Genomic DNA, 288,358 nt, shown 5'->3' with positions numbered 1-288,358 from the left:
CATAAAGATCAAAGTTATTATTGGTGGTAAGGTGTTAAGCTTTCATCTGTAATAATCTACATTTTATCCTTTACACCTGGAGAGAGAATTCCAGGCGATAGTGTACACTATGAGTAACTTTAACTCCTAGAGAAATGGATTTGTAGTAAGTTTCTCCTGACTGCAGTACACAAAGCATAGCCTGTGAGAGTTGCACTGAGCTTAATCATAGAATCACAGGCTTACTTGGGTTGGAAGAGACCTCAGGAAATCACCTAGTGCAACCTCCTGCTCAGATCAGCCAACACTGAGTTGGAACCAGTTTGCTTAGGGCTTTGCGCAGTCAGGTCTTGAATAGCCTCCAAGGCTGAAGATTCTACAGCCTCTCAGAATAATCTCTTCAAGTGCTTAATTATCCTCATAGTGAGTTTTTCATTCTTTATATTTAGACAGAACCTCCTCTTGTTTTAGTTTATAATCACTGTGTCTCACAGTGCACCACTGTAACGAGGCTGGGTCCACTATCTCTGTAATCACCTCATAGGTACTGGAAAGCTACTAAGTCCTGCAAAACCTTCTCTTCTTTAGACTGAACAAACCTAATTTCCTCAGGATGTATGTCCCCATCCCAGCCATCTTAGTGGGAGCTCTCCACTGAACCTGTTCAAGTTTATCAATGTTTGTCTTGTACTGGGACAGCCAAAGCTGAACAAACTGGAGGAGGTGGCAGAACATGCCCTCCAGCTGTTGTGCAACAAGTGCCAAGTCAAAGGGACTGATCCCCTCTCTCAAACCACTGGTTGTTCCTACAGCCCAGTGTGTGCTGGCAGTCACTGCTGCCAAGCCACGCTGCTGATTCATGTTTGGCCTACAGTTAACCAGGTTATACAAAGCAGACCTGTAACCCAGTATGAACCAGTGCAGGGGTTTAGTCCATCCATGCAAAGGACTTTGCATTTGTCCTTGTTGAATTTTTTGAGGTTCTTATTGGCCCATACCTAAAACCTACGTAGGTCCCTCTGGATGGCAGCCCTACCTTTCAGTGTATCGTGTCCCCTCCACTGTCCATGCTCCACCTTCTACTCCTCCCAGTTTGGTGTCATCCACAAACTCCATAAGGGTACTACTGTTTCCTCGTCCAGACCATTGATAAGGTACTGAAATGAAAAGGTCCTGGAACAGACACCTTAGGAATTTGTAAAAAGCTTTTGGGTAGAGTGAACCATTAACTGCTTCCATTTCAGCCTGATGATCTGGCCAGTTTTCATCTATCTGGTAGCCCACTCATCTGAATTGTTATGCAACCAGATACAAGGATGTTAAAAAATCTTGCTGAATTCAAGGTTGCAAACATCCACTGATCTCCCCTCTTTCACAGGTCTAGTCATTTCATCACAGAAGAAAATGAAAGATAGTATTTTCATTATGGAATAGAGTAGAAGATTTTTGGTATGTCTCATAATGCAGATTACTGTACACTTTGGTTGTATTGGTCTGGAATGATGCTGTTCTGAGTGGAAACTGCATCGGGCCTACTTTAACCTATAGGAACTACTGCAATAAACCTAGCTATGCTTGGCAATCTGTAAATGTGCAATAAAACTCTCTATCCCAGAGGGTTCACAATCTAAACAGACTGGAGATAGCGACAAAAGTGAGATTCTTCTGCTGTTGGAGATATAGATATATAAATGTAGTTACTGGCATTGGGAAGAATTCAAATTTCAGTTCATGAAAAGGATGTCTGTTCATACATGTCTTTTCAGCTACACGGAACTAGAACAGTCTGAGATACTGCAGTAGGGCTGTAAAATTGTGAATCTGTTACACCTGGCCCCAGCCTTCATTAGTAGGAAGATGCATTTAAAACTCATTTGAAAGGCATGAAGTCTTTCTTCATGCAATTAGGAAGAGCACAGACATGTATTTCCTTTGTGTAATTCTGATTTTTACACATGAAACATTGCTCTGATCTGTACTAACAGTACTATACAGTGATTTATCGAAATAATACAAGACCATACAATGCTAAATCATTTGTAAGCTCCTAACTTGACAGAAAACGTGGCATGCATATGCCCTTTTTGTTGAGTAAGTGTCTAGAGCTTCACCGTTTAGTTGTATAGATGCTTATCAGAAGGGTTGAATTCAGAAATGAAATGTTCATCACATCAATAAGGGTACATAATTTTCTAATATGTATTGATGCATCTCAGATTTGACTTAAAAACAAGTTACAAAAAGGTGTAGCACCTAACTTGATGTGTAGGAATCGTTAAAGTAAGCAAAGCATTGAAAAAAACAGATTTCAATGAATGGAGAGAAGTGATACGATATAGTTAAACTGCAGCCAAATACAACATAGAGCATGCCTATCTTGGAATGATGACTGGTGCTGGAAAAATATTGCTAAAAATAAAATTAAATATTCAATCAAATTTATGCTAATAAACTGTACTAAGCTGATTTGTTGGTTTTTTGAAGTATGTTATACTAATCTAAATTTCTGCCTTCTACTAGTTGTTGTACATTTGATAGGTGAGATCTAGCCCTTGCATAAAGCAAGGTAATAGTTTTGGTTTTATACCAGTAATGCTAAGTGGTTGCTCATAGAATGCATGTTAGGTTTATTGTTGTTGTAACAGTTTAGCTTTGTTATGAGCAAAATAATTGTGTTGAGAGAAAATGCTATTCAGCTGATTAAATGGTCAAACGCATTCTTGCTGGTTGCAAAGCATCACTTACCATCTCCGGTTAAATGTGGTTGGTAAATTAACTAGACCAAGTGTGTAGCTCTTATCTCTGATATGAGAAATTATTCTAGAAGATATAAAAAAAAAAGTGCTTTTCCTTTTTTCCTGTAAATTGTACTAAGTACTTCTACATCAATCCCTGTGAGAGTTTCTTTATGAAAAATGTAGTGAAGTCAGACGTGTGAGCTCTTTTCCATTTCTCTTAGCTGTGTAATGGGCTTCTGATGCTTTTCTTAAAACATTTTACCACTGAGGCGGCTTCAGCCATTGATGAAATAGCAGGAATTTTCTTTTTTAAAGCATAAGCATGTTCTCTTCTGCCTTTGTAGAAATGTTAGTAGTAAGTAGTACAGTGAGAATGGATAAAACCATACTACATACACTTTGGTAGCTGTTTGGTTTTCCTGTGGGAAAGAATCTTTTTTTTTTTTTTGAAAAAACCCCAAAAAACCCCAACAAAACCAAAAAAAAAAAACCAACCACCAAACATTGTAGAAGTTTCCTATTCAGAGTTTTTCTATGATGGTGTGCTTCTTTTTAAACTGTCAAAGTAAGCATGAGAAACTGATTTGTATCAAAACGTAAATATTTTCTTCTGATGTAGATGGCATTCAAATTGTGGTTTTCAGAAAATGTCAAGCTCAGTCTTTAAAATCCTGACTGCTTAGTGTACTCTTGCTCATGAAGTGGAGCGTTGTAGAAAAGCCACAGAGCTCCTGTGCACGCCTGTGAGCGGCTGCTGACCAGGCTTCTCCCAGAGGGCAGGTCCTGCTCCCTCCTTACCTGCCTGCTTGGAGGTGCGTGTCACAGAGCTGACGTGCATCCACGTTAGCACAATTGGGAAACGCTACTTTCTTGTCCCAGCATAAGGATTACTAGCCTGTCCCATAGCTTGGGTAATCCTTGCTTTAGAAGATTTGCTGTTCAATGAATGCTGGAAACTTCTACAAGAAATAACCTCCACGTACCCTCTATCAGTTTCCTGAAAGAAGGGAGATGAACTTTCAGCACAGAATCGTTTTAATCTGCTTCCTGGCACTTGATACTGCCCTGACCACACTTGATAAAGGCTTGCCTGTCAAAAGGAGGAGGTAAACTTCAAGCAGGTCCCCCCTCAGTTCTCTGGTCCTGCTTGTATTCAGCAGTATCAGCACGGCTCCCGTGCCATCTAGCGGGCCAGGTTTAAAAAGCACTCGGTAAGCTAGAGTGCCGAAATCTGAAAGAATGACAAGAAAAATCATACCACAGAGGGAGCAAAGAGCAGAGGACAACTGGAATGCAGTTCAGGGTAAGGTTTTATCCTGTATTTGTTGGTTTTGCAAAGGAGCGCCACTTTCTGCAGCTCTTGGAAACTCCTGGAGGTGACTACGGCTCTCGGAACTGTGGTCTTCGTGGGGCTGTGCCCCAGGTCCCGCCGCCCCCCCAGGGAGTCAGGGGCGCTTGGGGAGTTTCTGCCTACATCCAGTGTCCGTATATATCCTGCCACTCACCACAGATCTGGAAGAATCAATACACCTTTATTCCAAGTGGGAAACTTTAAGCAAGTCAAAAACTATTCTACATGAGCATGTGAATGATCCCGTAATCCGGGGTCCCTCAGAGGGCTGTCTGCCGAGGGTCCTTCCCCTTGCTTCGTGACAGTCTGCACTTCTCCACAAAGGATCTCCCTTGCTCTGGGCTCCCTGTTCTGTGCAGAGATGTGATCCTGAAACTGGCTGGTGCATTTGTTCTATCCACATTGGTCATTGCTGTGTCTGAATCACGAACATGAAAACAAAAGCCTAATGTCCAGTTGTACTCTCCCTTTTTCTGAGCTTTTAGTTATGGTGAGCCCATTCAGCTCACACTCCCCTCTTGTCACTATTTTACTGTTTCAAAGATTCTGAATGTAACAGAGGAAATTCATTAAAAACAATTTACAATTAAGAGTTACTCAGCAATACAGACTCTGCAGTGGCATACAGTAGAAATGATAACAGGTTAGGTTTGTTGCTCTCGCAAAAAATAAATGTGATACTGTACTATTTTTTCATATCTCTTGGTTTCTTTATTTTTTTTCTCTCATGGTGTGGTGCTTAATTAAATTTAAAGATACATGTAGGCTGATGTTTGAAATTATTTGGATACGAAGATATCATAAACTTGTCTATCTGATAATAAACTTCTAATTGGAATTTAATATTACCAGGGGTTTTTTGGCAGTGTTTGAGTTAGTAAATCTGAGGAGACTGAAAGACTTTTCTTTTCACCCACTGACAGGTAGAATTAAACATTAAGTCTGTAGTACAGTATTTAATTAATGATGCATGAGTCAGAAAAGAGTTTCATTTGATATCTGGTGTTAAGTTTACATTTCCAAAACTGGTAAATAGAAATCTAAGCCAAATCCAACAGTAAATCTATTCCTGAAATTAAAATTTTAATCTTTTATCTGTAAATGTTTTTCGCTTAAGTGTGAGAGAGACTCTGGCAAAAATGTTATCTTGAAACATTACCCTTGGCCTCTTTGTTCTGGAAGATAGTTGATCAAGTTGTTTTTGCATAGGTTCAAAACCAATGAAAATAGGGGACCCTGGGAGGAACGAGAGATAAGTGGGGCAAAATTTGTTTGAGATTCAGCAGATGAATAAAATCCTAAATTAATGGCACTTCTTGACAGATACCTCTGTGCTCCAGGAAGGAGCATATATAATCTTTAAAATCCTGACAGCTTTATGACAAATAAGTAAAATGAAATGAAGCTCTAGTAGCATTCCAAAAACTTTAAAAATTACTAGGTGAATTATACCTTTTTTCCCTACCCCCGACCACTGAACCTGTATTTTGTCAGATTAAAAGCATATAATCCAAAATCCAAACGGGTAAAAATGTGTCAGAATACCTAGGCATTTTGCCTTGCAGTTTGATAAACTCCTACAATTAGAAAAAGAGAGCGCTCTGTCTTTTTAAAGCAACAAGGTAGGTATCCCACCTTGTGCCGGCCTGAACACAGCACCTTCACCCAAGCTTGCTACAAAAACAGGAGGAAATCAGGGCCCATTGGACCCCAGAGACAGTTACACATTTCAGAATGCCTTACATATCCTTCATTTCCCTCAACAGAGAACCGCTGAGTTTGAGAGAGAGGGAAGGGGCTCTAAATGCTGCTTTTTCTTGCTAGAGAGGGCAAAATTTGATGTAGCTCTTCCATTCCTGGCATGTCACAAGCCTCAAGCCAAGTACAAAATGTTTTAGTAGGAAACAGCTGCTTTCCAAATCTCTGCAGAGTCATCTGTCGTGTAAGCACTGCGCAGCCAGAGACAGTACATCTGCTGACAAATCAGTCTTTCTCTGCAAACCAAAGACATATCTCGAGGGAGAGTGTTGGGGTGGTGGTGGTTGTTGTTTTTAGCTGGATAAAATGGACCTATGCCAAAAGTCCCTTCAGCTGCTTCAGCAGGCATCTCTGAAACGAAGGGGTTTTTTTACTAACATCTGATAGATGCATATAGCTTTCTTCTTCAGAAAGGTTAGCAGCATCGATTGGAGATCATTCTTAAAATGAGGCAAAGACTGTGTAGCAAGTTCTGTCTCCTTTGATATAACAGATAAAGTTGGACCTTCCCCTGTTTACGGATCTCAGGTATTCCACAGGAATTCCTGTTTGCCAGCAATATTTTGAGAATTCACTAAACCGTATACCGAAGTCAGACCTTGACACAATTTTACGTTGAAATATCAACGAGAAAGTGTTATGTGACTGGTCTTTGGACAACATGGAGACTGATGCTGAAATTCAGTGATTTTTAGCCAAGAGAAACAATGAAATGAGAGAAATTCCATGCATCCAATAAGCAAATGTACTGCAGGAAGCAATGCAACTGAATGAAAATGTGAAAAAGCCAGTGGTGCAGGAATTTCCTTCTTGAGGAAAATGACACCATCTGATCACCAAGTATGGCTGTGACAGTCATCGTGATGGGAACACGAGCAGCTGTTCATTACAGTAAGCAAACCCAAAACTTCAATAGTTTCAAATCTCCAATTCTGTGCTTTACTACAACACATATTGGCCCAACTAAATTGAAAACTCTGCTCTTCCAGGAGAGATGTTGAAACAGGTTGGAATACAAATCTTTCCCCGTGTATTGCATGCAAGGTCTGCAGTCCTGCTGGGAGCCCGCAGTGATTAGTGGGTTCTAAGGATGCAGCAAACTCTGCTGTTCCTCTGGGTCAGGGTGCAGTCCTCTTGTTTACACCTGAGGCTTAGCTGTGCGTATGCTGAGGGTGGAGAAGACAATACTTCTACTGAAAAATGAAATGGCAAAATCAAGTAAAAGCAGGTTAGCTAATAGATATATACTGAATAAAGATTTATTTTCTCAAGTTCCTAGACTTACAAGAAACAAATTCATTTGTACATCTTATAACTGTGAAGATTGATTTCAAAGAGAATTGAGGAAGGGTTTCTCATACCACAATAATATCACAAAACAATAATCTACAATTCCAACCTGTAGAAGTAGAGTGATAGTTAAATCCACATTCTCTTCTTTTTTCTCATCACTTCTCCCCATCATCAAAATACAGAAAGTAATAATTATATTTACATTCTGTTTGCTCTCATCACTTTTTCCCTAAATCATGGACCTTGCTGTGGAAGTAGTCATGATGATGTTTTGAATTTTTATGGAATTTCTTAAGAATACTTCAACCAGACTTCTTTTGGAGTTCTGCACTCTGAATATCCTGCATACTTTTCAATATGGAGCTGCATCTGATTATATTGCTACACATTTTGCTGGAATCAGCCCCCATACCAATTGACTAGCCTATGTAATTCTAGTTTACTATTCTATCATGTATGTATTTAATGAAAATTATTTACTATCTAATAAAGGATGAAAATAATAAAACATGGTCAGGTTTTGTACTAATCGTAGTGAATACCTGTTTGATTTCAGTGATGGTTCACTACTACCTGCTTTTGAAATTAAGTTGGTTTTAATCTTTTAAAATATCCTGCAGGAATATTGTATAAGCATACAAGTTTTGATCAAAATCTCATTTGATAATAAATTGAATGCTATTAAAAAGTCCTCTTAAGTATTATTTCTGTATAGGAGCTTTTGTTGCCCAAGTTTGTAGTGTTTTCAAAGCAAGAAATTGCGTTTTCTTTAGTGGGACTTTATTCCATTGTTGTTGACTGAAAATCATCTTATTTTCACACTTGAAGATTTTCTTGATTGACGCATCTTTTCCAGTCTTTTTTTCCAGGACTGATGTTCAGCTAGCTGCCCTGTAATTGAATGCTTTTGAATAGTGATACAATAATTAGACTTCCAGATTTATAAGGCACTTGCGTATTTCAAGCTTTGTTAAAGATCAGTAAGCTGTATTTACTCTGCATTCAACATTGCTGTGTGTCTTTTTAGAACACACAGAAATGTCAAATGTGTAAGTTCAACTTTATTAAAAAATAACCTTTTTTGCCTGTGTGTAGTCTTTTTGCTAATAAGATCTGAGCATTTAATAGGTAATTTTTTTACACAAGATAATTACCATTCGCATTTCACAATCAGGAAATGTGGGTTGCAGAAAGATTGTTTTGAGCGATGTAGCCTAAGAAATCTGTGACAAATCTAAATACTGAACTGGAGAGTCTTAGTGCAGAACCTTCACTGAAAGTTCATTTTAATTCCATTTGTTTTCCAGATCTTTGGAAAACTTTCAAATTCGATGAAAACACACGTATTAAAATGGTTAGCCCATCTTAGTACTTTTAGTTCTAAGATCATTTTGACAGCAGGCTTTATTGGTGAAAGAAATCTGTTATTCTGCAAGCAGCGGGGGGCAACTGTCACTTTCTTAAATGGCCTTTTTAATAGGGTAGCCCTCAGAACATAGCTTCCCAAAAGTATTTTTACTTGGCATTTCTTTTCAGTGTAGAACATTACTAACCTTTCTGCTTCAGATGTAAAATCTAAATATTTCTTAGTTATCCTGCAGTGCTGCCTAGATATGTCTGTCAAAATTAAGTCCCAGATGTTCTAGAAACTAAACATTTCTTTAACAAGAGGTCATTCCTGCTCTTAACAGCTTCCCCCCTAAACAAACCAGACGGATGGGAAAGGAAGCACAGAAAAAAATAGGTGGATTTGTTCAGGATGGCACTGTCAAAACCCAGTGTTGAAACCAGAGCCCTTAGATGCGTCTGTCTGTTGTCTCGTCTGCTGCAGTGTGATGCCTCCTGGTGTTACGCTTTTGCATAGAAAATTATTGCTTGTAACTCTTAGAATTGTAATAAGATAATATGGATATTCCACAATAACGTATTTGTATGTTGTGCCTTTTTGTAGATTCAGGAGAATGAATAATAATTTCTTCTTTTTGTATTTTGACAAAGTATGATCTGAAAGTTCCCAACTGTAGGTAGGCTTCCAAGCTGGTGTCAAAATACCTGCTGTTTCCCAGAGAAAGCCATCTCCCCAACCGACCTGTGACAAAAGGGGAAACTGGTCATACTGGATTTGAAATTGCTTTCATTTCATTTCTGATGACTATTTTGTGCATATGCGTGGGTGCCTATCTACACCATTCATATATATATATACATAAAAACACACAGGCGCATATATATATATATGAATGATGTCTATAATTTGTGTGATAAATAATATTTCATATAGAACATTTACTTGGCAACACGTTTTAGATTTTGCTTTCCATTAGCAATCAACACCAGTATAAGTGGTATATTAAGCCATTTTTTTGCTGAAGACTTCCAGGAGGAATCTTTTATGTACGCATTTTTAAAAAGAAATAAAGGAAGTATTTTAATATAAATATGTCTTCATTACAGACTGAACTAGTTTTCTGCCCTTTAGCAGTGAAATTGTTCTTTAATGTTATGTGTTTGATATGCTTGCGATATTTCAGAGACACAACTGACTGTTGATTGAGTCCTTATATAACATCTACCCTAACAGTAATGCAAATTGGTGTGCTTAATGATTTCTTCCCAAAATTGTTTGCTGTAAAGAAGAGAAAATGGTTGATTTCAAAGGTATTGAGCTGTGTAATACAGAAGTATATAGTAACATTGTGTTGAAGATATAATGCTATTCTGTACGTTCAAAACATAACATGGGAAAATGCATCATTCCATTGTGTTCAGTAGTTCATATACTAAGTCAAAGCAATGTATTCATATTTTTTTTCCAGAGAGTTTTCAACTTATTTTTCCCTGATCAAATTATAATTAATACTCTATGTTTTACTCTCCCTTCCTTATCCCTTTTTCTTTTACTTAGTTGATTTCTGAATGTTTCCCTTTATTCCTGTGATCTTTTCTTCATAGCGGCACTGTCTTGGTGAAGCTTTGCATAAATCTATCAGCAATGTAAGTGATTTGCACTTACAGCTTGTAAACAGGGCATGTTTGCGCTAATTAATTGGCATATCCTGTAGTACTGCTTCAGAGCTTTAGCCGATGAAATGGAATACATGGTAACATCTGAGAGGAAAACGTTCGCTGCTACTTATCAAAAGCTTGTGTACTGCATCCATTCATCTGTGTAAATGTACATACGTCATTGGACATCAAACACTACGTACACGGTCATAGTACAAGCAGCATTTTTATGTCGTTAAAGCAAGCAAGCTTCTGGGCAGTGCAAGTGTGTATTGCAGAGCTTTCTACGAAGCATGAGATTGATGCTGTATTATAATTTGCAGTTTTGCAGTGCAAGTCATAGTTGTAGCCAAAATATTCTTCCTTTCTATTTTTTTTTTTAATTTTAAAATTCTTACCTATGTTTTTAATGCTGAAAACCTTGGGTGAACATATTGAAAGTTCAGAGAATACTGTTTAGAGGTGTTTTCTTTTGAATCCTCAGTACAAGGAGTATATAGAAGTGATGCTCCAAAGACATGCAAAGGGAGGCACTAATGTTTTAAAAAATTTGCTTTTAAGGATATCAGTATAGGTACCGAATAATCAAAATAACGTTTAAACTTATGCACTCTTCTAAAAAGAACTGTTAGATTTTTAGTATTTGATGTACTTTCATTAAAAAAATCTTAATATTAGAAGGGTAGGCTAATCTAATTTGCTTGTTTAGAATCGTTTAATCCTCATTGTCCTTTATTTTCTGTATAGTCTATTGATGCAAATAGGCATCTCCATCCATCACATCCACCATCCGGTGGAATTGTGAACTGCTCATGAGAAGGGTATTCCTGATCTCTTCTGAGATGGTTTTCCAGCCAGGTGTCAGAATTCTCTTGACCATCTCAGTTAAAATGCTTTCTCCATTTCCAAGAAAGAAATTAAATTTGTTTTGCCCTTGGCCCGTACTAAAAATATTTATAAATTATATACTGAGAATTATCAGAATTTGGAGCAGGAACTGAAGTGAGAGACAGATTGAACTGCAAGCCAAAACCACAATTTTTCATGTCATCTTAATAAAAAATAGGCTATCAGTGGAGTTACACTGATGTTCAACATATTTTCTTTTGCAGGTTGTGAATAAGTAAGGTGGGAAAGTTTGCAGCTTATAAAAAGTTATTCTGGGTGGGAGGGACAAAGATTGAAGAATTATAGAATAGCTATAAAAAGCCAACGGACCTGGCAGTGAAATGGCAGATGAAATTCAGTGTAGATAAATGCAAAGTGATACACGAGGAAAGAACGCATTCTAATGTCTTGTGTAAAATGACGAACCTTACCTTGACCTGTTACAACCAGAGAGTAGGTTTGGGGACTGATATATAATTCCATGAAAACATCACCTTAGCGCTCAGTAGAAGTTACAAAAGCAAATAAAACATTAGGAATATAGGAGACAGATGGAGAACATAGCATGTAAAACCATATAAATCACTATATAAAACCAGAGTTTACTCTCCTTTTAAATACCTTCTCCTGTTTTGGTGTCCTAGTCTTAAAAAGATGTAGTAGAAAAGGGGCAAAAGAGGAGAAATGTGATGAAAGATAGGAAATAGCTTTCACACAAGGAGTGACTCACTGAGCCAAAACAGTTCAGTATGGTAAAGAGTGCAAGGAGGGAAATGACGGAGAGCGACAGAAACACGAGTAGAACAGAGTATGTGAAAAAGGAACTTCTTTTGACTCCTTTCCATTACAAGTATTAGAAGTCATCACATCAAATACGGAACTTGCCATGGGACATTGTGGATACCAAAAGCTTTTGTTGATTCAGATAGCGGTTGTATTTATTTAATATTTTTTCCATTAATTTCCCCCAAAGTACCTCTTCTGGTTTTAAGAAAGATTTCTGGATGCTGGTAGACTTTGGAGTTCGGATCCCTACATTTATGCCTCGGCCTCGTTTTCCCTGGGTGACCCAGGCTGGCCATTTCTGGAGGCAGAACCAGATTAGACAAACCTTTGGTCTGACACTCTATAATTTGTATGTGATACTTATATTTAATGTACTTAGTAAAAGGCATGACATGTATAGTTCAGATTACAGGGTGTAGTATAGGCCTTCACGGTACTTGTTCCATCGTGGCTAATATGTTTCAAAGGTATCCGAAGTAAAAGTCTGTTGATACAGTATATGTAGAAGGTGTATATGCCCAGATGCAAAGACCTGGTGAATTTGAAATGCAACGAGCCATGCTTATTTCATTCAAATTAATTTGCTTGTTTTGTTCTAGTGCTAATTTTCCTTTAAGCGTAGCTTTTTTCTTTCAAATCTGCTTGAGCTTGCCATTCTGAAAAAAATCCAAACTACGTTTGACAATAATGTTCATGCTGCAAGCTGTCCTTGGTATGCTGCTGTTAAAATTTTGTTAAGTGGTGGGGTTTAATGTTCTGTAAATCAATAAATTGATGTGCAATGTCATTATTATCATAATTAATTTTAAGATACGCTGAATCAAATGACACTATCAGACTTTCACTTATAATTCAATTTTATGTAATGCTCTGAGGCTCAGAAGTATCCTTGCTGATTCAAATTCTGTGTCACATGGATATTATATTTTTCCTTTCTTTGCGTAGCACGTAAATGGCAAAATTGTCTTTTGGTTAAATCTTGTTTCCAGAATTGGAGGGTCTCTCATGTTTGGCTCTAAAGGGAATATAAGTTTAGTATTTTTAGTCTGAAAGGATGCTCTCTGATGTGAAGAGCAAAGTATAACGTTATTATAAAAAGAAAATGGATTTTTTTCAAGGAGTACACCATACTCTAATGTTTTAAAATGCTTGTTGGGTGAAGAGCATCATTTATAAAATCAAATTTTTTTTATCAAAAGATGAGTATTTCTGACTCATTGCGTAGATCTTAGATCTTGTAAACTAGCAGAAAAATCACCCTCATAGTACTACTGAGCTAACAAAAAAAAAAGTGTGCATGGGGAATCCATCAAGTGTAACATTTTATTTCTGATATAGAGTGATATGCTACCATTATTTTGTAACTGAGAAAACTACTGGTGAGATAGGATAATATCATATCGAAAGATACAAAAATCCATCAATCTGGATGTCACGGGCTGTCCTCCCCTGTCGACTGCAGGTTTTTCCTTACAGAATTAACATGACGTTCCCCTGAATAAGAGTTTATTTAACAATCAAGTGTTTGATTTCAGACCTTGATAGTGTCATTTTCATTGATCTTTATACAAAACCTAGAAATACATTTTGATTATTTGGCCATTAAATATTGTGTTACAGGTAGTGCTGTAGTGTGAACTGTCAGATGTGATAACCATGATACAACTATTAAAATGTTATTATTATATCTCTGAGATATAATATTAACAGCAAATTCAGCAGATGGATGACATTGCTTGTCTGTCTTTTAGTCGATGTTCTGGCTTTAAAATTTCAAGTGTTTTCTTCATTTGAATGTTTTTTTTCAGAGCTCATGTTATTATTAATGACTAATGGATATTTGCTCTTCTGTTGTGGGTTAGATCTCTTTACTGAAGCAGAATCTGGAGATGCAGCTTTCCCAGTCACAGAGCTCTTTGCAACAGCTACAAGCCCAGTTCAGTCAGGAGCGTCAGAGGCTGACTCAGGAGATCCAGGAATTAGAAGAGGAGCATCAGCAAAGGCATAAGTCACTTCAGGAAGCCCATATCCTTGCCTTTCAAAACATGGAAGAAACAAAAGAGCAAGAACAAAAGGCATGTTCATATTGAATAGAATATTCATGTTGTTATTCCAAAATATTTAGAGAAAGTTGCCATTTTTAGCCAGTTGGAATCAGTAAAAAAACAGTATCTGCATAACTACTAAATTTCCTTTCTAGCTGGTGGCTTACAGTAACATTTTTATCCAGTTAAATCTGATCAAGACACATTGGAAATAATCTCCAATACTGGTGTTGTTTCATGTCTTGCTTTATACTCTACCAGTATATGCCTACATATAGGTGTACATTTATGTAAAATTATCAACACGTGTGTTTCCTTACAGTAGTTTGACATTGTTATCCATAACATTATGGATAGTTTTGATTTGGAATAAGTTTCTCTGTATTTCCCATTATAGTTAACCTAATTTTGCATGTGTTTTCTGATATTTCCTGTCAATGGACTCCTTTTGTAAAGTATTTTATATTTTTATTGTGTTAAAAGTTTTATAAACTATGTTCTGTAACTTGCAAGATAATTTTCATGTCCAGAGCAATGTGACACTCGATATTTTTTTAAAAACCTTGACTAAACCAGCTCTAAAATTGAAATTTTTGAAGTGCATGGTAGTTAATAGAGTGTGTGTCTTAATTTTTTTTTGAAGTTCAGACCTAGAGTGTACCTTTGCAATCAATTTTCCCTTTGTCCCCACTTAATGTACTTTGGTTCACATCATAGACTGGTCTTGGAGCGCACAAGGTGGATTCCTTTTCTTCAAAATTAAACTAAATGTGCAACAGGAACTTTATGCTTCATACACCTCAATAGGGAATAAACATGAGTGTCAATGGGGAGCAAAAAATCCCAAATGTGTATTGTGTGCATGCTAGACCCATCTATGGATCTACACCTTATTACATTGCTTGCTATGGTAAATACATCCATAGATGTTTGGGTTTTTTTAACTTTTCAAACTGTGAGCAGAACAGGGTTTTTGTGTACAGGTAATCTTGATAGCCATCAGCCACTGAAAAGAAAAAATATAGCAGTAGGATAACACCATGGGGAAAAAAAAAAGCGCAATATTAGTGCATTGTTAATGATCTCTAGAGTATGCCAATGCCTGCTTTTTGTTGCCAGGTTTTTATTATTTAACATTTTATAAATTCCCTGCTGTGATGTAGAATAAATTTTGACAATTTTGATTTCATAGGAATTAGAAGAACGTTTACAACAGAAGCACTCTGAAGAACTTCAGGCGCTGAAAGAAACACATAAACAAGCCATGGAAGGTTTCAAATTGGAGATGGAACAGGAACTTCAGACTCTGCGATTCGAGCTGGAGGATGAAGGAAAAGCTATGTTAGGTATGCTATTTTCAAATTTGCAAGTGGGTCCAAAAACATTATTTCTATTTCTACTAATATACATGCATATAGATGCATGTACATGTGTCTGTGCATTAAAACAGTGTAGTGTATCTCAGCGTCACAGAGTTGACCTAATTGTTCCTCTTAAAAGCTGTATAAATGTTAACAGGTAAGCCCAAACTCTTCACTTTTGAAAAATCTTACTCTTCAGGTTTTTTTGGAAGTAGTAAGCAACTAATGTTCATGATGGAGAATGATTTAGAAAGTAACAGGAACAGAATGACAGGACAGTTGCTTAGCTGATGTAAATAGTGTGTGTTGGGTCAGCAGCAATACCTGACAGGAACTGGACTGTTACCATTAATTAATGTGAACATTTGCAAAATTAACTTTTCTTTTTGTTCATGGTAACTAGCTTCCTTGCGCTCGGAGTTAAATCATCAACATGCAGCAGCAATTGACCAGCTAAGGCACAACCATCAACAAGAACTGGTAGCTGCCAAAATGGAGCTTGAAAGAAGCATAGAAGTCGGCAGGCGACAGGTAGGAGGCATTGTTGGCAACTGACGGTAAAATTGCATAATTAGTATTCATTTTCTCTTAGTTGGGGGCAAGAACTGTTGGGCACAAACATGTAATCCTCCAGAGTCAGCCAGCACTAGCAGACAGTGCATCCCTACCAGTTTACCTAGACTTCCTTGTTCAGCTTTTTCTTCTGTCAATAAACTCGGTTTGCAGCCTAGTAAAGTCTCCCGTATCAAGGCAGTTTCTGCTCAGAATTGTGTAGCTATCTGGGAGCACGCTGGCTTGCCATGGCAGGAAAGTGCCAGTTCTCTCAAAATTCTACTGGTCCTCAGCTGCCAGCAGGACTTAACAAGGAAAAAGCTGTTTCTGGCTGAAGCCTAAGTCATATGGCTAAGACATGGCTGCTTAAAACCAAATGATTGCTTCAAACTTGAGAGGTAGCTTCATATCTTTTTATTCCAGGAGCCAAATAAGAAAAAATAAATTAGCATCTAAAGAAATCAAAGAAGATGACATAACAGCTTGCAACCATTTCTTAAAAATTGCACCCAAACAAAACAAAACAAAAAAAAAAAACCAAAACAAACAAACAAACAAACCCAACCAAAACCAATATAAACAATCCCCCCAAATCCCAAGGCCAGTATGGACTACCTTTGCTTTCAGCAGCAAACTGATTCGTTCACTTTTAGCTTTCATTTTTCACTTTATACCAAATCAGTTTTTTTCAGTAGTAATGAAAAATTCAAAGCTTAATCTCTACTGAAGGGAAGCCAGATTCCTGGAAATAAGATGACCAGACAATTGCTTCCTTATTCACCTATACAGTAGGCTTTTCAGGATTGATATACCGATAGTCCAGCACCAAGGATATGGGGTGGTTTTAGAAATGTATCAACAGAGGAAAAAGGTTTAGTTGCATATAGCCTTTACACAAAAACAGAGAAAGTCAAAGATGAGCCCTTATTTTTCTGTTCCTTGCTGGTTTAAAAGTCTGAGCACTAGAGGCAAGAATGTGGTGCTGTCAGCAGTGAATGAAAGCAGGATTTAGGAGGATATCGTTTCAGTCCTGTGTTAAGCCTAGAGTGAGACACCTAAAGATGTCAGAAAAAAACCCTTTAAATTACAAGAGCAAGTGTTTGATCCACCCAAATGCCATGTACTTTTGGCCCCAGTGTAATGATCGATCTAAGCACAAACCTTAATTGCACTGAAGGCAAAGCAATTAATTGTGTTTCCCTGTGTGATGAGAATGCTCATCAGTTCAAAGGATTAGGGCTGAAACTAGATGCAGAGAGTTCTGAGCAGGATGATTATATTTGTTACTTTTTGAAATACTTAAATATCTGGGTCTAAATTTTCCACTACTTTTTCTTGCAACTTTGATATAGTCTTTCTATAGAGAGGCAGATAATAATTTTTAAAAGTATTCTTAAAGGTGCCCTATAAAATTTTGCATACAGGATATATTTGTATTTTCTGGATGCATGAAGAAACAAAACACAATTATACATAAAACTACTTAGAAATATCTGCTGATTTTCTAGCTGTGCAAACTGTAGGCTCATTAATTATTGTTAAACTGTAAGAAGTGGAATAGATAGAAATGGAAAACTCTGAAAAAGGTTGATTTTATTACAGACATCTTCTAAACTGAGGAGAATCATTATCAAAACCATTGGGATGGGTTCCAGATGAGTTTCCCAGATGTTAATTTCATTGGAATTTCTTACGTAAAAAGGATGACTTCTACTGATTTACTGGACACAATATAAATATTATATAAACTATTTAGCATGTGTTCTGCTGTGAGATATTTACGACCCTTCTATAAATGTAAGGTAGAAAGACTTCTGAATCACGGTGTTCATTGGTGCAGGGCATACAACTTGAGCAATTTTTTCCAATTGTGTGGGGTTATAAAGGGGAAAATGTTTCTCTATATCATATGTTAAAGAGGTAGAAAGTGCTAAATACCCAGCTCCTGGTTCTTAGCAGTGTCTGGGTTGTTGTTGTATGTGTGGGCAAAAGGAAAATATGATGAGCTACACAAACTTTAAGTTTTCTTTTTTTTTTAATTTTTTCTCACAAATGGAAATTGTTTGTTATATAGTTTTGATTTCTTCTTTACTTGTATACAGCAAAAAACCCCTTCTTTACTTGTATACAGCAAAAACCCCTCAGTTTTAATTATAATTTTTCAGTATCAAAACCTGAAAATATTATCTATTGAATGGAAAAATCTGCTTAGCTGTTATCTTTCAAAAGCAAGTATTGTGCTTCTGAGATACAAGTCTGTTTTAAATATTTTTTGGTGTTGCTACTTATATTATAGGAGAAAGAATTTTTATGCCGAATATCAGATCTGCAAGATGAACTGAGACACCGAGACCATCATATAGCTGAACTGGACAAAGAGATTCTGCATCTTCATGAAAATATAAGTGCATTGACCAAGGAATTAGAGTTTAAAGGGAAAGAAGTTCTTAGGATACGCAGTGAATCCAACCAACAGATCAGGTATGAATTTTTCCACTCTAAGCTCAAATGTGGATTGTTTCACTTATTGGTTTACATAAGAAATTTTACCATTTGCAGCTTTTAATTTATCCTCTTAATCAAGTGATGTTATATATCATGTAGTCATCTTTAGAAAAAGCTATGACCGTTACTAGTAAAGTTAGTGAATATTACCATATAGTTAAGCTGCATTTCAGAAATACATTTTGGCATATTTTAGTAACAGTCCACTCAAGTGTTGGTTTTTGTTTGTTGGGTTTTTTTAATTCATTATGTGTTTTTTTTATTTTACAAAGCATTAAAGGAGATCGATTTTCCCTGAAATAAGCTAGAAGATTGGAGGACAGTGGGTTTTGATGAATTAGTAATTCCTTCTGTGTTGTCTGATGTTGTGTAAAAGCCTATAGAAGCATGGCAGAAAATCATGACGAACAAATGAGTCTGATTTTAGAATAACTCTTTTTTTTAACAAAAAATAAATTAAACAGGATGCATGAGCAAGATTTAAGCAAGAAACATGAAAAAGAGCTGGATGTCTTGACAGCAGATCACATCAGAGAGAAACAAAGCATGCTGGCAGATTTTAATAAGACCCAAGAGCTGCTCAAGGAAATTAATTCAGCTTTACAAATTTCGTAAGTTTTTGTTGCATTAAAAAAAATTGTATGTAGCTGCGTTTGAGTGAATAGTTTATTCTGGTGTCCATAAGTTTCTGCAGATATTGCAGACATGCAGATGTACAGAAACCTCTATCACGTATGGGGCCTAATCTTGCATTCTTTAGGCAACACAGTTCTGTAAGCTTTAGGGAAATATAGTGAAATAAATTGTTAGGGATTTGAGATGGAAAAATTTCAATTAGGAAAGATTAAATCTGTGCAGTTCTTAGAAAATTAGAGAAAATTATTTCCAATGGTTTTTTTCAAAGTTTAATACATCTTTCCTGAGAACACAACAGGTTCTTCAACAAGTTTATAAATGGTACAATATTTGCTGTTAAGAAGTCCGATTATAGCACATGAGCAACACAAACAATTTCACGTTTGCTAACATAAGGAAGATTAGTGTCTGAAATGGGTTATATGAGCATTATGATAACAGAATACTTAGAGTCTCTCTGAGTCAAAATGCCACCTGGGGTTAGACCACCCCTGGGCAGAAGTGGTGTAGCAGTGTCATCTATCTAGCCAGTGTTTTCCCATCTTCCACATCATTCTCTATCTCTGTGTGTGATGTAACCCATTTGGTCAGGGTTTCTGGCTGAGATTTCATAGCACATTGAGGACTTCCTGACACAAAGTTGCCCCTGAGGGATTTGGTTTTGCAGCACAGAAAATAATTGGTTCTATCTATATGATAGAAAACTTTTTAAAGCAAATATCAATTAAAAATGGATGATAAAGCCCAAATGCATCTAATTCTTCCTTGATAATAAGCACTCAGAAATTGTCTTCAGGTAAGATGGGTATAAAATTCTAATTCTCACTCCCTTGTAATTGTCTACATGCACACTCTTGGCCATTCATTAAATCAGGTGTAAACTACCTCCTCTGTACTGCATTTATCTTGTACGAGAAACATGCCTATGAGCAGCCACCAGAAATAGGTTTTGAACCTGTCTACCCAAACTTTTTCTCCCATGCAGTTGTTTGTTTTTCAGTGTCCTGAATTTTTCTGAATTTAGTTGGTTCTCTGCTCCTGGTTCTTGTTCAACTTAGAGCTGTGAGGAAGCAGCCACTGGCCTAAAGAGAGCACGCATTGCCCAGGGTGCCCCGACCTGGCTTTCCATGCGTTACCCATCTCTGCTTACACAGAAGCAAGGAGCTGTCAAAAGAGGGAACTATGTAAAAAAATAATAATAATGAAACAAACCAAAGAGGTTTATGCAGCTATTTCTTAAGTAGCTGTTTTCAGGTTCAGCCTCACCTAAAGCATGGCCTTGTGAACATTTATGAAATGGAGAATCTATCTTACAGTAATTGAGAGTGGATATCATTAATTAGGCTCTACAACTAGAGTCTTTAAATTATATATTATCTCTTTGAAATAGAAAAAAAAACAGTTCTCTGAAATATCTGAAAATAAAATGACAGCTGTGCGTAATTATGTACTGTACTCTGGGGATCTGTATACAATAGCTTAACCCAGCATAAAATGTATACACAAAAATTAAGCCATCTGAGCATATTTCTGTTCTGCTGAGTCAAAGGCCTTTTCTGCAAATAAAAACAGTCATGTTGTTCATGTTCATGTTTTATGTAAATACATTATATAATCTCAGATCAGGCACAGGTTATTTGAAGGTTATAAATATAATTTAATATGAACTGTTTTTTCAGATGCAACTCAAAGTAAAAATCCCATAGCTGCTTCTCAAGGAAAAATAGTTACCTAAAGTGAGAACTTTTGTCTACTTCCAGGTGTCTTGTGGAATTAAGTTTGAGCTGACTTAGACACCTTAAATCCATAGATTTTTCTCAGGGTTCATTTGGGTTTGGTTTTTTTTTTTCATTTCTTTTTTTCATTACATTTATTAAATTTCCTGAATCTGTTCTGAAACTCCATTCACGAACCTACACGAGGGCTAAATATGTGAGACAAGTAGTAGTAGTAGTTTCCTTTGGAACAACATTTAATATCGTGAGCATTATATTTATGTTGCAAAGAGACAGTTATTTGAAAGAGCTCTGTCTTCAAAACTTGTTATTTAAGAAGAAACAAGGCTATTTATGCAGTTCCTTGTATAATTCTTGCCTCAGTTGGCTTATTTCACTTCTCTCCTTTAATGCTTTCCCACCAGGCATTTCAAATTTCCTCCTATTTTTTTTCAAAGTTTATTAATTGTTACATTTCTCTTAATCAGATAACCTAATATCCAAGTGTTATTGCTCTTCTTTTGCAGCTCATTCCTTTATTTCACCTCTAATGGTACTAAGTTGCTTTTGTGGAGAGGAATTAGTTACCTATTAGTCTTCAATGTTTTGGATATCTTTGTTCCAGTATGTTCCACCTGAACTGAGGAAGATGGTGCCAGCCTTGTCTGTCTATCCAGTTTCTCCAGTATCACAAGCATGCATCTTTATTCAGAGTAGTCATCTATAAAAAGAAAAATCATACTGTTTTGCTCATCAAGAAAGTGAACGGCCAACTTTTAAAATTTAACATTGATAGTAAATATAATGCAATGTAGTCCCTATATTTTGTGTAAGAATCAATCTTAGCTGTCTTCTGTAATTCTCCTTGTCCATGCTATGGTTTTGAATGCCTTATTTTCAGTCTGACTTCCAAGAGGCCTTTTTTCAAACACCTAGTACTGCATGCACAGGAAGGATGTCAAGTTTTTAGAATTTTGCCCAGATTATTACTTACTGGAGCAAAGGTTATGGTTGTTGTTGAATTTTTTTTAACTGGCTAAAGCTGAATAATAACATAGAAATAATTCACTTCAAGGTGATAAGAAAGTAATCTTCTATTTTTACTCCCTGAGCTCTCTTTTGTGTTAATCAAATATGTGACTATTCAGTCATCACTTAATACTGGATCAGGCTAAAGGGGATATTCTTCTTTCCTATAAAGTTTAGAAGAAATGGAAGAAAAATATAAAAACAGAGAATCAAGACCAGAAGACTTGCAACTTATTTCAGAACTGAAAGACCTAATTGCAGAGCGGGACCAACTCATAAAGAAACTGATTGTAAGACTTTTATGCTCTTTTGGTTTAATATCTTGACAGATACAAAAGTTAATCTAATTCAAAGTGTTTGAAGTGTATGTAAAGAACCAGTCCTGCTAGCATGTTATTCATATTCTTTAACACATTATTCCTGTGGTTCCAATGATTCCTAATAGTAAAACTAATTAGATACAGAGAGTTTTGTACAATCAAGCATAATGCATTATTACAAAAAATATTTTATGATGACCTTGATCAAATGTCTCCTTTCTCCAGCCCTGGAATAAGCCAGCTGTGTAAGGCACAATATCTTCTATAAGGTTTCTAAGACCAATTTCCTGATCCACTGAGCTTCCCAAATTCAGAGCACAATACTCTGACTCAGATTAGTCTTGATTAGATCCTGATTCAGAAGCAAGAAGGAATGAGGAAATTCAAATTAATCAGAGATCAGAGGTTAACCATACTGAGTCTTTCCCAGTGCATAATCCATTAGGGCTACGCTCACTCTCAGAAGCATAAAACTGCAATAAAACTGCATAAATAGAAATGATTTAACGTATTATATATAATAATATATACAACATTAAATATTAAATGCAACTTTAAGAATTTACCAGTTTCTTTTAAAACTTAAATATAAATTTATTTGACATCATTTTATAGGCAGATTTGGCCACTAACTGATTGAAAATGCATAAAAAGAGGTTTCTATTTGTTCTTCTTTTTAGGAGGACAAAAAGTTCTATCAGCTGGAGCTAGTTAACAGGGAGACTAACTACAACAAAATGTTTAATGCAAGCCCTAATGTTGGTGTTATTAATCCATTGGTGAAGGTATGTTCCATGGACTTCATTGCTAAAGTGAAGGAAATCTAAACTTAGGATATAGTAAAAAGAAGAAATGTGTGTGTGTGTGCGTCTCTATGTACACATATATCACTCTAAAAAGACACATTTGAAACAAGAAACATATTTTTCCATTTGTCCCTGCTTATTTTTGTGTACATTTGTTTCCTTTGTGTTGTTGAGAGATCCACCGTATGATACTGTTGCTGTAGTTTGCTAGACATGTATGACATAAAACACAGTTCCTTCCCACAGAGGGCAGGACTGTAGCACATGATAGGGAACAGTGACACCTGTAACCAGTTTTAGTTTCATAATTTTTCTTGGTTATTTTGGAAAGTGCAAAGGTAATTTCGTTTTTCAGGTGGTGCCCAGGATGGAAGAGCATTAGAAAGATAGAGGAAGAGGGGACACTCAAGGAAGGGAATAAGGGTAAAAAGGGGAAGAGGAGGAGTATGAGAAAGGTATGGAATGAGTCTGAATGGAGGCAGACAGTAATACTGGAGAAGTGGAGTGACAAACCAGGTACAGACTGGGGGAGCAGGAGGCAGAAGTCAGTCTCTGGCCTTCTAAGTCATTGTCACCACCTATACGAGTGAAAATACTTCAGCAGCAGCCTTTTCCAGATCTCTCCATCTGGCTGAATAGCAGCCAGTGTACAGCAGCTACTGTACAAGCAGGCGTAGTAGCCTCCCTGTCACTTCATAAGGAAGCAGCATTCTTTACGAGGAACATGAGTAGACTGCAGTAGGGTACCTTAATTCCATTTCTTTTCACCACTTCAGGTGCAAGACTGAGTCCTCTGGCATTTGCTTCCTCCTTGTGATAAGCCATAGGTTATTTCATCTGCATGGAAAGGGAAGAGATTTGTCCCAGCTGTAGAGGCAGAACTCAGGAAGGTTCTGAAGCAAAGGGTAACCCAAGGGGCACAACCTGAGCAGCTCAGATGCCCGAGAGCTTCAGTGATCAAGGTTCAGGCTCCGTTGTTTACGAGGAGGTCTGGCTCCATTATTTGAGATCAGGCTGTGTTTTTAGCTAAACCTTACTGTAGTTCCACATCAGATTAGCATATTTCCCACTTCTGCACAAACTCTGCTACAAATTGTCAACATTCTGCTGTTTTTCAGGAGCCCAGGCAGCTCTCACAAGCTTATCATATAAAAGATGCCTAAATGTTATGCATAACTGCATAAAAGAACTTAGTTCAGGCCCAGTAGAGACAATACTGGGACTACCAGACACAATTTGAATGCTTGGGTTTTATGTGACAAAAGTTGTTTGAAAATTTTGGAAGCTTGTCTGAACAACTTGTTTATAAAGATGTGAAATGTAACCATCGAGTGTATATAGCTTGTGTTTCGTGTGAAATCTGAAATGTTTGGGAAAAGTCCTTCAACATCAGATTTCCATAGTGATAATTCATATATTTTTATAATATGCATCTATCACTTAAAACTGTTTAGACTTTTTAAATTGTCTTGTATGCCAGAACATTTTGGTCTCTCATGTCATGAGTTGTGGGCTATGTTACTTTATTTTGTCAAAGCACGTACAGTGTTATTGGAGAATGAATTGTAAAGAAACTGAAAATCTCATTCTCCTTTTTTTTTTTTTTTTTTGTAATAAAAAGACAGAATTTATGAGTTACTAGAGGCTTTGCATATTAATGCAAAATTACAGCCATTGCAGTATGTATTACAGCTTCTCGTAATTTATGCAATGGATCTGTTTAGTATTACATTGTTACATCTGAAGTTTCTTAATACTTTGCATGAATTTCATGGAAACGATACACAAAATTTTGTCTCTCCAGATTTGACTGCTTCAGAAGTATAGATTGTTTTATAGACAAGAAGATATAAATTGTAGTATTCTTCTAAGCACTTATGTGGATAATATACATTTTCCAGAAATGAGCCACCTATGAAACTATGATTTAACTACAGGGTGTTTAACACACCATTTTAATTACAGTGTTTATTACCTTGCAGTGGTATTTTACATACAGCTGATTACTTTGACCAAACTATTTTTCCTACCCTAATGTTATTTCTTACTTCTTCAGCTACTACAGAAGTAGTAAAGTGTATGGGGCAACCTTAGTTTAATCCTTTGCTAATGATCTTTCATTGTGATGCTTAAAAGATACTTTTTCCTATTATAGTTTTCTGTTAAATTTTTGAGGGGTTTTGATTGTATTTTGACAAACACATCCACCAGTGGGGCTACAACTAGTAGCATTTGCATCGCCCAACCCTAGAGAGGTCAGGCACTGGAATCAAAGCTAGCAGGGAGCTAAACAGAAGAGTCCAAATAAACAACAGGACTCTTGTCTGTCTCGGTTTTAACTCATGCCCACCCTTGAATAGAGCAGCTCTTGTGTTTCAAGTGGAATTCTGTGGGAAAATATATAGAAACAACATGAGAATCCACTTGTCTTTCACCTTATTTAGTTCAAATTTGTGTAGTTCCCAAGACCTTAAAGGGTTTTTCTCCTAGCTGCTTTGTTAGGGTTGCATGTGTGTAATTGAATCAAAGTATTTATTATATATTCAAATAATACATAATTCACGGGAATAAATTAATCCAGAAATTTTAAAATCCTGTTTTTTGAAATAAGGCTTTTAAGATATTAATGTTTTATTTTGAACATGGAATATTTGATAGAAATCAGAAAATACACATTGGCATCCTGGCTCACAACTACTTTTTAAAAGCTGTAAAATTATTTGAAGCATCCTTCTACATTAAAGTATCTAGGAAAGCAGAGAGAATAAGTACAGATTTCTTTGTGTTATGTGTTATGGAGAGCATAATACTGATATAAAAATAAAATTATTCAGTACTTTTGAGTGCCTTGAAATACTATCAGTAGGAGTATAGAGATTATCTAAGAAAAATGTTCCGTTGTGCCCTCTGGTGTCTAGAAACAGTAGCTGTATTAGCATTAAAAGCTTGGCCTTTCCTTATGAAAGAAGCTGAACTCCTACACAATAATCTTTTCATCCTTAGCAGTACTGCTATAATGCTTACTAACTATGAGGCTGTAATTGCTTTAAAAGAAATGTAGCTGCTTTTCTGGGTTGCATGTTCCAGTTACCAAAATGTGCCTCGGTGAGGGGGTGAAACCTATTGGAGAGATACTTTTTCATCATTGAAATTTGCTGTAATTACATTTGACATTCAGTGATATCAAAAAAAGATTTAAGCAAACATGAAAGGTTTAACAGTCTAAATGACAGTTTTGTGGAAAATTTCCTACCTCCAATGTCTTAAACAGAGCAAAATGCTGTATTGGAAGTTCTCATAATATACTCATTGATTATTGAACTAAGTCTTATTAACATAATCATCTTGATCAGAAATTTGATTTTTCTGTGAAAATTTGTGGTGTTCAGGTCTGGTCAAAGCAAATAATAAAACTACAATAGTAAAAAATGTCCCAGTTGCTCTCCTTCAAAAAAACCCACCCAAACCAGCCATCAATAAAACTTTTAAATTTGCAAATGTCCTCATCTGTCCTGGTGCAAGAAGCCTTCCTTACATTTGTTATTTTTAATGCAGCAAAAGAAGAAGAACGATAAATCCACAAACAGGTTTGTGAGTGTCCCCAATCTAAGTGCTCTGGAATCTAGCGGAGTGGTGGGCAATGGACATCCCAACCGCCTGGACCCCATTCCTAACTCACCCATCCACGATATTGAGTTCAACAGCAGCAAACCACTACCACAGCCAGTGCCACCCAAAGAGCCCAAGACGTTTTTGAGGTGAGCACTGCCTCACCAATCTTTTTTTTTTTTTTTTTTTTCTCTTAACTCAGGAAAATTTTGCATTCCTACTGAGCTGAATCCCACTTGCTTTATGAACCTTTCACAGGTACAAGTACTCTTGTGCCATTCTTAATTTTTACATTATATTTGTAACCTCTTTATAGTATTCCTTTTTATTGTAGACCTTGTTGAAATGTGAAGTATTCTCTCACTTCTTCGTGTCTTGAACTTTCAAAACCTCTTTAGATACTTTAACAGAATTCATGTGCTTCCAATTGTTTACATATATGAACAATTGTTTAAAATGTTTGTGTTATTTACTGATTGTCATTTAGGAATTGATACTAGCACAGAATTTCTTTTATTCAGTATTATGTGATAATGGTTTTTATGTAAGAAAACTATTCTCTGTGCTACGTGAACGTTTTGTGTTTCCCCTTTCCTCACGTGTATCAGATCGTTTCATAGGGGTAACCTTACTACAGCAACAGGAAATGTGCATGCTTGGATCCTTAATGCTGAGCTTCCAGTAATCAAAACCAGCACTGAAGTCTCAAGTACTTCACAAAATAATATAGTGAATTGAATAACTTCAATGCCATTGCATTTTAGAAGCAGGATTTTAATCTTTTGCTTTCTACACCTACGTATTAAATGCACTGAAGTGCTGCTGTACTCTGTATTTAGTAGGTGTTGATCTCTTACTTCTAAGTTGGCAACTTAAAGCAATGTATAATTACCAGTTCCACAGTTGGTTGTTTACGTTCTTTCAGCTTAATGCAAAAGACCGTGTATCTAGCAACTACTAATTATAAAAGGAAACAAATAACAGAATCTAAAATAGATAAGGGAAAACAATCTATTTCAAGAAAATAATCTTTTTTAAAAAAAGTAATCTTGCTTTTTTTTTTCCTGTGCATGTGATGTGCATGAGTGTGCTCAGATACCTATAACACGCATGTGCATGAACTCATGAACTGTGATGCTGGAGTTTCCATTCCAAATTGTTTTGTGCTCTGTATTATGCGGTAATACAGTAGGGATTATTTTATTACTGAATTTAATTGATAAAGGGACTTCATTGTGTAAATAAGTTTAAATTATTCTCTCTTGCTCATTTTGTGAGAATGTTATGTGTTCAAGGGGGAACCAAATCTTATTTGCAGTGCAGCAGTTTCTTTATTTCTAGTATATTAGCATATTTTAAATGTGTGCATGAACAACAATGCAAGTGATATTTGTGATCGGTGTCATTAAAATAGTGTGTATTTTTGTTCAGTTGCCAACCAGTCTTTGTGAGCACATGTCTACAAATATGATGCTGGCATCATATTTTTGAAAATTAACTTTACCACAGGAAAAGGATGCTAAAAGAGGACCTTCTACAGTCACGCTTTTCCAAGAAAACTTTTTATTCTTCCTGAAAACCTACAGCTGTTTATGAAATTTTATAGTAACTTTTCCAAAATATTATTTGCCCACCCTGTAATGTGGCTTCTGAACTGACTTGTCCATGCTGCTGATGCTCTCCAATGGAGTGGATGATCACAGATTCTATAGGGAGACATTAAATCATGTCCTGAGTTACACTAATAATTGGTCCATAGAAAACAGTGTGTTCTTTACTGAATATTCCCTGCAATTTTTTTCCTCCTCACATTCTTGTGTAGTTGTGGGATAATTGTGTTGTGTTTTTTTTCTTTCTGTGAATTTAGCCCTCCTCAGACTGATGCTTCACCAGTGGCTTCACCAGATCCACAACGCCAGGAATGGTTTGCCCGATACTTCACGTTCTGAGAGATGATTTGTCTTTGTGGCACAGCGTGATGTGGACTGTTTATAGGAGCATGACCTTAAGTAAACCCTCATGTGAACAAGCTTTCCTGTAATTTGTCAAACACTGTGAATGAGAAAGTATTTGTCTCTCTGATTTGAAACTGCACTGTATTTCATGTTATATTTGTTGGAATCACTTGACATGGTACTAATATAATGTGTGTAATTATAATTATTATTTTTATTTAAAATGGAAGAATCTTTAAACTTTGTAATTACTACATAATAAATTTTGGTAGAACAAACATAATGCTTTCCCCCTTTTTCCTATAAATGTGTTTTCTTTGATTTCAGATAAGGCTTCTCCTCCAAAAATAACGTAATTGCATGGTTACTATAAATAAAATTTAAACTGTAGAAAGAAAAAGTATATATATTTCACTTTCTCTCCAATTTGGCCAGGATATGTTTAATGCATCCCAGTTCTATTTATGTTACTTTGTAGTTTAAAAACTTTTCTTTCTAACAATTAAAAGGAAGAAGGTGAAGTCAATCAAAACCGGTGTAGCTGCCAGCCTTCAGAGCAGAGTGATTTTTGACAAGAGGATGAAAAAAGCCACAAATGAGGAGCTGTTCACTGGGGAGGGGGGTTGACTCCTTACTTGTTCCTCATGAGACTTTGCCATCTAGTTATAATCAAATATTTTATCAAGGGATTTAAGCAGAAACTGTTCCCACAAGTTATGTATTTCTTTTATGAATATTAACAAAAACAAATGTTCAAAACATTTAGAACACTATACCAAGTACCTCTACATAAATCAATAATCTACATTTTGAGCATATAGTCCTGCTTTGGATAAAATTCATGTCTGAAATGAAAAAAACCACCATCAACCACCCAACTTTTTCCCATTTATACATACTACAGATACAGATCATTCATTAAAACTTAATTACCTTCCCTTGTCTACATTAACATTTTTTTCTTCTTCTGAAAGCGATACCTGAGAATGTTTTTTCAGCCAGTGAGCATAATTCTCCATCTACACCTTTTCTGATGCCAGTGTTGCTCGAGAAGTTTGCTGCAGCATATAGAAAACTAAAGCTTGTTGTCCTTTTTATATTTTTTCATTCAAAGATTACCACAAAGTAACTCACACTGGTAGTCTCAGGGAGAAAATTGTCTCTTTGTTTTATGAATGTATTTTTAAGCTGAATCTCTTATCTTTTAAAAGCAGGAAAAAAATGTTAAAAGAGTTATTTGAATAAGGTTTTAGTTAGCATATACAAAGGTCCTGAACTTTAATATTTCATCCGAAGCCCTAACTACATCCTTTTTTCGCTATATGCACAAAGGTAAATACCCAGATGAATATACTTGCTAATTACAAGTTTTATATGTAGCATATGTATAAATGAAAAATTTGTATGTTTTCATATAAACAATACAAAATCTTCTAAATGAACATTTTAAAACTTCTATCTTATAATTCAGCTTGAAAACTCCACTGAAAGCTGTATTCTTGTGATGCTGCCATGGATTAAAGATGTACACAGCAGATTTTCTGTAGCTGGTGGACTCAACTGTAGGTATATGCAACTTTTTAATTTTAGAAGAAAGCCATATTGGGCAAAATGTCAGATTTCTTGGCTGTTACCCAAAATAAAATACACTAGCTCATTTTGTTATCATGTTCTAAAGTGAGTGTTGCGTATTTTTTCTTGCATGCTTTGCAAGGGCTCAGCCTTTTTCTCCCATCCTCTGCTTCCGTTGTACATTTTTACATATGGAATAACTAAACAGTAATCCAAAGAGCATAATATCTGCATTTACTTTGCCTTTTCAGTAAAAGGTGTGTCCATTGGTTTTTTGCTAGTAGACATTTGTCTTTTAGAAGGGAGAAGGAAGTTAAGAAGCACTCGGTTACCAGGTCTGCCACAGTGAACAGCTGTTCCACTACTAAATCAGTCTCTTAAAAACAAAAAACAGCCATACAAAAAAAAGCCCAAAACCAACCAGAACAAACTAGGAAAAAAACTATTTCCTACCAAATGGCACTGAGTACTCTGTAAGACATATTCCTTAAAAAAGTTAGTATCTGGCATTTGGGATTAATAGACAAACTAGCATTATCACAATGCCATTGTGTTCCTGATCTTTGCAGTATCTGCTATTCTGGAAAAAGCTAGAGTCCAGTTGTGCAAAGAGTTCTGCAACGTCTCTGCTCACACATGTGCAGTCTTTCCTAGCTCAACAGACAACTCTGAGTGAGAAGGTACAGAATTAGCATGAAGTTGCATAGTATTATTTACAAATTTACAACTACAAAAATCTTACGGCTCTCTGCACTCTTGACACATTAGATCTCATTATCAGCACTTAGTGTAACTAATTCCCCCAACCCTTTAGTTTTATTCAGAAAAAACAATAAAAGGTCAAAGAACAAACAATAAAGAATGTAATGTTTCAATCCTTACTATGTTTTCCTATGGAAGGAGGAGGTAACAGGCTATACTGGATAACAGGGACAAAATGCAGAAGAATCCTGCATCTCATCAGTATGTCATCATAATAACCAGTCTTAAGGCCAGATTCGGCCCTTCAGTCTAGATTGCTCCATTTACTTCTGTGAGAAGAGTTCGAATGCCAGTGAATTTTCCAGGTGAGCAGAAACATGCTCTAGCTGACCCATCTGATACCATCTCACAGCACAAGGAACAACTGCGTCCCCAGAACTGCATGGCGCTTTCTCCGCAGTAGGAGTTGTACCCAGCAGGTATACTTCGGGGGGAAACCACCCCCAAATGTGTAAAAACCAAGCTGCAATCGGTGCCAATGTAGAAAAAGCTTTATCAGATTGACATCTCTCATCTGCATTTTTATTTAGTTACTTCAGCATCTGTGTACTCTATTTACCTGAGACTCCAAGGAAAATATTCGTCCTATGAGATGTACTGACAATAAATTATACGGGTCAATATTATAGAATTTTTAACATACTAATTTAGTCTAAATAAATTTTCAATTCTGTTTTTCCAATGATCTGTTATTTTTGAAGAAAAAAACTTTATTTTCTAACTGGTTTGAGTAGTTCTCCCTTTAACATGTACACATTTGAATTAAATGTCTTAGATTTGTAATCTTTGATCACTTTAAAGACGAAGAATATGTATGCTAAAACTGAAGAATGTAGAATATTTTGGGTGTGGGTTTTTGTTGGTTTTAGGCTATACTATCATCTTTTCTTCCTAAATGTTTTATGTATTGCTGCAAGAATCTTTGCTTTCATTCTTAAAGCAGAATATAATTTTTTCACTCTTGATGTAGGTAGTCTCTGGACCTAAACTTTCTTGACATTAGAAAACTCTCCACAAACGACCTCCTTTGATGAGCTGCATTCCAAAACTGAAAGCAGCAGTCTCTTGGGGAGTTGGAAATGCTTCCATTCCTGTAACTGAACTTGGAGGGATTCTGAGCAACAGCTGATGTTGCAGTACTTGCCTTTCTGGTGTGGCAGCTGGAAAAAACTGGGGTCCTTTCTTTTCTGTAAATTGTTAACACATACACTATTCCAGTAGTCATAGCTAGAAAATCCCAATATTACCTTTTGACTAATGGCCATTCACTTTTTTTCCAGTTTTAGTCTTACTCTGGAACTCTATTTAAAAACTATAGGACATAAGGAATTGGTAATGAGTATCAGGAAACTTCACTCATAATATTAGAAGTCAGACCTGACCATGATGCCAGAGAAATCCCTTGCTTGTTTAAGGTTTATTTTAAGCTATATGTGAATTTTGTTACATGGTCCCAGTGCTATCCACAGGTAAATTTCACTAATTCTGAATTGACAAAATTAAACCCCTAGTTTTCCTCCTTTGCTGTTATTTACGTCCCTTAGAAGGGAAATGAGTCACATCACTTAAGAAAAGAGCGATCTTCAACCTCCCCTTCAAGGGTGAAGCAGCCCACTTCTCTCTCGATTGCATGAAAACTGTAGAGCAACAGCAAGTTTAAGTGCCTCAGATGCCTAAATTTGTGTGTGAGGAACCCTAGCTTGACTTGGATTTATTTTTTGTTACAGCAATGTTTGCAAAAAATGTATCAGCTTTGAAAGATACAACTTCCTTTCCTTACAGGTGCTGTGGTGCTTTTTTCCTGGCATGTTCAATGCAGTCCAATACAGTACCGTTACTGTTCGTCATAGGCAAATACTAAACCTTCTTCTACTGTAATGAAGGCGAATCCCTAATTTGTCATATTGTTGTTTAGCTACTTTTGCATGTTGGGCATCGTATCAGTTTTACTTATGTATACATTCCCTGGCAAAATCTTTCAATGGAAATATGACTCATTTCCATGTGCAATGAATTACAGAAATCAGCTTGCAGTTATAAAGCTAACTTACTTCGCAGAGTATTTTGGTCACATAAATAAGCATCCATTTCTTTAGATACGCTACAGTAATTGGAAGTACCTGTGGATAGTACTGGGATCATGTAACAAAACCAGGCAGTCAAGCTGAATGAGAACTTTTCCTCTTTGTCATGCCTGACCACTGAACTCAAGTTCATAATAGAACTTGTTATTGGACTTAACGATGGGCTCTTTTACTGCAGAACTGCATTAATATTTATCATTCTGAAGCACATACACAATTAGATGACTCAAGCTTTGTTGACCGTACAAATTGCACTGCAAGTTCCTAGGTGGTGGGACAGACCTCGTTCACCTCGTAGGTGAACTACTGATCCACTCTGGAGTCCTGCATAGCCCTAAGGATGAGTTTATAAAATTGCCTGTTACTGAGGCAACTCAGTTATTTTCAGTTAAGCATGGTATAGAGGCCTGTTCACAATAAACAGCTGGCTGAACACAACAAAGAAGCTGCTGCCAGCAGCACTGATAGCAGTGTTGCTAGGGAACAGGAAGAGCCAAGCTTGAGATAATAAAAGCGTAATTCAATAATGACTACCAAAATCTGGCTTCATTATGACAGTGAGTACTCTTGGAAGTTAACAGGTCTTCCATGTTTAACCTGACAGATTGATAGAAGAGTTTCGAGAGCAGCTGAGTCTTTACCTGGAACTATAGCTGTTTAACTTCAGTTACAGACCATCAGCGTGATGGCTGGGCACAAAGGAGAGCCAGCACACCTCAGGCTGTAAACACCACAGGCAGCCCAGGTGATGGATGGCAACTGACATGCCTTAGGGTAGAGACTGAAGCCCAAGTTTTAGGGTCAGGTGAACACCCAACCATATTCACACCACTTGGCCTACACCTTTACCTAACCTGTGGGATACACGAGCCCTTCTCAGCACGTGCACAGCCTTGCCAGCAGCGTCCCAGCTGCACGCTGAGCGGGATGTTACCAGCCACCCGGACCACAGCAATGGCGAGCAGAGCTTACACTTCCCTGGGACATTCCCTGACTGAGGGCACATGCAATGCTCTGTAAAATTGAAAAACAGAGGAGTTATTAGCCTTCATCTTTTTCTTCACAACCACACAACACTATCAGAAGTGACCTGAAATCAGAGTAATATCAGCTTATGTAAGAGAGCCCAGTCAAAGTGGAAAGCAGAGAAAACCAGGAAAGCATTGAGCCCAGGACAAGAGAGCTTTTCAGGCCGGTAACTGCCAACACTGTGCCCATCCACTTGTTCCAGACGATTACGTTTTCTTGTCCTGCTTTGCCCAACAATTTCAAAAGGGGCCACCTCATTTATTTTCAAATGGGCATAATATTTTTGATGACTTCTTTTTGAGCAAACATTTCTTTACTACTCAGCTATGCACATAAGTGTTACTAGTTATTATTAGATAATAATAAAATGATACATTAGTTTTACTCTTGTAGGAACCACTACCTTAATTCCATCCTTTACGCACCAATATCAGTTACTTGCTCTGTAGTTGTAATTAGCTGCTCCAGTTGCAGGCTACTGCATTCTTTTTCATCCTGTTGCTCTAGTTTAGGCTACAAAATGCACAGTCTGAGGAAGCACAGAGACATCTCCAGGAAATCAAAGATTACAGCTCTGCCATACTAGAAGCCAAGTTACTGTGCTGATCTAACAAATGTGTAGAAATAGCTGTCTCGTTGTTAGAAAAAAGCAGGCGGGTTTTGTACCTTGCAAGACAGCACCATAAACTGACTGAAGCTGACACTGAAAGCATATCACAGAGACAGGGCTGGCCCGACCCTCCACCCAGGATAACCTTTACCAGGAACAGTTTTGAATTTTCACCTTCATATATTAGGTGCAGATCTCAGCAGTGCTTTTACAGCCACATGCATTCAATTTGCTAGAATAAGACCACTTTATAAAGCAAAATGGTTTTTGCTTCTAGAAACATAAAGGGGTTATAAAGAGGAAATTTTTTAACTGCCTGAAGCAGTCTTAGACTATTGAAAACACTGTTTCCTTCAGGTGATAATTTAAGCAACATCTACAAATACTACAAAAAGCTTGTATTTGCAAACAATGCAGGACAGAGAACTGAAGTTCTACCCACTGATTTACCAGACAAGAGTCATATGCTGGAATCCTCTTCTAATAGCTTGTGGAGTAGCAATTCAGAGAAATGTGATTTGCGATTTAAAGCACCAGCAGTTCCATTCCACCCAAGATTTTTGCCCAAACAGTTCAAGACTCTTCCCTTCTCTGCTGGCCGAACGTTCCTGCGATCAACTCATGGATGAAAAGAGAGTTAATATAGTGAACTGCTGTGAAGTAACTGCTGTAGCTTTCTTATTCATTAAGATCACATATTTAAAAATTATTGGGAAAAATACATTAGGCATTCAAGTTTAATTAACTTAGTTTAATTAAGACAGGTAAGGCAGTTTCTTTACATACTGAAACCATACATCATAAACTTGAAAATAAGGGATCTAAAGGATATTTTTCTGCATTGATTTTCCCCTCCAACAACTCCAAAATTTTGTACATTTCTTCCGATATCTTTGTATAATACAACTATTGGCACAGTTCTGATACCTTGGTGATAGTATGGTATACTTTTTGGTTAAGATCTTACATAGGCAGTGATTTTTTTATCTGATTGCATATCAATAATTCATCATTAATACAAGCCAGCAGTGGGGGGTCCTCAGAACGACAAGCTCAGTAGATAAGTCTTAAGATCCTTCAACACTTAAGTGGACATGAAGTTATTCTCTGGGATATCACAGGACTTGAAGAGATAGATGAAAAAGATATTAAAATACATTATCAGTGATACTGAGAAAATAGATGTAGTAATTTAGAAGACAGTCTGCTTACACTGAACTCAATGGGGCAGAATTCCACACACAGGCACAGCGCTTGTTGGAAGAGCACAAACACACTGTAAAGAGGAAAGACACAGGTGTACTGCTGGAGAAACTGGGATCTAGTTTCACTCCTTATGCTGGAAATCAATTTTGAAACAGAATTAACTGTTTAAACGAGAAAATATTTCAAATAGTTAAAGCATGTCACTGGGCTGCAATACACGCTCAGAGAAAAGAACTACAGAAACAAAACTATTCAACACACTATAAATCTGGGGAAAAGTGAAAGCTTTAGGTTGGGGTCCTCAAGCTTTTTAACCAGGGGGCCGGCGCGCGGATGCAGTGGCAGGCAGCCATCTGCGGCTGCTTGGTTTCCCCCCCAACCCCGGGGGGGGGGGGGGGGGGGGGGGCGGGGGGGTCTGTAAATACCGGGGGCCGGATTGAGGACCCTGGGGGGCCGTATCCAGCCCGCGGGCCGTAGTTTGAGGAGCCCTGCTTTAGAGCCTCCAGCAAGCCCTATTTTCTGGCTGTATGAAAACCCCCGCCCTCCACTTGCAATCCTCCCGTGTTGTACACGGGGACACAGTAACATTTAGGCAAACAGCGTGCAGCACCCTTGAACCAAGAACTCGTCGGTGTATCTTCTGTTCCCGAGGCAGCGCAGCCGGGCACCCAGGGCGCGCCCCCCTCTCCCCGCAGGGAGCCGGGCCCGCCGCCCCCAGCTGCGCCTGGGAGGAGCGGCCCTCCGGCAGCCGCGGCGGCCCTGCGGCCCCACACCGCCGCTGAGGCGCCCGACGGCAGCGCCACCCTCAACCCCCGCCCGGGCCCGAGCCCGCGGGCTGACGGCTCCGCGGCCGCTCCCCGCCCCGCTCGGGAGCCGCCGGGCCCGGGGCGGCGCGGAGGGGGCGGGGACGGGATGGCTTCTCCTGCCGGGTGAGGGAGCTGCGGCGGCGGCCCGGCTGCAGGTACCGAGGGAGAGCGAGGCGACCGCGGAACGCTGCCCGGCTCCGCCCGGCGGGTACGGGGGTGGCCCCGCACACACGCTCCGGCGGGGCCTGCGGAGCGGGCGCTGGAAGCGCACCCGCAGCCCCAGCTGCCCGGAAGCGAAGCGGTACAGGACTCGCCTGAGGCAGCTCCCCGCTGGCTGGCGGCCGAGGCACCGCGTTGCCGGCCCGGGCCACCCCCGTCTCGCCGCGCAGCGCCGCGCCCGCCCGCGTTCAAAACTTGCCGTGCCAGCGGCGGCGGGAGGCCCGTCTCCGCGCTGCGGAGAGCTCCGCGCTTGCCGCCGCCGCCGCCGCCGCCTAGGGTGGCGTGAGGCGGGACCAACTGCTGCTGCCTCCCCTCATCCCCCGCCAAAACTTCCACTTTCTGGCCTTTACGGAGGATGGAGAGGAGCCCCGCCCGCTCCCTGCCACCCTGCCTGCCCGGGCGGCGTGAGCAGCGCGGCACCGCGACACGGCTCAGTGACTGAGTGACTGATGGGAGGCGGGGCGGGGCTGATTGGCTGGCGGGAGGCGGGGCGGGGCTGATTGGCTGGCGGGAGGCGGGGCGGGGCTGGCTGACTGGCTGGCGGGAGGCGAGGCGGGGTGGGGCGGGGCTGGCTGACTGGCTGACGGGAGACGGGGCGGGGCTGATTGGCTGGCGGGAGGCGGGGCGGGACTGGCTGACTGGCTGACAGGAGGCGGGGCGGGGCTGATTGGCTGGCGGGGCCGGGCGGTTGGTTGGCGGGAGACGTCCGCGACAGGCGGCGGGAGCGCGGGGCCGCCATCCCGCCGGGCGGCCGGCAGGCCGGGGCGTCTTGTAACCTGGTGCCGTGGCCCAAGTCCATTTGCCGCGCCCTCGCCAGCCCCGCCCTACGCGTTGCCTGGCTCTGCCATGGGCTTTCCTGAGTGAAAAATAAGTTTTCTGACAGGCGTGTGCAGTACCGGAAAACCTCATGCTGTAACCAACCCCTTTACCTCACCTGCCTGCACATAGACACAACATGGTGCTGAGCACGGATCAGGTGAACCTCATCGGACAGGTGTTTGAGTCCTACGTGCTGGAGCACCACACGGATGACATCCTGGGCATCCTGAGGGAGGCCGACAGCGAGGCACACTATGCCGTTGTCGTCGACGCCTTGACACTCTTTGAGACCAACATGGAGATCGGGGAGTATTTCAATGCCTTCCCCAGTGAGGTCCTCCCCATTTTCGACAGCGCACTGCGCCGGGCTGCCCTGGCAGCGCTGCAGGCTGCCACGGCCCTCCCGCAGCTCAGCATGAAACAGAACCTCCACGCCAGGGTCTCAGGTGAGTGGCGGGGTGGGGGTGGCAGCCAGGCGCCCTGCAGACATCTCCCAGTCAGCACTGCCGCATTTCTTCCCCCTGCAACAAACTACTGGGGCATCATGGGAAGGAGCAGGTTCAATTCTTGCATTTTTAGTGTTTGAACTGGTAGCAGATGGCTAGTGTTTATTAAACAGAACAGAAAACGGAATTGTGTAGACCAACCTGGAAAAAAAAGCTGTGGCCATCCCTGACAGTGATTGTGCAATAGTTGGCATTAGTTGCTGGATCAGGACTTACACCCAAGCAAAAAGACTCCTCAAATCAGAAGCAGCTCTCGTGTTATTTCTCTTCTAGCCAGAGGGTCTAAAGAAAAAAAAAAAGTTTTAGAGTAAGATACATAGTTTCTAGATTTCCTTGCAGGTTGACTTTCTTCTTGCTGTGTCAGTTGACTCATGGTCTTGTTCCAGCCATGTCCTAGAAGAGGCAAAATCTAAATTTTATCTTGTAACAACTTCATCTGAAATTGTCAAATGTTATGCTTAACTAATTTTTATAAAAGTATTTTTTTAAAAAATGGAATGAACTGTTGGAAGGCATGATAGTTAATAGAGAGGTTTGTCCTTTTTTCACTGCAAGTTGTTAGGCCATTGTTCCTTATTATTAGGAAGTTTTTAGTAGCTTGGAGGTGTGGTAGGTGTGGAGTGCAAGTTTAGGGGTTAAAAAGCCTGTTTTGCCTGTTGTAGGGAACTGGATCAGTGGTGACACGGTCCCTTCTGATCATTTCTGATTGTAACTATTTGGAGCAATAGTCTGCAAATCCAGGAACTGGTGACCTCTGTTTTTCTCCCCTGCCCCATGCTGGAGTGCTATATGATCATTCAGGCTTTTGGCAGCTTGAACTTGGAAGAATCATAGTTCTTGAATAGGCCTGTGTTTTGTCCCAGTAAGTAAGTTTCATTAAGAATATTGTCATTAAAAGACGTACCTCAGAAATATAATTAGCCTGTGGCTCTCATAATGCTATTCTCTCAAGGTTTGTAGGGAAAAAAAAAAAAAAAAAAGAAAAAGGCTTGCTGTCTATTCAGGTGTTAAGGAGCTTGTACACAACTGCTGAGTATGTGATGTAAAAGGATGGCCTCAGTATGGCCTCAGTGCTGTAATAAAATTTGAAATGTTGAGCATTTCCCTGTACCTATAAAAGAAGGAGTGATTTTAAACTTTCCCCCTAGTGTTCTAGGATGCATTTGCATCATTCAGGCCTTCAGTATGAAAACAGAGTTATTTTTTCTCCAAGTATGATTATTTCATAAGCTACAGGGAAGTATTTGGAGTACAGCAAGGGGCAGATGGTCGCTGCATGAATGGTGGTGTCTTTAAGACATTCCTGCTCCTATTATCAGCCTGTTGCTGGAGCTGACCATTCCTCTCACAGTGATGTTTTGTCTGAATATTCTTTCATCAACTTCAGGCAAAATTAGCCATGTTTGATCACATAGTTTTAATAACTGATAAAAGCAAGTCTGACTGATCATTGATGGAAGTAGGCAGCAGACTCACAAATCAGTCCATCATTGAACTGGAGGGAAACTGATGAAGAACAAGGGGTGGTTATCCTGGCGTGGTCCAGCTGGATCAAAAGAACATCTGCCCATGTAGTTTGGTTTATGTCCTGTACAACCAAAAGGCTGGCTGCTGAAGGAAAAAAGCAATGAGCTAAATGATCTGTAGGCTTTTTTCCACCCAAATTTTCCAATGATAATGTTACCTTTTAAGTGGATGCGGGGTTCTGATTACCTTCAGGATTCTCACCTCGGAGTGTCACTTCCCATTCTCACATCAAATGGGAATGCAGAGAAGGTGGTGCACTTTTCTTGGTGGGAGCGGCAGGTGACTACCTGGCACGGGGCCAAGGGGATCTGCATGTCAGACTTGGACTGAAGTGAGGAACAAGAGTTTTTGCCTATGATAGGTATAAGAATGCAATCTTAGCACACTCATACCCATACAGACAGGGCATCTAGGAGTTCAAAGGATTCAGGAATTGAGAACGTGCAGTGTTTAATAATGGATGATTACCCTGGGTTCACTGAGGAAAGTAAAAGATTAAGTACTTTATCTGAATTTTAGCATTGTAGGAATTTGATTGTATAACTTATCCTTTTGCAACAAATTCATTAAAACATTTTTCCTTCCTTACCATTTATCCTGAGCACCACTGTGTCTGTTTCTGATGGCTGAGCTGCTTCTAATAGTAGTTTTACACACTGTTACTAATAGAGTGAAGCTGATTCAAAGAGGCAGATAGTTAGTTTGTCAAGCGGTCTAATATAATCAGAATGAAGGTGCTTTTTCCTCCATCCAGACTCTTGTCTCTTCAGTATTCACAGAGATGATCATATCATACATCCTGACAACAGTGCTGCAGCTCTCTCTAGTGTAAGATGTATTTTGCAAAGGTTGTTGAGTTGCACCGATACTGAGCTGGGAAAAAAAGATGCCAGAACAGTTGGAAAAGTAATGGATTTTATCTCTTTTTTTTGGCCGGAGCTGAATAGAAATGCAAACCTGTGGGAGAAAAAGAATTTTCAACAGGTTTGGTAGAATATGTAAACAGTTTCGTTACAGCCAATCAGAAAAAATTGTTTGTAGTTCTGCATAACAATTTATTACTTTTCCAGATTATTTGATTCCTTTCTACTTTACTTTTTTCTTTCAGCTTTTAAAATTAGCTTAACATTTAAAATTACTTTCTTTAAGCAAAAGATCAAACCCTTTGCTTAAAAGGGTCAAAATAGAATGTTTCAGTATGTCTGAAATGAAGCATTTGATTTGAAGACACTGAAATAAATATATGATGTCTTTTTTTTTTTTAGCAGCCAAAGCTACTAAGAAGATTTGACCTAAATGCACAGTCAGTTTTGGTCCCCTTAGAAACATCATTTTCCAGCAGATTTATTATTTTACATATCTGTTTTCTAGCTCTATTTTGGAAGTAAAGCTAAGAAATTATTTTGAAAGCAGGTAATTTCTTTTAAATTGATAATTATTAGTATCTTGTAGTTCATACGCTAACTACTGAAGAGGCAATATTTTGGTGCTGTCCTCAGGTGTGCATTTCAGAGACCATTTATTTTTATAAAGACTTTGTAGGCTGTTAAGGTAGATTAGCCTTCCTGAGGATTTCAGCTGCTGTGGTGCTAAATGATGGCTACGTGGGTGAACAGCGGAGCAGGATCAGTACACCTCAGAACTGGCCATTGAGGTGAAATTCAAGAAGAGAAAGTGGAAAGTGTGCTTTCATTATTCACTTGAATGTGCAAGTGAATTTGCTGTGGTTGTGTTCATAACCCCTTTATATTCTTTTTATACCATCTTCCTTGTGCTTGAGGTTTACTGGCGTGCCATGTGGATTTAAGGTCAAATGCTCACAGGCTATGAATTTTAAATTTGCTTAGACTTGAGAATTGACACAAGATTAGGAGTTACGTTTGTTTAACTGTGGGAATAACATTGAACCACAATTAAGTAGCATAAGTAAAATATTGTAATCCAGAAAAATCAGTTGTAGAATAAATGGCATTAGCGAAAAAAGAATTTAAATTAATAACTAGATCTGAGAACTTTGGGATCTGTTTCCACAAATGGAAACTGTTCATGACTATTCAGCCCTTGACAGGAGTAGGAAAGTAAAATGGCAACGTTTTCTGTTAGTGCTCAGCATCTGATGATTTTCACTATCTGAGGCCAGTGAATGAGATTTATGGCACAACAGATGGATTGTTGAATCACATTTATGAAACAGTAATAACAATGGCTACTGTTAATACGCCTGGTATTTTTTCTAGTCTTTCTGTTTAACTACATTGTATGTCCATGTTTTATACACATAGCCTTATGCTGCACATATTTTTGTTTAACAGGTTTGCCTGTTTGCCCAGAGCTGACTCGAGAGCACATTCCTAAAACCAGGGATGTGGGTCACTTTTTGTCTGTTACTGGGACTGTCATACGTACCAGTTTGGTGAAAGTTTTGGAGTTTGAACGGAGTTATATCTGCAATAAGTGCAAGCACGTGTTTGTCGTCCAGGCTGACTTTGAACAGTACTACTCATTCTGTCGTCCATCAGCCTGTCTTAACGAAGAGGGCTGCAACTCAACCAAGTTCACATGTCTCTCTGGAACTAGCTCTTCTCCTACCTGCTGCAGAGACTATCAAGAAATCAAAATTCAGGAACAGGTAAAAACAAAAAAAAAGATGGAGAAAATGGGGAAGGTATTAAGGTATAGATGTCTCAGCTTAATTTCTTGCTGAAATAAGGTAACTGCTAATTTTAGTGAGACTGTTCACGCTTATATCACAGTTAAGTTTATCCCATTTGTATTGGTAAGTTTTACAAGCTAAGTTGAAAAGTTTTACAGATTCTACTGTTGTTTAAAACAAATACCTGAGAAGACTAAAAGAAGCCATACAGCATTTTCGTCAGAGATCTCCGGTCAAAGAGTTAAAAATTCAGGCATATGTTGACTAGACTTCTATTATTAGGTAACTCCATTCAATATCGTACAGAACACTCTGGCTCAGTGCATAGATGAAATCTCCGTGTTGAAGCCTTACAACAGCAGGTGTGCCTTGTTTTGCTAAGTGCCTACTGTATGTGATGCTGATACTCAACACTGCTTTTGAGGATTAAAGCTAGCCCAGTGGTGGCCAAGGCCAGCTGTAGCGGTGCAGTATGGTCAATACATGGTGTCTGCAGTTGTCTGTTCCGTTCAGCCAATATTGAATTTGACAGTTACTGAATATGTGTTCCTTATTTTTCTGAAGGTGGCCCTTGGTGGAAGTACAGCTAAGCTAGAGGACTAAGAAACAATTGGGCATCTTTTTGCAGTAGCACATAACTGAGACAAAACTGACACAGGAAAATCTACATTGTACGAAAATTGAGAATAAGTAGGGTATATTGCAGGCAATACTTCTGTGCTTATATATATATGTTCACCGTCTTTTTCATAAATATTTTCTAAGACATCTTCAGTTGTTTCAGGGTTTTGATTTTATAAATTAAGAGGATAGTGGTGCCAATCTACAGGCAAGATGTGTGAAAACAGAAATTAAGCTCTTAAAAGTTCAGAACAGCAAAAAAGTAAGGGAATAAAACTGTTTCTAGGAAATAAGCCCCATGTTTCACATTATATCATGATAGTTTCTGACATGGTTTCTGTAACATTTTTTTGTTCTGTTGTGTGACACGCAGATCTCTATGATAGGAAGGATTTTCAGCAGCATGGGCTTATTAAGCACGGTAAAGTTAAACCTGGAATGAATTTCACTTATGTTTCATACTGAGCTCTGCAAGTAACTATGTATGTGCCACCAGTACTGACAATGATGTGAACTGCATGTGGCCATTTAGATAATACACAAGGGTGAATTGACCTTCCAAGGCATTAGATCGTGAATAAATCTAGAATTCTAGCATGTATGACCTGTGCTGCAGAATGAAAAGGTACTTCTGATTGTTATTCTTGTGCAGTGAATATTCTAAAAATTACTGCAAGCTTTAAGTGTAAATGGAAAGGTTGCTGGTTGGAAATAGACTGACAAGATTGCATAGACTTTGCCCCAGAGAAAATAAAAAGAATTACAGGAGTTACTGGCATATTTGTCAATATACATTTCTCTGTTTGTGTGGGATTTATTTTTTCCTGTTGTTGATTTAATCCTTGACACCTAGGCGTAAACTTATATCTCAACCTGTCAAATTATGGTTAAATACCAGAAAAATATAGAGAATAATCTTTCAGTGTATACTTCACTGAAGGGCTATCTAACCCACGGGCATGCTTCAGTACCCAAAGTAAACTTTGCTTATTGAAGAAGTATCAAAAAATATCTCAAATTATTAAAAAAAAACCCAAACAGACAGCTCTTTCAAGTGACCCCTTTCAGTGAGCTTTCTTCAGCAAGATGTTGAAATCACTCAGCACCTCCTAGGATTGAGCACCTTCAGCTAATTTAATACCCAGTCCTATTTCCATTAATATGATCATTAAACTTCCATTATTAAATTCATGGCAGCAGTGGCATGCTTACTGTGTAAGTTTTGTGAGAAAAAGCAAGGACTGACCTCAGTTCCAGGAAAAGAATATAGGTCCTTAAGCCAGAGCAGCTATAAAATGGTATTTGAAAGGTGCTTCTGTTCTTAAGAAGTGTTTTTCCTTCCTGTCTCCTAGGTTCAAAGACTGTCTGTTGGAAGCATCCCTCGTTGCATGGTGGTTGTTCTGGAAGATGATTTAGTTGACAGTTGCAAGTCTGGTGAGGATACAGCATGTATCACATACGTTTGTACCAGAAGTATTTTTATTTTTCCATTTGAGATGAACCTTTGCCAAGTAGGCTGTCAGTGCTGAGGGCTTGTTGAATGGGATATGTTTATCTGTCATGTTGTTGTTTCGGCTTGGACATTAGAATGGCAGTCGAAGACTATTCTGGAAAGTGTCATACATCCCAATGTTACATCTTGACTGTTTGACAGATCAGTTTCAATAATTAATATGTTGTGACATACAGAAAGTATCTTAAATCTAGTTAGTGTGGGAACATCAAATCTCTTGAGAAAATTGGTCCACGCTATCGTGTGGTGCACCTTTGTAGGTTTGGAGAGCTAGGTAACCTGACGTCCTGTCTAAGGAGTGCTGCAGGAAAAGGCTACTTGGCATTCAAAAATGAAGCGAACTGGCAGGAATATGTATAAAGAATGGACTAAAAATTCCCACATAGGCACATCCCCACAGGAAATTAATTTCTGGTTCATAGTTTCTCAGAAAAACACTATGGCCAGAATGTTAATGAGTGATTCTGGAATCCATATCAAAAGTTACCAGAAGTCAAATAAGTTTTGACTAAATTTTTTATATAATAAGTTGTCATGGTTTAACCCCAGCTGGCAACTAAGTCCCACACAGCCACTCGCTCATTCTTGCCTGATGGGATGGAGGAGAGAACTGGAAGAGTTAAAATGAGAAAACTCATGGGTTGAGATAAAGGTAAAGCAAAAGCCATGCAACCAAGCAAAGCAAAACAAGAAATTCATTCACTGCTTCCCACCAGCAAGCAGGTGTTCAGCCATCTCCAGGAAAGCAGGGCTTTGTCATGTGTAATGGTTACTTGGGAAGACAAATGCCATCACTCTGAATGTGCCCCCTTGCCTTCTTCCCCCAGCTTTATATGCAAGTTGGTCAGTTGGGGTCAGCTGTCCGAGCTCTTTCCCCTCCCAACTACTTGTGCACCCCCAGCCTCCTCGCTGGTGGGGTGGGGTGAGAAGCAAAAGAGGCCTTGGCTCAGTGCAAGCACCGCTCAGCAACAGCTAAAACATCCCTGTGTTATCAGCACTGTTTTCATCACAAATCCAAAACACAGCCTCATACTAGATACTATGAAGAAAATTAACTCTACCTCAGCCAAAACCAGTACATAAATCTAATTGAAAGAAGAGCTTCTACAGTTTACCATTAACTCCTCATGTCTAAAAGAGGAAAGAAGCAGAGGTATACCTTTGAAGAATTCACCTACCTTAAAGCAGAAGTAGAAAGACATAGCAACTACCTGCCATAGATATAAGCAATCTATCCAATGTTTGTTTTAGACTTCCAGTAACTGCAGGAGATTTGCTTTTTGTTGTTGGAGTTTTTAACCTTATTAACTGTAACACAGGCTCTCAATTGCATTATTATGCATTACAGCTGACTGACATGTCTGCTACCTCAAGTCAGATGTTATTTTACTAATTTTTGTTATTAACTCTAGGAGATGACATCACAGTGTATGGAGTTGTAATGCAGAGGTGGAAGCCTTTCCACGAGGGTGCACGCTGTGACTTGGAGCTTGTTTTGAAAGCCAACTATGTTAGAGTAAACAATGAGCAGCTATCAGGAGTTGTAATTGATGAAGAAGTCCGCAAGGAATTTGAAGACTTCTGGGAAAGACATAGGAATGATCCCTTAGCAGGTTAGTAGTTGAAAGTTTTTAAGTAGGACACATGATCGGATAAAAACAAAATGAGGACTGAACGCATTTTTCCCCCATTACCCTATCCCACCATCCATTCATCCATTTTTTTTACAGTACAGGAATATGGAATTTTTACTTCACTATTTACTTCACTGGGAAAAAAAGTACCAAATGTACTGCATTGATCTTCCTTCTTTTGAGCTTTCTAGTCAAGTGTTTTGTGGAACATTTATTAACAAGAAATGAGAAATAATGTGAGTATCATGGGGAAAAAGAAAAGTGTTTTATAATCAAGAAAGAAGAAGCATACCTCTTAGAAGAAATAGTGTGCAAAAGATTGCTTTTAGTCTACATAGCTGTTGACTCTGGGGCGAGAGATCTAACTCACTATCTCTGCATGCCAAATTAAGCTGTGAATCTCTACCACAGAGCTTAGCGCATCTCATCTTTAACCTGACTCTTGGATGCCTACACCCTTGACTTAGGTGCTGTGGAGCCTCCTATCAATTATGGAGAGAATCTCCCAATTCACAGTGGCTTCCAGAAGAGCCAGAGTGTTTAGTCCGTTGGCTCTTAAACTTGCCATGGTCTGCAGTCAACCACCTAGGAATTAGCAGGAGTTGTGTCTGGAACTGTGTCCCTCTACATAATGAGTGCCTTCTCCAGAACCGCGTGGAAGCTCAATGGACTCTTTAGGATCTCTGTCACTGAGCTGTCTCAGGCTTTTAGAACCCCGAAAAGGGCTTGGTCTTTCTTTTTGAAAGACAAGCAGGTGGGAGTGTTCCCCATGTCAGCTTAAAAATTAGTGCACTCATATAAGAAATTGCAGATATTGTCAATGACAAAGATTCTTCAGAACTGCATTTCCTGGGAAGCAATTTAACGGCTAGCCTCCTGCTGTTTGGATTGAGAAAATTTCTTACCACCCTGGTTAGAACTGTTCAGAAAGTAATTCAGAAACCTCTTTGAAGGTCCCATTTAATCTTTCATTCTCAGAACAATTTTTGTAAGCCTGCAGAAAACGATGTGGTTTTATGCATTATTACCCATTGAGAATAAATAAATTAATAGGAAGTGGCTACAAGAAAATTGAGGTGGGAATTAGAAGCAGCACTGTGACTGCCCAAGATGACTGTTTCAGGCTGTTCATCTGAATTTGAGTTGAAATTGAGGGCAGAGATCAAATTTGGCTAAGGGGTCTAAGGTATAGGCCATTTCACAACAGGATGTGTATACATTTAGTCTTTTTCAATAGATAATGATAGTTACTACTGCATTTTAAGTCAGTCAATTCCTTATGCTGGGTATTTGGTGTCCTGAGAAATTCTGCCATGGTAGGCCTCTGAGAGAACTTACAGGTGACTTTATTTGTTCTGGATACTATCTAGGAAGAAGCAGAACTGCTGAGCTGCTCAACACTGACAAGTCAAATGAATCTGAAGTCAGACAGAGGCAACTGTGGAGTTAAATCTTGCATTAAGCTATGGCTGACCAAAGTTTTTAAAATTTCAGTTTTGGACAAAGACGTGTTAATTCCTTCAGAAGACCTCCACAAGAGACATATATGCCTCAAGTCATCTGTTAGGTGCCTACATATTTTTCCAGTACCATGAACTTGCATCTAAATTTAAAACATGACATTAAGAACTCAAAATTAGTCACTCTGTTTTATTCTCTAGCAATGGGAGTAATGTATGAATTAAACCTATGTGCTATTAGTGTCAGTATCTCAAATAACAGAATTAATTATGTTACACATCTTCCAAGATGACAGCATTATCATAGCAGATTGAAATACTGTTGCTGAAAAGAGACTATGGTAGGCAGGAGGCGAAGAACCTTTGACACAGAAGGGTCAAAGGCAAAGGAGATTCATGATAGTGATGAGAAAATAAGCTGTGCTCTGGGTACACACACAGATTTAGGGCAAAATACGTAGTGTTAGAATTTTTCTTAGTTTTCTTAAATGTACAATACACCAGTTTTTAAGAGGGTATTTTGAAGTCTGGAAACTTTTAAGTTTTATTCTTCATAGCCTTTACACCTGTATTTGTGAAACGAAAGAGTTTGTGTGATGGCATTTTGTTAGTGCCTTTTTTTGTCATATCCAGACCATACATTCCTTAAATTGCAACAGGATTGGCTTTGTTGCCTGTGACCATGGAAGACTTAACTTCTTTATAATGAAGGAAGTTTGGATCAAACAACTATTTTGGGTCTCATTTAAAAAATAAAATAATTAAATAAAAAAAAAAATCCTCCCTGACTTGGTCCTGTCGTTCAGGAAGCAGACCCAAATTATTTGTGAGTGTACATAGGACTGTGAACATAGGACAATTGTTTGTCAGTGTACATAGGAGTCCAGGGGAAATGAAGTTTTACTCTTAGGGCAGTGCTGAGTGCCATTTTTTGCTCCTGTTCTAGGGAGGAATGAAATTTTGTCTAGCTTATGTCCTCAAGTTTTTGGATTGTACCTGGTGAAGTTGGCTGTAGCCATGGTGCTTGCTGGTGGTGTGCAGAGGACTGATGCTTCTGGAACTCGAATCAGAGGTTAGTATTGTTTCTAATAGTATCACATTCTTTCTAACAGTTGTTACCATTCCTGTCTTCACCTACATCCCTTCCCCCTCCAAAATCAAACCAGTAAAGTTTTGGCAACTTAATCATCCCATTTTCTTGAAAAAGAGCAATTTTTTATTAATGCTAAGTATTCTTCTAGAATCTCAGACAAATAAAATGGGTGTCTAGACTTCCTTTTTTTGTTTTAATTTTTCCCAAATAAAACCCAGTAAAAGCAGGCATTCAGGATTCCATTAGGTAGAATATTAAAGGCAGTTGTTTTAGATAAAACATAAATTCCCTTTTTATTATATAAGTGGTGTTTTGAAGTGATTTCTAGTAGAATATTCCCAGCAGTATTTGGCATCAAAGGATAGAATATTAATGTTTCCTTCATGTGGATCACTATAGTACATTGAAAGGAAAAATTAAAGGATTCATTTTACTTCCTTATGCCAGACTTTTCCATCTGTGATTGTCAGCACATCTCACTTAGTTCTGTTACTGTAAGTTATCTGCCTGCTGATTCTCCTTCTGTTGTTATTAGATGGCAAATATGCCATGTGCCAGGTGGTACGCAGGTCATAATCTATGTAGGTCATAATAATTTTAAAATAGTATGTCTCTATATACAAATACAGGATTTTCTTCATGCTCCAGCAGCTAAATAAAGTTGCAGACTCTATAGTTGAAGTTGCATTAATATTTTGTAGAAAACAATGAAATAATTGTAGAGCACTTCACTGAGATTGTACTAGACAAATTATTTACTTAGGTAATTTCATTGTTTAGAAATTACTAAATTGTGTAACTGTTAACAATGTAACAGAATTAGTTAAGAAAAAGAAGTTGCTGATTTCATTAGTCTTTTTTGCGTAATTTAACTGACTGAAGAGTGGTATGATAACTAAAACCTGGTATGCTTTTGTTTCGTGTTCAACAGTGAGTTGAGTCTGAAAAATGAGTAAAACGTAAGAACTCATGTTACAGGAAGTATGTTGAATATCTGCAAATACTTTTAAAATATTTCATTGTAAATATTTGGTTTGGGTGCAGCAATATGACTAGATGCTTTTATTAAACAATGTATTTATCACAATAAATACTGCAGTCTTAAACAGAATTATATATTGTAATATATATGTAGTGCTAAATGTTAGGTGAATAATAAGTATTTAATTCTGAGCATTTTGTGTATATCTTTCTCTGTATATGAACCGTCTACTCCTACATCAACATTCTGCCTCAAGGTGAATCACATCTTTTGTTGGTTGGAGACCCAGGTACGGGGAAATCTCAGTTTCTCAAGTATGCAGTAAAGATTATGCCACGCTCTGTGCTTACTGCAGGAATTGGATCTACAAGTGCAGGTATGTGCTGCTTCAGCTGGAGCACTTTACTTTTTTCATTCAAGTATGTTTATATAGAGGCTGTCTACATTTATGAACATATGTGCTCAGGCTGTATGAGCACAGTGCAAGCAAAGAACTGCTGTGGTGGCCTGTAAGGCCTGACATGATTCTCTGCAGAAGGGCGGTCCTGCCCCTTCTTCTGCATCGGTGGAGCAGTGTGATGAGCTCTTAATAGGGAACCTTACAAGCCTCATCCAGAGGCACTTCTCACTGCTTTGCTAGCAGAGGAAAGTCTGGACTTGTATTTTTAGTGTTCTTCCCAGCTATGACAAATCTGACATCTTTCCAGAGCTCACACTGTGATGGGCTAACATCATTTGGTTTCTTCTGAACAGATACTCTCTTCTGTTCTTTTAGATGTTTTGGCTGGGTGCCAGTTTGATTTCTGCTTACTTTCTGGAAGTTCACCCTTGTGCTGAGGAATTATTTCTGACTCATAAAGATGGTTTCAAGATGGTTTCAGAGAGCAAGCTTTTTCTTTTTTTTTTTCTTTTTTTTTTTGTTGTTGTTAAATTTAAGTATGTCCCAGACAGTTCTGAATGCCAGGTATCTTTACAAACTCTTCTGGGGACAATGTGCAGGGTCAGATTACCTCTGCAAATGACTTTATTTGAGCAAGTGACTATATTACTAGTACATTCAAAATCACAAAATAATTAGGGACAAACACCACTGTCTCAGCTAGCTTGAGTAACTTAACGTTTCTCATATAGTGCTGCTTTTCATTTTATGTCTGGGAAACAGCATTATTTATACATGGGAAAATCAGAGAATAAATCCTTCCTAGTTCCATAGCTGTGTGTACATGTGTATACTGGGTCTTCCATAGCTGTGGAAGTGGAATGTGATGTTGAACATGTATTTGTGTGCAGGGAGCTTGTTATAAAACACATATGCTTCTGGTTTCCATTCAAACTGTTGACAAATAGGTCTGGAGAGAAGCCAGAGAACATTTTGGCTCAGCACAACCTTTTATCTGCCTTTTGTTCTGTGTTAAGAACTGAGAAGAGGCTGGATAATTTAAGTTTTGCTAGGGGACTGACAGTGACCTGGAGGGAAATTTTGCCATGCATTTCAATGTGACTTCGCCCATTTTTGTCAGTAGTAATCTCCCTGTGTCAGCTGCTCTTAGCTTCTGATGTTGCTGTTGCCTTCTCCACCATGTCTCTGTCCCGTGCTTCATTTTCCATACCAGCTCAGCCATGATAGCTAGGTTCAGAGACATTTCCCTGAAAACCAGTATTACAGTTTACAAGCTTACTGTGGTATGTGCGCCATACAATCAGCTGTAATGATGTGTGGAGGTGGAGTTTCATTTTGTGAAAGGATTGTCTTGGGTCTTTATATCATCTACATTTCACTTAAATATTCCTTATATTTTTAAAAAACCCTCCCTCTCCCAGCACCTGCCTCCCTCCCCAAATCTGACAGCAGGTGCACCAAATTTCCACCTTGAAATTCTTTAGGACCCTTATCACAAGTGAAACTTGAGTTCTTAGCAAGGTATCTTACTACCCCTAGTTTAATCTCAGGGAGCCTTTCCATGGCTACAACTGCTGGGCTAAAGCATTCATTTCTAGCCCAGGGGTCTGGATGTAGGGGTTTTTTTCTTTGCCTTCCCTGTGTAAGGAGTGTCTTATTTATGTTTATGTTTGTAACTGTACCTAACATTGATGTGGTCAACTTGTTCTTTCTGCAGAAGCTCCAGATGATGAGTTTAGAGAACTATTTAATTGTTTTACTTCCCTTGTCATAACTGCACACTTCAAATTACCAGTTTCTGCTTTCTCATTAGAGGAGAGTCCTCATGCACATTTTTCCCTCCAGTGTACAGCGACTAAATCCATAAGTTCCACTTTCAGCTAGTTCTTTCCTTTATATAAAAATTAGTCTGGATTGCAGTTTAATTGCTGGCTCTGGGATTACAGTCCACACAGGCCAAGAGATGCACCTGAGATTTGGTAAACCCTGGAGAAGTGCTAAAAGCTGACTTACATATGGATTCCTTTTTTAGAGAAAACTGCCGATACATAACCGACCTTTCATAAGATTTTGTGCATTAACTTGTCCTGCACCCTTACCCATCCGGTATTGTTTTAGGACACAAGCTATTTATCAACTGCAGAATTAGAATTCAGCTTCCAAAATTGTCTATCATACCAGTTTTCCCTGGTTTTCTGTACAAGCATTTATTTGTACCAGGACAGCATATTAGATCATTATTTGACTGCTATAGGACTTTCTGATTTGTAAATAAAAGATGGGGAACCATCTGTCCCACTGTCTGGTTCCGTCTACAGTATTTAGGTTTTTTTTAAAGGCCTGGTTCATTCTCCCCAGCTAGCCTCTCATCTGAGAATCACAGGGACTCATTCAGGTACCTTTAGTTTTTAGAAATCGATACATAATTTTCCAGAAAGGTAGGGACTTACTGAGGTTTAAACAAAATCTTTCTGTGGGTTCCCACCTTACTCTGAGTTTAACCAACTGTTTTGCAGTCCCCAGAGCCATAGTGCTGCTTGTGCATATTTGGATGAGATAATCACTAGCAAGAAAATATTTATCCTTGAAGCTTGAGGTCTGCAGCAATCAATGGAGTGGTATGTTCAACTCCATAGGAACATGCCTGCTGCTGGCAGGTCTGGAGCTCGTGGGCATCTGGGCCACAGTCATTCTGCTGCTTCCTGGTGCATATATGGCTGTTCACATTTCTGCAAAGTTTTGTTTGGTGTTGTGTCCCTCCACAGATGGACTGCTTACAAGAATTCTGTGAACTGTGTTTAGAACAGCTTGTCTAAAAATCTGGGAGACTATCAGCTGTTTCTCCAGCTTTCCAGTTCTGTACAATATGCCTTCCTGAGCTGTATGAAATGCAGCATTCTGGCCTCTCCTCTTACAGCCTTTACAGAGCCTTGAGAGTACTGCCTTTTTGCTGACATTTTGTGATATCTAACATTGTCTGTATCATGCCAACAGCAGTTTGCTACTATATTTTTTTTTCTTTTCATTGAAGGCAAGTAATTCAAGGGGAAACCAGCATTTTTCTTTTTCATAGTAAGCCTTTCCCTGCTAGGCAGGCTTCAGGTGCTAACAGTTGTCCCTCTTCTGATCCATTAGAAACCAATTCAACGTGGCTGACATGAGCCATCCAGCTATGGTTATGAATAGAGTACACGGTTTCAGATGTCAGTATCCTTAGGTATCGAGGACACTGAAGCTAGAGACATTTTTCCCTGTCTGCAGATCCCCAAACTGTCCCTGGGCATTCCCTAGTTGATACAGGCCAAGGCAGTGCCAGGGAATGCTTTTCCACCGTGGATCCGTACCCCAGCCCTGATAGTTATTAGTAGAGATGCAGCCTTTAGGCCACTCTTCCTGGATCTTCACTTTTAGCACTGGATTCTTTATTGTTTTCCTGAATGGTCATAATTGTACATGAAGTATTTTCTATCAGCATGTACCTTGAAAATACTTTGCAGAGTATTTCAAGGAACATTGGCTGTTCCTTAAACAGCCAGGCCTCAAGTCTGCTAGACTTCTTGTAGGAATGAATTTTGAAGCTGTGATCAAATGTTGTCAGAGATATGCCACATCTGTAACAATGTCTCCTCTCTTGCAGATCCTTAGATTCCCTGAATTTCCTCTCAATAATGCTGCTCCAAGATGGCATTGTCCTAAGATAGAGCTTACCTTGCCTACTTGCATGCAAAAGACGATGTAGCCAAGTAGATTATCTGTACTCAGAAATTCTGGTCTGTTCGTACATCTGTATCTGAAGACTCGTAGTTAGGATGGGCAGGAAGTACTGCAGGAGCAACATCTTTGTCATGTTGGCTGGAGGTTTCTGGGATAATATATCCAGGCAGGCCTTTGTCATGCTTTTCAACCTGCTGTTGAAATGACAGGCATTTCAAGCAGTTGATTTTTGGACAGATATCATAAGTCTTCAGGATTCCCTTTACCATACCATAAAGCCCCTGCTTCTTCCCAGTTTGTGTCAGTGTCTGCCACACCTTTCTAGTGAGACAGGACAAACTGGCAGACCTCCTTATGTTGAAAAGTAGGCCTCAGGATCTCATGGTCCAGGGGTGTTTTGGAGGGAGACGCAAGAACTCCTTAAAAGTTCCTGACACTTCACCCAGTTCTTAACACTGCTGTTAACATGTAGCTGTTCTCTTACATCTGGTGTAGCCTTTCTGCAGCACACACACCACCTTCCTCCGATTTCCTCTGTCTGCAGGACGGCCAGTCACATCCCTCATGCCATGGACAATGAGTACCCAGCCACGCCTCCAAACCAGCATTACCAAAAGCTGGAGATGTTGAAATGTATCCGCTCTCCATCCTCTCCTGAAAGGGCCTTTGCTTTCCAAGTTCCAGATAGAAACCTGGGGTTTGTCTTTAGCAAAGCCTCCATAGTGACTGCAGCTGGCTCTTCTTCCTTAGACATTCTTCTTTGCCTAGACCAAAAATCAAGCAAAAATCCCTCCACCTCCTTTCTGCGTCCCAGCTTTCATATCACACACTGTAAGACCACCTCTTAAGAAGCAGAACTTCAACTGGAAACATAAACACAAATGGGAAGGCCTAGCATGAATAGTCCCCCACGCACTGTCAGGCCTTACGTCACTTTTTTTGCATCTTCCCTGTTGGTACTGAGCTGGGCTCCAGCTAGCAACAGTAACAACCCCATCATCTCTGGACCAAACTTAGGTGGCTCTGGGGGAAAAAAAAAAAAAAAAAAAGAAAATCTGCAAGATTGCAGACCACTGTGCTATGGTTAAGAGGTAGGGTAGTTAAGCAAGTTTGTGTATGGAGGATCTCCTGCCACATCCCAGGCAGAAGCCACAAGGTTTAGTTAACTTTGCCCATTTTCTGTCTCTGGTAAATGAGGATTTACCAGGAGTGTACGAGCATAAGGTGTTTTGGGGTTTTTTCCCCATTTTTTTCCTTACCACCATTTTCAGATGGCAGTGGACAATATTTGTCCAGCTGCAAGTAGCTAGCCTCTAGTCTGAGCTGACTTCCAGAAAATTAGCAGTTGAAGCACTACAAAGAAAACAATGGACTGTCAGATCATCAGATTTGTTTTTGTGACTTTGTCACTCACATTTTGAGAATACAGATTGTCTGGTGAGCTACAAACCAAGTTACTGTGATTATTGTAGCAGTTTTGAGTTGCTGCCATCCTGAAGATTGGTACTAGGGGTTGGCTTTTTCAATGGAGCTTTGTAGAGCCATTGGAAAGGTTAAATTTCACCAGCTTCTATTATGATGGAGCTAGAGCCTTTTTGCCCCCTTCAAACTTAAAGAGTGTGATAGCAATTCAGACTGAAGGTGATGCATGAATAAATCACAATGACTGTAAGATGACAGGACAAGTTTTTTTCAAGCTGGATATAAAAAAAATCCCACCCCTGTTTTTCATCCATTACCTGCTGTGGTCCATTTACTACTTTGTACATGAATAGCCTCCGATAAGCATTATGATAACCTTCTAATGGGATTGAGTTGATCTGAGGTAAAAATACGGTGAGATGCATCACCAGTGCTGTCAACAGACTCTGTAGAATTCCCTTGCATCTGGTGGTCTCTGTAAGTGGAGGTTTGTGGGAATGTGAACTCATCTTCAACCTTGAAACTGTAATGCTGTGCTGTCTGCACTAGCTGTCTGTATGTCATGTGTACAGCCCTGCTGTTTCAAAACTTTCAAAGATGAGGGACAGGTCGTTACAGAGATGCCTTACGTGCTCTGTACCTTACAATACCACTAAGTTTGTGCTGTGATGTTGCCTGAATCCTGAAGTCTCTGGAGTACTGGAATTTGATTTCTCAAATTCCGTTTCTCTAGAATGTGTCAGGAAATGGGATATTCAGAAGATAGTGTGTATGGACTGCTAAGATCTGGACAAAGCTGTAGACCTGAGAGGCATCCAGTCTCTCAAAAAGCACAGGAAGACCATTTCTCTTGCAAAGATCATGAGACACTCTCATAAGGTATGGTTGTTCTTCTCCAGTTTTCACCAAGCACAGTAGGGTTATTCTTTTTTCCATCATTGATGGGTCAGCTACATCTAGGATGCGCTGGGTGTATCAGGCAAGGCAGTGCCAAATTCTACTGCAGCATCATGCCATCTGGTCTAGCCTGAAGTTTACTGCACCCGAGTTTACTTCCACAGTTGACTTTTTTCCTCCTAAACAGATCAATAGATCATCACTTTCTGATTTCTCTACATTAATTGGTTTGCTGGGTCATCTGGTTTTGCCAACTGCATTTTGTAGTTAATTCTGCAATAGCAGTAACACAGTTTGCTTCCATCACTGTGGTATATGCTTCTAAGAAGCCTTCATGCTGCTGATGGATGGATTCTGGTTACAGTTTGTACTTGACCACGTTTTCATTTGAATCTTCAAAAGGTGCAAGGCTTTGAAAACATACAATGGTAGCCTTAGCTCAAGACAGACTTCATTAGCCTGCCAATCTTTCAGCAGATGACCAAGTTATTACATGCTTACATTTAAGAGGTATCTTAAATAGATTTATAAATAGAACAATAAAGTGCATGAAAAATCTCAAAATGTCACTTAGACCTTAAAGTTGCAATATAATTGAAAATCAAAAGATCTTTCTTAAGTTCACATAATTTCAGCCCTCAAGTGAAGCTGGTTTGGGGGACCAGCTCTTTGTGTTAAGTCATACTGATATTAGAGTGTTAATATTTTTAAATTGCTAATCATAGTTTTAAACAATTACAGAGCTTTTTAAAAGCACATATTAAAATTAGGGTTCCAAATATTAATGAATTTCATCAATTCATTCAGCTACCATACGTACTGCTGAGTTTCCATACAAGAAAGAGAAGTGCAGATGTACATTCAGATAAAGCCATTCCTTTCCTATTTAAAAAATATACGTTAGAAATGAAGACAATTTTACTAATGATGTGGGAAGACAGAAGTGCTAACTGCCTGGGATATCTTAACCCCTGTTAGGGAAGTCAAAAAAAGAAGAGAAAGCATTCTATTTTTATTCAGAGCTATACTGTCAGTCATGAAATCTACCTTTTTCTAAGGGCCTGGAACCTACAAAGGTTCACAGTTTGGGCAGTTACTAGTAACTAGCGGAACTATATTCCTTAATCTGACATGACAGATTTACACATACAGTCACAGTAAATGTTTAAGGTTAATGAGGACTGCAAGAAATAACTGAACTGTTAGTGTCATAATAATGTCTTAAGTCTTTACAATTTACTACTTAGTTCTTTTTATCTTCAAGGGTGCCCCAGGTAACAAGGATGTCTCAGTGCAAGAGCTTCAGGGCAGGCAGTATATTCTTGAGTATGTCATGCCTGCCACAACAGAGTTTAAATCTTGATTTATACCAATGCATATGATTGCTTTAAAGGGTAGAGAGAAAACAGAAGTTTTACGTTCCAGGTGTTTCAAAAATCTGAAAGACAGCATGTAAACTCATTACTAGTTAATAAGACTAGAAGAATAAAGCTGACCTGAAAATAGATGGACCAACCAGCAGTTACATCTAATAAGCTTGCAGAAGAGCATCTTTTTGGGTACTCATGCTATTCCTTTTGATGCTTACACTTTCTAGTAATTACTTGAATCTTTCAAACCAATTGTGTGTGCTGTCAGGGTGGCTGAACAACAGTTCTTTTCTGAGGTACCCGCCCAAATCCACCTGAACCACTGTCCTTAACAAACCACAGTGTGACTAAACAGCAGCAGGAGGTTTAAAAAAAAAAAAAAAAAAAAAAAAGGCCTAAAATCCAACATAGCAGATGGTAAATCTCAAATTGCATGCTTTAAGTAACAAGTATGTGCCTTGAAAGGAAAAGAAGCTTGCACCTAAAATTATACTGTGCTGTCTGCTTTCACAGCAAGAAGGAATTTTTCAACATTTTTTTTTTTTTAGAGATACTTTTTTCTTTGCACTTCATCTAATGACAGTTTTGTTCTTAAGCTGCTATTAAAGGGCACTTTATATTTGGCAATCTGGATATCAAAGATGAAGACATGGCACTATTCCTTCATTTTGCCTGAATGTTTAACTTTCAGTTTTTTAGCTTTTAATAGTGCTTACAAAGTAAAGGGGGAGGGGAGAGAATATGTAACTTTAATCAGGTTTGGTTTAGACCACATAGAATAACACATTAGAGAAAAAAGGCAATTACTTAAAAATAGTTGTATTTATATTCCACAATTTGCTCAAATACTGTTTGTTGTTGGGTTTTTTTGTTTTGTTTTCTTTTTTTATAAACTTTCTACAGGATGTTTTAAAACAAGTTCTTCACATTGCTTGTCAACTATGTACTTATGGAATTTGAGGGAAATAGTTCTGTTTGTTTTTACAGTTTAACACATGTACAGTACCAAAACGATGGTGGTCAGTCACATGCAGTCCATGTGAGATTCTAACATAACATTTAATGAATTTTCTGATGTTGACCACCCCTTTGATGCTGAAGGTAATGCATCTGTAGAAAGCAGTGACTGTAGATTTGGGTTACTGCTCTCTGCATCTTCCAGTTTTTCAGTGTTGTCCTCCCAATTAATGTGGAATCTTGTAACTCTGGGATTAGATGCCAAAATATTCCTTTGAAGCTAGGAGAGAAGAAAATATATGGATCATGTAGTGTGTACATCACAAGCCGGAGTTTGTGTGCATCTATTTTTTTTTCCTTTTATTCCCCATAGCCTAGTATGTGTATAACAATTCATTTTAAAAAGTAATTCATACAAACATGAATCTATAGGTACTATCTATGAACCAGAAACAAGCTTACAGAAACACACCGTTCATTCATTCACTCTAATATCCTACTCAGCAAAGTAACTGCTTTGAGATATTTTTAACTGTTCTGTGAGTTCAAGGCTGTAAGAGAACTCTGCAAGTAAAGTGCAAGTGATTAATGTTTTAGCCAGCTTTTAGTAAAACAAATGACTAGCCCCACTAAGATCTTGCTAAAAGAAAAAACCACCTTCATTAAATTTTGCATCAACTTTACAATGTTTGCCATAATTGATAAATTCCATCAACCGTCTGTCCTCATTTAAGAGTACAACCTATCCTTAATTTAAGTTACCATGCTTTAGACTGAGTTTTAATTTGCCTACTAAGGATTTAAAGTAAAAATATTACGTAGAGTCGGAAGATTATTAATATTGTGGCAGCGGACATGCCTAGACATTAGTCATAGGTTTTATTCACGTGGCTGGCCTTCATTTTCCATTGAAAACATGTTGTATTTGTTTATGTATGCAGCAAAAAAAGAACATTCTCACTTTATCTTTCACTACTTTCAAGATAATATATTGTTAACTGGAGGATGGTAACATCACCATTGGCCACTCATGAAAGTTAAGACTAATCACAGGAAAAGTTTGCTTTGCTAGTAATGCTGATTTTATTCTCCAAGGAAGTGCACTCTCACCAAGTATTTCCCATACCCTTATGCAAACTAACAAGACCATTTCTTTTTTTGAACATAGTAGGGTCTATTACCTGTCAATTAATCAATTTAATAACCTTCTACTTGTACATCTAAATTCTATCCCAAAGTCACTCAAGGACTTTTTTTACAAGTACATGATAGTTTTTGCTGTTCTTTTTCACAGAAGCAAAGCTAGCTTTTTATATAAGCTGAGAATTAACACAAGTAGTTCTAGGCATTTCTAAATCCAAGTGCTTAAAGGAAGTCAACATTCCGGCATTCACACCCAAAATAACAAATAAGTATATAATTTAAACGAAAGGGGAAAAAGAAACAGATTATAAATTTAAGAATCCTCCAAATTAACCATAATTTTAAATTTTGAGAACATATTGAGCATCTGATCCCTGGAAATAAAGTTACACATAGAAAAACATCAGCAACCTTATAAACACAATTTATATACCAACTCAGTTTAGTTACATTTGAATATCAGTTTCAGGGATTATGGGGATTCTCGCCGTACTAGTCATTACAGTACATGCATTATCTCATTTGTATCTTCATCTATTCAGTCATATAATTCATGCAAACCTGAGAAGTAACAAAACTCTTACCATCACACAACTTAAGAATGTGTGTACACATGTACTTAAGCTTTCATAACGAGAAAAACCAACCCCACAAAATCTTACATGAAAACAAACTTGGATGCTGTATAGAATCTTGTTGGTTTGTAGAGAGTCTGCCTGGTTAAAAGTATTTCACAGGGCTTTGACTAGTTTTTGATGTTAAATTGATCCTTCTCCTCAAGGTATTAGGTTTCAAATAATTCTATTTCACATCATCTTTCAATTCTAGTCCTGGGTTATTTTTTTTTACCATGAAGGATTTTTTTTTAAAATATGTATACTTCCTTGGTCAAGTTGTCCATTGATCTGATAATCATCCAACCTGCTTTTACCAAGTTACCCATCTTCTCTCATTTTATATGTAACCTGTTCTTCAGTTTGTTACTGTTTTGCAGAAACAGCAGCTCTAACACTAGAACAGCTGAACAACAACTGTGTTAAATTAATACTTAAAACTTAGTTCCAGGTTGACTGTCCTAGAAAAACCATTCTGTTTTTCTGAAGAACAGAGCCTCTTTATCAACAGTGGTACAAACAGTTTATTTCACACATTGGTGTAAAATAATAATGAAGTCCAGCCAAGGCTTCAAGCTGGTAGAAACTTGTAGGTTTCTCAGTGTTCTCCAGATTTAGAGCAACTACACAGCGCTTGTACTTTGTGTCATGTCATGGTCGCTGCCCCCTCCCACCCTCCCCCACCAAGTCTTTTCCATTATTTGATACCTCGTTCCATGTATTTTATGGAGTCACTTGGGGTTTGTTTCTTAAAAACCTCTTTCTATAAGCACACCTTTGATATATGGCTAGAACAAAACATGCCTTACCTTAGAAAAATCTGGCTTTACTGGTGGATTCTCTCTCAGTTCTGTTTCAGTATATTCATTGTTTACATAGTAGCCGACTCTAATAAATTCTTGACCTCGATAGGTGCATGTAATTAGCACAACTGTTACACCTACTGCATCTGCATCTGGAATAAGCCCTGGGTTAGGTGCATCAGCCTAAATGTGACAGGGAAAGATGGATTAAAACAAAATTGATACCACATGCCTATCTAGCAGGGGAATCTTAGGTAGCATGTCTTAGCAGCTGCATAATGACTGTATTTAAAATTGTTCAAGTTCACTAGAAAATATACCTGCTTTCACAAAAACATCAACCTTGAATTTAGGGCACTATCCTTTACAGACAGAATTACTTAAACTATAGTAATATTGTGTACTGACATTTCTCATGGACGATTAGACAGCACTGATCCAAAACTGCTTTTAAATGTATGATCAACTGAACTGTTGTTCAAGCAAGTGTACTAGCATCCCTCCAATTCTCGGTAATTTAGTAGTGTGAGATATTTTTTTTGTACCTCTGAGGCTGAATTGGTCTGTATGTGTGTTTTTAACATGACTAAACCCTTAAAAATACAGACTGCAATTTATACTTCAGCAAGAAGAGCAGGGACAGGCTACAGTAAGGTTTGAGCTGTCCTACAGATTTCTAAGAAAGGAATAAACTACTCTCTCTCTTCCTTCCTTCCACACGTCTACATTTGTTAAAAACATATGCAGCTAAATGCATCATCACTTCAAGGCATCTGACATATTTTCAGCCAAGATGAAATCCTAATTAATAGGCAACTGTCACAGTCTTCCTCAGCATCCTTACTTACCATGGCTCTGCAGTTAATAATCAATAAAATCTGCCTCATAAAATATGGCTCACGTCAGTTCCTTAAAATGCTTCCTAACTACACATTTCTTGACCAAATGTGAGGTCTCATTCTGCTGTAGGATTTAAAGTAACAGCAATCTAAGCATAAATGAAACTGCTTCAGTTACAATTTTACATGAAGACTTGAAGCCAGCAATGAACACCTGTGTTACAAGTACAAGTTGGTATTAACAATGTTAGAATGGTTTGGGTATAATGAGTCTTGCCTAAGGACACAGGATGAATGGGATTAATTTCCTGCTGTCCCTCTCAACCCTACTTTTTCTGTAGTATTTATATGCTCCAGCGCTGTGAAATTTGGGAGCTAGTGGTCATGTAGCATTGACTTCTGCTCTTTGCTACTTCAATTCTAAGCCTTCAAACCAGTCTAGCTTTTTATAAGAAGCTGTAGGCACTTTGCAGAAGAATTAGATGAGTCAGACCTCTTAGGAGCAAATAACACCATGGGGAGAAGTAGGAACCAGGGAATTGGATAGAACAACTTCCTCCAGCCTTAAAGGGAACAGAAAATGACCAAATGGTTTTACAACATGCATAGGGAAATGGAAAAGATGGCCAAGGAACAGGACAAGTGTACAAGCCTGAAGAAATTATAAGAACTGCCAATACAGATTAAATCACTACTTTAATTCATTGGAAAAGACCTTTGAGATCATCAAGTCCAACTGTCAAACCAAGACTGCCAAGTCATCACTAAACCATGTCCCTAAGCACCACATCTACACCTCTTTTAAATACCTCCAGGGATGGTGACTTCACCACTTCCCTGGGCAGCCTGTTCCAGTGCTTGAAAGCCCTTTTGGTGAAGAATTTTTTTCTAGTATCCAATCTAAACCTCCCCTGGTGCAACCTGAGGCCATCTCCTCCTGTCCTATCACTTGTTACTTGGGAGAAGAGACTGACACCCACCTTGCTACAATCTGCTTTCAGGTAGTTGTAGAGAGCAACAAGGTCTCCCCAGAGTCTCCTCTTCTCCAGTTCCTTATAAACAACCCCAGTTTCTTCAGCCAATCCTCAGAAGACTCGTTCTCCAGACCCTTCATCAACTTAATTGCCCTTCTCTGGACTCACACCAGCACCTCAATGCCTTTCTTGCAGTGTAAGGACCAAAACCCAACACAGTATTCAAGGTGCAGCCTCACCAGTGCCAAGTACAGGGGGACAATCACTTCCCTAGTCCTGCTGGCCACACTGTTTCAGATACAAACCAGGATACTCTTGACCTTCTTGGCCACCTCAGCACACTGCTGGCTCGCGTTCAGCCAGCTGTTGACCAACAGCCCTTTTCTTCTGGGCAGCTTTCCAGCCACTCTGCCCCAAGCCTGTAGTGTTACATGGGGTTGTTGTGACCCAGGTGCAGGGCCCAGCACTCAGCCCTGTTGAACCTCATACAACTGGCCTTGGCCCATGGGTCCAGCCTGTCCAGATCCCTCTGCAGAGCCTTCCTGCCCTCCAGCAGATCAACAGTGCTGCCCAGCTTGGTGTCATCTGCAAACTTACTGAGGGTGCACCCAATCCCCTCGTCCAGATCATCGATAAAGATAGAACTGGCTCCAATACTGAGCCCTGGGGAACACCACTTGTGACCAGTCATCAGCTGGATGTGACTCCATTTATTACCACTCTTTGGGCTTGGCCAGCCAGCCAGATTTTAACCCAGCATAGAGTGCACTGACCCAAGCCATGAGCAGCCAGTTTCTCTGGGAGAATGCTGTGGGAGACTGTGTCAAAGGCTTTTACTATGGTCCAGGTAGACAATATGCACAGACTTTCCCACTTCCACTAGGTGGATCATCTTCTTGTAGAAGATCAGGTTCACCAAATAGGACCTGCCTTTCATAACCCCATGCTGTCTGGGCCTGATCCCCCAGTTGTCCTGCATGTGCCATGTGACAGCACTCAGGATGACCTGCTCCATTACCTTCTCCAACACCGAGGTCAGGCTGACAGGCCTGTAGTTCCCCAGATCCTCCTTCCTAAACTGTCTTGTTCTAACAGTGACCAGGACCATCTGATTACTTCAAATCCCCCAGTGGACAGTTACAGACCAATATACTGCAAAAGGACACTGTTCCATTTAACCCCCATGAAACTCAGCTTGCACCCTAATGTGGGATTTTAGTTCTTCCATGCTCCCATTGTCATTTTGTGTCCTTTAATATCCTATGATACAGTTATGAATCCAAGGAAATAGTCTTGTTTAATCCTACTTAATTCTCAAGCATTATTTTGCTGAGTGGAAAAGACACTGAACACTGTTTAATTGCCGGGGAAACAAATGATCATACACAAGTGGAAGAAAAAAGAAGAGCTTAGTATGATCGAGTGGTAAGTTAGCAGTTGCAAACAGGTATTTTGGTAGGCAAAAAGAAGCAGTAGATTCACTTTTGCATAAAAATCACTGTCTTAATATGCCATTCTTATGCTAGAATTTACTTAAGAATTTTATGAAATCATTCAATGTGTATGTTGTCTTGAATTATCGAGTTTTTCTACAATACATTTATTCACATAGCTATTACTGCTGAGTACGTAGCTAAGGTCATATCTCCACTTAAAAACAGTACATTATTATGTGCTTATATTCTCAAAAAGAAGTTTCTCTGAATTAATTACAAATTCCCAAGAGCATAGAGAGAAGGAATCAGGTTTCACTACTTATATCTTGGTATTTAGAACCAAACAGGCCAAGCTGTGGGTCTTTAATACTGAAACCTTTCTAAATGTTTAAAAAAAAACAAACCAAAAGGATGGGGACAAAAAAGCTTATTGTGTAAGTCTGAAAAAAGCACAATAGTTTTCCATCTTTCTGTACATAAGGTTGACTTCTCAACCTGATACACAGCTTTTCAAAAGTAGTTTTATCATCCTTGGTATTTCATCTGTGTGGTACTCCATTTTACTTGCTGTTTCAGCCGTTTTCCTAGTCAGAAAAACCTACAGCATATTACTAGCTGAAAATGTTACATCCGCAAAGATCCTTTACTTATGCTGTCCCTAATGATCACAGTCTCTTTTCTTTATATTACATGCCTCTTGCAGTTCTCTACTTTGCGCCATTCTGGCCTTCCCTTGCTAGCTCTTTCCATCTCCAGGATGCTTCAGTCTGGTGAATAAAACAGTCTCAGTCATCAGCAAAGGCTTATTGCAGCACTTTGGGTTTTGGTAGTCTCCTGTGTACACACTAGCCACATTCTACCCTCACCTGAAAACCAATATACTTACACTAAGTCTAATATACTTAGACCAACAGTGCTTTGGCAAGAAATAAAAGGGATACTTTAATATAACACAGGAGTACTGACTCTCTTACAGGATCTATTCCAATCTAAGCAAAATGTCTACATATTTACTCCTAATTTAGCTGTAGTTTCATTTATAATCAGGATAAAATGAGTCTGTCCTACAGAAACTGCAGGACCAATAAATTCAATTTTCAAGGCCTTCCTAACCATGCAACCAAAACAGGCCTTTTTAGGCACCTGCCTCCTGCTCCCTGCCATCAGCATCAACAATTAATCTTCCTAACTTTAGAACAGTGTACCTTTTAAATTAGAAATGTAAATGCCAGCTGACTCTCTGGATATAGTGCTACAAGGTAGCTCCATTGAGGCAACAGAGGACCACCTATTTCTGAGCAATTAATGCTATAAGCTATAACAGCTTGATAATGGAAGAACTGTTAATAAATGATGCGTTTGTTTCACACCTATTGTACTTTTAGCGTGGAAAAATTAAGACCAGCTCCAAAACCAAACAAATGTATCAGGACTGATCTGCACGTATATGGTTGATAGATGTAAGCTCCAGCCTAATCCTATTTCTTTAACCTGTGCCATAAGAAAAGTTTCCTGGAACTTACATAATTAATCAAGAAGCCTCACAACACCTAGAACTTACATAATTAATCAAGATGCCTCACAACAATTTTAGAAGAGTTACAGTAATATGAGAAATAAGAAAGCGTATTTATTAGCACTTTTTTTTTTTATGCTCATATTCCAGCATGCATTTGCCATTAAATAGTTAAGTGAATTTATAGTATTTGGGAAAGTAGCACAGTTCTTATACCATACACCATACCCAATTTCAATCTGATATTTCTGCTGATGGATTTTGCTCTCGGTTTACAAGACAAATACTAGTATTTGATAAATAAAGTGAGCTAAATCATAGCTCTAATTTAAAAAAAGCCCAAACCAAATAAACTTCCTTAAGAATGTAGGCAAGTCTGCTTTAGTTGTTTTTTTTTCCCCCCTCGTGCTGACTTAAAATGGAAAATGGAATAGGCTAGTAAGTCATCTTGGCACTGCTCTTTCCCAGTTTTCCTTCCCTTCATCATTCCTTCTTAGTAACTATTGGTTTTAACAGCAGTATTTTATAGGATTGTCGCATGCTGCAGTTTGTTGGATAGTCTTGGTCTACACACTTGTGTCTCAAATGCCTACTATCTACCATTGGAATTATGTCTTACTGCACAAATTGCTATATTTTGTTGTGATTTAGCATGCTTAGCCAAACATCATGGTTGAACATTTATTCTGCCAAATAGAAATGAACTCTTGAATGTTCTGGCTCAGTTTTACAATGAATTTGTTGGCCTCATCTTCTGAAGATGTTGGCTACATTAATCTAGTGCTCCCGGTTGTCTGGAACTGCCACCCACTGCAGCAGAGTTAAACCTGACGATGCTAGTGTAAACCAGGTAACTGGCACTCTTGATTACTAAGTAATCTAAACTATATTTATGAACCTGACTGGTCAAAATTATCAGTAGCTACAGAAACAATGCTTATATTGCTATCTCTAATTGTTGATACCACAAGTGAAAATACTACCATGGAAATATCAGAGGCAGGAAATACCAGCTCAAGAACAGACTTTAAAGGAAGGTGTATCGTACCTGAAGAGCTGACTGAAACGCTTTTCTGTCTTACTATTATTTTTCAAGTGCCTCTTAGTCTGATACAATCATCTTTAAACAAATTAACACAACCCTTTTAGGAACAGTAAAGTCAAACTTACCTGAAATACAAACATGTGTCTGCCCGCAGGAACAGGTCCTACTAAAACAGAGTCTAACACCTGATCATACTCTTCACTTTCAGCTGAACCCACATAAATTATCTTCCATTCCAAATCTACAGTAAAATGAAAATAATAATAAAAAAAAAAGAAACCCAAACATTATTTATCATTATAGTTAAAGGTCTTCCACTCTTGCCTATCTACAGTTTTGCGTTGCCTAAAACTGCTTCTTTGGCAACAGGCCTAAGATATAACAAGGACCTGTCTTCACTGGGGAAAAGCACTCATGCCTGCCCTGGTCCTCATGAACCAGACCATTGCACCATCTCTCTCTAGTCAGTAAGTACCACAGGAATCCCTCTATTTTCACAGTTAGACTAGTTTTCACATTTTATCCAGAGGACAGGGTCCATTTACTTGTTGAGAACTGTGTTCAGCATTTTCTTAAAGCCCATCAGAATGGCTGCAGCACAGGGATGATGCCTGGATACCCATAATGCATGGCATGCTGCGAATACTGACCCATCTCCCAAAAAGAAATCCCCACCTTCTGCATATACATCAAACAGCTTAAATTATACAGACCATGGAAGGTAGTTAATCAAATAAGAAAACCCATTGTGTAAGCACCAGGCACACTCACTGTATGCCTGCATTCCTTCACATGTAACTTGTGTAACCTGAGAAGTACGTAAAATTGTGAGAGCATGATTAAATCATATTCTCAAAGACACTGGTGCTTGGATTTTATCCACATCCTGAAATGAAACTCAAGGAAAAAAAAAATGTAAACAAAGCAAACATTTCTTACAATTCAGTTTTTTCTAACTCACCCTCTCTGTCAGGTGTTCAAAAGTTGAAACTGCAAATTAGCATACACTAGCTCTTCCTGAACCAGCTTTCCCCTCTTTGATTCAAAAACACATGCATAAATCCACACATGGAACTAATCTTAAAAGACAGGTTTTTTTAAACAAGAGATAAAAAAGATCACAGTTGGAAAAAACTATGACTAACATTTTCCTTTTTTTAATGAAACTGTTGCTTCAAAACAGTACCTTAAAAACGTCCATGTATTTCATTTTTTTCCTTATGAACAATGCTCTGATTGTCCATGCAGAAGCACAGACCTGTACCCTATTACATTTACTTTATCACTTATGCTCTGTAGAATCCAAAGGTCTACATTATCATTTCTTAATGCAGAAACAGAACTCAATCATAGAAAAAACTTAGCACTTTTAACAGAACTTGACTGCTTTAGGATTTTAACGCCCCTCCTTCATTAATGAGTGCTTCTTGCTTGTCATGTTTATCATCAGTGCAGGGTTTTTTTCGGGGGGGGGGGTGCGGGGTGGTAAGTAACATAGTTAACAAGACTTGGGAAAGAATTTTACTACTCTGTACAGCACAGCACAATTGGCCAGGTACTGTATGAGCAGTTTGATTTACCTTTGAAGCATGTAGTACTAGCTATTGCTAGTACTGCACACTACTCATCCAGGACAATTAAGGACCTCTTTTGTCAGCACCTGAGTGTAAGTTACTACTTACAAAGAGTGAGAACTTTTAGGCTAAACTGCTTAAGATTATCACACCATCCTGTATCATTACCCTAGGAGAACAGTACAAAGTTCATTCTAAACCAGTAGTATTTAGTACTAAAAAACAGACTTCTTAAAAATAATTTTTAAATTACACATTTAATAGGTTGATCCAAATGCTGTTTAGTTATCTGTTGTGGTTTAACCCCAGCCAGCAACTAAATACCATGTAGCTGCTTGCTCGCTCCCCACCCCTCACAGCGGGATGGGGAGGAGAATCAGGAAAAGGTAAAATTTGTGTGTTGAGGTAAAAACAATAATTGAAAATAAATATAATAATAATAATAATAAAAAATGAGAGAGAGGGAGAGAGGAATAAAATCCAAAAGGAAAAAAAAGCAAGTGATGCACAGTACAATTGCTTACGACCCACTGATGCATACCCAGCCAGCCCCTGAGCCAACACCCCCGGTTTATATACAGAGTATGACATTCTGTGGTATGGAGTATCCCTTTGGCCAGTTTGGGTCAGCTGTCCTGGCTGTGTCCCCTCCCAATTTCTTGTGCCCCTTCAGCCTTCTTGCTGGCAGGGCCTGAGAAACTAAAGAGTCCTTGACTTATTATAAATACTACTTAGCAACAACTAAAAACCATCAGCATTATCAACATTTTTCTCATACTAAATCCAGAACACAGCATTGTACCAGCTACTGAAAAGAAAATTAACTCTATTGCAACCGAAATCAGGACAGTACCTTGACAGGGAATAACAACTTTTTTTTTTTTTTCTTTTTTTTTTTTTTTTTTAGAAAAAGGGCTGGTATTAATGAATTTAAATTTAAGGTCAGCGGTGCACAGGACTGGCTGAAGGGAAAACAACACAGTAAACGGGCATATCAGCACATGAAAGCTAAGGCAGTGACAACAATTTTTTTGTCAAGCATACAAAGGCTAGATTTAATCTTGGTTTTAAATGTGAAAGACAGCAGTGCTCACCCTGACTTTATTTTATCCTATAGTCTAACTTGCATTTAGGTGGGGGAAGGGAACTGAGACTTTTGTATTAGACCATCTATAATTCTTCTCATGCCGACTGTCTGAGATTAACTCTAATGTAAAGCCATAGAGTAAGAGCACATCATGTGCAGCTGTGCACAACTGGAAGGAAGGGTGTAAGGTCGCGCCGAGCCCCTGTGACGGGCACTGCTGCCTGCGATGGCAGTTGCCATCGAGGGGTCTGATGCTGGATCTCAGATGAGGCCAGGCTGACTGGAGAGACCCAGTCAGCAACCTGGAGATGGGGACCAAGCACACCCTGCTAGTGGCAGCCCCAGCTTACGCGCCGGTCAGTTGCAGAAGGGCAGGAGGCAGTGGCAGAAGGGCAGGAGGCAGTGGCAGAAGGGCAGGAGGCAGTGGCAGAAGGGCAGGAGGCAGTGGCAGAAGGGCAGGAGGCAGTGGCAGAAGGGCAGGAGGCAGTGGCAGAAGGGCAGGGGAACCCTCCCGGCTCGGGCGAGACTTCCTCTCCGTTCCCGCCAGGCGCCCGTCCCTCCCCGGGGCGGCGAGGCAGAGCAAGCCAAGCCCTGCGCCGAGCGCGCTGCCACCAGGCCGCCGCACGCACACGCAAACTGCTACCGAGGCAGGAAGGGTGAGGCAAGTTTAACCGCAACGACCGGCAACTGCCAGGCGTTATCACCCGCCAGCTCCGGTTTTCCTTTTGCCTTCCCTGGCCCCTCGGGCCGCTGGGGCTACCTGGCGAGCAGGCGGCGCCGGCCTCCGCCGGGGCCGGGCTGCTGTCCTCCCGCTCACGGGCAGCCCCCGCCGAGCGGCCTCCTCCTCCTCCTCCTCCCCGCCCTCACTCGCGCCGCCCGCGCAGCCGACGGGCAGGAGCGCCCCGCGTCCTTCCCGGCCCGCCGCCGCCTTCCTCGCCCTGAGCCGCGGCGTTCGAAACTCCCGCCCGAGGGGCGACGCGCAGCCTCTCGGGGCGACTCCCGCAGAGAGCGGCGCGCGGCCTGCCGGCGGGCGGCGCTGCGGAGCGCCACCGAGACGAAGGCGGTTCGCGGCCCGCCCGGCTGAGGGGAAGGCGGGAGCCCGCTGGCGGCGCGGCGCGCCCCTCGGCGGGGAGCATGGCCGGCGCCCCAAACTCAGGAAGGGGGTCCCCGCGGCGCGGCTGCAAGAAGGCGCCGCCGGGGCCACCCCCCCCGCTCTGGCGGCTGCCAGTAACTTTCGAGTGACTTCCAAAAATAGTGGCTGGCGGCCGGCCCCCTCCCCCACCGGCAGGGCTCCCGTAGCCCGTGTACCGAGCCGTGCCGCTGGCCCCGCGCACCCACCGCGCCGCGGCAGCCGACTACCGGCCCCCGGGGGCGAGCCCACCCGGCCCTGCCTCCCACGGCGATTTTTGTAAAAAAAAAAAAAAAAAAAAATCTTAAGTATTAAAATTGAGCTCGAAGCAAACGAAACGCTCTCTGCGGAGCGTTTTCCGCGCCGCGAGTACCGCCTGGGCGCAGGGACGCCGGCCGCGCAACAGCCCCTCTGGCCGCGGGCGCGGGGATGCGCGGCAGCCGAGCCCGGTTAACCCTCTCCCTCTCGCGCTCCCCCCCACGCACACACAAAGCTGGCAACATGGCTACCACCACTCAAACAAGTTCCTCGCAACTTGAAGCTCGCCTCGCCGATGGCGCGGCGCGGAGAGGCGGCCCCGGCTCCGCGGCCAGGGCAGGCGAACGCCGCCAACTTTCCCCGCCGCGCTCGGCGAGAGCGGCTTTCCGCCGCGGCTCGGGCGCCGGCGAGCACGTCCCTTCGCCTCGGCACGGCGATGCGGTGAAGGAGAAACTGTTAAATTGTAAGAGCAGGCCTGTGCAAAGTTTAAGCCTTAAAACCCCTGAAACTAAGAGCCCGGGGTTACAAAATCCGTATCGGGAAAAATTCTACTCACCTTCAGACAGGTCCTCTATGCACTCAAATGTGATTTCGAATTGGAAAGGATTGTAGAAAGGAGAAGGATTATCCAACACCACTACATTGTTCACCTGAACCTTTGCCATATTTTGAAAAAACCACAAACAATAGGAAGAGCGTGTTAACGCAGCACAATAAAGTCCAGTGTGTTGGTTTTTTGCAAAGCACAAACCCCCGTGCCAGTGTCTGAGCGAGGCTGCAGAGCTGCGACTTGCAGAAACTTTTTTTTTCCCCTTTTATTTACACCAGGAACACTCCACACTGTTTGCAGCTTTCCTATTTCACTAAACTACAGCCCATTCTGCCCTGCTCGCCGTCAGCGCCCGCCCGGATTGGCCGCACGCCGGGTTAGGGCCCTCCTCCCCGAGCGCGGCCGCCGAGCGGCAGCAAGATGGGCTCCGCCGCTCCCGCTCGGCCCGCGCGCCTCGCTGCGGCGCCCCCGCGCGGCGGAAACGGGCACCCAACGGCTGCGCCGAGCTGGGGGGGCGGGGCCGAGCCCCGCGGGCGGAGCCGGGGCGGGCGGGAGCGCAACCGAGGCCGCGGCTCGCCTCAGCCCTCCGAGCCCCTGGGGCTCTGCCATGTGACGTAGGGCTGTGGGTGCTTCGGCTTTTTTTTTTTTAGGCTTTTTCTTTTTTTCACTTTTTTTCTGTGCCCAGAGGTGGCAGGTGCGATGCGTTGCACAGATTTTGCTGGGGCTGGGTGGCGATGGGGTCTTGCTGAAGCCTGGGTCAGGCCTGGGGTGTAGATGGGGGTTTCTGTTTTCTCTTTGCACAGAACAGAAGGGGTTTGGGTCCCTTTAATTTTTTTTTGGAAGCATTTAAAAAAAAGATCTGGGTTTTCAGGGCCACGCCGGCTTGGGGCTGTGGGGCTGCATGGGGGTGTTCAACTCCCAAGAGCGTGACCCCCGAGGGGAGAGCTGCACTGTCGGGTCAGCACTGTGGCACTGGCCTCGTGGCCGAAGGCGGCATGCCAGGAGGCGGTATAAGGGCACTTCGCTGGCTGGGGTGCTCCCGGAATAGCGGGCGGTTTGCTGGGGGGGTGCTGGGCACCCCGGGTGCAGACGGGCTGTCTGCACAGGCCTGAGTTCTGCTATGAATCCGCCTCACTGCCGCGGGGCAGGGCGCTCGCAGGAGGGCTGTGTAGTGAGCGGAGCATGTCCTCCACACAGCCATCCTGTGGAGAAGTGATCCCGTTCCTGTGTTTGTAAAGATGGGCTTAGGTAACAGAATAATAGGTGAAACAGCATGTATCCCTGTGCAGCAGGAAGCACCGTGAGAAGACCATCGTGTGCTGGCAACAAGAGGCCCATGGAGGAAGCCATCTTGTGCGGCAGCAGGAGGCCGTAGGGGAGGCCATCTTGTGGCTGCGACATGCAAGGGATAGGGAGGAGTGACATCGCGCTGCAGCACTGTCACATACCTCACGCTTCTGGGGGTTGAAAGGGGGAGATGAGAAAGTGCTCGGGGCTCAGGGAGTGAGAGTTGTGTACCCTCAGCACGAAGGAAGATTCTGTGTGGAAATAAATACATAGCCAGGCTCTAGTACTCTCTGCAGGGAGCCCTTGACTGCAGTGGAGTATGTGCAGCAGGAGGGCGTGTAGGAGCCATCTTTCCACCTGCATGGGAAGGCTGAGCCCTGCTGGCAGGAGCAGAGTGCTGCCAGGTCTGCAGCAAGCCAGAGCACAGCCCTGAGGCACAGAGGCCTCAGCCTTCAGTAAAATTCCAGGGCCATGCAAGATTGGGAAAAATGATGCTTAGTTTGTATTTACAAAGAAGTGTCATCATCTGATACTTGCCTGATCTGTTGCTTTTTTAATAACATTCTCCACATCTGACAGAAGGCTAGAGGTTATTTTGCATTTTTATAATTCTGCGATATGATTGACTGCTCAAGTTGTTCAGTGTGGAGTCCAGGAAACCAAGCAACATTGGACATAGTGGAGGAGGTTCTTCACAACAGGCTAAAGTACACGTTATATTATCAGTAAACATACATTTCTGATAAGTTTATGCTGGCCGTTTGCAAACAAATGGCTGCTGTGGTGAGCTGCACAGCGATGAGAGGGCCTTTGCAGCCTCTCCTCCCTGAACCAAGGGAAGTTAGGCAGGAGGTAGGATTCTTGGGCAGGTTTTGCCATAGCACTCCAGGAGATTTTACACTGGTTGCAGCTTGTCAACCACTAGGATATTTTGAGCTGAACACTGGAGTGAAAAAGGATAACTAAAGATAGAGTAGAATCTGGGGAATGGGGAATAGGGAATAGGGAATAGAAGGTTTGAAAGGAGCTGCATATACCTGATAATGAGTGACCATTTTCACAGTTGTGCAGTTTTTGACCTGCCATGTTCCTGGTGTTGTATCATGTGTAGATTTACTGGGAGGTTTCCCACCCCCCCCCACCCCCCCCATCCCCCATTTTGTCCTTGGGCATCTTTTGATTTCAATTTTTACTTAATGCTTAGAGCGACTCAAAATCTTATAAAGAAATTTGATTGCCTTAGTTTAAGGCGAGAATTTGTCTCCACATCCTGGGGCCAGGAATTAAAAGACATTTGAAATAATATTTTTTTTCCAAACTGCTTTCCATCTCCAAAATTCTTGTCTGTTTTAGTACTTTATGGGGAGAAGGAGCTGTATGGGTCCATTCCATAATTTTGTGACCTTTGCATTTGCCCTAATCTTCAATTTGATCTGGTGGGTTTAGTCTTCCTACCCTAATCTCTTTCGTTAAGTTAATGAAGTCCTAAAACAAGTCACTATCAAACATGGGAAGCTTAACAGAATCTGCCTCACAGATCTAGGCTAACCTGCTGAACACTAGTGGGACTTCTTAGCAGTTGGTGTAAAGTGAGTTACATGGTAGAGGTACGTGGTGGAGCTAACCTGCTGGTTTGCCTTCTGTCCATGGCACAAGCCAGTGCACTGGGTCCCTTTCTTTCGCTCAAGTGCACTCGGGCATTTTAAGGAAAAGACTGACTGAAGTAATTGATTCTTCAGGTCTGACAGTGACTGCTGTGAAGGACTTGGGGGAGTGGAACTTGGAAGCTGGAGCACTGGTGCTTGCAGATGGAGGCCTTTGTTGCATTGACGAGTTCAATAGTATCAAAGAACATGACAGAACCAGTATCCATGAAGCGATGGAGCAACAAACTATTAGTGTTGCAAAGGCAGGGTAAGTAGCATGTTAACATATGTGATAAAAATATTTAAGCTGTTTCCCTTGTACTTAGAAGTTGGAAGGTTTGTCGTGCTGATTAAATATATCTGTTTTCTTGGATGTACTTAATAGTTTTTTTCTCAGATGTATTCTTAAACTAGATGAGTCAACATTTCAAAGGGCAGTGCACTGGACCAGAGGTTGCAAAGCGATGAGAATAAATACATACCTTTTTCACTGTTGGATTTTCAGTCTAACACTGTACCAGGGCACTTTCCTACAAAACCTTGGTGTTCTTTTTCATGTCCTTTGCGGTGAGTGGTCATAATAATCATACGTGAAATAGGGAATTTTGTGAATTTTTTATTGGAACTCAGAAAGCAGGACTTCCTTTTCTAAAATCCAGTAATACTGCATAGTAACAAAATACCAAGAGATTTCCAGGCTGCTGAATTTTATATGTTGGGCATGGCTAAATATAACTCCTGCTTACTTTAAGCTCCTTGCTTTCTTTTTCAAAGTAGAGTGTGTTCAGATCTGCTATTTCCACCCCCTACCACTTTGATCTTTGAGCTCATATCTCGTTCTGTCACTCATATGCAGCTCTTGTCCAGGCCTAAATAATTTCTTGACTGGTATTGCTGAAATCTCAAAAAGCATCTCCCTTTCCATATTCCTTCTTGTTGCAGACAACTCAGTTCCTGCTCCAATCACATCTTGGCTCCTCTTGACTGATCATGTCCGTTCTTTTGTTCTTTATTGTGAGCATCTCCACTGAAGCTCTCTGCCCTTCTTGGCAGACAGTGGACAGGTAGTGTCGCCCTCGCCTGGATGATCACTAGCCTTTGCCAGTAATGCAGCTGGGGACAAATATTTGGAATCAACATGGTCCTGTCTAGGTAGTAAGATAGCAGTGTATTTTAGCTGGGTTCCTTGTTGCAGTTGGTTGGATTTTGTAGACCCCAAAACACAGTTTGCTAACTTGCACATACAGCCTCAGTTGGTCACTTTAAAGGACTACATACAGTAAGGATTTTTTAAGTAGTAACTTAGCACAGATAAGTTAAGCACTTTATTAATTTAAGATCTTATTTTGGTGCAAGGGAGGTAGGTTGTTTTTTTTTCCCATTGGGTATAAGCTAATAGAAAATCTGTGGGCCTTCCTCGCAGTTACAGAACTTTGGACACGAGGCAGCAGTTACTCAGGAGCTGACTAGAAATAGCTCAGTGACAAACCAAAGTTAGAATACTTGTTCTGCTGCCTTAACTAAAAAGATTACATTTGGACTACTAGAATAAAAATAATCTCTCCCCACATCTACAAACACATGCCAGGATAGCATGGTTAAGAGAGGAAAATGGCTATTTCCCTGGAGAAACAGTTGATATGGCTGCTGTCATTGGTTGGTTGGGTTCATATTAATAACATGTTTACTTACAGGAATAAACCATAGGTTTGTATTACATTTTATTTTGCTTTCTTAAAATGTGAATTAAGCTAAAATATTACTTCCAGCATAAAAAAAGTGTTTCTATACTGTATACATCAGAAAAATAATATTTGTTTCTGAAAAATTATGTTGGTGTTCGCCACTTAAGGACCTAGCTGTAACATCAAGGTCACTCATAGCAATATTGCTTAGTTACTTCTGGTATGCTGATCACTGTCTTTCTGTGTATTTGCTGTTCTCTGACTGAGAAATGCTGTATATATAATCGATACTAATATAATAATTGTGCATATGTTATTTAGCTCTTATGATCTTTCAAGGTAAGATGTGCTCTTTATAACATAAAGATGTCATAATTTTTAACACTTTGGAATGATTTCCCCCACCCAGTTTAATTCAACCATAACGTTCACCATACTTTTCTCTAGTTTGGTGTGCAAGCTTAATACAAGGACAACTATCCTGGCAGCAACAAACCCAAAAGGCCATTATGACCCAAAGGAGTCTGTTTCTGTCAACATAGCTCTTGGCAGTCCCCTATTGAGCAGATTTGACATGGTCTTAGTATTGTTAGATACAAAGAATGAGGAATGGGACCGCATCATTTCATCCTTCATCTTGCAGAATAAAGGTAAGAGTAGTCTTTTTGTATTATGAGGTGTTTTGTTTGTTTGCTAGGGTTTAATTTCCTCACCTTTCAGTTTAGTTTGAGTCTTGAGTCGCTCATATTAATTAGTGTTGACATTTTTGCTATGGTAGTTTCCTGCGGTATGGTTATTTTTCAAGCAGGAGTAAGATAGAGGATGCTAATTAATTAACAGGGGTGAGCTGAGAACACTGTACTTTTATTCTATGATCATTTACAAGAGATTTTGGCCCAGACCACTCAGTAAATGGATAGTTTCTATATTGCACCTTTGCATTGCTTGATATGCAGTTCCTACACACCATGCAGCTGTACATGCTGTTAACGGGAAACTTAATTCAGTCAGACCAAACCTGAGCTGCATGTGCTGCAGGGCTCAAAGAATTGACGGTAGTGTTCCCTATGTGGAGCTATGCTCTGGAATTAGGGAAGGCAGTGTGATTTGATTTTAGCCAGCCCCTTCTCCATCCACTTCAGGAACATGACTTTGATCCTCATTAGGGAAGAAGTGGTTAGAGGAAGCTTCTTCAGCAAGCTTCCTTCCCTTCCCAAAATGTTTCCCTGCAAAGGATGTTCAGAATATGGCAGGTAGCTTTTGGCTCCTACAAAGTAGGTAAACTGCCAGAGAGAGTACCTATATTCAAGTAGCATTTTACATTTTAATGAATACTAGAGCACATAGCACTGACTGTACCATCTGGTGGGCAGTGAGTCTGACAGCAGTTCTGTTCCAATTACTGGAGGCTTTACTGTGGATTTTGATAGGGGAGGCACTGGATGATGTGTAAAATTCCACACTGAAATTTGACCAAGTCCTTGAGGACTAGTATACAGACAACCCAGTATGCCGCAAAAATAAAGTAGTGTGTCTTTTATAGTCTATTTAAGAGGAATCCTTAAGAAAAACTTGATGTCTGTTGTTATAGAATTACTGACTAGACAGTTGTAACACAGGTTGCCCAAGCAAATCAGAAAAGCTGTGGAGCATGGAAAAGATGAAAACCTACTTCTGCCTTATAAAAAGCATACAGCCAAAATTGTCTGATGAGAGCAACCTGATCCTTGTACGCTACTATCAAATGCAGCGTCAGAGTGACTGCAGAAACGCTGCCCGAACTACCATTCGCTTATTAGAGAGTTTGATACGCCTTGCAGAAGGTAAGGCTGTGGCAATTTTATTTTTAGTCTAACAATTAACCTTTATAAAATGAATAGATCAGGAGTATAATTATAGCCAGTAAGCAGAGTAGCAGCTTCTCCATAGAGGTAGGGATAGGTGATTCTTGTATTGTTTCATCTTTTTAATCTAAGAGACTTGGGGTTCGAGATTTTGAATGTGGGAAAGGATCTTACACTTAGAGTATCAAAATCAGTTTTAATTTTGCCATTCTCACACCCATAATAAAAAAAAAAACACTGGAAGAAGTCACACTTGAGAGAGAAATCTCAGAAGTTATGTATCTTCATGAAAAGCAGTCTCAGGATTCACTTTACTTCATTTGGGTCAAGTATTTGCTTCTATCCTAAAATTAATATAACATCAAAAACATCTTTTTTTCCTTCAGTATCAATAATCAAGTCTGTATTTTGCAATATGACTTCAGCATTTCCAACTCTTGAGTGCATTCATTCTTCATTTGTTCTTCATTTATAAGAACAAAAACAGATAAAGCAATAGGTTTCTGTCTTAACAGGATTTTGTTTTATAAAATATATCAAATATTTTCAGGATTAATTTAGAAGAATGGACTGTATTTTTGTATAACAATCGTAAATGGTCTATATGCTTTTATATGCCAGTCAGCAATGTAGTGCTTCCTGCATGAGATGTTTATATTTTGTTCTCCATTTTGGGGGGAAAATTATTTAAGTGAAAGACGTTCCTAACTTTCAGGGATTCACATGTTATTTTCACATTCAGAGTTTCTTCCATTCTTATGTGTTCACATGACTGGGGCTTTTAGTAGGATTTGGTTCTTTCTAAGTACTGTATAGATTATATTAATTAACCTGCCTTTCTCTGGCTGAATAAGAACTGTGGGTGTTTCCATGGCCAGTTAGGAGGAGAGCTTCATGTAGTAAATTATTTGTATTATATCCATTTCCAAAATTAGTTTTGTTTTGCTGTCTTAAAAAAGAGAAGAAGAAAAAATAAAGCTATTGTAGAGAAAAGCGTTCTAAATAATACTGAATTTGTGACACAGACCAATTAGAGGAAATCAAATCTCTTCTGACCTATGATGAAAGTTAGGCTTAATTTTTTACTTTATGGTCATGACATGTACCTATATAGATAGGGATGTGTCTTATCACACTCTTTGTTGTGATATCCAGCACTTTACAATTTTTAGCTTGAGCATTTTGCTCATTGGAACTGTCACTGTAACTATAATCTGAAAGTCATATTACATTCTTTACTAGTAAAACCAAGTCTTCCAATTCCTGTTGAAATTGACACTAAAATCAAAAGGATTATATTCATTTTTAAGTTAGGCCCATACATGACTGTTTGAAGAACTGAAGAAATTTGAAGAAATGTCCTGTCCCTTCTAGTACAAAAAGGTGCTTTTTGACTTTGGTAATGCTTGCTTTCAATACTCATTTATTTTTGATAGCTCATGCCCGGCTGATGTTTAGGGATACTGTGACTTTGGAAGATGCTGTAACTGTGGTATCAGTGATGGAATCTTCTATGCAGGTAAGGTTTCTTGCAGACATTGCCATTGCTGCAATACCCAATTTAAGGGATTCAGTTTATCATGTAGATACACGTCAGCTCCTTTCATCTCTTTGGAGAAGGTTTCATGGACTCATGGAAAGTAGGTCATCAGAGACCTTGATAAATCATTTTTTGTCCTTCTTGATTTATTAAAATCCTTAAACAGAGATTATGTTGGAAGAAGGGTTTGCCAGAGTCAAGAAGACGCTCAATATGAGTTATGCATCTTGCTCAACTTCATTAGTTTCTAACACTACTGATATAGAACCAATACACATGCATATTCGTAAAGCAGAAATATAATTGGTTAGTAGTCTCTAAACACACGCGGTTCTCACACCCCTAATTATCATGACTAAAATAAGCATTCTATCCATGTAGCTAATTGTGTTGCTGTGCTTCAGCCTTGTAGTTTGTTACTCCCTACTTTCCCATACCGGTCCCTATCTTTCTTGGCCCTGCACCTGCTTTCCCAGCAGCTGTATCTTGTTACAGCCACGGCCTGTTGGCACAACAGAATTACTTGGTCTCAGGATTCAAGAATAGCTCAAGGCTACCTTTCTTGTTAACTTCAGCACAGCAACTTCAGTACAATTCTGATTACAGGCCTATTCTAATACCAGGCCTGGATTGTGCAGATCTTCAGAGATTCTAAGGCCATGGTTCTGCAGCCATTCTTCTACAAGATTATACTGAAAAGTCAGGATCAGTGGTAAGGCCTGGTACTGGTTTTTTATAGACATTGCAGTCTAAGTGAAGTTTTGGCATACTGTTGACTTTTGGTAGTCTACATTTTAAAGACCTCCTGAGGCAGATACTGTCTCCATATTGCTGTGTTTAGTAGTCTCTGATGGGTGTTTCTTCCATGATACTACTTGTCACTCATTAACTAGGCATGAAAGAACCAAAGCATTTTTTTGAAGCAGGTTTCAAACAGTTGCCAAGACCTACACTTTTATTTTGCCATTAGATCTGTTTAAAATACGTTGGTGGTGATACTAAAACTCAGAGCTTTTAGAAGACTTAATTTTACTTTGATAAACCTTAACATTCCAAAGCTTTGGCTGCACTGAAAATTGTGTATTCACATTATCACACGTATTTGTGTAATGTTTCTATATAAAAAGGCGTTGAAAAATGTGGAAGGCTAGATTTTGGGTTAACATTATTAGGGTGTTGAATGTAAAGAACAAACAACACATTTAGAATTAATAAAAGGAATGTGAATCTGATAGAAGCTTTTTTTAAATGGAAATGTGGAAAATAATATGGATGCTATTACATCAGACAGAACACTTTGAAGGGAAATAAATCTTCATGCTTTGGAGTATAGCAAAAATTATCATAAGCAGATTATATGAAGTTTTATGCACCGGGGGTTTTAGCACATCTGAACTATTTGGTTTTGACTCAGTCAGAGATGGTGTACTGTACTGCACAGATGACTGGTCTTAGCCAAAATGGCATTTCCTATGTTTCTGTATAGGCTGATGTGACTTTATTCAATTTAAAACAATTTTATGTAGTACCTGATAGCTCAGTGGACCTGAAAGACCTTTGCAGGAGTAGATATGGTCCTTTTTCAGAGATATAGCTCTTCCATATAGATGCACAAAGTTACATATGGCAGGTGGGAACTTGCGATGTCCCTTGTTCTTTCAGTGAGGGTTGATAGACTAATTGCAGTTTATGCCATGGATAATCTACTGCAGAGTCTTGCAAATGGAATTTGTCTCAAAAATACTACAGGGCCTGACCTTATTAAGTAGCAAAAGATTATGTCGCTGTCTGCTGCAATTCATCTTGCACTGTTTTGAAAAGCTCAGCTTTTCAATGACAGTGCTGCACCTAAGTTAAATTAAGAAACTGTACTAATATATCCAGTTGAAACAGCAGAATATATCACAGAAATGTTCATTAACTGTAATTAAACCTGTAATTAACTATATGGGAACTTGATGGGACAGTGATTTCAAAGCAGTATGGTTTTGGATATAAGAGATCTGAAATTGTCAGCTTTTTTCCATAATGACAAGAAGTGGAATATATGTATATAATAGTAATGAAAGTGTATTATCATCTGTATATCTCTCTACTTCATCGTCAGCATGAATAAATGTAAAAGAATTGTTTTAACTATGGTCACTTTTTCATATATAAACAGACCTGCCTTCAAGGGCAGCAGTTTGCATAATGAGTATCTATTTAATAAGTCAGTGAGAAATTTGCCTGAATTTTGACTGCAGAAGACTTACCTGGGAGTAGTTGGTATGCTCATCATATTTGCTCCACTCTTCACTTACAAGCAAGTAGGCAAATGTGTTCATTTTTGCTAGGGATCTGCTATTTAAGGCCAAATTTTACTTTCCTCCTGGAAAGTATAAATTAATCACTGGAACAGTTTCTTTTTGAAGCAAGTGATTTATTTGTTTTATTAAAAAAAACTCAGAAGTTACATGCAAAAGTTTATTTTCAGAAAATGATCCCTTCTAAAAAAAAAATAAATATATATATATATATAATGTTTTTCCTGCCTGTCAGTCTTTAGAATGAGGCTGTAAATGGGGAAGTACCAGTGCCATTCTTGAAGGACTAGCTGCCACCTTTCAGCTCAGCAAACACTGTCTTCGACACTGTCTTTGAAGTCTTTGCAGCTTGTACAAAAAGTCATATTCTTGCCAGTATATGATCAAACTTCACAGTTCTGAGGTCAGTGTTCAAATATTTTTTTTGAGCCCTCTCCTCATTGTGTGAAGGAGTACTATCCTATTTTCATCACCAGCCTAGGTTGTTGAGATTCTTAGTTTGTCCTCTAACTCACCATTATTTTTCTCTTTCCTACTTTGTCTTTGTGATCATATTCTAACCCCCCCAACCCGCCCTTGATCTTTTCTTTGCCTCATTTCCTCTTTGTTAGCATTGTCTCCCTCCTTCTCTTGGTCACGTTTCCAGCCTTGTTTTGTTTCCTTTCCAATCTCTGTCCTTTTACTCCCTTTTCACATTTTGTCTTCCCATCCTTAGGCACTTTTACACCCTTCCTTTGCACTAACTTTCCCTGGAGTACTTTTTGCTCTCTCTATTCTAGATCCCCTGCTCTCAGTTCCACATACAGCTGCCTTCCTCTACTCAAAAAGAGATCTCAGAGTCTCAGAGTGCCAGATATCTCAGAGACGGCACAGGAGTGAAACTTCACAGATATCTTAAATTCAGTCCCAATCCCACTTATAATTCACACACACACGCACAAAAGAACATTTAAAAGAAGCTCATTGTGATGGCCAAGTAATGCCTTGGAAAGTCATTGAGGGCAAGATATAATTGTACCCCCTGGGTGTGTATCTCAAGATACATAATGGTGTATTCCTTTTTTTTTTTCTCCATTGGATCCATAGGTCACAGGTTGGCAGTACTCAAGCCAAAAGCAACTATCCTTTGTCAGTGTTTTGCTCAATGTTTTGTTTATTACCTGCTGTTCTAAAGATAGAATTCTCAATTTCTTCATGTGTTTTTTTGTGGAACTCATCTCCAGAGTATTTGAGTATTTCAGAAATAACCAATTCACTTATCTTCACACACTCCTTGAGAAGTGGTGGGATGGTGCTACTCCTGTTCTGTGATCTGGAGCTGAATTATGCACGATCCATAAGAAAATGTCCACTGGAGCATATCCCATGAGAGATGGGTAGGGCTCCAGTTTCAGAGTTGGAGCACTTTTGAGTGAACACATTTCCTGTTGACTGCAGTTTCCTTCTGTGCACACACCACGTCAGGATTCCAGTTGCAGATTCGCCTTTCAAAACCTTTGCTTAACTGGCTCATTCTGAATCAAAAGAACTGGAACTTAGTGTCAGAGACACTAAGCTGCTTTTAACTGTCCTAACCAAGAGACTGGGATTTCCTTCGTACTGTCCCTGCCTCATTAACTACGAACCTTCCAGTCCTTGAAACAAATATGGCAGAGAGGTTCTGCAACAGCCTCTGCCATGACTACAGACCAATGCTACTAGGTGGAACAGATCTATGATATTTCTGAAGTGATAAAAAAAATCCAAGTGGTAGCTTCAATAGGATGCATTAATGGTTGCATGGGCAGCCTTAGTTTTAGCACTGTGTAGTTTTAGAGGGCTTTAATTAGCCACCAGAATGATGTTTTTTCAATGTAAAATTACATATTTTTAATACTAAATGTTAAAATTTCAAAATGGAAAACCCAGAAATTGCCACAAATGAAAACATGTGGTTCACATGATGTCATATTTGGCAATTTCTGGTCCTAGAGACTCCGCTGACTTTTGTTGTTGCTCTCATGGCACTTGCTCTGCATCTTGTTCATTAGTTGTATTGAGCTTTATAGATCAGACAGGAGCTGTAAATGCTGGCTAATCTGTGGCAAAATAGAGGGTTTGTGGTAGATTGTTGTTGTTTCTTCCAAAGAGCAACAAACTACAGAGCTATTCTAGATTATTTGTTGTGGAACAAATCCGTTTGTGCAGATGCTCTCTTCCAAATAAAAACTACTTCATTTTCACAAGGGACAGCAAAATTGCCCCAGATTAAAATCACTTGCTCTCTGGGATTATTCCTGAATAGTTAGTTACTCTTAAAGTGCTATTCAGAAATATTTTTGCCTGTCAATTTACCCTGTATTCACAAGCCTTAACACCCGGGTCTTTCAATTTAAATAATTAGGCAAAGCTAATGAAAACTTTTAGCAGTTAGAACTTCAGTTACAGAAGTTGCTCATATGGGCGGAATTTTTACAAGGTATTTGGAAAATTTCTTTAATCCTGATTTCCATTTTTGGTAATGGTGTTCTCAAGCCTTAAGTGGACTTTCCATTTTTTGTATAAATAAAAATAAACCCGTATGAGTAAACTGCAAACTTAATCATAATTGCTTTATCTGTACAAGCAAGTTTGCCTTTGTGAGCAGATCTAATGGGATTATTTGTGTGAATACAGTTACTCAGTAAATATGTGCTGCCTTAAGCTTTAAAATATCTATGGCAGAATTGTGTATAAAATGGTCTCTGCTGTTTAAATTTGGTGCTGAATAATAAAGATCGCTTCATTATTATTTTTTTTTAAAATCTCTTTGGTGACATAGGGGGGTGCGCTCCTCGGAGGCATCAACGCCTTACACACCTCATTTCCAGAAAATCCAATGGCACAGTACCGAACACAGTGTGAACTCATATTGGAGCTACTGGGACTGCAAGATCTTCTGCAGAAAGAGCTACAAAGACTTGACAGGTTATCATACACAAAGTAACAAAATAATTCAATAGTGGAAAAGGATTGTTTCACAATAATATCTGGAGGGAGTCTAAAAATAGTATCTGACATTGGGAAGGGACTTGTTCTTTAGAGGACATGGATGAGCAGGGAGATTGTTTTGAAGTAGCCCTCTTTAAAAACAACCTATTCTGTCTGTGTTAGACAGCTTCTCCCATGCATTCCCCTAAACTATATTTCAATAAAACAAGCATGTGTCTTTTAGCCCTTCTTGATAAGTGAGATAATTTCTGCTACTTTCCATCAAAATTTTAAGAATAAGCATATTAGTAAATAATTATAATAATGATTCTAAAACACATGCAAATACAGTGTTTTCTCTCTCATATAGCAGAGGAACTGTTTGTAATGCATAGGAATCATTTTACCTACACTAATGCAGTCACTTTAGGGATAGAATGTGGCTGCTCTTCAGTCATGGTTAGAAGCACTATTTAGCAAAACATGGAATGCTATCATCTCCCTTGGAAATTATATGTTTAGGTACAACAGACAGAGTACCAGCTATACTGAGATTGGAAGGTTCCCTCATTCTAGCACCTCTGTTGTTTTGGAGGGCCCCAAGAATATTAATAGCTGCAGACTGATAAGTTTTATATGTTTCTGAGATGCTTTCACTCTGTCATGTGGAGGCTTTGATATGTTAAGTGCATGGTGATTGTAAGAGAAAACCACCAGCAACCACTATGCCGAGTAATACCTAGATCTTCCATACTGATAACTCGTTTGAGGCTTTGCATTGGTCAAAATAAAATCTAATGAGGTTCCTGTTCTAGATATACTTGCAAAATATGTAATCTCTAAGGGACTCTAGCATTAGTGCAAAGCTATTTGTTTGGTAGGGGTTTTTTCTGATTGGTTTCCCAAGGAAATGAAATTTATGTGGTTGTTTTCTCTGTCCATCTGCCTGTCTTCTCTTGGGAACACTGAATTCTGCCACACTGTAGAAGGTGCTGAAAGATCACAGACTGCAACACCAGCTTTCAGAGCTGTATGTGAAACTTAGTAACAACCTTTTGTAGCTTTTCACCGTTCATACATATTAAGGATGACTAATGCAATAACAAAAGAAAATGAAAAATAAGTTACTATTGCTTTTTTTTTTTCATTCATAGATTACAAAAGGAAAATTCATGCCAGCTGCAGCCTGAAGAGAGGAGTTTTAGTACTACTACAAGATGCTTGAACAAGGAAGTATTGGGACAGTCAAAGCAAATGTCTCAGTCAGAACCTCCCAGTCAACAAGACAGTAACTCCAGGCCACAGCCTGCTTTGCCTGAAGGCAACTGTGAAGGTGATACACATCTAGAACCCTTGTGCAACCCAGCACATGGTAATAACCAAAATACAAACCACTTGATTAAACATAGTAAGAGAGGTGATAATGGAAGCCTGGCATGGTTTGATAGCCTGGGAGAGAGCAACACTGATGCTGAAGAAACTTTTCAGAAAGAGCCTCCAGTGCCCAAGATATCTCCAAATAACTTGGCTTCGAAAACCCTTTGTAAAACATTCTGTTCTGAAGAAAGCAGTGCCTGCATACCAAGGAGGGGAAATGGAATGGAAGAGTCATTAGCAGCTGTCAATCTACATGCTCCTTTGGAACAAGACAAAATTTCCAAGAGAAGCAGGAAAAGGACTGAAGAACACAACTCCTTTCCCTCAGAAGCAAATATTCAAGACCCAGCATCACCAAGTGCTAGTGTGCCGGATTCAGTTACGCAACGGGTTTCTAAAAACTGGCAGAGACTGCACACAGAGAAATCACATGGGTTCTTTACAAGTACACAGGACCCCGAGGTAAATGCTGTTCCTTCAGTATTACCCAGGTCTGGCCTGTCAGATCTTTCAAGTGATGCAGATTCTGTGCTAGTGGAGGAAAAGAACAGTGTATCTGTAGCAGCAAAACCTGCAACAATTTCCATGAGGAAACAAAGTAAAGGTCGAACAGTGAAGGAAAAAAAGGTAGTAAGTTCCCATGAGCCAGAAATCCTTGACAGCGAAAGTCCTCCAGCAGCTAAACTAGCTAAATTTTCTTTCAGACCAAGGACAAAACTTGATCATTCTTCAGAGAAGAAAAATGAAGAATTTTCTCTTTTTCAGAGTGAAACTATTTTTAAGCCTGGAGAGCACCTCCTGGTAGAGCAGCTACCAGAAGAATGCTGCCCCCCTGAGAAATGCAAGATGACATTGACTCGCTTAGGAAAAAATAGTTTGGAAAAACAATCAATTGATAATAAAGGGAGAGAAAAGCAACGGAGTCAGGCCTTAGGGAAAGACATCAGAGGAAGTGTAACAGTGCTCTCTGATGTCACTTTTCATGCTGTGCCATCTCCACCCACTGAAAAGAAAAGGGAGGGAGAGGAGAAGCTTGGTGACCCAGGCATAGGGAAGGTGCACTCCAGTACATTAGTCAAACTGTCAACATTCTCCTTTGCATCACATCCTAAGTCAAAATTAGAAACCTCACCTACCATTAACATTGACACTAACAAGGAAAGCCACAGCCCATTGCTGAAGGTGCACGTGAGCAATCCTAGCGGAAGGAAGAGTTTTGCGCTGGGAAATGCTAGTAAAGCCAGTGTGGTCACGCAAAAATCTCTCTTCTCCATAGCAGAGCTAGATGATGCTACATTAGATTTTGACTGGAATGAAGAGGTTAGGAAAAATCCAAGCACCTAACATGTATCCTACCCATTACTTCACATGCAGCTCTTCTGAGTCTCCATCCTTCTGTAGGTCATATCTGTAGTTTACAAAGCATTTAAAAACAATCATCTTGGACCTCTGTTGATACCCATAAGCATACTTCCTTTAAGTCCCATATACCTTTAGGTAAGCTAAGGACTGCATAGACTTCAGGCCTGAATGTGGTTTTCGGTTTTCTAAACTCTTCCCAAGACTACTTATATCAGTTGATTCGGATTGACCTGATATAACCTGAAAACTTGTGTGGTTATGTTCATATATCCAGTGTATAGTGAATCTTGCAGATGAGCAGGCTTAATTGACTGTTATCCTTTATTTCATGTAACAGTTAGAACTATGTGATTCAGATTGTCCTTCCAAATGACTATGCCACTTTAGACAAATGGTGATGCTAAAGCCATGTCATTCTATTTTGTTCATCTGTGTATGCTGTTTGTCTCAGCATAGTTAGCAATATTGTGATTTATCATCATGCTATGGTAGGTATTTCTGTATTATCGGTATCATGACAATTTTGCTGCATCTTTGGTTACTGTGCTTCTTGTCACAGTGCTGATGTTGAAGGCATGGATCAAGAGCTTTTTGTTTCTGTTTCTTTAATTTCAGTTTTAAATACACTGCTTAAAGTATCTGTGTCTGTCTTCTCAGTAATTTTATCAAAACCCAGCTCTGTAATAAATATACAGTTCTCCACTGCAGAGACAAGAAATTTCAGGTGATTGAATGGGAGTCCTCAGTAACCAGGGTCACTTTAATGTAGGCGTGAAGCTACACTTCAAACCTAACATCATGGTGAAGAGCTACCCTAGTGTAGCTTGATTCTGACTCAAATAATGTTTACTTGACTATTTTAATTGTGATTAGAGTTTTACTGCATCTGATATGCAGTTCGTCTTCTGTAGCATGCTGCATCTGATGTCATTCATTTATCTAATGGGAAATTAATCTACTAATGCATTATGTGTTTACAGAGAAAGGTAAGCCTTAAATTTCTTTCAGTGACTTGTCTGGTATGTTTCTTCTGTATTTGAATTCTCCACAGAATATTCTTGTTATTACCTGCAAGGTAAACAGAGAATGGAGTGGTTGCTTACAGCACAATAAATCCTTTGGGAGGCTTGGTAGCGCAAACAAGATCCAATTCTCTCTTGACTAGCTTAAATTTAGAAGTAGCTCCCTTGAAACCAGGTAAGTTAAAATACTGCAAAATTTCAGAGAATGAGGGAGTGTGAGGCCCAAGTATTTCAGTGTCTTACAGTGAAATCATGACAACAGGAATTACAGTAGTTGGCTTACTGTTAAGAGAAAATGACAGAAACTTACTGTCCAGACTGACTGTGTGGTAGTTCCTCCACTGGAAACATGACATCAGTCAATAGAAGTGGAATATATCCACCTCCTTCCCAGAGCAAGACCCTGTTCCTTCTCACAAAGACCTATGCCAGGATGAGAGTGACCCACACTCTTGATCCTACTGCCCATGTGTCCTGGCTTCAGCTGGGACAGGGTTAATTTCCTTCTCAGTAGCTGGTGCAGTGCCGTGCTCTGGCTTTGGTGTGAGAGCAATGTTGATAGGACACAGATGTTTTTAGCTTTTGCTAGGTAAAGTTTATACTAAATCAAGGACTTTTCAGTTTCTCAGGCCCTGCCAGTGAGAGGGCTGGAGGGGCACGGGAAACTGGGAGGGGACAGAGCCAGCACAGCTGACCTGAACTAGCCAAAGGGGTATTCCCTACCCTATGACATCATGCTGAGTGTATGAGCTGGGGGAAGAAGAGGGAAGGGGAGACATTCAGAGTGATGACGTTTGTCTTCCCAAGTAACTGTTATGTGTGATGGAGCCCTGCTTTCCTGGAGGTGGCTGCACACCTGCCACCCCCATGGGAAGTGGTGAATGAATTCCGTGGTTTGCTTTACTTGCACGGACAGCTTTTGCTTTAACTGTTAAACTGTCTTTACTTCAACCCACGAGTTTTCTCACTTTTGCTTTTCCGATCCTCTTCCCCCATCCCACCGTGGGGGAAAGTGAGCGGGCAGCTGCACGGTGCTTTAGTTGTTGGCCAGAGTTAAACCACGACACTGTGAAAATCGGAAGTTTCCTACAGGATGCCTTATCTACACTGAAACTGGATAAGGGTCAAGAATCCCGGAGCTGCTTGAGTTTTCACAGGCCAGATAAAGGCATAGTTTTTCATCACCACTGGAACTGCATCAGCCCCTTGCATGGTGGTTTCATTTACAATCAAAAATCATCCTTGCCAGCTCTTTGGTTTAACGGATGTTACTAGCTGGCCAGTGCAAAGCCGGAAGATAGCTACTGGATCCCATAGTTGAGCATCATAAGCTTTTTTTACCATGCAACATGGTAAAAAAGTTAGTCAAGAGAAATTTCATTCACCTATGCTGGAAGTGTTGTTTTATTCATCACTTCCCTATAGATCAGTAGGGCCTCATCTAATGTAATTTGCTCTGCAAAGCTATGTGACTAGCTGCTCCCAAGAACTGCAGGACAGACTGGCTGACTTTCTTCCCTCTGCCCAGTGGAAATTAGAACTTTTGAAATCAGGGGAGCCATAGTGGCACAAAATTGAGGTGAAAGTCAAGCTCAAAATGTCCTTCCTGTTCTCCGTGCTCATGCTGTGTTTCAGAAGGTTCTGGCTTTTGTATTCTGCTTGTTTCAGAGCTGTTGCACTGTAAGATCTGCCTGAGGGCCAGGGAAACTGTACAGTATCATAGAATTAGTTAGGATGGAAAAGACCCATAAGATCATCAAGTCCAGCCATTAACTCAGGGCTGCCAAGTCCAACACTAAACCATGTCCCTAAGCACCACATCTATGTGTTTATTTTAATTCTTCCAGGGATGATGATTCCAGCACCTCCCCAGGCAGCTTCTTCCAATGCTTGGCCACCCTTTCTGTGAGGAATTTGTTCCTAGTAGCCAATCTAAACCTCGCCTGGCACAGCTTGATGCCACACCAGGGGAGGTTTAGAGTGAATATTAGGAAAAATTTCTTCTCATGGAAAGGGTGGCCAAACACTGAAGTGAAGCAGAGCACCTGTGTTTCAGGTAATGCAGACAGTTGTCTTCCTTACTAATGCAAAGTCTCATAACGCACAGGAATGCCCCAGTTAGCAACAACTGTGAGAACTGGGTGCTCATATGCCCGTGGTGTCTTCAAATGCATGCACAGATCATTGCAGCTGAGTAAGATACTTAAACCAAATTTGTTTTTTCCTAGGTGAAAAATATTTCTTCTGGTCCAGTAAAACTCGGCCTAGAATACTGAGGTACTTTATGCCCCGCTCATACGTATGCCCCAGTCATACTGTACTAATCGCATTTGTGGTCTGGTTCAGCAGTTTGGCTGATAAAATACTGCTGGATCCCTTTTGTATTATTTTTATTATTACTCTGTTTTGAATTGAAATCCACAGTTTAACTGGTCTTTTAAAGTACAGTCAGCAGAGTACAAGCTGGCGACTTGCTGGAGACTGGATCTCTCGGGACAGGCTACCTGATGTGCCTAGCACCTGGTGGACTCCACTAGTTCAGCGTACTGCCGGACCCTGGGGAGACATCCTGCCGTTGCCTTAGAGCAGCACAACCCAGCAAGGTATGTATATTGAGATACCTCAGCTTAGACGAGGCTAAATGTATGAGCTCTTCCGCGGGCTTGCTGAAATTCCCCAACAGCAAGAGGGAAGTTGCAGCAGCTTCCATGACGGCATGCCTAGAAAAGGCCCCTGATGCTTTGCAGAGAACAGAACCAGAAAAGATAAATACCACAGCACCTGAGCTCCTGCTTAACGTGGACAAATCGGCCCTCTCAAGCCAAGGATTTCACTAGTGAGCGCGAACTGTGCACGTTCATTCTTTAACGGGCGCCATTTGTAAGGCCTGGTTTGCAGATGTCCTGGGTACTTAAGAGCTGAAGTTCAAATCAGTGAGATGTGAAAGGTGCGTAATAATTATATTTTGTTCTTGTGGCTTCACCTCTCTCATACTCGTGGTTGTGAAATGGCCCCTTTAAGAGGAAACGGTACTGAGTGGTCTTGTTTAAGATACCCTGTGTTTTGGAGGTGAGGAAACAAGAAAGTGATGGTGGTTCAAAGGTCTTCCTGCTGAGGCCATCTGAGAACATAAGACCGCCCACATTTTAGCACCCGTCTTTACTAGATTATAAGTCAAGCTTGCGTCCCTCAAAACAATACCTTTGAACACATCACGACAAATTTGATAACACCTAGGGGACTTTTCCAGATCATTGGAAGCCATCTTGTCTGTAAAGCTATGCAGCCCTGGGATGAACATGGCTGGGTTGCTATCTACTGCTTCGATATGGTTTAGATATCTGAATCCAAACACATGCAATAGAATTTAGGCAGAGTTAATTCTGTCATTCTTTGTAGTCTCTTAATAGTTAATAATTTTTGAGGGATAATATGTTAGTAGTATATCAGTAAGATGAAAGTTGTCTCTTCAGATTCTCCAGACTAGAAGTAGCCAAGTGTATTCCTTTATGAAATGGAGCTATGCTTCTTTACTTAGCAGAGGGTTTTGATGTCTGAGGGATCTGCTTCTCCCTTTTGTACAACATAAGAAACAAAAGCCAAAAGGAATAAAGGACTTTGAGGTCACTATGCCTGCAAGGCCACCTGGGCAGCATCGTTTCCTAGTTAGAAGCAAAAAGGAGGCACAGGGACATTCTACCCAGCTTGCAGAAAGGCCCATCTTTCCTGTATTAGCAGAAAAAAAGCACTCTTATCCTTTCAGACTGTCTGAACAGAGGTCCTAGTCAGTAAGTGTGTTGGGTAAGTAACCAAAGAATAAATTTGGAAGAGCAGATACTCTTAAGATCTTTCTTTACCAGACCAGTTGAAATACTACTGTTGTGGTTCTGCTTCTGATTCATAGCATGAATTCAGAGCATTCAAGATAAATGAGAAGCACACAGTAATAAAATGGTGCCTGCTGCTGATTTACACTCTCCCTCAGTGTGGCTGTTGCTACAGAACCCATTTATCAGAGCCTTGGCAGGGAGCATTGCTAACTTCTTCCCTTTCCCTTTTTAAACCAACTTCCCCCACAAGCAATCATTATTTTTTTGGGGGGGGTCCTACAATAGCCCGATGATGGGAGGATTTAATCCATTATGGCAGTGACAGTCTGCTGGGCTAACCTGCAGATGAATTTCCTCGCAAGTGCTTTGTGCAGTGCCTGGGCAGATGAGTCACTTCCTGGCCGGGCACCCAGCCATTATCTCCTTCACTTTTAACACTCGCCTCTCTGAGTATACAATCCCAGAACATGTCTAATGTGTCTTCTCAGGGTGACGATATACAAATATATAGCAAACCAATTATTACTGTTGAATACACTAGTATTTTATTCAGCTGTGTTTTGTCTTTGTGACTCTGGTTCATTAAAGGTGATTATATATGTCGCTGTCTTAAAACCCTGCTGAACCAAACCTTACAAGTCACTGGTTCTAACAGCATGTTGATCAGGTCCTCATTTGTGAGCAGCAGTGAAATGCTGCTGTTAGATATTCAGTGGCCACACTGCATTGCCTTGGTTGAAACCAGATTATGTCAAGTCAGCGTGGAACAAGATCACGGTTTTACTGGCAGCTGTCCCATAGTAGTGTTCTCCTGGATGGCCCATGCAGACATGCTGATGAGTCACAGGGAGGTGGAAAGCAAAAACCCCAACAATTTAATTATATTTGTATATACTGTTTAATTAAATTTTTGCGTTAAAAAAAATGCTTCATCATAATTCTTTTAATCCTCCTGCATGGCACTTTTGCTGGGGAAGGCGCAGCCTTGGCTGAAATGAGACTGGACTTAAATGAGACCCACGCTCCTCTGAATTAGGAGCCCAGGTGGGATATTCTAGACGGTCATGAGGTGGCTCTGCTTAGTGCCTGAATCACTGCTTGCCACTGCTTGGGAAGGGTGGGCTGTGCGTAGTCATTCTCTGTGGTTAAATACATAGCTGGCTGTTTTACAGACCTCTCCGATGGCCTGTCTCCTCACTTCTTTCACAGCTGAAAAATCCTGCTGAAAGGGGCTTCCTGGGGAGCCTCCCTCTTACTTCCCATTTACAGAAACAGGCTGTGCCCAGGGCTTATTTTCCAAGTGAGCTGCTACTGATGGGGGTCTTCATAAGGTGAAGACAAGCTGTTCCTGGTTGTTCGGCCACAGGTTATTTATAAATCTCTATTGGGGTCTTTACCTGTTGAGGTTTTTTATTAATTCCTTTAATTTTAAAAATCTTTTTAGTGATTTTTTTTTAAATTTCACCTTAATTCATCTCTTCATTTATTGATTACCTCACTTGCAGATGAGTCTCAGCTTGCTACACACAGCAATCCAGTATTTGTCACCCATTTGTTGTAGGCATCGCTGCAAAAGTGACATTTAAGATAGTGCTATCCACAGATGTTTCTGTGAAACTTCCCTGAAATGAACAGGCACTAAAGCAGAAAGCAGCTGGTTTTCTATCCAGTTTTCTTCTAATGTTTTTGACCTCTTTAACTTAAGCAGTTACACTATTAAGCTACACTTAATCACTTCCAATCCTTCAGGATGACATGACAGTCCTCCTAGAGACAGCAGGATATGGACGTTTGTTACCTTTCAGGATCTTACAACACTTAGGAGTACAAAGCTGTGGTTCGTGACCTTCTTATAGTCCAGTCTTGCTGGAGACAATTGTCAATGCTTTACCAGACATGGCCTGCAACTGCTGCCACTGGTTCCTCAGCCTCTCCTTGAGGTGCCCCTTCACCTCCTTCCCTTCCTCCCAGACCCTTGTTCCCTTCTTTCTCTGCAGCTCAGGGCTTGTCACTACATGGTCCTGCAATGTCAGGTGCAGCTCTCCTCAAACCTCCGCTGGGAAGTACTGCTCGTTTTATTTAAGGCACTTCTGGGGCAGATACCTATTTTCTAAGCTTGTAGGAGCCAACCTATAATGGGAACCACTTACCATGTAAACATCTTACAAAACAGGCCTTCAGTTCTTCCCAGCATTATGAAAATTTTAGACATGACCAAAAAATGTGGCAGAAGACAAACTGAGAAAGGGAGTATGCGCTATGTGTATGAGCTACGCTGCTAACGTGCTTGTGCTGATTGCCAGCCAGTCTTACTCCAGTTTACATGCTGCTTTTTGTTCTAAGTAACTAGTAAGCAGAAAATAACCCTACACGGCTGTTTGCTTGTTGCTCAGGTTATTCTCAGGACAGTGGTTTGAATGTCATGATTCTTGTCAGATACACAGATTAACATGATGTGCACCAGGATTACAAACCCAGGTGAACTAAAGCCAAAGGCAAGGCAAAGTCAATATAAACTGAACCGAGACTTCTAATTAGTGGATTCAACGTGAACAGATCTCCCAAGTGAGGACATATAACATCACATTCTAGAGGGAATGTATTTATTGATGGGAAGATGAGGTAAACAGAGTATTAAGTGCTCTGTATTTCATGTGAATAAGGCAATGGCTTCATTAATAATGAATGCTAATTATGTCATCTCCCTTAGGTATCTGGTATGTCTTCACTTATCGATACTTTCCTTCCTGTTAGACTGAAGAATGCCAATAGTTCCAGGCAATAACATTGTCCTTTACTGAGTAAAGAGCACAGCTATTTTAGAAAAGACTGAAAATATGTTTCTTATCAAGTTTAATTATTTCGAACAGATATGTGTCATTACAATTGTACACAGGATAATTACACGTGCAAATGTATAACCGTATACACAATAAGCTATGCATAACAAATGCGTATTGTGTAATAATGCAAATATTATTGTACAAACAAATGTATTACTGCAATGTAACTTAGGAAGAGATATTCTTTGGAGCAATGACTTTTCAATCAGTAACATTTCCTAACTGGAATTCAATAGGCATGAGATAGTTAGACTAAGATTATGTAAAAAGGCGAGGAAAGAAGTGTATGTGTCATCAAAGTCCCCAACAGAAAAGCTCATACAAGCAAAACCTACATGACTGCAATCCCTACAAGGTGTTTGTCATCTTCCGAATAGCATGTATCGTGTCCCAAATCACCCTGTTGCTACTGTCAATGTTAATATATCTCTGTACTCCCTGGCAACTGAAAGCAGGGGTGAAGAACAGTGGGAGCTGCAAGTTCCCAGATGTAGTCATCTTCCATGTTCAGCGGCATCCTTATGTCGTTCATCTTCACTGCCAAACACTAGGTGAGGACACCACGTATTTCCAGAAACGTTACTTGCCTTTGTCCTGCAGTGTTTTCCTTCTCTGTTCAAGGCCCCTACTTGCCGCAAGCCGTTGTTCATCTGTCAGAACAAAACATCACACAGAAGAGAAGCAACAGCTCCGTACCTTCAGCGTGAGAGAGACTAGTCAGCCATTTGAGCAGCTGCACCTGCAGTTCTGCTTCTGGCCCACCTTAGTGGTCTGGAAGCAATGATCTAGTCCAAGGAAGCTTCACTCCCACTCCAGTTCAAAGAACCATGCAGGTTCACGCCCATTGTGCATTACTAGTAGGACAGTGGCTTTACTCCATCTCCTCTTCCATGGAGATGTGGAGGTGTAAAAGTGCCTGTCTTTGAATGCAAAGGTGTCTAAGCACTCGAGCAATGATTTTTTAAGAGGTTCTTTCAGGTCACAGATTGACCTCAGAAACAGAAGGCCAGCTGCTAAGGGAGAGCGCTACCTACTAACGGCTCCAAAATTGGACGGGGTGAGCACCACAGAGTGGAGAGGAACCCGAAGCAGTATGGGGTGCCAGCTGACACAGCCACTCACACATCAGCCTGCGCACGAGGGATGTGCTCCAGCCCAGCCCGTGCACCTGGATTGACACTGCGCTGCCAGGTAAGCAGGCGTGTGCAGGTCTGTGCTGAAGACCATGGCAGTGCGGCCTCGCTCCAGCTGCTGCTCTTTTCTCATAGGCACCGTACTTACGCAAGCAGCCTCAGCTTCCATCTCTGCAACACCTAAAGCAAATTATGACCACAGGAAACCTCAGAAATATTCAACATGAAGGCTAAAAACTAAAGGAAATGCTGAGGGTCATCTAGTCTACTTTTGTATTCAGAGGTAGGATAAACTCCCCCTAAACTATGGAACTTAACCTTTTTTTGGTAGAAAATACTTTTTAGGGTGTCTGGTTTACATTTTCTGAACATTTATGACTGACAGCTCTGCTCTACTAGTAATTAACAGCATCACTGAAAGATCTTTTCCTTGTTTAAATAAATACCAAAGACCCAAGCCAAAATAATTTTAAGTATACCATAAAACGTTAGCAAGATTGAAAACTTCAAAGTCACTAGTGGTTCATTCCAGTTTCTGCAAGAATCAGAAGGAGTATTTTCAGTGACTTCAGTGGGATGATTTTCTAATGACCTTCACAAGATTCAGCTCAGCAGCACGTATTTATGGGTCCATTATCCAGTTATCAATATTCAGAACTAAGTAGCCTCCTAATCTTTTGAAAGGAGCCTTTTCTTCAACCAAACTGGAACTAAAAATACACTGTTCTCCCAGCGAACACAGAGAAAATAGAAGGTTTGGTTTTTTTTTTTCTACATTAGTGATTAAGAAATGTAAATTGAATTGTTCAAAAGTTGAAAGTTAAAGTTCCATCTCTAATCACTCTCACTGGTGTCACCGAAATGGTGAAATAATTTAATGTAATCATTAGATTTGCAATGATCTTATTCTGTTAAGTGCTATCTTCATTTAATCAGCTGTTCCTGTAATTACATGATGGCTCTCCCATTAGTATTTTGTCAGCCTCATTGAGAGCTGTATACCTCCACTATTAAAAATTTTTATAGGCTACAATGTGATGTGCGGAGTTCAAGTTGATTGGAATTTATTGTTGCTTAACTGCAAAAACAGTGGGTTAGCCACAAGAAAACAAGTTCTATCATCTATTTTCATATCCCTTTAATCCATTCAGAAAATACTTGAGCATAATGAAATTTTATCTTTTAAAGTCAATGCTATTTGATATTAATTGGAAAAGAAGTTGGAGTAGAAAACTAGTTTTTGCAGGGGAGATTGTTGCATGCAGAGCAAAAGCACATCCCAAAAAGGCTTGAGTCTCGGATTTGATCCTATGGGCTTTGGAGGCTATTCTGGAAACTTACCTGTAATGGATGCCTGCTGCACAGCAACAGGAGAGGGGCCGCTGCCTGTCAAAATGGAGAGGTTCATTTTAATCTCTGAGAATTTGGATTAACAGCCCCGAAGTTACGGAGTGAGCCAATTGATTAAAAAAACCAGCCCCTGAGCTCTCTCTGAGGGTAATGAAGGCAATAAAACTTGAGCAATACCTTGGACATACACTGTTTCTGATGCCTGACTGTGCTCTCTCTCACCCGTTTGGTGTGGTTACTTAACACACGCACCTGAAGCACCTGTGTGATTGCGTTGTGTGGCACATTGAGGCAGCTTGCAGCTTAGAACAGCAAACTCTGAAACTCTGTAGTGCTATTCACATACATGACAATAAGAAAACACTTTGAATGAAAACGAGGGCACATAACGCTTAAATAAGCTGTATAAAGGGCAAGTATAAAACCCTAACATCTAGTTTCTTGGTGGTGTGTGCTTGCGCTATTTTGTGCAGCATTTTCACAGTGTCTTCTTCCTGGTTTACTTTGTTTATACTTAGTAAGGCAGACTCTAACGTATATTGAAATAGTCACATCACACGAGTGCACACATATTAGGAATTCACGAAAGAATGGAATGATAGGGGGAAATGCTTCCATTAAACACTTGCGCGCATGCACTGCACGTTTGCAAGTCCTGAAACTAGACTTAGAAGAAACCTTTTCTTTCCTTGTTAATGTTAGATTTTTCTCCAGTGTTATATCAACTATCACAGACATATGCTCTGGTAAGCAATGTAATAACCTTTTTTTTTAATACAACAATACATGAAATTAATTGTTTAAGTGATAATGAGCAGAGAAGGGAAAGCAGGTGTGAGTGAAAGCTGATGTAGAACCAGCAGAGGGAGCTCCAAATCCTGAATTCTTTTTTGCGGCGAGAAACATCCTTGGGAGCCGACTGTTGTGAAAAATACTCGTCGGTCGTTGAGCACGGTGGCTGGCTGCACTGCTTCTTCCCTGGTTCGGGGAATCACAACAGCAAAATGATATCACATTTCTTTGGGTAGGAGTACTCTCCTAACATGCTTAATATGTAATTTAAAAGGTCTCTGTAGTACCACTGTTTGCTGGAAGAAATAATGTTAGTATAATTGTAAGATCTTCCACCTATCGAATCATATGCTAAACTCTTTCTTAATATATGTCATGTCAGCACTGTTGCCCTTATTACCTGAATCCATTGCACTTAACAGTAAGCTGTAATGAAGAGCAAGACTGTGACATTAAATGCTCTATTCCAAACCAAGACATATGACACCTCAACAGAGCGCCCTAGCCTAGAACACAACATGTTTTCTTATTTTTAGAAATAGTTCCAATATGACGGGTGCCAGGACACTCGAGGTACATGGAGCACGGAGCCAGCTACGGAGTGCTTTCCTCATGATCAGGCCAGCAAACCTGACAGGCCTCGGCAGCCCTCCCTGGTATGGGCTCACGTAGACCCGGACCCTTTCGGCATTACACCTTCCTCAGCTCAGGGTAAGAAACTGTCCTGGCCAAGGAGAAGTGTTACTGGAAATCATTTCACTGTCAAAATCTCAGACTGAAAACCAGCACAGCTGTGGAAAGAGCGGGTCAGGCGCTCTCCAGATCTCTTTGCTAAAAGTAGTCGTGGACTACTTCTACCTTTAATTATTTCTTTCAGCAAAAGAGACTGGAGATGAATTAAATACCCTCTCAGCACAATGTATTATCACTGAGAGCTGCACAATTCAAGCTCCTTGTCAGCAGTGTCTAAGGCAGGGATGGCTTTGGTACCTCTCTTCCTTTCCTCAATAACATGCTTACGCATTAAGCATTAAGCTGATTAACATTAGCTTAATTGGTAGCAAACCAGGTTTGAGCTGAATGCTCTTGAAAACTCTTTCTTCTTGAGTATTACCATGAGAGACTTTTTCTTTCTCTGGGAAACAGGAAAAAGGAAAAAAATGTTTTATTCTCATTCTCTTCTACTGATGGCTATACACAAATCTTTCTGAATTATAAACAAACAGCCAGCTTTGACCAGCACTATAAGACCATAATTACAAATATCTGCTAAAAAGGCTTTTCAGAGATTTCTCTCTCTTGTATTTCTCTGATCTTTACAGTGGTATTGCCAAACTTCCCTGTATCATATGCATTTACTAACCCCCTTCTTCCAAATTAGAGACAATAGTAGCTTTCTGTAACTGGTGACATTTGCATTTCTTTATTCCTGGTTTCTGATGAAGTAGCTACCATTCTCCAGCTTTTTCCAGTGGCCCATGAAAGTTTTGGCTAAGGAGACTGTTATTCAACCCTAACGCTTCCCAGCCTTTCAAATGCTTGTTTGGTGGATGATTAAAACTTCACAGAATTCAGCCACTCTGCTCCCTCCCTCCCTTGTCTAACACACCTGCTAGCGATGACAGCCAACTCATCAGCAAGACTGGTCTTGGACCTATGGGGTTCGGGACAGAATTGTCAAAACTTTTCTCATGCACTGAGACTAGATTCAAATTGAAACTCTGGTATCCATCTGTATACAATCCTTGATTGCTTTTAACATCGGTCAACAGTTTCTTAATCAGTAGGCACTCCCAGCGTGGCTTGCAGCTCCTCCCAACAGGCATTTCTACTTTGCTGGTGGAGCCTAGGTCTCAGGCTGTGCTGGAGACCAGCTGTGCATGCTGGTTACGGTGCTCTGAGGAGCACATGCTGAGATGCAGCCCCAAGCAGGAGCAGGGCCTGGGGAGTCCACAGGTATCTGATACTTCAGCACAGGTTCCAGCCAGCTTGACATCACATCCAGGAGCAAGCCTGGGGTACTGCAGACCTGCCCCACCAGCAGATACCTAAGCAAAGCTTGGTGCAGGTGCTTTGAGTCCCAAGTTCAGCAGTCAGTGACCACAGAGAGACTGCAGAGCCTTCATCACTCAAGTTCTTAAAGTCCAATTAAACAAACATTATCGTGTCTTGGGACAGAGCAGTGCATCACTGAGGTCACTCCTGAGATTCCCTTCCTCTGGCACTATGATAAAGGCAGAAAGTACATGTGTCACAGGTATCTACAGATAGAGAGGTAAGCCAGTGTAGATGTAACCACAGGTCTTATATCTCATTGTGTATTTGCCAGCTGTGTGCCTAATACAAAGTAAAGACGTGCCAGTTGTAGATTTTAAATGTGTTATCCATTCACTGAACAATTCCTATTCTGAGTCAAGGAACTTTGTTTCTGCTCACTGTTCAGCACTCAAGATAGCACGGTTACTTTTGAGAATGTGAGTGAAAAAATAAAGTGCTTTATTTTAAACATATTCCCTGTGTATCGAAGTTAAAATAATGTTTCCAAAAGGCTTTGTTATTAAAAGAAGTTGATAAGTGATGGATATCTTAACTTCAGATCTCTAATTTGAAAAGATTAAAAACACCTTATCTAGTTCACTAAGAAATTTCAGGGCTTTAATCTAAACGTCATAGAGCTGCTTTTAAAAAAATCCAGATACAATCTTTATTTTTACTTCTAGCATGCTGAGCTTGTATCTGTTAACCTAAACTGAGTAAAAACATTTGCTTCATGAACTCAGGGTTCCCAAATTGTTATTGCTGATAGACTCTCAGTCCAATTTAATTTTACTTCTTCATTCAAACTGCCACTGTCAGAGCCTCTGAACTGTTCTATTTGAGGTGTCTAAAATGGGCAAACAGTACAACAAATCTCTGGTCCCTGTTACTGCCGCAGAACCACCACCCTTCCTAAGCTGAGAGTGTTTGTCTTGCAAAAAAAGCTAATTAGGTCAGTGTGTCAATTTAAATTGTACAGAAGATGAGCATTAAATGTTTACTAAATTTAACTGTCTGCTTCTGGATCTGGAACGTGTGTTTGCTAGGATAGAGCAGGAGCAGAGACGCTGGGCTTTAAATTAATCAAAACCAGTATACTGAAATGCATGCAGAAAATGAAGTGGCAGTCACAATTATGGTATTTATTGTATTATCTACATTATAAGGCCAAACAAAAGCTGAAGAAAGGGACGGCTTTCAGAAGGGATATTCTGAAAGGATTTACATGGCTTGTTCTGGCTGCAATTTGGAGAAACTGCCTAGATAAATCATTAAAAAAGTCATATGAAGGAACATTTTTTAAGTGCACGCAACATGAATTTGCAGGTGTTAGTTACCTCCAGCTGTGTCTAAATTATGGGGCATGGGAGCACTTTATAGTTCCTGGATGTAGGGGCATACCCCAAAAACATCTTATCTTTGTCCTCCTGTTTAGACTAACATGCAGCATTCCTTTTCCTTAGGCCATATTCTTGTTTCCATGGGAAATATCTGGGTGCACACCCCAGACGGCAGCACTGCAAGCTTCTGGCAGGAGCTCAGCCGTTAAATCAGGAGAGCAGGGTATGCTGTAGAGCATACCTGGCCCAGAGCCTAGATACATCTTCATTGCAACCGGGATTCACAGCCTGAAGTGGTTTTAGGTTTTTAGGTTATCAGTATGTGCAATGGGCACCAGCTTACCTTAGTTCCAAAAGAAGTGATGCACTCCTCTTCCAAAATACAGGTTAAAGCACTCCCTCATAAAGTGAGATCTTGATTAACAATAGTAATTCTTAAGATTATTCTTATTCTTGTACAATCACTGACATATCCACCATTATTTTTTGCTTTTGGGGGAGATAAGTTTGACACTTGACAGTGACTTGCTTTTCCTCCCAGGTATGCCTGAAGCCTGATGAGCCCATTGTAGGGAAAGTGACTCCACTAGGAACCTTCTGGTCCATGATATTGTAAGAGAAGGTCATGGGCAACCTGTTTCCTTCACTATAGTCCATAATATCTTGTGATGTAAAAAGTTTGTGCTTTCACTGTTGGCTCAGGTTGCAGAAAATTTTGACAACAAAGCTGGTGATCTTCTGGGGAGAGAACAGAGAATAAAGGAAAACTTGTGAGAAACAGACTGGAAAGGAAAAGTACCTCAAACCCAGCTAAGTTTAGTTTTAAAAGCTTGACAGAATCAGTAAGAATAGCAGTTGATACGCTTTTCTTGCACTAAATAAATGGATATATTTTCTGGTACTACAAAGTGTGTATGGGCTTATTTTTAGATGGCATTGTGCAGTTTATGCTCAATCAAACAATAAGCTCTGGGGAGTTGATATAAAAATATAGTTGAAATAAAAATAGATGTTTTTCTCTATATTATTTCAGCTTCTTGGAACTGGATGTTTCTTAATATAGTGGTGTGAAAGTAAACACTGCCAAAATTAAGAGGACAGCAAATACCATCTCTGTTCCATGTGAGCTAATAACTTGTCCAAGGTGGACTCTCTAAGTTTTCTTCCAAAGTATGTTCCAGACTCTTTAGTCTCTCCAGACTTGTAACCAAACAGAAGCTGCTGAAATATCAGCATCTAATATCAACTTCCTAAAAAAGCTATTGTCAACATATATTGTCACCTATTGTCACACCTATTGTCACACTGTTTCTGTATAATCCTTATTTCTGTTAGTCAATATCTACTGTGCAAGTAGGTACCCTTTTATTCCAGGTTATCTACAAAACAGAAAGGGAACTGTTGGTAAGAAAGAAATCAACTTTAGCTGTGGTTGTTTAACATGACTACTGGGAGCATACCCCCAAGACAACAGCTACTGTTGAACTGTGCGATCTCTATTTCCCTCCTGTAGCATTTCAGAAATTAACAGTGTGTACCTTGGTTGATTTGTTAGGAGTTTGCACAGCTAACACCACCAGCAGAACTTGAAAATAAGGCATCATTCTCATGCCATGGCCTCTCTGAAGAATGCCCCCCACCAAAAAAAAAAAAAAAAAAAAAAAAGCCACAAATTAGGAGAATACAGATACACACAAAGGTACCTCAATAGGTTTAAATGCCAGGACATCCATTAAAACTCCACATCACTTTCCTATGCTATCCCACCCACAGGTTTGATTGAACAGGGCAAAATAACTATCAAAGCTAGATGTAATGAAAACGGTTATGCAACAAATGAAGTGGCAGCAACAGCAAAACATATATACTTTACAAGCAGAACTCCCTGGGGACGGGAGGTTAGGAAAAAAACACCTGTTTGAGAACAGCAGTCCTCTGTTCCTCAGGGCTTGCTCCTTGCCGTGCTGTGGTTCTCAAGCTACAGTCTGCCTAGGCAGCTGCTGGCAGCTGCAGCCACCAGCTGTATCCAAGGGGATTCCCAGAATGGACCCAGCTCGGCAGCCGTGAAAATAGTACCCTGAAGACATGAAGCAATTGTTGGTCTGCATGCCATCAAGCTCCAGGGAGAATAAGTACTGAATAAAGGGAAGAATAATGTCTTCTCTTCAGTTTTGAATCACTTTATCTGTCCTGTTCTCCCTATTAGATCTCTCGCTTCTCCTGCGATTAATTCTCGATGTGTTGTTTTTAATAGTTGTATATTTCATTTGCATTTGGTACTTAAAGGAGGGAGGAAGGATAAAAGGTTGAAACTCCTAGAATTAGTGCACATTGACCCTTAACCTTAAACAGTGATATTACCCTTCTGTAAGTTTATCCTCTGCCAAGTAACTGTACCCAGGAAATAAATACTAGTCTCCTAACAGCTGTCCTGGAGACTACATCCCTATTACTACTTTTCTTGAACAGAGTAAACTAAATAAAGTTAAATGAAGTTATCAGACATGATCTCATATTCAAAGAACCAATGTCACTAAAATAACATTCTAAATTCAACAGTCTAATGTAATTATTAAAGTGGAATGTGGTCTGTTTAGTACTGCATTGATTTAAGCCACTCTCTTAATTTGTAGCAGCAGTGCCACTGCTGGCATTGCGTTAGCCCTGCTGCTATCATTACATCTTGGACAATATTTACAGCATAGCAGTGAATAATGTTAATGACCAAAATTTATCATATACAGATTTTCAGCAAACTATTTAAACCTCACATTAAAAGGGGACAGGGGATAAAAGACGGAAAGTAACAAGAAGCTAGAAAGCAAAAGACACTTCTTTGGCCTGTCTAGAAAAAGAAAAAAAGTGACTTCTCATGTTCCTTTCTGTGTAGGTTGATGCTGAGGATGGGGGGGTGGGGGGTGGGGGCAGGGTGTGTGGATGACAGACTTCTTAGAAAAAGGGACTGTGAGATGTGGTGGCACTCTTCCTTTGTCCCTACAATAGCATCCTTCTTCTCCCCAGCCTGTGATGCTGAGCCTGCCTGCCTCCTTTGCTCTCCCACCTTTTATTCCTTCTCAGTGGCCCCATTCTCATTTTTCACTTTCTTTAGTGCTGACCTCACAGCCTCAATATCATATTTTTATATAGCTCTTTTCACTGCCATATCTCAGCCACTGGAAAGTACATACACACCCACGCATGCACACAATGCACACATATCCCCAAGAATGATCTTTCACTTCTTACTTTTTCTATCATGTTTATATCCATTATATATGAATAGAATGCATATATATTTATATGTATATAAATTACTCTATATGCCACTTGTGAATGCTGGATCTGAGATGATGAACACACCTTTTGAAAATGTCTCTCTGAAGTCGTGTGTATCCAGGCTTGCCAATAAGCTGTGCCAAATATGTTCCACGCTAGCCTGGTTAGGCAGTCACTGAACTAAATGATTGTACTATAAGCAGAGCAGCTTATAGGTAGCTGAAGCCAGTGGCCTTGCCTGTCTGCAGACAAAAGGCAGGAAGAATAAAGGAACAGAGGTGAGAAAAAACTGAGAAACCCTTTGAGGAAGGCATTTAAATGCATTTTATGGTCGGTAAAGAAAGAAATCTCCTTCCACAGCATGCTTCTTCCCATCCTAAGATGGCTGTTTAAAACGGCACCCTGCCTGAGCTGACACACTTCTGATACGCTCCAGGTTCTCATCCCAAAATGTCAGTCTTGCAGGGCACGAAGAACTAAACCAGACATTTGGGGCACTGCCGAATTACACTTATAGATACATTTTTAGATGTGAATTTATCATAACTGTGTCAGCCCTGCTGCATGTGTGTAATGAGTAATACAGTATTTGGCACTACCTCTAAGGCTTGTTCCTGCAGCAATCTTATTGAGAATGCCCTTTTTCATTTTTTAAACAGTAATTTCTTGATTCCCCATTGGCTTGGTAGAGAGAAAAAAAAGAGAAAAAGAGTGGGGGGAAGAAGCTTTGTGAATGTGAATTCTCGTGCTCAACAAAGAAAAAAAATAGCAAAAGAAACCCCACCGGTAGTACAGTTGATCTTGAAACCTCACTTGCGATTTTCTTCCAGTTGTAGAGCAAGCAGTACTGGTTTGCATGCATTTGTTCTTCTTACGTAGGGTAAAAAATAATCTCTTCTTCCTTCATATCATATATTCATGTGAAATGTGCAGTTTCTTGCTAAAAAGGTTGTGGTGTTTTTTTTTTTTTAAAGTTTCAGTCGTAGAAGTGCAGAGGGAAAGCAAACCGAAAGTAACCGCATCCAGCAGAGGGAGCTCCAAAATCTGATTTTTTGTGAGTGTGACAGATGGTGCTTTTCTTTGCAATAGATGATCTCTGGTAGCATCCTGTTTGTTAAGATACATGTCCTTTGATGATTTTCATTCCTTCTGTTAGGAATTCCTGTCCTTCTCTCTCACAGTTCTCAACACTAAAATTATACTAGAATTCGTCTATGCATGAGGGTATTTTTTAAGCTCTCCTAACATTCTAAAATTTTTAATGTTTAAGTTAATTTCAATTTAAATTTTAATGCAGAAGTTGGCATATTTTTTCATAGAATGTATTTTAAATACTTATTTTAAGATTTTCTAGAAAAAAATATCATATAGGAATTATTTATGTGCATTTTCCTAAATTGCCACATGCAAACTTTTTCTGGCTTGGCAAATAAACAAGCTTCTTCTATTGCAAAAGAACATATATCTATAAATGGCCATGTGTTTCATCTTCTGGTCAAGTCACCCAGTCCCAGATGAAGCAGATTATATGAATTTTAAGCCCTTACCTCTACCATCAGCACGTGCTCTTCCCTCATTGTTCAAATTCATTAAAGAATGGCTGCAGATCCTGATGCCACTTTGTTGCATCTGGTAATATTTAACTGCTAATCTAACAGGTATTCACCTAATTTGAAGTGTGAAGGGTGACACGCATATGCCATTGTCCTCACAAATGGCTTCTAGTAAGTATGTTTTATTTGAGTTAACATGAAAAAAATAATCGATGCCTGTCTCTTGTTCACAGTACTTAAACCTTTGTCTCTGTGGAGAAGCAGATCCCAGCCTTCACTGGCCTAGTGGCAGAAATGCTGTGTAAGTGAAGTGTGGAAAGCAAAACCATGCTTAGCTCTCCCTTTTGGCTTTTTTTTTTTTTTTTTTTTTTTTTTTTGTGTCTTTTTTCACTTCCTTAGGCTCAAAAGCCTCAGGAACTTCTAACAAGTCCTGTCTGCTGCCCTCAACTTTTATTCTTACAATGAAGACAGAAAACATATGGCATTTAGCTCCTGGTCATGTCATACCACTAAAATATCTAGTCTGCTAGGGCTTTTTCTTTTTTTTCTGGCTTGGAGGAGAAAGAGACGTAATGGGAGCAAAATTCAGAGGAATAGCTGTGCAGTCCTTTAGCAGCTGCTCTGTGTGCACAAGGGGTCCAGACCGTTGTGTGTGGGGGTGAATGCCCTTCTGAAACAGTGTGGCATTGCCCTTGATGTAAGTCCTTGTTCTGCCAATGAATTAATGTCATGATGTACTCCCTATCTCTGCTCATGCTGCAGCAGCCCCCAGATGCAGCAGAATGTGTCATCATTCATTTTGCAGACAAGAAGGCAGTAAATGTTTGTTTGCTGCCAGCTGCTTGATTTCTGCACACTCTGCTCTACAGACAAGAGAGAGCTGGAAGCCATTTGTGCAAGTTGGAACTTCCCATCATGAACTCCTGGGTGTGTTGTGGCTGTGTTGGGCCCAAATCATCAGAAAGCAGGATCTGGCTCCACAATCTGTTTTGTTCCCCTCTTCCCCTCCTCTTTTTGATCTGCTTCCAAGAGCTTCCTCTGGAGTCAGTGATGATGGCTGGGCACCTTGGATATCTGAAAAGCAAGCCTCTCATTTAGGTGCAAAAACAGTGCTTTAGGCTTGTTTTTCAAGAAGTTCACTGATGACTGGGCATGCAAATATTGAAACATTATTTGTCACACTGCAAAGAATAGTTACTAAACAGTTAGGCTCTGATTTATTTGTGCATTTTAAATGTGCTAAAGTTGTGTCACAAACTATTGCTTATAAATATGTTACTTTCCCAAATCAGCCTGTCTCACAGAGGATGAAGAAGAAAACCTTCCATCTCATATATCTTCAGCTCAAAGCCTGCTCACCTTCTCTCCCTCTTGATGTGGTGCCAAGCAGAGCTGGGAGATCAGATTAATTCCTGGAAGTCCTTGCAATCTCAAACTGCAGCTGAATTTCCTATTCAAGTACTTTTCAGCAAGACTAATTCCAGGGATCAGTTCCTCAAGTTTACTCTGTCTTATGTCATGTGTGCCCAAAGGAATATTCTCTTTTTAAAAAATCAAGGTGTTCTTGAGATAACTTTTTTCTGTAACTTTTCCCTCTCTCCTGCTTCCACCATCCAGAATCTAACATCAAAGATCAGTGTTAAAAAGGTAAATGTTCACTTCATTAAGCATGTTTTCTCCTTCTCTTGTTCCTCTTTTTCAGTTTAGATCTTCGCACCTCATTCTTACTTAATTGCCAGCTGTGTAACCTCCCGTACTGCTATTCTCCAGCATGCTCTATCTGAAATACATACTCCAAGAAGCTTGCCCTCTAAGCATGAGATCTGAGAGAAAAGCAAACAGAAGAAACCCCCACTTTTGATCTGGCTCCTTTTCTTTTACATTCCTATGGCCTGATCTCAGTATGTGACAAACATGGGCTTCACGCCCAGCCCACGCATACAGAATGGGAGCCCTGTGCCTCCAAATGCCACCGCGCCCCTGCGCACAGCCCTGGCCTGCTCTGCCCCCAGCACCCCGGGCCCTGCTGGCCCACTGCCCCGGCCCCGGCGCTGCCCCGGCCCCTGCCTCAGCCCCACCTGAGGAAACGAGGCAGTGGCTGGAGCTAGGGAACTGTTGGGAGAAGTGGGCCCAGTTTCCTCTGCAAAGGCAAGTGCCTCCGTGATTTGAAACAAATCATGTCACTTACCTGTCTTCATTTCCCTTTCTTATAGATGATCCTCTCGGTGTTTAAACCCATGAGGAGGACAGAAGGGTAAGGGTGTGCGGCCAGTTTGCCCAGTTCCCACGAGACAAAATGGCCGCTGCCTTGGACCAACCCCTGTGAAGCGGGTACCCACAAAATGGCCACCGCGGGTTCTACACTGCAGGGCTGTAAGTCTCCTCCTCACAAAGGTGGCCACCACCTCCCCGTGCTGAGGCGAGGCTGTGGTGCCAGTGTACTGGCTGTCAGCGGGAGGGCTGCCTGTGTCGTGGAGTGCGAGGAGTGGAGGCAACCCAGTGCGATGGAGGGAGGAGGAGAAGGAGGAGGCCGAGCTGTGGAGGTATGTACTGGTTTACGCTAACGGGCAGAGATCCCTGCGGCAAGAATCACTATCTGTAGGATACAAAGGCAGTAGTAAATTTAATTCAGATTGAAGCTGGTGTTCCATATACTTCGGAGGGAGTGTTTTCTGAATTGTTTTTTTTCTTATTTCCTCTTTTCCCCCTCCCATGCATACCCTTTTACTCAGGAAACATGTAATTTAAAAGCTTTCAGCAACCCACAAACTATTGTGCTAATGTGCATCAGGCCTTTCAGTGGAAAAGTGATTGCCCTTCCTGAGGGGATATGGGTTGTGCCTGTGGCATTGGTGCTGGTATCATCAAATCCTAATTGAATTGTACGGCTTTTTCCAACGGAAATCAAAAGGTAGACTCAAGACTGAGCCGACCCTTACGTGCAATTAGGCACACAGTTTTTCTATTATTGTTCTTGCTATCTTCGAGCACTAAGTCAAAGAACTCAAAGCTTCATAGATGCTGCGGTTTTCAAAATATGCATGTCAATAGTTAGGATGCTGAGGCCATTTTCTTTGTGTTGGAGCTCCTTTTAAAATCAGCAGGTTTTGGATCAGTCTGCAATGCATTTGTTAGCAATAAAACCAGAAGAGTGAGAGAACTGTATTTTATCCGTACTTATTTCGGGTCTGGAGAAACACAGAGAGATGAAAATTTAGAAATATTTCAGGTTTTTTATTTGGTTTGCATATACCTTTTTACAGCTTATAGGACTATGCTATCACAAATGATGATAAAAAACACATGCACAACTGTTACTGAAAAATCAGAGATAACATTTTCTGATACTCGTTTCTGAGATTTAGAAAGCAGGCATTGTTTATTTTCAGCGCTAGATGCGTGGGGGATAAGTTCTGCCCAATGTGCTTGCCGACTTTGTTCTCTGTTTATATGGTTCATCTATACATATTAATGACATTTCTGAGAAACTACATTCTGAGAAACAATTCCAAGAACTACCTATATCTACATGCTTACTACACCTGTGTGCTCTAATTAGAAATGTTCATGGCTCAATGTTTCCAAGAAAAAGCAGCCCTTTATATATTTACGAGTGCAGAGCACCACTGTGTTTCGCAGGCAAGGCATGAGGACTCATTGGAGTAAGCAGCTAAAACTGGTAGACTGAGGTGGCCCCAGAGATCCTCTTAAAAGGCTTTAGAAGGCCACTACCCATAGGCTATATCTATACTAGAAAGCAGAATAGGACCAGGGCACTGGTTTGCAATCATGCGTCTTGTTTAATTGTTACAGTGCTCCATGGCACAGATTTGTTCTGTACCAGCTAGCAACACTGCAGGAAACAAAAAGGATTGGATGCCACAGGCCTTTCTTAATGGGTGATTCAGATATGACCATCATGTATGGAGTCAAAGGGGAACAGTTTGGCTTTGTGCACATGTGCCGGGCCATGTTGTGTTGCTTCAGGCTACAGAAAAGCATTTAGCCTGTTTTATTTACTAGTATAGACATAGCCTTACAGTTTCATCCTTAGTACTGCCACTGATTTTACAGAATAACATCATTGTGGGGCTCTGCACATCTATGATGCTGGACTCCAGGCTGCTGGAAATTTTTACTACTAGGTTAGATGTGTCTGCATAAGATACAGTCACAGCAATGCCTGTGGTGTGGACTTAGCCTGAGAGTAATCTTTAAAAAGTCACTTAGGGGTTTTTTTTTCTGCATTATTTTTCTTTATTTTAAACCTCCTTGGAACTGTAAATTCCTTGGTAGCACTGTGTTGTAATTGTGTAACTGTAACTGGTAGCACCAGGCAGTCTGGTGAAGAGATTCTCCAGGTAGAAAGAGCAGGTCTGCAGACAACAATGAAGCCTCCACCTTTAGTTCCAGACAGACCTGCCAGGAATCAGTCAGTTTGTTCTCATTTCTTCCTGTATCTTTAGCAAAAATCAGGGAAATCTGTTAAGTAGCTTATACTACTAAAACACTGTTAACTACTCAATTGTCTTTTCACTCTTAGAAAAATACCTTTCCTGAGCTGCTGCAGAGGCAAGGGTAGTCACATCAGAGGCTCCCTGGTTCACAATATTGAGATTTCTGGTTTGTGAAATATAGCTAGGTTAACATTCAGCTTTTTTTCTCCCTTCAGGGCCTTGTGGGAAAGGTTTTAGGAACTGTTATATCAGGGTTATTGTGAATAAGATTTTATTTTATGCCTCAGGAGAAACAAAGATGGTTGATTTAAAAAATGTATGAGCAGGGCATGATTCTCAGACCCTGTTGACTGGTGATTTACCCCCTGGGAGAGAGGAATAGCACTCTTCCGCAGAGCAGTTACCCCGCAGAGTTCTCAGCTCCACCTCCCACAATGCCAATGCATTCAAGGCTGCCTGTCACATGGGTATGGCCCTTGTTGGAGTCCTCAGCAACGATAAGAGGTTTCAGAGGGAGGTTTTCAACCTTGCCCAGCCATGCTCCTTGGCATGCATCCCTTCCTCATGGGGAAGGGCAGCCAGTTGGATCCCCAACAAAAGCACCACTTCCAGAGCAGGTTATAGGAGTGTCAAAGAGAAGAATGGCTTTTAGCAGATATGCTGGGGAGACTGAAGAAAAAAAAGGCCAGAATTTCTGTACACTTCCTTTTCTTGCTTTAACTGCTTGCAGGTATGCAGGTTTTGTGGGAAAATGAAGGCACATGGATGGTCAGGACAGGTACTCATTAAGGCAATGACAGGGGGTCTGGCTGAAGGCCTATCTAGCCCAGGTTTTGCATGTCAGTGAGCTGAACAAGGCCATTGCGGAGTGAGTAGATGCTGCAGGAAACTGGAAAACAGCAAGAGGGGAAAATATAGCAAGGCCTCAACAAGAACAACAAGGTTCTCAGGGAGCAGTGAGAGGTCTCAGTGCAAGTGCTTGCTCCATCATGCAGAGACAGAGACTAAGGTGCTGTGGGAGGAATGAAAAGGGCAGGGCCCCAAAATGAATGCTTCTTAGTCCAGCAGAGCATCCTCCTGTGGCAGGAAGTAAATAAACTGAATGTGCTTCTCCAGAGAGAGGCAGATGGAAGGTTCTTGAGTTCTCAAACGAAAGACTGGACCAAGCATGAATACTGGAGCAAAGGCTCCATCAGTTGCTGAATGTGCCTAAGACCAACAAGGAAATGAAGCAGAAGATCAGAGAGGAAGTGTCAAGCATCCCTGGTGTGGTGAAAGCCAGCTCCAGAGAGCCTCAGGACAACAGAATTACCTGGAACTGAAGCCTGCTGAACTGGTGGCTGAAATGTGTGAGGGAGTCAATGGCAAGTGTAAAATCCTGCTAATTGTGCAATTACTTATTTACTGTGAGGGTGGCAAGACACTGGAACAGGTTGCCCAGAGAAATGGTGGATGCCCCATCCCTGGTAGTGTTCAAGGCCAGGCTGGATGGGGCTTTGAGCAACCTGGTCTGGTGGAAGGTGTCCCTGCCCATGGCAGAGGGCTTGGAACTAGATGGTCTTTAAGGTCCTTTCCAACCCAAACCATTCTATGATTCTGTGGTGATTCTATCTATGACAGCTAGCTTGGGGAAAAAGGGAAGAAGTAGATGCTGATGGAAGACTATGGCAGCAGGTCAAATGTATATGATACTTCTCCCTGATGTTCCCCAGCCTTTCTACATATTTGATAACGTTCTGTGGATTTCCCATCCATCAATTTGTCCCTGAACACTTGCAGACATAAAAAGAAGGAAGGGCACACAATTGTAATGTGGAACTGGTGGACTCAGGAGTTAGGGATGGCTATAGGAGTAGAAGGAGTAGGATGTGAAGGTGATTAAGATGATGTGGTTTGAATGCCTGAGAGCCTTGGTCACTAGCAGCAACAGTCAAAGTACATCATGTGCTGGCTGAGGGTTTTCATCAGATCTTTGATTGAGGGCCCTTGTGAGAGATGCACATGCATCAGAAAAGAGATGCTGTAACTTACTGTACACACAGGCAGCTATGCTGTGTGGGTAGGGAAGTTCTAACACTAGACAGCACACCAAGCACATCAACTTACTTATTTAGGCTTGAATGCCATCATTTGGTGCATACCTCATTGCTTTGGAGGCCTGGGCCTGACTCCTACCAGCAATAGTTTGCTGGAAAGTCAGAGTGCAATAGAAATGAAACTACACTTCCCTGCTTTTTCTTTCGTAAGCAGAGTAATGTGAGAATGATTACAGAGGGCTGGAGGTGGGAATCAGGACTTCCAGCCCCCTACTCTTGTAGCATTGGTAGGAATGAATAAATAGATAGTTTTCATTATAAAACTATAGATGTGCTTTTGGCAACAATATATTTGAAAGCATTTTTTAATATAGACTCTGTGTTGGCCTTGTTAATCACTGCCTTTTAGAAATCCCTTGCATTTGGAATCTGTAACAAATTGTATTAGTTTTGCACAGCAAGGTGTTGGTAGCAGGGCAGCTACAGGGGTGGCTTCTGTGAGAAGCTGCTAGAAGCTTCCCCTGTGCCTGATGGAGCCAATGCCAGCCGGCTCCAAGACAAACCCACCACTGGCCAAGGCCAAGGCCAAGGCCAAGCCCTTCAGTGACAGTGGCAGCACCTCTGGGATAACGTATTTAAGAAAGGGAAAAAACCTGTGCAACAGCAATTGCAGTTGGAGAGAGGAGTGAGAACATGTGAGAGCAACCACTCTGCAGACACCCGGGTCAGTGCAGAAGGAGGCAGGAGGTGCCCCAGGCACTGCAGCAGAGATGCCCCTGCAGCCCCTGGTGAAGCCCATGGTGAGGCAGGCTGTGCCCCTCAGCCCATGGAGGGTAACGCCGGAGCAGGTACCCACGTGCAGCCTGTGGAGGACCCCACGCCAGAGCAGGTGGATGCCCCAAGGAGGCTGTGACCCTGTGGGAAGCCCACACTGGAGCAGGCTACTGGCAGGACCTGTGGCCCCGTGGAGAGAGGAGCCCAGGCTGGAGCAGGTTTGCTGGCAGGACTTGTGACCACGTGGAAAGGACCTATGCTGGAACAGTGTGTGAAGAACCTCAGCCTGTGGGAAGGACTCATGTTAGAAAAGTTCATGGAAGACTGTCTCCCATGGGAGGAACGGCACACTGGAACCAGGGAAGAGTGTGAGGAGCCCTCCCCTGAGGAGGAAGGAGCAGCAGGAACAATGTGCAATGAACTGACCACAACCCCCACCCACTTTTCCCCTGCGCTGCTGGTGGAGAGGAGGTAGAGAACTGGGGAGTAAAGTTAAGCCTGGGAAGAAGGGAAGGGTAAAGGGAAGGTGTTTTAATATTTGGTTTTATTTCTCATTATCCTACTCTGATCTGATTGGTAATACATTAAATTAATTTTTCCCAAGTCGAGTCAGTTTTGCCCATGACAGTAACTGGTAAGTGATCTCTCCCTGTCCTTACTTCTGCTCACAAACCTTTTGTTCTATGTTCTCTCCCCTGTGCAGCTGAGGAGGGGAGTGACGTAGCAGCTTGGGTGGGCACCTGGTGTCCAGGCAGGGTCAACCCACCACAGAAATATAATTACTCTTGTGATTAAAAGAAACTTTGGACCATGGATAAGAAACATCATGTGTGGAAAAAAATTATACCTAATAGTTTTGGGCATTTATTTGTAATGGCATAATGACCATCCGCTTCCCAGAACCTTTAAGTAAGATTTCTGTGCACCTGTTTTTGTTGCAATGAATGTCAGTATGTTGTCTTTCCTGTTATCACAGCATTGGGCTCTATTATCTCTTATTACTGCAAACTGATTTGTTCCTAATAATAGAAAATAGGTCATAAACAAATGTCCTAGTTTTTTGCTGAATTGGGGCCCAAAAAAGTGGAACAGATTTAAAGACACCTGTGAGGTTTATATTCTGCAGGAAAAGATGGTGATCATCTTTTTTCAGACCAAATCTTTCTTAAAGTGTTTGTGAGCATGTGAAATCTTTCAGTGTAGCTAATAAAATAATGTTTCCCCTTGTTGAAAGTAAGGAAATAAAGCAAAAAGTGGTGCAACTTTTAGGCTAGTTGTATGCCTGTAGTCATCAGCCTGTCAGCAAGTTTTTACTTATTTCACAGACATCAGTACCTAACTGTCACACAGCAAAGCAGCAGCCTCTGAAGCCCAGTGAAATTGAATTTTTGTATGTGAAGAAGCACTAAAGTGGTCAAGACTTTGGTGTCTCTCACTACTGACTCTGGATTGAAGTGGAATAGCAGTCCACTGCTTACCAAGGGTTTTGTTGAACATTATCATAAATTTTAATAAAGTGGAAAACTACTCTTTAGAAAAGTCAATAATGGTAATTCTCAAGTGGCCACCCCAGTGTTTCAGGCTGTTCTTTTCCTGTGCTGATGCAGAGGCAAGGAAAGTAACAGACAACATGCAGCAGCTGAAGCCCAGTCAGAGTATTTGTACATGGAGAAGTATCACTGTTCAATAAAGCAAATGTTTGTTTCCGCCTTCATTTAAAATCACAGAGCAGGGACAACATTTCTGTTCCTCTCAGTGCCTGCAGGCACAGAGTACAGGTAGAGCTGCCTGTGAAGAGCCAGCAGGCTGCTGGGGTGCAGCTCTGTGGTGAAGTTCAGTGTGAAGACCTTGCTGGTTTGGTACGGTCACTTTGAAAAGGGATCTGGGACGAGTGGTTTCCTTTTCACAAGTGCCTTTCCCTGCCCATATTTCACAGGCAGGTTTTCCAAGCCATTTGTTATTCTGAAGCTGTTTCCTTGCTCCTTGGTTTCCTTCCAAGTATGATTCTCTGAAAGCTCTTCACTAGCTTGCATTTGTAGGCTGTGAAATGCATGGTAGGTAGCAGGGAAAACAGGAAGTTTCAACATAACTCCCAGAGGTTATATGTGGAATTGAAACCAAAAACTGTTTTATGTTTGTTTTGGCCCACAGAGCTGGAACCTAGCGCTGCAGAGTTATTAATATTTAGCAAAATGTTCCAGTGGTTATGTACCCATGAACCCGCTGACTTCTTGTTACTGTATTTAAAGAGATGCTGTAGAAAATGAAACCTAATTTATCCAGAGAACTTTAACAGCACTGCATCTGTTCAGATGACGTGGTTTCTAAGAATATACTTTTTTTAAAGCTCCTGTAACTTTTCTGATCGCTCCTTGAGCCAGAACACAGAATCCTTCATGCAAATGCAGTCTGTTTCCTATGTTCCCTGCGACTCATTTATCTGAGAGGGGGAAAAGGAAGAGAAACAGCTCTGTGAATTTGCCCTCTTCAATACGCTGAAGTTTTTTTTTTTCCATGGAGTCATTAATGGAGTTACTTCCTGCAGTGTAGCACAGGCTACTCTCCAGCACAGGTGGAATTTTGTGTATGTTCCTTCACCCATTTTGAGCCTCTCTTTGCAAATGCTTATGGCTGCCTCACCTTCTCTTGACCTACACACTAACTTACGGCTTTGGTTTTACACCAAAAAACGGGAGTTGGTATCATGCATGTGTTCAGTGATCAACTCTGTGGCCAGCATGAGAAAAATGAGATTAAGGAAAAAAACAGTACATTAGCCGACAACAAAAGCAAAACTCACTCTGATCTATAATGAAATAATCTCTAGAAGTTCCTTCCATTCCCAGAATTAGAGGCTGGCCTGTGTTCTAAAGCACAAGAAGACCGAGATACTATCATAAAATTGTTGTGATGCTGTCGTGATGTAGGGTCTGCTTGGAATTGCACAGTGCGTTTCAGCAGTTTGGTCCCCTGGGAAAGTAGCAATGTTTTGTGCCTGTCAAATGGAGCTTCTGGTACTAAATCCTCATACTGGATTAACACTCTCACCGGCCTGCACCAGCTCCTCACAAAGTGCTTCTCTTGTGGGTCTTGTAATTATATCTCAGAGTATCTGTAAACACCACGTGCTGTGGAATGCTACTGTTGCGTAGCTAACAGTTTGCCCTTTTAACTCCAGTATGTCTTTCTGTCATAACACAAGATAAGTTTAATGATAAAATAAGGAAAAGATTGTTGAAGCAAGATTTCAGGTCAGGCTTTTAGCTACTGGATTGGAATCAACCATCTACAAGAAAACAGATACCAAAAGCAATCCTTAGCTCCTTTAGCAACTAAATATTGTTTAGTTGCTTAGCCTCTCAATTTATTTTATCACTTCTGAATGCATTATGTTTTGTTTCACATGCCACCCCCTTTCTCTTGTACAATGCGACAAGAGAAATAAACTGACTTTTGTTACACCTCTAATTGTCACTTCTAACAATTCTTTCAGCGATGGTCACATAAAACTGTACCCATTACGGATAATAAATGGCACTCATTTTGCTACCCTCTCATGCATTTGGAGTTGGAAGACCATACTAGAACCTACCAGCCCAGTCAGGAACAGTTTCATGTTTCTTTCCCCTAGCTCAGCTCTATAGTAGCACCCTGGGAAGATGCGTGAGATAATTGATTTTTGGTAGGGGGTGGCTAGGAATGGTGTGTGTGTGTGAGTGTGTTTCTTTCATCTTCACTGTACACTGAACAGATATAGGTAGTAATTTGTATGAGTGGTTCAGACTAAAAAAAGATATGCCCTACCACAGCTTACCTTAAGGTTTTTACCTACTAATTGAGATTTATCTTTCACTTAACTGCCTTTCAAAGTCATTAGCATTGTTCAGCTGGGGAAATAGCTAAATTGTAACTGAGACTGGTAGACGTAAGAGGCAAACATAAGAAGCAATCAAGCTCTTTCTAGTAACTAAATACCCCATGTAGCAAAGTTTAAATATGTGCTGGGCTATGCCATCCAATAGTGGCTGATGAAAATGTCTAATACTGCTCTGATTCCTGCTGCATAAATGGCAACAGGACTTTTTATGTTCTGTGCAAACAAGCAGGGTACTGCCAAAAGGTAAATAAGCAGGACTGTGACAAAATACATTGTTATTACAGTTAGTATAGGCGTACCAAAGACATCTTAAAACTATGAGTTTGACAACTTACTGAGCTTCTCAGGTAGATGTTGCAGCACACATTGGTTTCTGTACTTCCACAGCTATCCTGCTAACAGCTTGCAAGTATCTAGTTTAAAACCAGCTCTCATGGCCATGCAACTCAACCTTGGAGTACAAACACAGTACTAGTTTCCCCAGATAACTAAAATGGCCCACTAAACCTTCAAAGCTAGCTTACAGGTTGAGGCAGAAAGGGGTTCCTGGCCATATGCATAATGACTGTGGGCTCTCTTCCTGCTCCCACCAAAAGTGGGAGATCCATACCAGATTAACCAAGTCTTCCTTTCTTAGCACTACTATGTATTTTTAAGAGGAAAGCCCCCATGACATAGCTTGCCAATGCCACACAATGTCACAGCCACTTCTAGACCTGCTGGACACAACTGACTGGTATGTCCCATCCTTTATTCCTATCCTGAGCTTGGGCTTGACTCAGAGAGCTTGTCCTGTCTCAGTCTCTCATGATAATGAGACCCAACTTTCTCATGTGGATGCCCAGGGAATCCAGTCCAGAAGTGGGCCGGGGCTGCAGCATTCCTGAGTGTCTCCAGGGCTGCTCTCTCTGCTATTCCAGTTCAGTGAGTCTAGCCTTGGAATACGTGTCATTTCTAAAAGTCATAAAATACTTGTTCATGGACATGCTGATAGCACCTGGCTTGTGATAATGATACCTACTTTCTGTGTTTCTACCAGGGAATCTCTTAAACTACTGCAGGGGCCATAGTGTGAGGACTTCAGTTTGCTTACAAAAAGATGAGAGTGGGGGTTGGTGGTGTAGAAATTACTATTGTTGCTCCGGGACAGGAACCCAAGCTTCTTTCTGTAGTCTGATTCTATCTGGTTGGCCTTGCTACTGTCCTCATCTTATTGCAGGCTTGTCTGAATAACCTCAGTTCTTGTCCTTGTTAGATATTTCCTCGTAGCTGCTGTCACCTGTTACAACTCAGGACACAGCCACAGGGGAAACCTCAGTGGAGACAGAACACAGGCAGCTGCTGACATGTTACATACAGGCTCATCTAGCCATGCTCCAAGACCATTAACTAGTGCATCTGGCACAGCTCTGGCCCAACAGATCTGAACAGCAGCATTAATTTGCATCATTGGCATATGGTTTCTGTGGTGGCTTGAGTCCCCTCTTCTCCTTTCTTTCTCTTTTGTTCACATTCTCGCTTCATTTGTTCATACTTTTTACTTGTTTCTGGCACACCAGCACAGTAATGATCTACATAAAAGAATTTTCAGACTGTGAGCTCCCCTAATGTGACAGTTATTAGTCATATGTCCTCTTAAAAATCCATTCTTAAATCCATACACCCTAAGAAATTAAAACCAAATGCTGGAAAGTTTTGCTACAACATGCATGTTTCAGTGAGACCCATCTGGGAGTTCTCTAACAAAAACGTATAGTTTATTAAAACACTCAGCTCGGTTTCCTGCATTTTACCTGTGGATCTTGCACTATTATAGCATCTTTTCTCCCCTCTGATGCTTTTTTCCTATGTTTAGAATGATAGCTCACAGCAAACTGTGCTTGGCTGATGAGTTGGAGGAGGCAATGAAAGAGCAGAACAGGAGTAATTTTTGTGGGTTCAGATTACTTACAGCACTCGCCTTGAGTCATCTGGGCTCATAGACACTGCCAGTATAACTCTTCTTGCTCTGTCCCGCTAGATGGAACAGGAGAAAAAAATGCAACTTCATAATGTGATTACCATTATGTGGTTGAGTCATTAAAGGATTAAAGTTGCAATACACTTTGCATCGCTCACATTTTTTTATCTGAGGAACAAAGTCTATTTATATAGCCTCATTTATAAAGCCTGCTCATCCCTATACAGGAAAAAGAACCACCACTTTTCATTTCTGTGGATTGCAATAAATAGTGCTCGTAAAGGAACTTTAAAAATGTATACCGAATTCAGCTCCCATGTAAATATGCATGACTCCTCCCAAAGTGCCAGAGAATGGACTTGCCTACAAGTAAACACAGTCCCTATAAGGCTGAGTTTGCCCAGAGATTTCTGCATATCTCAGCTCACTAGTTCAGGTTGCACAGAGCCTTTTGGAGATCGCTTTAGTGAAGTGTGAGCAGCAGCAACCAACTCTGTGCTCCAGTTTTACACAGCCACATAAAGCAGCAGGAGAAGCAAAGATGACAGATCACACTTGCTGTCACCTCAGTGAAAAGATTAGTATTAATGGATTAGGAATCCAATTAGCCACTCCTTTTAGCAAAAGCTGGCATGTCAAAGGTTGCCCTCTCTCAAGAGAATAGTGGGGTGCAGATGGCTGAAAATCCTGACGTGCTTTGATGCACAATAGAATTTTGGCCCTATGATTTTGTTTCCAACTTTGGAGCTCCTGAGGAAAGCAACCCTGTCACTGTCTGGCTGGGCTCCTCAGCACAGCCACTTCCATCTGTAGCCATCTTTCTGCTCTAATCAAACAGATTTCTTACCCAGATTGGTAGCTGTTTGCCAGACAGTGTTACGGGGCTGTCAACAAATGAACTGCAAATCACTTTTGTATTTGTTTAAATGAAGTTTCTTCTCTTGTCTTTCACTCGTCTTCAGTGAAGCTCCAGGTCAGAAGTTAGAAGCTTTTTAAAAAGAAAAAAAATAGTGTTTCTTTTCCACTCCATGTCTGATTGTAGGAATTTATTGGGGGTTTTTTTCAGATGCAGTTTAATGTCGGATTTACTTCAATATTGTGTCCCTTATATAGCAGTGTTTCCTATTCATCTTTTCTGAGAATTCACTTGTACTCTTTTATGAGCCATTCAGAAGGGTCTGTATTTTGTTAAATTGTTGCTTGTTAGACCAATATTGACCAGAAAATGTGCAGAATTCCTAGATATTAATCTGGCCTCTGCTGGGCTTTGCAGCAATCACAGAGGGATTTATTAGACTAGATTAGTGCTTTAGTCCATCACACACAGTGCCCTCTGGCATTTTGATACTCCAGAGGACGATGGACATTTCTTCCCCATTGTAGACCAAGTCCCATTCCACCAAATGCACAGTTCATTGCAGATTTTTCTTTAGGTCTGAAGAGTGATCAGCAATTATATTTGATTGGTGCTGGGAGGGAAGAGGCATGCTTTCCCCTTCCCTTTTTTTCCCGTTAGACATATTGTCTAGGCACTACAGAATTCTTTGCAGAGTATCCACCTAGATTTGTCAGCTGTTGCCAAAGCACTTTGAATCATGGCTTGTGTGACATTACTGATACATTGGGGGATAAGAAGTAATCTAGAGAAATCTAGATGAGTTGTTTTTAATCCCTCTAGTCCTCCTCTACAGAGAAGGAAATTTTTGGAGGTATTCTCCAAGAGTTCAGGATGGAATTGATACGCATATCACAATAGCACTTCCTAGGAAAAAAATATCCCAAATCTGCCATGGAAGACCACCAAGTATTTACTGTTACTTTAACCTCAGATCCAGGTATGAAATAGGGTCTCTAGCACTGTCCTTGATGACTGCCAGCTGATAACCAGGCTCACCCTCACCAAGGAGATCAGTTTTCAGATTCTCTGACCTTTTTTACATACAATTTTTTGCTTGCTGAAGAATTTAGGTTGATGTATAATTCAGTGCTCATTTGAAAGCAAGGATGATAAATTGTACAGACTGAATAGGGAAGGCTAGGCATAACTCAATATTTTTTAAAATATCTGTAGAGTAGAAATTTGGCTTAATTCACATACAAAAAACCCCACTTCTCTGAACTGGATAGAGGTACCCAGCATTACCATTGTTTTTTTGTGTAGCTTGTTGCATATGGTTGCTTCTTTGAAAGTATGTTTTCGCCAGTTGTAGGGATGATTTATTTTGCTAGGGGTTTTCAGTGGCAGAAAGGCTGTATTTGAAATAATTAATTTAACAAATGCCCCTAGCTCTATCATCATCAGTTTTATTTTTAGACTGCTCAATATCATCCTAGGAACCTCTAATTGGTGGTACTTAGATCCTCAGAAGTACCAGCAGAGTTAAGAAAGAAGGACGTTTCTATTAAGGTAAAAGGGAAACCTCAAACAGTGTTTCAGCAGACTGTTAGCTTGGTTCCCCACCCACCAGTACAAATTACCTTCAGGCCTTTATCCTATCCCATCCCATCCCCATCTGCTGAGCCCTGCTCATGGCATAGTGGCAGTCAAGCTCCAGGAGTGCCCTCAAGATAGCCTCTCCCCTGTCTTGTCTTTGTAGCTGCTCTTAGTCCATGTGGTCCAGGGCCACCTTGCTCACTCGTATGAGGGAGCAGACCACAGAAGACTCCAGCTTGCCCGTGTTAGACTGTAGGCATCTTCTATGGTAACACTCATCTCCCTCCTAACTCTTCCCATCCTGCAACATTTGCCCACATGCCCCTTCCTGTCTTCTCCCCACTACCATGTCAGCGCTTACACCCCCGACAGACTGATGCCTCAGCACACACAGGGCTCTGGGGCAGCTGTTGCACATCTGCCTGGGTAGCTGGTCAGCCAAGAGGCATAACTGGCCGGTCAGTGGGGTAGAGCCACAGGCTGCCCCCTCCTCAGCACCCAGCAGCCAAGCAAGCTGTTCCTGTCCTCGCTATCTTTTGTCACCTCTCTCTGTGCTCAGCTCCATTACTACATATGTAAAAGAGGAAGACCCCAGGGAATCTCTGCAGAAAGTGACAAGGAGGAGGTCTGTGTAGATGATACTTTCTTTACAGGCTTGGAACTCCCAAACAACAAGGGCTGGGGAAAGAGTTGAACCCTCCATCTTGAATTACAGGTATGTTGCTTGTGCAAGTCAGCTGGACTCCTTTCTCCCCTTCACCAGAAGATGGAAAGAGAGAGTTTTTGAACCTCTAGGCTTTCAGGCTTGCATAAAAATAATAGTTATGTACCTTACAGCAAGACTTTCCAGGGAGAATCTGTTGTTTTTTGACACAGAATGGGTCAAACTATTTCATTTTGACTAGAAACAAGTACCGTTAAAAATAAGATGTAAAGCAGCTGACAGAGCAAAGCCAAACTTCCAGTTCAAAGGAGCAGACTCATTTCAACACCTCTGATGGCCCTAGCAATGTGATTAAGGGTCTAATAAACATCCATAGTCTATCAGAATACTTTCCTGATCTTTGGAGGTTTAACTCCTTAGTGGATAATTGAGGGGTTTATTATAACTCAAATTATGATAGGGCAGGGGAACTTCATGAAAAACATCTTTGTATGTTGTAGGACTACATAGTATTGACTTTTTGTTTAGCCTGGATGAAAAGTAATGTCAGAGAGCACTGTTCTTGTGAGCAGTTAAGTGGCTTTACTCTCTTTCCCTTTTTCTCAGTTTTGAAGAACATAAAGCACTGAAAACAGAATCTTCTGAATGTCTCATTTGTTCTGAGCTTTGTTCAATTGTACTATAACGAAAGATTTAAGAATTACTTAAATCTGACCAGTCCATTTCCTGTACCTGATACTAATACTGACACTGACTTTTGTGGAAACAGATGCAGGCTGCTGTTGGTCTCCCTCAAAATGCAATATATTAAGTGCCATTAAAAAAAAAAGAGCTATTATGTTAATTAAAATGGCATTCATTTTCTAAATACCAGGCATCCATGTACTCCAGAGAGGTCTGTGACCATGGAAGTGCTACAGAGGAGAACGGATCCACACAAGCTGTGCCACCTGAAGCTTCCTAGGCCCCAGACATCAGTACACAGAGACCTAACAATGTATTTTTCCTGATGGTCCTGACCAGTGACAGTCCATCAGATTGTAAAATTGGCAGAAAAATAAATCTTCACAATGCTTGGAAATATGTAAACAGCCCTTCCAAGGTAGTTAAAATTGAAAAGCAATAAACAAAGTAAGTTAGGATGAAGTTAGTATTTTACACTATTTTCCATTTTATTCTTTTGGTTAAATAAACTGTGCTGTAAATTGGACAAATTCTGCATTGAACAGCCAGCATATCCTTCTTAAAGTCTCTAAAATTGATACATGTTCTTGTAATTATTCAATATCTGTTAGTTTGTTACACTGTCTTTGGATAACCCAGACAAGAAATAAATAATGTATATTTCAAGCCTAATTTAATTTTCAGTGATTAAAAAGTAATTAACACTAGCTCAGACAATCTGCACGATCACATTTCTTGCCATCACTTTAGTTTTCTTGGAACTGAGAAAACTAACAGCTTTTTAAATTAAACAAAACAAATGCTGTTTTGGTCTTTCCAGACTGTTCATGGTAAATCCCGCTATCCTCATGCTTGTAAGTAGTTGCAATAGTTTCAGTGAAATCCTGACTTAATATTTAAATGGAAATGAAACACAGACCTTGAGCTGCAAGAGCAAGTACAAAGGAGGCTGTTTCAGAATCTTTGCTGGCTCTGGCACAGCAGGTGATCCTGCCAGCTGTGCTGCTGCACTGCTGTGCTGCTGCCATCCCATGCTTAGCAATGGGGTCATTGCCTCCTCCTGGGTAGAGGCCGGCAGCTGCAAGATCCGGACACACAAACTCAGAGATGGTGGTTTTGCCCTTTTTACAAGCAGAGCATTTGGCTTCTGGTTTATCTTCTTGGTTGCTTTCTTGGCTGGTTCTAGTGTTTCCTACTTTCAGACATGGGTTATGATGACCAGTTTTCTTTGATGTATGTTTCCTTCCTTGCTTGCTTCCTTGCTTCCTTGCTTCCTTGCTTCCTTGCTTCCTTCCTTCCTTCCTTGCTTCCTTGCTTGCTTCCTTCCTTCCTTCCTTCCTTCCTTCTTTTCTCTTTCTTCCTCTCTGTTTTTCTTTTCAGGCTGTAAGTGATTGCAGCCAAGCATCTGCTCACTGTGCTTAGGTTGACTTACTCCACCACCCGACGCATCACCCCAATTTACTGCAAAAGCTAAATTCTGACTTAAAGTATGCCTTTGATTCCAGCAGACTTGATGTGCTTCTCATATTTGTGTGAGGGGAGTTCTGTGGCTGCCCCAGCAGCCTTCTACCCTGAAATCCCCAGGACAGCAACCAGTGTACTGCAGAGCCCTTTCACACTAGAGAGTGACAACACAGACCATGAGAGCAGAAGTGTGCAGTAGCCACCAGAGCTTCTGGAGATAATTTTCTTTTTCATTTTGAGTCATACAGACATAGCTATTTTCCATAACGCAGAGTTGGGACATTTTAAGCAGCTAATATATTTTCTGGAAGAGTCAGCGTGGTTTGTTGCTGTAATAATGTGCATACTTGTTGAGTGTTGTATCAGTACTGAAGTATGTTATTGCAGCTTATCTTTTTTTTTTATCTGTTACTGTGTCTATATTATAATATATGTAATTGGTAGGTTTTGTCAGTTTTTACAAATTTATTAGTTGGTCCGCAGAGGTCTAAAAGGGAATAAAAAGTTTTGTAATATAAAAAGATCATTAAAGAGGGAGTTGTAAACATGTGTTCACCATTTCCTGAAATTATAATAATTGCTCTACAAGCAAGTATCTTTAGTAATAAATCTTTCTATTCACGTGCTCTAGGAAACAAATAGGGAAAGGGACCAGTGGATCTGATTAACTATCACAGTTGCTTTTATCACTGCCCTACTACATCATCTCTGGGAAGTTGTTTCAGAGAACTTTTCTGACCAAATCTTTGTCGGTGTAGAACAAGAATTCCCAAATGACACTATTTTACTCATAATACCACTAATAAAATTGTTTACATGAAGGTCCTCAAACCTATCTGATTCATTAAGCACTTAAGTATGGCTTTTACAGCTCTTAGATATGGCCTTTTTGTCATCTGGCTATTAACCCACATGATGAAACCAGTTCATCAATGTGTGACATTCTTTAGAAGTTATTTGCATTTTAGTTTGGTGGTCTTCCTTGGCCTAATATATAACATAGAAGTGGGTCTGGCTGGAAATACAAAGTGAATATATTTGTCATGGTTTAACCCCAGCCAGCAACTAAGTCCCACACAGCCTGTCACTCACTCCCCCGCAGTGGGGTGGAGGAGAGAATCAGAAGAGTAAAAGTGAGAAAACTCGTGGGTTGAGGTAAAGACAGTTTAATAGATAAAGCAAAAGCCACGCACACAAGCAAAGCATAACAAGGAATTCATTCACCACTTCCCATCAGCAGGCAGATGTTGAGCCCCCTCCAGGAAAGCAGGGCTCTGTCATGTGCAATGGTTACTTGGGAAGACAAAATGCCCTAACTTCAAACATCTGCCCCTTCCTTCTTCTTCCTACAGCATTTTGTTGCCAAGCATGACTTCATATGGTATGGAATATCCCTTTGGTCAGTTGGGTCAGCTCTCCTGGCTGTGTCCCTTCCTAACTTCTTGTGCATCCCCAGCTTGCTCACTGGCTGGGCAGCATGAGAAGCAGAAAGGCCTTGACTCTGTGCGAGCACTGCTCAGCAGCAACAAAAACATCCCTGCATTATAAGCATTGTTTTCAGCACAAATCCAAAACACAGCCCCATGATAGGTGTTATGAAGAACATTAACTCTACCCCAGCCAAAACCAGCACATTTTCTACCCCTTATTCCATTCCATTTACATCATGCTCAGGTCCCACACTTTCCAACACATCCTCATTAACCACCCTCCCACTTCCCATCCTTTGATATAATACACAGATCATTCCCTTGGTCTACGGACCACCCCTGTAAAATGTCCATTGAGTTAATTTAGTCCATGACTTTGGGCTCCACCTGTTACAGTGGTCACTCAGGACAGAAGAGGTGATGTGTTGCATGGAGTTACTGGGCACCAGAGCCAGATCAGATTAGGTCACTGCTGCACTTGCACTGCTTCTTGTAAGGCTTGTCCTGCTTTGGTTCAGGTGGTTCTTGCTATAGTAACCTTTAACATGCAACTCCAATCATGGGTTACTGCAATTTAAAGGTATTTCCATTACAATCTCCACCTCTATCCCTTTGGACCAGGTTATCAGGTTTAACGTTGCAATGAACTCTGACTACCAAAACACAAAAGTAAATGTCCATGTAATAAGAGGTATGCTGGAAGTAGTTGATTTTCCTGTCTTTCTTTGTATGTATAATTAGGTTCTGAGGGCTTTATTGCCCTCAGGCAGAGTGCCTGTCTCTAGCAGTTGCACACACACATTTCTTACTGTTTCCGTATCCTGCACTTTCTATTTTCTTTTCATGGCCCATTACTTAGAAATTGATTTTACTTCACACAGCGAATTCTTCATAAATAAAAGGTTGGGAATAACACTTTAAACAGTCAGTTATTCTAAGTCCCTTTTTATTCACTTGATCAATAGCTTGGCAAAAGTATAAATTGGCTCTGAGACAACGGCAAGTTCATGCACTCCCAACCTGAATCCTTTCCCAGCAGTTGCAAAAAGACCCTACAGCAAAGTGTTATCAATAGTAGTTGTTGGTGGATGTCACAGAACACCGTTTTTCTTTCTTTCTGAATTACTTTTACCTTGAAACATCAACTGGCAGGCCCAAAATGAGTTGTCTGGGATAGATGTTACTGTATACATTTATATTGATACCAGAGAAATCTTTATTTCAAAAGTCGATCTTTTTACTTATACAAAAATAATGCAGTGGACAATACTGACATACTATACACTGAGAGAAGTATGAGAGAAGAGAGAAGATACTTCATTCTGTAGCAAGATTGCTTTTTAAGTTAATTGCTTCATTGTTGTCATTGCAGGATCATGCATATGCATAGCAAATTATGCAGTCATTTTGTGTTGGTTATTATTCCTATAACTTTTTGCCACTTTAATTAATAACTTTCACTTAATTGAAAGCATATTTTAATGAGTTTGAAATGACAAGTGTATCTTTAAAAATCAGAAATTACTGCAGCTGAAAGTTAGTGGATGAGTGAGACAGGCTATTAATACCAAAATTCCAGTGATTTGTGCTTTAAATCCTTGGTGTGATAACTGGTTAGTACTTAAAATACCTTATTCAGTTCTGAAGCAGTATTGTCCAATGCTAAGTAGAATCTCAAGAAACTGATAAAGAGAATGTGACTGAGAAACTGGGATAAAAGATAAGGAGACAAACATCACAATAGTTTTTAAGTGTATGATTTAGGGAAGGAAACTTCATTTGATACTGTTAACTGGCAAAAAAGTATCTGAAGTCCTGATTCTGCAAAGGCCATCAAACCCTGAAATAGAAAAGAGAAATATAGAATATGCCTGGATTTTAAAATAGAAATGTATTTTTTAAAGTTTGAAATAAGTCTTAGTGTTTAGATTGACTATGAATGTAAATATTTTCTATCTCTCTTTAGTCACCTAAGTTCTGACAAAGGAAGTTGAGAGGTGATTTCCTCAGAGGCTAAGCTTTTCACATTAAATTCAGAATTCACATTAAATTCTGCATTTCCTAGAAAGAAGTTTTTATATATATGATAATAGATTCTATTTATATTTTCATGGAGTGTTTTGCACTGCCAAGAAATTCCAGCACCTAGGTATGTCTTATAGGTTACATTTTGTCATTAACTGAAGTGGATATGCATGATGAAACAAATTTGGTGTCAGTGCTTGATGTTATATTTACTGTATCAATGCAATATCATTTCATAAGTCCTTAAGGAGACCCATCCTTAAAAAAATCACTCATGTGAATAAATGAGTGCTGCTTGAAATGCATGTCTTCTCTGAATCATTACTCTACATTTTTAGGTTCTGTGATTGCCTCATGCTAAAAGGTAGTTCCTTCTACTGAATCAGGTATTCAAGGTTTACATATAGGAAGAAACAGAAAGTTAGGCTGCTGAACTTGTAAAATCAATTTGGTACCTGAATTTTCGATGAGTTTTTACAACTTGCCCTTAACCAACAAAAAATGTCTTTCAAGTGAAGTTATACTCAAAAGAAACCTGGGGAATGCCATGACTTGCACTGGTTTCTGTAAATTGCAAGTGAATAGGACCAAATGAAGAATTTTTTCATTATACACAGTGTGGAGTGGGATCTGTGGTTTCTTCTCTCTCGTGTCATCTCCACGGGTCTCAAGGAATTTAGAAAAACACAGAAACTTACGTTGTCAATGAAAACAGTGAGCTTAACACAGAGACTGTGGAGAGCAAACCACAGAAGTGTGACCCTTCCCATCCACCTTCTGTGTAAAGGCACATCTTAAATCTATGTTTTTTGAACTTGTGCATAGGCTACGTAAGGTCAAGATAAACAGATATGGAACTGGCAAAGTGAAATAAAAGAACTGTATTCTGCAGTTAAGTAGTTGCCCTGAGTGCTAAGAGGAGTTACAGCCATGTGAGATCACAGCTGGAAATGCTGGAAATATAGCAGTCTGACAGGGATTCCATATTTTGTGTTCTTGCTGAGGTAAATAAATTAGATCTATTTTGTTTGTATTGTACACATTTTTGCAGCACAATGTCAGCATGGCCACATTTCTAAAACCCACCTTAGATTGCTAACCATTCCTTTACAATGGTCTGAATTAATTTAGTGGGTCAGGAATAGTCTTTCTGGTTTTCATTTTTTTCTGTGAAATGCACTGTGGCGATTCCTGCTGAATAAGTGATTATTTCCAGCTGTGTTAATAAATTTTGTGAAAAGATGACAAGGAATTGTTTGGATGTTGTCTTTTAACTGGCTAAAATCAATTTTGAATTTGAAAAGGAAGTGTCTAGTATTGATTTCAGACATACAGTCTGCAAAGAACTAGCAAATATACTGTGGGGAGCAAATCTTTATGAGGAGTGGAGGAGGAGCAGCCCTGAAACATTTCTGTGATTCAGATATTCTTCAGAGGTTCTTCCTCAAAAAGGGCACTTTGAAATGAAAATGCTTCCCTTTATAAAAAAGAGGAGTATTTGATGCCATGCTTGGTTTTAAACTTATCCCTGTCTCTTCCCACACAGTGAAGCCACATGGTTTGAGTTAAAGAAACACAGTAAGAAGCAATAACCATATTTTCAAAATGTTGCTCAGGAATGTGTCCATTAATGATAATAGCTAATGTGAAGAAAGCTTTCTGTAACAAAAAGGCTGAACTCCAAAACAATGCCTTATTCATTAAAAAATAAACTTGCATAAACATCTATTTACTATAGATGATACTATCAGCTTTAGAGAACACAACTTTAATATGAATTACTGTGGTTTGTTTTTGTTTCAGACAGTGTTTATCAAAACAGACTGTTCAGAGCAATTATTTAGCCCACAGGTATTTGTCCACCCAGTGAACCTCTATAGTCTTCATTTGCAGACATAAATTATAGACTTAAATTACATGTCTGATTTAGCAGATCTGATCATTCTGAGAACTGTTAGAATTTATTCCAAAAAGAAAATGGCTGTATTTGCAGTTATCTTTGTTTGGGTGAGAACAGCAAGGTGTCTCACCCAGTGAAAGCAGTTGCATGAATGCAGTTGAGGGATTCGCACATTGGAAGGTAATGGCCTAAGATTGCCCAGATGCAATCTGTGGTAGCAAGATCAATATTTATCTCACCAATATTTATCTGAGCTTTTGCCTGTATCCCAAGAGAAAACAGCAGTGTGTAAACCCCATTAATCCCATGAGGAGATGCATCTCCTAGCAAGGAAAAAATATTTCAGTGTTTCATTTAGCCTCAAGAGTATTGCACCAGAAAAACAAAGACTTGGGCATCTGAGTTAAAAATTCATATCTTCAAAAGTCTTCAAAACCCCTGCAGTACTTCTGCACAGCACAAACGGGAGTTTCTGTGTGCCAGCTTCCCAGCAGTGAAGTTCCCTCAGGAATTCAGTGTATGTTTTGTGTACAGTCTGTTGCTACCTAGTGTACGTAGCTAAGCTACATTGAGATCTTTATTTTAAGCAAATATCTACTGAGCTCATTGGTAAGACTAGGTACATTTGGTATTCAATTAATATGGTTCAATGTACAAAATATTTCCCCTGTTAAACAGTAGTTCAAACATGTATGTAAGTCCAAGTCCATCTTCTGTTCATGAGCTTTTGAACTCACCTCTATTATGGATACTTAAATTTGCTACATAGTGCTATAGGATGAGTCAGCTTTAATCTTTCCTATTGCAAAATGGAACAGTTTTACAATTAGAGAAAGACAATAACTTCATGACTAGACCACTTGTCTAGATGGGGGCAGGGAAAGAAGACAGGTTCTTCCATCCATTCTTGTGAATACTTAACATTAAGTATCCTACCAATAGACGGGTTTCCCCAAAGCTAGGTGAATGCTTAAATGTCAAGGCCAAGGAGAGGCTCAATGTATATGTGTAAATATTCAATGCAAAGAGCAATACTTTCAACAGGAGGAAACAAGAGAACCCCATCCCATGCTGAGGCTAAAGTTGGTAGCTCCTCTGCAGCTGTGTCGGCATCTATTCCCTGTGAATGGAACTGCTTCCAGGGAAGTTCTTCGTATGTGACTTGCTCTCAGTCAGGATGATAAATATGATAAATATGCATTTAAGACCAGCAATATTTTTTTCCATAATCTGACAGTTAGAGCATCTAGATAGGAAAATGTAGGTTTGCAATGCACTCTAAGGAGGTAAAAGTGGAATCTGGACATTCCATATACTGGTCTGAGCAGTGGATTATTAAGAATTGAAGGTCTTCTGGTGGTAGCACCTGGAACAATGTATGTGAAGAAGCACTGGCATGGATGCCTTGTTTCAGGATATTCATGTCTGTGAGTACAGAGAAGATGGAATTGCCTGCCTGCAGTAAAGAGCCAGGTGTGTAACACCCAGCATCTGAAAGGGAACTTACTGGCAGCTAGTCAGACAGCCAACCACCAGAATCTGCGTTTAGGACCCTCACAGAGCTTCAGCTGAAAGCATTTCTTGCTAGTAGCAGTTCAGGTGCATCTCTCCTTTAGCTGTTGTGGGTTTCATGCAAGAATTAGGGCTCTGACGTTAAACAGAAAGCCAGTCACTTAAGAAAGAGACAGGTGTTGCAACTTGCACATTCTTTTGTGAAGCTGGTCTCCAGCATGTAGCAGCTGGGTCCTCTTCCCCCTCTCATACTGCTGTTAGTCATATGCATCCAGTACGGCTCAAAATAATTGGTGGCCCTTGGCCAGTGATGGGCTAAGAGAGGTGGCAGGACAGCTGGATGAACTTCCACAGGGGTGTTAGCAATGTTAAACTGAAGAAAGAGAAATGATGGCTATACAAAAAAGCTGGGGGGTGGGGGGCAAGGGGAGAAGGGAGAGACAGCAATCCCAAAGGGTTGCATTATACATTCCAGACTGAAATTAAGAGGAGGATGGGAAAAGCAAACAGTAAGACATAAAAAGGCCTTTAATTTTGTTTTCATTTATTTTATTACTTATTAGAGATCTTTTTAGTAAGAGAAGGGCATGAGGATGAACATTTTAGTAGAGCCTGTTGCAATAGGACAAGGGGTGAGATTTCCAAACTGAAAGAGGGCGGATTTAAACTAGATAAAAGAAAGAAATTTTTTATGATGAGGATGGTGAAACACTGGAACAAGTTGCTGAGAGAGGGTGAAGGTGGGTGCCCCATCCCTGGAAACATTCAAGGTCAGGCTGGACAGGGCTCTAAGCAACCTGATCTAGTTGAAGATGTCCTGGCTCATTGCAGGGGTTTTGGACTAGATGACCTTTAAAGGTCCCTTGCAACCCAAATGTTTCTATGATTCTAAGAGTCAGTGAGAGGTTAGGAAGCTAGAAAGTGAAGAGTCACTTGAGAGGGACAGTATGAGGGTTAAGACAACAGAGAAACCCAGAGAGGAAACAGCAGGTGAAACTCAAGGGTAAAGGGGCCTTTAGTTCTGGATCAGTTGCAGAGATGTCTTGTCAAGGGACGGCCTTTTCACTTCAGTCAGTTAATAACATCCACCATTCTTGTCTTATCATCTGGTGTAGTTGTCTGCTGATAAGATGGTAGCGGAAATAGTGGGGCAGAGAGGGGAAGATGCTACTTTTTGTCTGTGTTTGCAGATTCTTCAAAAAGTGGCAAAGTTACTTAGGGTATCAAATAACCCACATGGCAGGTGCATTTGGTGCAGGCAGGTATTCTACGGAAGTTCAAACTATGTTTTTCCAGGCTCGGGCTATCTGCAAATGCAGTGAGGAAAGACTGGATATGTTTCAATGGGAAAAATGCAAAGAAACCAGATGCATTTCACGAAAGCTAGGTAAAACTTTTCCTTCAGGGAGTCTCTATGTCCTTTTACTTGTGTTATGTAAGAAAGCATTGCTAACTTGCTTTAGCTGCTGGCACAAATGTTTCCTTTCACATGTGCATCTCCAGTGATTTTTTAGTCTGATATGTAGCTTCATAAACAGAACCTTCTGGAGTGCATGTCATGGAGCTGACTCAGCTTACAAACACTTTTCCCTAATTACTAACCCTGCAGAGTCAGACTGCATCCTAGAAGCATTCTGCAGGTTTCTTGTCTCATGCCTAGAGCCACAGGTTCTGTAGGCTAGATCTGTCCTTCAGCAATCCTGTACAACTGCTTTTTCTGTAATTCTGCTGTCTTTCCTATCCACACCATCCCTGCAAGATTGTTCAGGTGTCATAGCAGTTAGAAGTTGTTCTTGTAGGTATAACTTAGTTAACAGCATTTCATCTACTTGCATGAATATTTCATTGCTCTGCTGCAGTATCTGATGTTATGAGAGCTTTTCCATGAGTTCAGAGCCTTACATACATATTTCTGTGAGCTGGATTTAATGGCAGCTCTCTGTGTCTGTCAGATGCTTATTCAGAAACAAAAAAGAGATTGTAGTTTCTGTCTTGAAGTCTATCGGACACTGGCACAGTTTCAGCTAGCTGTCTGCCCCAATACGAAACCCTGTTGGAAGAAGAAAAGTAGGAGCAGGGTCCTGATTCACTACAAAGCTGTGCCTCAGCCAAGAATGCAAGGGCATGTGCGGTTGTCTTTGGACCTACTTGGCCCAGGAGCATGTACGTCTCTTCTCAGTACCCTCTACCACACTGCAGCAAAAGACAGGGCAAGAGAGGTCCAAGTTCATCCCTATGTGACAAAGAGAAAGTAAAAGGTCAGTATTGCCTTTAATAAAGGCAGTGAACTCACTTGTCCAGATAGCAGGGCCTCACGGCTCAGATAGTAGTAAATAATAGCACATCTAAGATACTTTTCACTTGTAGGTCTCAGAGCGCTTCACAGAGGTAAGTATTACTATTCTGAGCATGGAGCTATCATGAGTAATAAAGACTTCGCAGACATGGATCTTCACGTGGATCTTTGTTAAAGTCACTTCTCTCCACATGGCGCCTGTTTAAGCCTCGCATGCGAAGTACAAGAAGCAGGGGAGGCAGCTGTCAGTTGTCACCAATGCGGTGCGGACTGCCTTTGCACTTTGCAGTGGGTGGTTTGAGCTGTAGATGGGGAGCTCACCCGTAATTACCACAATTTCCTGTTACAGTCATTTGAAAAGACAGCGTTCCTGAGGAAGTTATGAAGAGGGCAAGTAAGTTGCTGCCTTAATTTCTAAATGTTTGATTAAGAGTGCTGTCTTAATTATGCTGGTTAGAGCTTATTTACAGTGCTTGAGAATTTAGAGCTTCTCAAATGGTGCTATCTTTTGGAGGGATGAGAAGGCTTGTGCTTCCAGATAACATGCGAGCAAATCCAGGTATTCTGCAGTCCTCATGTTGCTCAGAAACAGCTGCAGAAGATTCAAGGCAACTCTTTCTTTCACTGGTGTTGAAACTGTGAGGGAAGTAGCTTAAATATTCAGTTGCAAGATGCTGCTGCAGCTGGGATGTAGATAAGAAAATCTAACTATAAGTAAACCTACCTCCTGTAAATGTTCCTTAAAGGCAGTAACTGAAAAAGCAATTTCATGTGTTCAAGCCAGCGTGTGTTTTTAAGTACTGAATTATTTATGCCTTCAGATGGACTCTCCTGATGGTTGTGAAGTGTGTGCTAGAGAGCTCCCTCACTGTTCACAGAACGTTTTTTTCAATAGGAAGGATATGTGTACCTTTTTGCTAACGGCCATGGCTTCCTGCCTTTGTTAGGGGAAATATGGTGGAGGGAAGCAGCAAGTTTGCTGTCTGCCTGATGCACAGATAACCTGTTCAGGGCGCACAGTGTTACTGCACAGCTTGCAGCACAGATAGGACTGGTTAGACTTTGCCTGCACTGTCTGTCATGACAGCAACTGCCTTGATAAGTACAGCTTTGAAGTGCACAGAGGGCTGAGTATAACTCTCAAATAAGGGATTATCCAGAGAGAATATTAGATACTATACTTTTTTCTAGGCACACAACATGTGCAAGGAAATGTTGTGGGAAAAGCTGAGTTGCTAGGCAGTTGTTTTGCTGGTAATGCGGGAACAAAGCCAATGCAGAGCAAGCCGTAGAGGCTGTTCTTTTCAGGCCACAGAAGAGCCTCAGTGCGTTCTTTGCACTCTGAGTTTTCTGCTGTGAACATTTGGAAACCATTGATGCCACGTACCACCACTCTTTAAAGCTGATAAACCACCTGCGACACTCCTCTCCACTCACACAAAAAGTTCTCATTTCTTTAACACATCTCTGATCAGTTTTTAAGTTCCAGTTTGCTTGAGCAAAACTTCCGTTGTCACTTCTACAAAAAGTGAGACTGGTATCAAACGCTAAAAAATGAGCGAAAAAAGTATTATGGTTTACTGTGTGAAATGAGTAATAGGGAAAATGAATTCTTTAGCTGTATGCTTATCTTGACACTATGGGTTTCTTTGCATCGTCACTTTAAAGATTCATTCTGCTTAAGGCTAAGCAAACTAGAATACTCCCCTATACACTTAGCACTAACCTAAAACATCATTAACTGGATACAAAGTGGCATGTGAAGGCCCAAAAAGATCCCTGTAGTCTGCATGAAGAATTCCAAGATCCAGAGACTTATGACGGTAGCCTTAGTAGAAGGGACCAATTTCCATTTCTGAGATAAAGTAGAGAGAAATGTACAGACACTGGGCATTACACTCTGTTTCAGTGAGCTGTGCAAGGCAATCTTAGGTACTTCAGCTGCACAACTGGAAATGCAATGCCAGACAGAAGGAAGCCAGAAAGCTGCTCTCTGGGAGAGTCACAGATACTGTACTGACACCGACTGATTTAAAGAAGAGTTGAGGATATTTTTCAATGTCGATATTTATCTTGTCTCCATTGTCTTCTGTGAGTCCACAAAAGACTTTGTGTTAGAGAAACTACCATTAGATGTGGTTATCATAGGCATCACCACTGACAGTGCCAGCAGGGTCTCACAGCCAGACAAGTGTGGAGAACAGGATCTTGCATTCTGAGTCACCTTCCTGCTGTCTGGTGGCAAATTTTCTTTTAAAGGATTATTGTAGCTTACTGCTGGTGGTGCCAACCCATCTCTGTCAATGCCAAGCCTGGCAATGGTGTGAATGGTTTGTGATGAATGCTCAGGAGGAGGATGTTTCATGCAAAGGGGAGCTCTCATTCCTGCTGCCTATAACACACAAGTTCTTTGGTGGCCTGAGAAGCCAGAAGCTGGGTGTCATCTTTCACAGTTGCCATACGCACCTTCCTTCGTTTGCTTTGATGTATTTCAGTTAATGTTTCCCAAGTAGTGGCTAAGAACATTATGGCATCTTTTCAGCTCAAGTTTTTTAGTTTCAATTTTAGATAGCGTATTAGCTGAACATAAAACTTCATTTTCTTCACATACAAATTCAATTTCTTTCTTACTGCATTTAATAAATAATTCGATGCACAGCATTGTATTACAGAAGCTCTGCTAAATAATAAATAATGCATTTGGTTTGCCATATGATTCTGTGCTTGTCTCTCTGTCCAGTGCTTCTCTAACTCACATGTTTTTGATCACAGGGTATATAAGTTAAGATCAGACTTTTGTTGTACTTTTCATAAAACTCATGCCTATTCTGAACTAGATGCTTCTGCAAAGAGTTTATATACAGACCAGTATTATACAGAGCGAAAATATTTATTTTATAATGTCTCTCTGAAGTTTTAGTTGCATTTTTTAAAATTTATGTTCTTGTTATGTGTTAGTGAAGTTTGGAGTTAATAAGCAGAGCGTTCTCCTAATCTCCATGACTCTGTCACATACAGATTCTGATTTTAAAGACCTTCCAAAAGTTCTAGAGGAGCTCAGAGGCTAGCTATTCTGTGTCTGTTGTGCACTTCACCTATATGAAATGCATTCATATTATGCGCATGCTTCAGAAGATCCAATGGTTCTGTTACGAGGGCAATGGTCTAAAGAGCAGTTTGAGAGATGTTTGTGTATTGAGTGCTGACTGGTGCTCATAGCTTGCAGCAGTAAGCACAGACGTGTAGCCAAAAACCACTAAGTGAATGATTGTTTCTCTTCAAAAGCTTCTAACACAGTATCTACACGTGCATTATAATGTTCAAGTGAAATAGAAAATTGGCCCAAGATATTCCACCTGGTATTGACAGTATCATGAGTGATTCTTCCCTGAAAACTCACTTGCCCCTTGTTTATCTCAGTGACAGTTTCCAGCAAATCTGTTGCTTCATAGCAGCATGAGCAGTGAAGGCAAATCAAGATACTGATAGAAGATTCCAGAAAGACCTAGGACAAAACCAAACTGGTAGAAAATGGTGAGCCACAAGCTTTTTGGCACCTGCCCAGAACAAAGTCCAAAGGAATATCTACAGGCAATTAAATTAGCCCTGAAAAGGTCTGCCTTGAATATGCTACAGAACTGGCTGAGGTACCCTTGATATTAGAAGATATTCTGGCCTGTGAAAAGGCAGAGACAGTGGGACACCACGAAGGGGCATACACACTATGAATGGGAAAATCCCCAAAACTCTGCAGAAAATGCAAGCAAATAGCTAAGGCAGAAATAAACCAGTTTGCCAGGAACTTTTAAATTGCAGAATTATCTTCAGATTTTTCAAGCTGAAAGATGGTAAGGACTAAGGAGGAAGTACTACAGGGCAGACTCCAGATGACCAATGCTGAACATTTGATAATCTCAGGAAAAGGCACCTTAAAGACAATACAATATTCAAAACATAGATATTTACAAGCAGGATGATTATGAGGATTGCATTGTACCAGAGAAAATTAAAAGCGTAATCTAGACATCACTGGGAAAAGAGATCCAAAGAGGCTCTGAGCAAGATGATCCAGAGGAGGAGCTGGTCTGTTCAGGAAGTCGCAAAGGCTATATGATACGCAGAAAGAAAAAAAAAAAAGATTCTTAAATAAAGAATGAGGAAAGTCAATTTTGCTGATAGTGTCTAAGAAAGGTGAGCTGCTAAGCTGCAGAAGTCACCACAGATGGCTGATCAGCGAAATTAAGTCCTTCTCAAAAGATTCAGAGTACAGAGGAATGACTGATGAACAGGCCACCGCTCAGTGTCTGAAACCCATAAGACTTGATAGCTGTAAGCTGTTTGGTCTGCTTTAGTAAAGCACTTTGCAGTTCACAAAGCGCCACTCAGGAATCACTGGAGGTAGGTAAGATTGGCTCCCCAAAATATCCCCACCGTGGTAAGATCAGTGGTCTTGACAAACAGCACAAGCTAAGAAACTGGTTCAAGGTGATGACTGGTAGTAGATAGGATATCTTTTAGCTCCCAGTGCTTTTCTAGCCTTCCTGGAGAAACTCATTAATGGAGTTATAATGACAGAAAGGGTGCCAACAAGGAGATTTGTTCTGCAAACACAAAGAATCTCGGTTTGAAAAGTAAAGTCAGCAGCTTCCTCAGACTGGTGAATTACTTAACTGCTGGTCAGTGTGTAGAAAGCATGGCAAAAACAGTGGCCTTCTGCAATGGAGAGGATGAGAATTACATGGATATTAACAAGGCAATGGCATGGCTGATGTGTATCATCTTCTGTGCAAAGGCAGCTTGATCACAGAGGATAGCAATTGTTTAAGGAAACCTACAGGGATCACACAGCAGAGGCAGTCTTGGCTTATGCAAGGTCTCTACACAGGGAGAGATTAATAATTTTCAACCTGTGGTTTCCAAGTCCCTGGGAATGTATGGACTAAGTCCATGAAACACCATGCAAAAGAGCAAGATTTGCTGTCAGTGAACTCAGCATTTGTGAAGTGTTGAGGGAGCAGAGATCATTGGCGAAAAGGACAGAAAGAGTGGCATGTGTTGCAATTTAGTTCCACCTATAAATGACTAGACCAGATCTGTTAAATATCACAGTTTTCCCTGGCCCTGTAACTAAAGTTGTGGTAATAATATAGACCTAGAATTTGCCTTGATTCTAAAATGTTGCTACCAAAGCTTTTAATGAGAAGGTATTTTCCAATGTGCATCATCGGTACCTAAATTGGGGCTGGACTACACGGTGCCTTCATTATCCTCCAAGTCTCTTCAGGCGTTGGTCATGCCTCCATCTCCTTCTCAATAGTCCGTCAGGAGGCAGAAGATCTTATCAAAAGATTATTGCATCTGCTGCTGACTCTGATGGAACTACAATAGCATTATCTTTAAAATACTGGTGAGTTGTGTGGCAGTATAGCATTTGTGAGGGACAAGGACACAGGGTATTGAAATCTTATTAGCTCTCACATAAGCCTATGTCCTTTCTGAGAGATTCTTAAAAGCATGCCAGTAAAATGTCCATAAAGCTGATTGATAGGAGGACCATACACTGTAATGAAATGCACAGGGGAGAAAAGTTTGTATGGCAAAGATCTTAGTAAAAGTGCTAAGCAGACATAGCTACCTTCCTTTTAAGCTCTTCACATTTATAACCTCCTCTTCTAGCAAAGGTGTGGTTTTGCCCACTTTGTCTATTACATTCAGATCTGCTTGCTGTTTATTAGTACTGTACCATCCTTTTCAGTTGCTGACGATGCATTTCTGTTTTCATTTCCTCATCTGCACACACAAACACCAAGGGAAAGAATTAAGTAAATGGTCAGAAGATCAGAGCCTAAAGTTTTAAACAACAGTAAGAATTAAGAAATGGATGCTATAGGGAAGTAAAGACATTTCTGAAAATGAAAAATTTCTGACTGTGGCTTTCAAAGCAATAATGTTTTCCTTCGCCCGCTCCTCCCAACACACAGGCACATCTTTCCCTCAAAATAGCAAATTATGATCACTACAGTACAGAAAGAGAGCCAAAAGATTTGCTAATATATACTCTACACATACCAGTGGTGGCTATGTCATACAGAAAAAATGCATGGGATTTTTTTTCCATTTTTAACAGCAATAACCAACAGAAGTCAGGGCATTTCCTAAAGATTTATTGACTGTTTGGAGTTAATATCCTTCACCTTATGTATGGGCCACCATTTGTTGCCATCTAGCCATTAATCTGCAGGAAACATTCTGCACCATATTCACTGTTTCATATGTAAAAGCAGTGCAAATCAGTAGAAATGGTGTTTGAAGAGTGGACAGAAGTGCTAGCCTGTACATAAAATGCATGTCATGTGCAAGAATAAGGGCAGGAAACTGAAGCCTCCTGCAGCCCAGCCCAGACTGATTCCTGTGGGACACAACATTGTCCTTCTGCTTGAACATTCAGGGAAATACGTTGACCTCTTCTGACCTGCCTTTACACAGTAGCCTCATCACCTACAACCAAGTTCCAGAAGGAAACATTACCTGACACAGCAACACCTCAAGGCATTATGGCATAGACATAGGGTCTTTTCTGTCACCGGTGACTTTTTCCTGCATTTTTTATCCCTCTCTGGTGTTGGATGTTATAATAAATATGTTAAATGTGTCACTTTCAATGACTGATATTTCTTCATGCTTGCTGTTTTGTTCAGCCTATGAATGAGTCTTGATCTCTGAAAAATTACAGGCAGATAGTAAGTGCAGTGTAAGGAGGACAGTCTCAGGGAAAGCACAGATGGAGTCTGACAGAGCAGAGCCATGGAAACTATATAAATAAAAGCAGAATTGTTTATAAATATTTCCCTTTTTTGGGTGTGGGTGTGAGCAATTGCATTATTTGAAGACACTTTTCTCTCCTAACAATTTTTTTACAGTGCTGCAGTAGGTTGCTAGGGAAATGCATGGTAGGTGGGCAGGAGGGCTGTGGGAGCTCTGGGAGCTCCTCCAAGGAACACCACACAGCAGAGAAGCCCTGGAAGCCCCTCTGGCTGGATCTGCAGTGGGAGCCCTGGTGTGGGGCAGAGCTCTTCCTCGCTGACTGCACTCTGCTGAGCAGCAAAGCCAGGAAGCTCGGACAAACCCTCCACTAACGTGACTTAGCTGCTTCCAGGAACCAAAATAGTCCTTGTACTGCTACCATCTGACTTTGTAGCCAGTCCTATCCTATCACTCAAGTGGTTGCAACTGGACCTTTCAGCAAGTAATTCAAAGCCGGTGTGATGAGGAGGGTGTTACAGTTTCACATAATAGAATTCGAGTTTACTTTGATTTACTAGAGAGCATTATAAGCAGTTAGGCACCAAAACTCTCCAAAAAGAGCTTTGCTTCCAGGTTGAGAGGTGGCTTTACTCATGCATTGGCTTTGATGCCTGTAAAAGCCCATCTTTCCATCTAACATAACATTGCTTCTCCTCTGAGCAAATGCCCAAGCAAGACATAGTGAGAAGGTGAAGGCATGGCCCCAGAAGAGGACATATGAGTACAGCAAGGAGGAAGCTGAGAAGAGGATGTGATTGACAGGAGAGGGGCAGGGCAGTGGGGAATAACAGCCAGGCTCATGAGAGAAACCAAGCAGAAAAAAAAAAAAAAAGATGAGCAAAGAGTGAGTCTCAAAAAACCCTAAAAAATATGTGTCCAAATGACAGAACTGCTGGTATATGTCCAGATATTTCTAGCATTTATTTCTTACAGTATTGAAGAGATATTGCTAAAACACGGTAGTATGATTTTACTATATTATCTTACTATTTGAAAAGCTTTTGTTCAGTTCTTCTGGACAGTATCCAAATAAGAATAGTAATATGTATTTGGATCCTTTATTTTGGAAACCTTTTTTACACATAGGAAAGAAATACATCTCTGGTGAGTGGTATAGCTAGAGATGGTGAGGATGAGTAACGCTGCACTGGTATTCCTGCTGGTGCTACTCCACAGGCCCCAGCCAAGACACTGAGGTTATGCAGACGTGGAGTGAGAGAAAGATTCTGCTTTGGAAAACTCACAGGGCTTTTATTCTCCTTTTATTCTCTGCTTTTAAGCCTGGGAAGCAAAGTGGATGTCATGAGGGCCATGCTTACTGCATCAGGACCCACAGCCTGGCACTGGCATCAGGAGGGGCACACACCCTGGGCTGGAGGCCAAGTGGTGTGTAACACCTGCATGGGGGTCTGCAGCTTAGCCCGGGGCACCCATCTCACCCTCCTCCCACAGGGCCAGGAACCAGTGAGGTCTCATGGCTGTGGCTTGGAGAGATGGGGAATATTGCACATAAATTAAAATCTAGGAGAAAAGAGCAAAGTTCTGAAAACTTTGAGCAGCATGTTCAATCGTGGCAATGTTTTCCAGGACTGTCCTGGTTGGTGTCTCTATCTGTGTCTCCAGCCAGGTCAAATGTCCACTCAGGCCTTCCGCAGGTTTAACTGATGATTTCCTGGAATTTCCCATTAGTTACATCAGGAGGAAAGTGTTTGACAAGCCTTAAATCAATTTAGTCCTCTAAACTGGAAATTCCTTTATTTGTCTAACTGTGATGATCATGGGGCAGTTCAAGGGAAAGTCAGGAGACACACAGGAAATAGGCTGCCCTGCTGGGCTGGGGCCATCACCAGGCTGCAGTAAGCCCTGAAGAAGTAGGAAAGTGGGTGACCAAACCAGGAAGCAGGGCTGGACACCTAAGCTGTGGGGTAGGGGACTGAGATCTGGTGCAGAGGAGAGTAGGATTGAGAAGCTGGGTTGGAGAAGAGCTGGGTGCTGATCCTCACATGGATTGCTGGGGTAAAGGTCCCTCCTCTCCTGTTCCTTACCTTAACCTGTTAGTGCTTCTGGTTTTAATTTTGCGGAAGCACAAAAGGAAACATGGGTTGCATCAACACATATGGCTTCTAGTTTAGGTTGTACATTGATGCATAGAAGAAATTAGTGGATACTTAGCCAAGATGCAAATATATAGTTCCTTAGCTACTTCATACTATATTCTTTATGGGTGTCCTTGGTATACAACGAACGCTACAGTAACTTACTCTGCTTTCACAGGGACCATGTAAAAGCCTAGTACAGACTAGCTTGTGGGCTGTAAACTCACACTGTAGCTACTGCACACTTACTCTAGACAATCCTCAACTTAAAGCAGCATCACTTCTCTTTGTAGATGAGGTTTGCTTGTGCTTGTAGTTCCTATACGATCAGGCATCAGCTATAGCTGGAGCCTCTAAGTGGTTTTGTAATAGAAGCAGAATAATAATAATAACTAATTGAAAAGCAATACATTTCTGTTAGTGGACTTGGCAGTGTTAGATTTAGGGTTGTACTCGATGATCTGAAAGATCTTTTCCAACCTGAATGATTGTATGATTCTAAATTGGTTGTGTTGTTGTAAGCAGGCTGTCAAATGAGGCAAAGAAATCCCTTCATTTGTAAGCTATTAAATGTTAAAAGGCCCAATTCCAGTCTTTAATTTTTTAACTCATATGCTGGATAATGATTGTGGGTATTTCTTTTACTTCCAGCCTGTCACAGGTGAGGTACAGTTCTTCCACCAGTATTCAAGCAGTATTTTGTGTTTTGGCTGGAGGAATCTGCCATGCATGTTTCCTAAGCCCTGTTTGTGTGTTGCATGTCAGGGAGCTTTTGGCTCACACCGCTGGGACTTGAGGAAGTAACTGTGAAGCCAAGTGATGAGATGGGAGGCATCTTTCTTCAGCCTTGTGGTTTAACCCTGGCAGGCAACTAAGCACCATGCAGCCACCCGCTGACTCCCCGCACAGGGGGATGGGGGAGAGGATCAGAAGAGTAAATCTAAGAAAACTCACAGGTTGAGATAAAGACAGTTTAACAGTTAAAGCAAAAGCTGTCCGTGCAAGTAAAGCAAACCACGGAATTCATTCACCACTCCCCATGGGCAGGCAGGTTCAGCCACCTCCAGGAAAGCAGGGCTCCATCATGCATAACAGTTACTTGGGAAGACAAACGTCATCACTCTGAATGTCTCCCCTTCCCTCTTCTTCCCCCAGCTCATACACTCAGCATGATGTCATAGGGTAGGGAATACCCCTTTGGCTAGTTCAGGTCAGCTGTGCTGGCTCTGTCCCCTCCCAGTTTCCCGTGCCCCTCCAGCCCTCTCACTGGCAGGGCCTGAGAAACAGAAAAGTCCTTGATTTAGTATAAACATCACCCAGCAACAACTAAAAACCTCAGTGTGCTGTCAACACTGCTCTCACACCAAAGCCAGAGCACAGCACTGCACCAGCTACTGAGAAGAAAATTAACCCTGTCCCAGCTGAAGCCAGGGCAGGTCTATTCCCTGTTTGGCCCAAGCTTCTGTACTTGGAGGACTTGCAGAGATGTTTGCAAGAGCCAAGGTGGCTGCTGTGGAGACAGCCAGTCCCTCTTTCCTCAAGCCATGACAGCCTGTTGGAGGCATTGTTTAGAGGGAGCGGTTTTAATGGGATAAACGAACACCCCAAACAGTTCCCTGTATTGGACACTGAAGGGCCATAAAGGTGAAATTGTTGGAATCAATCAAGGTTATAAAAGCAGAGATAATTAAGTGTGTGTTTAATTAGGAGATCATATCTGTGAAAAGGGATGTTCCACAGGTTAATAGTTTCCTCCAGTGTATAAATGTGAATACCAAATTAATAGTGTGGTAAAAGCAAATGCTGAGGTGAAAGGGTAAAAGTACACAGTATGTAACACACATGGGCTTGTAGTAGCATGAATCTATTTTGTCATAGAAAAATACTGAAAGGGCTTGAATATTATTATCCAAGGCTGGTAAATGACACTTGACCATTTTATCATTAATTAAGTGCCACATTTTGAGTTCTTTTATAAAAGGCCATTTATTTCTTTATAGACTTACAATCATAAAAATATCCTTTTTTATTTAAAAAACATCTAGCTTTAAAAGAATATTGCTTATAAATAATGCCAGCTACCTAGCAGCTCAACAGACAAGATGATGCTCTGGTATCATTGCAGTCATCATGATTTCATATCAGAGAAATGGGTCTTTTCACAGGGTAATGGTCCTGCTGATACATAAATATTCCAACATTTATGGGAAAATTTACGCCAAGGTGAAGGCAACGAGTTCATGTTCACAGCAAATAACGAAATAATTTCTAGAGCATAACTGAGTGCTCTGGGGGAAGTCCTCATATATGCAAAGTCTTCTTCCTTCTTCTGAATGACCTCAGAGTAAATGAAGATGAGGTTTTTTACACGGTAGTTGCTGGTGAAGCTGTCAGTGGGTTGCTTTCTGTGCCACTATAAACTGTCTGTATTCTGAATGATGCTTTTCTCTTTGGTTAAAACATTAGGTTATCTAGAAAAATAAAGATGCTGTAGCACTTAAGGAATGTTACCTTACCTGATCTATCACTCTCTCCTAACACTTTGTCTATATGGGCAACTGTTGGGGAGAAGAGACCTGCTGCTAACCGCTGCCCCTCACAGTGTATCTGCCAAGGTCTCTCCTCCTGCTGCAGATGCAGATTTGCTTTATTGGTTGCCCATCCCAATTTTTATGAATTTTGAAAATGCATCTCTATTTGACCTAGTCCTTTTCAATGGTCTGCTCAGTTTGCTGTGAGCTTGAGCAAGTGACTTCACAGAACGGAGACATGTTTTATGTGGTTTCAAATTAAAAGCACTTATAGGTACTATTTTTAGAGCTGTGTAAGACTTTAATACAATTGTACAAATCTTGCAAAATTTTATGGGGAGGCAATGAAAGTAGCACCTTGTTAGAAAGCAATGGTTTTGTAGATGCTACAGTAAATAACAACAGATATCACACTCCATCATCATTTATATCCAGCCAAAGTATGTGCAAAATGTGAATGTGAATATGTGGAATTCACATTTTTAAATATTAAATTTTCAAAATGTGAAAATAAAATAAGGATTAATACAGTAAACACCTATACAAGTGTAGCAGATTGTGAGCCAGTGCCATAAAACATAATTATTTTTGTAAGATGGAGAAGTATAGCGGTCCTGCAAAAATATCTAGATTTTTACAGTTAATAAATACAGTTAATTTTGTATTTAATAAAAATAAACTATCTTTTGATGGAAGAGCTCTTTTGCTGTTACTTTGGTGAGTCAAGCTTGATCAGTAGAATGAATGGAAGTGTAAACGCAGGTAGTAATTCTTTTTCCATGTAGCCAAAAGGACTTCCTAAATTCAAAATATATTCCATGCAGATTGGAAAAGTGCTACCAATAGCTGACCAGAAAGAAAATGAGAGGATCAGAATATGCAGTATGTATTTACGTTTAGGAATTAATGATCTTTCTTGTCTCCACTGTTTGTATCTGTGTTACAAACCTTGTGCTAGGCAACTTCTGTTTGAATGCGCCACACCAGTGCAATTACACCAATACTGCAAACCTCCACATCAGAACTGCTCCCAGTCATGCTTGAGTTGTGCAGACACGGTGTCAAAAATAAGCCAGGTTTCGGGAGCTGTCTTTCATGTTAGGAATGCTGTGTTGGGCTCTGATATCACCAAGTGATGCTGTAAGAGGGATGCATTGCTCCATGACAGAGGCTATGGAAGTTCATTTCCAGAAGGAAAAAAATTTGGGGTAGCACAAAGTGATAAAATTCTGGAGGCGTTTGGTAGTACTATCTTAGGTACACATCAAGGCCTTGGTCTTGATTTAGAGTTTGGCGGGGGTTTTATTCCATTCCTATTTTTTTCTAAGTACATCAGATACTACCCTGGACTATGCTGTTATTTTGCGGTCCCAAGGTCAGCATACTCACTCTGCCTGAGATTGTGGCAAGAATATAGACTAGTTTCTTGAGAAATGCTAGAAGCTGTATTGTTTGGGACATTTGAGAGGATGCTGGAGAAAATAATGTTGAATAAAGAAAAATCATGATATTTTGCAGGGGGACAAACTGTCACCAAGTAAGTTTCTTCTAGACATCCCTTTTGATATCCTTTGAGTAGAGAACAGGATCAGAAACCAAGATAATATTGTAGAGCTTTCAAAATAGGAAGTATCTTTCTTGGTTAAAGCAATATTAAGGAAGATTGAAGGAGCAAGTGTAATTGTTGCCATCACTGGTTTTCAACTGATGACACATACTGTAGCTAGCAAGACACTTACATAACACTATCTAAAATGTCTTTGTGCTCAGAAAAGGTCGTAAGTAAATTACTTTGAAGCTTAATCAGTTGAAGTACAGGACAATTTCTGTATTTCATTATAAATCCTGTTTAATTCCAGTGAGGTCAGCAGAGTTACTTGGAATTCACATTAGAGTAAGTGTGTGCAGAATATGGCTCCATGATTTTAACTGTGCTTTATTTCCACTGTGCAGATACTGTACTTTTGTCTGCAACTTGCACAGAATAATTTTAAAGAAAAGACTCGATATGCAAAACCATAAAATAATAGCTATAGGACAAAAGGTGAAAACTTCAACATTGTTTAATATAGAAAATGTTTTCTACAACAGTCTATAAAACTAGTGAATACTTTATATAGGCATTACAGTGACTAGTTTTGCCTGTAGGACAACTTAGAATAGGATTGAAAAGTACAGCTTTGCTGTCTTTATACTTGTGTTTATCTTCTTGATCCATTATATATTTTTGTGACCTGTAGGCAAAGCCATAAATCCTTTGGAGAAGCAGTAGCTCTCCAGAGGACCCTGGTTTATTAAATTTTGAACTTTCTTTTGAGCTAGTGTAGATCCCTGGGTTTGTTGTGCTTGGGTTTGGGGGCTTAAATAACAGAGAGTACTTTCACCATCTCAGATCACATAGTGGGATCAGGAGGGCCCTTTGCTTCTGAATATGAATGTGCTATTGGGGATGCTGGGGAAGCAAAGGCAGCAGGAGGACAAGACTTTCAGCATGAGTGGTCTGTCTATTTTCTGAAGTAGCCAAGAGTGAAATTTGATTCGAACCTATAAAACAAATCCTGCACTTCTGTATAATTGCTTATGAAGCATACAGTAAAAGGTGAGACTTGAACAGAGAATAAAAATCAGAAGCAATAGAATAGAAATCACATTTGGATTCACAAAGTTTATATGCAGGTCTGGGTCAAAACTTTCACAGATGTCCCTGGATGTAGATCCTAAGCCTGAAGTTATTTCAGTACTAGGAGGAATGATGTAGAATAGAGAAGAGGGGAGAGAAACCAGAAAGCTACTGGTGGAAGGTAGATGTAGCCCATCTAAACCAATGCATCTTTCCTGGGATTCCTGTGTGGCTTTTCCTAGTTGGGACTTATGGAGAATTACCACTACTGAGCAGACTGCAGCTACTGCCTGCTGCCAGAGCCAGTGACCTTCTGCAACCAGGACTCTCGTCACAGATTTGTCTACAAAAAGTGCTCTGAACCTGGCTCTGGAAGTAAAAGATAAAATGACAGGAAGGTTTTGTTCGGTGCTCTGATTTTGGGAGATGGATTAGGCTGTGCAGAAGTCAAAGGGGTTGGTTTTCCTGTTTCTTTTCTAATGATGATTTTTACAGTGTGTAAATACCGGAGGTGCACGTACCTGTGGTCATTTTTCCTGCAGAAGCATCAAGGAGCAGACAGATAAAATGATACAGCTAATTAATTTATGAGTGTTATTTAAAGGTAAAGAGTTGAAAAACACAGGTGACTTAAATTCATTGCAAAATACCACAGCTTTTGTGAGTGCTCTAGAGAAATAATCATAAATGTGTTTCTATAAAATCTCTTCTCTTTGTGTGTTTTGCTATCTCATTAGAAATAAAAAAATGCCATTCCTCCTGGGAAAATTTGCGTGATAATCACTTTTCGAGCCAGACCGGTTCAGAATACAAGGTGCAGCTGCTCCGTCTCAGGAGGAAAGGACAGTATTCCTGGGTATTTCCTGGCTCGGGAGGACTATGGCTCCTATCAAAAAGCCTGCTGCTCTGAGGGTAAAGCTTGTACTTCTTTTGGCTGGACACCTTGCTATGTCACAGTGGCTCTCTGCCAGGTGGCAGGAGCAGTGCTTGTGTGCAGTCTGGCAGGCCTCTTCAGCAGAAGACTGCTGATGCACTGGAATAGAGGCTTTCTGCAGCAAGATGACCATTTTGCTTTCAAGTTCAGCAAAGAAGCAAGTGGGTAGGTAGCCTGGCTCAGAGGTGACTTCACACATGATGTGGCTCGCTGCCTGGTTGCTTGGTGTGCTGCCAGGTCATCCCAGCTCCAGGCAGGACAGGGGGCAACTGTTCCCCCTGGGTGATGAGCCTGGGATGGCAGCTGCAGGGAAGCTTTGGGCCCAGTGACTTTGCCAGGCAAGCCCCTGTGGAACCAGACTTCCTGGGACCCTGGGCAGCTCAGGGAACAGGTTATCTGTTTGGAGACCCTGGGATCTGCCCATCTCAACTGAGAAAAAGGCCACATCTAAACTGATGTTGATTTATTTCCCCCTGGGGAAAAGAAAATTGTTATCCCACTGATGCTAGGCATCACTAAGGGCACTAATAATGCCAATCTAAATATAATAAGGGCACTAATAATGCCAAACTAAAGTGTGGGGTGGAATACTCATACCTCTCTTCTCTAAGCTTAGTCTAGTCCTATGCATGCAATGCTTTCTCTCAGTTGCTTGATATGCCATCATTATGAAATACGCAGTGATTGTTGATTTGGGATGTATGCAGTGATTCCTTTGGTAAAGCAAGCCAAGAGAATTTATATTTGACAAGAAGTTTCTGAATAAATAGAAATGGAGTTTCATTAAAGAAATATTCAGACTGTGAAATGGGCAGATCCATTTAAAAAATATTTTACTAGGCTCACTAGTACTGGCAGTGCAGATGTAGCTGGCAGAAATCAGTTTATGTTTCATGTAAATGTCTGAGTGAGAGATTCATTGATAGTGATTCTTTGTTTTAATTACAAGAATATCAATCTACATACTATATGAAATTTACTGAAAACAAAATAAATCATAAGACCATCAGACACTTTGATCTTGTCCACATGTTCTGGTGGCAGGGCTGGGTATAGTGTGAAGCACATGATCAGAGCAGCTGGTTTCCATCAAACGGCATCATGATAGTATAAAGGAAGGTAAGCTAGGCTCTGCTGGCTCTATTGTTTATGCTCTGCAGATGAGCTGACATAATTTTCTCTGATGGATCTTTCTTCCTCTCTGTAGTGTCCTGGGGAGCTGCATGGCAGTTGCCTATTCATGCTACACTTGACAAATAGCTAAGTGAATGGAAGTGTGCCATCCAAAAAGGCAGCAGTGCCAGCTTCCCATTAATATCCCTATGTGTCCTTTTGAGTTCTAGGGGTAAAAAACCAACAAGTCTGGAATCTTTTACCTATTAAGTTACCTTACAGACGTGGCAATGTTGGTGTAAAGTCTTGTGATAGAATGGGTTTTGCAAAATAATGCCATCTGTCTGCAGGAAATCAGACTAAGATTATATACATCTCTATAGACCAGTGACTATATGTCAATGGCAACATCTTTTGTTCAGTGACCTGGAACCAGATTTGTAAATGCATTTGTCTGGTTTTATGTTCATGTGTATCCTTTGTAGTTTTTATTATACTAGTGTGCTGTAAATGTGCTTCATGAAGCAAGCACCTTGATTAGATTTAGGCTTGTGTAAATATTTTATCTGTCCCAAATTACTTCTTCCAGATAACCACATTTCCTTGCTTGTGCAATATTAAAACTTGCCAAGTGCCTCACACTACTGCTCTGGTGCCAAATTACTACAGCTTTAACTCCCACAGAAACATACATGTGCAGAAGTGATTTTGTGCACATTTTAAAATTGCATTGTGTAGTAAACACACTGTTCAGTGACTGCTAGCATCTATTCAGTAAAACTGTGATGAAAAAAATTCAATATTAAATAATTATATTTCATTTAAGAGCCAAAGACATACCTCATTGTGATTTACCAGAGAAATTTTGTTCGACAAAAAGCTCATATGTAATGAGAAACTGTAATAATGACATTAAAGAAAGAATAATCTTTTCCTCTTTCCTAAAAGAAATACAGTGACAATTTTGGGAAGTCAAAGCCTTGACAGACTCTGCTTAAGTTTAGTCTTCTTTAAGAGCTGCAAAAAAAAAAAAATCACTAAAATCCTCCCTCTCCTTCTCTGATTTCTTGAAACCATGCAGGAAACAGTTTTTAGATATGTTGTCAGATCATGTTTCTATAGCTAAATAATTATTAATTTTTTTTTAGAACCTATGAATGGCTGAAATGTGAATTCTTTTTTAATCTACATTGCCAGCAATGATAAAGTTAAATACAGATGCTGTATATAGCATTTATAACGGATGGTACTGCAAAAAGAGCAAAACTTAAAAACTTAAGTGTCACCTTAACTGGCTGGTTATATTTTCTATTTTTCAATATGAAGAAAATAAGAAAATGCAGGCATAAATCCTCAGCATGACTTTTAGGCAGCAGCTTTCAATCTAATTGCAGGAAGAATGATATGCAAAAGATCATTACACAACACAGGAGTCAGAAGAGTATCATCCTCACTGCAAAACTAAGGGCAGGGAGATGACAACAACCATCTTCTGCCTTGGCAAGCTCTTCCTTTTTATTTGGCCTCTGGATTGAAAGAGGTATGAACTCTAGATTAGAAATTCAGTATATTACATGCTTTTGTGAGTAATCCAGGTTAGTTTTAAATGGCTTGTGTTCTATGGTTTATTCATGTTCTGTGCGTCCTCAGATGGTTACCTGCAAAGCAACTGCAAGGAAAAGAGATGTGGGCTCCTCTGCACTTGTCAGATAGTGAAGGAGTCTGCAGCAGGCAGAGTTTGGAGTTGGTTCTTGTCCCCTCGGGGTGCCAAGCTGCACACACAGTGGCTGGGCACACACACAGCATTTGGGATGTGAGATGGTCTGTGAATTACCTTTAAAAGGTTGCATCATGCTTCAGCTGGGAAAGGGCCTCTCTGTCTCTCTACAGAGGACGCTGATCAAGACAGACAGAAAAACATTTTCTGCTAAAGTCTGTAATATAAAAATAGTGAAATAGTAAGCGAATGCAATGCCTTAGAGCTGTGCCTGCTCAAAGAGCCTGTGTTGGCTCCTGGGGATTCAGTCAGACGTAGACTGTGGACATCGTTCTCAAGTGAGGTTGTAAAAAGCTGGGGAGCTTCTGGTCTGGATGACACGCTGCTTTCTAGCCTTTTGATTATGTCTTCTTTCTGCAGGATGCAATGCTGCATATAAATACAAATCCCTCAGAGCAATTAGGTTTTTCCACACAAGAAGCATCCCAGCTTACTCTCTTATGTGGAATACTGTATGTTTCCTAAAAAAACCCAGCTGGGTTGCTGGCACTTTGCTGTCAGGAAGGTTTTCATTGGTGTGCGCTGAAACTCTGGAGCTTATCACACTCAGTGCCCATACTCTGTTTTGTAGCAGGGTTTTTTCTTGCTTCAGCCAGAGCTGGGAAGCCAGTGTCTTCCCTCTGTGCTGAATTCCTCTACGTTGAATGACTAACAAGAGACCAAGGAACACTGTGAAGATATCTTTTCATTGCTAGAGCTCAGATTTTCCATTCATTGCCAAGACACAGCATCCATTTCCAGCAGTAAATGTCATGCACACAATAGCTCTGCTGTCGGTGTGAAAACCTAGCTTAACTAGAGGAGGAGGCATAAAAGATCAGAGCACATCTTCTGTGTGCAAAACTGTACAGTCCAAAATATGTCTCATACTGGCAATTCAAAATAGATTGATTAGGCAGGGTTGGATCCTAAGGCTTCATTGTCTGCCTGCATTAAATGTTATTTCTTTTTTACTTGAACTGTCTTTGCATGTATAGGCACTAAAACTGATTAAGGTTCTTCCTTGGTCAAAAGAAGGCAGCATTTTAAGGAAGGTTTGCAGACTACAGACCTGACTACACACGGTCTTCACCTGGATGAACAGGGCTTGCTTGAGCATTAGGAGATACCTGGGCTGTTTGTCCTTATCCAGCTTGGAGCAGACAATATTCCAGAGGTCGTGTTTAAGCAAGCAAGATATGCGAGGGGCAGCAACAGGAGATGGTATACGACAGAGGAAAGCAGAGCCAGCAATGTCCCAGTGCAAGGCAGCGTCAAAAACAAATGCTAGGGAACATGTTTGAGGTCAGTCACTGACCCAAGAGAAAGACCCAAACCAAAACCTGAATCTCCTGCCTTGTAGTTTGACCTTCACTGCATAGTCTGTAAATTGATTTAGAAGTGGTGTAATTCCTTAGTGATGAAGTGTTTCATGTGTATGAGAATATTTCTCCAGCTTTATATAGTAAGGGACACATAAAATCTGATTTGAAAATAATACAGTGTGTAATGAATAAATGTTATGCTATGACATTTGGTGATGTTTGTAAAATATAAGTCTATTTCTAATGCAGTGTACGCTTATATAGCCGAGTGGTGTTTATAGGAGATGGGCTGCTGCATTCCTTTTCAGCTTGCTAATATGTGTTGGTCTACTGAAGTAAGCCAGCCCTGCAATGAATAAATAAGTGGGACTCTCTTCATCTATAGGATGATGTGAATAAACCATCATACCTTCACTGGAAATCTAGGCATACATCATGTCTTAAATTGTGAAAAAGTCAAACAGAATCATTGGATATGCTCTCAGCCTATATGCCTTAGTTTGCCTATGGAAACTTGAACTAAAAATAATCCGTAGCTGGAAAATCTTTGTGATGGACACTGTAAAATAGCAGTGAGATGGTTGCGAAGCATAGTTTATTCTTGTAAAATGCTTTAGTATCTTTGTTTTAAATGTGTTTAAACCATAAATGCTATTAAGCATTTTACTGCTCTTCAGTACTTTCAGTGTTGCATCATTACACTAAGAAATGGGGGCATGTAATTTTGACAGGATTACCATGGAAAACTTTGATTTGTACAGCCCTTCAGCTTTCAGAGCACAGAAACATGAATTCTGTTTACTGGTAAATATACCAGAGAGATGGGGATACTGAGCTGTGTAGTGCCACCATCAAGTATAAGTAGGGGAAAATCTTCTGTTATGACTGGACTGATATTCAGTCATTGGAAAAACAACAAAGCTAAGACACAGGGCAAATGTTACTGATTCTTCCTCTTCAAGGTAATGTTGGCTTGTTACAAAGTGATTCTAAATCCAAAGTACTTTAGGAGATTGTGAGAAAGGTTTGAATTTGAATGTACATTCTGCTGTCAGTTTTACAGTGGTCCTCTTTCTCTACAGTGACCTGAACAACCCCCCAAAAACAATGTCTGAACTTTTCTAGATGCAGTTGGAACAGCATTAGGAAGTATCAAGCTTTATTCAGAATCCTGCTTTCAGTCTGCAAAAATTCAAATCCTGTCTAGCTTAGGAAGCTGCTGAGCCAAAGTCTCTGATCCTTTCTTCCTGGATCTTGCTTGGGTAGTAGCTAAGTGAAAAGCTTCACCCAATTCTGCTAAACAAGCTCCCTCCTACCCTTTTACTGAGAATTGTTTTAGCTGAGGTGATTGCTGTGCTCAGTTAATTAAGCCAGACAGATGCATGCAGAGAGCCAAGGCATGATTTTCACTTGTAGTGCCTAGGTCTTGAGAAGGAAAAAGTTAACAAGTGGTACTATCGTGCCACTTGGAAATACATAATTATGCTTGACCACTGCTTTCACTATGGAGGGGGAATCTGTAAGTGGAATCACAAATTTTACTAATGGGAACAAGGACAGATCACGAACAAAGTAACTGAAGTAGCTGCTTGATTGATTATATTAATGTCCCGAAGGGAATATGTCCATTAATTTTTTTCGTGGCTTTCTATCGTATCTTTCTCTCATTTCACGATGATCCATACACAAGGAAGTATAAGGACAATGCACATTGGAGGGGGAAAACAATTGTCCTTAAGCGATGTCCTTTTGCTTTCAGACTAGCTGGGATTGTTTTCCCTCTCTCTTAGAAACCCCTATGTATAGCCAGTGAGCAGGGCTGGCTTCTTGGTTTGAATTTCTCTTTGTCTGTTTACTGTGACAGAAAAGACCTCGGCTTGTAAGCAAACTGCAAATCATTGAGCAAGGATGTACTTTGAAGGATAGGAACAGCTGAGGCTTCTGGAAGCTCTACAGTTTGCTGATTAGTGTGGTCTCCAGGCCGATTTTGCTTACAGTTATATGTATGTGAATTATCTGCGTATCTAATTTTATAAATTATTCCAAAGAGGAATCAGTATACTGCTACTGTCCAAACTTCCCTCTCCCCCTCTCCAAGATGAAGAAGTTGTCTCTCTAAAACCACGTTATCAGAGCTTTCTTCTCACCCTTTTGTTCTTTCTCTTTTTTTTCTTGCTTCCTTCCTTCCCTTTCCCTTTCTTTACTTCTTTCTTTTTCCTTTTCGTTCCTTCTTTCCTTCTTTTTTTCACTTTTTAAGTCTCTGATTCTTTCTGTTTCATTTTTTGCCTGCCTTCTTGTTCTCTCCCCCTCCTCTTGTTCGGTCTGCTTTCTTTCTCTTTCTCCATTATGTTCGTTATTCTCTTTCTGAAACTCACTACATTCTCGTGGGGGGGATAAATAACCTTTATGTTTTATTTAATATTTTCTGAAACACTTTGTATGAAAAGAGCTCATGATGGAAATTTATATCTTGCTGATGGTTCTTTTGACCCTATGTGGGTTTAGCAAAGCAGTCATCAGCTTGATTTGGAACAGGATTGCCCCCCCCAAATGGATTTCTGTACTGACTGCCCGGACTGCATCAAAAGCAAGCAAGAAAAGACTCAGCAATGTACTTATTTGTCTGCCTAAAACTTTTACATCAAAGACAGCTTGAACAGTTTCTGAACAGAAGAGTTTTTGAGGAGAACGTGAAACCTCTAGAAGCTGATACTGACACATTTCTGAAAAGGCATTACTTCATAGTATAGATAGATATTTCTTTGTAGCATCCAGAAAATTTTATTTGACTGTTGCTGTTTAGTTAGACCAGACAGCGCACTTCATGCTGCTTGAGAGGCATTTGAAAATTCAGGGTCTCCTGCCAGGAGCCTGTTTCTTATTTCTGAAAAGCTAACTATGCTTTAATTGTGGTCTGGAAGTTAATGTTATTTCAGAATTGTCTTCTTGATTCCATCATTGCCATTTGGCAGATGTGGAAACTCTCCCTCTTTACTACATCACCCATGGCTCTCTTCATTACCATCTGCTAAGGTTACAAAATCTGTTATAAGCTCACTGCTAATTTCAACTTCCTTTCCTTTTTTTTTGAAAAAAAAAAACAAACCCAAAACCAAACAACAAAACAACCCATAACAGAAAACAACCCATCTGTGTAGCTACTGAGCAACTTACCCTGCTGTAATAAAGAACTCCTTTCAGACACATAAGCCAGTACTTCTGTTTAGGTCAGCCAAGACGAGTTGTCTTTTCTTGAGTACGTCCTATACCCGTTTCTTCTTTCCAAGGGAAAAGAGTTTCACTGGGCAAGCTGATACTCTGCCAGCCAGAAAAACCTGTGGTGGTTGAAAAATTAAAGCTGTCTTTAATAAAAACCTCTTTTCTAGTATAGCTGTTCTTTCTCTATTAGCCAGATACATAGCATTAAAGTTTTCAGAAAATAGTATTTAGTAGTATTATGAAAACAGTAATTCTCTAAATAGTGCATTCATTTTTAATTTAAAATATTCTTTCTCATTTTATCTAGTAGCTATGCACAGCACAGAAGTAATTGGGCTGTATTAATTCTCCCTGTATATTTTTAAAGGAATTTAATTTAAATGATAGACTTGAAACTGGTTAGAAATAATGACATCACTGTTATAACAAAATCAATTTTTAGCAAAACCTCAGCTTACTAAGCTATGAATAAACAATTCTGTGGGTAGTAAGTACATTTAGCATTGTCTAACAGGGAAGCATTACAAATGGGCAGCCCTGAACTCCCTTCACAGCTCCATAGCGGGCTGTTGCGCACCCGGTCTTCATCATCTTTGACATGACCACAATGGGACTCACTCCCACTGATTTGGGAGTGATGTCTGAAAGTGCAAGGCAGAATAAAGGTGAAAGATTTTTGAGGAGGAGCTATACACCATGAAGGCCTGGAGGGACACAGATTTTACACTAGCTCTTTGAAAGCCTCAACAAACACATGTATACACAGACACACACATTATCACAAATAACTCTTATGATGCATTTGCTAGTTACTTCTGCAGAGACTAGCAACCCACTGAATGAGCTGCCTACTCATTTGCAGTAGTTGAACAGGACTAAAGCTGTTGGCAGTGCCTGCATCAAAGCTGAAATATGATGAAAGGATTTGTGTCATGTGTACTGAATGGGGGCAGACCTGCATCACGCTCATTTCTCATCCAGCAAATGCTACTTCCTGACACCATGACACATTTACAGGGGCAGGTCTCTCTCTTTTCTGTGCCGAGCAGTAGGCCCAGCCAAGTCTGCCACTCTTCTGTTAAATCTGTAACAGTGTGACCAACTGTCAAATCTCAGGAAATTCTATGCAGCTAGCTTTGTATTCAAAAATAGAGCTGATAGGGATGGGTGGTGGAAGAGCACGTTCAGAAATACGGCTTTTTATTCTTTGCCAAACAGACCCATTCTTTCTCAGGCAGACTTTGCAAAGAGCTCACCGTATGGGGAATAAGGACTTTGGAAGGTGTCACCCCAAGTTCCTTTGAAACTGTGGTCTTCTGGGATGGTAAACTGTGTGATAAAGTTGCACAACTAATTGGGTAATTTATTATACTGTCCTAATATGCTTATTTGTCCTGCATACAATGATTAGAGTCAGTACTGAGGTCCAGTCAGTCAAATTACTTTTCAAGCCTTTGCAAGTAGTTTTGGGGACCCTGCAGGTGCATCAAGCAGAGCTTCCATACAGACCAGAACCTCAGGGACCCTGAGCCCTTGTCCTTTTCTGCACTGAACTAATAACCCGTCTCTGCCGGTTTTTTTGGTAAATCCAACCACAGTGCATCAGGGAGCTTACAAGTCCATATTGTACTGCTCTGTATGGAATTGTCATTGGGCAGGGAGGATCCGCTGTATGCATCCCACGCTGTATGCTGTAGAAATTCTTGAAGTGGCTGAGGTACAGGGGCAGAAAAACCTTATATTGCAGTCATTACTTGGGATAGTAAAAGGGATTTCTGTGGGAAATCCTTGCAGTAGTAGTTATGGTTGATCAGGACTCTGCAAGAAAGTCCATTTCAGTGACTGCTCACATATTTTAAGTGAATGAGTCTTTAGCAAAGTAGTCTTTTACCATATGGTCCAGTTTGAGTACCTATATATACCTCATGCAAAATTGTATTTGAAAATCATACGAGAGATTATGGTAAAAAACCCAGGGAGGGAAAATTAGGGACTTCATTAGATAAGGAAACACAGTTCACAGTCTCTCAAACTAGATAGTTGGATCTGTTTTACCCAAGTTGTCTCACAACTTGACTTGCTAGCTCAATGGAAGTTTCTGTATTTCCTAATTTATCTGCATCTTTTAAATGAACTAACCTGCCAGCATTTTCTTTTCATCTGTGTTCATCCAAATTTGAATTTGCAATAGGTTGTGTTTTGTTTGTGATGCTGAGCTTCAAGAGGGTTACCTGAGGGTAACAAAATGTTGATAATTCATCTGAATTTTAGAACTTTTTTGTGGTGCAGAAATGATGTGTAAGTCTTGCAAGGTGAAGCTTTGTTCTGAACATTCAATGTGCCTCATGACGGCATGATGAAAAAAACCCCATTTTTTCCAGCAATTTTTTAGTGCTTCTGTAGAGGCAGTTTCAGCAATTAAAGCATGACACAGCAAATGCTAAATATAGTCTTAACTGAAATGGTTGGTAGTTTTCGTTTTACACAGCTCAGTTTTCTCATCTCTGTGCAAGGGAGACCGGTTTACTTACATTGAAATATATAAGCTCAAGGACATAAAACACCAAGTAGATATTATTTTTTCATTATGTTCTGCTTTTAGAATTTGGTACATACATCTAGGGTTTTAGATCTTTCAGATTACTTTAGAGGTCCATTAGAGTCAGCTTTCAGAGGTCACATTTTTACGCTTTAAACTTCTGTGTTCTTGCATATCAGTAACATCTGAAAGCAGTAACATAAATGCCGCAAATGTGCTTTTAGAAATATGTGATTCAATTTATCATGTTTAAAATTAGTTCTTGAGTTCAGCCCTTAATACAATGCAAAATACATGGTTTTCTTGTGGTTTTAATCCAAATTTTGTGAACGTATCCTTGCAGCAATTACCTCCAAACATAGAAGTGAAAGAAAAATAATATTTACATGTATTTAAAGATACCTGATTACAGCTGTTTGCTTCCATTTCATTTCTTTCTCATTTTTCTGTTCTATCTTTTAACTGCAGTGGCTGTGCAGTAAAGAGCTTGTCATGGTGACTGCTGGGGATGCGTTCCAGCAGGGCCAACATCATGGAAGGCTCATGTAATATAAGCTCAGTGGTGTCTTCAAGCAAGGGCTTCCACAACTGAACCAGCTTCATGGAGCGTTCACTGAAGTACTTTGCAGATGGGAGTCGTGTATGACTGCCTCTTGTATTTTCTTAATGTGTATTTGTTGCTATCCATTTTAGCTGCCTGCACTGCTTGTCATGTCCTGTTTCTTTTTTTTTTTTTTTTCTTTTCTTTGTAATTTTCACACTGGGAGCACATACTTAATGTTGTTTTTTAAGGATGTGGCCAGTTCCAAACTTTTAGATAGGCTATTAATTTCTTCCCATTAATGCATTTTGTTTGGATGGTTCAAGCTACTTACCTTGTGAATAGACAGCAACCAGTCTTCCTTCAGGAGTTAGGGGGACATTCCCATGTTCTGAATTGACCTTCTGATACTTGGCTCAGAAGATTGTAATGCTGAGAATTAAATGGTCAAAGTATAGAGCATATTTGTATCATACTGTCCTGCATTAATCAGAAAATTGGAATTATGATTCTAAAATTTAATTTTAATGACTTTAACCAGATATTCTTATTAGAGTATTAGAATGGTATACTGGTACACTACTTGATGTGCAATTCTTAAATCACGGGATTCCTAAATTAGTGGGATAGTCCCCAACAATTTAAGCAGCAACACTTAAACTTTTATGCTTCTTCTATTTATGTACATTTAGAATTACATGCTTACTTATGTACATTTAGAGTTACATGCTTATAAGTTCAATGTTGTCTTGTTTTCTCTGTGACCAAAGATCAGGTTGCATGTTTACTAAAATGCCTCCCAGATCAATTTGGTCACTCAGGCAATGTGTTAAAAGTAGAATACTAGAGAACCATCTTACAGCCAAGCCAGAGTTGCAAAGGGACTTCTAATAAACACTCTCGTCTGTGATAATGTTAAGTCAAAAGCAAAACAGTCTAGGGATACTGTGGTGGATTCATACGTATGTCACATACTAACCCTGAGGTCCCATGACATGAATGGGATGGGCCCTGTGGTCAGTACAAACTAGTACAGTCCACTTTTTGCATTTCAGTAATTTTCTACCTTCTTGGGTGAACTGGGTTTGCCTAAAAAAGTGTGTGGTAATATATATGTTTATTAGTTTGATGTGGGTTCTATTAAAAAAACTAAAGGATATAAAGCACAAGATACAGACAAATTGTGCTTTGCAGTCTCAGGTGTAACAAAACCAGAGCGTTTTCGAAGGCTGCCTGTCCTGCACACTGGGAAGCTCCCAGCAGTGCCACAACCCACTATGGCTGCAGGCCCTCGTGCATTGCGCAGGGAGCAGGCTGGTTCCTGCACACGTGCAGGGGGTGTGCCAGGTGGGTCTGAAAGTGTCCTTTTAAACTGGATTTTATTTTACTAGCATAGACTACCCTGTCATTTTAGTCATGGACCTCTCACTGTTGAGGGAAAACAAAGTATTATGATAGTGATACATTACTGTAGTAGATAGTAGTGAATTACTGTAGAATCAGTATTTTTGTAGAATAAAAGTCAATGGAGAAAAAAATGGGGCAGGGAGCTTCATGAAGGTAATTGTATTTATAGTTAAAGCATGAAATAATTTTTTCCATCTGACTTTTACATATAGGCATACGACAGCATTGAGCTGACTAAACTGAGCGCTGGCATAACTCCATCGACTTTACTGAAATTTCATCCCTTTGCAGCAATACTGGGTTTGGCTCAAACAGAAGTGACTAGATAATTTTCTGACTGGTAATGTTCATAGGTTGTATTTCTGACTTGGAGTAAACAAACTATATATTTCAGGCTATTAGCAGATAATGGTGGCCACTTGGAAGACATTTCCAAGTATTCATACAACGCTGCTTCACTGGCTGGTTGTGCAGTAGTGTGTTTGGCCTTCCTGTATACAGCCACTTGTAGTTCTGAATTCTGCATTTCTCAAAAGTTATATAATTTAGTGGGGATGTTTCTTGCAAAAGAAAAACAGCATTTATTCCTTTCTGCACTGAGGTGGAGATAAAGAAAGGAACCTCACTGCATGGTCTGATCCTTTGTTTTCAGTGACTGCATACACGGGAGATGCTTTTTGATTAACCTTTAAAGCAGGTAGGTTTTAAACAGGTCAGGCTAAATGCTGTTTTGTGTTTCTAATATGTCAGTGACTTCACATTTGAGATAGAGTTTAACATACAAAAAGAAGCTTAGAAAATCTTCAAGTTACTGTGCAACGATATCATCCAGTACTTTATCCTTTTGCATTCATTTGGCTGTGTATAACATGCAGTCAAACAAGACTGCCTTGAAATAAAAGGTCAACTTAAAAACTCAAGCATTGCCAGTGGCAGTCAGATTGAAAAACTGAACTGCAGCACTGCTGAGGCTTCTTAGGCTTTAGCATAAATTTTAGCACAGAAAAGTAAATACAAGAAGTTCAGTATTTTGAAAATTCCAAATCGAAAGGATCTTGTCATAGCCATTTTGAAACTGAATTGTGCCTGCCTGTCTGATGACCGGTAGCACAGTTATCTCATGCCTTCATTTTCTTCACTTTGTTGGCCTTTCTCTCAGAAGAATACCAATAAATACTATCAAGCACCAAATTATATTTTTTTATTAATTATTACAAAGAAGACTTCAGACAGGTCCCAAATATGGCTTTCATTAGATGTTTCAGCATCATCATACGTATAAAATATCTATAGAATATCACCGAAAGGCCTCAGTCCTCTCAAGAGGATTTACAGCTTGCTATCTCTTTTTGTCTTAGACCTACTGAAAAAAAGGATGGGTGCTCCTAAAATCAGATAATGTGTTCTTAGAAAGTGGAGGTGACTCAACCAGATTCAAGAACAAGAAAACTCGAAAGACTGTAAAAAAAGTCATGCAATGTGAGTAGGAGAAGCAATTTAAAAAAAAATATTTTTTGTGGAAGCATAATGTCTTGCAAGGAAGATGGATATGGTAGTCCCACTGGGACTAGGGAAAGAGGCTTGCTGCTTTGGTAGAGGCACTTAAAACTTTTCAGGAGTCAACCCTTGAAGCCTGGGAGAAGGAGCAGACCTGCTTCTGGCCTGTAGGTTTTTACATATTCTTTCCATCTCCTCCCAAGTAATCTGTATTGCCTCTTCTTTCCCACTGCCTTTGGGAGAGGAGGGGATGGAGAAATGAGAAGGTAGAACAGAATTCAAAATTTTCCCCATAAGAAAAACACACCTGGGAAATTCCCAATTACGTTCAGAAGTTACTGGTTAAATATCACTGGATTCCACCCCCTGCATGTGTTCTTCTTCCTGTGGTATCAGAGTTGATGACACAGGGTTGATTTGAATCTCTTAGACTTATTGTAAAATCATATGGCACACCCAAAAAAAGTGTTTGAGCCACCCACCAGTAATGAATCACATAAAATCCCCGACTCCCAAGGGTGTTCTAGAAATGATGTAACTAATTTGTCAGGTGAAAATTTGACTCTGAAACCTGGAACATTAAGAAGAATCTAAAAAATTTCAGGAGGCTGGTAATAAACCATAGCTATGGTAACAACAAGCTGCTTGGTTTTATTCTTTCCCATGGAATAAGCTGTTACTGAAAGCACAGCGCAAAGCATATTCAAATTGGTATCAATTTCTGTTCCTTTGTGAAAGACATGCAATCTTCGTTTGCTTGCAGAAAAGACAAAAACAAAAACATTGTGTACACTGTGTTATTTCATGATGCCTGCTTTGCAGATACTAGGTGACACAGTTTATTGTTAATGCTGCACAATGCAGGTAATGTACTTTTAGTGGAACGTTTCAGTCTTTTGTAGGCCAACCTACCCCTAGCAGCAGGAGTACAGTTTATTAAGTAAGCTAACTGTTCTTAACTGTAGTGCCACACAATACAGTTTAACATCTTGCTTTGTAACATTTTTTTTGCAAAGCAGGAGGAATTGCTCTAAGGCTTCTAAAGGCTGCTTAGACTTTTCCAGGACACAGTGTTCAGCTGAAAAAGCTGTGGGTGGAAGAAAAAGATTTCTGTACTTACTGAAGCAACTCAATAACCGAAATTTTGTGATTTTAATTTCAAAGCAATTTACGATATAGATGTGCTTGCAGAAATGCTGCTGTTGCTTTTTGATAGAATGCACACATGCTTTATGTCTTAATTAGATAGAGGAAATTGCATTCTCTTAGAACAATATTTAGTTATTTAGTGTCTGGTTTTTAAATAATCTTTTAATTCTATTAAATACAAAAGCAAGTGTGTAGGATAAATATTGAATGCATTTCTGGCTTTAATCAAAGAAAAATGCTGCTCTCAGAGGTTATGCTTCAGCTTAATGCCATTTAAAGCATTATGTGTTTACTCGGGGGGGCGGGGGGGGGGGGAAGATATGTGATTTCTGAACCTGGAAATAGATCACAAACTCTTGGGTGAGATGTGCTGCGATTGACCTTAATGAGACAGCATCTGCCTAGTACCAATGTTTAAGCTGTTACTTTCTATTGTTATTTTTCTTTGTTGATTCTGCCAAGAGGGTGGAGTTTGTGTCAGAAGGAGGTGGGGAGAAGGCTTTTCAGACAATAAGAACTTGAGCCCATTCATTGTCTGGAGCATCACATTTCACAATAATTATCTGGGGATGCAGGCTATTTCCACTTACTGTTGATTCACATATAAGCTTACATGAGTTTTCCTTCATACCATGCCGCCATTTTCTATGTGCATTGAGACCTTTTTACCCCTCTTGAATGGGGCAATACTGGAACGCAGATTGCCATGCTTCTAATTGTTATAGACCCAAGAGATATAAGAGTTGACAAGCTAATAAAAGTCACCTTAGTGTAGGTAGGCTCCATGAAGTGCAGAGGGACAAATGCACGTAGAATGGACTGGAGCCAGTACTACCCACCACCTCTGCCTGGTTGGGCCTTCTAGATGGGACAACAGAGACTTGTTAAAAAGAGGGGCTTGGGATGTCCTCAGGGCCCGCTGCATTGCCAGGTTGAGATCCATGTGAAAACAGAGGCTTGCTTCAGCAGCATTACCGAGCACAAACTCATCTCTGCAGGAGGTCCAAGCCACTTAGCACACTTTTTCAAGAGGGTTGGGAAATCTAAAGCAAATACTGCTCCCAGTCTACAGCTGTGTACATAAGCAGACTGCACATGTAAAACATTGCTGGATGGTGAATAAAGCATTAACCAGCTAAATTTATTTATAGAGTAAAACTACTGACTTCAATCTGGCCTGGTTTCCAGACAGATACACTGAGATTATTCGTAGTGAAAAAGCTTTACTAATTGCGTCCAGTTTCTATATTAATAACTTAAAACCCAACTGAAAGAATGAATGCGTCTCAGGTTCCGTTATCTGGCTGCTGAAATGTAAGCATGGGTTTTTTGCCTTTCTGCTCTGAGCAGTAGCACTGTCAAAACACAGATGCCCCAGCAGGGACACTGTGGAAGATATGGCGTTGCTGTTGGAGCTGATTCAGCCAGACTACCAGGTTCTGTTCTGCCACCTTCACCTTGGCCCTTTTACCTATTTTTTTTCTTCTGTGGTATCGTTCACAAGTAGACAGGAGATACATGGGAAACCGTAAAGCTTCCATGAATGGCAATACCAAGGTACATAAAAACACTGCAGTGACATTTATTAGGAGTTGGAAGAACTCTTACCATACCTTTTCCAGGCATGCAGTTTTCTGGGGTTGTGACATGCCTCTGATTCTTGCAGCTGCATGACAAAACAGCATCACAAACTCCAGAGCTCAGCAGTGATGAGGTAATCTTTCTCATTGCCTGCTGTTAGATGCCTTCCCCTTCTTGATATTCAGCTTCCTCACAGCTCTCTGCATTGTCCTGTAAATATGCTCCGTACGCATGCTTATCCAACAAAATAGTGTGCAACAAGTATTATATGCAGATAAGTTCTTTAAAGAGATCTTGAGCTAAGCTGTTTGCATGTTTCTTGGTCTTGAGTCTTTTGCAAGACACTAGCTTTTATTCTTCCTTCTATTCATGCTTACCAGTCATGCTTTCTCTCACAAACGTTCTTTAGTACTGAAGCTGGCTTCAGGGTTGAAAGGCTGCATAATTTCATTGAGGTGTTACCAACAATAATTTAGTTTCCTGCATTAGTCTTCCACTGTAAGCCAGTATTTGTGCCTTCTTGAAAAGACTTCTGACCATTTATCATTCAGAGGACCTCTAGCAGCAGTCTGAAGGTTTTGATGGGATCTCCTGGAGTTTAAGTATTTGAGGGTTTTAGTCAGTATTTACTGACTTTTTAAAGCTTGTGTTTCTACAACTGTACTGACAAAATACCTAGTGACAGTTATGCTCCATAGTTAAAACAAGCTGGTGAGGAATGCACGTCATGGCAGGTCTTTAGTGAGTATATAAGGGCTTTATACAGGTTAATAAAGAGGGCAAAATGACAGTAAACAGCATTTCTACATGCTCATGCCAGTATTTCTGAGGCCTCTCTTCTACTGAGTACATTATGAATACCTGGCTAGGCATTAATAAAATATGACTTGTGCTGAACTGTAACATACAACTTTCCAAAGAGATAAAAGCTATTCAGTGATCATCAGCTACTAATTAAAAATGCATCAGGTCAGCAGGAAGCGTTTGAACACAGATTTTATTTATCGATTGTGAATGTCTCGGCACCAGCACAGAACTGCTCCTGTTTTACCTCCCCTCCCCAAGCTGTCATGTCTGTCAAACTCTACAAGCTGTCTAAAGCATTGCTCTTCTTACCCTGGCGGTGGTAGGTTTTGGAATTTTGGGATGGTTATGCTGAAATTACAAGGTGTCCAAGTATCTTCTCCTTCTTTTTATGTCTTTGTCTGATAATCCGGAGTGCTGATTGAGTCAGGGTACACTTGATCAGAAGGTAGCTTACCATGGGGACCACTGGGCTGCAGTTACAAGCAACAGTTACCACAAAGGCTGCTGTTGTGGAATTCTCTTGAAATATTTGGAGCAGACTCAAAGCAGCTTGGGCAGGAGGGAAGCCTCTTGCTGGATTTGAATTGTTGCTGACAGGAGCATTTTGTTTCCAGCCCTGTGCCTTAAACTTTATGGTGATACCGAGGGTCTTTTGGTGGAACTGTTCATTCAAATGAATGTTACAATTCTTCTTGCTTTCCACTTAGTTTTCTTACTAAAAACAAACACTGAAAAACTGTGATTTTATTGTAAAGTCTACTAAGTTAAGTTACTCTGGAATAAGGCATGTCCTTTGTTTTTAACCAATGATCTGTATACCGGGTTGAGCGCTGTCAGTTGAGTGCCTGCCCCACGCCGGCTCCCGCCGTTGCGGGCCGGCCCGAGGCGAGGCGCAGCGGGCCGCAGCGCGGGGCGCGACTCCCGCCGGGGGCTCGGACCCGCCCGGGCAGGCTCGGGGGCAGCCGGACGAGCCAACGAGCGGCCCCGAGCCCAGCGGCAGCGCCCAAACCACCTCTGCGAACCCGGCGGGGCCTGTGCGGCTGCACTGCGGGGGCGGCCTGCGAGCCGGGCCGGGCCCGGCCAGTCGGACCCGCCGCTGCAGCCAGCACCGCCTCGCCCCCCGCCCCGGCGCCCCGCGGCCGCCCGCCCCGCTTCCCCGCCGTGGGGGCTGGGTTATGTAAGCGCCTCGTCCCCGAGCAGCGCAGCATCGGCGGGGCTCCCGCCCCTGTCTCCGCCCCGCTCCCAGGGCCGGAGAGGCAGCGGCGGTAGCGCAATAAAGCAAGTTTTGTCTGCTGCGCGGGGGTGACGAGGTCCCGCCGCCCTCAGCGGTCGCGGCCCGGCACCATGGCTGCGGCGCCCCTGGGGCAGGCAGCAGCCCCCGCCGCGGCGACAGCCCGCCGCTAACCTCCCTCGGCACTCGGAGCGGCCGCCGCCGCCGGCCATCCGGGCCGCGGCCGCCCGCCGGGGCCGCCGGAGAGCGTGCAGCGCCGCCTCGCCGCGGCCGGAGAGCGGCGGCCGGCCCGGCCCGGCCCGGCGCGGCGCGGCACCATGTGGAGCGGGCTGCACCCCCAGCTCGGCTTGCGCGGCTGCAAGGCGGGTAAGGACCCCGCGGCCCCGGCGCGTCCCGGCGGGGCGGGAAGGGATGGGGCTGGGGGAGGCACACGGGCCCGCCGCGGTGGGGCGGCGGACAGCGTCGCGCCGCTTCCCCTTCCCCTTCCCCGGCCCGGCTCGCTCTTAGGGACAGAAACGTCCGAGGAAGCGGCTGGCTGCCTCCCCACCCGGCTCCGTGAGGGTGGACGTGGCGGCGGGGCCTCCCGGAGCGGGCGCGGGGGCCGGCCCGAGGCGGCGGGCGGCCGGGCGGAGGGCTCGGTGTTTACTTCGTTGGACCTTGCAGCGGATGGTAAAAGCTGAGCTTAACCTATATAATCCGTTTCCTTGTTTTGGCCTTCTCTTCCCGCTCCCCTCCACCCCCGCCCCGTTTGTTAGTCTGTCTAGGCGGAGGCTGGAAGCGCGCGTCTCAGTGCTTTCCGTTTAAAATTTAGCCTGTATCAAATCGGTCGAGTCTTTTTTTTTTGTTTCTCTGGTTTTTGGGGTTGTTGTTGTTGTTGTTGTGTCCCCCCCCCCCCCCCCCGGCCTTCTGTCTCTGGGTTAATTAGAGCCTAGTTCTGCAGGTTGGCTGGGATACGCTGAAATGTTACGCCTGGACGTAGGTTGTCACTGGGGGGACATCCTGGCTGTAGGAGGTGGGCTAACTTTCAGCTGTAAAAAGGCTGTCAGAACTGGCAGAGGAAAACTGATGATCTGTTTGCAGAGCCCTATGAGCATTACCTTTGGGCAGGTAAGACGATGTACCGACTGTTTTGGATACCCTTCTCAGGATTTGGAAATATTGCCAACTCTGTCACCTGCTTCACTCTGGCAGAGTTCCTGCAAAGATTTTGTGATATTTTGACTTACTGAAGTAATTGATCACTGTGAAGGTCTGTGGTTTGGCTCTGCTGTTACAAATGCAAAGTAGTACTGCTGGAATATTTTTTTTTTTTTCTTCAGAAATCTGGATTCGAGTTTTAATTTTGGGATTGGAAAATGTGGCTGTGTAATGTATATACAGTTAGTTGGCATATTATTTAAATGACAGGATTGTTTTGCTTTCGACTGACAGGGTTTTTCTTGCAAATACAAGAGCTGCTAAGATGTTCTCAGCAGCTGCCTGGATCTCTACAAGTAATCTAATGTTCAGTCCCGATAATGTGAAAGAAGACATTGTTCCTTTTTTCTGTACTATTATTAAGTTATTAATTTCTATGTATAAAATGTTTGCCTTGTTGAAGACTGAAGTGTTATGTTTTTTGGTTTGTCTTTTTTTTTGTTGTTTGTTTTTTTTAAAGCTTTCCGCAAACGAATGGAGTTACATTATCTTTATGCAACAGCTTGCAAAGGTATTGGGTATTCTGAGCGCTAGGCGCAGAGATTTCAGTTAAGTTGATGGAAATTGCAGGAATTTGGGGTGTTTCAGGTCTTGGTTATTTGTCTTTGGGTAAAGAATATCAGAAGGTTGTATCACGAGCACACACTGGCACCAACTTCAGACAGTTACAAAGATTGTTGGTGTTAATTTTTCATTTGCTTCAGAAAACTTTGAATTGTGCCAGTTGTTACAGTGTCTTCCCTTTATGTTTGGGGTCAAATAAAGTGTTTTAGTACTTTATTGAATTTGTAAGCAATTCTGATCAGTCAGTTGTTGGGTGAATGCTTTACTTTTTCTTATTTGTCACAATCGCCTTTGAGAACTAATTTTGTGTATTGCTTTTCTTTCCTCCCCCATACTCTCTTTCCTTTAAATACTCAAGGTTAATATGAAGTTCAAAATGTACTTTTATCTATAAGCAGTAGAAGTGTGAGGTAGCAAAACTTGCAGAAAAATCTCTAATTTGAGATAAGATAGACTAACAGGAGTTGGTGGTTAATTAGAAGGCAAGTAGATAAAGGTTTAACCTTGAGATATGATCTGTGCATTATCATTTCCAACGTAGTAGTCCCTTTTTACATTGAAAGAGTCAAGAAGCTGTGTCTCGATGTTTGTAATCCCTCTAAAGAAGAGGAAGTTAATTAGTTCCATGCACGTATTTTAATGAAGGGATAATGGCTACTAAGATTCTGTGCTATTATATTATTGCCAGGTTAGATTTTTGTTTTGAAAAGGAAGGGAAAAGTATTCTAGCACAGAACAGTAGTGTCCTACTAAGAAGCAGAAGTTTTAAGTACTTATTTTTCAAGCTGAAGGAATTTTTCTTTTGTCAAAATAAACTTAATTCTTTAGTAGCATTAATTGCTATGGATTCGGCTTGTTTTTTAAATATTGGTGTGGGAGCATCACAGTTAATGACTTTTTAATTCTTGTTAAGCTGTGTTTATTACTGAAAAGCGTTCTGTTTTGCTTGTGGATATGGGTATTTAGAAATCCTATTTTTGCTGAAAATAATGCAATTCCCTTACAAAGCTGGATGCCTACTAAAGAATTCTGTAACTATTTGCACAGGGGAATTATCAGATTTTCAGTAATAGATGCAAATTAATTCTGATTTTCTTAAAATGTAACAGGCAAGGACACTTCTTGGAGTATTTAATTTGTGGCCTTCAGTTTTATTCTCTTGTCATTTCCAAATTGTTCTTGCTTTTCAGTTCAAGAGCAGTGCATTCTCTGAAAAAAACGTGCTCAGTTGTTTGCATGCTGCTGAGATTTTTATTTTTTTTTTTTATGCTAGGTGCTTCTTGTTTATCCAGTGGATGTAATGACAGAGTTTACCCATGTACAATAAATCCAGCTTCTTACAGTCTCAGTACCTGTCCTGAAAAATTAAATTGCTATTTTTGGAATGTATGTGACTTGACAGCCTCTCAGTCTTCTTGTACACGTTTAACTGTTTTTGAAAACCTTGCAGCATAGTTTATACCTCTATAAAGGCAGCAGTTATCCACTGTGCTGCAGAAATTTAAATAACTGTGGTGAAGGGCATGCAGTGTTTCAAGCCCTTTGCTTATTCATCTAGACTGTTGTCCTTTGAAATGTACAGTTGGTTAATAACTCTTTAAAGCCTATGGAAGTGTTCATCTAGATGTGTTGTTTCTCTGGGGCATGCAGGCATTCAGTTAGGCTACCTGTGTCCAACAGATGGCTGCAGCAAGTGAAACAAATATAGGTTACAATGAAACAAGAAATATTTATTACTTCAGGTAAACTGTACCACCTCTAGTCAAATCTCTCTCCACTGTCCAATTTTACCAAGAGCTGACCACTACTGAAATTTGGCTGGTAATAATTGTTTGGGTGACAAAATAAGTGGTGAAAACAAGAAGTGAGGTGCACAAAAGGATGTGATTGACACTCCCTAAAAATAGGAGCCTGCATCCCTCTGCTTCTAGAGGCCTAGCAATGTGGTTTGTTCATAAGGCGTATTCCAAAAATCACGTGCGTTCTTGTACTTAACCCTTGTTGTCAGTGAGCATGACACATACAAGTCTGAAAGATTATTTAAGGATGTCACAATCAAAGTGTCAGCAGCAATAAGGTCACAACACATTGTGAGGCCAGTGGGGCGCAGCCTTCTTGGGATATCCATGGATTTCACTACATAGCCAGGCTGGGGGGGATGGGACTGATGTTACTCTCTTTCATCCTTTGTGGTGGAGCCAGGGACAGAAATCCAGTAGTTTTGTTTCTGTAACAAGTTTTATTGGTCTGCTATTGGAGGTCTGCAGCCGGGAATGTGACAGCTCTTGGGATTTCTTGAGAAGGCAGGTTTATCTTTGCAGGTTAGGCAAGGCAATAAATGGTGAGCTAGTGTTACCAAGGGTAGACTTCAAATTGTTTACCAGTTATGTGTGTGTATATATATATACACATATGTATATGGTGCGTTGTAAAGATTGATTACCCAAGCTTAAAAAAGTAATGTTGCAGCTGCAGGACTGACTGCTAGAATGGTCTCTGCCATCTTTTAGAAGTTGCAATGATGTGAAATGACATTCTAAGTTTGGTGGTGGAACTGTGAGTTACTTCCTTCAGAAACAATGCCCCCCCCCCCGGCAATTCACTTTTATGGACATAGTATCCACTCTTTTAATGCGTACAAAACACAAATGTCTTGACTAGGAAGAAAAGAGGGGTAAATGTAAGGGTGTATTATATTGTTGTTCGTAGGGGTTAGCAATTGCTGTAATCTCTTGTATGCTAACTGTATGTTAAATATTTACTGACTGAATGTAGACCTCTAGCTCAGTAATTCTGTGCATTTAAAACTTTAATTAGAGGAAGTAGTCATTTGTTTAATGATTTTGAGAAGGATGCGTTAAACAGTTGTACAGAATGAGTTTATAGTAAAAAGCAGCCTGAGCCATCATGTCTGCTCTAGGGGATGGTGGTAAAGGAAGTTCTAGTTAGGATAAGAGCATATGTAGTTTTTCCAAAGAATGCCTAGGATTTATGTCCACCAAATATTGCTTGTTATGGTTCCAAAATATTTATTCTAAGGTTTTAGTCAGGCATTTAATACCTGTTAAGGAACCCATGCATTTCAAAATATGAAGTTGCTAAATACAGTAATGATGCACGTTGGTAAGAGTATCTGAAAGCCTCTGAAATCAAACAGCTCTGGCATGACTTGAGGTTATAGCCAGAGGTGATCACCTGCCACTGTGGGAAGCAAAACCTGTAGACAGGTTAGTTAGGGAAAAGAGGATAGTACTACACGGTTCAGTATCAACTGCTCTGCCTTGTACTGTTTGGATGCTTTTTTTTATCATGTAACTTGCCTGTGGTTTGGTAGTTGGAGAGTTAAACTAATTGTCTATTTCCATGCTGGTTTCTTTTGGCTGAAAAAGTGCTGACTTGGGTGTAGTTGTCAGTAGTCTCTCAGATGCCCAAATGTCTCTTGAAATGCACACTGACAATAAAACAGCGTCATTGTGGTTGTGATCAGCTTTAAAATGCGTTCAGTATATTTGTTACGTGATTAAAAAAGTGGCTTTCTTAATGACTTCTGTGGTGGGTTAACCTTGGCTGGCTGTCAGATGCCTGCCCATCCGCTCACTTGCTCCCCCCTCCTCAGTGGGATGGGAGATGGAAAAGCTCCTAAGCTGAGATGAAGACAGGGGGGTTGCTCACCAGATACCGTCCCTGGCAAAAGAGATTGGACCTTGAGGTCAGTCCGTGACAGCTCCTCTCTGTACTCCTCCTTCCTCGTACTGTTCCCCTACTCCAACCTGGCGTCTGTGGGACCTGATGGGGACTCTCTGCTCAGGTGCCCAGAGTTCTTGCTCCTTCTCTTCCCCTTCTGCTCTCATGTCTGGGTTCGCAGGGCTGTTCCTCACACTGTTTTCCACCCCCTCACTCGTTGCTCCCACAGTGTTTTGCCTGCCCTTGCATACGCTTTGCCAAGGGCCCGGCTGTGCCCTGCGGTGGGGCTGTTGGAACTGGCTGTGCCTGCCATGGGCAGCCCCAGCCGCCCCTCACAGAGGCTGCCCTGCAGCCCCCCATCAGCACCTGGGCACCTGCGTCTGGTACGGCTTCTGTAGAAGGAAGCCATTACATTTTGAGTATTTTTTTTTTTTTTGGTGCCTGGAATAATACTATGTATAGCCCTGAAGTTTATCCCTGCCAGCGCTGGGGGGAGATGTGAAAAGGTGTACGGAGGTATCAGGTTCTGATTTCTGTCTTAGGCTTCTGCATGGGAGTTTCTTGTTGTCTAGGGCAAGCTGAGGTGGTTATAAATGTGCCACATGGGAGACTGCCAATCGGCTGCAGAGGCCCGGAGGTGGGTGGCTGGAGAAGATAACATGCAGTAGGGAATGACTTGTGTAAATACCCTCACAAGTGTGCTTAGGTTTGTGTTAGTCCTGACCCATCATCCCTCACATCCCTCGGAACTGCTGATCCCTGTGGAATCGCCCCTGAAGACACTAGTTTTCTCCAGGCAACATTCTCTGCAGCATCTGGCTTGGTTGCCTGGGCTTGAACATCGTATTGATTGCACAGCTACGCTCAAGTGACCTATTTCTCTGCAGCCAGCCATTCTGTAAGTGGCACTGCATCTTTCTTGTCCTCATTCCCCAGGGATCTTTGCTGTTTTTTGATAATTGAATGACCACTCTGTAAAAGGAGGCATTAACACAGATAAAGGAAGGGCAAGCATTGAGAATTCTTTCTTTTCGAGGTAGGGTGTTCCCTGAAATGTGGAAAGATGTGACAGGTGAACCCCTTCTTTTGTCTGAAGGGGTGTATATGGGTGGATTGCAGGGTACAATTTCATTTCACAGCTGAAATAATCTGGTGGGTAGTAGCTCCCACCCTTCTGGGTACTTCCACCCGCTCTAGCACTTGTTCAGCCTTATGGCAAGCTAGTTTGGGAAGCTGGACCAGGAGGATAATAAAGTTAAACAAATACCAAAGGGGGGATTTCCAGTTGCCTGACCCCAGTATGAGACATTGCAGCAGGAAGCATCTATGTCAGGTGGGTACAGAATACCTGGAGTCACATGGGCTGGCTCTTGGGTCAGCTGATGGATAATGGAAAAACCTAGCACCATCTTGCATCGCCACTGCTGATAACATCAGGAAGTATATAGTTAATCCTCAGATTTACTGTGAAGGCCAAGGAAGATTAAGAGAGAGGATCAGGAAAAAGTGACATTAACTCCATTGGACAGTGTAGCTTCCACCTATTAGTAGACTTGCATATGGGTTGAAATGAGTTGAGAAGAATGGGTAATGACTAGAGAGGTAGTAGGAGACCATCTCATTTTGCTGAGGAAGGGCAGTGCAGGTGGTGTCAAGGAAAAGTCGTGCTGCCTCTTTATCGATGAAAATACCTGAATGAGACTTAACAGATGCAAGTAGAAAAGCAAACGATGCTTTTAAAACTTTCAACTTCCTAATATGTAAAGAGACCGGTGGTGTAGTATTCAGACAAGAAACATTCTTGAGTCGTCCTGGAGGCAGATCTGAGATTCCTTATAAGGTATCATTATGTTTTTAATGTCTGCTTTACTCCTTTTGTAGCATAGTTTCCAGATGGTGTGGAAAGTTGCAGCTTTTACAAATGTTTCAGAATAAATAAGCCTTCCCCCCCCCCCACCTTCTTTAGAAGATGGTATCTTTTCTCCTGAATGCCTACTCTATGACAAAGCTATTTATACATTTTGGCATTTTTGAACCTTAGGAGATGTTCTTATAGTTAAGAATTAATGCTTTATATAAAAGTACAGTGACTAGCACTGATCAAAGGCCTGACAGTTATGTGGGTAGTAAGAAAACAGTGGGAGTATAGTGACCCAGCTAGAAGCACTAAAAGGCATTGAAAATGCCATTTCTTAAAACCTCACTGCTTTTGCTAGAGACTTTATGGAAAACAAAGCTAACAGTTGTGATCTTAACCTCTTTCTATTCACTTAATTATGTGAAAATCCAAACTGAACAAGGGCTTTAGTGTGGTCGGTAGAATTATTGAAAAGTTTTAAATCGGAAGTGATTATAGTTGTGAAGATGACAAGACAAGAAGTACTGGTTTTGACTAGAAGTGTTCTAGGTAGGGTTGGTGTACAGTGTGAAGGATTGTTATTTTTTTTCGAAAACTACTGTTCTTTTGTTTTAAATTCCAGAGTATCGTCCTTGCTTATACTGAATAGGTGTGAGTGGAAGCAGAGAAGCTGAGCTTGGGGAAAAGTGCCCTATGGCATGAGCTTTGGAAATTTGTAAGAAAAATCTCCTAATGACTTAAGTGAAGTCAGAGTTTCATCCTTTTAACACAAATGTCGCAATGTGGGAAGTCCCTTACCTGATGCGCATACCTTCTCTTGGCATGCACTGAAACTGTAGTCTGGAGGCTCATTCTCTGATATGTCCATATTAAAGTAGATCCTGTTGTGTGTATAATACACATTAGACCTCTTTAAAAAATGATGGAGAAAGTTGTAGTGTTATGTGAGTGAAGTATTTAATTTTTTTTTTTTTTTTTTATCTCTGTCTTCATGTATTTTAGCATCAAGGATATCTTTAGATCTGATTACAAGGAGGAGGGAAATTACGCTCTTTTTCAAAAAAAGTAAGAATGCTAGACTCCTGTATTTGATCCACTCTGGTAAGTGTGGGAGCTGCTTAAAACCATTTAGTATATTTTGACTCATTCTAGCAGCTATACTTACTTCACTTTTGCCTATGCACAGAGGAGAATGAATTAACTCTTCAAACAGAAAGAGGGAGTGCAAAGGTGATTCTGCAAGAAAAATCTTGGAATGGCAAACAATTTGGAGAAAAACTTACCTGATTGTGGTTTTGAATGCCATTAAAGTTAAGCTGCAAGAAGGGCTGAATCATAGATGGTAATCTGTGATTGTCTTTTTCTTTGGGTTTTTTTTTTTTTTTTTGACAGGAAGAGTATTCAGCTGGTCACCTACAAGTGTACAGCTTTTTAACACACTCTAGGAACTGACTGCATGTCCTGAGGGCTCGCTGTTCAAAGTTTGTTTAAGCATAACTTAATGTGTTTATTTTCCTGGATGTTCCCCTCTTCATATTTTAAGTTTCAAGTTCAAAAGGTAGTCTTCTCCTCTGCATTTACTATATGGAAGAGAATGGAAACTAAGGATACCATTTTATGTTTCTATGGGGTGAATAGTGCATTGACTGCAAAGACAAAGAGGCAAGCCAGCATAGCAGGCATGAGGTAATACATGTAGTCTGTGTGCCAAATGTGAAATAAGAAACATCTGCAGTTTGTGTTTTGAAGTTCTGTTTTATGCAAATGGTCTATCTGGAAGTGGAAAACTCACAGGAGTGCCATCAGCAATTGGACTGAATTCCTGGTCTTGCTCCTGTTAGTGATGAAATGAAAGGAAACCTCTTTCTTTCCTGACAAGGGTAAGAATTGCGTCATTGGGTTGATATTAAATAACTACAGCTAAATCCTGTCTGTATAAAAATTATAAAGTGTCTTATGAATTTGAATTCTTGTTTTACATACTTTCTAGAACAGAAACCAGGAAAAGCCTAGACCATTATTACATACTGTGTCAGTCTAAGGATTTTTTACCCTTCTAGCTAGCAGTATGCTGCACTGAACACAGCTTTCTGCTAGTTGAACAGATTTTGGCCTCCACAGTGAAGCCAGCAGAGATTTATGCCTATCTTGCTCCAGTTTAGAATCTGCCTTAATGTGCAGTTTGGCAGTAGGGATAAGCCTGGTTGCTAGCTAGCTGCTGCTAGGCATCAGAAGTGTGCCTGGATGTTCCCACTCCCTCCTTGGCACTGCTTCTAGTCTGACCCCTTGCTGAGCCAGCTTAGGAAATCAAATTAGCAGATAACCTTTTTTTGTAAGCAGGGACAGTTTGTCCCTGCACCACTTTCTGTGGAGTCTGGAGTGGCAGGGCTTATGCTGGGAAAGCAAAAGTGAGTATGTGTCTGGGAGAGGTGACCAGCCTTTGCATAGCAGCTGACCACTGGATCCAATTAGCTCTAACGTCAAATGGCGTTCTCAGCTCAAACCCATTTTAGCCAGCGGCGTAAGCTAGCCAGCTGGACTCGTACGGAAAGACAGAGCTGGGCACCTCTTACTTTCTGTGGGCTCTGGTGTGGGGGGTTGATAGAGAGTGAGCTACCTGATGATGTCTTTAACTGCCGTTGGCAAGATTCTCTAAAGCTTGTCTGTCAAACTGACATATTTATTCTTCACTAGTTCTCATTCTTTCTTCCGGATTGCATACTGCCCTGCATGAGAAAACTTATAACTTGTTGTACAGTGCCATACACATTTGTCAAGTCATTAAAAAAACCCTAATTTGTGACACTTCACACTGAAACACTCTTTTGTATAAAGACAACAATTTTATAGCTATAATTATCTATGGTGAGAGATTGTATATTAAGCCACTTCTGGAGGGTGGGGTGGGGACAGACACACCAAAATGGTTTAACTTTTATTGAGGAATTCCAGAGGAAATAGAAGCCGGAGGTTTGGTGACACAGTCTACTTAAAATTTCGCTCTCAAGAAAGTTTATATTCCTTTAAATATGACTGTAGTCAGGTTCTTCTAATTGATACTGCCAGTCAGGCTTATGTTTACTTTGAGAATTTTCTTCTTTGTGTTTCTCTCTTCTGCTTTCATTTTTCTCCTCTACTATTTTACGATGTATGTCTGTCTGTCTTTCTTGAATTCTTTTGCACGGAGGACAGGCATGGGCCTTCGTATGCCAGGCAGTATGTTACCAGGCTGTACAAGTAAAAATGCTGTTAAAAAGGTCTCTCTCTCTCTCTAGATAGTCTTCTGCTTAAACTCTTGCACTTCTTTTTTTTCTTTGCCCACTTCCTTCTATCTCTGTACATTTTTATCTTCTTACCTAGGATTGCTCTAAAGCAGGGGTCCTCAAACTACGGCCCCCCCAGGGTCCTCAATCCGGCCCCTGGTATTTACAGACCCCCCCCCGCCCCCCCGCCCCCCGCCCCCCCCCCCCCCCCCCGCCAGGGGTTGGGGGGGAAACCAAGCAGCCGCAGATGACTGCCTGCCACTGCATCCGCGCGCCGGCCCCCTGGTTAAAAAGCTTGAGGACCCCTGCTCTAATCCATTTCCAAGTGAAAAACTAGGAGAACTTAGTTAAATATTTGCAGGCTCTTTCAAGAGAGCCCACTAATGAAGGATATGAGTCCTCAGGTTGAATCGTACTTTAGCTATCTGACATTGTAAACTGCTTTTGAGAAACTGAAATGTAAAAATTCATTAGTTAGGGCTGTCATTTCATCCCAATTCACCCTGCTCCTTTTTTTGCATGTAGATTAAGCCGTATTATCCACCTACTCTCAGCTGTATTCTTGTGAGAGAATGGACTAGGACCTCAGGTCATGGCCAGCTGGCAGAGCCTTGAGTTCCACCACCTCCAGAGTGTTTGTGAAAAGGGTCCTGAAATCTGGACAAAGCATTAGAAACCCTCTCAGCAGTGGACTGCTCATCTCAGAAGACAAGTTAAGATTGTAGACCTGGAACTTGTTTTGGACATTTTTATTAATAAATGCTGCAGTTTGTTTTGCAGAAGGATCATAGATATCAAGTGCATCTAGCAAATATTTGTCTCTGGGTTGAGATGCCATTTTTTTAACATTATTTTCAAGAGTATTTAGTTGGCCATATAGGTTTTCTTTTTGCCTGCGTCTCGGGGAACACTTACATACCTGGTTATTTTTTTGTGTCAATATATCAGATTGGATGAGTCCAGCTTATCTTTTGTTTCATCTTTGCTTGAAAGAGGCTAATGTTGCACATTCTATCAGCTGTCAGCTTTTTTTAAAAAAGAACCACCCAAACACCAATATTAAACAAATAAATACAAATAATTAAACAAATAAACAAACAAAAAAACAAATAAACACCTAATCTATATTGAAGTATGACATCTGCCTGTCTACTTTTAGATAGTTGGGTGGGTTTTTTTCATTTTAAGTTCTCCTGCCTTTATTTCCTCTTCTCACTATTTGTGCTGTCTTTCCAGCAGTTGAAAAAATTAGGGTATTGATTGGCAAAGAATTTCTGAATGTGAAACGTACACCGAACTGAGGTTTTCTTTAATCTTTTAGCAGTAATGGTCATCCATCTATGATGAGTAAACATAAATGTTTTCCAACTGAAGTAAGTTTATTCCTACAGTACAGCAAACAGTTCACTGAGTGACCATTTGTGGGTTTGTTTGTAGACTTTTCCTGTTGAAGAGATATGTGGTTACTTAGCCCTGTGGGACAGGGAGAGAGTGCAAAAGAGAGGCTGTGAAACCTTGAAGGATTTGTTGGGGGGGGGGGCAGTTGCAACTGGGATAAGTTCTGCAACGTTGGGGACTATATGAGTAGGTGTGGGAGAGCTGGATTGAAGGAGGGTTGTCTTTCAAAATATGTATGATCTAGCATAATTAGTAGGGTTTTGGGTAAAGTTGTTGATGGTGAGGGTGAACCAAGTAAGTTTGGCAGTGTATTTGGGCTGAAATGCTGACTTTTTTCCTTGGAGGAGCTTCAGGCAGTCTTCAGTACCATTGTGGTGTGAAGTGTTACTTTCTAGTCATCATGGATGTGACCAGGCTGTAATGAGCTTTGCATAGCTGCCAGTTTTGATACTATTGTAAGGTGCCCACTTCAGAATCCTTTGACTGCAGAGATCTACACTGGCTGTCATGAGTTGTTTGCTTCTGGTCACAATCTATGTCAAAGTCATGGTGTGGAATAGAAAAAATGGTATCCTTAATTTAGGACATATCTGCTGTGAAAACCCGGTTACATCTTCTGTTGTTGCTTTCCATTCAGCGTCTGGGTAAAATAACAGCAACAAAGCTGTCACTTAAAATAATGTTTTACATTTAGGCATGTCAGGGATATTTTAGGAACCAAATATAAAGATGGTGGTGTTATTACTTTGTGTATGTATATCATGTGGGATCTGTGCATGCCACTGAAATTAGTGGTAATGATCCAGAATTAACTAGGTGCCTTCCTGCCAGCAGTTAGCTGACAGCATTCTGTAATACACAGAAAAAGATAACATGTTTTTGTGGAGTGAAATTTCAACAACTGTTCTCTTTTAATAAATAATCTACTTCTTGTACTTTATATATACTTGGTTGTTACTTGATCTGTTTTAAATGCTTAGGCTGGAGACACAACACTATGTTGGTATATTTAACTGGCCAAATTCAAGATGCAGTCAACTGCATAAACAAGGCTTTTGCTGAGGTTTGTTTGGGATCTTAGATGTATTTTATTTGTTATGTTTGGTGTTGGAAATTATAGCCAGGTAGGATGACACCTTTCTTTCTCTTCTGTTAAATGCTGTAAAATGTAGGTTTTTCCTGACCCAGTAAGGAATGATCATAGTCAGATGGTAATACACAATTTAGCAGCACAAATATCTATTAGAGGTTTTTGCTTGCTTTTTTTTTTGGCCCTACCTTGTATGGTGGGCAAATGGACACTAGCTGTTGATGGGCAGATTTGAGATTAGAGCAGCAGGGTAAAGCAGGTGTGTTAGCTGAGCAGTATGGGGACTCCTGTGTGTCTCCCCCTGTTATGCTGGGTTCTTTTAGTGTAGATTGTTTGCTGCGTGAAGAGCTGTTGAGAAGGAGATGGGGAACATAGAACAAAGTGTATAGTGATTGGTGATTTTTCAGGACTGCACTGGGAAGGTGATGAAACTAATAAATGAATTTTTAAGTGGTGATTTGGACTAATGGGGTCTAGAAGGTCTTATTTTATGGGTTAAGCTTCCTTATTGCAACTTATGTAATTGCCTTCCCTCAGTGATGGGGAGGGGGTCTGCTGTCTGGCACTTTGAATTGGGTACACATGACTTACTGTTGAGACTTAATTATTGAGTTTGTTTCTATTCTCTTGTTGCTTTTATTTGGCCATTTATGGGAGTGGGTTCAACGAGCTTTTTTCAAAGTGCTTTTGCATGTAGACAGCTTATTTTTGTAATGGCCTTCTACTGTGCAGAATCACTGTTGAGCCAGCAAGGTAAAACAAGTATGTGGATGTGCCATGACACTCCTGGAATATGTTACTAGCTATCTTTTAAAAGATACAGCATGTTTTATGTCAGGACTCTTGTGGGAGGCAAAGAGAAAGTGTTCCTTCAAGTGATCACGTGCAACTGTGTTCTGTTGGCGTGTCTGAATAGTTAAACAGTGTGCGCTTTTTAACTTCAAACTCTAAACCAATTCTCTTTCTTCAGATGTATGCCTTCTAAATGCAGAGGCAGCTCCTGAACAGTAGAAGCCCAGTGAGCGAGACAATGAGACTATTGCACCCCTTCCCAGCTCCTGTCCGTGCCCCTGCGTACAGGATGGCTGTAAGGGAAGGCAGTGACAGCACTGTGGGTGTGCTCCTGCTGTGCACACCCAGCTGTGCATTAGAAGGGGAAGCGAGAGGAGTGCCTGAGGAAAGAGACCCTTCTGGGGCCCAGAGCACGGTGCAGAGAGACTTGAGTATTTCCCTGGAGAGACAGATGGGATCTGGCAGGCCTGTGCCGAGTCAAAGCTAATGAACTTTTGTTGGCCTCATGCTGATCTCTGTGTAGCTGTGGATGTGTTGCAGCACTTAGCTCTTCAAGCCTACCAGCTGAAGAATCGGCTTCATGAGTTAACTTAGAAATGCTCGACTGCCCCTGGATGCAAAGGTGTTCCAGAAAATGTTAAATTAATTCTGTGTTCTGCCAGCAAGTCCCCCTGGACCTGTGCCTCAGCACGACACTTGACGCTTGGTGTGTGTTCCCAAGCCATCTGCGTGTAGGTGTAAAATAGAGAATAGATTATAGTAGGGTGTTTTGTGATGCTTTTTACTTACTCAACTTACAGTATCCATAGAGATCCCGATGGGCATGACTGTCTGCTCTTTCTAGTATGCTAACCCTTTTTGCTGAGTCTGGTTGCACTGTATTGTTGCATCTTTTGGGATATATTGCAACAACATGTTTGGAACATGAGAGACTCTGGTGAGATATTAGGAGAATCCTCTTTGCAGGGAGGAAAGTTAAATGTTGGAACAGGCTGCCCAGAGAGATGGTGGAATCTGTGTCCCTGGAGCTGTTCAAGGATCAGCTGGATGGGGCTCTGAGCAGTCTGATCTAATTAGCTTTGCTTTCAGCTGAGGGTTAGTGTAGATGACCTCCAAACATCCTTTCCTATCTAAGTTACTCTCATTCTGTGGTATTTTTCCTCAAAGTTCCACCAAAATGTCAAGTATATCTCCCTTTTAGGGGGCTTTGTATGGATGGTTATAGGTTCACATACTGAACATCTGTCTAACAAAGAGATCTAAAGAGTTTGATGCTTAATGCTGTGTTGATTTAATGTGTAGTAGCGGTAGCATTATCTGCTGCATTTCTTTTAATATTTTTTTAATGCCATAAATGCTAAAATGTCACCAAAGAGTTGTATTGTGGAGAACAGCATAATAAAGGGTAAATGAGACTAAATTTCTCTTCCTGTAAATGTATTTTAAATGTCTCCTGAATCAGAACTGTCTCTGACTTAATTAGCTTGGGCTCCCATAAGTCAACTTTTACTCTTGCTGGAATAGCTAGATGCAGCTTTAGAAGTATGAAGTGGAGCTCTTGTGGAAAGTAGACCTATTTAGGAGGAGGGATGGAAAAATTATTTTTCCCAAAGCAGCCAGAGTGCTTAGTGAAAAATGTGCTGGATGGTGGGAGAGGAAGAAATGTCCATTTCCCACTAGCTGTATGCAAAACTATCACATCACAGTATGTTACATGGTGATGAAGGATGGTATGGAGAATGACACCTGGAGTGGTATTTGCTTAGGATCTTGGCAGGGACCGCCTTACAGGGTGTGATGGATGAGCTATGAGCAGTTGCATTTGTCTGGCTCCTCTGGTCTTCTCTTCTGCTGCCTTACCCTTGGACTTGAAAGCTGCTCAATGGAATAGTTAAGAGACTTTTTGGGAGGAAAAGCAAAAAGTTTAAGGAAGAGAAGGAAATACATTGCACAATGTATGGCTAAAGCAGAATGAAGAGGAAGGAGAATCGAGTGTTCCTGAAGATTGAGAAAAGATAGGAAAATGTGTTAAAGGGAAGAAGAGGCAGTAACCTCAAAGGAGAATGAAGTTAAGACAAATGAGATGGACAGGCATATCTAAGACCTCCAAAAACCTTAGAGGAGGTGGACTGTCTTAGATGTCAAGTTACAGTTAAATAGTGCATACAGTAAAGAAGCATGTACTATCTCCTCAATTTACAAGTGGCAAGCAGCTGTAACTACTCTGGCTATTAGGTCTAGCGATTTGGGGACCATGTTAGATATATGTGTGTGGGGTTATATATATACACACATATGTATTCATTTTTACATCCTTTCTGAACTATTGAATTTACTGGGGAACAGTACAGCTGGAAATAGCAATGATCTGCAGATGTCATTGCAGAGGCAAATTGCTGTTACAACTTTGAATGGGCACTGCTGAAAATGTTTAAATGACCTAAAAATAACCACATGTAGCATAAGAGACATTGTATGTGAACTGATAGTTCTTCATGAGTCATTTCCTTCTGAAAGTGTTATGCAAAGCTGACTGCTAGAGGGGGGTTGTATGTATGTGATTATATATATAAATCAAGAGCAGGCCGTGCTTTTTCCAAGGTTCTTTATGTAGCTCTGCTGGTTTGGAGTGCAAACATGATGATCAGTATTGTGCATGTAAACAATGCTCAGATTTAGATGTTGGCTCTTGGGAATGGTGATGGTCCTATGGGGTTGTACTCCGGTGTATTTTCCCTTGAGACTGACTATGAAGTAGGCCACACGTTCTCAAAAATTCCTTGAACAGAGGAGCTATTTGTTGCTCTGAATTGTGCTTTAAAATTTAATATTTTAGTGATTACTTAAATAAAAATAACCAAAATTAAACAAAGCACTAGATGGATAGATGTCTCAAAGACAGCTTGCAGTTACTGTGTACCTGCTTAAGCTGGTAGTCTATCTTTTGATAACTGAAAACTACTGATAACAGTGAACCATAATGTATTACTTTAGATACAGGGTTAAAATAAAGCTACAATGGAATTGTTATCACCTTGGTCATGTGGTTCATGCACAGTTGGAAATGACTGTATTTCACTGGCCAAACCTTCACGTGTTTTCTGTCCTAAAATTTGTTAATCTGTCTCATTATGTTTAAAAACTTGTAGTGCAAAATTCTGCTCTGAGTTGAGAAACAGTTCTAAGATAAGAATCGTATGATAAAGGTCCTGTTACAGTTAGTGCAAGAACTAACTGTATGTTAGTTCTTGTATGTATGTTAGGTCATTTTTTTTCAATAGTGAAAATATATTTACTGGAACTTCTTGGGAAGCTTCCACCTAGGACAAGGATTTTCATTACCGCCCCCCCCCCCCCCCCCCCCCAAAAAAAAAAAAAAGAAAAAAAAAAAAATCAAACCAACCCCCCCCCAAACCCAATAAACCCAAATGGCAGAGTCTGGCTCAAACCTGAACTACGAAACATAGGATTCAGTTTTCATCTTGACCGGTATTTTGTTGTTGACTTCTGTACTGTATCTGTAATGACAGACTTCTGGCTTCCTTCTTTATAGGCTCAGATTATTCCTCAGTGGGATGGTTACCTGGTACTGAATCCCTGTGGCAGTCCACAACCATTTCATCAAGCAGTCAAAGCAATCCTGTCAGAAGACACAGTATAGCTTCCGACAGCGGGGACACTGGGATTGGTACCTCCTGTTCTGATAGTGTGGAAGGTGAGTTGACACTCTCAAATGTTGGATGTTTCTGAGGGAGAAACAATCCAAAATGTTTTAAAGGTATGTTTCCCAAAATAACGGTACTTCTACAAAACTGTTGGGCGCATGCAGTTCTTTGTTTTCCTGGCTGGATCAAGTAATTGTTTTGGTGAGGTTTAATTAATTTCCTTCTGCATGAGTTGTGTGCATTAACTTGAATCTCTACCACAAAGCCGGTACTTAATTAGATCTTCTGATAACTGCGGTTGCAAGTGCCAGATTTATACAGAGAAGGGATATCCCATACTACAGCACTTGATTAACAAGTGGTAGAAGCAGAAAAACTTTTGAGGGAGTTGGTGAAAGGGCAATGCTTTCTGGTGTTTATTGTGTGTGTCAGTAAAGAAAGCTTGCTCTTTGGGCTGAGGGGAAAATGGGGCATGTTTTCTTCTCATTTCTTTGTTCTGATGGGATATATATGTACATTTTATTGCTTTATATTTGACACATAGTCAAAGATCTTTAAGGAGAATCAACAGTATCTACAGATAGTTAAAACTTACTTTGGACTAAATGATGACTACTCAAAGTTGATTTTTATCAGGGAGGGGTTCAGCCTCTAAAGTAGCAGCATCTACATAACACTGGCATCCTCCTTATGGCATGTGTCACTGGCAATAATCCTGAATGAGAGAGAGACTAGGCAGTAGTAAGGCTTGATGTTTTCTTCTTGCACAGCCTTATTTCCCCGTAAGATTTTCAAGACGAAGTAACAACAGCGGAACTGTGATATAATTTTCTCCAGTGCCTTTCTATGCCTGGTAAAATTTTCAAAAGCGGTAGCTGAAATGTGGAAGAACAGGAGGAATTAGTAGAAATGAAGTAAGGAATGCTGAACCAGTGTGAGAGATGGAAGTCTGTATAGGGGGGCCGGGCATTCCTGAGGAGAGGTCCGAATGCCTCAGAATCCTTTCCATTTCTTCCTGTTGCATCTGCCTGTTGGAAAGGAACTCCATAGGGGAGTCCTTATAGCTTTCTTCATCCTTACTTTAATTTCTAAACACTCATTTGCTTTGGCAAAATAAAGGTTTTACTCAAATTCTTGGATGTAAAATTGAAACACTAAATAGTTATTAATGCAGAAGCCTTACTGCCTTTATTTTTTTTTTTTAGAAGATGTGGGGAGAATAGACCTCTTATGGGGGGGGGGTGTGTGTGTGTATATATGTATTTTTACAATCAGACTCACCCAAGTGTTGCATGATGGTATTTTAAGATGCAGTATTTGAATTAAAAACGTGCTTTCCCCTCCCCTCCCTTTGAGGGCTTCCCCATTTGAAGGGGCGAAGGAGAGGAAATGAAACGGCACCTTCTCGTCAGATGTCCTCCTGGCTAAGAGGAGAACAGAACAACTGTTCTTGGGGGCAGGAGGGAGGGATGGCACACTGATACAATCACAGTTTTGGTAGGCGTTTATTACCGGTTAACTACTAAGCTGCTTTTGGGGCTTAAAGTAAAATAAAGGGGGGAAAAGTTGCAACAACAGAGTTAATGAAGTTTGTGACTGGCAATGCTTGACAATGGTCAGTTCTACTGTATCCTTAATGTTACTGACTTCCTGCCATCTTGTTTGAAAAACTGTCAGTAGCAGAAAAGAGAATGTTAAAGAAAACATGAGGGAAACCTAAATGTAAAATGGAAGTTAATGGAAGGAGTATATGACAGGTTGGAAATTGAATGTATACGTACACTTTTAGCGGAGAGTGCTGTTGCCTATGATACCTAGTTGTCTGCATGTCCCAAGCTGCTCCCTCCCCACATCCATGAAAAGAAAAGGGTGTAATTGTGGTGTGGGCTTGCTAGGTCAGACTGGCAGTTGCAGACTATGGTGGCCATCTGCTCTCAGTGTGGTGCTTGGGAAGAAGCCCTCGGGGATTTTTCATAGGGGAGTTTTTTTCACAAGTCAGCAGATCACTGCAGTGCTCAGAGAATGAAATGTGGCCTTGCTGTTTCCTTTCTATTATGCCTACTAAAAATGAAAAACTTATTTTCAGAATTAACATCTGTGTTAAATCTGGAAATCACAGGTGAATTAATTTGTACAGATGTGGAGTTACTAATAAATACACTGGTGCAGGGAATGGAGCTCAGATGCATTTAAAATCTGTTTGTACTGTTTTTTCTTGCATCTTAAATGTGCCTTCAAATTCATCTTCTTACTCGTACTTCATTTCAGGAGCACTCGTTCTTTTTGCAAGTGTAGGATTTAAAGAACTGTGCCAAGTATCTCTTGTGTTTGGCTCAAACCTATATGGCTTGGAGGGGAGATGCATTTTGACAAAGGCAAGAGGAAGAGAAATCTTTTATTTTAAAATATATTCAGTTACTTGTATATTATATTGTGCAGCAGTAGGAAAATTAGGAAATGAAATAACTAGTGATGTTTCATTGTTGAAGTTGAGCAATGTTGATGTGCACGAGAGGAAGCTGAGGAATGAAATTTAGACCCTAAATGTGGGGACTTTGGTTTGGGCAGATTAGATCTAAATCTTTTAATTCAGAGTGCTCTTAATTTAAAGATAAAAAGGCATTTTATCTCTGCGTAAACTACAGTTAATATAGTTGGGGATTTTGTTTGTTTCCTATCAGTAAGTTGTTCTGGGTTCAGGGCAGCCTGCAAGTGAAATAAAAATATTTACTGTGTTCTGTATGGAGCAGGAGGAAAAGATTTTTATAATCTCTTCAGGTTTTGTTTTTTTAAAATTACCTCCACTTGTAAGTCAACTCATTACTGTTTTCAACTTACCATGTCCAAGTCTAACTGAATAGTTTACTCTTGGGCATTGATTGTAGCTAAGTCTTCAGAAAAATCTCATCCTCTGTTAAGAAATACGGTGGGAGTGAAATGTAGAGCCCTAAAACTGTTTAAAAGTTCCTGCATTTCTGGGGTAGGAGGGGGTTGTGTTCAGGATGAATTGTGTGGAAGAAAAGGCTTTAATTGGTGGCCAACAGCTGATCAACTATCAGCAAAGACTATCTGAATGGCCTTGTTCTTGTTTTTTCTTACTGGCAGCTCTGAAACAGGCGGACATAACGTTTGTGGCTTATGCTTATAGCTCCCAACATCAAACAGCTAACAGCTGTGTTATGTGTAGGCCTTCAGATTTAGGTTGTCTCTTAAACTTCACACTTTGACCAAAAGACTGTTGTTAATATTTCAAAGTGAAGCTAAAAGAGGAAACAAGTTTAAGGGGTGGTGGGTGGCAGAGAAAAACCTCCCTAATGTGCTGGTATGAAGTTCTAAAAACTTTCAGTTACAGAATCTTTTATCTTTCTGCAACTCAGAAGTCTTTCAAATGGAGGCAGATAGTGGTAAACTTATAAATTCTGACTCTTCTAATTCTCTGTCTACGTTAAATGCGTGGTCTAGATTAGAAGTGCTTCTCTTAAAATTTACAATGCCCATTAGGAAAAAGGCGTGGGATACTGTATGGAAACGTGCAGTGCATTCGTGAAGCACGGTATTTCCTGTTCTCCGTCGGCAATAATAGCATTTATACTTAGAGTTTTTAGTAAGCATTATGACATGTGTGCCAGTCATCCATTGGCCCCTGTATAACCATTCTTTCAGTACTGTTTACATAAGAAATATGAAGTCTATATTTTAAGCATTTTTCAGACTTGTTTTTGTGTTACCTAATTGAGAAACAGCATCTTACAAGATAGTAAATGGGCTGTAAACCCCAGCAGAGCTCTTTGCCCTGTGCATATTCTTGAGTTTTGCCTTTTGGACGGGAGAGGTAAGAACTAGATATTGATGTGAGAAGATACAGAGCCTGTGGCTCTTGCAGGCCAAAACAGTTTCCTCCATCAGATAAGCTTGCTGTGCAATGGAAAGTGCCTTATAAAGCAGATCTTTCTCCCTTACTATTAAATAAAATTATTGATTTACCATATCTGGTTGCAAATTAATCAGCATGAAAATTCATAGAATCTTGCTTTCCTGGAAGAGAGAGTTTTGATGCAGAGGATCAGAGTTAGTTCTTATTTTTAGTTTAAGAAAAAAATACTGGTTTAAGATGAGTGGGTAACCGTGTGTCTTTTCATATAGAAATCTGAATAAGCATGGCCTGTTCACAATTTAAAACGTTGTTCATAGCTATACGTAGAGGTTGCTTTTGGGAGAGGAGTTTCACAAGTGGTGGTTCAGGGAGTATCATGGACTAGATGCAACATGCTTGATATGTTGTCATTGCATTTTGTGTAGATATACTTCCCTGGAATGCTTAACTGGTAGAATAGGAACTTGTTTTAAAGTTATGAGACCCAGAGAGGTCTCTTGTCTCTCATTTTGAACTGAGTATGTTACCTTCTTAACAGATTAAAAAAATCTAATTAGTTCAGTTTAATTATAGGTTTTTCTTGATACACCAGGGAACATGGTACAGTCAGCTCTAAAGTTATTTGGTTTTGCTATTTCAGGCGCTCTTTCATCAGGTCCCAGGCACGATATTCTAACATTCATTGTTTTCTTTTTGCTGAAGGAAAAAAGGAAAAGTTAATAAATACAGCTATTGAATATAGTGAAAGGCAGAATTGACTTTCAGGAGACAAAATCTAGTTATGAATATCTTGGCAGGGTTCTTTTGTTTAAGCATGCTGCTGAAGGTAATGGGTTTGGGAATATGTACAGATCAAATACTAATTTGTGCTGTTTTGATGTCAGGAAGGTGCAGTAGCGCAGTGATCCTGGATCTTGAGAGCGGGCAGTGTACTTTGTTCTGCTGTGCTTTGTAATTCTGGAAAATGATGGATTTTCAGGGAAGTCCCTGAACTTAACTGAGTAAAGTTAATCTTCACACCTTTGGATCCTGGCAAGTACTGGCATAAGTTTGGTGAAGTAGCGTGATTATTTGGGAGATAGAAAATAATGATGTTTGAGGCATCCTTCCTCCCTGCTTGCCAAGTCTCACGTTGTGAAGCACTGTCCAGCCTCTGTGAGTCAGCTTTATTGTGTTACTTGGATATTATCTATCCTGACAATCAGAAATGTGCACTTCAGCCTGTATTAGACTCTCGTTTTTGCAGAAGAGGTACTGTTGTCCCTTGCTAGAATGAAATGTCTATGTATTTGAGGAGAATATAAATCTTCATGTTCAGAGCTTGCTGTTTATTTCCTGAGGGTTTTTGTGGTAGGTTTTGAAGAAAATTCAAACACAGGTTATTTCAGAATTCTAGTAATCTATTTCCAGGATGTAATGGGTAGGAAAAAATTATGCTAATAAATTTCCACTAAAATAAGACATGGAGAAGTTGCTTCAAATGACAGTAGTGTACTCCCTGTGTGAACCTGTGTACTCTGACTTTGAAAGTGACTTCAGCTAAACTAAAGGCACTCACTAGTTCCACATGTGAGTGTTCTGCAAGGAGAAATAGATGCTGCTTTAACTTTGTACTTTTGTCTTCTTTTGTGATAGTTTCTCCATGGAAACAAGCTCACAGTATGCACACACGCAGTTTGCCTCGCATAGCTGGATTTTCCTCCGAGTAGTGGGAGTGGTCTGCCCAGTGAACTTGCTGAATTTTGCCTTCAGCTAACATCAGTACTTGGTTTTCAGAAAGATGACTTCTGTTTATTCCAATCAGAAATAATTAAGTGAAAATAAATTGTGCTTACTTAGAATTTGGCAGCATGCACTTTGACACTGTGCAAAAAGTTATTTCTATCATACGTATTTTGGAAGCTATGTCACTGAGCTATGTCAGAATTAATGTGTTTAAGATGGTGGGGGGGTTGTCCCCTGCTGGCAGGTAAGCCCCCATGCATTCTGTCACGCTCCCGCGGTCGGATGGCGGAGAGGATGAGAAGAGCAAAAGCAAGGAAAGACACAAACTTGTGGGTTGAGGTAAAGACAGTTCAATAAGTGAAGGGAAAAACAAACAAAAATCAAGTGGTACGAAAGCACCACCAGCAGACTGATGTCCAGCTAGTCTCTGAGCAACAAATACTTTGTTGGGAAAAAAACTGCCTCCCAGTCTTATTGCTGAGCATGACGTTATATAGTATGGAATCTCTTTGGTATTTCAGGTCAGCTGTCCCAGCTGTGTCCTTTCTCAACCTCTTGTGCACCTCTTTGCTGGGGTGGCAGAGGCCTTCATGCTGTGTAAGTACTCTTCAGCAATAGCTAAGATGTTTCAGCTCTGCTTTGGTCACCAGTGTAAAACACAGCACCATCGGGACTTCTGTGAAGAAAATTAACTGTGTCCCAACCGAACCCAGTACGATCTCTGCCCCTTATTCCATATAATATGTATTATGCTCAGGTGAAATCTCAGGGAGTTCTTAATATGTCCTCTAATTGGTATTTTTTTGAGTGTGGCGGATATCTGACATTGTGATGGGAAAACAAAGAGCATCATACAGCCATATTGTCTGTATTTAGGTTAGTATCATGAGACCTGGGCATGCCAAGCATTGTACATATTTGTGGAGAGACTTTGCAACTTCCCTTGCTTGTGTTCTGTCAGACAGCACTCCTTGACCTGCATTGAGCAGCCCTGTAACGCAGGGTCTCAGGAAACAAAAGGACTGAGCTTGATTTCAGAACAGCAAGAGAGGAACAGTTCGAACCTTAAACTACCTTTGCATGAACACTGGGAACATTCTGTAGCTACTGAATATGTAATGTACACATTCCAGTAGCATTTGCAGCCTTACCTGAAAAAATCTCAGGACTCCTTTTTATAATCCTTTCCATTATAGACAAAGTAGCGCAGTTAGTGGTAGACTGTACTCGTTTAGTATGGTTGTCAGCCCGTGTAGGCAGGGAGTTGCTTATTAGCCTGCTGCTAGGCAAGAGAAGACCCGTTGCCAATGCGTGGACTTGACTGAGAAGACTGGTTCTGTTCCCCATAGAAAGGTTTGTGAATTCCTGGGTTTTAATGGTTTTACAACGCTACCTGTTTCTGGAGGGCCTACGCTTTGCTCTTGGTCTTATTCAACAGACCTGTTTCCACCTTAATATATGCACAAATAAAACATTTTTTTTCCTTATTTTTGATGTTAAGTCCAGTCAGTGTGTTTAATGTCATCCTTTATTTTAGCTGTGATTTCAGTGTACTGATGATAAGGAATTTTGTAACAAACCAAGCTCCTTGTTAAAGAGAACCTTTATCAGGGCCTCATTTGTGTTCCTGTGAGCTCCTGTGGTAAGTCAGATGGGCTTTTTGCATCAGCTTTGGCAGTATAAAGGCAGCAGTGAGAAAGAACAATGTGCAGAGATCATTCTTACATGAATCAGTTACTTCATCTTGCTTCCTTCATCATTACTTTCTACAGTTTAGGGGAACTGAGTGTCTGTATGAGAGTGAGAAATACACAGTAAATTACAAGTCAGGCTAGCTATCCCAGCTTTTGGGTGGAATGAAACAGTTTGAGTGGCAGGGACTGGTAAGGGAAAAGGGGAGGAAAAAAGCCTGTAAGAATGCTTGCCTGTCTGCTCATGGAGGAGTTTCTTGGCAGTAACCTGCCGGAGTGATTTAACAGCCAGTAACAGCTGACCTGTTAATTTTCAGGCAGAATAGGTGCAAGTTTGTTATTTTGATATGCTAAATTCCTTGGGGAACTGTTACTGTTCTTTTAAGCAATCATTATTGTTACTGTGTTTTTTTCTTTTTACCATTTTACATGCTTCTTACCCAGTCAGATTTGGAAGGAAGATTGGTGTGCGTTTTTCCCAATGCAAAAATGGTAAAAGAAATCCTTGAGGTTTTTCTTATGTCAGCCCTTTAAAAAGGAAGAAAAGATTCTGCTATGAGTATGACTGCATGTGTGTCAGCTGTGGTCGTGGAAGTCTGCTCTGTAGGAGTATAGTCAGCTACACAGAGGTCACTTCTTTGCCATTGGAAGGGAACAACCCCTCATTTTAGAATGTGTCTCTTAAATGTGCAAATTTGAACATATGGAAACTATGAATTGAGATGACAGTGGAGTTGATCTGTATTTTTTATGTTACATTGAGCTATCAACAGCTATCAGCAGTCTTTCAGTTAGTTACAGAGGTTTTATGTTTTCTTATTGGTCCTTTGACTTTTTTAGGAATTGCATTAAAAAGTTAGGTGCATGCATTTTTTCATTCAGTCAGATTGAAGGGATAACTCGTACATGTAATTTGAGATGAGCAGAGCTTGGAATAAACCTAGATAAACAAGGGCTGTCTAGCTTAAAAGGGTTTGATAATCTATGAGCATGATCTTGGTTTATTCTTTGTAATGAGGTGATACCAGTTTTAGGTAATATTACAGTAATTAGAAGTTCTCACAAATATTTTTTTCTTTAAATGCATGTTAGGTTTTGTGAGTATTGTGGTCCTTGGAAAGTGTGCAGTAATCATCTTTTTGTTGATTTGGAACTGGGCTGAAATGAACTTGTTGCGCAAGTTTTGTTTTCTTGTGGGTTTGCTGTCAAGATCCAGACAACTATCAATAGTGTTGGTACTGCCAGGAAGAAAAATAATCAAAAAATAATCTTCCTGTAGTGTTGAAGAGGAAATTGCAGATGAAACCCCAGTCACATATATGCTGTGGTACTAAGTATCTTCTTTGCTCTGTTTTTGTTGTTCTTAGACACTTTCAAGCTCTTGGAGCTGATGGTTATATTCTCACACTATCGCTACATATTCTCATATTGCTTGTAAAGGTTGCTTCTCGTTTATCGCTGCAGTACCTAGACCCTCTTTCACAGCCCCATAAATTTTGGAGACTTGAGGATTTGTGTCTTAGTTTAGGTATACTTACATACTTGTAATAGCTGATTTATCTAGGTTAACAGTTCTTTCATGTTTTCAGGTGAAAATACTAGTGTAAAAGTAGCATGTCATTAATTGATTGCAAATACAAGTATTTGAAGAAAATTGAGCAATGACCAGGTGCTAAAGTGAATTAATTGTTAATGTTGGGTCTTAATGGAAGAAAAAAGACATTTATTTTTCCAATGCAGAAGTGTATAAGCAAATTTAACTTCTCTGATAGCTCATAATTTTACTATTCTTTGTTCTTGCCAGTAGCGAGGCTTTAGGAATGTGGTGAAAGAAGGCGGCTCTTAATTCAAAATCTACTTGTGTTTAAGAGGAGTTGGTATGAAATATCTCAGGAGAGTGGTGGTAAGATCGTCTGAGTAGGTGTTCCTCCATTTGAAATTTAGCTTTATAGCTGTGTACAAAAGATAATATTGTAGATGCTATTTTAAAATAATCCGGAAGAAGTCTATATGTAGTGTGAAGAATAGTCTTGATTATACAAAGCAGAGACAAGTCTGTCTTGTCCAGTTTTTGCCACCACCATATGAACTATTTACTGAATTCATTTGAATGTGCCAGGTAGCACAAGGTGACCTTTTGTGAGGATGAGCAGTTGGTATTGGTGTTGAGAGCTGTTGCTGATTTGGAACTGGGCTGAAATGAACTTGTTGCTCAAGTTTTGTTTTCCTGTGGGTCTGCTGTTAAGATCCAGACAACTATCAATAGTGTTGGTACTGCTGGGAAAAAAAAAATAATCAAACCTTTAAAATTGGAGGCCCTTTGTTCTCTTCTGGCTGCAGGATGGTCATTGAAATGTAGCAGTAAATAGTCTTTTGATGTCCAGGTGAGAGTTGGGACCCTTGTCCATTTCTCCCTGTTTCATTTGAGAGAAATGCTTTTCACCTCTGTAACTTAACTTGATGCTTTTGCTCTCTTATTGTTATCGATAGAACAGCTGAATATGCTGCAGGTTTAAGCCAGCTGCTAAGAAAGCCTTACAATATGTCTCAAAGTACCTTTTTTTGGTTTGTCATGATGACTAAAAAGAGAATGTTCAAACTTTGGAAGAGTAAGTTTTAAAAGATGGGCATTTAAAATACATTTTTGTTTGTCTAGTGCTGCTCTTAGAACTCTTCAGTTTTCCGCCTGTGATGCTCTTTTTATTTCCCTTAAAATTTGGCTTACAGTTAGATCCATTTTGTCTGTATATAGATCCTGGACTTGCTTTTGTGCAGAATGACATTTACTTAAAGGCAGAAGTTAAGCTGCATCCTGTGGATGGCAGAATATTGGCCCCTGTGAGAGGAAACCTATGTCTTGATTTGGCTTGGGTTTCTGCCTTCCCCTTCCCCCAGTTAGTGGTTTGGGTTTGTTTTTTGGGTTTTGTTTTGTTTTGTTTTTTTTTTTTTTTACAACCCCCAAGCAAAACCCACAGCTCTTTACTGTGAAATCCTTTGATGTTTCCCACTCCCATAGTGATAGAAAATCCTCTCATGAAGTGACCACATGGAGCCTTTTTGAAGGTCTGCAGGTTTATTTTAGTACCCTCTATTGATAGCAAACCTCTTGAAGTACGTTCTTGCCTCTTGACTACTTTGAAATTGTTGGAGGGAAAACATTTCTATTGAAGATGACTTTTCCACTGCAATTTTATGTTCTTGTACTGTATTTACCCTGTGTAATTGGTTGAAAAGTTTATGCCTCATTTGGCTTATGAAAACAAATGAACTTATGTAGTGAATAGCTTTTTAATGAAAATTTAAGCTTTTTCTGTAGAAAAACACTTTGAGGCAACCTTGGTAGGAAATGTTAGTTGCATAGCTCTAAAGAGTATCTTCTGTGTGTGTGTTGCGTTAAAAATGTCCATTAACTAGCAAGATCAGGAAAAAAAAAATCAAAAGGCATTTTAGGTGTATATGTAAGAAAAATTATCTATGTTCTTAGCCAGGGAAAGGTAACTGGCAAGAAAAAATGCAATGTTTTATTCCCTCTAATGCAAAAACTTTCAGCATTTGTCTGTGCAGCTTTTTCTAAGTTTCTCCTAGTAACAATGGAAACCAGAATGGTATTTTTCATAGAGATGTTATTTTAGTACATGGCTAGGTAAAGAGCATTTTAGAATGTTTTTGCTTTTTTTAAAAGAAATTCCTTGCAGAATCAATATAGTTCTAAGATAAATTAATTTAGTTTTGTAAACCTAGATGACAGTGTTGTGGTGGTGAAGGACTAGACCAAAGATTGTGTTAGTGGTCTGATTCTGTTGGATTAGCAGGAACTCCAGGGTTCTTGTAAAAGAACAGGAGTAAATTTTCTAAAATTTTAGGTCAGTTTCTTCTTGTTCAGTGAATGTCTGGTGTTTCTGTGGTGTTCAAGAATTACATCATCTTCTGTGCAGTGTTCTCTGTGTGGCTCTTCCTCCGGACACTTAATCCTTGGAATAGGAAAAGTGGTAACAATGAACTATACTTGGCAGGTGTTAGGAATGTGTTACACATATGGATTACATAAATTAACATCTCCCTCCTTGTTAATTGCCCATACATTAAAATATACTACTTTGAGATGACTGGATGATTATTTGTTTTATTTTTTTACTCTTGTGGTATTGGAACAGAAAGTTTGTAAGGATGTTGCTAACAAATGCAATGGATTGCAGGAGACATTTTCTTTCCCATGAGCTTACTGTCCTGGAAGAAATCACATTCCCGTTCTGAGATCACAACATACTTTCCTTGACAGTATGGCTCTGAAAAAGGAATGGAAGTGGAAAAAATTCAGTTTTAATCTTGCTAGATAATAATGTAGCTGTGATATGATGATTGTCTCTTAAATGTATGGCACACCTGGCACTAAATGCCTGTGATAAATTCTACCTGGGTATAGGTTGGCTCTTTGCAACTCACCTGATGCTTATTAATTTAAATGCCACAGTCTAAATTATCTGAAAATAAGAAGCAAATAGTTCAGTCTCTTTTTTTTTTTTTTTTTTTTTTTAAATGAAAAATTAAGAAGGATTTTGGTCTCCTTGCAAAAGAATTTCCAATGGATATTTTCATGCTGTAGAATCATAGTGACCTCCAGCAGTCTTTTCCAAACTGTATTTCTGTTTCCATCCCTGTGCTCAGAGCAGGACTATTACCAACACAGACTAGGTCAGCCATGAGTTTGTCTGGCTGATTCTTGAAAACCTTGGCTTGTTCTTTAGTCTCCTTGGGTAACCCATTCCAGTGCTATAGGATGCTCTTGTGAAGAATTTATCTCTGATGTCCAGCATGAACCTACTGAGCCAGTTATTGGTTATTGGCCTGTATTTTGTCTACCACTACCAGGAAAAGTGTGGCCAATAAACTTAACTTTCTGTGACTTAGGGTTTTTTGGGGGGGTGCGTGAGTTGTGGGTTATGGGTTTTTTTCTGACCAAAACTGTGTACTGACTCAGCATTACCTACTGTAGTTTTTAGCAAGTCTAGATATTATAGACCAGAGTTTAAAAATATACAAATATTTTTGATGTATCTTGCTTTGAAGAACAACACATGCCTCCCTGTTTGGGCAGCTATTCTTAAATACACAGGATGATTTTATTCTTGATGTTAGTCTGTGAATCTGAACATCCTGTGTGTGTTTCTTAAATTGTATGAACTATGATAAACTCCTAACGGCACATCCTTTTCCATCAGGGGTTAGCCTGTCACTGTCAAAGGCTTGTATTTTCAAAAATAGAACAGTCTTTCTAGGCTGATGTAAGCAGTGGCATTTTTCTTTCAGTGAAGTGGCAGGAGGTTTCCAGTTTTCATACTTACAAGTTTTACCATAGGAGCACAGGTTTATAGTTTATTGTTCTATGTTACATAAATTTATAAAGAAACAGACACTTAACATTTTAACTGGGTGAGAGATGTTTTTGCAGTAAACTTTTCCTTTGAGAAGCGATATGGTTAGAAGAAGTACTCTTTTTCTTTCTCACTGCACCAGCTGTCTGTATGCAGTCCTACTTTGCTGTTGAGGGTGATGGCAGTGTTTTGATTCTAATTAGCTCAGCTTGAAAGGTAAATTAAAAATACATTCAGAGTGGATGGAAGGGGAGTTAGAAGGGGAGATATGGGGGCACCCATAATCATCAGTTGTGGTTCTTGTCACGTGTCAGAGAAATCTTCACAGCCAGAAGAAGTCTAGCTGAAAAATTTTAGAGACTATTTAGAATTCAAAAGAGATGTACTGAGTTGTAGTGGTGGGTTTTGGGGTTTTTTTTTTGTTGGTTTTTGGTGTGGTGTGGTGGTTTTTGGTTTTTTTTTTACTTTTGGCAGTAGTAAACTAAGAACTGGCAGTTCATGGTGCAGATATTTAGTAAAGGGATCATGTAGATTGTCTAGTACGATGATATAATGATATAGCATAATGATCTCTTTATTTAACTTTGTGTTTTAATGTGATTCTTAAAAGCAGTGATTTTAAAATTGGCCTTTATTTATTACTGTGCCAAATGTGTGTGTAATGCACACTAGTTTGCGTAGACTATCTAAGTTTCACAATCTAAGATTAATTTGAATAGGTAGTAAGCTGTGAATTAGGATATTTAAACTCTATATGACTTTCGGCTTTTATGCATGCGCAGGTCCTGTTGGTACAGGGTATAAATATTTTCCATCTGGGAGGAGAACTAAGAAAAAAACCCGTGATCTTCAAAGTATAAAGATACATCCCGAAAACCTGGTTGCTTTCATGCTCATGTGAATCTAATGTCATAGATCTGTGAAGGATTGTTCTAGATTGAAACTGAATGAAAGGCCAGGCTATTTGCAGGTTTCATGGACATAGGGTCTTGGAAATCATGGCTTTTCTATAAGTTTGTACTGCTTGTGGAGGAACTCTTTTGCCCTGTATAGATTAGGAGGAAAATTACTCATGATGAAAAATATCCCTTGTGAAGAAAGCAATAGGACTTTCTGTGGAGGTTGTTTGGACATCTGTTGTCTAACATAGCTTCTAAAAAATCCTGAGTGAAGTGATTTGTGGCTTTTGTAGAACTGGAAATGTGCTGTCTTTGTGATGTGTGGTCTGAACTTGATCTTACATTACTCTCTCTTTCCTTTGAAATCCCATCAGTGTCACCAACTTCAGTATTCCAGGTCAGGTCCAGGTTACAGCCCCACCTTCTCTTCCCTAATGGGGTTGAGGGAGAATGGGGGTGTGTGTGGAGAATATCATTTGAGGTAGGTGTGCTTTCTATATTCAGATCTTTCCATGAAACTTCTCGCCTTCACCAGATATTCAAATGATCTTAGCCCTTGATGTGGAGGGGATGTGGCAGAGGACTTGAGTACAGGACGCTCAGCTGGATTAGCTTTACATGCACAACTGCTCCAGTTTGTTACTTTTCTATTATTTCAGTGTCAGTTCCTTAAAGAAAGGAAAGTGTTGAAGGGTTGCTTCTGGCCAGACTTCTTGTTTAACGGTCCTTCGTCGTAACTTCTGATGTTACTAATGGTTAAATTCTTATAAAACTTGGGTCTTGAGAATCATCTTTGGCTTAAAAAGAATAATATGTGATGTAAATAAAAGAAGAAACAGACCTTGATTTATACTGGAGGAATTTTTGGTTTTAGAATATCTTTATGAGATGGTGCGGTAATAGTTTTGTCCTTTTCTTGCTGATTTTTTTTTTTTTTTTCTTTTTCCTCTTTTTCTGTGTAAGATGTGGCCTGGGAGAGTTGCATTGTTCTAAATTTTAAGACTAGTATGGGTAAGTGATACAATCAAATTCTTGTAGAATATGAAGATGCGATATATATGTAGGCATGAGTGAACAGCAAAAATTGCAGGGTTTGTGTTTACCCATGAGTTTAGTTTAATTTTTTTAATACAAATTACAGTTTATTTAATCCTTCATGGAAATTGGGGTGGAATATTTTGAAGGACATGAGAAATGTGAAGAATTTAGCAGCTCTTAAGCACTTCTGAAGTTTTGGAATGAAACAGGAATTAGTGGCAAGGAATATTATGAATATATATATATGAATATTTGCTTCAGTTAGTCCTGGCAGGTAGCATAGTCTAGTAAAATTAATAAAACATGTGACTTACTGCCAAGAGTTCATGTTTATATGACTCTGGGAGTACTATACTCCCATGGGAGTGGTATACCCTTAATTTACTGTAAAAGTTGAAGACCATGAGACTTGCTTACATGAGTGGGTGTTATTTCAGCTGTTGGGAGGTAGGTGTGAGACTTGATGGTGGGTGTGACAGGGATGGTGAAGTTCAGTGTTTCAGAAGTCATATATCAGAGAAGCATGGATATCCCCCCCAACTTACGTATTTGTGAGGCTGGTTAAATCACTTAATTTATCTTTTATATGTGCTTACATAGACTATTTAATGAATATGCATTATATGAGAGTTTGCACGTGTATGTGTACAACACAGCTACCATGTTTGTTTTTCTAACATCATTAACTTTTTTGGCCTGTAATAAGTGAGAATTTAAAATCTAAAAATAAAGTGCAGTACAGAAAGACAGGATTAAAAAAATACTTAGGGGTTTCTGTTAAGAAGCTGATCTTGCATTCAGTGTTTGTAATTATGTTAGTACAGTTCTGTTCCCACTGCTCCATCATTTCGATATTGTAATTGTGCCTAATCTGCCTACAAATGCTAGCCCAAAGATGTGAAAGGGAATTGAGTAGTAGCTGATGATAAAACTGTTGTATGGAATGTGAAGCTTGGTAGTTTTGATTTATCAAAAATCATTTGTGTCAACTTCTCTGCTAAAGCTGAAGTGCATCATTAGCCTTCTACCACTTGAGTGGTGATGTGAAGATCTGTATGTAGCTTCTAAAATTGCTACCCTTTGCGGAGTTTCAGATTTCATCCTGGTAGCTTGGATGTAGGCTAAATGCCATTACGATTTGCTACGTAGGGATTTACTGGTACTATTAGGTAACACTGGAGAATGCATGAGGTACTGCATTGCGCAAAATGGCTCCCTTGTGTTTCTCTGGGGTGAAAGATGACTTCAATTATTAAAATCATTAGACCAGTTGAAATTTTTTATTTAAATACTTGCTGTAAGTAGACAATTCAGACTCTCAGAGCTAGTAGTTACAGAGCTATTTCAGAGTCAGAGGGCAGGCCCTGGTAAGCTGTTTTGGCCCGCACCAGCTTTTATGATATTTATACCTTGTTCCCTGCTTGTTTTGATCAAAAAGTTAGATCTGAAATTGAGTCTAGCTCATTAAGAGTTCTATTTTTAAGTTCTGGAACATGCTGTGCTAGTAATACCACACCGAGGTGTTTCTTGATGGGTTGGAGAATGGAGGAAAAACAGTTTTGTATTGTTCTGCATGGGTCAAAGCACTGCTAATGGGCTTGGATACCATAGTGATGAGTACTATAAATATTCAATATATGACCCAACAACTGGAAATGAGTTTATAAACACTAAGTTCTTTCCACTATCAAAGACAGCAGTTGAAACATTCTCTGCTGTCCCACCTCTGACTCTGTACTCATAACTGCGCATATCACAAAAACTAAACAGACATTCCAACTGTGCTAATTTTCGTGGGATACAGAGATAGGTGGTCACCAAACGTTTTGAAGAAGAATGTAATTTTGATTGAATGTGTTCAAATTTGCTAGTTGTTTGTAAATGGTGAACCCCTCTTCTGTTTTGATATTGTCTAGGAGTTGGTGCTCAGAAGACTGGGTAGTATTACAGGTAGCAGCACTTAAAATGACACTGCAGTTCTTCCATCGTAGCGTATCCTTTTGTTTAAACATGAAGTCTGTGCTTGCTACTGCTGGACATGGAGTGGGTACTTGGGGAGATGTGTTGGCACTGAGCCAGCATCCCGTCTAGGTGCTAGGTAAGCCACACTGTTGGGAATTAAGATACTAAACTAATTTTTACAATTACCATGATTAAACCCCAAAATTTTACCAAGAACGGATTTGGTTTTTTTCTCTGTGTGTGTGTCTTCCTTGTGTTTTGAATGCTTTAGCATGTTTCATCTTGACTACAGAAATAATCTCAAATATGCAAGATGGAGTTTAATTACAGTTATGTTCTCTACAGTGGATCAAGTCTTTTAATCTGAGACTGTTTATATAATTTGTAGCAAGCATTGTGCTTCATACCAGGGAGGATGGATTTGGTGGACCAGATGGTACCTGACATATATATAAGTTGGCAAAGGAACCCTTAGTGTTTCAGGATGAGAAACATTCTTTTAAAGCATTTATCATAATTAATGACTTGAATTTTCTTGCTCTTGCGATTTAGTTGGATTTGTTACTTTAATTAGTGTACTAATTCATAAAATATTCTAAATCATGGTAACGTTAGGGCACTGAATCTCTGGCATAGGCCGTGGAAGGAGAAACAGTAACTTTTTAAGAAATTATTTGCCAGTGATTGGGTGGAGAGGTAATAAACTACTGTTTTTGGGGTTTTTTTGGTTTGTTTTTTTTTTTTTTTTTAAGAATTTTATTTCCAAAGCTAAGTATTTTCATTAGGAAAAGCTTGGAAAAAGAATGTACCGGGTGTTATGAATTTCTCTCCTAATTTGCTATCTGTTTAAGTGTGGGTTACAGTTAGTATCAGCACTTTCAGCCAGCCTTTTCAAAGGACACAAATAGCCTTCAATTTTCAGAATATCTCTAAAAAAAGGTGACATACAGGTTCAGATGAATAGTGTGTAACTCTCATTACTTTACAGACAGACTGCAGGTGAAGAAACACTGATAAGCATTAAGATCTGCATCTATATGCCAGGAAAACTTCAGAGTAATATTATTCAGATGGCAACATACATAGGTTTGGGGTTTTATTTCCAGCCTTTAAAATATTTTTTGTGACTTCTTTGATGAACATATAAGGCAGTATAGCTCCCTTGTGGAAGGGAGGCTTGTTTTTTTATGGTACAGAAATCCTCCTAAGTGTATAAGATTTAGTTCTAAATATAGCCTCTGAATTAACACTGCTAATTTTACCAGTGTATTATTCACATGTGCTTAAACTGTCGACTGTCCTCCAAAAAGAGCAAAAGTCCTTGGAGTATGTGTGAGGAAGGTGGAGGTCTTGGAGGGAGGGTTTTTTATGGGTGTTACAGAAATGTGAATCCCTCTCCTTTGTTTTATGCTGTAGAGAAATTCTGTATTGGAAATGGAACAACACCCAGTTGTTATCAGTCATAGTATCATGGCTTCACAGGTGTTTCTCAGAAAACATTAGAAGCTGGAGTCAAAATGCTGAAAGCCAGATGATGCAGGAAAATCGAGGTTTTTCATCTGTTTATTATATTGTAATCAGTTTTGTATGACGGAATTCAGTAACTTTTCCATATCTTCTTCTTCTTGCTGCTGTTCCTTTCAGAAGTGTTACAGTTAGTAATAACAATGTCAGATTCCTTTGGCAAGTATCAAGTTTTTGGTTGCTATAGGAAAATGCTGAGGATTCTAGATGGGTGTTACCTTCCTTTCCCCTCAGTTTAGTCCTTCTTTTTGTTTTGCTTGATTTTGTGAAGTTTAAAATACATACGTTATACCAGGGTTGCCAGTATTGCTTAGTGTAGAGAGCAGTGGGAGGAAGCAGGTAAAGCTTACTAAGTGACATCAGGCTAGTTGTTGTAACACTTTGCCTTTTGACCATTTGGGAAATAAGGATAATGATGCTTAATTTTTGAAGTATAAATACTAACTTCATTTGTAGGGTATAGAGGTATGGTCAAATCCAGTTTAAGGTTAATCCTTCCATGCCTGAGCTGGTTCCAGATGGTAGAGTAGGCTGGTTTGTTTTTTTCATCAAAGACTTCCTGTCCAAGAAACCTTAATGGAAGGAGAGAATCTTACATAGTAAAAGAAAGGTAAAGTAACAAAGCTAAGAATGTAAAAGTTAAAAAATAGAGAGCTGGATCTACTTCTGCACTACTGCATGCAATATTGCATTTTGTTCTTTTGTGTATGTATTTTATCGTTTTTATGTTTGGGGTTTTCTGGTTTTGGTGGGGTGTGGTTTTTTGGGTTTTCTTTGGGGGGGAGGGGTTAAGTGTGTGGATGTGGTATTTTTCTTTTAAATATCTTGCGTTTTCCCAAGTCTTGGTAGGTAATTACGTTAACCAAGACTGCTAGGTCCTCAGCAGACCTATTCCAGTTGAATATAAGCTACTGTTAACATGTTCTTCTCCATTTGGGGATCAGCATCTAAAGGGGAGAGACTGCCCCAGTGAACTAATTGTTCTTGAGGCAGCGGTCGAATTTTTGGGGTTCCTGGAGATGATTTCTGACCCTTTGTAGGGTTTACTGCTTGATGCAGGCGTTCCCAAAGTGTATTAAGTAAATTGCCTGTGGTACATTAACTGCTTCCAAGTGGTACGTAGCAGTGACAGTGCTGTGGCAAGCTGTCTGTGTTTGGTGACCTGGCCTGACCTTTGTCTGCAGCAGAAGGAAGGAGCTAGAGACAGTCTTGCTATGAAGCAGTGTGAAAGCTGCCAAGCAGTATCCTCCTGCTTTGCTGGACTGGTGGCAGCCTCACTGCTGTGGCTGCTTACACCTATTTCTGCCTGTGAAAGGATTTCTTTTTCCATCTGGGTAAAAGCTCATACACTTGTGCTCTTACTGTACATAAGCCTGTGTGATACTTGAAGGGTCACCCATTAAAGGGTTCTCAAGCACTGGAACAGACTGCCCAGGGAAGTGATAGAGTCACCATCCCTGGAGGTACTGAGATGATTTGTAGACATGGTACCAGCTTAGGGACGTAATTTAGTGGTAGACTTGGCAGTGCTAGCTTAACAGTTGGGCTCCATGATCTTCAGGGTCTTTTCCAACTTAAATCATTCTAATTTATAGTTGAGTTTGGGCAGTGTCTCTCAAAGTGAGAATATAGAGGTAAACTGGGAGGATGACTACTATGTGTAGGGCTCAACTAGGGGAAATCAATAGAGGGGTTGGAGTATGAGGTTGGGAGAGAAAATGAGGATGAAGGTACATCCTCTCTTCCTCACTTGCATAGCCTGGCGTAAAGTTGAAAGCTGCTGCTCCTGGTAGAAAGAGCTGTTCTTGGTGGGCTGCAAACCAAGGTTCTTACCTGCTTAATGGTCAGCAGAACGGGTACCAGATGAATCTGAATATGATATTTTTAAGCTAAAGACTATTTTAGTAGGAGCAGGGATTAAACTTCCCTTAATGCATGGTGATCTCAAAAGCGTAGCCAGGAGCTCCAGTCTCCTTGGAAGCTGAAAGTGAGATTTAACCTTCCAAAGTTACTTGACATAAATTGTAGGCTCGGTTTCTGCCTGTACTTATGAGTAAAATGTAAGGGATTCATACATGCTGGTCAACAACAAAGTTTTAACTGCATGGAATGATAACGTTCTGTGGGAGCACACCAGTTTTGCTGTGGTCCCTTGGGTTAGAGGGAGACTCCCCTCATGTGAGTCTCTCCTCACATGCACCTCGTTTACCCTTTGTATCTTAGGTGAGGTGGTTTCACTGTTGAAAGGCACCAGCCTAGCTAAGCTAGGAATGCTGTTGTTGGAGATGGCAACTGGAGTAAGTTAGAGAGTTGGGATAATACAAGTAAATTTCCTTTGCAGCCTGAGAAAGTACTTCTGTCTGTCTTGGTATAGGAAAGTGGAGGGCAGGTATGTTCCTGCTATGGGATCTTCTCTTACAGAGGACAAAAACCTAGGATTTTCCCCCTCTGGAGGGCAGGGGTGGATTTCTGTTCTGATTGGTCAAGTTGTGCCCATGTTTTTGGAGTCATCCCTAGCTAGGGTTGAAGAAGTAATGCTATCAAGAGGGAGTATCTGATGGCTATTGAAGTAGATGGTATTTAGGGCATAGGTATTTTGCGGATTCAGAAAGGAAAGAGGACAGATACATTGTGACATCCGCAGTATTTTTTTTTCCTTCCTTTTAGCCATTGCTTTTAATGAAGGTCCTAGGGGGATATTTGCTTTCTGTATGTCTTTACTGTTAAGTGCTCAGTGTTAGAAAATGGAATTGAAAGCTGTAGATGGCCTTCATAAAAAGGCAAATGCAAGTTAAGATCTAGCTTTTCAAATAAAAAGAAATAACCAACTGCAAAGGAAAAAAAATATCCTTGTGGCGGTGTAAGTTTTCACTCATACTTTTATTTCAGCAAAACGAAGTTGCCTGATTACGTGACTGCTGTTCTGGAATATTGCTTTATCCTCTTATGTGCGTGTGGGGGAATAGAACCTGTTAATCTAAAAATCATTCTACTTAAGTTATGTAACTTCTTAAAAATAGCTCCAGAATCCTGGAAAGAAAGATGGGTACTACAGGGTACAAAATTTCTCTTTTGTTCAGTTTCTGCTCTTTTACATAGAGCATCCACATTTTATACATAATGCGTTTTTACTGCTTTGTTGTGGCCAGTTGGAAGTTACTCACGTGTACTCATACAGCAGGTTCTGTAGCACAGTTCTGTCAGATACTGTGTATTTATGGCAGTAATAGCAGCAAAGCTGAATGCTGGAGAGCTGCTAGGCAGAGAGGCATGCAAAGAGAAAGCAGTGAGGATGGGTTATTTCTCTGTGTGTGAGTCAGTTACTGCTGTGAAAGTTTCTTTGAAAGTGTTTGTTCAGAGCATCCTTTATTAAGTGGAGTTTCTAGAAATCAAAATTATATTTGAATACGTATGTGTGATATCCTTAGGTTAATGAGGCAAAATGCCTCAGAAGGTTTAAAATCAAACCAGTTAAATCAGAAGGTTTGTTGTATTCTGGTAAAATGAGTTCATTCTTTATAGACATACTTTTATCTTAACTCATTTTTCTTCTCTAAAGAGATTTTATGTGAGTTAGGTTAGACTTTGTCTTTGTAGATTTTTTTAGCAGATGGCTATTGCAAGCTTGAACCAATAACAGTTATAAATAAATTTTCTTTTCTAGTGACCGATACAGAGTAAAAATTTGCTCTTGGGCTTACCTGCTGTTTACTTTAGACTTGCTGATCAGATACAGTCTATGAGATACTTTCTGCTTCAGTTAAATACCCCATAGTTTTGTATTTGCTTCATGTGCTTTTGATGAAGCTATACTTTCACATTTCTCTAACATTGGCATCTGGAATAACTGAGTACAGTAAGAAAAACAAAATAGAATCTTGCACTGGTTGTGGGTCTGCTGTAATTATTTTTTTGTGCTGTATAATCTTTTCCTGTTAAACATCTCATCTGCTGCTCTTTGAACTGTGTGCTACTTGTTGCATGGGACTGATAGCTGACTTCATTTTGGAGTGGCAGCATCTCACCTCTATGCAGTGCTACTGTTCTTTACAGTTCCCTGTTAAATCATCTTCTCAATGTGAGCCTCATGTGAGCAAGCTAACTTGACCCAGATTTGGCTCAAGAGTAGAAAGTTACTAAATTTGTTTGAAGATGTTTCTCTTCTGGAGTTGTAGATTCCCCATCTGAGTGTTATTAGCCTAGATATTGCTAGGCAAATTGTCACTTCACAGAAGTATTAATAGACAGTGCTGTTTTGTGTTAAATCTTAAAATACCTGTTAAGATCCCTTAAGCAGGGTGGCTGTACTTGGTCTGTATGTGATATGTTGGGGACTTGGGGGTTTTATTCTTTTTACTCTCTCCATGTATATACCTTGTGCCTGTTAAAAACTCAGTTTAATCAGAGCAAATCACAGTTTTACTGTACCCTCACAGGTGTTTACCTTTGTTTGTGGAATTTGTATTTGTTTTCCCCTATCAGAAACTATTGAACTGGCTTGGTACAGTCTCCCTGAAGTAAAATGTAAAGCAGAAAGTGCTGTTAGATGTTGTTAAGCTTTATTTGTTATTATAAAGTATTTACATTTTGAGACTTGTAATAGTTGATATTGCCAAACAGCTAGTTTACAGGAACAGGTTGGGGTTTGCGTTTATGTTTGGGGTGGCGGTATGGGGTTTTTGGTGTTTCAGGGGGTTTTGCCACCGCCCCCCCCCCCTTTTTTTTTTTTTTTTTTTTTTTTTTTTTTTGAGCAGAATGTGGATAACTTTACCTGATACCATCTTTCACAAAAAAATAATCAGGGAAATGTATATTAATTTTTTATGAGGGTGGTTTGGATGATAGGTCTACCAAATGTCTTCAGTTAATAATGGGAACTTTAATGTGAAACCTGACTGCAGTGGAACATAGGAGAAAGCTAACATTTTCTGCTGAGCTTGTCTCTTTCCTGCATAGTGGTTTCTAAACTGATAATGTATAATCTTCAAAAAACCAAATGTATAATCTCCATTGCATTCTTCATTTTGGCACTGGTTCTGGTTTGATCACTGGTGCATAGATCTACGGGAAGATACTCAGATTGCCTCTTGTTACCTAACTGAATTGATGGAATTAGGAATTTTGACTCAAAATGGCCACTGGAATGCAGAGATTGCTTTGCAGTGCTAAGGTGAGATCATATGAAGATGCTGTCCTTCCATGTGGTCCACTGTATTATTTAATGGGTTGTCCTTGTTGCTGGACTCTTAATAACTTCACTAATGAGGCTTTTGCTAAGTGACTGTCTTGTTGGAAGTTATGTTTGAAACCTGATGTTGGTGTACAATGCTGGCTTCTGAGGTATGGGGCAGCAGGTTTTAGATAAATCAAAGCTGGAGAGTGTCTGCTGTGTTCTCATGAGAGTTGATCAAAGAGCAGACTTCTGGAAGTATTTCAGTACCCTAACTGCTATAACTGAATACAGTCAAAGTAATAAATTTCACGGGGCATGTTCCTTGCCAATACTGTGTTCCGGGGGAATAGGTAAATCTGAGTGAAGCAAGGCAACCTTTTATGTGGTAAGCTAGAAACAGGACTTCGAATACTAAGTAATTTTCATTATGAGTACTCTTGCTCAATGGAAGGGCATGATTTTCTCTTCTTCAGTGACAATCAGTTTCTGTGTTAGGCTTTGTTAACCAAACTCGAGAACATACTTGTTCCCCACTCCCCCTTTTCTCATATTATTTGAAAGCTGAGAGTGTTATCCTCACTTCTTATACTAAGTAGGATTGTTGCTATCTTGTCCCCTCTCTGGCAAACATGGGAGAAGGTGAACTTGAATTATGGAAATGAGTGAGATGTTACAAATAGAAAAAAGGAAAGTTAACTGTAGAGAAGGATAATAAACGTGATACTAAATCGCCAGTTCATAAGAAGTTAGATGGGGTATGTTAGGCAAGTTTCTGTTGAAGTATTTTCATATGTATATTGTATTCCTTCTGTTTGTAAGGATATCTGAGAATCTGTTTACCATTTGCTGGAACTTAGTGTTACCTCAGCATTTCCTTCCTTGGCTAAGTGTGTGTGCTACCCTAGTACTTCTGTGTACAGCTTTTACTCTTTCCAGCACTCTTTCTGCTCTGTTTACTAAAAAAATCCTTTAAACTCATCTTGTAGTGTTTTTTGATTTGTGTAGGGGGCCTGTGAGGCTGACCTACCACTTAGTTCTTCTATTTCACTATGGTAATATTGCTCAGGGGTGGTAGCTTTACCTTTATTTTATCACATCTTATTCTGTGATGATGCCATTTGAAGGGAGATAATAAAAGCAACAAAATTGCTTCAGTTTTTGAAAATTCTGTCTTAGCTGCAACCTCTTAAATTTGCATTTGTATTATTCAGGATAGTACTGTTGGCACTCTGTGAATCATTTAGATTTTAAATTACTTCAACTTATAAAACTAACAAGATTTTAGGTACAACTTGGATTCTTTTGTTATGCAATACAGTAGATTACAGAAAATTCTATGGGAATTAGTTTGAAATAAACTGGAACTGACTTGGGGTTTGCTATCCACTTCTTAAAACAGCTCTGATGGACACTGCCAGCATGGTAACTGCTAATGGTGGAAGCCGGTGAACTCACTTCTTTTTTCCAAGTACCATTAATCAAACTTGTTTCTGAACACCATGTGACTGTTTTTTGCTTTGAAGGCATAGATGCTACACAGGCAACTCAGTTTACTGGCAGTAGGTATTTCAGTATTTAATATTGTCTTATGTAATAAAACCTAATAGAGGCAAAATATAATTTTTGTTAGTTACTCTATTGTTTTAGTTCCTTGCTGTGAAATACAGCACTTGATAAATAATACTTAGGAATTGTTTGAGGATTTTGGGCCTACTTTCTTATACAGAACTTGTTAAATGTTTGAACAGTTCTCTCCTGTGTCTGTAGCACTTCCTTTTCTGCTACAACTTTCTATGACACATTCTTGTATTTATTTATTCTTTGGAAGAGATAAATTTGCAGATTTCCTCCGTTCATCTTATATTTGACATAGTAAACTTGAAGTAATATGAACAGGGCTAGTAAAAAAAAAATTGTGACAATTTCTGGACAGTAACAACAACAAAACAACCCCCCACCACCAAACAAAGAAACAAACAAAAACCCCAAACACCCCCCCCCCAACCAACCAACCAACCAACCAAAACAAACCAGCCAAACCCAAACTGTTCCTGTGATGGTGGCTGCACCCTGTAAAGGCATGCTTTTTGATTCCAGAGGGTGATGAGTCAATTTCTTCAGGACTTTTTGCTAGGGTTGGCCTCCTGCCTGTCCTTTTTGAAATGTCTTGGTTCATCTGAATATCTATGTGGCATTAGGACTAGTCCACTTGGTAGGTAGGTAGGGGGGAACACATGTATAGCACTGATACTGCTGCCATGGCGCATCATCCCATGGCCTTTGGTTTTCTGACCAACTCCCAGGAGAGTTAGATGCTTCTATTGATGAAGGCAGCTGTTTTGGAGATTTCTGGAAGGCAGCCACATGCTTGCATGGTAGAGTGAGATGGCCTCTTCAGTAAGTCGTATGTTGGACGCTGGAATAGCTTGTGACTTGTTTCTGAGGTCCATGCAGTTAAGAGTTATAGAGCAGTTCAGAGAAGCATTCAGAAGAACTGACATCCTATAACTAATTTAAGAGCTCTTGTACACGGAACTGTGGCCAGATTTAAGACCTCTAATTTGTATGATAGAGGCTTGATGTCCCCTGTTGATCTTCTGCTTAGTTACTAAGAATAATTCAGTTTATTTTCCTGGATTGGGTAATCTATGTCAGTGTTTTGGGGGGTGGGAGGGGAGGGCAGGAAGAGATGGTCAGCTGTTTTTAATACTGGTGTTTTTCCCCATGGTCAGGGCTTTCTAATTATACCCTAGATAAAATATCAAATTTCAAAGTCCTTCACACAAGGAAGGTTCTCTGTTTTCAGTGACACTAGATACACATGCATCCCATAAAACCAAAATGCATATGCTTGATTAGTGTTGAGGAACTGTATTAGCTGGTTGCTCTGCTATTGTTTGATAATACCTTACTGGGAGCTGCGACGAAATTGTCACATAGAAGTGTATGTTGGAGATGGGGCTTCTTACAGCACTAGTTTCACTTGGCAGCTAAAGATGATGTTGAGGGTTACAATGAACCTTCTTTGTGTCTTGTGTGCTTTCTGTTGCCCAGCAGTCAGTCATAATGATTTTAAGTAGCTGAATGGTGGTGAGAAATGACTTCAGAGATTTTCTTCTAGTTACGATAAACCTGGTTGGCAATAGTGGTTTAAGAAGCATAGCACGAGAAAATGTAAATGAGTAGGAGGCGTTCATTAACTTTATGTTAGAGGGTTGTTTTCTTCTACCTCTTTAAGAAAGTGTCTGTTATGGTCTCTCCCTGTGATTAGGTTTTTATTAAGACCAAGACTGATATTTGTTGCAATTTTTTTTATGCCAGATACACAGTAATGCAATTGTTCAGAACTGTAACACAGGATAGGAAGAAAGCCATATGAAATGAACTTTTTTTTATACTTTATTCATTCAGTCTGCTGCTATTATGTAGTAGAAATCTTGTAGTGTGTGTTAAACAAGGGGTTTTTTTTTTATTCTCTTTATTTGTGTGGTTTGGAAAGTATTGGATCAGGTATTAAAATATCATGCCTATTAGAAAAGTGCTCTAGGGAGCTTTGTGGTGGGCCCTAAAAAAAGCTAACAGGGTAATCAAAAAGCAAAATTTAACGTATAATCTTGATGCTGTTTGAAGGAAAACCAGCGGCAACTGCTATATATGTTTATATATTTTTTTTTCCCTGTCTTGCCTCTTAAGTTTTCATTAATGAGCGCAGTCTTAAGCATTGAAAGACTCTGGAGGCACACCAACCATGTTTAAGAGTGTTTGTAATCTTCAAATAAATTCTAGCTCAATTAAGGGAAAACTGAGTAATGCTGAGAAGAGAGCACTTCTTATTCTGAACCCTTTGCTTACCCCTGACTGTATGGAAGGGAAGAATCTGCTGCTTAGATAAAATAGTTTTTTTGGCAGGATTTGGCCAGATGGAGTTTATTTCCGTGACTACAGAAAAAGTAATGTCTTTTAAGTTCCATGGTGCTTTCTGGATTCTCCTCCATTTTCAATGACATTTCAGAATTTCATGTTTTTTGTGTTTTGAGATGTTTCAAAATGCAGGCTGCTCTTCTTCCAGCTGAGCCTGCAGTCAAGGCAGACTGAAGCAATATGCTCCAAGAAGAAGTGTGAATTTTCTCATATGTTTCAGTAAGCATTAATTAGAAGACTAATTAGGACAAGTTGAAGCCAAAATTGCTGTGTTTGAGACAAATTTATCAGAGACATCCATCAGCTTAATTGGATGTATGTGGTATTCCAAGTTTAAATCTGCTTGAAGAGTTTAGAACCAGAAGTGAGGAAAAGAAGTTTAAATCTAACTCAGCTTAAACTTAGAGTAGAACAAGGAAAAAATGAAAATCTGCCACATATGAATAACTGTGCTCTAATAAAAGCAGGTAAAGGAGACTGTATACTTTTAATTGTTATTGGTTTTAATTCTAGTTTGAAGACTGCATGTAGGTAACATTAAGTCAGTATTTCAAACTGAAAATGCTATATTAAAAACCATAATATTTTTTTTGTTATGGAAATGTGTCTTTTACAGATACATGAATACAGGTAGGGTTTCTTCTCTTACCTTTTTCTTGCAGATGTGACATTTCTATTCATAGAAATCTGCATAGCCTGAAACATAGGTCCCCACACTTAGTTCCTTTTGATTATTTTCTTTGGATATAAAAACCCCTGTGTCTGCTTCCTTCACAGGACTGACTTTGTGCTGTTTCAGATGCAGCTTCTGAGTAAAGTACAGTACAAAGGTTAGTTTGCTTGGGTGTTACAAAGGCAGCAGCCTTTAGCTGAGGAGTACCTGTACAAGAAGAGGTGCATTTTTCTACTGGGTGTTTTTTTCCCTGCTCTGTCTAGGAGAGTAGGAGGAGAGCAAGAGTCCCCCTGCTCTTCTGCTGCATGCTCCTAGAAAGCAGGACTCTTAACTGTGCTTTCCGTCTCATAGTGTGTATGTTTGAGACTCCAGCTCCGTCATGTCATATACCTCTTTCACCTTCTTGTCACTGCTTTGATGTCCTTAGTAAGAGATGATTGAGTACCTTTATTTCTATTGCAGAGCAGGGCTGGAAGCTGGCGGCCCCTGCTATACAGTAGCAAGGTGTACCTGATAGGTAGTGGCTATCTGTGCAAGTGTCTACTGTGCCACCAGAGAAGATGGGAAAACAGAGCTGACAGAAGCTGATACTGTACCTGGCACAGGCAGATTGGTTACATGCGGTGGGCATATCACGTTTTTGGGAACTTGTAGCGTTGCATAGCACTGTCTCATGCTACAGTAGCTGTGGGCACAAATGTCTTTGGTCAGAAGACCATGATTCCTTCCACTTGAAATTAGTTGTGTGGCCTTCTGTCTTCCTCTTTAACATGCCACCTCTTGTGCAATATCAAGACAGAAAAAACAGCCAAGAAAAATGTTTCGTTCTGCAATATAGAATTTTCAGGAAGAAGTGTAGGGAGGACGAAGGTCTTTCATCTTGCATATAAAACAAAAAAGATACCTCACATCTATTAGCAACATGATCCATATCTTAACAGGCTGGTGGTATTCTACTCTCAATTCCACTTTTTCTAGTGTGAGCACCCTGTGTGTATTTTATTCATAGGATGCTGATGATGGCCATAACTCTTAATCTGTTGGTCCATTTTAACCAGATGTGACAGTTTTGTCAAGTCTTAAAAGATATCTATGTTCTGTAACTGTTGTGAAAGTAGGTGGCTGGGCAGAGGCAAAAGACAACATGGTGTAAGCTTACACTTTTGAAACAGGAGGGTACACAGTGGGACAGTGGCTAATTAGGAGGCAGGAAGGCTTTAGCATGAATTTTTGCCTTCTTAGGAGCCCAGGCTCCTTCAGGAGTTGGAAGACAAGTATGTAATAAACAGATATCAATCAAGGAACTGTTTATTTTGTGGACTATAATGCATTTTTCTCATGAGGAGTGTGGCTGTAGGGCTATATTTTGTGTTGTGCTGCAAGTACAAGGAGTGAGGAAGTCAGGTCCCAAATAGGGAGGAGTATTTAAGTTGGGAGTTAAGGATATTTTTATTTGGATGTGTAGAAAAAAAAGTGCTGCTATTTTTAGAAGTTGTTGCACCATTAGAAGCTGTCTTTCTTGTCTGTGGCATATATTGAGTCAAAGATATCTTTTGAAGGTGTGTCCGATCAATAACATGTTCTGGCTTTCACCAAGTCACATTGATCTAGTGTAGCCATCAAACTGGGTATGCCAGTTGTACTTCTAGAGCAGTTTTTCTTTTTTTTTCTTGTTCCACTATGAACTCTTGTACCAGCAGAAAAATCCCAAAGAAATATGTTCCCTCTACTTGAGGATGAGATAAATAAGAAGTGTATCTGTCTTGCTTTTGGCAACAAGGACCCCAAAAGAATCTTTTAATTAGAGCAATTTCATTTTGTCTATCTGCCATGAATCTAATGAGCAGTATGAGCTTGCTAAGATGCAGGCATGTGACTGGTGGGAGCTGATCCTCTAATGAGAGGATTAGGTGTTTATTTCTGGTTGTCCACAACCTGTAATGCTAAGCACATGTCGTTGGGCGTGAGTGCTCTCAGCCAGACCCTAGTAACCTCTCCTTTACCTCTCTCATCTTTGCTTTTCCATCCCCTCCTAAGTATTGCCTCACCGACTTCTCTGTTCTTGATATTTCAGTTTGGAATAGATTTCAGAAGCTATGCTACACACACAGTTTCTGTGTGGTATTGTGTTTGGGTCTGTAAATAACATAAAACCTAAATGGAACATGACATTTTTCAAAATCTTGTTTTTTAGCAAATCGCCTGGGGATGTGTTCTGGTTAAACTCCAGCTGGCAACTAAGCACCACACAGCTGCCCACACTCTCCCTCTCGCCTTGCTGGAATGAGGGAGAGAACTGGAAGTGTAAAAAGTGAGAAAACTCCTGGGTTGACAGATAAAAACAGTTTAATAATTGGAAAAAAAAAATGTAAGGAAAAGGAAAGTAACAGAGAATTAAACCCAAGAAAGGCAAGTGGTGCAAATGGAGACAGTAGCTCTCCGCCAGCTGACCAGTGCCCAGCCAGTCTCTATTCAGCAGTCCCCTGCCAACCTTCCGCCTAGCTTTATTGCTGAGCATGATGTCATATGGTGTGGAGTATCCCTTTTGGTCAGTTGGGGTCAGCTGTCCTGGCAGTGTCCCTTCCAAACTTTTTGTGCACCCCCAGCCTACTCACTGGTGGGGTGATGTGGGAAGCAGAAAAAGGCCTCGATGCTGTCTAAGCACTGCTCAGCAGTAACAGAAGACATCCCTGGATTATCAACACTGTTTTCAGCACAAATGCAAAACATAGCCCTGTACTAGCTACAGTGAAAAAAATGAGCTCTACCCCAGCCAAAACAGGAAGCGTAGTTTGAAATCAGTGAGATCCAAAAGGGATGAGTAGCTCCGCCTAAGAGGTTGTAATTAAACTGGCTTATCTCCAGCACTGCCATTTTACAAGTGCATTTAGTGAACTGTTTTGCCTTTAAAAAATGAGAAGAGGGGTGATGGAAAAGGAACCAGTCCTGGGGCTCCTGAATTGTGATATCTCTGTGGTTTGTGATATAGAAGCTACTTAATATGACGTGGCGTGGGAGAGAAATCTAGCCAGCCACCTTAAAGCTGTGGAATGATCGCTGCCTTCTGCTTGCAGCCTGAGAACTGTATCTGGAGATGCTGTCGCTACTACTTAGTACAGTTCTCTTTTTCTTGTAAATGTGGCACCTGAGCAAAATAAAATTGAGTATCTCTTGCTTTAATAGGTTTCCATTCTCATAATCTTGAATGGGTTTAGATGTGAATTGTTTTGTTAAGAAACTAGTTTCCTTCTATTTTTGCATTTCATCTTGAATTTGATGTTTTGTCCTCTGGGGACTGATGATAAGAGTTCTGTATTGTACTTATATATGTGATAAATCTCTCTTCCCAGATCATTCAACTTCAAGTGGTACATCATCGTTTAAGCCTAGCCGATCACTGGTTTCTATTCCCACTGCCCATGTGATGCCGTCTAATGCCAGCACTTCACTTTCCAAACACAGGGAAGCTTTCAAGTCTGATGGCTCAAAATGGAACACAAGCTTTGTACGGTCAGGAGGAGGCAGAAATCAGGGTGCCCTGGACAACTCTCTTGACATGAAGGATGCAAGACCTGTAAGAAAATGGTCCTCCTTGTCTAAACTCAGCTCACCAAATACCTTTAGCCAAGATGGTAGCAGTCATTCCGTAGACTCCAGGACTAGTACGGACAAAGCTGTGTCACCACAACTAAGGACAAATGGGCCAAGTTGTCTGCATGATAGCATGGAGTTGCTAAAAATTGAGGACAAAGAAATGGGGAAAAAACTATCTTCTCTACGGGACTGCAAATACAAATTTGAAACGTGCAGCAAAGACGACTTTGTTTCAGATTCCTCACATAGGAGACATGCCTTAGACTTGACCTACAGTGCCTTACCTGAAAGCAAACCTACAGCTGCCAGTTGTGAAGCTTTTGGACAGAGATATGCAAATCTGGGACAACAGGCTGTGAGTGGAGCTCCCATACAGCCAGCAGTGAGAACTCAAATGTGGCTTAAAGAACAGTTACGTGCAAATCCGCAGGACTGCAGGACTGCTGAGGAGCCCTACAGCGTTGCTGCATGGCATGTGCAGCAGCTTGAAGATTTTAGAACAGGAGGTGAACAGCCTGTACAGGTAAGGCTGAAGCTTGGTGTTTGCTGCCATCATGTGGCATCATGTGTTACACCTGAGGCATCAGGCAGCCTTGAATAAAACAGGAAAGGGAACCGGTCCTCTTGACCAGGTGGTGTTTTTAAACTTTGATTAGGGATGCTGCTGCTTGTTTCTCAATATTACCTGAGCGACAAACAGTTTTGCTTTGTTTTTTTTTATGGCGTCTGCTTATAGTTTCCTCTGATTCATTGTGCCGTGGCTGGATGAGACTAGCATCTCTTCTTCTGAAGACGCAGTGAGACGTTCGTCAAATAACATTTGCAGTAGTTCTGAAGAGAGTTGTTGGTCACAGCATAGTGGGGGAACTTTGAATATATTTTGATCTGAATGGGTTTACAAAGAGTCTGCATTTATGCATTCAGCAAAATGAGAATGAGTTTTGCATACTGCAAGGATGAGTGTTTAATATTTCCATGCCTAGCACTTATCAAACTGAATTTAGTTTTTATTCCTGCTTATTTTTTAACTAATGAGAACCAACTAATAGTAGTCAATGAATCTGGTTTATTTAAATAACATAATATGTAGTTTTAATGTGTCATTCTGCAAGTGTTTTCATATACAGAACATCAAGCATGTAGTTTTAAGAGACAGATAACCCTTTCGGACATGATGATTCATAATATTTTTTTCCAGCTCTTCCCCTAATGGGAAGAGATAGCTTGTGAAGGAAGGCAGTGTTTTAAATCTAGACGTTCAGGGTTACCTGTGTAGGTAAATTTGGCTTGCCAAAAAATGCCAAACAGATCACAATATTTAAGTTTTCCCCTACCTTGAAAGGCGTCTTAAGGTTAGGCTAGGCTATTACCTGAGCAGAGATAATTGTACGTGAAAATTACCCATTTTCTCCAGCCTGAAGATATATTTTAGCACAACTCATTTTAAGTTACTTAATTTTTATTTTTCCTTCCATTGTATATTGAAGGAAAGACCGAAAAGTTTAGATGTTCTCAAGATCCTAGTTTTGCTATTAATGGTGATCTGGATTTTTTAACTTAAAAAAATTTAAGCCAATTAATATGGCCAAAGTAACAGTAACCCTTAAGGGTGTCTTTAAGAACCTGATGTTGTTCCAGGTAGCCACCCTTTACTATCCTTATTACTACAGAAACCTTCATCTTTCTCTAAGTGCTCTGAAGATTTTTGAATTCGAGAAATTATCCAGGTAGAGAGCAGGGACTGATAGGGTCCTCTTGGAGTCAAAGTGACAGCAACTGGCTTGCTACTGAGGCTGGGTTGGGGGCACTGCCAGCAGGGCTTTTGGCAGCCGGCAGTTACTAGTGGTGTCAAGGAGCACATGAGGGGTTTGGGAAGCGACAGCAAGGAAATGTGGAGATGCTCACTCCATCCATTCATTCATGTCTTCCCAAACACCTGAGATGTGTAGCTGGCTGCAGCTGTCAGCAGTGCTGTCTCTGAGGTTTGTGTGCAGGTTACTGTGCCTGGTGGTTCTTTTCTTGGATACAAATATATATTGAGAGCAAGCTTTATTCTTCTTCATTTAGGTGTATGTCTCTTCATCTTTTACATACCTTTCACAACACTTTGTTTAGGATGGGTGTTTTAGAAACTCTCAGTTTAGGTCAAAACAACTCCCAGCTTTTTGCACACCTCACAGATGCTTTCTGACTCGGATTGTGATGAAATACAGTGTCTCCTTTTTGTACGAAGATTAAGTTTCATGTTTGAAACAGATTAAACCTTACATGCGTTATGTGGTTATCCAAACGCTTCCGTTCCTGCCGGCAGGGATGCGAGCTGTGTTTTGAGGAGAGCCAACAGGCGGAGCATGGGCATTGTTTATCTTTTTGGCTGAAATCGTGAAATGGTGCTGCACCTTCTCAGGCTTTTGAGGTTGTAAGATTATAGGATAAAGTTTTGCCTAAAACTTTGTTTTCTTGCTCTTGTTATCAATACTGATACAGATGTAAAAATATATATGTTACAGGATCCATGTAGCCCCTGGCTTGGGAAGCTGTGATTCATTCCGTCATCTGTGTGGTCAGTCCTGGCAAACAGGGGAAGTCCTTGAAGCTGTGGCCTTTGCTCTGCTTGCCCTGGGGGGCCGCAGGGAGCCTGACAGTAATTGGGGGCACAAAGGGGTGTGGAGGAGGTGCCTGGTAGCCTTACCAAGCACTTCCATTGGTATGATTCGGAGTTGTGCTGATGGACCTTGAAATGTGATCTCTTACATTGCCACAAGTAAGAAGATGTGATTGTGAAATAGGACCTGGAGAAAGAGAAAGTTAAAGCACATGCAGGTGCAGTGAGCCTTCGGGCTCTTACTTCGGGCTCTGCTGGCCCTGCCTGCCAGCCCTATCTTTTTGCCAGAGGTTACAGTTGTAAGGAGGAGGGATGCCAGAAGAGGTGAAGAAAGGAGAATGATTCTTCCTGTCTTGACACTTGTTTCTTCAAGAAACCTCAGCAAACTTGTGCTATGGGTTTTGAGGGTTTTTTTCCCCCAAAGATCACCATCTATGCACCTGGGAGCTGATACACTATTATTTCTGAGAAACCAAGAAAACTACAATCCTGAGTGGAATATATATACATAGGAAAGAAAGAGAGCAGAATGCATAAGATTTTGCTAGAAGAAGTTGATTTATAAAAGTGGAAAATGCCACACCTTTATAGAAACTTTTAAAACTTTTCTTTTCCTCTTAGTGGGGATTATTTTTACCTTTTTGCTTTTAATATGTATGTATGCTGATGGGAATGCAGTGGTTTTTACAGGACTGAAAAATGTACAGTTTGTCATCACTTCACTTGAAAGCTACCATTGCCATGAACAGAAAACAAAATGAACTTTGCTTCTAACTGACAATCTAGGTTGGCTTTGTGTACCTTTAAGGTAGGCTGGTAGGAGGAGACACTATAGAGGGCAGCCATCACGAATGAAGTATGAATAAACTCTGACAATTTTCTGAGTTGATTTTGAGGACTGATGGTTCAGGAATAGCTGTTGGACTTAATACAGTCTACAGATAAATTCTTATGTCCTGATGTAGACTGATATAGACAGCTTACCCCCACAAAAATCTGAATTAAGAGTTTATTTTTATAAAATCAGATAAGCTTTGAATTTAAGTTTACTGTAAAAGAGAGTGTATTGCAGCCCTTAAAAACTGTTCTGAGGTTAATTACTCTTGAAATTAAGATTCTCTGCTTTCTTAATAGTCTGAATTTGACTGAACTCGGCATCTACGTGTTGTTCTTTTGTTACACTTTGCTTCCTGAATTAAAAATCCTATAACTGTAAACTGTAGTTTTTAAAACGAAATATTTATGGTACGTTGTAAGGGAAGCTCAGAGTAGAAAACCTACAGCTAAGTTGAGATTCTCTTTCAGGACATGGTCAGATTTGCAACTGCAGAAAAGATACTGTGGATCAACAGAACACCTCTTCAGAGAAGGTGCAGAGAAGGTTTAGCAGTGGGTGTGATGTTTGTACGTTATGGAAATAAATCTCCAAGGTGGATCCGGTCTATGATTATTGTGTAATATCATGGAGTTGTATATGACAATTCTCTTCTCTAGCTAATGTGTACTGTTTAACACATATGCTTTTTGAAGACAAACAGTCTATGCATTTCCAATGAACAGATTTTTAACAGTGCTTCAATGAAAATAATCTCCATGCAGAATTTATATTGCACCATCACTTAATTGTTTCCAATGTACAGCTGATCTTTCAGCAGACATTATCATTGTAATAGTCTTTATTATTTTTTTTTTCTTTTTTTCTTTTTAAAACCCTTAAAGTAAGGAAGTCTGCGATCAGGTCTGTGTGAAGGGGAAAAGTGCTTACAATACACAGCAGCAGTTTCTGCTTGCTGAACTGGGAGGCCATACAAATCTGGCCATACAAGTCTGCATTAAAAGGCTATGTTTTCATGTAAAGGCATTTCTTAAAGCCTGATCCTATTATCTGAATGCATCTAGGTACATACTGTGTGCTAGTCTAGAGATCAGGTTTAAAATGAAAGCATGCCTTTAAAATTGTGGGTGGTGGAATAAGAAGGAAGGTTTCAGAAGATCGCATATCTGCTTATTAGCTGTGTACAATGTTGTAAGCATCACAGGATGAATCTCTGTTTTTTCCAGTGTATGGGACACCTGCATGATTTCATCATGAACTTGTATCAGAATATAGCAGAGATAATAGATGGGCACCGCTGAAGTGCATCTTTTTCCTTTAATGTATCTGGTTTACTGTTCTTTGTCTTTTGTTTTTTTAAATGAGGAAAACTGCATTGATCATACCGTATATATAAAAGTTAATTTTTAATGCATTGAGAAATTTAGAGATATTAGAACAATCTTAATTTCCAAACACAGAAGGAAGGAATTAAACTGCATACATACCTAAACATTGGTAAACAAAAGTTGTAAAACTTCAATCGAAAGAAAAATTTATAACATTCTTCAAACAGTATTGTCATCACAGAAAACTTTATTCTTGAACATCAATGCAAAGCTAGTTTTTCTTTTAGTTATCTGGTCTTCCAGGACCCAAAATTATTGATACTAACATTTTTCCTGTGTCATGCTTTGATGAAACCATACTTTTCACAAGATACAATTTTTTAACATGAAGAATTACTACCTTTAGTTAGTAGAGTGAGCTCTTTCACTGTGAGTCACACTTAAGCTTTTATGTTCTGTTCCTTTTGCTGTGAAGTTAGTAGTCCAACAACTGGTATTGTGTTTGTTACTAGTGCATATGTGGGCTCAGTCTGGAGTAAGTGCTAGCAGATGATGGGAAACCAAACTTGGACCATGCTTGACTGCAAAAAGAGTCTTGGCTTTGGTTAACTGGTAAACTTGCCAATTTTATATGTCATCTCAGGAAAATGCATGTTTCCATTTCAGCAGCGTATTTCAACATTTGTTGAAGATTCTGTAATTTTCATTGCTGGCTGAGAGGAGGCTGCTGGGGTTGTTTCTCGAGTTTGTTTCTACATGCCAATGGCAGAGTTTCTTAGAGGCTTCTTTTTTACATGATTTTGAGTCTGGAGATATGTGATTGGTGGCAGTAGAATAATTGTTCTCATTTTATTCAAAAGGAATTTGTAATTTTTATTTTTGGTCGGGGCTAACTCATTTATCTAATTCTAGCTATTAAACTGTCACAGTGGTTTCCCTAAGATAGGGAAAGTTTAGAATATACAGAAGAGCATACAGACCATAAGCTTTGTACAGTCCCGAGCGGTGTATTGGTGAATAGTCATTTGGTTGGGAAAGACATTTTTACTCTTCTTTAGACTAGAGTGGCCTTCATATTAGTTAGTTTCTGTGGTTTTGATATGCTTCGGGCCATCTTTGTGAACACTCAGCAGAAATCCTCCTAATTAATATACAACTACATAGCTGTTACAGCGTATGTCCCTTGTATATACATCTACAGATTATTTTTTTAAGATACAGTAATGTGGCTGTGCAACGTTTTCTGCTTTAAATGCAGACAGGAATTGATAGGACTATATCAACATAAAGTTAGAGATATGTAGTTTGCAGAAGCTATTTTAGATGTTTATTGCACATACTTTAAAGCAGATGAGAGAAAAACTTTCATTTTAACTATCTGTGCTGCCCTAGCTAATTGTGCTGGCTTTGGCTGGGATGGAGTTAATTTTCTTCATAGTAGCTGAAGAAAATTGCCTCTTTCCCAGCCAAAACCAGCACACTAACTCTGCCTGGGCTTTGGGGCAGGTAGCACAGAGTGGAAGGCTGATGCCTGTTAATGGCAGGACTCGCATAAACTTTGTTTTCCTAGACGTACTGCCTTTTCCTGTGGAAAGTCTTTTTGTAGATCCAGTTTAGATCAGTATCTTCCAGACAACAGTAATCATCTGGAAATCCTGAGTGTGAACATGAGTAGGTCACTCTGTAATATACTCAGCACATGTAGGAAGTGCTGGATCACAGTATATGTGCTGAAGGAGGGATGTACTGTTGGCAAGACAAAGCTGGAAGCTGGCACTTCCCCCACCCCATAAGCAACATCTGCCTCTTTTGCATGTGTGCTAAAGACTATTAGTAGGTGTATGTATAGCATTAAGTTTACTGTACAATGCATATATGTTGGTGCACTTTGTTCCCACGTTGTACTTGGGGAAAGAGAGATGCTAGGAGTAGGCTGTTTGGCCCCAGTGTAATGTATGAAATCTACTTCTGGCCGCCTTCTTTCCCAGCATCTCTCAGGTACGTAGAGCTACCTTCTGGGCAAAAACTTCTAGCAGAAGCGAGCTCTTCTTGGTTACTGTTCTTCCCAGGGACCTGTGGGGAAAGTATATCATCCTGTAAAAGGCCGTCGAAGAAGGTCCTGTAAGAAGCTCGGGTTGCATGCTTAAAGTGAGGACAGACTATGGACTGCATGATTGCAGTGGCGAGTAGCAAGTGGTACGGCAAATACAGCTTGAGGGCTCCCGTGCTGCACACTTGACCTGTGCGTAAGTGGTAAATCCAGCTTACTGAGGCTGTAGCACGCTTCTTGCGGTTGTGCAGATGCACCTGCTGCTGGTGTATGTGTCAGTGTTCAGGGCTTCCTAGGTAAAATTGCAGTAACCCTGGCTAATGGTGGTTGGGTTTTCAGTTTTGACAGCTGCTTCTTTTGATACTGCTGGATAACACTAATGGCTTCTGGCTTTTAAGATGTTGCTGTAAACTGTAGATGGTCAAAAAAGGTATAACTAATGGTTATGTTTTCATATATCAACCTATCCCCATTTCAGCTGCTGCAGGCTGCTTTTCATGGCTATCCTTGTTTCCATCTCTACAGCATCTGTGCTTTTGCTCTCCACAGGTAATTTGATGCGTGCTGTCAACCGAGTTTTGTTCTGCTTTCTTGCTGTGTCCATGTCATTTCCCATGAAGTACATGTTCTAGAGAAATCCCATTTTAAAATTTTGATTTCTGCTGTTCCCTTTTGTAGAAATTACGTTCCGTGAATGTTGCAAATCTTTTGTAGATTTTTAAACACAAGTCAGCTGTAACAGTGAGAAAACTACAGTAACTTCTGACGCATACCTGGATTTCTTCAGGTACTCAGCAAGGCTCTAAATACTTTCTTTACTCAGTGGCAAATTGATAATTGTGCACAGCTTTTAAGTATTGCTTTCTGATAATAAAGGTATATGAACACTTTGCAGATATTTTAGTCTCTGCAGCCTTTGTGTATTCATATTGTTTGAAGTGTCTACATGATAATTACAAAACCCTCAAAACAAGATTTGAGAAGGAAGCAGAGCCTCACAGAGGTTCACATCAGCTTCACAAGGATAAATGCAAGCACCAGAACCAAGACAATAAGCAGAAAATTGAGTAGCAGGTTGAGACCTCTGTTGTTAGCAAGATCCATAGCGTGCATGAGTCTGCCCTCTTGTGCTCACAGCACACTGTTTATTGTAGCTCTGGGGTGCTCCTTCAGTAGCAAGCAGTGTAGATTCACATGAACTTCCTTGTGTCCTCAGCTGTTCACCTGTTTTTAGTTTCTGCTGCTTAAGAAAAAAAGTTTACAGTAACTACTTGTTCCCTGTACCACCCCACCCCCCAGAAAAGGAATCTGAATGCTCCTACAAGTCTTATTTTTCCAAGTACCTTTTAAATAATTAATGATAGCTCTCATTTCACAACTGAAGAACTGAATAATGGAAAAAGGACTTGAATTTTATAGTTTGGCTCTTTTGTTTATTTACTTTTTAAAATTGGTATGGTACCTTTCAGGCTTTGTTTGATTTTTCAAAAGAATGGCTATTCTCAAGACTTAGTCTGTTTCAGCAATAGGCTGTTGAAAATTTACTCTTGAAGTAGGTGCAAAAAAAGAGAAAACTGACGTCTGGGCAGAATGTAGTATTTTCTACCCTTCTAGGGTTTGGCATGGTGCAGTGCGGTAGGTAGCATTTTGCCAGCAGTGTGCTGTGTAGGATTCATTGCTGCTTTGCAAATGCCTTATTAAGAATCAAGATTGGGCTGGCAGAGGATGTATCCTTAGTGCTTTTAATAGCACATATGCAATACCTTATTTTAAGGTAGTATTAATAACTTACCAATTGTGTTTTATATCTATTAAAAAAATACATAAATGCCCTAACAGTGAAATGTTGCCAAAACTTCCTTTTAATAACCAGTTAAGTTTTCATGGAAGATCACAAGAGGGCAGTGTTTTATAGTTTTATATAAAAATGGAAATTTTGGCATTTTTTTATCTTAAAAAACCCATCAAAATAAAAACAAAAAACCAAACAACACCCCCCAAAAAAACCCCAAACCAACAAAACGGGCTTATGAAGCAATCGGTTTGACTGAACTGTTAGATACTACAAGAAATCTAAGGGTCTGTTTTAACTGATTGAAATTACCAGGGTTTTTACTGTGATGAGCATCAGTTTTTAAAGGTATCCATATAAATGTGGCGGTTTTAAGCCTTGCAATGAACAACAGGTGTTTGCTGGTCTCCTTCCACAACCAAAACAGATTTCCCCACCTCCATCCAGTTTTTAACATCTAGGTCAAAGCGAAAAGGACTACATTTGTTAAATAAGATACCTATGGATCTTGTAGGACTTCACAAATATTTTCTAATTGTGTTCTGTCAGTTGCTATCTATTAATAGCTGTAAAAATACAGGTATCTGGACTGTAATCTATAGTATATTAATATGCTCTCAGATATGAAAAAGAATACTCTCTCAACGAATGTGTTCATTGCTCTGATTTTGGCAGAGAGGATACAGGTAAAGGCACATTTTGGCATAAGTGTGTGTTTGACATTATTGTTTTGTGTGTAGTTGTAGTAAAACTTACAGATAAATCCTTGGGCGGGGGGGCACCAAATATTTTGTACATGTTTTGTGAAAAAAATTGTTTAGGCCTATTTTTCACTTGTCTTTCCACAGAGTAGTTCAATTCTGCTAGGAAGGGCAGTTGTTGCTAAATTGATGCAGAAAAGTTAATAAAGGCATGCAAGTACTTGCTGCCCTCTAAAATGCCTTACTGACTAGTCTTGATCAGAGCAAAATTTCAATTCTGAAACCAGTCATGTCTTCATCTAGAGAAAAATAGGTACATACATCAGTTTTTACTGAAGAGCTGGCTGAGGAGGCACATCTTTAAAATCAGCATATGCTGCTGCTTCATTCAGCTCTTTCCTAGTGTAAAATTGCCATAGAAGTTTGTCACTTGTTTTTTGGAGGAAAAGTAATACCAGATTTTTGCCTGTTTAGCTGTCTTTATTCACTATCAGTGTGTAAGATGAATTGAGCAAAAAGATGTAGCCTTGGGTGGAGTGGAACAGAGAAATGAAAACTTAATCCAAGCTACATGCTGTGTTTGGAATTTTTATTACTGCTCATAAAAGGACTGAACTTCTTGATACTTTTTTTTAGTATATATTTAACACATATATTCAAGCAGTCGTTTTAATAAATAACAATACAATAGATGCTAATTTTAAAGCCCATATAAGTATACAAAGGAGATTGTACTATGTACAAAAGTGTTGTTTTTTGGAGGTTTTTTTAATCTCCGTGTTCAGTTGACATTAAGTGATAAAGAAGATGGTGGTATACTTTCTGATCAGCAGAATCCTAAGACAGAAATAAACTATACAGTAAATACAATTTGTCTACATTGCTGTAAAATAGCAGTAGAGCTTCCAGTTTATTTATACTTCGGTTTTGTTCTTGTTTGTTTGTTTTTAATAAATAATGGGAGGTACATAGGAGGAAAGTGGTGGGTTTGTTTTTATGAGGGGGGTGGGGGGGTTATTTTTTTAGCAGCGCTTTATTTTGACTTCTATATATTACTGACTTGTGAAACCTGTAATTCCAATATCCTCAGAATGTATGTGCTGATATTTTAACATATTTTTTTTCTACAGGCAGGTTTTTTTCAGTACTGTAAAACTATTGTGTATTTCCAATTGAAGTCTCTTGAAACACCTCCAAAGCAAACTAAAACTGGAAACCCTGTCCATCACAAAAATACAGATTTTAAAAAGAGAAGAAAGTACCTTTAGATTCTACCCACCCCACCCGGAACTGCACTGAGTTCATGGCTTTCCTTAAGAAGACGGATTAATAGGGAAAGTGCACTTACTAGAATCTCATGCATTTGTGAGAGTCGTCAGAATGCATGAAATGAAAATTGAGATTTACACCAACAGTTTAAAATCAGTAATATTCATACACTAACTTGAAAGGAGTGGGGGCGTAGGGGTGTTGCCAGTCTCATCAGTGCTTGCTCCAGTACTCATACAGTAGCTAGCTAATTTCCTGTAGTGATTAACCTTATTTCAGAGGTCTGATCTCAGCGTATCTGTTTGCCAGATAGCAAGTATGTCACCACTGGACTTGCCTGTATTCCATAAAATAGAGTTTTTTTTCCAAAGATTTCTTAGCTTTCTTTGCAGTTGTTCATTGTCAACCTCTACTCATGGAATAGTAAGTCTTAAAGGGAGAATACAAGTTTATCTTAAACTTGTTTTGATTTTCTGTAGTCATCAATGGGACTGTTTACGTAGAGTGGTATAGAAAGATGCCTGTTAAAAAATGGATGTCTGTTTGACCTCTGTCTTTAAATTTGAAAACTGTATAATGTTTCTAGGATCTGAGATTAATACCAGCAACATGTAGGAGGGTTTGAAATCTACTGCTCAGTCTAGTTACTGACAAATGCTTCATCTTTTATGTGTATACACCGTGGTTTACATGTTGAAAGGGTATTTCTGCAATGCTTTCCCTCCTGTGCATAATCATTTATAATTTATTTTATTTTAGTATGCATCATTTATTTTAGAAGATCCTTGCTTGTTCTCTTAACAGGTATTTGCAGTTGAAGGTGGTGGTGTTACTTGTATTTGTATGATACTCTTTAATCACAGCAGTAAAGGTGACCTAGACCTTTCTCTTTAGCACATCAGATACAAGCTACCTTGTGTGATATGGGGAAGTACCAAGTTTTCTGTAGTTCTAAACTACTGAAATTATTATATAAATTACAGCAAGCTATAATAAAGTCTGAAGCAAAATATTATTGCTGAGTTGTTCCAATTGTCATGTCAATTAAATAACTATAGAAAATTAAATTTTTGATACCAGTGTGGTAGTGCCAATTCTTTCTGCAAAACACAGTGGAGAAAACTTTCCAGGTATAACCTAATTCTCTAAGGATGTATCTAGTGAAAATTACTGTAAATGAAGTGACTTTTTTTTTTTCTTTCTCAGATCAAAGTTGTGTGTGTATATATATATATATATAAAACAAAGATCCCTTAAATAGGGAGAAGAGCATATGAAATAAGGGGTTTTTTTCCGAGTTAGAAGAGATTTTTTGTTTATTCTCATATTCCCTAAAAAACCCCACTAAAACAATTTGAATGCCTTCAGCTGATAATGCAGAGATGCAGCACCTAGGAAAATTGCTGCTCTGCTTCCTTCTAGGATACGTTGAGGGCTTTGTGCCTGTAGCTCTTCTTTGGGCAGATGTGGGCCAAGTTTGGAAACCCTCCAAGGGCTTAAGGATTTTCGGAGAAAACTCAGAACACTCAGGCCTCCCCAAAAGTGAAGTTGCTGTTTGTGTGATCTAGCTAAAACATTGGCGAACTTACTAACTCTGTGAAGAGCCCATACTTCACCCCATTTGGAAAAGCCATCTCTTGATTGAGACAGACAAATTAGGTCATGCACAGCTTTGTAACAACAGGCTCTAAACGCTGTTCTGCATAAAGTGTGTGTTTAATACATGTAGCAGGTAGTAAGAGAGTAGTGCGATGGTTGGCATATGGTTCTAGTCCAAGTGCTACCCCCTCTCGCGAGATGATCCTTGCATTAGGAGTTGTGGGTGTAGGTCTCTCTTCCCTCTGGAGTGACTTTCCTAGAGGACAGTGCAGAGAAGTGCTGGAACTTCAGAGGAGCATCACAATGATACAGATCAGCAAGAGACAAATTAAAATCAGGCAGAAATTCACAAAGAGCTCTTGGAGCCTTTGGCGTGCTTGTGGGTTGACCTCAATAGTTGAGGCTCTTCTTAGAGCAGAGCGGGTTATGTGTTGGACCTTCTCCATGGCAGCAAGAAAGCAGAGGGCACAAGTCAGAGGTTTTAGGAGTGCAGGAAAGAAGAGAAGTTGTCAGGAACAGCGCAAAGTGCCTATTATCTTCTCTTTTTGTTTTAGACAGCCTTTGTGGAGCTGGGAAAGCAGGAAAGTGAAGAGTTAGAAATGCAGAAGTGAAGTGTTTTGATGGGTGCAAATGGAGATTGTTTTGAAGTTCTAAAAAGCCTGAAATAGATTGCCTTGACAGTGATTTTAGTTTTAAACAGGATTTAATTTTTTTTTTTTTTCAAGTTTAGCTTTGGGCTGTGTTGTGCTTCTCCTCCTGAAGGCTACCAAGCACCTGCTTCTTAGCAGAGGTGAGGAATTGTGAAGTGGAAATTGTGGATATGTGGGGTTTACCCAGATCATTGCTTCAGATCCTAATCTCTCTATCCTTTGCAGTCTGTGAAAAGGCCATGGCTGATTTCCACACACACCCCACCCACATTTATTTGTTCAAGCACACGTGAAAGCTTGATGATATGATTAGAGTCACAGCCTTTAAGCCAGGTCATCTGGATATTACTGCTGGCTATTACTGACCTGGACAGATAATCTGACTTACCGGTACCTTATTCTGGAAGGGAGGAAAAGAAATTTTCCTGAAGCATTTCCATTCCAAGTTAGCTTTTAATTACCACCATAAGAATTCTAATGCATCACTGCTATAGGGAAATTCAGTAGTGTATTTCTCAACAGAAAAAAACAGAATAAGGACTAAATATATATTCAATACATATATTACAGCATGTTACTAAATGTAGGTGTAAAGGCAGAGGACTGCTGTGAAGGACAAAATGAAGCATGTATAGAACTGTCTCTTAAGTGAGTGTTTTATTTCAAGTGTGTTTTCCCGCTTTTAAATGGCAGATGAAAGCACAGGGTGTCAGTTGTCTTAAAACTCCCAATAAGTAGTTGCAGTGCAAAACCCAGCTGTACAAACTTTCCATGGCAAGAGGCGGCCTTTGATATTTGCTTGCTTATTCCTCTTAATGAAGTGGGTTCTGTAGGTGCTATTGCAATGTAAAAACTTGGTTTTCAAGGTCATAGTGATGATGTATGCAGCTCTCAAACTTTGTTCCTAAAGCTACATGTGCCCCTAAATGTTTTATGAATTTATATTGTGATCATATCTTTCATGGAAGGCCTCTTGTAATCTTTTTTTTTTTTTTTTTTTTTTTTGGGGGGGGGTGGTGGTGAGGGGCAGGCACAACAAAAGAAACTTCTATCGACTCATATATGCCACATAAAGGAAAACCATTGCTTAGGTATCTCATGCCCAAATAGCATGATGATCCTGACTGAATTGAAGATGCTTTGTTGTCCACAAATTTGTCTTTAGATGTGGGTAAAATGGAAAAAACTTAAAATGAAACAGAGGTGTCTTTCAGACACACACCTCCCCCCCCTTTTTTTTTAAGTTCCTCCGTGTCAGGCTGTAGAGTCAAATGGTGTTGTGTGAGCAGAATTATGTGCATTTCCAGTGCTAGTGGCAGTGTTGGTATTTAAAAAGGCTTTCAAAACAAAGCACATTACACATGGATGTTCTAATACTTTTGGAGGTTTCCATGTAATGACATCTCCTCCTAAAACTGAACTTCAGATTGTTATGATGTTTTGAGCTATAATTGATCTTAACTTTATTGCAAACAAAACATACACCAGGAACTTACTTTCATAGTAACTGTAATTTTTCAGCTTTGTTTGACTTTATGCTGTGCCTGTTCTCATTTATTTAAGCAGCTTGCCAAGTATATTCTGCTTAGTTCTTTGCTGGTCATTGTCTGCTCTAAGTGCAGTGAAAGCAAGGCGTTCACAGGAATTCTCAAGTGACTTGGCTGAAGGCACATTTATTCTCCCAGCCTGGTACAGGCTGGGGTGCGTTAGCCAGTTTGTTCTCTTCTAGACAAGGCATGGTAGATGAACCACTAATGGATTTACGCTAGTACAGGAAAGTTTGTGTAACCTGTTCATGTGACAGAGACTGCACAGAAAACAGTTATTTCCTGCGGATAACTTCATCACAACTTTTTTAAATTTTTTTAATGCAGAATGTGTGCAACCTGTGGTCTTTGCACTGTCTGTGACCCGCTGTGGCAACATACCTATCTTCTTTCTGTGTGCAGTTTTTTCTTGGTGCCCTCAGAAGGATTGGATCATGAGCTTTTACCAGCACGTATGCACAAGAAGTCTGTTTCGGTGTACTCTGTTAGCTGTAACTGCACACATGCTAGCACCTGCACCGCGGTGTTGCTGCGTATGTTTCACTTGCAGGACTTAAAGCCCCAGGTCCTTGCCCCTTTAAGTGCTTTCATAAAAAGCAGTACCAGCCGGTTGGGCATTTCAGGTATGAGGCCAACACAGGTGAGGAAAGATGATGAGATCTCTCTGGAAAAGCAAAAAAAAAAGTACTCTTCCCTTTGGAATGGAAGTATTACAAAAGAATCTTCTTTTAAAAAAAAAAAAAGGAAGGTAGTAGAAGTTAAAAAGTATACCTTTTACATCTATAAAATGGTGTAGAGAAGGGATGAGGAAAGGTCAAAATAGAGTAACTTGGTTTTCTTAGTTTAAAAGCTCAAAGCTCAAATGACTTTTGGAAATTTCTGAAACATCTACATGTTGTTTTACCTACTAAGCCTGTCTGTGGGAGAAGCTTTCTTGTAGGCAAAAGAAGCACATTCTGTGTCGGTATTTTAACAAGGTTTGTCTTTACAAGTTCGTGGCTTCAACTAATAAACACATACCTTGCTTGTTTAATCCTCCATGGTGCTGTCACCCACCTAAAGTGTGCATAAAGAGACAGATTCAGTAATGTAGCTGCACATGGGTGGCTATCAAGGTAAAAATGGACAGCCTGAGAAATAATTATACTGAAATGAAGGCTGATTATTGCCACAGATAGTAGCTGTTCTCTGGTGTTTAGTCCCTTGATTGTGTTTTAGGTCAATGTTAAGAACAGTATGCATGCACACACCTTGAAAGTGAAGCAAAAGGGCAAACATATATTTGACTTTTATTTTTAATTCAGAAGGTGTTACTCTTGTGTGACAAGACTCGGGTATTGCACAAAAGAAACTGTTGGCTGCACTGCTATGCTATTTTGTTTAATCCAGTGTTGTTAATGGATGTGAAAGGCTTGTCTTATGCACAGTGGAAATCTGCAGGAACAGGTCATGTGGCTGAACCCATATTTTACTATGTAGGGGATCCCCTACACCTGGTGCCCTAGAATGAGTCACCAATCACAATTATTGCGTCCTTCTTCACTGTCATGTGACTGTTTCCCTGATTTGTATTAGGTTATTTTTGTCTTTGTTCCTTGGTGTCCTTCACAATGACAGGAGGTATGTGACCAAAGTGAAAACTGTGGGTTATACTTGTTGCTAGTGCAACTGCATTGACTCCATTGGAGTCACATGGGATAAATTTGGCTCCTTTGGAAATGCCACTGCAATTTTGGACACAGCCTGTTTCCTGTCATATGTTTACTAAATGCAGCAGTGATATCAGTGGAATAGAAGAGGTTTGAAATACTTGATTTGTTGCTGTCCCATATGAGCATGTGAAGCCCTAAAGGGGCATTGTTTAAAAAGTGATATTGCTTAACAGTCTATTGCATAGATCTTTACAATGAGATGTCCCCAAAACCCAGTAATGCAGTTTCATCCACTGAAAATCAATGTCTTAATAACCATAAACATAGTGATGCAAAAAGTACCATCAAGTTATGTAAACCTTGGTGTAATACGTGTTTAGAACTGTTACTAAAAATTACCTGGCCCAAGAAATTCCTGTAGCTGTTGGTGTGGACAATATGATACTCGTAGGCACGAAGACACATTCTCTGCACGTTCAGAGGAGGTAAGTTTAAAGCATGCCAAAGCAAAGAACCCTGCATGCGGGACTAAGTGCTGTGAGTTGAATTGACCCTGGACCCCTGTCACCACTGTCTGTGAATTGTGCGACCCCTGGAGAAGACACTGCAGAGTTTTAAAATTCTGCCTGTGCACAGCAGCTGCAGTTGATGTGTAAGCATGCTTTTCATCTTTGCTGGCTGTCCTGTGTTAATGTATATATCTTACTCAAGTTGCATTGCTTTGTTTTGAAGCTTGCTGTAAAATACCTCCTCCCTGGCAGTGTGGAATAACTGCAGGTGAGACCTTGGAGTCTAAAAAACCTCCTTTTTTGTGTGAGGAAGATGAGGGGTGAAAAGGGAGTGAAGGAAGCAATCTGATTCAACTCTAAAGACCTCTAGAGGGTCTCACTGCTATCACTTTAGTTCAGTAAGTAAAAAGTTTCAGACAATAAACCAGAAGTTGCTTACAGATTTTCAAGTACCGAAGTGATTTATAAAGGTATGTCATAATTTTTAAATCATGTTCTTTTAGCAGAAAAACAAATAGCATGGAGGTGACTTGCTAGGATTTACCCCAGCAGCTGGATTTTGTATTTACCTATGCTAGAGGTGCAGAATTCTGTTGCTTATTCTGATTTTAGGCTTGAGAGTTGCACTACTAGTGCTGGAGAGGATGGATTGAGGAAGGAAAGTACAAGAAGAAAATGAGCAGAGGAAGAGAGTGGGCGTATGGAAAAAGAGCAAGGAATTGTCCAAGGGGAAAGAGAAAACTGCAACTGGAGCGCATTGTCACTGAAGAGAGCTAGACACTATCTTGTGACATTTAATGCCATTTTTTCAATCACATGCAAAAAACATTTCCTTGGAATGGGGGAAGAAGCCACAATTCAGCTCAAGAGTTTGGGAAGTGCTGGTAACAGGAAAAGCATGCTCATTTTATCCTTCTTTTTACCTTTTGTTCTAAAGTCTGTTTTGTACTGGTGTCAGTATTTTTCATGTGTTTGGGGGAAGGATAGGGAAAAACTCACACTTTAGATTTTTTCCCCTCTCCCTCTTACTAATTTATTCTTCTTACAATCTTCCTTTTGACTAGCTTTGTTTTCAGTGGTGACCTTGCTTCTAGAACACTAAGAGCCTTTATCTGTATTGTAAGTCCATGAGACTGAGAAAGGTGTGGATACCAGGAAATTACACTAATGAATATTTGAACGCACCAGGCTTGGCGTTTTGGTTTTTGGATGTTATCCACATACTTTGTGGATAACTGGGACTTATCTGTGTGCTGGTCCATTAGAGTAGCCTCGGAGCTAATTCTTTGGGCTAGTTTTTAACTGGGTTAAATTCCCTGCAAGTGGTGCAGGACCATGTAGTGGGATCTTGGGCAGGTGCCTTCATGCTCATACTTCATACTCATCAGTTCCCTTAATCAAAATAAGACATATAATAACCACATGCTTTTTCCCATCTGTTTGTATGATTTGCCTTTTACATAGTAACTTACTTTTAGGAGGCAAACTCTTTTCTCCACTGCACTCACAGAGTACCGAACACCTTGTTTCAAGTTGGGTTTTAGGTTCTCGTAGTTCATATGTCATTACTTATTAATAGGAAATGGGGTATGTACAATTGGAACTGAAGTGAAAATTGTAACACACGTAGCATGTATAAAAGGTTGAAGTGGAAGGAGATGCTGCAAGTTGTGGTTTTAACCTTTTTAGCAGCTTGGGAGACAATGACATGGCATTGATTGAAAGAACAATGTAGTAGGCAAATTCAGCTTCTGAGAAGTAACTTGATAACAGGAAAGTCCTGTTAAGCCACATACCAATCTCTGGAAAGCAAAAGCAGTCTTCCAGATCTAAAGTATCTTGTAGTTTAGGGAACATGACATTAATTTCTTGTGGGGCTTTTTTGTTTCTCCTGTTGGGGCACTTTTCTATGCCTAAATCCAGTTATTCTTAATGCAAATAAAAAGATGTTGTTGTAGCTGTGCAGCTGTATCCCATATATTTTTGTTTGCTGCTAGTCAGAAAAAAAATCTGTGACAATCACCTTTATGCTGTCTGATTGCAAACTGATTTTAGTGAGTTTCATACTGTACAATGAAGGCGCTATATTCCTAACATCTTCAGAGAACAAGAAATAAATGCAACTTTTAAAAATAGACATGGTGTATACATAAATCTGAATCTCTGTAAATACTAATAACATTGTTTTCTCGACAAATGAGTGGCAAAAAGAAAAAGCAGAAAATTGTTACTTGCTGTAAATTAAATGTAGTATTTCACATCTGATTTGTAACATTGACACCTGTTATGTAGCACATGCTTCTGTCATGACTGTTGGCTGTTAATCATGGTTCTGATGTCTGTAATATGGGATGTTATCAGCGTGAAATTTTTAGATTTAAATTAACAGCTGAGCCATACTGTTACCTACTTTAAATTACTTAACTCTGTGACAGAGAGAATTCAGATGAATGGTCGTCTAAGCTGCAGTAGCTGTGGATGCATTGCAGTAAAGAGCTATCTACAGCAGTTTCTGTGTGTGTGTTCACTTTGTGTATGCATAAACTCTGTATTTTTAAAGGTGCACGTATGCAATGTTTATGTTAGGAGAGAAGGATTGTCTGTGTGGCAGATCAAACCCAGACTCCTGTCTTCACTTGAAAATACATTTAACCTAACTTTAGCCTCGAAAAAAATCTGTTTGTCTGTCTTTTGCAACCTTCTTGCTTGTCAGAGGCATTGGTTAGAAAGCACTAGGAGCTCTGAAGTGTTGCTTCTGCCTACTGGAAACAGCTTCTAGAGAACTTTGCAAGACATTGTTTGCCTTAGGATTAATGGGATGTCCAAACACTTCCAGTACTTGTCTATTCAAAACTGGCACAAGGCTGCTGACCACAAAACCAAGCACCTGCATGTATTTTTTTTTTACCTGGTGCCTACCAGTCAGTAATAGGAAAAGGGATTAGGTGTGTCTATTTGGTAACAGGGAAAACACGCCAGACAAAATTAAGCTCTGTACCAAGTCTGTGTTTTCTAAAACTAGAATCTCAAGTAGTTATCAGTAGCAAGGTGTGAACTGATGGAAGAGGGAGCATGATTGTGAGGAGAAGAAATTCCTTAGAGACCTACATATTAATGAATTGCATTCCTTTTAAAATATTTGTATATTTAAATATTCAAATGTTCTTTGTGATATGTTTCAGCTTTAGATGCACTTTTTTTATTTGCAGCGATTTTTAAAGCTGGGGTTGTATTTTGTTGTACAGTGTATATGTGTTTCCTTTAGTTGGAAAATAAATGGATTACTTCATGCATTGAAATTCAGTTCATGATGTTACAAATCCTGGCTAGATTTTTATCTGTTATTAGAAGCATTCTAGAACAAGTTTGGCAGTTATAACAATCAGTGGGAGAACATAAACCTTTAAAGGAATTCACAGCAAAAAGGCGATATGAATTCTGCAGCTTGAACTGCAATTTGAGTAATGTGATATAATTTTAGTTCTGGTACTGCTATAAATCCCTTAAGTTTTTTAATTAAGGCTATTTTTTACCCTACACACACAAAAAAAAAAAAGTTTGTGCTCTCAATGTGTTGGATCAGAAAAATACTTTTCTGAGTTAAATGGTGAAAGAGGTAAAAGGTAAAGAAAGACCTTTACTGGGCTGTAGATAGGCAGTTTTGGGGAAACAAAAGTGTCTCTACAAAACCTCAAGTGAATTACTCTTTGTGGATTTTGTATTAAAAATAAAACAAAAAATCCAAACAAAATACATTAAATTTAAAAGGAGAGACGAAGGTCTGAGGAAGACTGTGTGAAAGTGTCTTACCTACCTCTATAAATCATATACTCAAGGACAGCTGGTGTCCCATGAGCATGTGTAAAAATCTTGCCTTTATTGTTGCTAAAACATGTCCCCCACAGTGCTATATGTTTGACTCAGAGCTGTAATGTCTACAGTATCCATATTTTTGATAAACAGTTATAAGCAGCTGTTAATTTGAGTAGAGGAGTTTTTGTAGAAAACAGCAGCTACAGTGCCTTGCTATAACAATTAAAAGCATTAAAGAGAGGTTCCTTACCTATGGTGTGACTGTTAGTGAAGCACAGAGGAACCTGCTCCAGGCTGTGGGAAGTGTCTGTAGATCTCTGGCAACTTATCCGAGTCTGTGACCAAGTTGTGGGAACAATTGAAGTAGGTTGAGGGGAGAAAATAACAAAAAGTTTCAGAGGCAGGACTCATGGTGTCATTCAGCAGCTCAGAAGATGTGATTGGTCCCATTTCAGCCTTCTGACACAGTCAGTTGCTCCTCTAAACTTGCTCGCAGCAGTAATGTATTAAAAATGGGCAACATCTTTCCTCTCGTGAAGGCAGCTGTGTGCCAGGGACACCACCTGCTCAGCCACAGGATGAAGGAATCTGGGAAATGCATGTTTCAGTGGGGCAGCAACGGAAGCTGCTTGCTTACTCCTTGCCTTTCTTAAACGAGAACTTAAATGGGAATTTGTTCAGGGAGCCGGTTTGGATGTGGTCCTTTTGCTACAGCGGTGTTTCTTCATCATAACCCCCCTAAATCTCTAATATGGGGAATCACATTTCATATGGGTTTTTGACTTCCAATGATTTTCTTTTTTACAAGGGATTTCTTAAACTACGCTTTCTGTATATATAGTTTTGATGATTCTGTTACACAGCTGGCATTCAGTTTACAGTGTATGATACGTGTTTCCTGATATCTTTTTTTCTTACAATGCTTGAACTGAAGTAATTTTTCAGTATCTCAGGTCTCTTCCAACCTTTTAAGTTAATTTGTGGATTAGAAGAGTATTTTTTCCCCTCCAAATAAAATTCATCATATATGTTAATCTCCAAACTTGTCATTCCTATGTAATGTGATTTACCTTTCCTTTAAGACACCCACCCACCCTTTTTCTCCCCCTCTTTTAATGGCTGGAAACCATCCAAGTGATTTTTGAGAACTTGTTCTGTTTGTTTGGATAGGAGTAGGAGCTGAATGCTGGCTTGTAGGTTATCTTATATATACTATCATGTGTTGGGAAATGACAAATAAGACCACAGTGCACATGCAGAGTAGGTTTTGTGCATCTGGGAAGCGGAGGATTTACTGGATGTGAAAGGACTGCACTATTCAGCGTGCAAGTGTCCCGCTTCAGACTTTGTATGTGGATGCAACTGACAGCATGTTTTTTCCCGATTTGGAAATTGCAGTCAAAAATATAGAAGCTCAGCCTAACTCTGAGAACTTACAGATACGGTTTTGACAGTAATTATTTAGCATAGGTTAGTGCTTGGCTTTGAGCAGGAAACCTCACGTGGTGGGGGATTTTTGGTTAGTTTGTTTTTTTCATCCTCTGTAAGCCCTGCTGTGATAAATGATGACAGAGACAATAAGACCTTGGAGATGGATGTGCCACCTTGTTTCAAACTGAGCTCTTTTTATTTTTGTAAACAAGGTTTAGCTCTTCTGCAAAATTGGTTATAACATAGTTGAAGTTAGCAATTCAGTTTTAATATAGTACATCTGCCTGCTTTCTGTTATCCTTTGATATCCAAACCAGGAAATTTAGGGTCACATGTTTCAGTTGAAAGTTAATTGACTATCTCCACAGTGAGGAGTAATAGTTCTTTACCAGTGCGAAGCATTTCATAATTTACTTGTAATGGCATTATTAACATTATAAATCTCTCACAGTCAAGCAAACTGTATTTGGCCTTTTAATGAGGGAAGTTTCATGTTTTTATTGCATGCTTTCATCCAGCAAAAGTACTGCTATCATTGCATTGTTTGCTTTTTGTAACATGTAATATGAAACTTGTACTATTGAAATTCACCTCTGTACTTTGTTATTAAAGTTGAACACCCAGCACTGAAGTAGCTGCGATGCCAGTTCCTGCCTTTTACCAAGTCACTGTGAAATGATCATGTTATTTAGTTACTCTGCCCAGTGTCTCAGCAGTTCTTTTGTTAGTGAGTTGGATCTAACCATCATTTTGAAGTTCATTAGAAGTGTGATGCCTTAAAAGAATGCTGATTTTGTTTGTGAGTTGCTGACACAGTAATAGCTTGGTGGTTGTCTTAGAGAATGATACATAAATCTGCAAGCTAAGGCATTAATAAAAATACTAGTATCTCATCAGAAATATAATGCGTGCCTTCTGTAAATGTCTAACTTGGATAAGAAATTTTAAGATAGAGAACATATTTGTTAAATAACGATAACATGCACAAGTTCTGACCACATGGATGTTGTAGATCTTGTATTGATGTTGTTTCTCTGACAACAAGCTTGTTTGGGTACTGAACGTTTTTTCTGCTTCAGTTCAGTGTCACTCCCTTGTGTAACTCAAGGATTTTGGTGGGGTTCTGAGACAGATGACCAAGTGCTGCTTATGGGACACGTCAGTCTGACAGGTACAGACAGGATATATGAACACATAGCTGTACTGTTTGTTCACCCCTGAGTGAGTGGCTCCAGACACCCATGGATATCGGAAAGGAAAAGCTTGAGAAAAGGAATCTGTGTTGGAGGTTCTGGTCTAGTTTATTTTGTTCTGGGGAACAAAAATGTGCAGCTGTTGCTTGCTTGACCTTAAATGGAGATGATCTGGGCTTTCTCCAGTGGGATTAGAAATTGCCACCAGCGCATGTTTCTTCTCATAAATTTATTTAGAAATCCGGTTGATGTTTGGGATAGTGTCCAAAAAGAGATTTGTTATATTTAAGCATACCAGCTCCTTTATTTTAATAATAATAATAATAATATTTTTAGTCACATTGGTGATAATTTCCTGGAGTATTCTTTAGTTTTGTGTGCTAGTTTTTAAAATACCAGCTGTAGACACTGGCCACCTGTATAATCTCGGTAAAGAGTTTGAGATGTCAGTATCTGGTCTGTTGATAATCTACAACTCTGCAATTGTAACCCAAGGCCAATTATTTAAATACACAAGTAAAGAAATTCAGTAGTCTTGAGTACCCAGAACATTATTTCATGGTGCTGCTGCAGTTTTCTCTCATACTGCAGATGTGCCTCTATTGACTTCGCACTGCTAAGGTTCTTATGTTGCACATCTTCATTTAGAAGTGATTAAGAACAAAGAGAAGGGAGAAGCAGATGCACCTACAGGTGTGCATTAGTTTGTGTAGGTGGGACAGAATAGCAGATGTTGGTATTGAAGCTGAACACTAAAATGAGATCTTTCCTTTTTCTAACCTGTATTTTTCTGCCCTGAATCTGAGGTGCTTCCTGCAGCATGTGTAATTGCTTGTAGCCATCCAGGTATCAGCAAATGTGGCTTACCAGACACTTTTTGCTTATCTGTGCTAAGGGAAAGGATCCAGCTAATGCATCCTTCAGTTATATTTATACTGCAGGTCTAATAAACCTAAAGGCAGATGGGAGTTTCACTTCCTTCTAAAATGACAGGAAAAGCAATATTTTCAGCTGGTGTAACAGCGTTCCAGATTTACACCAGGCAAGGAAATAGCCTAATCAATTCAGACATAATAACTTTTTTTTATGCCTTTGAGGTTTTTTGCTTGAATTTGAAAGATTTGTGACCCACATGTTTGTTTGTTTTACCTGATGCCTCCTTTAATGCTTACCTGATTTCAGTGATTCTCACTCACATCTGGAATCTCAGGGTTTTTTTGGATATATGTGGATGAAGTTGCCTTTGTGAGGCTGCAGATTTTCCTGCTTGTATAGTGATACTTGCAGTCTCTGCTGAGAAATCTAGGCTTTGCATTGAGTTAGTCTCCTCTGGGGCAAGAAGTATTTACTTTTCCTAAGCATTGGACAGTCATTAAATTAGTTTGATCTTCACATTTTATTTTTCATTACTAAACGAGGTAAATTTAACTTTTTGAAGCCACAACTTGTGAAGCATACCATTACAAACTGATTTTAAAAACCTGTACAAAATAAATTAATAGAAAACTATACAACTTGGGCTGAAATATTTCTCGTTTTGGGAATGCTGAAGGCTCTGGCAGGACTAGTCATCTGATTTGTTACTAACCAAAGACGTTTTCAGAAAGGTCATCTGGAATGTTTTCACTTAAGTCACTGTTACTGGCATGAACTTCTAACGATTAAAGTAGATCGCAGGGGTCAGAAGCCTGTAATGCCTGCTTATGGTCTGCGGTGCTTTGACCTGTTGTTAGGAGAGTAGGGGAACAAGAAATTTTGCCTGGCTCTTGCTCTGAAAATGCACAGTGTCCTTCCTCTTCCCATACCCCCATAGAGAGCGCTTACTTCACTTGAAGGCAATACAGGCAGCACAGGTTTGACCCATGTAGCTTTTGTATTTTGCAAGAAAATACTGACAGCACAAAAACCCGTGCTTTTTCAAATACCTGGTTGCTCTCATATCAACGAAGTGTGCTTTTTTACTAGATTAATGAAGGCCAAATAATTGAATAGTAGCAGTTTATTGCAGTCATACAATGTGTTTTCAAAATAGCAACATGATACAGAATAGGAAATCTGTGATCTTCGTTACAGTGGAATGTGGGGGAGTTTTTTGGTTGCTTTTTTGGTTGGTTATTTGTTTCTATGAACTGCATGGGAGATCTGTATTTTGGCGCTTACTTGTAGCCTCAACTGGTTAAGCTGAACAATGTGCTTGAGGTAGTGTGCAGAGATCCTTATACCTAAGAAACTGTGTTGAGTGTCTTTGAGATAAACTGTTCTAGGAAGCACAGAGATTAGTTGTGTTATTTGACATGTTATGAGTGATGGATGAACGGCAGGACAAAGGCATATGAAGGAGAGATAAAGCTGGAAGACCATGTTCCAGTTGCCAAGTGGTGGTATGGCATTATCTCCACTTAAACAGTAACTGCAGAATGGAGGAGAAACAATTAGGGTTTAGATTTAGCTGCTGCCTATCTTCAGCGGAAAGTTGTCCTAACAGAAATGCATAATATTGCCCAAATAATGAATGTGTTAGCATTTAGAAGCTGAAGGATTCTCTCGTGCAGGGTATTGCTGTGATCCTTCTGTAGCGTGGAGGGGGTGCTTGTAGACCAGTGGCCTCAGCGTCTTGCCTCGCTGGGGTCTTCATTCAGATCAACATGGAGATCATGTAGATCAGACATTTGAAAGGTTTTCAGGCTAATTTTTAGATGCTCCTACTTTGAGATGTGTATATGGGAAATGAACCAGAAACACCTTTCTTTCTCATGGTGGGTGTTGCAGACTTTTTCTTCACATCTTTCTTTTGCCCATTGCCCTGCCTTCCCCCCGCTACCCCCCATGCAGTACCTGTATTAGTACTATATTAGACTAGCACAATTGCCATGCTGAATGTCAGCTATCTATCACTTCCTTTGTTACGTGCAATTCATAGCTAAAACACTATGTAAAAAAATTTTTTACTCCATCAGAAATCACTGAAGCTTATTCAAATAGTAGAATGTCTTTTCCCTCTTGAGAACTGAAGTGTTGTTTCACAATTATGTATGCAGGAAAAAATCCTTTATTTTAAAAATTTTGGTTTGCTCCTAGCACCTGAGAAAATTAAGGTCCCATACTCTTATTACTTGAGAATTAGAGGTACAAAACTTTGTATTTTTTTTTATTCTGTTGTAGAATGTGCCAAAATAAAAATGTTGCTTTACTATTCTGGCTCAGACCATCTCTGAGTAGCAATAAAAGATTTCCCAGTCTTGTAAATATTTTATGACTTTGTGTTTTGTTACAAGCAGCTGCTTCCTCATGGAAGTTCTGTTGTCACTAACTGGAACGTAGAAACTTTGTCGTATGTCATCTCTAAGTCCTTTTGGCTTTAGCTACCTGGCCACTGAGATGATGTGAAGGAGAGCTTTTCTTCCTTCTTTTATGACTTTCTTCTAACAGAAGACGGTATTTGCGTTCTTTTTGTGGACTCTATTGGAAACAAATTGGTCCTGTGGTTTTGAAATACAGTCCTTTGTATCAGTTGGTTATATAAGTATTTGGTATAAAAATAGTATTGACATCTCTGTGAATTAGAAAATGAAAACAAAGGGAATTCATTCTGAAACATGAATTTTGCCACCCTCTAGATGAACCTCCATCTTCTGTGTTAAAATACAGTTGCCTAATTCACATTGTATTTGATTACTCTAGCATTAGTTATAAGAGATTAAATGTGTATTTTATACTTCGGTTTCTTCTTGCAATAAATTACAGCATTTACATGAAATTTAAAACCCTTCAGACTGCGGTAACTCTTGTGTAGATTAAATATACAGATTAAGGATATACTGGTTTACTGGATTAGTTTAATATATTAGTTGTCACTGAACCGAGTATGAGTGTATTTGATGAGGGTAAGAGAAAGGAAGAAGGGGGATGTTTCAGTGTCAAAAGGGTCATCAAATATGCTTACAGGGTTATATAACTGGAAAACACACCTGCTTGAATATCAGTATGACACTTTCGGCATGTAGGACATTCAGCATGTACAAAGGCAAAAGTATGGAAGATCTCCCAAGTTCCTTACAGACCGCCTGAGCTTCCTGGTGCTTCTTTCCACCTATGGAGGATTTTGCAGATTTCCATTAATCTAAAACACCTTAGTAATGACAGTGCAGAAAGGTGAATTGAGAATTCGGCTAGTGGATAGAGTATAGCTTAATGGAAGTAACAGTGGACTGGAACGTGGGGAATGATGACTGTGAATCTCATCAACATTACCAGATTTGTAAATTTCCTTTGATTATTTTTTTTCAGACTATGAGAAAGTTATTTTGGGCTTCAATCACAGAGAAACTAGGTAAAGGGGTGTATGTACAGCTTTGAACGAATTGTTACTGAACCAGCTTTTAGTTCTTTCCAAATGTTTGGCATTATTGGTGCAGTATTTGGCCGTATACTAGGAAGGGTGTCCTGCAGGTGCCCCACTTCTAGCAGAGTGGCTTATCGTTACACTGGGAATCATTTTTCCCTCTCGTTCTCTCATTATTGGACACAAAAGGGAGTCTCTCTCTAGCTGGAGCATCAGGAGACCAGCTTACATGTGTGACATTCTTCTAGCATGATGAAGAAGAGAATTGGATCTCAAACAGAATATGCGGCTTCATCTCGGTTTTGGCTCTAAGGATGTTCTGGATGGATAAGACCTTGTTTTCCTTTATAATTAAATCAGAAACCTCATTCAACATGTTTATTTTTCTTTAGGCAGGGATAGTCTCATTTGTATCTCTTAAATTAAACCAGTATTCTGCTGACAAAATGGTTTCCACACTAGAGAATCTGCTGTGTTTTGGTGCTCTTTGGAGAGCCTCAGACAAACTGTCTTTGCTTCCGTCTCAATTTCCTTTCTGTAGAATGCGAATTAGAAGGCATTCTAATGTATTTAAGATACTTGGAGACCTAAAAGTGACAAGTACCAATTGCTGGTGATGGAAGTGATATTTATTTTTTAGTGTGAACTTTTTCTACTCGTTCTGCTTGTATTAAGAAGGTGTTGGGGCTCCCACCCCCTCCAGTTTATCTCCTAAGGAAGGAAAACACCTTCACACACTGACACGGATGTTCAAATGTACCCTTACATCATACTGCTACTTTTGTTAGGGACAAGTGCGTTTCAAGTACCCCTCAAACTCAAGTGGGAAAGGTTCATAATCTGGATTGAAGCCAAACAGTTTAAATATCTGTCACTTACTCAACGCACAAATTGTGTGACTACCTCCCATGCTTGTGTGGTTCCCAGCTTCACAGACAGTGCAGCGTTAAACTGGCTGCATTTCTTCTGTATGTCAGTGATGCAGGTGTCTCAGACCAGAATTTTCAAATGTCTGACTTTTGAGATTCCAGGACCTGATTTGTCAGAGCTAATTCCCTCTGAAATTTAGAAAGTCACACCAGGTACATGGTGGCTCCATGTGAGTTTAAAAAAAATACAATTCTTTTTTTCTTTTTTACATTTGCGGAAGTGACTGAGTAATTGTTGTTCACATGATAATATGTGATGTATGTGATGCTGTACCGGGGTGGTGGTAGAATCCCTGCCCAAAGCAATGCAGATCTGTTCACAGGAGGTCCATGTGCTGTCCTGCTTTGTTTGCTGGCTGAAACACAGCTAGTTCCTCTAAGGGAGAATTCTTGCAGTGGGGGTGGAAAACGAGCATGCCTCTAATTTTTCCATCTGCTGAAGTTTTTCAAGGTAGTCATCAACAAATGTAGTTGAGTACTGTACTCAATGTTGTGCAGAGCTCTGACATCCATAGACCTTATTAACTCTGCATGAGCCTATGTTTACAGAGAACTTGTTTTTGTTTTCCAATCCCCAGAAAAGTGGCTTTACTAAATCCCCCACTTGCTGCCGTTTATAGAATATGCTTGTCTTTTTTCCTTGTCTTTTTTTAATCTGTGTTCATAATAATGAGAGCTGGAGAAGAGCAAAGTGGGAGGGGGGTGGGGGGGTGGGGAGGGGGGTTCTTTGGTTTATCAGCCTAAAAGGGAGTGGAAAACAGTATGTTACCTAATAGTTCTTCCATGTGTGCTCTCAGTTATGATATGTACAAAAGTTCCATCTGCAAAACTTTAAATGCGTGGGTTCCAGTAATTTGGCTAGACTCCATTCTTTCTGCAAGTACCCATGGAGACCAGTTCTGGATTGCCATTTTTTAATGAAGCGTGCTTTTCTGAGTTTGTGTGAATACTTGGGTTAATTGTCATATAAATATTTTGAACGCTTCTGCTTTATTTTTGTGGGAGTTTTTGTTTCTTTCTAACTGCAGTTAAATGTGGTGAATATTGCACTTGTAACTCAAATTTCTTTTGAAGTCTTGAAGGCAGAAGAAGAGAGGCTCAATTTTCTGGTTCAGAGGTCAATACTCTTCATAGAATCGAAAGGTCTTCCGTTTGAAAATTTGGGACCCATGATAAAGAAGCTGCAGAGCATCAGTTTTCTCCAAATGTGTTCTCCTGCTTCACATTTTCAGAGTGGCTTACCTCTCTCTTTCCCTATTGCATGTTTTGTTAAAAGAATCTGATGGTCTGTGCTTTAGTGCTTTTAAACTTTTGTTTCCAATTACTGCACAGCAAGTATTCAATTATTCTTCTTCCCTCCCCACCCACGTTCCAATACTCACACGTTGCACTCTGTTTTCATTACCTCTTTTACAGAAGGGCTCCTGTCAAATCCTGAGCAAGACTGATGGCCAGCTCTGCTCATCCTTGCAGAGTTTGTGCAGGCTAGCAAAAAAACAGATGCCTTTTTGCTTGCTTTCTAGGTCACTTTTTGCATGCGTTCTCTTTTGGCCATGAGCAGGAGTAGTAAGTAATGAATGTGCAATCAACGCTGGCTCTTAGTGAACTGGTGGCTGTAGATATTAGCAATGTACACTTAATGTAAAGGTTTTTATGAGCAATCAGAACTTGGTGGAGGATGCCTGAGTGCAAGTGACTGAGTGTCATGCTTCTAGGGGTGTTTCCATTCATGATTGATTTGCACCTTACCTTACCTTCCCAACTATTCCTTTTTTCTAATCTATTTCTGTCTTACTTGTACAGTTCATAAAATTTTGTAGGGAATAATGTATGTTCTACATCTGTGCAGCACTTAAAATAATGGTCTTTTTGTGGCCTTAGCGTATCTGTAGTCACTTTTTGGTCATACTGCTTTGCAGGACAGAATGGGAAACAAAAAGAAAAATAATCAATTTAACAGTGAAGGTTACCCTAAGAGCTTAAAAACAAAACAAAACAAAAAAACCCTCAACAAAAACAAAAAACCCACTCGACCGAAAAACCAAGGTTAATGTTGTTCTTGTGGAAGCTCCCTTTCACCTCCAGGTTTAACTTTGTTTTTTAGTAAAGAACATTTGAATTTAAATGTAATGGGAAGATAAAATGAACGCTTAATAAAACAAGTGCTTCTATACTTAGGAAAGACCCAATTGTTATCAGTGGAAAATTCCAGGCACTGTTGCTTTTAATGTCATACTAAGTGGCACCTAGAAGTGTTTTGTGTTTGTAACGTTTGCCAGAATATAAATGGAAAGGATTTCTGGCAAAAATAATACTGGTGTTGCATGGAGTATAAAGGAATGTTATAACAACACATAAAAGCAAGAGAAGTATGATTGTTCATAGGAAGATAAGCAGAAGAAGGTGTATAATTTAGCCTGCAGCTCTGGGAGTGCTGGTTTCACCCTTTAAGAACATAGTAGCTTGAGGTGGCAGAGATGAGAAAGTCATGGAGAACTGCTGAGCGGCTGTAGCCTCTTCTAATGAGACTGCCCTTGACTCGTACAGTAACAATGTGCATGCCTAGGGGTCTTGCAAAGTCTTTTTAGAGTTACTGTATTGACTTCCTACTTTGTTGTTTGAGGCTTTTGCACAATACCAAAACTTTGTCAGGTAAGCGGTGGCCATCATTCCAGTTCACTTCCCTTACTAATCTGCTGTTACATTCAGGAACCCCTGCTGGATGCAGATGCTGAGCACGTACAGATCTTTGACACCTACAGTCTCTGACTGTAGGCTAGGACTGCGCTGCTGGTCCTGTGTGAGCTCTTGGAAGTCGGGTAATGACCACAGGCAGGACTATTTTGAAAGATGAAAGTGCAGGAGGCTATTTGTTTTATTCTCACACACCACCTTCACGTGGAAGTTCCTTTTCTTGAAGTGATTGCATATTGAAACATGAGGTCTTGGCCAGTAACTTGACAGTGTCACAGCAACTGCCTAATAGTATTTTTTTCAGAAGCATAGAAAATACTCAGTCTGCAAACTGATAGTTGTGGAGTGTTTGGCACTGTCCATAGTTGAGATAATTCAACTTGTGGTTGTGTGTTCATACTAATCCAGCACAAAGCTGTGCCACTGCAAAACGTGTTGTCTTGTACGCTGCTCTGCCACTTAACGGTGTGTGCCAGTGCTACACTTCACGTGGCCTTGTACAACGGATCTGATAGGAGCCTGACCTAGATACAAATAACCTTCGTGTGTATGGGATGGAGGGGGGGTGTAGGACTAGGGCTGTCAGAAGGGAGCTGAAAGATATGAATGTTTGAAGTGGTGAGAAGGGGCAGGAGAGCAGGCCCCGCTCCCTTTTGATAGCAATGTAAATCTGTGCCACGTTTGATAGCAACTGCGTGGTCACTTAAAATCCTGTGTGTAACTATGCTATCAGTAGCAAATCTCTTCCTCCATTTTTTTCCCCTCCGTGGTGAATACCATACCTGACCTTAGCATTTGTTTTCTCCCAGCTGTCTTAGTATCCCAGCAACCATGTGCTTGCTATGCTGTGCTCTTAATTCATTTGTAAGCTATTGTGCTAAGGGATCATGTCTTCCTCTCATGCTGTGGTTATCAGACCTGACCTTGATAAAGTTCAGAAGCCTCAGCTGCAGTTTAAACAATGCTGGGGAACAGTAATTTGTAGGACGGTCAAATTCTTCCCTGGCTTATGTGGGTCAAGTCTGTGAGGTCTCTAATAAAGCATGTAATGCCTTGTGTGCAATGGGGGTTCCATTTGGGAAGGAAGCTTCAGCATTCTTGTAAAAATGTAATGGCTGGAGGGAGTGCTGCTTTTAGGAGGCATTTTAATGCTGTTGCTGTTTATTTGTTTCCCTTTTGAAAGCTTTCCACTTTCTAAAAGGTACAGTGATAGTGGTGTTGCCTGTAGTCAGCATTAGCATTTTAATTTTTTATTGGAAGAGCTTTAAAAAGTCATACAACAGAAGCAATAATGCGGTTCCATCTAACTGAAGAGAGGCATGTTGACGTCCTTCCCTCCCCCTTTGCAGAACAGAACAACTCATTATCGCAATTTTAATTAATCTTGCTGCAAAGAGAAGGAGCGGGTTAGTGTACTTGCTTTGTAAAGTGCTTGCTTTGCAAGGCACTGTATCATACTGCAGTGCCAAACTGAACGGATCTGATTCTATGATGGCAAGAAACCCACATGAAAATTGGCGGGGAGGAATGTCCTTTTTTTTTTTTGTTGTTGTTGTATTGTTTAGCCAATTTTTGACACTCTAAATTACCAACACTAACTTAGACTGCTGCAAACTGGGATAGCAATTAGTGCATCTGTCATGCTGCCTGCTTATTCTGTAGAAAATCTTCATGTAGCATTCATGTAGTTCAACTGTGCCTATATATTTTTAAGGTGAGCCTTAGAGTTTTGATCTTGTTTTTCAGTTTCTGAGACTGGAGCCTAACTGTGATTCTCTTCTTGGCATAGTGTAGTCATTTCTGTCCCTGGTCACATGTACTGCGTCCCAGCATAATTTAACCCTAACACTGAGAAGTCCTGATGTGTCATCAAGTAAAGACTGGCTTGCCCTTTAGTTCCTAAACTTTATTCAGTGTAGATCCTAAAATCTTAAAATCTGCATCTTCCTTCAATTGTTTTGAGATGCTTTTGCTGCTTTTCTCCTTTTTAGTTAGTTTGGTTTTGGTTTGTGGTGGTCCCTCTTCTTCCAAATTGTCTTGTCAGTTTTCTGTTAACCTTGGTTTGTATGGACTCAGCCTAGGAAACAAAGTGTTTGCTGGCTGATGTCAGGTCTCTTCAGCATTTGTGCTGTTCAGCTCTTTACTCATGAACCGCTCTTTCTAAGCTTTTTAGTCATTAGAGTTGCTCTTCTTTGAACATACTCAACTATTTTAGTGACTTTCTGGTAGTATGATGCCCAGAACCAAACATGCTCTTCCAGCTGGGTTTATGCCAGCATTATTTAAAGCCACTGTGTTATTCCTTCCCTCACCCCCTTTCTCTGTGACCTGACATACTATATACAGGCAATCCAGACCTGCGTTAAGCTGATTTTCCTGCAGGTTAAATTGTGAGCTTCTGTCCAGTTTGTTCTCCCTGTTAGTTGTGGTTCCTCTTATGTTAATTAATTTGCAGGTTGCATGTATAAAGTATGTTTGGGATTTTTTTCCAAGCCTTATTGATTCTTGCCCCCCACCCCCTGCTGAATGTCACCACTTGCTGTTGACAATGCTGACCTCTCTACGATATGTCTATATTTCTCAGTACCTCACAGTCTGATGATGTTTCAATTTTGATTTTAAATTATGTCGTCTCCTCATTAAAAAGTCCCCAAAGAACACCACGTGTACCAGGGCTGGAATAAGGGTGCAAGGGCATGATCACTTCTCTCCCCACAATTGCCAGAGATTTGTGAAAGTATAGCGAAAAGCAATACGGCCTAGGTGTTGCTGCCAAGGATTGTAGTGATTATATCCTGCTGAGCAGAAACACTGTCTTCCCTAAATGGCAAAGATGGAGCAGAGTGGTGCGGTAGGTAGGTGGTGGTGAAATACAGACACCCACATGCCAGGATTTCTTGAATCTGTCTGTAGCCTTGTTTTCACCCATCTGGGAATCTGTGATAATGTTTCTTTGTGGCTGTTCTTTCTAGTGCGTTTCAGCAAGGCGCAGCCTTTTTCTATAGAAATGATGCCTTGCCTTGGTTTTAAAGTGACATAAAATTAGGGTCTGATTCCATGGTTGCGGCCTCCGCTTGCTTTTCTTGCATGAGAGCCACTAGCCCTCGCATGTTTTGCTGTAAGATGGTGGATGATCTTCTGGGTTTGTCTGAATTAAGGGAGCGGTTGGGACCTGAACACTCAGCCTGATTATTAGGAAGAAATCTCGGTTGGTAGGAAGGGATGGGTAAATCTTTCTTTCCATACCCAGGGCAGGGAGCAATTGCAGAGTTCATCAGTGACTGCTGCTCTCCGTTCACAGACCTAATCCTTTTCCTATCATGGGAGCAAAGAGCAAGAGGCGTTTCTGTGATAATAGTGCATTTGGGCTTCCTGCTGCTACGTCCACCTCTAATTTCTCCCTCATCGCCCGGTGAGGTAGTAGGGCAAGCGTCATGTCCCTGAGGCACAGCCCATGGAGACACTCCTATTTGTTTCCTCCACTGTCAGTCAAACAAAAGGAACCATTTGTGCTCTGCTGACATCAGTTGTGCTGATTCTTTGCTTTGGATTAGCTGTGGATGCAAGAAATTATCTTTCTCCTGAATAACAAATGCCTGTAAAATGCAGTGAGAGAATAATATTACCTACAGGAAGGGGGTTTATGGTAGCACAGGGCAGTGCAAGCCAAATTTGTTTAGCATAACTTTTGGAATTCTGCTAGCTGTTAGCAACGGGCTGTGAAAATTTACATTTCTAGTACGGACAGTGCCAAATTATTTAAACTGCAACTTTCAGGGGGGAAAAAACCCTTTAAAATCCATTGGGTTTTTTGATATTGGCTATGATTTTGATATTTTCGGATTCCACCTTTGTGATACAGCGTGGTCTGTGGAATGCTGTGCTACTCCGTGTGCTGAGACACTGAACTGCTTCAGGCAGAAACCATGGGCATGTCTGGAGAAGATAATCCTAATTATGACAATTTTATACCCAGATATTATTGGCCTAAGTTATGCAAATGTTGTTACCCTCTAGTCCAGAGCAAAACTATTTTCCCACTTCAGAAATACGATGGAATCAGTCGGCAATGTGTGTTCCAGCAAAAATGTTTTCAAATAGGCTAGTACAGCAAATATTTTTTATTTTTTTATTTTTCTCAATAGCTAGCTGTGCCTCAGCAGTGAAGCTGCTTCAAGCAGACTTGAAGGCTTGCCAGGCTGTGAAAGTCAAGGCCAAGCCCTTGTCAAAAAACAAGCTAGTGAGGACCTTTGGATGGCACTGTGCAAAGGATACTGTTTTAACTGAACAGATGTTCTCAGTCCAAGGCTGATACTCTTGGAAGAGTTGCCAGGTGACAAAAATAGTTGTATTTTCTAGGGCAGATGGAAGAGAATGTTGTGTGTTTCAAGCTGGCATTTTATTTTGTAGTTGTGGAGGATTCAAGTTGGGGATTGGAGTTGTGGCTGGCTTTCTGTATGAGTTCTAAAAGTTTCTGTCAGGATTTGGTTTGATGTCCTTAGGAGGCAAAGTACTTGAATGTAAGTGGACCACCTGTGTGTTACCACAGCATTCAAAGCAGCTAGAAGGCTGTTTGGAGTAGCCAACGCTATGTGCTCCTAGATGAGTGAAGTATCTTGTTATTTTGGGAAATGCGAAGAAGTATTTTTAGCATATCCTTTTTTAAAAAATATGGCTGAAATATGGTATCAGAAGCAAATATTTTTTGTTGTTGTTTTCATCCGTTGACAGTGACAACTTGAAGCGCACACTTATAATACAAAATACTTTATTTATTGTTAAGTATGTATATACAGCGTATATATACTCTGTAAGAGTAGATATATTCCAAAGCCAAAAGCATTTTTGTCAGTCAGCTAAGGAGACCTTACATATTAGACTTTTTATTTTTTTTAAATGACACTACTGTTAGTATCTAATTGACAAAATACTACTGTTCTTAACTTTGCAAAATTCACTGCCTTGCTTTTCAGCAGCCTTAATATTTGGCTTCTTGTATAGTCACTTATTATACCAAAGTTGAAGGATTTTAGTGCAAACTATTGAAGTTTGAAAAGGTGTTAGATTGAAGTAAGGGGCTTGCTTTGAAGAATTTTGATAGAGAAACCACAGGTGGCTTTTAGAATGTTTTCAGTTAAGATGGGTTTGTATTTAAAGAGTTGTCTTCAATCTCTTGATTTTTATAGTTCAGTCTTAAAGACAGAATTCACCTTGATCAATATGGGTTGATTTGGCTTTATAAAGCCTGATCTTTCCAGATTATTCTGTTAAACCCTTGTGGGTTTTTGGTGTGGGTTTTTTGTTGTTTTTTTTAAAAAAAATTGTTGATAGAGATGAAATTTCAGGCTCTGAGAAGTAATTTTCTAATCCTAGCTGCATTAAGGAATGCTTCTTTCTCTTTTTTTGACTGTAGCATAATGGTATTGATGTGGATATAGAAAAGCATTCCTCAGTACTTAAATGGGAGAAACAAAAGAAAAAATTTAGTGACACTAAGTACGGTGATAGTTCCGGATGTTGTCACTTTATATTGCATGACATGGTATGTGTGACTAAGACTTTCACTGAAATAGTTTTGTGCTGGTGCCTGTTAATTCATCCAGTCATGTGGATAACTGTAATACAGAACAATATGTGACAATCCTAAAGTATTCTTTAAGCACCAAAGATGACTTTGAAGTTATCTGGTCTGGATTAAGTGACCTAGGCAAAATTTATTTCAGATTCGTTGATCCTTAAAGACTCTGCGTGTATATTACTTACAGGAAGAATCCTGACGTGGCTTCTTCCCTAGGTTTTATTAGACAACTGCTCAAACCAAAAAAAAACCTAAGGTGATATCACCAACTTAGGATTTTTTAAAATGCTAATATTGATCTTTGTGCATGACAAATGAAGCAAGACAACTGTTAAATCTATCACAAATGTCAACAAGTGAGTGGTAGATCTTAATCCAAGCAGCAGTTAAGTTTGCCATTCCATGCCTCCCAGTAGAGTGTAGTGCCGTGTTTAACGTAACTTCCTTGAATAAGCATATGTTTAATCAACTGATTTCCTAGAAATTGCAGATATGACAAATTTTATTCCCACAAAACTTTCAAACTTAGAATAGGCCTCACTAGGCAGGTGTATAAGGCACTTTTTTGAGGCACAATTGGGAGAATTTTCAAATGTTTTCCGTGGTTTTATTGCTTGTAGAATGTAATCGTGAATGAGCACGGAACATCAAATGTTAACCATAGTCATAACTCAATGAACCATTTTAAGATAAAACTTGATTTTAATATTATTTCACATTTTACTTTTCTTCAAAAATCACTGTTTGTCCAGCCAATGTGGCCCTTTCAATAAAGATACAATACTTGATATTGTCTGGCAAGGAACATATTTTCAGTGTGTCTTTGGACAGGAATTTGCATGAGGTGTTTAATGTATAGAATCGTTGATGATGATTTTTTTTTAATCATTCATACCTATTTTTACTATTGAAGCTATCCAGTTTATTAAGCAAAGGAAATATTCCCTGAAGCAGATGAATTGGACTTGATAGATGGTGGTGGTGTATGTGGGAGGGATAGTCTCCGAAGATTTTTAGAAATAGTAAGTCTTGTCATCTAATTTATAAGTTTAAATCAGATATAAGAAGAGATAAAATGTGTTTCTGTCCATTTTATCAATGGGCAAGCTAGGGATTAAACTGAACCAGATTGAATGGGGAAAAGAACACTTTTTCAGTTTATAGAAGAGACCATAGCTGTCACAAGTTGGTTCCTGACTTCAGCACTTCATGGTATGAGGGTTTAGGCAATGAATTCTCTCCATTCATGCTGTAACTTGCAGTAAAGCTTTGACCTGAAGCATGGACTGGTTGACACTTGTTTGCCTAATGTTTATTGTTGATGGAAGTCTTGGTCTTAATACAGTTTTATTGTAATTCCAAATGAAACTTAAAACATTTTAGAGCAATACAAGTAAAAATATCCCAAAATCAATTTAAACGTTAAAAAACGAATATCCATGTTGTCACATTTTTTCCTTCTGTTCTCTTCCAAAAGCATAAATAGGCACCATAGTCCAGGATGCCTCCCAGATAATAAAGAGAGAAATCTTTTTTTCTGTGATTAGTAAACTGGTGGAAGATAAGATAATACCTTATGGCATCTGATGCTGGGATCCCTTAGTCTGATCACAGAAGTTCTAACTTAAACCTTCCTTTATGTGAATTCCTGATACAAATGTTTGTAATACATTTTATGTATTCTGAGTATAAAAATTTTGATTAAACATCCCAGTTAATTGTTTACTTTTCTTCCAAATCATAATGTTGTTGGTTCATATATTCAGTTCAACTATCATCTTCAGTTTGTTGTGAGACACGTAGCCTGGTTTTTGTAAAGATGAATGGAAAGCCTGAAACCTGTTACTTGTGAAACTTTTCTTCTTGGAAGTAGTTAGAATTTAACTAGAATGATATTTTCTGTATTTTAAATGCATACACATCTAGGGGAATTTCTCTATGTGCTAAAGTTACAGGTGAGTTAAAGTTGAGCAAGTGAATGGTAACAGTTGCTGTCACCAGCAGATCTAAAGCTATCAGGCAATCTCATTTGTAGTGCTAGAAGAATTGCAGCAGGATATGAAAATTTTGTGGTGTTTGTCTTACGTGCTTAAATTCTAAATGAGCTTTTTATCTCAAACTGCTTTCAGAGCTATGAACTCTTTAGAAGAGAAATAATAAAATAATTTTTAAATCAGTGACACTGTGCTGAAGTTTGTTTCCAGAAAACTGTTTATAGATCTGATTGTTTTATATAAAGTAAATATGAATTAAACTGGAAAACAACTGCCAGGTTTCTGAAACAACAGACTGCTTTGTAAACGTGCTAATATGTAGGATATTATTTACCTTTACTGTTTTGGAGGCTAATTCTACCATTATTTTATGCAGATTCCAGCTGGCACATCTCGTCAGAGTTACCCAGCTACCAGCTATCAGGACTTCAGCAACTGGGAATCTCTAATGAAAATTAAAGAGGGGCTGCTAAGGCAGAAAGAGATTGTGATTGATCGGTGAGTAACCTGCTCCTGCTGAATTGATTAGATTAGATGATGTAAAAGCTACAATGTAGAAACTGACTTTAAGGAGAGCTGCCCTACTCAGTAGTTAGGTTCCAGTCCAGCAAATATTTATGCACAAATATGTGGGAGCTAGTCCTTGCTAGGAGAGAAGACTGGCTGCTGGTTAATAGTCTTTTACAGAGGTTAATAGTCTTTTACAGAGTTGGAAATTTACTTAGGTAAGGTTTAATGCCTCTGCTATGGAAAAGGGAGAGACCAACAGCCATTTCTACTGTCAGCTTCCCCATCTTAGTTTCTTACCAGCCTGGGGGTTTGTATCAGACATCTTTCTGCTTGTGCAGGTCTTGGAAATTACTTGCAAGATGAAAACCAGTAAACTGCATTGCACTGATAGTCTTTTCCGTGACAAGTATAGAAATTTAATATATTTGAAGCCAGTTAATAAAGCTTTGAGAAATTCACCTTTGCAGTAACATTCAGTGGTAAAATGCTATTCAGATGTTCGTACACATTTATTCAGATAATAAAATATTACACCCAGGATCTATATACAGTAAATACATAGCTTCTTATTAAAATGGCTATCAATCTGAAATGGACCTTGGCAGCAACTTACTGCTGTGAAGTTTCTATTATATCTGAAGTAAATTCTGGAGTTTTTGAAACTTGGATAAAATGAAGCCTTAATGAGGAAAATATGCTTTTAATAAAGGGCTTGAGTTTAATGAAGCTTACAGTAAATTAGCAGATGTCATCAGGAGCTGCACAGTTTGGATGTAGGGCATTTAAGAAGGGCGTTTTTATATTTGACATAATTATCGTTTGGCTCAGTCTGTGTTTTAATAATAAACTCTTGGCTTTGTGGCTGAAAGAGGAGTGGTTGTTCTGATCTTGAAATAGTTGTGCCCTCTTGTATGATAGTTTGCTCCACAGCATGAGAACTCTATAAAGCAGGTGTGTGTCGATCACAGGGATGTCAGGCATCCGTTATGAATGTTTTTATATTCATCTAGCAGCTTCTCTCTTTTAATGGGTGGAGATAGGCAGCTTGGGCGTAATTTACTTTGGGATCGGGAGAATTATGCTTGTGCAAGGTCTGTTTCTTCTTCTGTTGCAAAAGAACAAGGAATTGCAGCAGTTTAAAGTGCTTCTGTCCCCTAGCAGTCTGGCCAGTACCTCTGCTGGCCTTGTGATGAAGGTTGGCATCAGCTTCCCCAGTTTGATATGGGATATTAGTGTGCCTGCTTGGGATAATGGGATATTACCTGCCCCTGCAGCTGAAGATGTTATGCAAAGTTAGGAACTGCAGGGGCTGAGGCATGGGCACACCATCCCACTCTGCCAGCTGTCCTACAGAGGTGGTGATCTCCCAAGGGGATCGCAGTTAAAATGGAAACATGTTTAACTGTTGGTTAGATCTCCTCTGTCAGAGCCTTTTGGTCAGTTCTTAAAGGCTGTCTAAATGACAGTGTTTTTTTCAGGCTAGCTATTTCAGTAGTAATGCTGTATATATAACCTGCAGCCCCCCTCTAAGGGCCCAAGCTGCCAGCAGCATTGGTAAGTGCGTTGCCCATGATGGCCAGGGCCAGTCTTTGGTGCCTTTGCTGAGGATATCACCCTCTGCCCATGAAGACTTATTATACAATGGCAACTGAAAAGGCAGTTCATGTTGTTCTCACACTGGAAATATGTTTACAGTCAAGGGTGAAGTTTCTCAAGTGACAGTTTGTAACCCAGTTGCCCGCTAATGTTACTTGATACTGTCCGTGCTGAGGAAGAAAAACTATTTCTTCATTTCTAGTGGCAGTGCTGGTTCTTTTTTGTGCAAATCATATTTTCATGTGACTTAATGAAGGTGGCAAGAGTTCTCTCTGGATTTCTGACAGAAGTTGGTTGCGATGATTCCTTTTCATTCAGCTGAAAATGTAAAATACACTCTGGAAGCTACTGAAGCAAAACAAAAGACTACTTGGTGATGTTACAGTCATTTCCTTTAAGTAGACACTTGGTGTCACAGTTAAGCATGTTATAAATTATAATAATGCAGTAAAATAATACTCCACAGAGAAGGCTTGCTCTGGAATACTTAGCCTCCATTTGGGCAAAATACTTGCTTTAAAAGTTATTATTTTAAAATAAAATAAAATTGTTTGAAATAGAGGATTTGTGTTATTTAAAATTAAAATGAAGTGGTGTTGCATATTTGGAAAGATTTTACAAATATTTTTTTAATTTTATTTTTTTTAAGAAGAGGTAGTGTTTTCTATGACAAAATATTTTTGGTTTCACTCATGGAGAAAATGGTACATAGCTGCTGTCCAAAAGCCTAGAAATAGAAGTCCATTATAAAGCACAAGTGTAACATTTCTTATCAGATGGTTATAAATAAGACTTAAGTGTGAATATTAACTTTCTTCAAGGCACTAAGCATCACTATGAGAAAACTTGATATTGTCCATATTTAACACATGGGGACACAAGGCCTTGCACTGAGAGTCAAGATGATGTTTGGGAGTAAACAGAAGTCTTCCAGCTGCTGGGCTTCCTGAGCTTACTTTAAACTTCTTTTCAGAATTTGAATTCATTTGGGTACAGTGACCTAAAATAAAAGTTTAAAGTTTGCTAAAGTGTGGTTAATTAGGATTCAGGATGGTGGTAATTAAATTACAGAATGTATGCCTTCAGGAACTAGAGGAGGAATTACTTTGTTGACTGAGGTTTGGTGGTAGGTGTTTGCTGAGAAGGCCTCTTGTACCTGCTCTCACAAGAGTTTTAAAAGGTGTAGTCTCCTTAATTCATGTTTCATGCTGAATTTACAAACTGGTGGTTGGAGGGTGCTAGCAAGACTTGTTTAATTTTGGGGGGACAGAATCCTGGGAGAGTTGGGTTAAACTCCTGCTGTGTGGAAGCCAGAGGAGTGGGGTAGCAGCTGGCATGGCGTTCCAGAGCCAGCTGCTTACTGCTGACAGGTACAGAGAACAGCTAGATGAAAAGCAGCACACTGGGAACACCCTTCTCTTGCCGTTTTCACTAGTCTTCCATTCACCCACAGGGTCATTACCCATTTTTTTAATGTTAAACCCTCTTCTGTTGGGAATTGCAGAGGGGCCCTGCTAATTCAGGAGGTGGAAGAGAATAACATGACATCACACCACACACAGTGGTGCTTAAATCTGTTGGTAAGTAGGATGCAGGCTCTGTATGAGGCAGTATGCTTAAGCTGTTCTACCTTTTCCATGTTATAAAAAGGGATGAGGGGCAGGAAAAGTAAAGAAAAACCTGCTGCCTGATTCCCTTCTTTCCACACAATGATGATAAGGGAACAAAAATCCAGCCTTTCCGGGTTAGATTGTTAAACTTCCTTGTTTTGCATTGGAAATCTGACTTTGGAGTAGCTGCAAGCAAGTTTTCAGTCATTAAAAACTATTCAAGGAATAATGCTTACAATGTATATATATCATCATACATGGATACTTTGGTGTATCACTGGAAATTCAAAGACGTGAATAGCATTTTTAAAAACCGAAACAGCCACTTGCATCTGTGAATAGAACAAGTGGCTTGATTTGTATTCTCTACACTGCACTGAACAGCAGATTTACTAATAGATTAGTTAAAATTGATTTGTGTAGTCTGTTCAGCGTAACAAATGCATATTTTAAAGTATGAATGTACACAGCATGAATGAGTGGGTTTAAAAGTGGGTTTGGTTTGCTTTTTAAAACCACTCTAGGAATTTCTGCCAATCTAATGAATTAAAGCCTGAGAATGGTTTTTAAGTCTGCTTTTAAATGAGATGGAGACCATGCTTTTAGGAAGCAAAAACGTAGCTAAGGAAGGAAGTCTGGGTGGCGGGGGCGCGGGGGTGCATGGGATCACAATGGCACTTCTTAAAGATGTGTGTCATGTTTTCTGCACATAAGAGCTGTTGGTACAGGCTGTGAACAAGGATTTAAGAATATTGTCTGTAGGAGGAAACCTGCTGCTGTAACACTTATTACTAGAATGTCTGTCACCTACTGTACAAAATAATTGGATTATATCACTGCCTTATTTCTCTTGTGGTTTACTATGTAACAGTATGTAATATTTAGCACCAGAGGGAGCCAACTGGTTTAGAAAATGACGGCATCATGTTTTAATTCTTCGAGTTCCTCCTATGTTCAGTACATTCACAACACTGAAATTAGTGTTTTGTACAATTGTGAATGTCTCTTGAGACTGGCTGGCTTCAGTAGGTGTCTCTAGTGTGGTCGTGACACTGTTTGTTTGGCAGGGACTGTATATAGGGGCTACATGAATAATGCCAAATATTTGAACATATGACATAAGCTGCTGAGAATAAGACTGCGTGTAGTGTTCTCTTCCAAATGGCTTAAGGGCATTTGAACAGCTAACAGCTTTTTAAGGGAAGGTAGATACAGAAGTACAATTTTAGTGAATAGCTGTCATTACTCAGGGCATAATAACATTTACATTCTTAAAACAGTTGCTAAATCATTAGCTTTCCATCCATATCTGAATTATGCTTAGATGTTTTCACTGGGACAAGAGAATTAGATTTTCTTTGGCTTGTGTCAGATTGTCCTGAGTTCAGTAGTTGACATCAAACTACGTGCTCTGATAGTGCTCATGTTACTGCTAGTGTCAAGCTGTAATTCTGCTAAGTTGGGATAGTCTGTTAAGACCTGCAGAATTAGCATATCCATTTGAGTGCTAATTTGGTATAATTTCTGAGGAAGCTTTGAAACTTTATACCACCCAGGCTCTGAGCGCATGCTTGTGTATCTGGGAGTCCTGTGCAGGTAGTAGGGCTGTGAAGAACCTCCTCAGAGTGTCTTGCTTTGTAAAATATTCTTCGCTTGCAGTCATATCTTGAAAAAGATGCATTTATGTTTTTCTAATATCACCAATCACCCAGGTAACTTGTGATTGAGACTTTTGTATCGTGGGCTGGTAAACTTTCAGGAAGATTTTGTTAGAGTAATTATTTTAGCAGTTATTAAAGTTCACCTTTTCAGAGGTCAATACTAGTAATCTATGAAATGGAAATTGATAGCATTAGTTTTCATATAATAACCTACATCTTGGCAATAACAAGAGGATGTAGGGCTAAAAAGGACCTGTCTAACCTATATGCTCAGCCCTAGGAAGGACAAGTTGTAGTAGTGTCACTCCTGGTAGGTTCCTATGCTGTTGCTACTTGCAATAGCAGATGTTCCACGACCTTTCTGGGTTGGAGAGTTTGGTCATTAATTAGCTGAAACAGAAGACTTTTCCTAGCATGACTCAGTCTTTCCTTCTAGGTCATGTTTTCTAGACCTCTTGTAGCTTTCGTTATTCCTTGAGATCTCTCCAGCTGATCAGTACATCATCCCTGAAGTGTCCAAACTGGCCAGCCCAGGTCTCCCTCTGCCTGAGCACCCATCTCTCACAGACTGTTGCCTTATGTTGTGTTTGCTTTTTGTAGTACAATGCTGTGTAGTTTTGGTCAGCTGCGACCCCACACCCTTTTCTGTGGGAGTTCTTACAGTTGGCAGAGCTGACAACAGCAGGGGAGGTGGAAGGTTTGCTCTGTATTTGTCCTGTCGGGAGACTGCAGAAGTCAAAAACTTCCCACCATGGGAGGGAGGGTGCAGTCCTTTGAACGGTTGTGTCCTTGTCCTGCTCATGCCTCGCCCCCCCTGGACTAAGTAGCCCAGAGCATCTGAGAGGGTACAGTTGCTGGCTGTGCTTTTGCCTGCCATCCTTCAGCACTAGCTTACCTCCTGTGGGTCAGGCTGGCATTTCAAACTTCTACGCAATTCAGAAAAGTCATTTAAAAAATAACAATCCATCCAGAGCAGAGATTACTTCTTGACTCCCAGAGGTAGTGTTCCTATCTTCTCTTCAAGATAAGTTCTCCTGTGACAGGTGGAAGGGTAGTTCACTTTGAAACGCAGGCTCTTAATTTCACCAAAAAAACAGACTCTATTGCATAGGAAATTTGAGGTCACACTTCTCATGAGCTTTACTGATTTTGGAGTACTTTGGCATGAGTTTTCAAATTATGGAAAATGTATTCACATTGGGTTTAGGACTTCGTTTACTACTGATCTTTTTCCCTATCAGTACTCTGCACATTTGCACTTGTGGTCCAAAAGATCGTGCCTTTAAAACAAAGGGATATAAAAATTAGTATCCAACTTCTTAAGCCACAAAACAAAGCAGCATACCTCCCAACTACAGTGTGGAATAAATTATATTTGTAATACAGAAGGATCTGTATCATGTTTTACTTTGCATCCTGACTCTGAGGAAATCTGCTTAGGCATTTTCACCTAAAGCAACTCCTTCTCATTAACTCATGACTTCTTGAAGGTAAACATCAATTGTCATTTGGTTTATTACGAAGTTACTAGTGTCCCTTCTGTGGTGGAGGAAGCTCTGTTCTGAAGTCCGTGAAGTGTTTGAGATACCGGACCTGTATCTTGACTTGTAGTGTGACTTAGATGGGACTTAGATTTATGCTGATCTCTTAAAGGTTGAAGGGAGGAGGCGCTTCTCTGGCAGATGTGGGTTTCTAAAGGCTCTTTCATGTTAGAGGAAGTAGGGGACAAGATGGATTTATGGAGAACAGATGAATTGGTCCCAGATTGAAGCGAATATGGTTTATTTCCAGATGAACGCATGTATGAATGTCTGTGTAAGCACGTGTCCACAATTTGCTCATCCTGTGTGAATATGAGAAAATAATGTGAATGTCTGTTCTGTCATACTAATGTTTTTGAGACATAGAGAAGCGATTTGTATATTAAGCAGTTTGATGCTGGTCTCTGAGGACAGTCCAAGCTTACGCATGTTGAACTGAGTGCTGTTCTCTGCTATCCCATGTTCTTTGTACTGGCTTGAGCTTTCAAAGGCGATTGTTTGAGCTAAAGGACAGAACTACAAATGAATCAAAACTGAGATATGCCCCCCCCAATTGATACTTCACTCTTATCACTGTTAACTTCTTTTTGCGCATTTAAATGGATCCAGTTACCGTCAAGTGGTGCCAGTAGTTTTTCTCTGGATTTTAGCCAGTTTCTTAAGAAGAGTCCCAGTCATCCAGGATGGGGGGGAGCTTGGCTGCCATTTCATGGGGTGTAGCATGTTGCCTTCCCCATGTTTGTCTGCAGACAATAGCAACACAGGGAATATGCATCACCAGAAGCAGCCACTTACTGTCCGTGGGCAGAAAGACTGTGAATGTAGCAGACCCACAATTGAAACGTGCATGTGAAGCCTTTTTTTTGCTCATTCCCTAGCCTGCCTTTGAAGTATTTTCTGAGTCTCACCTTTAAATGCAAATGCCCTAGTGAGGGGATGATCTTCTTTGGCCTGTCTTTCTCCCTTCATTGATGAGCAGAAGAGTGTTAGCTGTCTTGATTGCGCAGCAACTCTGGGGAGGGCCACAGCAAAGGTCCCTGTTCCAGCTGTGGCAGCGTGGCTGAGTGGTACCCATGGCATGCCATGGACGGGAAGCAGAGCTGCAGCAGTGTTGTCTGATTTCCTGACTCTTCGTCACCAGCCCTTCCTAGTCAGTCGCTCGACTTCACTGTCATCCGAGGGCCCTAGCTCCAGGGACCAGCTCCACGGTTTTGCTCAGGGTCAGCACTGTTCATATTACTACTAGACTGTCTCTGGTTTTTAACCCACAGCTCCTTCAACCCCAGAAACTTCTCACTCTGTTCTCTCCTTCCATCCCCATGAGGGCCAGGGGCTCCTGGGGAGCATGAGGGGGTGGGCAGGGGCCTGTGATCCAGTGAGGTGCTGAGAGCTGATGTCCAGGGCACAGGAGGGGCACGGACAGCCTCACCCCAAACAGATGGGGCAGCACAGTGTTAGTCCGTTTTCTTCTTGTCGTCTGAATATACCAACTGAAAGTGAGCTACTTATTTACAAACCTGGATTTAGGCAAACTAGGAGTTACTTGGTGGTAGAGCACACTAAAGGTCACTGCAAGAGAAGAGGATAGCTGGTGGGTTGTTTTGCTGTTTGCAAGGGCATAAAAGGAGTGTGTTTTTCCTTAGGTCTGTAATTGGTTGAAAGTATTCTGGGATTTACTGTTGTCCTTCGTCACCTTAGCATCAGAAACATTGAGCTGGATCTAGTGACCCACCCTTCTCATACGCTTGATGCTCAGAATTAACTTTCTCCCCAAACATAGTCGCATTCTGGACCAAGTGCTTTTGCTTTCTTTTACAGCAAAGGACACTGGCAGAGACCTGTCAGAGCCATGGTGGCATATGTCACTTCATCGGTGTCAGTCCTTTGAGTGTGGGCTTGTAGCTTCCTGATGATTGACATGCTTTGATTTGATTTAAATTGTTGGGCTCGAGGAAATAAAGAAAAGGGAACAAAATGTGTGCATTTTACAAGACCTGAAAGTATGCCAAAGTCATTACTTTGTAAAAATAGAAGGGTTTTCCATAAATAATCTAGCTGGCGTGTAAATAACTGATGTGTGGAAATTGGGACAAAAGGGCTGTTACAGGGGACCATAAACCATGTAGCCACCACTTCAGTCATGTATGATTGATTACCTGTCACTTCAGGTGAGTTCCCTAAGAAAGAATGTACCTGGGAGTAGCACAGAGAGGGTTTGATCTCAGGATATTCAGAAATCATGACTGGAGGTTCAAAAAATGGGATGAAAATGCATAGTTCAGGGTATCAGTGAAATCTTAATAATACTAATACTGATGATGATGAAAATACAAGCAGCTTGCTTCTGAGGAAAAATGCCTTAAAGTCACTGCATTTGGGGTTTTGTTTGTTTTTTTTTAAAGTGCTGGGGTGATTGATTGGTAATAGGGAGGCTTCTAGGGACAGCATTCCCACTGTAATACACAAGCTGTGCTTGTGAAACTATTTGAACTTTCTACACTCTGTTTAAATAAAGCTCACAGCCTGTGGTTATGCAGCAGATTAATAGTAACAGCAGTGGGCTATGAGAGGATTAAAACTGTCTTAGCATATGAGAACATCAGTGATAAAATGCATCTGGTATGGAGTCTCGAAAGACTTATAGGTTTGTATGTAAATAGTAAGTACGTTTCTACAGCATTTATCTTCTATTCTGCTTGTGACTGCTGGGCTGTTTCCAGAATTTTTGTTTCTGGGTGCCATGAGGTTAATGACATTTTCAGAGGCAGTTATGCAAAGAAGTTGTGCAGAATCTCCACACCCTTAAAACATTTCTACAGTGTGTTTTGTTAGCAAGGTTTTGTAACAGTGGAGCGTTTCATGCTTTGCAGAGTGGAAAGAAGCAAGCTAGTTACATTCTGTGCGAGCACAGCTCTGTTTTGTCACGGATTAGTTTGTCTCACCTTTTTTCCTGCAGGGATTTGGTAGAGTAGGGAAAGGATTATGAAAGAGGAAATAATGGTAGTGTAGTTCAGACTACACTGGAAGTTCAAAAATATTTTAAAACATTTACTCCGGGCTGTACTGTTTAGTTCAGGCTATTGAAATCCTGCCTGTGAAGGAAGGCACTGCTAAGTTACAATCATCCACAAACATAAAATCACGTAGTTCCTTGAAGGGATAAATGACAAATGGGTAAGTAATTTTAAAACACATGAAGCAAAAATATTTTAATAGATCTGTTTAATAAGTGGTAAGGTGATAAAAAATGAAAAATTACTTCAGTTCCTAGGTTAGGACAACTCATACTAAATAATTCTGGTATCTGTGACCAAGCATGTATAGAAGTCATCAAGGCTTTATATTTTCTCATATGATTATACAAATCCTTGGGCTCATATAACGTCTTTTACAACTTAAGAGCATATTCTTTTACCTAATCTTCAAATCTGCTTCTTCCAAAATAAGTTTGAAGATTTTTGTTTGTAGTGCCATCATACAGATGCCAACCAGAACTGTACAAAGTCTTTTAGTGTTACATACTGTATTTGTACAAGTTGGTCCATCTAGATGGTGGAATGAAAGACAGAAGTCCCCAGACTGCCTGTAGTGATACAGAATATTTTAAGACTTGCAATGGAGTCACATAAATAAATCTAGTTGCTTTGGTTTTATAAATTGTGTTGAATTAATTGGTCGAAGGTACTACCAAATTGCAACTCGATTATACTGTTTTTCCATTCATTGCGGTTCTTTATAGATATAAAAATAGGGAAAAAAAAGATGTTCTGTAGGCATGCAGCATGTCTTCTGTAACATGTATATCTTTAAAGTTTAACTTGTAATATATTCACTACTTTTGAAATATTAAACTCCTCTTGTAAAACGAGTAATTGTCATACAGTTGGCTAGTGACCGGCTAGGAGAATATACGTGGCTCAAATTGTTTAATTTCATATATATAATAAAAAACAACTTTAATTTTTGCAACTTATTTTTCCTCTTTAAATTTGCAGTTTGCATCTTTTCAACTAATACACATTTTGTTTTAGTTTCTAGATGTATAATATATTTTGTATACTCATGATATTTCCAAGATGCTTTTCCTAAACACAACTCTTCCCAAATTTTAAAAAAGCAAACTAACTTTGATATTTTTTTTTATTTTTTTTTTTGTACTTTTAGAGGATTTGCTTTTCTGGTGTGTGCGCAGGCAGGTCTTCACCCTTGAAGTTAACCTGTATTTGCCATTTATCTGCTCTTAGGATTGGATTTAGTCAGCTGGGTTTGGCATTGTCATTCCCAGAAAAGCCAATCATACTGCATGCTTAGAGGCAAAGCTTTGAGAAACAATTTCATGCTTGCATGCAAATGCCCTAGTATAAAAAAGAAGGAAAAAGGGGAAATTAAAAGAGAACACAAAACTGGTTTTCAGTTTAAGAAGGTTGCTGTGTGTGGTTCTGGAGGGTGCTGACAACTCCATTCTGGAGCCAGTTATTGAGGTGCCCATCGCTCCACAGAGAATACAGCACACTTCACAGGGCTGTCTAATGGGGGCTGGGGCTGACACCTGGCTTGTATTTGCCCTGCAGTCATGCTGGTTCAAATGCAGGCATGATTTAAACAGTGATATAGTTAGTGATATAACAGTGATACTGTTTCTGCTGTACACTGGCCAAGCCATTGGTGCAAGAGGTTAATTCTGGTTTGGTATGCAGTGTGGTGTTTTACCCTAGAGGCGGGGTACATCTCCAGTGAAACAATTGACTGAGAAAGTCCTAAGCAAAGCAAAGAGAAAGACCTTGCAGGAAAGCCATGCTGACAGTCTTACGTAATGACTTTTTACTCTTAAGTTTTTCTGCTCCCTTTGGTTTGTAAATCTCATCAACCTATGTCAAAAGTCAGCTCTAGCAAAGAGAGAGGGACCAAGCAAGAGAAGTCCAAGTAAAATGAAGGTGCAGATTTTGTTTCTTTTCATTCTGCTCTCTGTATACTTTTTCCTGCTTATGTGCGTGGCCCTAGGAGCAAATGACAACAGAAGCCTGCCTCAGCCCCCACAAAACAAAACTGAGTTTTCGAATCGTATTTCTACAGGACTTGCTTATTATTGCCTATTGAACACAAACCTTTTGGGGTATGCTTAAGTGAAAGTTACGTGGTGACTATAGTTAATAGCTCATATCCTGATAAGATTCCAGTTCTAGTGGTAAACTAGACTAGTTGCAGTCTGGCTGTGGTAGGAAAAAGCCCACAGTTAATGTAGTTCTAGGGTAGTTGAATATTATTGTTACGGTATTCTTCAGTATAAGTCTTAAGATCTGTGATTTTTAATCTCATTTCCATGCCTTCTCTTTTCAAATAAAATCTGTGTATTATAGGCAAAAGCAGCAAATTAACAATTTGCATCAGAAGATAAGGGAGAATGAATTACGAGCTCAGCATGCAAGACTGAGTCATCTTGTGAACTGTGAAGAACCTTACATGACTAATTTACAGGTAGGATGGATATTTTTCTTTCAGCAAAGCTTTCCATTGCCCGGTAACTGACATCTGAAAGCATGGTCACTATTTACTGCAGGCCAAAATGTAGAGCTTTTGTGATTATTGATGGTTGTGTAACGTATAGCCGTAAATTGTATAGAGGAAAATACCTTCCAAATGTAGTAGTTTACATTTGCAGAAATCTAGGTTATGTTAACATTATGTACATACTTGTTCTGAGACCTGATAAAAATGGGGTAAGAATAAGAGATTGTGACGTTGTAAGAATAAGGGGTTAACAGCATGCATGTAGCACAGTTATACAGGGGCATGCTAGGAGATAAAGTAGTTTGATAGGAGAACATCTGAAAAGAACTAATGGGAGGTTTTCTGAAAGAGGAAAAGGAGGCACTACTCGAAGGAGTGGTTAGATTGTTACCGATAGACTAGATGGGAGGTGTGGGAAGGCAGGCAGACTGGTGGAATACCTGCGCATCACATACCTGAAAAGGATATGGATTAGTATTCTTAGGCGACACCTAGTCTGAAAGGGAATGTGTGGTGGTGTTCTGGGCATACCTGTCCTAATTTTTATCTAATTAGCACAAATACCAGAAAGTGTGAGGCTGAGGTAGCATAGACTAACCACAAAATGCAGATCAGTTTGAGGACTGTGGCTGCTGCCCTGTTGTAACACACCAGTTCCATCTCCAGAACTCAGCATATCTGAAAGGCAGTGCAGGAAGAGAATGTGAAAGGCAGATATACAGAGAAATAGGGGGGGGTTGTTCCACTTCCGTTACCTTACCTCTTTCTGTTACAAAATGCACCAGGATGTCAGCTAGCATGACATGACGTTAATTATATCCTTGGAAGAATACAGCTGTGCATCAGGTGAGAACCTGGTTTATTAAGACAGGAGAGAAATTCAAGGGGAGCCTCAGTGTGAAATGAGTATTCAGAAACTTTCAGACATCTAGGAATGTGGCTTTTGGTGCTTCCAGAAGTTCGTTTATAGAATACTTAATGTTCTGTCTAGATTAAGATTTGCAGGGGAGCGGGAGAATTACTGCAGAAACTGAAATTTTAGTATACCATAATACTCTTCAAATAAAGCACCAGATGCATTCATCTTTCATAATTTAAAGAGTTTTAAAAGTTTATAATGTATTAGGATTTCTGCTTGATTTGTGTGCCTTCTATAAGATTAACTTACAAATGCAAATCTTCTTTAATGGAGGTTTTAATATCTTCTAATGCTTTGCTGAAGGGATGTTACTGGTTAACAACACTGTGTAATTTCTTTAAAGACACCAATTTATGTTATTAAAAGAATCTGGAAACTGAAAGCCTAATGGGGTGTGTCTCGTTTTTCATCCCACATGCGGTTGATGTCCATTTTGTGCTTATCTGTGTGTGGGCAGTGGAAGTAGAACAACAACACTGAACTGCATGAAATGGGAAGGGAGAGAGGGTTTTGGTATACAGGGCAGAAAGTGAGAGGCCTGCCTTCTGGTTTTAGCTGTTGTCTCAGGCTTGTCCCTGCACCGTTCTGCACCTCAGGTGTGATAGCTCTAAGGTTTGACTAATATTTATGTTCTGATTTAGGAGCATCTTGAGATTGGAGCATCTCTAATACTTTCATAGGCATGTTGTAGAGTGTTTTTCATCCTAAGGGGATGGTGTGATAATGCAGTGGCAGTGATATGTTTTGAAAACATGTCTTGTTTGGATTTTCAGGGATTTCTTCTGAAGAGAAGTCACACCTCTTCCATAAATCTGAGGGGAAGTGTGGCTCCACAGTGTTCATCTGCATGTGTTGTGAATGTAAAAGTGTCTAACTTTTTTTTTTTTTTTCCCCCAGATGCCAAAGTATATGCAGTTACCACGTATTTTAATGTTTGCAAAATCAAACCCCACCCTTCCTGACAGGAGGAAAAAAATGCAGGACTGTTTTCTGCTGTGCTGCTCAAGTATATGGTAGAATGTGTGTGTTCATTTGTATGATTATTTTATTTCTTTTTGTAAGCAACCACAGTATGAGAGCACACCAGTGCAACCTCACGTTTCAGAAAGATCAACATCCCACCTTGAGGAGCTTGAGCGAAAGATTGCAGCAGCTGAGAATAAGGAATTACAACTCAGTGAATTTGTAAAACAAATTTCAAACAAAGCCAGTGAGGAGAAAAAGAAGATGGAAGAGAAAGTAAGTGTCTTTCATGTTCCAGGTTTCCTTTTGACACTGTTAAAGAAGCATATGTTTTGTTTGCTAGAAAGCAGCTTAGTGTGTGGGTGGCTGAGCTATTTTCAAAAGTTAGCTAAACTCTATGTGATGGAAAAACTGGTAGTTAAGTGTCTGTAGGTGTTGGCAATGGATAAATCTAAATACATCCTAAAAAGCGGTACTAGATAAAATGGCAATCATGATGATGTTTTTAACCAGGTATCACTTGCTTTGAAAAAAAGCTGCTCAGCTCTAAGAATTCATATAGCTTGAAGTGATTATTACAGTAAATAAAGTATCATTTGAAAACAGAAAGATTGTGAAAATTGTCTATTTTTTTAGCATCGTTTGTAAGTGTGGCCCTCGTGCTTTGAGGTGCACTTGCCAGACTGTATGTGCCCACTTAGCAGGAATGATTCTCTGGTGGCTTTTGTAGGATGTGCAGACCAGACTTCAGCCTGAGACAAGGGAGAGGCTTAGATGCCTGTGTTCTTGGAACTGTCTCGACAAGGGTTTTCTTTGGAGGCTGAAGCAGTACCCAGGGGTAGTTTTGAATGTCCTGACAGCCTTCCTTTATTGCAAGCAGGAATGTGCTGTTGACGAAGTCATTCCGAATTAATGTTTTAGGGATGTGTTGTCACTGTTACCTTCTCTTCTTTGATCCCTAGGCCTTACTGCTGGGCTTAGATTTATCTTAATGTGGATTCAAGGGGTGGGAGCAGTATGACACAGTGAAGTGGCAGGTAGGGAGACAAAGAAGAAAGAAGCGTAGTTCATCTCCAGTTCTGCCTTACCATTTCCCGTGAACCCTGCAGTATGCTTTTCAGAAAGGGCAGAAATTGGATGATGATGCTTCCTCCTGTCTCAGCTCTTACTGCTGCTGTTCCTCACTGTGTGGGAACTGCTGCTATAGGTGGTGGCAGTGGTGAGGACCCGCGCAGCAGTGCTTGTGTCAGTGAGATGGTTTGTAGCTAGAAGCCTGAATCACTGCACAATTCTGATTTACCCCTTAACACCCATCCATTCTGTGTACTGAACAAAAGGCGCTCAAAGAGAGAAAGGTCAAAGAAGGAGAGCATGTGTTTCTGTAATAAAATTAGTGTGTTGCAGTTTGAGGAATGACTGTAGAGGGAGGAAAGAGCTGTGCTGTGTGAATAATTCTGGTGCCTGAAGAGGGTTTTTTTCCCTAGGTTCCACGTGTAGACGGTGTAGGACTGAGGTGATTGAGAGCTCTGTAACTGGCACTAAAATTTCAAAAGCCTGAAAAAGCTTCCCTGTTATGGCTGGCCAGTAATTGTGGTAGCTCCTCACAGCTTCCTAGCTGAGGGAGCCTGCTAAGGTAGATACTGCATTACTCTCCACCAGCGTCCATGCCATGAATGCCTAGGTTCTTCCTTTTCTTTATGCCAGACATGAATGTGCCTCTTGGCTGCAGATTTTGTAGCCCTCACTTCAATTCCAAGACATTCATCTGGAAATTGGGCTGCTGGGCTGGAAATGCTTCAGTTCAGACACCCATACTTACCCTGCTGGCTGCTCCTTCTCCCTCTGCTCTGGGTAATTGCGAAGGATTCCTGTAAGATACTGCTGACAGCTTGTAGTAGTGTTCTTTTCTGTGGCCTTACTTTTAACATTTAGTTGCTAAGAGGTGAGTGCTTTTGAGTGCTTTCCATTTTTTTCCTGCCCCAGCAAAGCCATCAGCAGTGTGTGTATGAAGGAGGAAATCTAAAAAAAAAAAAAAAAAAAACCCAACAAAAAAACCCAACAAAAACCAAACCACAAAACAAAACAGATTAGAAGCTTGTTTTCCCTTCTGCAGAGTCAGCAAGTGTGAATGGAAAATAAACCAAAACACTTTTTTTTTTTTTTCTTCCCATCTCGGGTGACAGAAAGTGGAAAGAGTCCTTGAAGGGATGCTGGGGATTTAGAGATTTAGAGAGGGCAGGAGGAATCCCAAGGCAAACACAGTAGCTATTCGAAGGAGAGTTTGCAGGAGGGGAAATCCCCTATGGTATATATGCAGGACAAGAAGATTTGGAAACCATGTAATCTTTATTGCACAAGTATGGGAGTATTCTGACTGGTCAGCTTGTCATCCTTAGTGGTATGTGAGAAACAGAGAGGAGGGATGCATTTAATTAATGGTCAGACTCCTGGGAATTGTTACTGTGCAGCACTGGCTTACATGTGTGTATTTGTATCACTGCCTTAAGGGTTGGGGTGATGGGGCGAGTATGTGGTTCTGAAGCACATTGTGGCAAAAGACCATGGCTGAGTTGCAGTTCTGCCTTACTGAACGTGGAGTTTACTTGGGCTTTGTCTAATCAGAAAGATTTTAAAGCAGCCTGAAAGCTTTGTTCAGTTTTGAGGTCTCGATAAAATAAAAGATACGAAGATTTCTGGCCTTTTGGCAGTCCTTAGTTTTGTGGCTCACATAGAAAGCTTTCTCTGGAAAAACTTTCCAGGTGTTATTTACTTAAACTTTTCGGCAGGCTGTTACTGAACTCTGACATTGACAGTGTTACACATTTATTTCTCTGTGAGGTGGATGTCTGTAGCACTGTAATAAAAGAACATTTAGCATTTACTCTTGTGACAAGTGTTTGTTATCTGTGAATTAGTACACCTTGCTTCAAGCAATAGAGATGCTGTTTTTATTAAACTGGACTATGACTGGAAAATACTCTTCCCCCCTCCCCCCCACCCCACTTTCCTTCCTGCTTTTTTGACCTAGATAATAAAGCAAAGCAAGTACAGGAATGCAAGCAAAGATAACACAATATAAAAAACCTTTTGCAGGCCGATGACAATTAAGATGCCTGTAGAAAAGGCATTTAAGAAAATCACTATTCTGTTCTGATGTAATTGTCAGACTGCATCAGTCAGGGTTACCAGTTCTTGCTGCATTAAGTTCTTGGTCCCTGTGTTTTAAGTTGTTTTCCTAGGCCAGAGGAAGAGGATGGACTGAAATATTTCCTGACCATTTTTTGCATATGAATATCTGCATTGGTGAAAAAACTAAGAATATTTTAGCTGTTGAACTGTTTGTGTTTTCGGTTCGCAAGGCACATGGAGTGTTCTGGGCAGAGGTGAAGCAACTGTGGTTTGAGGTCATGTGTGGGTCTGTGACTTGGAGCTGCTGGGGTTAAGCATTCTTTGGGTTTGTTTTCTGCAATAACCAACCCTTTCATGCAGCAGAGAGTACAATTACCAAAGAGTGACCAGCCGTTGCTTCCAAGCAGGTTTATTTTTTCACTGTAATCATAAAACGTGTACTCTTACTTCCTTCTAGCTTAAAACTAGAGACCGATATATTAATAGCCTGAAGAAGAAATGCCAGAAGGAGTCTGAGCAAAACAAAGAAAAACAAAGACGGATTGAAACCTTAGAAAAATACCTATCTGACCTACCAACACTGGATGATATAGAAAGGCAGACCAAACAGGTAAAGTAAAGGGAGTTTGTTTACACTTTAAGAATACAAGTAAGCTCCCCAATAGCTGTTGTCAAATCTTTTACTGTTTCAACATACTTTTTTTTTTCCCATCTGTTTAGGAAGATGAGTATTTCCGTGTTTTAGAAAGTACTGTTGCTATTAGGGATTCCCATACTCAGTAAGTGAGATGGGTCTAAGATTATACAGAAGGTAACTGCAAGGCTGTGGCCTGCCACAAGGCCTTCTGCTAACGTGACATTGTGTCTGACTAATGTAACTTGTGTTAGCTGCAAATTCTAGAAGAGAAGAACAAGCAACTTCAAGAAACTATGACTGAGTTAGATAAGAAGCTCGGAGAGGCCCAATCGCAATGCAGAGAGAGAGAATTGCAGCTGGTGTGTCAGAAGAAAAAAGAAAAAGATCTGGTCACAACAGTACAGAGGTATGAACAGCTGCTTGGGCTGTGTCCTGAAATGGGTGTCTTTTGCCACCTGATGTCAAGACCTAATGCTATTTGAACTCTTAAATCATTAGCATTGTAATAGATTTTCATGGCATAAATATATTGCTATGCAGAGTGACAAAGTAATGCAATAGAAAATCCAACAAGATTTTGTTTTGTATCAAGTTACAAGTAATACCACAGGGAAGAGTCTGCCTAGGACATTCTTCACTATCTTTCTTTAAAGATGTGGGACACCACTGCAATGGCATCATAGCCTGCTACTGAGTAGAGGGTAGAATAAAAATGTGCAGGAAAGGGGCATTGTATAGAAGCTGCCAGCGCTCCTATTTGATAACTAATCCTGTCACAAGCTGTGGAAAAGCTCCCTGCATATTGGCTGATGGTTATATTAGGAAAGGGTCAAAGATTTAAATAAATTGTAGCTGTTTCTTACCTTTTCCCTGAGAGCGGGGGGTATTTACAGGGAGATTTAGCTGTAGTTAATCTGTTGTCATTGTATTTGCATAACTATGAAAAAACAAATTGGACAGATATCCATGAGAAGGTTCCAGATGAGACTTGGAGGCATTGTTACTATGGTACCTTAGATTAGGGGATCTACTTAAACAGGGGAAGGGGGAAGCAGGGGGGAATCACTTTTAATAATTTATGTGGATGTTACTACAGTTCACTGTCCCTCCATTGCGTAAAGGTGCGTGCCACAGGAGTCTGAAAGTGTTTCCATGACGAAAGGCAAGCTGGTTGGGACACCTTGCCAGACAAATTGTTGACGCATTGTTTCCATCTTAGCAATGAAAGCCTTTTTTTCTTCATGCGCTCATAATCTAGAGGCAGATCATTTGTCTTTTCTGAAAGCCTACAAATAGTTGAGGTGGCCTCTGGTTTCTAAATCAGACAGCAAGGCTAACACTGATAAAATGTATTTCCTTTCTGAGAGAAGGTGAGCAGGCAAAGGCTCTAGCTACACCTAGGAGCTTGAGTTGAGCTACAGAGGGTCTGAAGGTCATGCCCTTGTGTGGGAGCAGCTGGCAGGAGCGGCTTTGTGCTCACCCTTATAAGTCACAGAGGGTGTGAAGGATAGGCCACCAGTACTGGCTGCAGCCTCCAGTTCGACTGTACTTTGAGTTATATGTACCCTAGTGAGAGAGTCTGATTTTAAAGCTCCTGTAATTTTGAGATGTTTGAAGACTCCTGATCTATGCTGGTGCTGGCTTTGCCTCCCACAGTAGCACAGAGCAGCACTGAACACCACAAAGCTTTTCTTTGCTCCTCTCTGCCCCTTCCCCCTACACTGTACTGCTGGAGCTGTGCCTTTTTGGGAGATGCAGCACAGAATGTGGCCCATAAATCCATTCCTGCGTGAATCTGTTCTTGTCAGTGCCACGGTAGCTACAGTAGTTTGGATTTTTGGACTATTCATCCACTGTCAGTTTGCTCATTCATAAGGCTGGATTCTGCTAGGTGTGGTTTTACAGTTCTGGTTGGAAGATGGTGCAGCTTTCTAATTTTTCACTAGAACACACAGCCTTTCTGTTTCTGTCAGCACACTTAATTCTTCTTTCATGTTGAATGGCAGTTTACAACAGAAAGTTGAAAAATGCCTGGAAGATGGTATTCGCCTTCCCATGTTGGACACAAAACAGCTTCAGAGTGAGAATGAATGTCTCAAAGAGAAGAATGAGAAAGCCAGTAAGGTTAGTCTGCAAATGATCTGTTGGTAGCATCTTCAACCTTGAGTCCTGCATTGCTTACATCTAAAGTAAAATAAAGAATCTCACTAAAGAATTACACATTTGTTGCTAATTCAGATTTTTCAATACCTGTCCGTTTCTGTTCAGTACATTTATTTTGCATAAATTTCCTGTTTTATCAGAGTTAAACTCTCTGTCTTGTCTTTTATGTTTTCAAAGATTCCGTTTAGAATCTGTGATGGCACAGATGTAAGCTGATTTTTAAAAAAGGATCTGAAGAGATTCAAGCATTTTAAATTACTCAATTTTATATTCTAGGTCATAGACAATCAACAAAATCAGATTGCTGGACTGATTTTAGACGTACAGGTAAGGAAGAGTTGTATGTTCTGTTATTTACTCCGTACACTTCTGGTTCGTAAAGGTAACATTACTGAAGTTGAATTTTGTCCTTTTGTCTTCCCGTATTGGAGGCTATGATAGAAATGCCAAGAACTTATATCCTGCAGCTGACCTGTCATTATGGATGTTTGTATGGTTTAGCAGTTGGCTGGTGCTCATCATAAAGTGGAAATCTGTTGCCATCTGGCATCATTATTGTGGTGGTCTAGTGGATTTCCTATCAGAACTACCTGTTCCAAGTGTGAGCTCTGCCTCTGTAACGGCAAAGCCTCCCATCCAACTTTGGGGTTCAGATGATCAGAGTACAGAAAGTGATACAGATGAGGAGTTTCATGCTCAGATCCTTAGTAGTGACAGGTGCCTTTCTAAACCATAGCATTTTGCACCGCTTAAGCAGGTGGTTGTTCAGCTGGTTTCTGACACATCACTTACTCAGATATCTTAACTCTCTCGGCAGGTCTTGGGCATTTAGCTTGAGGCCAAGGCTTTTTCAAGAAAGCAGATGTTGTCAGCTAGGCGTCAGTTGCAGCTCATGAGATTAACACACAGGCTCCTGAGACTTGAAAGTTACTTAGTGACCAGTGTTTGTTGTGGAGAAAACATTACACAGGTTACAGGGAAGAAGGTGTGACCTGCTTTAGAAAAAGATGAGAATTTAAAAAAACAAACGTCTGTTTTCACCAAATAATGAAGCCAAATTCAATAAATTCCAGTTTCTGCATTCTTCTTCTAGATTGGCATTTGTCTCCACATTTTTTGCTTCCTTGTCCTCCAGAAAGACTGAAGTTACAGGGTTGTTCCTTGAGAGTGAGGAGGGTGCTCGTGCTGTAACTCTGTGTATGTTAGGTTTGGAAGAGCAACAGAATGGTAGTAAATAATTGGCTGAATGCCTGCGTCTTCCGAAGTGAAAGGGAGCACTCTATGGAGCTAGAATCCAAATAGTGAAGAGATGCAAAACTGTTTGCATAAACCTTGCTAAGAGAATGTGCTTTCTTATTTCTCCTTTGCACAGTAGAGCCAAGTTTGCTTATTTGCTCTTGAAAGTAAGCTGTCCTCCACCGTTAAAATGCTTCCTTTCTCTACCATGCAGGTAAATAGCAGACCTGATTCCTGTCAACAACCATATTTTTTCTTGATTAAATTACAGTGTATTAAATACATCAGTAGAGGAATTTAAGTTGCAACGTAACATACATCTGTTAAATGAAAACCAAAATCATTTAAACTTCTCTAGGTTTGAAGAAGACAAAATTCTTCAAATTGAAATGGTTTTATGGAGCAGTCTGTTATATATGCAAAAATGGTGACACCACAGGCAAATGTTGTTTCGGGTATTTAGTAATGAAAAACAAAAAAGTTCAAATTGAACTCCATAACCTTTCTGAGGGTCTCTGTCCCTCAGTTTAGTTAAGATTATTTACATACATACTACATTGATGTTGTGCTTATAAGAAATAGACAGAACTTACCTAAATGTATCATCACCAACCTAAATCTTTTCATATTTCCTAAACTTCCTGATCTTTTTCTCACCATCACCTTTATCTTGAGACTTTGTGCACATTTATACAGATGGCTGTTTTGTGTGCTTAGTCTGAAGTGACTTTAGGGAGCTGAGACTGGGATAGGCTGAGTAGTTGTGACAGTAAGTGAACAGAGTAGTGTTCTGTTCTCCAGGGCTTTCTCTTACTTTTCCTCTTTCGAGGTATTTTATATAAGGACAGAAAGTCAGATTCAAAAATGGTATTAGCTCTCCAATTACTTGCAGACTACAGAAGCTTCTTTGTATCCTTGATCACCCTGACCTTCAACATTTGTTCCTTGGGAAACACTGAAAAACAGTTCATTAGAAATGGAAATCCCTTATCAGCAGTGAGATATAATTTATCTTCAATGCAGAAAATCTCATTTTAGTCCCCGTCTTCTGCCACGTTATAAACTTATGCTTGAGAATTTATTTCAGTTCATTGTTTTTAACTTGCAAGCTGAAAACAAATTCTGTTTCAGACAGCAGTGTATGAAGCAGCACTAGTTTCTATTTGCTCATTATTGTGGTGGAATGATTTAGATCGTCCTTGTATGGTTTTGCTTGGTTGGTTTATTCCGAATATGAGGGATTAAAAGTCTGGTTGGTCTTGATGAGATGTCATGCTGCATATATAGTACATCTTCAGAAAGAGGAAAATCATAGATGGGAATGGTATTTCAAAAAAATCTGTATTTACGTGATTAATTTAGATATCACAAAATTAACATTTTTTTGGTACAAAAAAAGACAGTAGAAGTTAAGTTAGATTGTGCAATGCTTGTGTTACCCATAGTACGTCTCTCAATCTTGTCAGTCACAATAAACGCAAACTGTGCCAGGCTGGGAGTAATGCCACCAAATTGTAACTTTGGAAAGCATATGGAAAAATTAAGGGTAAAGTACGGAGGACTCGTATCACTGTGAGCAACTGGGAAATCATAGCTCAGCCAAGCTGGTAAGCACACATGCTTTTTCTGAGCTTTAAGATTAGGGTAGCAGGCAATGATAGATGTTAGGCGTATCTTTTAGAAATACTGATTTTCATTTCTAGTAGTTCCTGTTAAATGGTGCAAATCATGAATCGAACACATGCACATCATTTGAATATTCTAGAAGTTGCATTTGGAGTAAATGTAAATCTAATGGGAGGTGTAGTTCTGAAAATGCACTGCAGAAGGGAGTATTTCTGAACCTGTGTTCCCCACCCTCAGGAAGGTTGCACTGTCAAACCTTTAATGTCTGCCATTGACGTGGGATATGAAATTAATACTAGTACTAATGTATGTGTGGTAACTGGGGCTGCGGCTGTCCCTGAGCTTGCTCATCATAGAAGACTACTAAGATTTGGAGATACTTGGGAGCTGGGAGGGTTTTTTGGGTACCTACATCGCCCTGTTCTCCTCCTCCTTCCTAAGCATCTTCTGTTTGGCTGCTGCCACAGACAGAGCTAGAAGGACCTTCAGTATAACCCAGTATGTCCATTTTCCTCAGTAGATGCTGTTTTTAAGAAACAAGAGTAAAACTGTTCAACACTACTGCAGGTTCTGCTCGTCTGCAAGCATGCCAAAGGAAATGCCTGAAGCAGGGCCATTTCCTGCCCTCTCCTGGCCCAGGGTGTTTCCTTTTACATGAGGCAGGGCCCTCTTTCTTCCTCCCTTTCCTCCCACTGGAGTGTGAAGCTGTGCTTTCTCACATGGCTTATCTTCAGGATGCGAGTTATTTCAGCACTTCCTTTTGAGGGGCACGATATGGGTGAACTGAGAAACGAGTCAAGTGTTTGAAAATGGTTTTAAAAACAAGTAGTCGTTTCTGGGTTCTGTCTGCTGATTCTTATTACTTAATGAAAGTCTGGGGTTTTTTAGTCCATATTAAGTGTGTAAATTTTAGCACCGTTGTTTTCCAGGTTTGCAAAGGGTATGACAAAGTACTGACTTTTCTCACCGTTTGTGCAGCATTGAGCTGAATGTGTTGGGAAATTTTGTCAAGGCTGCACACCTCCAGTGAGTGGCCAGGCCATTAAAAACTCTGCTCAGTCTCAGCCCTGCCTTGCTTCTCGTTACTCCCTGCCTTCTCGTCAGCACTAAAAATTCTTACACCTGGTAAATCAATTAAATGGCTTCTCGTCCACTCTGTAGGTGATGTACATGGTAAATAGTAGGTCTCCTATGTGCTACAATTCCAAAGTACTGGTACCCTGAAAGTTCTACTCTTCGTACATCTTAGGAGCAGCTCTTACAAGAGTAAATTTGGCTTCTTTTCCAAACCTAAATTGTTTTCCTAAGACCTCCAGACCAACATACCTTGACACAATTTACTGTGGTTCTGTTAAGTGGGGAGCTTGGGGTTTTTTGTGTCTTTGGTTAAGGCTGCAGAGTCATAGTGCAGCAATTTAAACGTATCTTTTACTAAAGAGAGACTTATGATCTTCCTATAGCATTTCATTTAAGCTACCATATAGAATTCTCTGTGAGGGAGTTCTCTCCTTTGGAAGAAAAAATCTTTAGGACTGTTCCTGCAGACAGCCAAATAAAAACATTCTTCTTGGGGACAGTGTCATTCCATAAATTGAGAGCCATTGGTGTGTGAAATGCTGCTTCTGCCCATCATGGTCTGTTCCCACTTTGTGAAAGGTTATAGTCAAAACTCTGCCAAGACATGCACTGTTGTTACCAGTGCTCCAGCTGTATTTTGAGCATGGTGGGATCGGATTTGCATCTTATAATTGAAATTGGGTAACAGGTTTTATGTATCAACATGCTGAGCTAGGGATGGAGAGGACACTTGATATGCACTGTGCTAGCACAGCATTGGATTTGTGAATAATACCATTAATGACAAAACAGGATTATTTTTTTCTTCATGAAAGCATCAGGGGTTTATGTAATCACTATTTGTTGTTATTAGTATTCAGATATCGCGGTTTGAATATTCCTCTTTCTGAATTCTGCCAGATGACCTTGAAAGACACATCTACAGATCTAAACACCAAATAGTGGAATAAATATGAGTGCTTTTAACAAAAAGACAGGCTGAATTAACCCCAAAAAATCTACTTTGGAATTATTTCATGATTTCTCAGTTTCAATTCTGTCAATGAAGACTGAGGAATTGACAGCAGTTGGTTCCACATTCCAGCAGTTGTTTGTTTGTTGCTGGTTGTGACTGATCTGGAAGTCAGTCATGGAAAGCTCCAATATTTAAGTACAACAGCATCCTAGGAATTTTTTGTTTACGTTACTGAAAAGAGTAATTAATGTATCTGTTAAAAATGGTGCTATAAACTACAAATAAGGGTTTTTTCGTTTGGGGTTTTTTCCTGCAGTAGTTGTTTTTTTCAGTAGAGTTGTATAGACAGTCTGTTTTACCTTGTGTGTGAATGGTTTTTAAGAGGTTGCTGCTATGTATCGATTACCAAAGGCTTTCTTCTCAGCTGTATAGAAGTGTGATGAATTCTGTGTTACAAAAGGTTGTAGGAAGTCCTGCCATAGTCTTTGTGGAAAGTAGAGGCCAAAAAATTCTTCAGTTACAACTTGGAATTGCACAAATGAAGCTTAGTTGTCATTAATCTGCTGCTATTTCAAGTGGAATTGTTTGGTTAAACAATATTGCATGGTTATTTTAGGCTTCATGCATTCCATATATGAGTAAGGTTTTGCATACATACAGTCTTCTTGCTTCTGAACAGGTACTGCTTATTAAAAGGGTTCACTGATAACTTAGAATAGTTGTGTTAGTGTACAGAGAGTTGTTGGGGCCCAGCTGAATATTACCAGGTGGAACATGGTAGAAAACAAAAAATGAAGAATTAATACAAAAGCAGTAAATAACTGAAACGTAGAAATCTACAGAGGATACTTTTTTTTTTTTTTTTGGTCAGTGCTAATATAAAGTGTGAAAATTTAAAATCATTACCTGTGTTTTCCTTCACTTTAGTCTATGCAAGAGAAGCTTGTGCAAGAAAAGCTGATAGTTCAGAAGATGACAAGTGAGCTTGAAGAAAAAGAAAAGAATATAGAGCAGTTAAATAAAACTGTCACTGAAGTAAGTACAAACTCCACTAACCTAATAACACGATCTGGGAAGAAGCTTATAGAATGATTATAAGGTCCCCTGCTAGGGCTTTATGCGCTATATTACATACTTGACTGCGCTGGCTGCTGTGCAGACATACCATCCCTACCTCAAGAAGTGAGAACTTCAAGGGTAAAGGCCACAAAGCTGTGGTAGCATGAAACAGAAAGCTTTTACATGGCTATCTGCTATTCTTTGGAGGGGTACAGAAATATTTATGGTATGTATGGAAATGAATTATTTTTAATTATATTGTTTGTGGTTTGAAACAGGAAATTTTCTGCTACAGTGCACACTTCAGACTAACTTTCCCCTTTTTTCCCATTTACTTTTCACAAAGAACCAAAGACTGATGGAAGAGAATGCCTGCCTGAAGGAGCAGATGCGGCAGGTGGAGCAGTCCAGGCAGCCAGTATCTGAGAAGATGCCTATAGCAGACCAGTTATTCAAGGAAATGTCCCATTGCTTGTTTGACTTGAAAGCACTGTGCAGTATTCTTACTCAGAGAGCTCAGGGCAAGGAACCTAACCTTTCCTTACTGCTGGGAATCAGATGTAAGTAATGTTGTCATTCCAGTGCTTAATAATGTTTTGACATAGGGGTGTAACGGTTTAGTTAAGTGGTGCTAGAACTTGCCAGCTGGACAGGCCAGTGTCCCCGCCTGCTGTGCAACTGAAGCAGTTGTTTGTGAACTCTACTCCTGGAGCTCTCTGGAAAAGTTGGGCTTTTAGCGCGCCTGGGCCACTAAATGCATATGACTACAACAGGTCCTTGTCATATGGACTGAATCACAGGTTTGTTCACCCCACTAGAAAAGAAAGGTGTGTAGCCGGGTGTCTGTCCCTCCTGAGGGATGCTGCAGTCTGCTTTTCTGGCAAACCTGTTCCACCGTATGAACTCATTTCAAGAGAGGTGAGGCATAAGCAGGCCTGGTGTGGCTACATGATGTGGTTTTGTTTCAAAGCCCTAGGGTCAAGTGGTAGGAATATGCATGCACTGTTTGAACATGTACCTGTCTGGGTTGGGGGTGTCTGTCTATTAGATAAGCCTAGTGCCAGTCAGCTTCACCTCCAGTACTGTTAATGGCACATCTAGTCTGCAGCGCTTACTAAGCTGTTAAAATTAACCAGGAAATGAGAAGCACACCCTAAAGCAAATCAGTTAAAGCTTTAGCATAGTGAGTTTGTGTTAGATCTTTTCTTTTAAAAAACTTAATAAACAGTTGCTTTTTTTTTTTTTTTTTTTTAACCTGACTGTATCATATTGTATTGTTTTCTGAACGTTAATTAGAATTAATCAGACTGGTTGCTGATCTGGACCATCAGCAAGGTAGAAAGGTAGAAGTATAGAGTCCTTTTCATCAGGAGCCACATAGATTCATCTGCACCGTAACCCCTTGATATACTGGAGAGCGCAGCGTATGCCAGCCTCAAAGTCCATGAGACCGTCATCAGCCAGCAGGATGAATAGTGCAGCATATCTGTAGTGTTAGTGCTATCTCATCATCTTACATGGCCTCGTTTCCCCAGGCTTTCTATCCTCTTTTTCTGAGTGGCTACGGAAACCTCCAAAATTGCTAGGAAATGGCTATTCTACCCATCTGTTGAGATCCATCAGACTTTAGCAAGGCCAGGTCTTGGTGTAAACAGAAAAGCCTGTCTTTCAGAGAAGCACTGATGTGCTCTGAATTGATTTTAAGTTCACTTACAACACAGTTCAGTTACAACACAGTAAGTTGTTCACAGTACAGCATTTTGTTGGCTTGTCATCATACTAAAGCATGATTTGTCTCGCTGTAATTAAAGTGACCTACCCCTTATTTCAAAGGGGACTGACTAGTTGAAGTATTCACAGAACACAGTTGCTAGAGCTTTAACCTTGGTTGTTGTTTTCTGTAGCGCTGAGCTGTTCAGCTGAAGAGAATGAAAATTACCACAGCACAGAAACCCTTTCAAAGAAGCTGTTGGACGTTCGTCAGTTACGAAAGGATATTGATGAATTAAGGACTATAATGTCAGACCGTTATGCTCAGGACATGGGGGACAATTGCATTACTCAATGACAACGTTTCATCTAGTAGCAAATGACTTACTAAATGCTGCTGTGTCACAGGTCTTTGCGTTTCTATTAAGGAGCCATATCGGAAGACTGCAAATAGCACCACTCATGCATCTCTCTGGGACTGCATTTAATCTCGGGAGTCTGGGGGTGGGGGGAGAGCCATCGTTTAAAGAGTGGTACAAACTATAAGAAATCTTTTCTCCAAACTACTGAATGTAGGAACAAACTGTGAAGAATGATTCAATTGGATACTCTGTTCCTTCATTAGGGCTCATTTTATTACTTCACCTCGTTTCTGGAATCAGAGCATCAAAACAGCCGTGCTGCTACTACTCTTCAGTCCCTTCCTTCATCAGAGGTTTGTATGGCATTATCTGTGCTCTGAAATGAGAGCAGAGCGTCAAAGGACCTGTACTGTTTGTGGTCAAGCCAGAGGCTTCTGCAGCTGCACTTCACTCTGGAAATTGCAATGGGAACAATCTTGGAGCACTACAAAAAGCAGTGGCTCTTCAAGTTGCCTAAATAATTTGATAGAGGAAGAATGTTGGTTTTAGTAATGGATGTCTATGTTGTTTGCCCAATAGCAGAAGAAACCCAAGTTTTAACTCTTTTATGCAAATGAAGTCCATAAAATATAGCACTATCAAATTGTTTTAAGCACTCTCACACTGCCGTAAGAAGTTTCAATAGTATGAAGTCTGTGACAAACCCAGAGAAGCTGGAAAGCATGAGACTGCAGCATAGTACGTGGCTGTCAGAGGCTGTATTTTGGTGTTTGTACCATACTTATTTTTCCCTTAGGTCATCTCCATTTTAAAATGTGGCTGGTCTCCATTCAGTCCATGAAGGCCTCTGATGAGGGTGTGAACCACTTCAACCAAAATGGTTACCATAGCTACAAAACGGGTGTTTGGCACTTGGCAAAATCAGGGCTCAGAACAGAATGTTTCCACTTAGAAGTATTAAGTACTCAGTTATCTGAGGACTGCAAAATTTTCCACGTTGTCTGGGAATTCTTGATCTCTCTGTTGATGTGGGAAGTGATTACATTTAAAAAAAAAATAAGGTTGTGTTCCATAGTTTATTCAGTGAGTTTCACTTGGCAGTGCTGTTTCAACCCCATGGGACGGATGACATTAATACTTCTGATTTCCTGGAACATCACTGCAAGTCAGTGCACAGTTATGCATGGTGTAAAACAGTAATTAACTGAAGGAAACAAAAACTTGCAAAGAGCAAAACCACTCTCAGATCACACTGTTAAAATATATGAGCATCAGTTACTTAAAGATCTCTTCCAATCTAAATGCTTCTATATATGGTAATAAAGTTTCAAAAGACTAAGGTGCAAGTCAGTCAACTGACCTGTAGTGTGGATAACAGCAGGGATCTCTTAAAAAGCTTAGCAGTTAGAACCAAGTAAATTCTAGGGTAACATTTTTATGGCAAAAGTGTTAGTGTCTTCAGTTTTCTGATTATATTTGTGTTAATAGAAAAAAAATGGTATAGCAAGGTAGACTGGTTACCAGTTTTAACTTGGTGATCTTTTGCTTTCTGTTCATTGTTACAGTTACCATTAATGTTGTTTTTATAATTTAGTGAACTATTTTTTTTTTAGCTATATGGACTTATTTATTTGACAGTTTTCTCTATCCTGAACCTACACATGGACTAATTTGTGAAAAATAGTGTTGCTATTTATATTATTGCTACATAGTGGTTTCAGATATGTTAATCTGATTGGTTCAGCTCCTGTGAGCACTGAAATAGTGTCTAGGTGAAATCTTGAGTGAAATTGCCTAGTGTCTCTACTTCACAGCAAAAAATGAGGCTATTTAATTTTAAATTTCTCATCTCTTTTTGTAGGTTTGGAAGTGTACTTTTATACTAGTGCAAAAGTGAAAGCAAGGATCTTTTCAGGAATGGGCTGGCAGTTTCCTGTACCTCTAACAGTATTGGCTTTTGTGACTAGGGCCTCAGCTCGTTCCTTTGGTGTGTAGTTCCTTGGGTTTGGCCCCGCAGTGAAATCTACAGTTTATGGCATCTGTCTTGTATCAGAATTCAACAATAGGATTTCAGATGATAAACTAGAAGTATTAGGGAGGGAGGAAACACCTACGTTGCATGTTATTAATTCCTTAGATGGAAATGTTGTACCTACAAAAAAAATTACCAAGTAACACATTTTTTCTAAATTTGGTAGAAATAACAAGGAGTTTAATAGAGCAATTAGAGAGGAGCAAGAGATTTTTTGGGTCACTTTGAACTATTAAGCTGGTCATGTGGCTGGAGTGCCTCCACCGTCCCTCCCGTTAAATAGCGATACTGTATTGCAGAGTTGAGATCAGTAATTTATATTTGCAAAGCACTTCAGGAGCTTTTAAGCTCTTCAAGTGTTAGTTGAAAGGCCCTCAGGAAGGTCGTCCCATTTTACTTGTAGTACTTTGATTACCATGTGGTAATCTTGCGCTGTAATATTTTTATTACAGAACCTGTAATATTTATGTTGACTTTAAAGCACTTGATTTTAAAAAAACAACAACTGAGTTTATCTGCCTCAGTCAAATTAAAGTAGGGAGGTAGATGATGGATGTATGAGCCAAAGATGCGGACTACCAGTTGACTATCTACAGTGATACAGTATTTTGCTTTGATTTCTTAAAATTTGGCCTGTTGTAGTAATAGCAATTAACATATTTGCATCAGTTTCTGGATGCCTCTAAATGGAATAAGCTTTGTCTAAGATATGCATGACTGTTTAATTGGTTAAAATGTAGTGTGTGTGGTCTCATTCAGCATATTTAATACAGAGTTGATTAATGAATGTTAACATTGGAATTGCTTAGATTCAGTCATGACAACTTTTTGCTGTAGCTATTAGACAATCTCAAGGGCTGAAAAACAACGCTAATGAATGGGGACTCTACCGTTCTGGCTGTCAGCAAATTTGTACCGCAACTTTTTGTATAGTTTCAGATTGAATTTATACAGTCCTTCAGAAAATATTTACAGTAACTACTGTATTCAAGAATGTATTTTGAAAAAGACTTGGAAAGTAACTGTCTTCAGACAAGCTATAGATGATGCTATGTGTTTACTATATAGAAATAACACAGCTCACTTGTGTAAATGTGATTTAGGTTGCTAGCCTCCACTGTGCAGCTTCGTAGTGTGATGGTTGTGTGAAATTGTGGAGATTGCTGTAACCACCCACTCGGGCTCCAGCAATTGAAACTGCTGGTGACCCTGAGGTCATTACAGGAGCTGAAATGTCTTCCTTTTAACTTCAAAAGGTTTCCTTCCTTCCTTTGCCCTCACTGCCCGCCTCTTGTGTCAGACGGTTTTTTGGATGTTTTTCTTTCAGGGTAAGAGCACAAGGAAAAGAACCCTTACTCTGCAACCTGCTGCCCTAGCATGGGCAGCAACAGCACACTGCATGGGCATAATTTGCTCCAGTTTCCCTTGTCCTCATCAATGATGTTACACAGGTGGAGTTGGAGGTATAATTGGGCTCTTTTCATTGATGTGACTAGTTCTGTCATGAGCAGGGAAAAGATCTTCTGAATAATCTGCATTCTTAGACTGCAAACAAATCAATGGTGGTTATCTAAAGGAATGTTTTATTCTGGTAGCTCATTAGCAATATTAATTCCACAGCTGCATACCTTTGTGCCTTTTTTGCCTGACCTAAGTGTATATTCCCCTGTAAGTTGTTAGGATGCTGATGACTGCACCTTGTTTTCTTCTTACCTGCTGATATTTTGTTAATAAGCTTTTGTAGTAAGGACTCTTGCATGTCATCTAGAAACAGAATTACTTAAACTAGGTACTAGGTGCACACTTGGAATGTTAGGCTGGTCATAGTATGCAGCTTTTTTCCATATGAAGCGTGAGCTGGAATCTCATCACAATGTGTATATTAATTACAGTATATCATTAGTTCAGTGGGGAGGAGTGTCTGGAGCTATCTTTTAAAAGCACAGCTGACATATGTACTGGATCAGTCCCTGAAGACTGGTAGTTTTGTAAATTGGGTTCAATTTTTGAACCGCTCAGAATACCTCATATGTAAATAGAGTTGTCATGACTTAATCACAATGTGTTTGTTCATTGTAAAAAGTAAAAGAGCCACTGGCTGGCTCAGCTTTAGGCTTGTTGTTCTTGCCTCTTTTTGTAATTTTTTTTAAAGTAGGGTTTACAGCTAGAATTTTGAATGCCAAAGTTCTATTTATTAAATAATAATAAAAGTTTTCATTGTTAATGACTGGTATTTTTCCACTGGAATTTCTTTGTTGATGTTTGGGATTTGTATCCACAGAGCAAAAATAAATTTTGTTACAAAAGTGATTTCTTCATGGTTCTTGTTTGTCCAATATCTGGCACGTGACATAAGTGACTGAAGCTGGACTAGGGGCAGGAGACAAAGGAGTAGTGAAAGATCTTCCCAATACCCACCCCAGTTTCCCTTCAGTGCTCCTGTAGCTCTGCCTGAATACCAGCTGACTTAGCTCTCTTCCTGGCATCGATTTTTTTTTTTTTAAGAGAACAGACCCTTAGTAGCAAAAATATTATTTCAGTACAGTGAAAGGGGTTTAGAGCAGAGTTGCTTGCAAAGTTCCTGATGCTTTTTTAAGCAGGTGTTCCTGTTAGCCGTCTTGGATACTGATGGGAGATATCACAGGTAGGACTTTTTCAAAGAGTAAGTTGGCATAAAATAGTAGGCGGTAGTGTTACGATAGCTAGTTTCGAAGTTGCTGAAAGGTTCATCAGCTGTGCAACATGTGGTTGCCCCGAAGCCAGTCACACAGGGCAAAAAAGAAAATGGGATGGTGAAACAATACCAGCGGTGAGTCTGGTACCAAGAAGAAAACTGGTGATCAGAAAGGACATGTGGTTTTAGTTGTTATTTTTCAGTTAGAAAATGGATGGCTGGTCAGACTGAGCAGTAGTTAAGGCAGTCAGAAATTGCAGCTGCATGAAATACTGCAGGTCAGTCCAGACCAATTTAACCAAGCGATGTTGTCTTCCCTTCCGTGTCAAGTTAGTGCGGTCTGAGGAAAAGTCAAAGGTTAAGGATTTTACTCGGTGTGCTGAAGGAAGTGGAGTCTCCCAAAAATGTTTTCTTCTCTGACAGCTCCCTGTAAGAAATCGTAAAGCCTGTTTGGAGCACTGAACGCTGAATGAGCTTTGTGTTTAGAGTGGTGTTCCCCTCTTCCCTCTTTGTCTTGTGCAGAGCACAGAAGTTGACACTGCCGCCTCTTTTCAAAGACTCTGGGAAATTCAGTTTAATTAGCTAATGCGTTATATATGGTAGAGGTCACTTGCTTTTCACCAGCCTTGTGACTGAACGTTGAATGATGGGCTTCTAACTCAATTAAAAAACATTCTGTGCCGTGTGTCGATGTATGTAAAGGGCTGCACAGATGCCAACTTTCCATAAGTTTTCTGAGAGTGACCTTTTGTGAACTGCTCCAAGTCAGGTTTAGGTTTCAAAGTATCATGATTAAAGCACTGCTAACAATAGTAGTGGTAGAAAATGTTCTGTTGCCTTTATGCCACAAACAAAATACAATTCCAAATGTGGATAAAAATGATGCACATAACGCTGCAGCATCTTGAATGAGGACAACTTGCAATAGCTA

General features: G+C 40.1%; 5 protein-coding genes and 1 long non-coding RNA gene across 25 annotated transcripts in view; 3 read left to right on the top strand and 3 right to left on the bottom strand.

The window, feature by feature from the left end:
- Nucleotides 1-29,940, top strand: part of FAM184A (family with sequence similarity 184 member A) — a 77,490-nt gene extending 47,550 nt beyond the window's left edge. The window contains exons 10-18 of one of the 10 annotated variants that reach the window (XM_055809891.1): nt 13,662-13,874; nt 15,037-15,190; nt 15,609-15,736; nt 18,054-18,238; nt 18,727-18,873; nt 21,815-21,932; nt 22,643-22,747; nt 26,324-26,526; nt 28,245-29,938. In XM_055809891.1, the coding sequence (XP_055665866.1) occupies nt 13,662-13,874; nt 15,037-15,190; nt 15,609-15,736; nt 18,054-18,238; nt 18,727-18,873; nt 21,815-21,932; nt 22,643-22,747; nt 26,324-26,526; nt 28,245-28,326 (1,335 nt within the window). In that variant the 3' untranslated portion in view covers nt 28,327-29,938. Of the gene's footprint in view, nt 1-13,661; nt 13,875-15,036; nt 15,191-15,608; nt 15,737-18,053; nt 18,239-18,726; nt 18,874-21,814; nt 21,933-22,642; nt 22,748-26,323; nt 26,527-28,244 lie in introns of those variants that run through there. The other 9 variants (XM_055809892.1, XM_055809894.1, XM_055809896.1 and 6 more) reach the window with 9 other exon arrangements.
- LOC114011529 (uncharacterized) lies at nt 20,719-22,629 on the bottom strand. Its single transcript, XR_003553470.2, has 2 exons — nt 22,162-22,629; nt 20,719-21,334 (listed from the first exon to the last, which is right to left on the bottom strand). It is a non-coding gene; the product is annotated as an uncharacterized LOC114011529 (long non-coding RNA).
- Nucleotides 29,941-36,439: 6,499 nt separating the features above from the next.
- Nucleotides 36,440-87,790, top strand: MCM9 (minichromosome maintenance 9 homologous recombination repair factor). 2 transcript variants are annotated; one of them, XM_055809890.1, is made up of 13 exons: nt 36,440-36,556; nt 37,504-37,885; nt 41,785-42,101; nt 44,099-44,180; nt 45,672-45,872; nt 48,300-48,425; nt 49,685-49,804; nt 74,183-74,357; nt 76,222-76,424; nt 77,394-77,597; nt 79,055-79,137; nt 84,265-84,410; nt 85,568-87,790. In XM_055809890.1, exons 2-13 carry the CDS (start codon nt 37,576-37,578, stop codon nt 87,132-87,134), a joined length of 3,534 nt encoding a protein of 1,177 aa, XP_055665865.1. In that variant the 5' UTR covers nt 36,440-36,556; nt 37,504-37,575; the 3' UTR covers nt 87,135-87,790. The 2 variants fall into 2 exon arrangements, with proteins under 2 accessions (XP_055665865.1, XP_005235325.2); XM_005235268.3 differs by lacking the exon at nt 36,440-36,556 and having other exon boundaries at nt 37,336-37,885.
- On the bottom strand, nt 58,035-71,628 carry ASF1A (anti-silencing function 1A histone chaperone). The gene is made up of 4 exons (XM_005235266.3): nt 71,163-71,628; nt 66,684-66,799; nt 60,755-60,931; nt 58,035-58,468 (listed from the first exon to the last, which is right to left on the bottom strand). The coding sequence occupies exons 1-4, from the start codon at nt 71,269-71,271 to the stop codon at nt 58,256-58,258; spliced, it is 615 nt and encodes a 204-aa protein (XP_005235323.1). The 5' UTR covers nt 71,272-71,628; the 3' UTR covers nt 58,035-58,255.
- A 46,349-nt stretch (nt 87,791-134,139) lies between the features above and the next one.
- CEP85L (centrosomal protein 85 like) lies at nt 134,140-287,063 on the top strand. Of its 4 annotated transcripts, XM_055809692.1 has the most exons (14): nt 148,620-148,804; nt 159,247-159,396; nt 184,391-184,552; nt 215,705-216,471; nt 254,836-254,957; nt 266,735-266,852; nt 268,867-269,043; nt 272,354-272,506; nt 272,785-272,939; nt 274,540-274,657; nt 274,973-275,023; nt 280,518-280,625; nt 280,996-281,209; nt 282,554-287,063. In XM_055809692.1, exons 4-14 carry the CDS (start codon nt 215,779-215,781, stop codon nt 282,715-282,717), a joined length of 2,073 nt encoding a protein of 690 aa, XP_055665667.1. In that variant the 5' UTR covers nt 148,620-148,804; nt 159,247-159,396; nt 184,391-184,552; nt 215,705-215,778; the 3' UTR covers nt 282,718-287,063. The 4 variants fall into 4 exon arrangements, with proteins under 4 accessions (XP_055665666.1, XP_055665667.1, XP_055665665.1 ...); XM_055809691.1 differs by lacking the exons at nt 148,620-148,804; nt 159,247-159,396 and adding an exon at nt 134,140-134,235; XM_055809690.1 differs by lacking the exons at nt 148,620-148,804; nt 159,247-159,396 and adding an exon at nt 167,004-167,357.
- Nucleotides 220,778-237,237, bottom strand: PLN (phospholamban). Of its 7 annotated transcripts, none has more exons than XR_003553465.2 (3): nt 236,549-237,215; nt 231,345-231,380; nt 220,778-224,009 (listed from the first exon to the last, which is right to left on the bottom strand). XR_003553465.2 is itself a non-coding variant. In XM_027783603.2 (3 exons), the coding sequence occupies exon 3, from the start codon at nt 228,571-228,573 to the stop codon at nt 228,415-228,417; it is 159 nt and encodes a 52-aa protein (XP_027639404.1). In that variant the 5' UTR covers nt 228,574-228,696; nt 231,345-231,380; nt 236,549-237,231; the 3' UTR covers nt 228,390-228,414. The 7 variants fall into 7 exon arrangements, 1 of the variants encoding a protein (XP_027639404.1); XR_003553464.2 differs by having other exon boundaries at nt 220,778-224,006; nt 236,549-237,210; XR_003553468.2 differs by lacking the exon at nt 220,778-224,009 and adding an exon at nt 224,016-226,096 and having other exon boundaries at nt 236,549-237,222.
- Nucleotides 287,064-288,358: the final 1,295 nt, after the last annotated feature.

The sequence above is a fragment of the Falco peregrinus genome, chromosome 7 (genome assembly GCF_023634155.1).
Source record: "Falco peregrinus isolate bFalPer1 chromosome 7, bFalPer1.pri, whole genome shotgun sequence".
Taxonomy (NCBI): domain Eukaryota; kingdom Metazoa; phylum Chordata; class Aves; order Falconiformes; family Falconidae; genus Falco; species Falco peregrinus.
The sequence above is the reverse complement of the archived record's forward strand: the minus strand, read 5'-3'. Positions and strand labels throughout refer to the sequence as shown.

What these genes read in the sequence shown, in the direction of transcription:
- ASF1A (XM_005235266.3), bottom strand. Translation starts at nt 71,271, where the DNA reads ATGGCAAAGGTTCAGGTGAACAATGTAGTGGTGTTGGATAATCCTTCT. An exon ending in GACACATGTTTGTATTTCAG is followed by an intron (nt 60,932 to 66,683) that starts GTAAGTTTGACT and finishes TGTCACATTTAG; the next exon opens with GCTGATGCACCTAACCCAGG. An exon ending in TAAAGCCAGATTTTTCTAAG is followed by an intron (nt 58,469 to 60,754) that starts GTAAGGCATGTT and finishes CTTCTCTCCTAG; the next exon opens with CTTCAAAGGAATATTTTGGC.
- MCM9 (XM_055809890.1), top strand. Translation starts at nt 37,576, where the DNA reads ATGGTGCTGAGCACGGATCAGGTGAACCTCATCGGACAGGTGTTTGAG. An exon ending in TAGGAATGATCCCTTAGCAG is followed by an intron (nt 45,873 to 48,299) that starts GTTAGTAGTTGA and finishes CTCCTGTTCTAG; the next exon opens with GGAGGAATGAAATTTTGTCT. An exon ending in CTTCATCTTGCAGAATAAAG is followed by an intron (nt 76,425 to 77,393) that starts GTAAGAGTAGTC and finishes GTTGTAACACAG; the next exon opens with GTTGCCCAAGCAAATCAGAA.
- PLN (XM_027783603.2), bottom strand. Translation starts at nt 228,573, where the DNA reads ATGGAGAAGGTCCAACACATAACCCGCTCTGCTCTAAGAAGAGCCTCA.
- CEP85L (XM_055809690.1), top strand. Translation starts at nt 167,309, where the DNA reads ATGTGGAGCGGGCTGCACCCCCAGCTCGGCTTGCGCGGCTGCAAGGCG. An exon ending in TAGAAAGGCAGACCAAACAG is followed by an intron (nt 272,507 to 272,784) that starts GTAAAGTAAAGG and finishes AACTTGTGTTAG; the next exon opens with CTGCAAATTCTAGAAGAGAA. An exon ending in AGAATGAGAAAGCCAGTAAG is followed by an intron (nt 274,658 to 274,972) that starts GTTAGTCTGCAA and finishes TTTATATTCTAG; the next exon opens with GTCATAGACAATCAACAAAA.